The following is a 243,793-nucleotide window of genomic DNA, read 5'->3' on the forward strand; positions in this document are numbered from 1 at the left end:
GGTGTTCAAAAGCAGTGACTGTCGCTGAGTCGGGAACAAGGATGGTTTCAGTGTTTCAGTGCAGAACTTCAGCAAACATCACGAAGGAAGAGCAAAACCTCAGCCCCTGCTGGGGGCACAGCCGGGAGGAGCTGCCCTCTCTGCAGGGCTGCACATTACCTGGCCAAGGGCTTATACAAGATCCAATAAGCTTTTATGAGGCTCAATCTGTGCAATGAGAGATGCAAGACAGAACTTATTAGACAACACAAGATGTTGCCATTAGGCACACACAAGGCAAAGGATCAGCTCCCGCACTTGGGCTTTGTTTCCATTTAAATTTTTGCGACCATAGCTACAATGGTCAGGAAAGAGAAAGGCAGCGCACCTCTAAGCAACGTAGCTATGCTGGCAAGAAGCCTTGTGTAAATAGCCGAGTCTCCTTCTTTGTGTTGTGCACCCCACTGGCAGACTGGGGACGGTCACACAGGAGCCCTCTCCAGCATAGTTGGCTGAGCCTGTCCTTTCCAGGTTGGCACCTTCAAGCTTACCATGGCGTTCTTAGCCGGGGCAAGGCAAGGAAGTGGGGCCACACTGAAAACTGGAGTGGCACTGGGCACCCTCATGAGGGAGCTTGCCTGCATCTCTACTCCCGCCTCATCAGCAGTCACCAGCGAGGCTGCAAAGAGGCAACAGCAAGGTGCAAAAGCAAAATCTTTCCAGACGTCAGATCTGCACTAGATTTCCAAAGGCTTTTGGGGCTCTTCCCTGTACAAAGGGCTCTGTGCCTGGCCCTGGACAGTTTAGGGCTGGCCTTCCTTGATGGGCTCTAAATGAATTATCCTCTCCTATTACATGTACAAGGAACTCTTGAGATATGCCTAAACACAAGCCCTGTAATTATGGTGCATGTGTTAGCAAATTAGACCAAACTGAGCCGAAGGGCCTTACCAAGGTACTAGATGATGCTGCGTTGCATGCTTGCTTTCTGCAGCTGCCTGGTCGGAGAGGACACGGCCACAAAGTAAAAAGCTTGCCAGCGTGCGGGGAGGGCAGCTGGCTGGTTGCAGTGTCTACATCCCTTCCAAAGCCCCTCAAGGTCCAGGGAGATAAAGGTTGGCTGGACTAAGGTCGTTTAAACACAAGTACCCCGACTGAATTCATGAGCACATTTTAAAGCTTTTTATTTCCTCAAATAACAATGTGTATTTAGGCACCTGTAAAAGGGCTATGCCCACTTGGCACTCATCAGCCTGCCGCAGCTCATTAAGGGCCTGCCTGGACTCCCGGCAAAGTCCAGGGCTGGTGCCGAGCACTCCAGAAATTCCTCTCTAGCTCCAATCCTGTTTGTTTTATCATCTTTGCAGAGCAAGCCATCTAAAAGTCGCCTTCTGAAGGGCCCCGTGTTAAAAAACACCAAACACTCCATGTCGCTAAGTGGTGACTCAAACCGGTGTTATTTTTCCCTCATGAGACACTTGGGGAAGCCGAGGCAATGTGGCTGGAGTGTCCCTGTGACCTGTGCTTGTGACTTTGAATGGCTTCGACCTTCTCAGCACAGGGCAGAGATGCCAGTGCCTCCCAAGTGCCGAGAGAGAAGTCCATTATGAACAGAAGCCATGAATTAGTCAACCCTTTTTTTAATTAGTGTTTCATTAATTAGTACTAATTTAGCAAATGAGTGCCATGATTAGCTTGATTAGGACTAGAATGGAGGGGAAGGTGTGGGATATTGAGGGGTCTGCTCTGGTTTAAGTGGGGCTGGGGAGCTGCTGTACTGCAGGGAAGGAAGATGCAGCTCAGCGGCTCCCATGGGGCTGGCTGGGATGGGTGGGCAGGCTGCTGCTGTCTCTGCAGAAAGTAGCCACTCTCGTCAAATCCCCAAAGGCAGTGTATTTCAGGCTGCCAGCCCTTTGCTGCGAGCAGGGAGGTCATGGTGGATCGGTGTTCATACAGAGCATGTTGAAGAGGCTGGCAGAAACCTGCTGGAGAGGAGGAGACCCTTGCTTTTTATGGTGGGGCTAGGGGAGCGTGAGCCACTATCATGGAGCTTTTGACTGTAGTGTCCCCTTGCAAATGAGCAGTTCAAAAGACTGCCTTGGCAGCTGCAGAGTATCCCGTGACATTCCTCATCTATCGCTTCTACCTGCTGCCATCAAATCCCTACACCCAGCCTGTCTGTGCCCTTGATGCAAACACCAGGATCCCCCCTAACTCCCAGGGTAGAAATTTAAGTACAATAAGAAATTTTGCAATGGCTTCTTCCCACTGTGGTGCTGCCTGATTAGAAAGAGGATGAAATCTCTGCACGGGAGCTTGGACCCATCCCCTCCAAAATTTGGCCGTGGAAACCTGCCCCTGCAGCTGGGGTGCTCCAGGCACCAACCAAGGGAGCTGAGCACTGAGCTGGCACCCTGGTACTGGTGCCCGTAGGGTGGCCCAGGCCCCTCCAAGAGATACAGCTCTTCCAGTGCCACTGAACCAAGTCAACACCACTTGAGCAAATTTTCCTGTTTTCATCACAAAATACTATCACAACTAAGAGCTGTTCAGTTGATGCTGCATGTATCTCGTGCTGCAAGTCCAGTTAAACTAAGAAATTGCCAGCTGAAGTAGTGGTCCAGAGGAAGCAGCAATTATGTATCTATTGTCTGATTGCTGCTTTTTTGCAGCAGGGATGACTCTTGACATTAGGCCTATGGAGTCTGCCCGTTAATAGTAGTTTTAAATGGTCAAGAGGTTACAGCAGTAAGGAATGTTAGTAAAAAATGTCTCTGTGGAGTTTAAACAACCAGTATTTTAGGCAGGGCTTGGTGGGTTACTGTCCCTGCACAAACAACTAGAATGTGAGAGTCTGGGCTGGGAAATACTTAAACTGTTTGGAAAAACTTGTTTTGTGCAGCTTGAGAGTGTCCCTGGAGGCTGTGGCCCAATGCCATGACTCCTGGTAAAGGCTGGGCTGCAGTAACAATGAAGCTTTTATGGGGAAGCTGGAGTACAATCAGAAACTTTTCAGTCCCGAGGGATTATGGGGAGGGGAGTTCCTGGGTTCAAGATGTCTGGCACATTATGCACATTTCCACCAGGATTTGGGGGTGTTCTATGGCATGCAAGGTATGCAAATTGCTAAATGTGTTTTCAATTTTGCTGTGTTGTGCTGTCTTTGTTGGGTGATCATTTTCTCTTCAGTGTAGCCAGAAGACAAGATGGGTTCATAGCACAAGAGGAAAAGTGTAGTTGTCTCACAAGCAGTATTGACCTATGAACAGCCTGTATTTTTGATTCTCCAGCATGCTCCTAACTGGGTGGCTACAGATTATTCACTGATTAAACTTCCTTTAGTAAGAAGTGTCCTGAATTGAAAGGCATCTTTGATGGACCTCTCCTTACCAAAGTGATCAGAATTGTGTGCATAGAAACTTTCTTGTTCCTTGTTGCTATTACTTAACCTTTATCATTTGCATGCTGTATATAGCAGATGTCAGCAAGAGGTCTAGCAAGTTACCAAAGTATCCTCTCAGTCAGCGTTAAAGCGTCAATTCAGATTTTCTTTGAAGGCATCACGCTGCTGCTAATTAATTTGAGGGCTTTGTTACAGGAGAGAAGGCATTTCCTATTAGATATACATTTCCATTACTAATGGCATTAACTGCTAGAAAAAACAGGGTAGGATGGGCCCTACGAACCAAAGGTGAAGATAAGGGGCTGTTCCTGAGGGCTGAACTAGCACTGCCACCGTACATCTGTTCTGGCATCTGGTTTGGGAACATTAAATTTGATCCAATGCCCATTGAAATCAGTGAAAAGATTCCTGCAGATTTCAGTAGACTGTGGAAGGGACCATCCAGAGGCTGAGGAGCAGCTAACTCCGCATCGCATGAACAGTTAGCTCCTCGTCAGCCTGCAGTGTGGGATGATGGCCATACCCTGCGCCTCGCACACACCGCACACGTGCCACACGCGCCAGGGCAGCGCAGGGCTGGCCAAACCCTTGTTCGCCTGGGCAAGGGAAACGGGCCTCACATGAACAGAGCCCAGGAGTAGAGAGGTTAGAAGTAAATCTCTTTTTTTAGATTACAGAAATATAGTTACTAAGCTGAGACTGCCCAAAGATTGTAGGATTCGATGGTTTTTATTGCTGCTGTCTTTCCTTTCTCTGGACTCTCAAGGAAGTGAACCAGTGAGAAGGGGGCTGGCTTGCTGATGGGATTCCCCTGTCAAGGTCCCCTTGTCCCCCATTTTGTGCATCTTCCCCCTTCATTTGCTGAGGTTTAACCTCGGGCCTGCCTCCGATTTGGAAACACTGAATGGCCCTTAATGACAGCAGCACAAACAAAACCCTATAAAGGCAGGATTTGTGATTTACATGGGGTTAATCACCACAACAAGCATGTTTATTCACTTCTCTAATAAATCCTTAAGACAGGAACAAGTACTAGCTTGACCAGGTTCATCCTGTGCATATATTTTTCTTGTAGCCATTTTTGCAAATCTGTATGTGCAGGATAGAAAGAGAGAAAATATCTCCCATCACTTAGGCAGTAACTCGTGAGCTGGGTGCTTTTCTGCCTGTAATGGCATCAACGTTTACTTCAGATCTGGTACAAAATAGACTTTACCATGACTTTTGCTGTCTTGTCTTTTTTTTTTTTAAAGAAATGAGTAGATCATAAATGCATATTAACTACAGCAGTGTGATCTATCGCTCTGACATCTATTTGCCACAGGAGGAATGTGAGGTCTATGTTTGTTTCTGCTAAACTAATAAGACCTGATCATTATATTCATGAGGTTAAAAACCTGCAGTGACAGGTGCTGGTGCATGTCCAGGCCCTGCAGTGTGAAGCTGTGCTTCTGCAAGGGTCCTATGAAGTCCATCACTCGCTTAAATATTACTGATGACGGCAAGTTGAAGATTCACACCGTCGAATAGAATTAATAGCTTGGTTTCATTGATCTGATTTACAGAAGAGGTAACTGATGTAGAAAGGTGACCAGTGGCTTTGAGAGCCTCTGGTTTTAGGTGATGGACCACTTGAATGACTTTATGGGGACCAATATTGTTAAACACTGCCCCCGATTCAATTGCATTCTGATATACACAGGTTGCAAAAAGGTTTTCTTCAGCTGTTGATTCAGCTTAACTTTAGCCGTCTTCTAGGTTTTCAGTGGCAGCACGTGTGTAGCGTTGACTGCAGGGTTCCTGACTTGCTAGAAGAGTATTTGCAATGGCTCAGCACTGTACCGGCTGGGGCCCCTCTGCCGTTCCTTAGGAATTTGTGAACAGACAGAACATTTCGTACAATGCAGAAGATTTTGTCACCTTGATTCGAAGGAAGTTGTTTGTGTTAATGCTTAAAGGTAATGTGAGACAAGCCAAGCTCTTTACTTTAGAACACACGTTGTGCCATTGATGTACACAGTACAGTAAATATAACAAACAAAGAGTCCACTGTTGTATTTACACTTACCGCAGATGCATTTGCAAAATAGGATTATTTGCAATCCAATAAAATAGTACTGCTTTTAGGCAGAAACCCTGTGTATTCAGTGAAGTGCGCTCCTCAACTTTTCTTACCATTTATCAACCCCACACATTCCTCCCCATTTTTTTTAATGCCTTCCATTAATAGTTAAGAAAAACCTAGGGAAAACAAACACTCTATTCCTGATTGTTTATTCACCAGTCTCTTAGGAACCATAATTACGTCTCCCAGGAATTGTGTGTTTTATCATGCTGTATATCTTAAAGAGCCACTTTAGGTAAAATAACAAGGAGTGCCTTATGAAGGAAAATTGGATTCATTTTAAGACTTTTTTTAACCCTCCAAAGAATGGCTCTTTGTTTACTTCTTTAGTGCATGTGGCAACTTGCCCAAGTAAATACTATGCTGCATAAATACCTGAGATTGGTATTTATGATATTACATAAACATACTCTGAATAATGACTCATTGTTGCAGTGAAGAAGAACACAAGCAATATACATTGCAGTCAATGCATTATTTCTCATCACAGTATTAAGTGACACTGAAGTGTTGTAGTATGAAATGATACTGAGATTGGAGAGGAAAAGTCCTATAGCATTGCTTAGCACATCTGAGTTTACTAAACAAAACAGAAAACAGCCAAAGCAGGAATGTGATGAAACACAGCAGGTTAGTCATCAATATGCAGGGGTGAGGAATCAGTCGTTAGGTATATTTTGGTGTTGATTGGCAAAAGGTTTATTGCTCTTTAAACTAAAAACTCATCCAGTACATTCATACCACTGTTACAACAAGGAGTTGAGCCCTCAGGCTTCATACTCCTAGCCTGCAGTGAAACTCGGGTCCACTTACGGCAATAGGATGTTGATACCAGTTTTTCACTTATGGAGCAATGCTTTCAAGTGACTTTATTTCTCAGAGTCTTAGTTTATCCAGCTCCAGTTTCATTAAACATTTACCTGCATTTCAGCAAAATTCTGTGTGTGCAAGGATTTGTGTGAATAAAAATGTCACCGTGCCACACATTGCATTATTGCCAAATGATGGCTCCCCTGCTGCATGGGGTTCAGATCTGAGAAATCAAAATCTCAGAGGGAAGATATGTATGCCAAACCTTCTCTTTTAAAGCCAGTGGAGTATTAAATAACTTTATTTTTCAAATCCATGGTTGTAGTCTGTCTCGTCCAAACAGCACAGTCCACTGAACCACCCCTTTAAAAAAGGATGATGAAAATTGTCACCCATAATAATGCACTAGCCTAAAAGTGTGATTTTTTAAAATTCTCCTCTTTCCCTGAAGCAGCCACAGCCCTTAAGGAACAGCAGAGAAATCCCAAAGGCAGAGCATGTCCACAAAGTGGGTGGTTGATCCTCCTAAAATGCAGAAGTTTGGGAGTGCTCTATGCTGGGTGCACCCTACTTCATGAATGCAGGTTTGCTTGTTGTGACAGAGGGGTGGCTTCTTGTGTTTGGTGGTTTATCATCATCAGAAGACATTTCCTCCCTAGGTGTGAATAAAGAGATGAATTGAGGAGTACCCCTTCTTTCCTTCTGCTCTCTCACGTGAGAAGATAGCACTGGATGTTCCCAGCAGCCTCGCAAGGTTCATAGCTTTATGGAAACCTCTGCACTACTGCATGGTTAGTAGCTGTTTATTGTGGTTATTAAACTGTACCTTATTCCTCTAATTTTTACTAGTTCCTGTTTTTACTTCTTTAGTCAAAATCCATCGTGTTTAAGCAGAGCTGTGTTTTGATGTTGTTCTGGGTGCCATGTGCTATTCTATCTTGTATGCAAGGTCTTACTGGATAAATGGAACACTCATTGATTTTTCATTCCTTGCGCTTCACATTTTTTGTACAGAATAGGAGGGAACACAGATGACAGGAGAATAGAAGGCTGCTGGTCTGCAAGGAGCAATGTTTAGAGGATGTGTCCTGGGCCAAGACCCAAATGTGTGGCAGTAGTTTGCTGAGGCTCTGCTAGCAAGCCTAGGAATGGCTGTGATGCCCTCTGTGCCGTTCTGGATGACAGAAGATTTATGCCTGGGTCACTTGCAGACAGCTGCCTGAAGCGCTGCAGGTGCAGACAGAAAGCTACACCCTCAAGGTTTGTCCTTATTTCCTATTTCCCCCCCCCAAAAAAAATGGAGCAGTAATGTATATCAGCAAAGTTGAGAGAACAAGAAATATGGTCAAATTTCAAATTCAATCACAGTTTTTTTTTTTTTTTTTAATATTAAATCAATGGTACTGCCCAAAGCCTTCAGTTTTATAGTATTTGGTGCTCTTCAAACATGTGCTGGGATATCATGCCGAGACATCAGTCCTTTATTTGGATTTTGAAGCCATGCCTCACTACCAGTTATCTCAAAACACATATTGAAACCTGTCCCAGGCAGCTTTAACCTGAATTTTTTCCTCACGTTGTTTGGGGTCTGGTATTCTCTCTTCCTGGGAGTCTGGGAGATGAGATGGCAGACTAAGGTCAGCACCAAAGCTTGATAACAAGCAAGCCCCATCCAAACCCCACAGAAGTCAGTGGGAAGGCTTGGGTGGACAGCTGTGGTTTTGACTCAGGCCCAGAGATACTAGAAAATAACAAAGGGGGCAGAAGAAAATAGCTTGGTCAGCTTTGGGGGTTATTCCTCCTGTCTTTTAAAAGGAATAAATATATGGTTTTTGTTATGAATTTCACTGAGAAGTTGTTTATGCTCCCAGTCAGCCGTGTTGTAGCAATGTGCCTGTGTGATGAAGGCAGAGCAATTCTGAGCTTACAGGTTTAAACATCCTTTTTCAGTATAGTTCATTGCAAGGAACTGTGAGTCACCAATCTTCTCTCTAACATGCTGGTCTGCTCTGCATAAAAGCGTTCATACACTTTGCATAAGCATGAGGATCACACTGACAAAGAATGATAGCACTGCTTAAGAAGTTAAGTTGGTTATTTATTCATTTAAATGTATGTGGATCAAGATATTTTCCTGTGATCTAAAGCGGCTGCCAAACCTCTGATTAGTTTGTAACTCTTACTGTGTCTTGTCTCATTCTTTTGTTTCACACAAAAGGATGCAGACACAATTTCACTGACAATTGCTTTGAAAATGGCAGCCCTCTGTAGCACCTCCCAAAGAAGAAAACAGTCAAGAGACTGCATTTAATTACTTTATTTCTGCATGAGTAAACTGCATGCCCATTATCTCAGCACTCCTGTAGAAATGCACAAGAAAAATAGTGTTCTAGGCAAAATGTACATATGTGGGCCTAGTCTACAGGCAGCACTTACAAATCAGGTTAGGTTTTATGCTTTTCAGAAGTTCAGCTATTCTGAACAAGGCAATTATATTTTGGCTGCTTCCCTTAACTATTGCTGCACAAGTGAGTACCCACGTGATTGCAGAAGGTAGAGAAGGATGAGGCAAACTCAGCATATAACATTTGTTGAAATGGCTTAGAAAAGGATCTTATAACTTGAAGATGATATCGCAGCCATTCAGTGGTGCTGCTTCTTTCTGCCACTCCCCAAAATGTAGACAAAGCAAATTCTATCTCCTGATTTCACCCATTGTTGTTTGTACAATGATTGGCATTTTTCAGATATTTTTTCTATTATTTTTCAAAAACCTTTTCTTTTATTTTTGTTGATCAGAAAGCAAAAAGATAAATAAATCTGCAAACCAGACAAGGTCAAGTGTTAATTAAAGTTGTCTGACAGGCAGGAAGTTGACATCCAGTTACCAAAGCAAGATACTCGTCTCTTTTCTTGACCAGTTCAGTGTCAGATTTTTTTTGGTCCTGAAAAATATAACTGCTATGCAGAAGAAGTTATGTCTCCCCTGCATCTCAGCTATCCTGAGGGGTAAGAACAGTTCAGAGCAAGGATTCTCTACTCCACAGGTAATGTTTTTTTGTAAACTGTTTTAAGATTCTCAAATCAAAGGGATGTATGGACCACATCCACACAGATATTACATTATGACAAGACATAGCTACAGTAGCTATGTAGCTCCTGTAGACAGGAAAAAATGCAGAATTATTTCATTGAACTTTGTACAGTTCTGCACAGTGTTAAACCTCATTAAAATTCAAAAATGCATTTTAATTCTGCAGTTCAGTAAATCACCAGCAAGGCACACTCTGCCAGCCCTGTAGCATCACCAGAGGAGCTGAGAATTATCTCAGACAGAAAGTGGTGGCTGCAAAGGAAGTGCTGGTAAGTCAGATGGCACTGAGACTGGAAAGTGTCCACATATGAAAGTGGGCCCAAATAGGATCCTTACCCAAACATATGGGAACTACATCCTTTTTGCCTCCTGCCTCAAGAGTCAGAGGGCAGGAGCATCACCATTCCTGCCACCCACTGCCTGAGAGCAAGGAGGGGCAGGGACAGCACCAGTCAACATTCAAGTTTTGTAGTGGCATCACCCAGTTGTCACCTGCCCTATTCCAGCTGGGACAGGAGCTATTGAACCACAAGCACTTTCATGCTCAGCATACCCCTGTTTTAGCTGGTCCCCTCCATCCAGCACTCCAGGGTACCCCATCCACTTCATCCCCCACAGCTCCCTGAGAACATTTGGCCTTGGCTTCACATCTCTGCAGTCTCTTGGCTCCTTTCCTTTCAGCCAGATATCTGCTTGAATGTAGGGGTCAAAGCGTCTTAGACTGAATTTAGGTGAAAGAAAAATGCACAAGAGAAGCTCCCTGAGAAAAGGCAGATTGATGATTATGTTGTCTGTTGTATGTATACATATAGCTTTTCCTGGCATTCCTTCTAACTGCTGGGTTGTGGTAGGATTGTGCTCTTGAATTTCTAAATAGAAATATGCTGAAAAAATTGCTTTTTCACCCAATGCTCTGCAGCCTGTCCTTTCTGATGCAGATGTCTGTGAAATGATTTACATTTTAGCATAAGACCAGATAAAGGTATATGATTTAATACTTTCACACTCCACAGAAGCTTCTGTTGCTCTGCACCATTCAGGATTTGCCCCATCTCTGTGATGCAGCTCACCTGTCCAATCCATAAGAAATTTACTGGAGAGTATCTGAAGAAAAGCTTAGTACCAGTGCAAAAGGTACTCAGTAGCTCTACAACAGATGTGGTGTCAGAGATGTCTAAGAGCAGTCACAGCTGGATAATAAACTACAACAATGGCCTGGATTCCCCCATAGTTGATATGGTTGATATTGCTGAAAATACCAGAACCTACAGCCTTTGGACAGCTGTACTTAGTAGTTAGATGCAATGCCACAAGTATCAGTGGATTTAAGGATAACATATTTAGTGTACTTAGCTGTGTTATCCACAGAATATTTTCTTTAAAATCAATAGTATAGAAGAGTTTATCTTAGAAAAAAAAAACCTCAATGTTCTTGTCAGATACCTCCAAGTGAATCACTAGACATTCCTGCTCACTGAAGAAGTCAACCGATTTTTTTTCCTATCTGCAAATGCTCTAAACTCACCCTGTGATCTGGAGAAAACAGGCAGTGTACTTTCTTTCGTTTGCATCAGTATGCTAATAAAGATTCTGCAATCGGATATTATCTGACAAGATGATTAATTGCATTGCTGCACGAGTGCAAGGGAAATTCAGGTCCATCTCCCATCCCCGCATTTGGCTCTCCATGTAGTAAAGGGGTTTTGGTTTGTTTTTAAAAACAAAACTTGGCTTTTATCAAGAGCGCAGCTTTGACTTGAAACTGGGTCTTGATAGAGTTCCATTTTTACCACTTTACTCCTGTAACCTTAACTACCTTTTTTTAAGAAAACTGAGATCAGCCTCATTGATGATATTATATGAGTCAGAGACGTGTCAGAGACTAGAAGTGTGATAGCTGTTCTCCTGCAACCACAGGCATCCAACTAGTATTATTTATGTACCATCGACAACGGGACATGCTCAGACTTGAAGGACTAGTGCTGACCTTCCCTTGCTAATCATTTATACACTCCTTGTTTTGAGTGCTCCACCTTAAGGTTCTCATGACTCACTTTCTCTCTGGAGTGAACAAATAAATCCTGAAGGACTCTGTACGCTTCCAAATGTGTAACCTGTCCCCTCGTACCCGCTCAGCAACAGAAGCGCTCCAGGTAGTAGTGCTATTTATTATGGTGTGACCTCAGAGCCGTAGGACTTAGAGAGCTGAGAAGATGGTGGTGCTCAGGTTGTTTTAGGCTTCTCCTGCTGAATGTCAACCCAGTGCTCTCACAGGTGCTACAAGGAAGGGATAAAGCTCCTCTGCTCTCTGGAGACAGGGAAGTTGGACATTTATAGTTCACCCTCCAAATAGGGAACCTTAAATGTTCAGATAGATACCTTGACCATAGTCAAAGGCTTATTGAAGCAAAATGAAATGTGATTATATCTCATAGGGATGTATATATATTATAATATATAACATATATGATATCTATATCATCTACAATATAATATACATTATGTTATATATTTGCAGTTCTACCTTAGATATACATTATACATTGCGTGGGTATATATGTATGTATACCTATATATAGGCATGTATAACCATATATACATGTGCATATATACATATATATACATGCATATGTATATACATGTATGTGTGTGTGTTTATAAACATACATGCATTTTTTAAACCATTTTTGCTCATTGCACATGGCTGAGAGCTCTTCAGGTGACCCACTGAATGGGCACTTGCAGGCATTTTTTTTATCTGAAGGGAACAGTAAATTGAGGAGACCTATTTCTGGGTTGTTCAGACCAAAAGACCTCATGCTGGACACTCAAATGCTGAGGCTGCTGCTGATAACTCTTATCCTCTCTGTATTGACTGGTGCATCTGCTAAGTGGGGCTGCTAGTGCTGACATCCCCACTTCCCTTGCACTGCTTTTGGGAGAAATAAGCAGTAAATTGTTGCAAATGCTTTGAACATACAAAGAGTGTACAAGGGTGAATATTATGAATAGTACAAATATTATGGAATATAGCAATAATGGAAAAGCACCAATATTGTCATTAATGAGACATGCAGCAGTTCACAAACAAGACGATGAGCTTGAGAAACTTAGCAGAAGCAGAGATGAGAGGAGAGAACATAGGTACAACAGGGGTGCAAGGAAATACCATCTTGCCTTTGTCGTATCCTTGTGTAGCTCTTCCCCAAGAGGCATTGCAGGAAAGTGGGGTGGGTGGGAAGGACCTCCCCACTGAAGGTTTGCGGGGAGCTTTGGAGAGATCTAGTCTGCCTGGGGCAGGGTTGGCTTGGCTGTGAGGTCAGAGGTGGAGGGAAGGGAGGAACATCTTTTGGTTTATGTTCAGCAGAGGCTGTGGGGCTGGAGCTTAATTGTAGGGGCTTGGGATAGGCTGGCAAGGGTGGGGGACACATCAAAATGTCATCGGAAAGAAGGAGGGAGGCTTGATCTAACTTGCTAAGAGCATTGCTGCCCTAATGGTCCCTGGTCGAGACACATCTAATGGGATGGAGCTTCACCACAGCAGTCACAGGGGAGCAATGTTAGAAGTAGGGCACTATGGGTTGGTCCAGTGTGAGGGAGTAACTTAAACTGCAGGGCTATGATGCAGAGAAGGATGTGGTTCTTTTAATTCCTTCCCCTTGTCCCATTGTTTCCTTCCCAGGCGCACACAAAATCTTCCTCTGCCCCTCCCTCCCAACTCAGCTTTTCTCCTCTCTTTGGCTTTTTGTCCTTTCCCTGTTGTAGAGCCAAGCTCACCAGTATATACCCACACCCAGTGCAGTAGGGACTTTCCCACATTGAGTTAAATTTGCCTTCTTTTGGCTATTTCTCCCTATCTGGGACCCATATGTCGAGCAAAACAATTGTAAATGGGGTTAGTTCATTACTTTGGCATGGGGTGGCAAGAGGCAGGGCCAGGAATGGGTTCTTCAGAAAAGGTTGTATTTCACAGCTGTGCCCATTAGTTGCGCTGGGGGGGACTCATTTTCGTGAATTTACAGAGCCTGGTCACACCACAAAGCTGTACGTGGGAGCCCAGGTTATGAGTCTCCTATCAGACAGGAAGACGGTAGGAAGGTCATGGGCACACGGGCAGTTCTTGCCTGCCCAGGACGTAAAGGACATGACCTGTCCTGCCATTAGCTTTTAGAGCCAAAATCTCCCTGGCTTCAGAGGATGCTTTATGTGTGTGTAAGGAACCACAGCAAGGTCAGGGCTAGATTGCTTCACATCACCAAAATACGAATTCATGCATTCATCCTAGAGCAAGGCTTGTGCAACATGACAAAATGGAATAACATAAAAGCTGGGAGCCAGAGCGCGCTGCAATGTCACTGGAGAAAATACCCCAACAGCCCCACCGGAAGGCGACGCTGAATCTGCTGTCAGGTTAATCAGGGATTTTTCTTTTTACCACAGACATGACCTTAAAGCTTTCCTTTGCATGCTAAAGATGCCACCTTTGACACTGAGAGGTGCAGTGCAGTAGAACTACATCTTTTAATGGAAGTTCCCAGGCGACATGCCAGTACTCTGCAAACAGATAAATTTATGGTCTTTCAGGTACAAACAGGCATGATTTGTGATCCAGAGGAGGATGTGGTTCTTTCCATTCCCTCTCCCTGTCCCCTTCTAAGCCTTCCAAAGCACACACGAACATGGCCCAACGATGTAATCTTCCCAGGGCTGGTAAACAATATTCCTATTCTAAATTACTTGAGTAACTTCATCAAAAATTAGTAAAATCCCCACAAGCACAGGCTATTAATCATTCTGCAAAATACTAGGCTAGCTTCACTGGTATAACTCAAGAAGTCCAGCAATTGTAAGGCTTATTCAAATCTCTGCTGCTGAATCTGTGCTCTTTTGTTACTGACTCCAATTTAAAACTTTGTAAACATTGATTGAACAGTTTGTAAACTGGGAAAAATTCCTCTCTCCAAATTTGACATATATTTTCCCATACTAATCTTGCACCAAAATAGGCAGTGTTCACACTAGAAAAGGACCTGATTCTAAGTTCTCGTGCTGTGCTGAAAAAATACATCTCTCCAGACAGGTGCAGACAGCCCTGAACTTGCTTTGCTCATGCTCTGCGATGTTTGGATGCATGCCGGCTCTACAGCCGCGTTACACAGCACAGTGCCTGAGCCTTGCCATGTGCTCTCCGTAAGGCCAGGTAACTGCAGAACAACATTTTTCAGAAACCTCCTCGGGTCTGACAGTGAAGAGCATGACTGCTCTGTGGTCTTGTGGTACATGTGACAATATGACCACGCTCACATGTGCAAAGCCAGCTGCCACCTGGGTTGCAATACTAAAAAAATAAAATATTAAAGGCACATTATGTCCAGCAACAACTTCAAGGTGTGCTGGAACAGGTGTGCCAAATGCAGTGATTTATAATGAAGCAGCAATTTATAGCCCTGTTCTTTTGACTGTTTTCTGTCAGCTAGCTCAGAGGGAAGTGTTTGTGGCATTCTCATTGGGCCCACAGTTCATGGCATTATTTCTCGGGGACTGTAAACAGGGAAGTGCTTTTCATATGAGTTTGGCTACTATCTAGGGTTTTTTTCCTGTAATAATAATGTAAAACCTCTGTGTATCAGGGAGGGAGAGAGGGAGATGCAGAAACTGCTGTATGCACAATAATATTTATGAAGTCTTGTGCTTAGCTATTTCTCTGCCTGCCTAGTAATATACTGTATGGTTTTGTTCGCTTCCTCCATTCAAGGATCTTAAAATGCCTTGCAGACCAAATTGGTGGGGAGCAGTACTATTCTTATGAGATCAACTGGTAAACAAACAAACTGATAGATAAATAAACAAAAATGTTTTGGGGCACAAAGGTTTCCGTTTTAAAGTAATCTTCAACAGAAGCCGCAATTTTCAATGGTAAATACAGGCTAAGTAGTGCTGTGAGTTCAGGTAACCAGTGCAAAGTCCTTTGGTTCTCCCAGGCTACCGGGAGGCAGCCAGTGTCTCATTGCTGCTACAGCGAGGCAGACTGAAACACTGAGAAGTAGGTTGGCTTTCTCAAGGCTATGTGCCAATTTTTGGAGATTGAGAAAGTCCTGATCCAGGACTCCCAGTCTTTACTAAGTCCATAAAACCACATTTTCTCCTCTTGTGGCCAGTGTTGTCTCAGCAATATTTTTGATTGCTCTCATATAAAGCCCTTTTTTTTCCCTTGGATGTTAATGTTGGCATATAGGTGTTTTCTATCAACCTTCTCCAGAAAATTTAAGTTTTTCTGAAAAGGGAATTAAGTAAGGAAGATTTACTACAGTTTAAAAAAGCCAGCACTTCAACGCACATCCCCAAAGGAATGCTTTGTGATTCAAAGTATCATTGCCTATCATTGCATTGGCAATTCTTCCTCAGTCAAAGCCTTTCCATTTTTCTTCCTAGAATATTAACATGGATTTAATCATCAGTTAAAACATCCAGTGAGATAAAACTTGCTTCTAAAAATGGGTTGAGTGGAAGGGACATAATTTTTAGTGGTATTTTTTGGAGCATTGTTAATTATGCAGGTTATTGGTTTTGCCTCCCCTCCAATAACAAGGACAAAATTTGGAAGTGTTTCACACTGGTCTTGGGAGAACAAGAAGAGGAGGTCTTGTTCCCTGCGTAGGATTCATTCTAATTTCATTGTTATTCCCAGGTAACCTCTTCAGCTGTCTGTTTGTCCTGCTGTTTCCCTGGTTGTATGTTGTTAACCTAGAGATAGTTGCAAGGTGGCTCAAACTTTACCATCCTAAAGCTGAGTTAATGGAAGTAAATGACACTTTTTCCAGCTTTCTCAACAGGAGTGCCACTTGCCATTAACACGGCTGGCTGTGTCCTTAAACTGCAAACCAAAACATTTCCAGAATCTGGCATCCTTCTCCAAGGTCTCCAGAGCCATAGCTATGATGGCCAGGGCCGTTGCTTGGTGGTACCAAGCTGATGAAAAGCCACCAGTTGTCATCCCACTGTACAGACGCACCAGAAGTCGACTGTGAACATGGGTGACTGTCTCTGTGAGCCCAACGAGAAACGTGAGTGAGTTTTGTGCAGGTGCATGCTTTGGCAGCAGCCACACATCAGAGGTCTGCAGCCCCCTTCCTAGCAGGGCACGGGGTGCCCTCTAAATTCAGGGGACTCTTGCAATCCCGGCCAAGATGAGGCTTTAGAGTGGCAGATGTATTTTAGAAATACGGGTTTCAAATTATTGGTTATCCCAAACTTATTGGCTACTACGGACAGTCCTAAAGGGTAGGTAGAGCCTCCTCTGTCACTGCCCTCTCTGAGTACACAGAGCATTAACCTGGCAGGAGCAAGCCTGGGTCATGCACGCCACTGCCACTGTCACAGTGTCCAAAGCTCTCCCAGGCAGTGGAGCAGGGCTCCTCTGCCCGAGTTTGCACTGAAGTTGTAGAGCAGGATGAGCCTAAATGTCATTTCAAGGGACATTTTTATTTCTAAGTGACCTGCTGTAGCAGTGGCTGTTACTTGCAAAGCAAGCTTTTTCTGTTATGGATTTTTTTTTCCTTTCTTTGTAGTTTAGTTAAAGTAATTGTGGATGTAAATGTACAGCTGGCTTCTGTATAAGAAAAAAACACACAGTCTGCTGCAAGCAGGAGGCTGCCCTGTCAGCGCTGCTACCCAATGCAGTTGGGGCTGGCTCGCCCGCAGACCGGCACATCCCCATCCTCAGCCTTGCAGCGGCGGAGCTGTCTGGGGTGCTTTGTGCCAACCCCAACTCCCTTCAGCCGCTGCCAAAACCCTTGCAGGCCCAGTGTTGTCCTGATATCATGGCGAGAGCCCTCGGGGAGGTGGTCTCGCGGCTCCCGGCGAGCGTCCCCGCCGAGGCAGGCATCACCTGGCCGCCCGCCCTGGCCGCTGGGCGATTCCTGGCAGAGGTGACTCACAGGCAGGGAACCCTGCGAGGGCCCTGGCACATGCCTGCACTGAAACACTGCCTACAGCCTCCTGCCTCTGCCCAGCTCACCCTTCCTGCCGCCTTTCCCCCGGGGTCCTAACTCCCGACTTTGTTGCTCTATAAACATAATAACAATAATTATTCTCTCATTGGACACATAGCCATCTTCTTTGTTTGCAGGCTTAGATAAATATCATTCAAATCATGGAGTCTGATTCATGAGTCAGGACGATGGCAGCCCTCCAAAACCTCCTTGCCCATGGAGAGTGTGTTTGTGTGAGAGAGATAGAGAGTTTCACTGTATGAAGAGTAAGAAACTGGAAGCCAAGTGAATTAAATACAAAGCAGATAATTATGTGTAATTCATTTACTGACTAATGATTGCACCTGGTACAGAGGTTTGTGAATTCATTTGACTCTGCATAGGTTCTCAAAAACAATCTCCCTGCTACAAGATAAAAACTAGGCTGACATTTCTTAACAGACCAGTGTTTACATTAGTGTTATTGTAAGATTCTGCCTTTTTGGCTCATTTCTTATTTTATCTCATGATATTTCATTTTTCCTGGGTTCATCTGGTGTCTCTTTGACAGTGACAATTGCTCAGTGCTGGTCGAGACTGGGTGTCACTGCAGGATGAAGCCATCACTCCGCTCCTGAAAGCCGCGCAGTACAATTAGACATGGTATTTATCTCCCATCTGCTGCAGCCAAACCTTGCCACGGAGACTGTGCCTTTGGCAGGGGAGTGGCAGGTCACGGCCCCCTTCCCCCTCTGCTGGGATCACCAGCAAATTGGCACTCTTTTCATGGTGTCACCCAGTTGTCACCGCAGCCTGGTGCCATCAGCTCCTTCCAGCTGAACACCAGCAGACAGTACCAACCTTCACCTTCTAATGCCTGGGTTGATTTCAGGTTGAAGACGCAAAGACAAAGCCTTTAATGGGGTGAAAACGCTTGTGCTAACCCAGTGAAACCCAGCAGCGATGTCTCAGTGTTGATGTCAGCCTGAAGACTGCAGCCTGTGTGAGACCGCTCATGCCTGGCGCGCTCAGCCCCCGGTGCAGAGCACTGCATCTGCAGTTCCAGAGTGGAGGTCTGAGCCATGCTGGGCAATGCAATGCGCCCGAGGCCGCGCTCAGTGCTTGCAGCAGTGGAGATGCTACCCAAGGTGATGTTCTTACCAAGTGGCAGAAACAAAAGAGCTTTTCCAGTTGTGTTCCCCATGCAATCGCTAGACAGGGAGCCTCTCTCCCAGCCTGTTAACGTGCTAAAAGGAGCTTACCTTAATCATCCTCTCCACCCCCCCAAATAAAACTATACATTCAGTTAATTGCTCAGGTCCTCTGTGATGGTGGTTCGTCAAATCAACAGACATTTGGCTGTGTTTCCTGCTGAGACTGTCTGGACCATCATATAACTGGGATCCATTTTTTCATTAGTCAGTTTAAGCACAGGGTGCATGAGAGGTAAATGTACAGCGTTTGTGCACAGGGGAGAGGGCTACGCCTGCAGGCACTGGAATAATGCACATTTCTATGAGATGCCCTTTAAGACTGACTTTGAGAAGGGAACAAAACAAGAATGACAAATAACGGAAAGGGGAACTTATCTGGCACTTTGAATAGAGACTATTTAATAAATCATGAGATGATCACACTGAAGGAAGAAAATCCAGTAAGCTGATTACACTTATATACACTTTATAGCATTATTTGCCATTGAGTGTTTACCAAAGTGTAACACGGTGAATCTGAGCTCATGGCTGCCAATAAAATAGCTGTAGTGTCTGATGTAACTCCCATTGCTGCAAGAACACACACTTGGAGGTGTCTCCTTGGAGCTGTCACCAGCCTCAGTGCGTGGTGACGGGAGAGAGTGACCTGAACTCACTGCGCACCCAGCAATCCCTCTGCACGGTGCTGAGGCTGCATGCTGGGTCCCTGCGGGGTGCCGGCCCTGCGCCTCGCAGCCCTCTTGGGAAAGCAGCGGAGGTGCTGCTTTCTCCATCCGTGGCAGCCAGCTAATGAAAACATCAGCGACAAAAAAAAAGTAACCCTATGCTCTCCTATTTTTGATTTGAGCGATTTGTAATTAGAAAAGCCAAAACCAGCTCATCTTGTTCACATGAGTATTCTCATTGACTAAAATGCAGTCAGCATGCGGTTTAATTTTGAACCTATGCAATCCTTTTCCGATGAAGATCTGGCAAGCCAGAACAGATTGCAGTCTGTGAGATACTTGCAGTATGATAGTATTTTACCTGTAGGTGGATCCTCATTTTAGATAGTGAGATGCAGAGCCAATGAGCCTGATTCACTGCTGCGTTACTCCAGTTTTTCAGTGGAATAACACCACTGAATCATCAGCAAAGTTGAAATAACAAATGATAAAATGGGAGCATTGTGTCTTAAGTTTGCAGCATGTGTATGGAAATGACTAGCTCCTTCTTGCAGAACCATTAACTTATATGGATTTTTGTCAGTTCAAAATGTATTAAGAATATGACAATGTGTCTAGGCTAAAGTTTTACATGTCAGGAAACCAATTAAAATCTAATATAACAGCTAGCGTGGGACTCCCTCAGTATGTTGATGTGGTGATTAATTATTTTTTCTATTCAGAAAAAGAGGATTTTTGAGAAAAGAGCTTAAACAGCTTCTGAAAAGATGCAATTTTTAATGCAGTTCATTTCTACACACTAGATGGGCACTGTGTAAAGCTTAGAAATAGGATAAGTTAAAAACCTTGTCCTGTTTTTTTTTTCAATTTATGAAAATACTCACCGAGCAATTGAAAAGAACTGAGTAATTGTGAACTTTTTGCAAGTAATGCTCTGGAAAAGCCAACTAAAGGCAGTAAGCAAGCTTGCAATTAGTAGTTCTAATTATAAAGTGTATACATAAAACAATGTAGCATCATAAATAAAGGCCAAATTCAAATGATGCAATAGGAACAGTAGAACATCATATAAAGATGGACAAATGATCCAGCAAGAGAAATACTTCTAAATTACCCGCATTTTTCCAATAATAGGAACAAAAAAAGGAGTGCTTTGTTTTATTTTATGTGACTTTTACAGTAACTCTGTCTCAGTGCCACCCGATGCTCGTGCTTCTGTGGTAGACAGAGTCTTCCTTGGATGACGTTCACAGTAGTAGACTCGGTAACGAGAGACTGTCAGAAGCACAAGCTGGTGTGGGAGCCTGTGGCTCAAACAGCAGGCTCAGATCATCCATGTCACTTGACTTTATCAGGGGACCGCTTCATGGCTTACTTCCATTTCCATCACTGAAAGCAGCTATCAAATGCCACAGCTTTTTTTTTTTTTTTTTTTCCTTTTTGAGCTTGAGCCCATATGCTTTCTAGGTAAGCCAGGTTTATGTCAAATGCAGGCTATGGAGCTTGAACAAGGAATAACTTAAGTACAACGCAGGGGACTGCGCTCAATAGTCTTTGGTATGTTTATGTATGTGCACACCCTAAGTTCCACCAAACTATGACAACGCTTTATGTACTACACAGGAAATGTGAAACTCCAGCGTAATGCAGCAGCATCACTGTAGCTCTCCGCTAACGAAGCGTGTGCAATAGCAAGCAGGAATTTATGCTGCACTCCTCACAGAACTGCTCGCAAAGTCCTGGGTGCAACTAGAGAAGGTGAAGAGACGTAACACCTTAGGGAAATGTTTTTATTTATTCTCCTTGGGTGCATATATGGCAATCACCCATGCAGCGTGATCCAGGATGTTGAAAACCATTTCATTATGTTCTATAAATAAAGGACTGATGTGGTTCAATTGTATCAATTATGCAACTCTTCTGAGTGGTGTAGTCAAGGGTAAACGCAGGCAAAGGCACTCCCTTCGCACCCACTTCTACTCTGGGCACTTCTAGTGTTTACCTGCTCCTTATATACCACAGGCAGATGAATCTACCCACTTCTATTTACCACTGTACCACTGACTCCTCTCTGGTCAAGAGCTTTTCCTATGCACAGATGACACAACGAAATAGAAAATGGAAGTCAAGACACTGCTAAGTGTTAGTCTGTTGTGCAAGATGTAAGTGTGGCTATACAGTAATTTCAAGCAAAGCATCGGTTTTAAACAATGTTTAAACTGACACCATTATTATGCAATATAATTAATTATGGCTAGAAGGGCATTTGAGGTTAGTTGGTGCTACCTTTGTCCATTTTATAATTATACCAAGAAGAGGATGACTAAGTCGTGCCTAAGCTAATTGTATCCATTTGGTTTTATCCCTCCTCTTCACCATTGTAAGTCACTTGCATTCTGAACTGTAAGTTTTTCTGAGGGGTTTGGGTGCGTTTGTGCTGAATACAATGGAGCTCAGTGCTGACTGGGCAGCCTCAGGTAATATTGCAATAGTAGCACTAACAATAGCAATAATAATTACAGCTAGTCAAAGTGATAAGTACAAAACAAATGTCACTTTTTTCCTGCCACTGTTACAGTTACCTGCAAGAGATTTATCCTTATCCGCTCCTCCTTTGTGTGTTCTAGGACGTGTTTCTGCAGCTGCAAGATAAAGCTTTGCAGCATGACGTGATGTCCTCCAGACATGCTTGTGAACCCCGCAGACACCTCCAGAGCGCAGCTGGGGACCAGCGACAGACCGACTCAGCAGCACTCGCTGCGCCAGCCCTCTTGCCGAATGTGCTGGAGAGTTTCAGTATTCAAGGGATGCACAACACAGCTCAGCTGCCCAGGCTGATGGAGCTGGGCACCCCAAATAGCAGGCAGCCTCCTGCTCTTCAGCCTGCCCTGGCTCCCGTGGAGCCAGCTCAGCACTTTCTGCATCGTGCCTGCCAGTGGCCCCCGGGCCGGGCCAGCGACTGCAGCGCAGACGTGGCACTGCGTGAGAGCTGCTCCTCTGGACTAGCAATTCGCTGCTGGTGTCAGAGCCGTAGTGTGGACAACAGGTTACCTGGGTTCTGGAGCCAGGCTGGCTGCCACAGGAGCCCAGCCGCATCCGCAGAGTGCCGTGTTTGAGCTAAGTAGCTGCCCTGGACCTCAGCTGCAGGCCTTTGCGCACCAGCCAGACAAGCTGCCCAGAGGTAGTGGCGCATAAACCGTCTCTTTTGAATGTTACAAACAAACAAACAAACAAACAAAAAACAACACCAAAACCCCCAAAACTCAATGACAATAGATGTACCCTGGAAAGGAATTTGGTAACGCATGGTCTTGTTTGGCTACGACAAAAGGCTATGGTCTTCAGCTGATGGCTGGAAACTGGATTGCACTTAATGTAAAATAGAACTGCCTGCAAGGGTTGAATGCCATAATTAACAGGCAGTTTTAGAAATTATTGGCTAATGCCTTTTAATAGAAATACTGCCAACTATTGTTGTAAAAACTTGGTTTGTTCCTTCAGTGGTAATATAAAATGACTCAACACGGCTTCACTGGGAAGAGATACCTTTGTAACAACATATCATTACCTACATTTTTAGAGCGGTTTAATATGACAATACAAATTTTGAAATTTAAATATATTTCCCAGAAATAACTAGAGGGCCAACTGCCTCCTAAGCAATCACAATATTGGTGATACAACCTGCCTTATTTATCGTAACGTGGCATTACTGACCCAGTCCCGCTCCCACGGCAGCCAAGGTAGCTTTTGCCACTGACAGTGTTTAAGCAGTAGTAAGTTTAAAGGTTTCTGTAACAGGCAAATATGTTCATGTAAGCCTGAGCAGCTCCACCTGGAGCATTTCCCTTGCAGTGTGTACAGTATCAGAGAATTAATCCACATTTTTGGTAACAAACTTTCTGAACCGTATTGGAGAATACAGGTAGCTCTGAGATAACGTGCTCCGTTCATGTGATGCAGCTGTTATATCACCTATGAACATTTTCACAATGCTGCAGTAGTGACTGAAAGGTTATTTCTCAAACCTTGTCACCCAGAAGGTACCAGCTGAAAAGTTTCTGTTTGATTGCTAAAGAGTAGAAAGCAACAAATGCATATTGGCAAATCTTAGATGAGGCATGATGTGCATGTTGCACACCTCAGTCTAACGCCCACCTTCACTTCAGGGAAAGGAGAAACCAGACCTGCAGACATGCTCATCGCCTCCTGGTTTGAGAGTTCCCACTCACCTGTTTGCAAATGAACTCCAGAACCTCACTGCTTTCTATTTACTGCACCCAGAGCCAGTAATCACATAGTGCTTCCAGAGAGTCATTAATTGCACCCCTATTACAGCATTCTATGCCTTTTAATGTATAGATTTAAAAGAAAAGGCAGTCTGTGCGGAGATTGACCTTCCTGATACAAGAAGGGGAGGTAAAGTCCTCTCTCTGTTCAGCTAGAAGTAGCACAAAGGTGAGGCACCGCTTGTGTTTGGGAGGGCTCGACAGCGTGGGTGTCTGACCCGCCAAACCAGGGTCACTTCACCGCAGCGGCAGCACTGGGCTCTCAAGGGCAAGGCTCAGGCAGCCAGACGGAGTCAGACAAAAACAGAGCTCCCAAAGCTTGGTTTCTGGCTGCAGCCGTTGGCGAGTTTAAGCACAGAGACTCTGTGCATCCTTTCAAGGGCAAGAGGCAATGCCCTTCTGTTGTTTCTGAAGGCAGGCACTTCAGAGCACGTGGGCATCGACACTCAGAAATGCTGGTGGTCGACACCTTCCAGACGTGCCTGAAGTAAGCCAGACAGGCATGTTGACAGCACCAAAGGGATTTGGGTACCCCATCCCACTGGCTTTCAGTAGTGCTGAACAGAAGCTCTTGGAGAATCCTGTGAAACCTAGCCCACCGTCTGACACAGGTTACAGCCCCCCGAAGCTGAAATGCTGGTTAACATGTATGTAACCTGCACTGCACTTGGAGCAGCTGTTATGCAGTAATGCCGGTCAGCAGAGCACAGTAACTTCCCTGATTCCCTTTTGCAGACCCACATACTGGCCTGTGTACGGTCTCGGTGACGAGCAGAGCCTCAGAAGGCGGCAGCTGGTCCCAAAACACGCACATGGGTCTGGAGGCTGGGTAGTCCTAGTGCTGCTGCAGTAAACATTTCAGTATATGGCATGGCTGTTGCTAACCTTGTCTGGGAGCCTCCTCGTCAGCAATCTCCCCATTAGTTGACACGTCGGATGCCTGTATCGGATGACACTGATACTGCAGTACTTATCAAGGTGGTGAAGCTGGTATATTAACAAATAATATTGAGTGAATTGATTTCCCCTTCCTGCATTGCTGTCTCTGCTCTATTCCCTCCATTGATCTAGGCATTAAAAGACAATTTATTCCCTTGTCCAGACCCCATGTATCATTGTATCAGGAGTATTCTTGTACACTGGCTAGAAACAGTGAAGATGTGAATGCACCTTCTCTTTGGAAATGTTACTCCATCCTCCCACACCTCTTTCTTCTTTGCTAACTCTAGTCAACCATCCCCAGGACCTACACCCACTCTGATCCCAACTCACTGATGAACATACATGAAAACAGACCTTGCTAAATAGACTGCAGCTCCTGTTCCACAGCTGTGTTTATAGGATCATTTGGATACTACATGATCCATAAATGAGAGCCCACCGGTGGGGTAAGGACTCTGGGGTTTAGCGCTCACTCGATGGAGCAGGTTACTCATCACAATGCTCAGCGCCGCAGCTCTGAGGTGCTCCAGGACCTCAGGACTCAGCCAAGTGGAGGCTACAGCTGGTCCTGATGAGGTGTTTGGGAACATCCCCCTGTGAGGATGGGCTCCACAGAACCTGAACAAGGAGATGGCTGAACTCCCCAGGCCTCTGATGCCACCCAGAAGGGCTCCCATGGGCCTTCTTGCAGACTGTGTTATGGTTGGAGCATCCAGCTGAGTGGCTGAAGAGGGACCAGAGCCCCCTGCCTCGCTCCGCCTGCCCTCCCTCCTAGGGAAAGCCCTGCACGCCACAGGCTGGGGCCTTACAGGCTTGGCCTCGCGTCTGCTACGAGTTTTCCACTTTGTACCCACAACCTCCTGCAAAGATGGAAGATGTTGAGCAACAGAAAGCTCGGTGTGGGACACTGGTGCAAAAGAGGTTTCAAAAGGTGAAGGGAGGAAAAGTTACCCAGCGCTGCTACTATAATGACTCAGCACTGATGCCATAAATAAAAAGAAGTGTGTTGGACGTTTTATTTTGCTTGTGTGGTAAACTGTACAGTTAGAGTCTGAATAAACCTCTTTTGTCAATTTTACTACCTTTCTGATATAAAAATAAACAAACTTAAACAAAGAAGGAGTGGAGATCTGCCAAGCCAGCCTGGTGCAATAAGAACTGCACTGACAAGGGAATAATTTTGTCCTAAAGCTGAGGGGATAAAACCATAACCTTTCACGAGGGCAAAGCCCCTCCAGAAGGAGCTGTGTTTTACACAAGAGGATCTAGAATAAAAGAATTAAAAAGAGGACTCTTCCAAAAGGAAAGGAAAAACCAAAAATGCCATAAAATTTTTGCTACCAGAACTGCTTTCTGGTTTGATGGGAAGGCTGCTGAGAAATGGAAGTGTGGCAGGGTAACAGCAATTAGGAGCATTTTAATGATCATTAAAAAAAAATCACAAGTAAATGATAGTGTATTACGTAACCTTTACTAGGCTGAATATAAAACAGACATCAAGAAATCATGCTTTTACTTTGCAATTAGTCTCAGCAGTGAATTCTAGGCTTACCACTCCGATGCCAACATGGGAACTTCCAGTAGGCAGCAACACATAATTATCGCTGGGCGGAGGTGAATCAACCCCTTTCCGTCATGAAGCCAAGGAGAGACCCTCAGACCATCTACCAAAGGTGGGTGGGTGAATAAGAGTGTTACTTTCTTGCTAGACTCCCATCAGGGCACCACACCTTATGATAGTATCTCTGTAATAAGCAAACAACTTTAAATGATATTGTGTCACTGCAAATTAAGCAGGAGGGTGACCCAGCAAGTCAGGTTTCATTAACGCACGAGGGACTGCAGCGCGCAGGTACTCACATTTACCTTGGGACCCTGGAAACCTCAGCCTGCCATGCAGAGGAATCTAAGCTCTGAGACTGTGCCTCCTTCATCAGCGACACGCGGGGCTCCACAGCAGCGCTGTCACTACATGAACGTCCTATTTGCTTTTCTGTGCATCACTGTTAAAAGTCTTCTCATGTGCTAGTAAGGAGATTACAAATGTAAGACCATCGCAGAAATACAATCACATTAGTACGGGTGCAGCGAAAGATGATAGGATTATGTATGTTTCTTCTAATTAGCAAGACATGCCTGATGCTGCATGCCCAAGTGTTCCTACAGAGTCATTACCTCCCACCACTGTGCCTGCCTCTTCTCTCAATTGCAATTACATGGTCCAGTTCCAGTCACAGGGGATGCGTCTGCTCTGCCAAGCCTTTCCAGCTGTGAAGGCCCCAGTGAATCCCACAAGGCCCTCCATGAGGCCGGCCCATCGCTGTACTCACCAGCATTTCCAGGAGTTTTGTTTTCCACAGAAACTGAGCGATTCAGGGGACATCACAGATGCCTCCCTGGCTGGGAGCAGGCGCTGTGGCTGCAGCCAAGGCCCTGCAGCAGGAGTGAGCCTCAAGCCACGCTGGGGCATGCCAGCTTGGCAAAGCAGCATTTGTCCTGCTCTGGCCCCACAGCCAGACCTGGTGGCTTTCCAACCGTTTTCTTTCTTACTTTCTATAGTAGTGCTTACCTCAGTATTGTACTTCAGACCCCAGTGAACCAAAGTTACACCTAGTGAAACTCAACCATCTTCTGTGAATTCAAACTACTATAGGCCATTGTACAAATGTGTATTTTGGCAAGCGCCTGGCCCTTCCTTCCTGTTGACTGAACTACTCATGCTCTCTAGAAATGACCATGCCTGTCCCTAGCTCTCCGTGCAGATGACCTTACCCTTTCTTCTTTCCTGTTTTTGTCTTTCACTCAAACTAGTTGAATCCTTTCCAGGTGCCAGGATCTGACACTACCATGATCTACTGAGGCCTGGTAGCCTCATTCCTCCTCTTTTCCTATTTCCTCCCCTTAGGGCTCCTGCCCGAAGGTAACACAAAGGCCGTGGCAACAACGGCAGGAAGATCGTCCTTGGTGGCGAGGCTGGGAAGAAAGGGATTCATTCCCAACGGAGGAAATAGGTGTGTCCTGGTTAGGTTGCTTCTGAGTTTGACCTGCTCAGCCACTCCCTACCAAAAATTCCCTCAACCAATACTGCAGGCTCATGCTGAAGGTCTCACAAACTGAACACGTAATCAACAGGCTGCTTGTGAAAGGGATTAGCCAAAGCATTAGCAAAGATGAAGATGTCGATGTCTTACATAAGATATCAGTACATTTTTCCCGGGAATATTATGGAGCAAGTCCACACAGAAGCCACATCCAGATACAAGAAGGTGGCTAGGAACAGCCAGCATGAATCTACTACAGACAAATTGTACCCGGCCAACATGGTTGTCATCTGTGCTGGAATGACGGGCTGGTTGGACGAGGTCGGGGAAGCAGTGGATGTCACTTACTTTGGTTTTAGTGTGGCCTTTGACATTGTCTCCCATATGGGCCAAACTGAGGTGTATTGCCTGAACAGATGGACCACAACCTGGCTGAAAAAAGCTTATGGCTGGGCCATGAAGCTCAAAGGATAATAATGGTTAACAACTAAACATTTCATTGGCATTAACAGATGGCATTCCTCAAGTGACAACACTAGGGCCAGTCTTCACCAGCAACTGAATGACAGAGCAGAATGGTTCCTCAGCAAGTTTGTGCATGACACTGAGTTCAGGCTGTAGGTCATTATGCTGGAGGACAAGGCAGCCATTGAGGTGGTCTTCAGCAACCTGGAAGACAAGCCTGAAAGAAACCTTCTGAAATTCAGCACGGACAAATGTGAAGCCTGCATCTGACACAGAATAAACCTGTGACAGCACGGGCGGGGAACCAAGTGGCTAGAGAGCAGCTTTGCTAAAAAAAGGACTTGGGGTCCTGGTGGACAAAAAGCTTAAAAGGAGTCAGCAGCGTGCCTTTGCAGTGATGACGGCTAATCACACCCTGGGCCGCGTGAGCGAGAACAGAGCCAGGCTCTCCGCAGAGGTGCACAGCACAAAAGCAATGACCGAAAGTTGCAGCAGGAGAAATTCTATTGGACATAATAGCAGAAATTTTTCAAAATAAGAGCGGTTAAACTGGAGCAGGTGCCAATAAAGGTTTGTGAAATCCCCATTCTTGGAGATCTGCGCTTGCAGCCCAGAAGGCCAACCATATCCTGGGCTGCATCAAAAGCAGTGTGGCCAGCAGGTCGAGGGAGGTGATTCTGCCCCTCTACTCCGCTCTGGTGAGACCCCACCTGCAGTACTGCATCCAGCTCTGGAGCCCTCAGGACAGGAAAGACACGGACCTGTTGGATTGGGTCCAGAGGAGGGCCATGAAAATGATCAGAGGGATGGAACACCTCTCCTATGAGGAAAGGCTGAGGGAGTTGGGGTTGTTCAGCCTGGAGAAGAGAAGGCTCCGGGGAGACCTTATTGCAGCCTTTCAGTACTTAAAGGGGGCCTATTAGAAAGATGGGGACAGACTTTTTGGCAGGGCCTGTTGCGACAGGACAAGGGGGAATGGTTTTAAACTAAAAGAGGGTAGATTCAGACTAGATATAAGGAAGACATTTTTTACGATGAAGGTGGTGAAACACTGGCACAGGTTGCCCAGAGAGGTGGTAGATGCCCCATCCCTGGAAACATTCAAGGTCAGGTTGGACGGGGCTCTGAGCAACCTGATCTAGTTGAAGATGTCCCTGCTCACTGCAGGGAGGGTTGGACTAGATGACCTTTAAGGTCCCTTCCAACCCAAACTATTCTATGATTCTATGATTTCAACTTTTTAATGGACAAAGCCTGAGCAACCTAAGCTAATGCTGAAGTTAGCCATGCTTTGAGGAGGAGCCCTCCAGATGTCCCTTCCAACTGATATTATTTTGTGGTTTGTTTTGTTGGTTTTTTCTTCTATAGCTGTTGATCAGGGAGACCTGGCTGGAGTTAACGATTCCTCAAAAAGGATGGAAGCTATTATCTCTATAGTATCACCTGCCAATTATTTATTTATAATATGAATTAATTCTGAGTATGCATCACAAGTCCAGACAATCAAGAGACTTCACTTCAGAGATTTTATGTTTAAGGATCAAAGAACTGAGCTTTCTCTCTCAGATCTTCAAATTGAGCAGAAAAGAGGTCCTGCCACTAACACACAGGAGTCAAATTTGCAAAAAATTCCTCAGTTCAGAGCTAGCATGAGAAAGACTATTCCTTGGCTTTGTTTTAGATATATGCAGCGCTCACACATTCTTGTGGTGGCAATTTAACATGTTGAGAGGCTTTCTGATGAAACCATTGTTTTGGCCTGAAATGTTGTGAAAGCAACGCCTGAGATCCGGCCTCCAAACCTAACCCCTGCCTCAGTATTTGCCTCCCGCCAGGATCTGTTTGGTTCAGATATAGAAAACCACGGCCCATCTCTAGTCCCAGATCTACCCTGGCATAGGGGTATGAAGCAGCCTGTGTACTCGGGTATGCAGGGGGCAACCTCCCACAATGTGTCACAATTGGTCTGACACAATGTTGGGGGGGCACTCTATAGACCAGGACAGATAAACAGTGTGTGTGTGCCCAGTGCATCCCTACAGCACACATGGGTTGCTACAGTGCACATGGCCGAGTCCCATCCAACACGCTGTGCGCTACTGATGTGCAGCCATTTGTCCAGCAGTCTGGGCTGCCAAAACTTCAGAAAAATAGCTAGCTGCATGAAAAAAAATATCGAAGTTGGTTGCTGAATCTCAGCAGGACCACACTGCAAATCTGGGGCGTGGGTCCATGAGACCATGCCTCCAAACAGCACTGCCTGCATTGCCAGGTGTGTCAGCACAGCCGGAGAAGCAAAGGACCCAGCACTCCCTGAGACGGGCCAGGGTATTTTTACCTGCTAGTCTCTGGAGATACACAGGTCACTCCTGTGAGTCACAGCCCCAAATGCCCCCCACCCCCAAAGCCCCAGATGACCCAGCCCTTCTGCAGGCTTCTTGTTGTCAGAGCGACAACGAATGCTCAGAAAGGGCACCAGATTTGTCCCCTATCTCTGCATCAGTCAAGTTCTGTAACACCAACACAAAACCTGGGCCAAGAAGGAAAAAATAAACAAATAAAACTAAAAACCCAAACATATTTGAAAGTATGTTCAGAAACAAACAAGGAAAACCTCTTATCCAAACAAATCATAGTTAGATCTTGGGTGAGACCGTGTTTATGAAGGTTTAGCCAAGAAGCTTGCTTGGAGATACTTCTCCAGCCTTACCATAACACTACCAGCCTGGACAAGTGCTACTAGAAAACACCTCATTAAAATGCTGTTGTGGTATTTATTTATAGATAGTAATTTATATCACACCCATCATACACACCGACCTGGCAGCTATGATCGGCAAATTGGACTGCTTCTCCCACAGCACTCCCTGCCCCAAATCCACTCCCCAATGCCCCCCACTCCCTTACCAAAACAACTGCTTCCCACTTGGTATCTGGCATGTATTCAGTGCGACAGCAGTGTCGCTCTGAATAAGCCTCTCTTTGTCCGCATTTATCCAGCCCTGCAGCACTCTCCGACCATGCAAGCGGGGTATCAAGGATGCAACAGCCCCATCAAGAGCCAGGCGCACACCTCTGGTGCTTTGTAGCTAGGTATTCTGGGGTACCGTCATCACCCGCTACAGAGCGCATCCCTGGAGTGGAGAGGCAGCTGGAGTCTGCATTTGCTGGAGGGTCCAAGGGGCTTTGGAATGCACAAGGATAATACCAGAGAAGCTCCTCTGCAGGTCATAGACACCAGTGCAACAGCCAGTGGGATAAAACACCTTATAAGAAAGCATAGGTGCGTCTTCAGTGGGAAAAAAGAAAAAAAAATGGAAGAAGAAAAAAAGAAAAAAAGGCTGGCAAAAAAAAGAGGTTAGCTGAGGTAGCTGAGACTGCCGGGGGCAATCTGAAATCAGTTTACATTAGAGCAGGTTGCTCTTGATTTCGCTATAGCAGTTGTCACGCTTGGTAAGAATAACAAGCTATTCATACGGCAGCCACCATTGTGCAGCTCAGCACATGCAGCCTCGTGGAAACAAATCCAAGCAAATGCAGTGGCTAGGATGCGACTTCTTTTTTTAAAAAGCACATAAAACGGTTATGTAAATAAGTTTCCACTTCAGGAATCTGTGAGAACAATTGTTTCCCTGTAAGAGGACTTTGTTACCGGAGCACCTGATGTTTTACCCTAAATCTGCACATTAAATTGAAATGCTGGCATATACATCCCACTGCAGTTCCTAGGTCCTTCCCACTATCTGGCCCCTTCAATCTCCTACTATTTAAAATACTGTCAAGCTCATCAGCTATCTAAAGTTCCACCTTTGTGCATGCCCAGAACTGCCCCAGTCCTGACAGGGCCAAGCAGCTCAGCCCAATTCACACCTAAGTCTGATCAGGATCCAGAAACTGGGCGTTGCTTTGCCTAAATCCCCTGAGGGCTTTGATCAGGGATTATATGTTACCTGGTGACTGTTTCATGTAAAATGCATAAACAGTCCTGGGAGCAGAGTCCAGAATCAAAAACTCCCATGTGAATGCTCGAACCAGTAGGTAAGACAGCCATGCTCCCCCACGTGCACTTGCTCTCCAGCCCAATGATTCAACAGCACGTTGCTGTAGAGCAGCAGATCCTCAGCAGAGAGCGGGCTAGGAGTGTCCAGCTCCCTGCCGTGGGGTTTGGGTGCTCTGCTAGAGGTGGCAGACAGGAACAAACAGCCTGAGGAGAACAGTGACTCTGTCACTTCCCGGCTGCTGGTAATCCGTGTTTCAGATTAGACATCTTTGCTGTGACAGAAAGGCTGTCTGTACTCACTCACCTTCCAGAGGAGCTGCGGGGCTGGGTCACTGCAGCAGTAGCATTTAAGACCTAAAATTTCCATATTAGTCTCTCTGGCCACCACGCTGAATGTTTCGGCCCTCGTGCGGAAGTGCCACGTTTGCCTCGGGCACACTGCAGGGACTGCTGGCTCTGAAGTCAGAAGCTGGGCCCTAGAAATCAAGAAACGCAGAGCTTAATATTGAGACATCAAAGTAGTCTTGGGTATAACTTAAAAAATTTATAATTGTACCTGCAAATGGCTACACCACATAGTTACTCAGCCTGGGCACTCAGGTCTCAGTGCATAACACGAGGAGTTTCATGAATTAGCATGTGCTAAGGGAGAAGGCCACGGGGAAAATCTGTACTGCTGCTATCGCTACAGAGAAACAAAGTCTTCCCCTACCCCAGCAGCACACCAATCTCTCCCCAACATGCATTGCTGCATGTGTCTCATCCAGGACCATTTGGGAGAGGAGGGAAAGAGCTTTGTTTCTTCTAAAAAAAGGGAAAAGTTGTATTTAGATAATCATTAAATAGCAAAATGCTTTCTGTTTCTGTTTGCATTGCTCACAGATATTACAAACATTTTTTTCACGGGCAGAAGAAAAATATTTTTACCATAAAAATGCACAAATGATGGCATCTCTCTGAGGACACATCCAAATGGACAAGCTTCCATCAGGACCAAATTCATTACAGTTTGCAACTTGGTCTGGTTATTTTCCATTTTTACTACACAAATTATATTTGCAATGGTAGAAATTGATAATTCTGCCCTGGACCAAATGCACAAAAAATGCTTTGGAAAATGCTGTATTTTGCTCACAAATGCAAAACAAAATTTGTTTCTAAGTTTCACTTACTGCAGCAACTGTTCCACAGTGAATTTCCCCATTTGCTGCAGTGCTCAGAAAGTTCCTTTGGAAACCACTCAGCACACTCAGTACACACACAGAAAACACCAGGAGAGCGCCACAGGCCAAGTTGCTTCTATAAACGTTCTCAGGCTTCCTTCTGTCTGAGGTGCCAGGACAAAGAGCAAAGCTGTTCACATTGCCCCCATGCCATGATCTGGGGGCAATACCTCCTTCTGATACCTCAGAAGAATGAAAAAAGAAAGAGAAAGCTGGGAAAATTCTTCTGAATCGTGTACTTCAGCCAAAATGAGCCCCACCAGGTTTTTACCACTAATGCCACAGCTCATCTTTGGATTTCCATTGCGTTTGCCATCGCGGGCAACATTAGGGACTCTCCAGCTAAAAGCAGGGGCAGCTACCAACCAAGCTGTAAGGCATTACAGCTGCTGCTCTAGGAGACTCCTCCACAGCTCAGCACAAAGCAGAAGCAGAAACACAGTCACTGGTGGGTCCAGTCGCAAGACCACCTTTAGCTATGGATACCGCAGGGCACATACAAAAGGCTGACACTCGTTGCCATGACGGTTGGTCGGTATTTTTATTGTGTCACACGTGTACGCATTGGTAATTGTAAGGGCCAAAGGGGACAGCAGACAAGGAGCAGTCTTAGCACTTGACCCCTAAAATAGCATAGCCTTTGTGTGGTGATCTTGGGCTACTCCTGAAGCATAGCTAGATATCTGAGTATCGCTAAATGTATGCAAATATGGCTGTTTGTGAACAAGACCTCTCTTTATTAGAAGGGCTATGGGCTACACAAACTATACAGAAGGCGGCCAATGGGTAAACAAGAGGGGCTCACCTCCGCCGCAGCCTGAGGTGCAGCAAGGTACAGTGTTCGTGGGAAAACAGAAGAACTTTCTCCGAGGCTGATGATCGCCAGGTGCATGAAGCTCCAAGGTACAAGCTGAGGAAGGATGTCACCATGCTATTTCCCGTTAGTGAAGCTTACTCGGTCCAGCAACAGCAGTGCAGAGCTCTGATTCACAGCACTGTTTGCAGGGCATTAGTATGCCACCCTGTGCAAATCAATAATGACTTCAGGGGAAAATTAACAGATGGTCACGGGGGAAATCTCCTGAGGGTTTTTCCCCTCCTCTGTGATAATAGGCTACTTATGATTTTCTGAAACCACCTGCGTATTTTCCCAGGCATCCTGGCTACCAGTTAGAACAGAGTGTATGTCTCTACAGTGGTGTTTGCAGCACTGGGCTTGCTTTTCATTAAATGCCTCTCATTTGCGTGCAAAAGACTGTACAGTCCAGAAGTTCACTGTCATGATGCCACTGAGGGCTGACATGGTGGTGATGACTAGGGTCAGGATTGGGTTCAGGGAATACTTAACATTTTCTAGCTAATCCCACTGCTTCAGAAGAGTCACCTGACATCCTGGTACCCCAGTTTTCTCATTGCTGTAAGGGGAAGAAGTAAATCCTCACTGGTCTTTAGAGGAAGAGTGCAGTGTATCAGTGTTGTTAAAGACTCCTGCAACTCAGTAGGCAACTCGGAAACAACAGATGTTACCCAGAACAAAGCGCAACAAGAGGAAACAGCACAACATCCAGGGACAGGAGCAGAAAGCTCCACCACCCTGGGTGTATACTACTGTAGAAAGGCGGGGATGGGCAGTAAATGTGTATCTCATGAGTAACGAACACGTGCATATTCATGTGGCATCACCATTCTGCAAAGGCTGCCAGCTAGTAACACTGCTCTCCCCGCCACGACACGTGATGTATGGCCACGTGCTCCTTCAGAGCAGCATGGAGGCACGGGATCTAGGACTTCATGCTACCATCCTCTTAACCTTGCTTAAGCTACAAGATATTTGCCCAGATCCCCAGCTCAGCCAGATTTCATAGAAGTGAGCATCGATTCCACTGTACTCCCTGCTGCCCACATCAGGTGTTCCGGGATGAACATCCTGCACACACCAGATCAGTTCAAGGATCTCTGTGAACAGCACTGCTTGCCAACCACCCAGCTGCAGCCCATCATGCAGGTACAGACACACAGGGCAGCACCAGCCATGCCTGCTTCCCCAGGACACCATGTGTTCTCCACTCCCCTCCTCCCCACCCCTCCTCCTCTTCTCTTGTGTCAGTAACACAGTACAGTAAGGAAAACATGAGGGCTCTGGGGCATCCAAAATACTCCTTTCCTGGCAGCTAGAAGCTACTGGTGCTGCCTTTTGACGCGTGCGAGCACTCAGTTGCATCAATCCTCTTTCCATCCCAAAAGACCCTACAACAGCTCCCACATGTGTTCTTACCTGTGTGCTCTACTGTTCCCTCACATCAGCATCTGCTGCTCAATCTCACTGTCTTCTGCCAGAGGAGCAGCTCTGTAGAAAGCCATTCCTCCCCTTCCCTGCTCGTGGGGCCCTGCCTTGGATGGAGCCAGGCCCTGCTGCCCTCTAAGACTACAGAGCTCGAGAAAACTCTTTATTAAGGCTCTGGCACTGGAAAGATGCTCTGAGCTCACAGCCACACGTGACCTGCTCTGCAGGGAAAAATCTTTCCTCACCAACCTCTTTCCCTCCCCCTGGGTTAACAGGCAGTTGGGCCTGCTGGAGCAGAGGTTGTTGATTTGTTAAAGGATCATTGCCTCTCAAAATTGCATTTCAGGAAGCTAGGAATTGTAGTTTGCAATCTGCATGGTTTCTGTTTCCAAAGGTGATCTCATGCGTGTGTGTGTGTGTGTGTGTGCCCCTGCTACCTTCCTTCAAGAAATACCTATACATAAGGCAAAACGCCGTCACAAACCGGCCTTGTGGTGCATGCCAACAGCGCCATGCTGTCTGCACTTTGGCTATGGCTGCTCTAGCACTGTGTACATCACATTCTCCATTTTAAGGACTAGATGTGTGACATCTAAAGTGTCTCAGGCCAGTGCAGTTGAAGGACATGAACACCAAGGGTTACAAATGAGAAGCTGTGGTTAGCTCGCAGCTGGCACAAGTATTGCTTTTTTGATAAGCACTTTAAGTGGCTCATTAATGGCAACACCTTTTCTAATGAATGCTACCTGCAGCCAGTAGATGAACCACAAAGGACAGACTCCAGCTCTTTTCCAGAGTACTGCTCAGTGGCTAAAGACAAGTGTTGCTTGGAAAATGGCCATTTTTTTTGGCAAAAGACAATGACAGGGCAGGGGTTGCAATGCAAAAAGTACACATATGCTCAGTCACTTGGAAGAAGGATGTTCTCTAGCACCCATGTTTGAATTTTAACCGTTGACTGTCAGCCAGGTTCAGAGATGACGTAGGTGGTTTTGTAATTTACATCAGTAACTTAGTGGTGTGGCTGTAAGTGGGCCAGCTACACCACAGCTCTTGACTGGCACACTTCCATAGAGAAGATGCACAGGTCTGAGCCTAAAGGAGAATTTCCCAGGAGATAAATAATGCCCTATCTGATATTTCAACCTTGGTTGCCTACAGTATCCTGAGACAAACACTGGCAAAAATATGGAAAGGGCTTTTTTTTTGTTGTTGCTGTTGTTCCCCTCTTACAAATCCTCCCCATAGATTTGGAGATGATGAAAATAATCTATGAGAATGTGGATTATTTTTGAATTGGCATTTTAGTCCAGAACTGGGTTAGAAATAATGGTGATGGAAGAAAAGCTAAGCCAGGCTGATTTGTTACAGTGAAGCTGTGTTGTACTTTAGATTACTTATTAACAAACAGCAAATGGGCCTCTGCCTTGACCTCTTTTCATTTGAGCAAATATACTCTTCCTGCCCCTTGTAAACAGCAGTTACTGGTAACTGAGTCACGTATCCCCTCACATCACTGGAGTTAGTGTTTTTTCATCTGTGGCAAGGATTTTAGTCAAATTGAATTTTGCCAGGCTCACTAAGGTCATTAGCAGTATTATTAGTCTTAATAATACCACCAGTAATAATAATACTCTGGATCACCATAAACCTGAAAACATCTAAGTACTTCACAAATATTAATTAACAAAACTCAATAGGAGGTCTGAGAAACCAGCAAAAATTGTCAGCCTCACTTCAGAGATGAAGAGCTGAAAACAGAGCCACAGCAAGCAGAAGTGGCTGTTTGCTTGATGAGTTTCAATTAATGGCTGTTTGTTTGGTGTCACAAAATGCCAGGTGCCCAGTGCCTCTGGCAACACTGCCAGGTTAAAAGCAGCAGCCCACAGCACATATCTGGAGCAGCAGAAGTCAGTAGTAGGTTTGGGAATTGGATTCAAAAGGATAGGTTCTTCCACTGAAAGCTGGGCTTTCAATAGCTGTGCTGCTTAAAATGGGACTATCAGATGTGCCCCAGGTGTTTTGTGCCATGACGAATAGTGCCTTGGGCACTCTGGAAAATCCCACTCCTGCTGACCTTCAATGAAGTTGAAGACCAAGAACATGCCTAGAACCTGCACATGTTCTTGTCCCAAGCAAGTATGGATACCCACTCCTTTGTCAGCCTTTATATTAAACCTTTTTGAGTGGAGGAGCCAAACTCTGACAACCACAAAGAACCCCTCTGCAATAGCTGATGACTACTTTTCCTACCTAATTATTTCCCTCTCCTCTCTCTACTGGTATTAAAGCTCTAGTGGTGGCCAAATCACGACAACAGCACCAAGGAGTTTGCAGTATTAATCTAGGTTGTAAGATATCCTGCAGATATCACCCAAATCCATTCTGAATCGCACAACATTGGGCACTCAGTAAACAAGGTGAAAGTTTCATCTAGATTCTTAACCAGTGATGTCTAAGAGTCTTTGCAGCAAGGGGTAATTACTTGTATTAATTACAGACTCCTCTAAGGTACATTATGCCACAGCATACAGAGGACTGGACATATAAATTGGAGGGGTGACTTTTTTGTTTCTTTGATTTGTTCAAAAAACTTACCATTTTTAAGCATAGAAAGGACACAGGCAAAGTCAATCTGTATGTGTTGTTTGCAGTCAGGAGGACGCAGTGCCAAGAGCAATAGCCTCACAACTGAGAGATCCAGGTGCAGTTTCTCACTCTGACACAGACCTCTCATGCGATCTTGAGTATGTCACATAACCTGTCTATCCCCATCTGTAAAATTAGGATAATAGTAGTTAATTCATGTTAAAGCCTGAAAGATGTAAAAACAGTAAGAAAAAGGGAGTCTGTCTTCACTGAGTCTTCATCCATCAGTGTCTTCTAAGAGTTACAGAAAGCACTGTGACCAGACTGACTCGATTTCCCTGTCTATGATACACTCACTGGTTTTTGCCTGGTGGGCAACTTTTCACTCTGTGACTGTGCTCACTCCCTATGCTCTACACCCTTTGAAGACATTTTCTAAGAACCTTTTATCTTCTCTGGAAAGGTGGATGGCAACCAGATGCTCTAACTTTACAGTCATATTCATCCTATTTACTTCACTTAATTCCCTCAAGTTCTTTACAGAGTTAGAACTCTTTACAGAGTTCTCCAACTTTGCAATGAATTTGAAGCATCTCATTTGCTGACAATGAATCCCAATGTCTCACATGTTCCTTTACATCTCCTGTGATACCCACTATAATTGCTCCTTACAAAAAAGACGCAAGCCCTACGGCTGAAATTTTGTGAGGTGTTGCTTTTGGGGGCATGGCAGAGTTAACTTTCCTCCACTTCCCTCTGTCTCGGCAGCCCCAGCACCAGCTATTCCTCTGCAGAAATACACTGGTGTCACAGAAGTTTTTGGTCATGTGATGCCTAGTAACTTTAATGGGAGTCCCATAGCTGCCAGCCCACACAGTGCTTTGAAGATCTGGGCTCTGCGTTTCATCCCAGATAGACAGTCTATAAAAGTCTCGCAAACAATTCAGGCACAGTCTCTGGCTTGGCCAGCTCTCACCACTGACATGTTATCCTACAGCAGAAGCAGCCCCCGGGCTTACATTTGGGCAGGAATGGAAGTGATGCCGCGTCTCTTTGGGAGCCCTCTTAGCCAGCAGATCCTAGAATACACAACACAAGTGAAACAAAGCGGGGGTCCTCTGCACGGCCCTCTGGTGTTGTACTCTCTGGGCATAACATTTGGCAAACATCAAAGGGGGGCAGGCAGAATCCCGCCCCCACCAGCTCGGCAGGAGTTTTGGGGGTTTCTGCAGGGTGAGGCACGCTCCGTCCAGGCACACACCCTTGGCCTGCAGTCGTTCACAGAGCCATGGAATTATACAGAGCTTTCTGAAGAGCTTTTGTGACTGTGATAGAAAAAGAAAAATCAAGGGCAAGATGAAGGGAAGGCTGCTTGAGTCTGCTGAGAGCCTGAGAGGACACCTTTGCACAGGAGAACTACCTGTCCACACGTGGGGGACAATTGTGTGTAACCTCCGCTTGCCACGGGAACAGCCACTCCAGATTTGTGCAGACCCCCCCTTTCTCCTAGCTCGGTCTCACCCAGATGTGAGCTCTGTGCTCTAGAGATACTGCAGCCTCCGCTGCCCATCCTGCCTCCCTCGCACAACAGGGAAGGACAGACAATCCTAAAAGCAGGGGAGAGGACTTACAGTAAGGAAATCAGTACCCTGATGGGTTGCTGAGGTCCCAGACTCATGGGCCCATGGATCCAATGCAGGTATCAAAGAGCAGGATCACGTCACCACGGCTTGCTGCATCCCTCTTCCTCACCTCCACGCATCCATCAGCTGCCGAGAGCGGCTGCCCGGTGGGGTAAGCCCGCTCCACATAACCCAAATGAACAGGAACTGTTCTGCACCTGCAGCGGTTCAATGGTGCAACAGCTCGCGTCCTCGCCTAACCCTTCCCTACTTTTATCTCAGACACCAGGCTTGTCGGTAACTGTCTCCTTTACTGAAGAGCACACCCAGGTGTGCTGCCAGGTGAACAGGGACACAGGGAACAGTGTCTCACCATCACCCTGTTCTCTGGCTCTTGCACAGCTGCAGCAGAGGGTGTAGGATGACCATCCCTGGGACTAGCTCAGTGCCCAGCACCCTCTCCTTCTCTGTGGCTCCTCCGTGGAGGTCCCCCTCAGCAGTGCAAAGGGAACAGGAAGGATCTGGAAAGCTCTGTGGCTCTGTGCTGTTTTCATGTCTGTTTACACACATTACTGTCTGAATGGGCAGAGGTCTGTGAAACTGCTGATTCATGAACATCTTTGCCATCTGTGGCCTCTTCAAATAAGAGTTCACCCTGACCCAAGGATGATTTACTTTTCTTGGCTGTTCATCTCAAACTGATGCTGTCTCCAGTCCCTCAGACTTCGAGGGATTTGGGTAAAAATAAATATTATTGAATCTCTTGTGAAGCTGTTGAGTTAACTCTGAGCAGTGAAGCATTCAAGTCTCTGACAGAGAAGGGAAAGATGTCAAGAGTTAGTGCCAGGGGATGACTTCTCACCAACTTCATACCCAGCCATCTTCTTCAAACCTACCAATCTCGGCATATTTGCAAAGTCACAGTTTGGAAACCACTGAAGAATGAGAGCGAGCCTCTGACACGCGAGGGCTCTGAGCTGGGTCTGAGCATGGATTGGAAACAGAGGTGCCAAATACCGCACACATCCATCCCAGAAAGGCTACAGCCACTTCCTGTCCCATCACCAGAAAAGCTTCATTTCTTTCTTCCTCATCCCAGTCATCATCAGCACCTGTTTTTTGCAGAGGATTTCAGCTTTAGCTCTACTGCCTTTCCCTCCTTTCTTTTCTCACTGTGCTTTACCAATCTGTTGTTGCCGATCTACTTTCCCATGAAAGTTTCACCAAGCAGGGCAAAGCTGTGGTCAGTAAGATCTCCTGCCAGGGCATGTTATATGACACTATTGTGGCCAAGCAGCTGCCCCCTTCCTCCCCGCCAGCTACGTCTTCCTACTTGTGAAACCATCCCCTCAGAACCAGAAGAACCCGCTCTGGGATAAGGTGCCTGAATAGGGCTAGCACGAATTGGCCCTGAAACTTTGTTATTAGAGCTGACACCAGAGTCCGAAGAAGTGCTGCTCAGCTGCACCTCCCACTAACGTCACCAGCATGGAAGGTGCTTTGCATGCTTCAGTATTAGCCCCAGTGTTATCACAGGACAAATCATAACCATCATAATAAAATTTTGCAATAACCTCAGTTTAATTAATAGTAAGGAGAAAAAAGTCTTGCCAGGGCAGATGGCAAACTCTTAGTTTCTCACGTGATGACTGTCAAATTACCATCTCCATGAAAGAACGTCACAGAGCACATTTAATAAACCTTGGAAATGTTTATCAAAGCGGCAGTAAAGATCCTGGCTGATCCGCCAGGATCTGTCCACATGAAGGAGCCAAATGCAGAGTTGGGTTGTAAGGAGTTACTGCCAATAAAGGACTTCAGCTCATAAAACTAGACTTTAACCGAACTCAGGCACTGAAGTCCAGAGTCACAGAGGTCACTATCTCTCAGCCACCTGCACTCTGTCGTCTCTCCTTGATTCACATTCAAGTTTTCTGCTTCCGCACCTGCCCAGAACAGCATCTCCACTGAGATGCACTTTACGCTATCCTCCACAGGCATCTAGAGACGAGGCGCCCCTTCTCTGAATGCCCTAAGGCATGGGGTCTTGCAAACCAGCTCCAAGAACACCAAATGCAGCCTGAGGCTCCTCATGAAGCTCTGATCACTTCACTCTAAAACAGAAGCTGCCCACCAACAGCGGGACGGGGAGAGGAAACATCCCGTTAGTGGAAGGCATGGTTTCACTCTGAAGAGCTTCACCCGGAATAGCTGATTGGCCAGCAGTTAGTCAGTCTCATGAGAAGTGAGAGATGAGCACTCTCAGATTGAGGAACGCATTGAACCCAGGTCTCCCACTTCCTCAGTGAATGCTCTAAAATAAAAGACAGTGACTTAGAAGACAGACACCAGTCAGAAGGAAGGAGGACTACTCTCTTACTTCCAAGGTATTAATGGCACTGTTCTTGGGGAGAAGACTCTCAGGGTCCTTACAGGACACAAGCATGAAGTCCTGAGTGAAATTTCTGTGCTCTGATGGGATGGCAGGGATGTGAGAGTAGAAGATGATTTCAGAAACACCTGTATTTTCAGTCTGCCCTCTAGACATCAAACATGCTCTCTGTTTGGGAGAGAGATGTCTCAAATGTCCAGGTCAGGTCTGGATGTAGCCCTGATTTGAATAGGGAGAATGAGGGGGAAGGAAGGGCTGTGCCATTGTACCGCATTTCTGCTCCAGTCCCTGGGAACACATGCTCATCTGGGCTACAATCTCCTCAACCCATCCCAGCAGCCTGGACTGCTGACTCCTCCCCGTCCACGGGCTAGGAAGCCTTGGCACAACAGCGCTGCTTTTGGCTCCAGGGTCTGGCTCTTGAGGCTAGAGAAGGCGGCACCTCCTGTTCGGATACCTGTGCCCTGTACTGAGCCTCGCACACCCCAACCCGCAGTCAGTTAGCACTTCTCTTGCGGCTCAGGGGACTGGGGTGCCTGGGGGGGCACTATTAGGACACGGGTCTTTCATTTCACCTGCGCTCTTTGGATGAAAGGATGTGGTTCACTGAAGCTTTATAGGTCTTTTGGCTAGTGAATGGACATGTTCTACGGGAATTTGTTTCGGCTCTTCTATGTTTTTGTCTTCTGGTGGGACAGGACACTTTGAAAATTGCTTTTCCCCCCTTTGTAGAAAATAGGAGAAAAAATGACTTGACACTTTCACACTGCAGTAAAACACTCTTTAAAGTGTACTAAGTAAGTTCTGCCTCATCTGGGTGAAAGTGCATTGTACTTTCATGGCCTTATGTGTTATTTTGCAATAATAATAACAAGAAGAAAACAAACCTTCCATATCAAACAAAGCAATAAAAGTGCATCAGTTTCAAGTGTTGGCTGGTAATTCCACGTAGAGTATTTTTACTACTCTACGTGTCATGAAAAAAGGCAACATAACACAATTTTTGCAAGCTGTTTCTCTTGGCAGATGGCATTTCCATTTTCAGTGTAAGTCAAAAGGCTGAAGTGACTGACACCACTCTTAACTTTAGTTAAACCCTACCATAGCTGCTGCAGCCACTGCAGAGTTCTGCTTTCATGTTGCTGCTAGCACAGGGAGTTTCAGAAGAATTTTGGATTGGCTTGGATACAAGTCTAGCAGGGTGCTACAAATAGAAATAGCAGAAGAAGGTAGTGGAGTAAAAATATGCAGTGCTAGATCACGGGTAGAGAAGTATCACTGACAGGAAGTCAATGAAAGGGATAGGCATGCTGTTGCTCTCTGCCACTCACTACAATTTTGAATGCACTCCATTTCCAAATCCCCAACAAAATTCCCACTTGCATTAACCTTGCCTGCCTTCTTCATATTGACATTGGTAGCCATTCTGGATAAAAAGGCAGCCACACTAGGAAGGAGAACAGCTGCTTTTAAACCTGCCCTTTCAAAGCCACTCTGTGCATTGCATAATAGTTCACACGGTCACCACACTATAAAGTTTCATCTCACAACAGGAACAGTGGGGCTGAACAAAGAACCCTGCACTTGAACCTTTCTGATCTTTGGGGATAGATGTTTGTAGCCTGGGCTCAATCCATTCATATGGTGGCCCACATCTGAAAATCTGGGTGCCTGCAGGTGTTGATGCACCTAATGGCCTGGTTTGTTTTCCAAGGTGCAGACCACGACCAGTTCCTATTGACTCCTGTGGGATTCGTCAGTCACATTAAGGAATCTGAATATGGATTTAGGAGCCTAACTTTTGGCACTTGGGGTGGAAAACTTTAGCCAATAAGACTGCACAATCCTATTACCATGACAGCTCGGGAATGTGAGAACTCAGCAGTTTGGAATAAGGCGCCACATTAAAAATAGATTAAACTGAAAAGAGCCTTTATGGCCTACGGCGCCTAGGACAAGTGTCTGCCAGCTGAAATGCCTTGTAGGTAACTGTTCGCTAGTGAATCAGGTGCTGGCTGAAGGTGCCCACAGTTGCCTCAAGACACAGACAGATTTTTTTTCCAGAGACACTGTATTATGTTTTTTTTTTTTTAGCACCATATGAAACTCTGCAGCTCCAACCCTAAGGGGATCCATGCAAACCTCCTGCTTGCTCTGGTTCCCATGGCACTCATATCCACTGAGTTTCACTTTGAATTTCAGCCTCACAAATCTCCAAACTCAGCCTAGAGTGATAAACTGTGCCAAGCCTGGGCTCCAGCTATGGAGCAGGACTGTTCTCCTTTCTTTTAACACTACTGTATGAAACAATGGAGGAACCAAGTTGCCCTACAGTGACACAGGAAAAACATGATCAGCATCCAGTGCAAGGTGTTGGGAGGACTTATTTCCTGGTCCTTCTGCAGCCTGAGGGTGAAACAAAGGGTGAGCTTGTTTCCCTGGCTGGCGTCTTCCTGCTAGCCAGGGACAAAAGTCACTTGTCCCTTAAGTTCTCTTAGATCTGCCCAGCAATGACCACAGAGATTTGCTGACCTGCCGGTAGGCACTTCTGACAGTTGATGGGTTTGCATTTCAGTGGCTCTGCATTTTCTTCTCTGACAGCTCCCAGAGGACAGTGACGCTTTTATGCTTAATATATGCTGTCATTTTGTATTATATCTTTTCTTTGGAAATAACTTCATAAGTGACCAAAACAAAACAAAATCTGAAACCCCAAAATCCAAACACCAAAGAAAGTTGAGGAGTGCTGCAGACATCACAAATGAATTACTGCTCCTTCAGCTGACACAGAGTCAAAAGAAGCCATAGCCCTGCCTGCTTTACAAGAGTGATCTGCCATAGAGTGGTGGTTACTGGTCACTAACATTACTTCCCTGGATTTCTGCTCTTTTTCTTCTCCGGTCCCATGATGTGGTGAGGCCCTTGATAGAGGCTTTTGCTGCTGTATCAGCATTTGTGGCATAAAAAAAAAAAATTGTGACAATAGAGCAAATCTTTGGATTCCACAGCTGGGTTGCTTAAAGACATAAATGACCAAGCACAGCCCCAGTGCCTAACTGTCCTCCTCCTCCTCAATCTGTCCTCCCATGCCTGATTCATGCAGCAGTCACAGAGTGACAGCAAGGGTTACAGTCTTGCATAAAGAACTAATAAATTATTTGCTCAAAGCAGACTGGATGTATTCGCATGTAATGGCTCAATGTGCTGGAATAATATTACAAGCACACCGTCCAAATCCATCTTCAGCTGAGTATAGTAACTCACTGAATATTGCAATACACTTGACAGATTAAGAAACCTTTTTATTTTATTAGGTTTAATTCCCTGCATATCTCTCTTTATTTTCCCTGCAGGATTGTTTGGGAATGCTTTACAGTAACAGGATCAAGAAAAGAATAGTATATACCAGGTACATGAATGACGAACTCTGCCCCATGATAAAAACAATGCCAAAACTTGGGGGAAGATTTCAGAGTAATTCTTCTTCTGTAGATACAGGTTGTCTGACAACATCATTGACTAGGTTCCGGTGGAATACATAAAAACAGGTAAATGACAGATGGCGATATATTTCAACCAAGCCCTGGGTTTTTCAAAGACGTCCCTTACTCCCTACACTCTACACACAATCTATACATTTTAAGATCCAGAAGGCACCTTTTTTCATACGTAACTTTAAAAATTTACACTAGGCCTTATAATCCTAAAATACCTCTGTGGCACAAAGCCACATATGCAATACGTGGGTGGAAAAGCTGTCAGCATAGCGGAAAAAATATTCTGCTGAAACTCAAAACTTTGCAGAAACAGCTGAGTCACCCTTTCGCAGTTAAGGTAGTCTGGGCTTGTTACCCTCTTCTATGCCTCTGGATGGTGTCTGGCACACACACCCATCCTCTGACTGCCCGTGACTCCGGTACACCTCTAAACAAGAACTGCCTTGGAAGTATTGGGCTGACTTTCCTCACACAGGTGTATCTTGTCATCCACACACGCGGACTGAATGAATGCTAACCATCCTGGAGACTCAAAGCCCTTGGGTACATACAGCAATGCAGGTAGATTTGCACTGGCCAATTCATATACATCAGCTCTACTCTGGCATGCAAGATGATACTCAGCAATATTGCCAACTTAACGATTTGCTCACAGTTCTCAAGCCAAACAATGTTTTCCTGACCTCCTGAGAACTTTCACTGAACACAGTGAAAGTTTGAAAACCTAGCTGAAGTGCACTAAGCTAAAGGAGTGAGATAAAAAATTGAAAAAAGATCTCATTTATCGTTCTCTTTTTTTCTTTTCTTTTCCTTTTTTTTTCCTTTTCTTTTCCTTTTTTTTTTCTTTTCTTTTTAAGTCTCCTGATTCTTCAGTCAGCGTTATTGTTTTGGCTGGGAAGAGGGAGCTGCCTATGAGCCATTTATTAGCACATAAAATTACTGCAATTGCAAAGGTCCAGAAGTCATAACTGCCAACAGATTATAGACTCTACTAATGCAGTCACATATGAAATCTATAAAGCTCATTTTAAAAGGAACTGTAATACAGCCTATACATTTTGATCCCCAGAAAATATAATCTGGTTTGAAAATCTTTTGATCCTTTGACCTGCATTTTAATCAGAATGCAAGATTTTCCTGAAAACTCATGTTTGTATGTCCAAATCAGAAAAGTCTACGTACACATAAACAACAGCTTAATTTGTATGTGCAACAATGTGCCAGATTTTCAGCATGTAAGAATAATTTTCATATGAACTGCAGCAACAATATATACTAATTAGCTGCACCATACACACACAGCCATGCAAATGCTATCACTGGGATTCACAGTTGCTTAAGAGACCAGTTTGCCACTGTAAAATGGCAATATCAGAAGGTAACTTTTGCATTTTAAGCCCTATGACAACAAGCACACTTCCATAAAAGCTTATTTCCAGTTTTCTGTTACATGCCAATATGATAGCTGCTAGCCAGTTTAACTTGCATCCATGTGTTTCCTTCTCCAGTGGGAGGATATATTCCATATTGTACATCATAAAAGGGTGCCCAGGAGGTACACACACCCCAGACTTGAATTGTTCCCTTACCCTGCTCTTCCATCACACTGGAATTATGGGTGGGACACTTGTGATGGAAGAAATGCAGGGAAGGATTCCCCTATGTTTCAAAATTTTCTGAAACTTTTCTCGTTGTTCTCATATTTCACAAAACCCAGCAGTCCTCCAGCAAGAGCACTTTGCTTTTCACGGGAAATGACTCTGACTGGGGCAAAAATCTGCTTTTCTAAATAAACAGATTATGTTCTATAGCATGAAAGCTAAAAAAACAAAGTAGCCTCAGCACGCCTACACCCTGCCTGCCATCACCAAGCACACACACATGCCCAAGCTTTGGCTGGATACCATTTCAAGCACTAGGCCCTCCCTCCAAGAGCAGATGTTGGACAGCTTGTTCTCTCTCAGGCCTTCTCTCTCCTTCTCCTGGATTCCTCTCCTTGAACGTTGGCTCCCAATCCAGTTAAACTCAATGCAAATTTTGCCCCTGGCAGAATCAAACTCTAAATATCCTCACTTCTACATCGTAACTGCAGCCTTTTTTCTTCACTCTTCTCTAACTTTCCCTCAGTATCGCATTTTCTTCCAAATATGTCCCTCCTTGTCTCCAATGGCCTTGTTTATGCTTCTGCTCACTGGTGGCTGCCTGGAGCTGGCCTGCAATGACCTGTGCTGTAGCACCATGCTGACGAAGGGAAACCTGCTCTCTTGTTCACACGTGTTTTACATGCATGGCAGCACTGGAGACGCCATTGCTAGACTCATGTTAGAGTCTTGCTGTGCTCGTTTGCTCAGCCCTATTTCCTCAGTTAGACCAGAGCAGAGTGCCTGCCGCAGCATGGACAAGCAGAGCTAGGACACCAGCTGAGCTTCTATCACTGTCAACTGCATGATTTGCAAAGAGAAGAGCAGCCGCATCAATACGTAAACTTTCTGTTAGCAGTGTGCCCAAGAAAGAAAAGGTAGACACAACTCGGTGTCCTTCCAGGAAGTTCCCTCCGAATCAACCAGTAATGTCCATGAAACCAATGAAAAGACACCTGTAATCCATACCAGGCATGGACCAGGCATCTTGCACAGAAGTATGTAAGCCTTTAAAAACCATTGCTCAGTTATAAGCATGAAATACAAACACCAAAATATATACTGTTAAGTTGAGCCCTAAAATGTTTTCATTACTTGAAATCTTCTCCTATTGGCTACTGAAAGGGGAAGAGCAAATTTCACTCAGTTAAATGAATACAGGAACACTCTCTCTCTCAGCCGGTTGCTCATGAGCTCTTGCAGGGATAATCCAGGTCACTGTTTAAAATTCTAACGAAATGATCCGTATACAAATTAGCTAATAAAAGTTACAGTTATATTACTGATAGCTAAAAAATCAGATTTCCTACATCACTTGGTAATCAAATCACATAATAAATTACATGAGCAAAATTAAAAATGTGAATGACATTCTTCACATATTTTATAGTGACCTATATATTGTTATGGGTCTCGTGAAATATCCACTTGGAATTTGCCTTAGCAAAGGCTGCCTTTAAATTGGTTTTATCAACTCAGAATTCTTGATGTGATATTTGCAAATGTTATTGCTCACAATGCAAACATAAAGCAGTATACCTAGAGCTTTATTTATTTACATTACCTACATGTTCACTTAAAATCAGAACTTGATGCTTTCATGTGGTAATCATATATTGACTCTCTCAAATAAATGTTGCCAATAGAGTTATTATATACATTCCTCACTTAGCAAGCCAAATAATACAGTGCTATTCTTAAAACTGCAGTCTAGGGAATCAAATCCTGCTTTTGAGTCAGTCAATAGCAACCCCCCTCGCCTCCAGAAACAATTGGAATAAGCCAATTCTGTAACCAATAATAAGATAGGTCAAGAAATTTTTGGTATGAAAATTCTGGCAATCCCATTCTTTTGATATTTAACATGAGTTCCAGTAAACACAGGAGGGTTGCTGACTGGAATGAAGAAAGCAGCACTGGCACATAGCCTTCCAAATTTTATATTATTTTATGAGAAGTCTAAATGCTAATTTGCACGATTATGAATCAACAACAGACACTCATTTCAGCCTGACTCTGTCATCAGGGTTTTAACTGAACTGGCATGTCAATAAAAATTTTTAAAACAAAAACTTTTTAAAAGTTAGTGAATATACATTCCCAATCCACCAAACTGAACTTGGCTCCACCAAAGCAAATTAAACCCTAATGCATAAATGACAACGTAACGAAAGTAAAATGTGTATGTGACAGAGATGACTATAAGCTTGTATATAAAAGCTAGAATACGTGACACTTAGTGACCAACAGCAGGTTTGGCATTCAGCCCTGATCCCACAGTTGCTGGTTTGGGTGTACTTACTCGTATTTGTTCACATCATCTCCTCTCCCTGAGGGACTTCAGTACAAATCACATAGTGGATCCAATACATATCAGCAACCCAAGATTTATTTGGTTCTTGAAGCAGGTCTACAGCCAGATGCATTAGAAGCTGTGGAGGGAATACACAGAATGAGAAAACTGAGGTACAAAAGTTCCCCGGTATTCAAGAAAGTTCTGAAACATTTTGAGGCATTTATTCAGCCAAGACTTTCCCTGACTTCTATGGGATTTTGCCAGAGAAAGTGATTTGAATGCCTAAAGTGGGGTTAATTCCTAAATGTCGTTCTTTATTTCAAATGTAAATAATTAGAAATCACAAAACCCTGCTCAGAAAAGGTGCTGTGCTAATCCCTCTCTACAGTCACTTGCTACTGATGCTCAGTGAAGCTGCACTCAGAAAAGCATCCACTGCCGCCTACTACCGAGCATCCTCACATTTCGAAGGAGAAGTCAAGTCATCAAACTAATAAAGGAAGGAGTAATGCCTAAGACAAGGGGAGGTCTTGAATCTCCCTGTTGACTGGGAACTGTTGTTAAAATATAAGTTGCCCTGCTGCACAGAAAATACAGTCAGTGCAGGTAACCAGAGCCAGCTTCCACCGCATGGGCCCAATCCTGTTCCCACTGAAGTCAGTGGCAGAACTCCAACCTCTTTAATGGGAACAGCAACAAGCTTTCTATCTACTTAATATAAATGAAGATACACATCTCCTCTTTGACATATTTTGGGCTCAAAGCCATTGGCTGACACTTGTTTGGTTCTCTGCATGTATGTGACTCATGGGATAATATAATGCCTGATTTCCATTCTGCCAGACCTGTCTTTCTCCGTGGTTAACTATTAATTTCAGAGGCAAGATGCAATAGTGCAGTAAAATAGGATGGTGTTAAACTAAGAAAATTGCACTTAAATATTTAGAGCAAATGAATCGGATTCCCTTTTGTGAGGATTCCCTTCCAATTAAAGAGGTATACCCAAGCAGTCCTTAAGACATCAGCCCATTTCTCCTGCATAGAGAGGGAGTTTGTGGAAGTCTCTAGCAACGTATTTGGCAGGCAAGGTAGCGTAAACATGCTGCCTTTACCCATCCAGGACAGCTTGAGGAGAAACCTGATAATGAAAATTAAAAAAATCTGTATTCCAAATAGTTGATTTTTGTTTCAGGCTACCTACCTACACAGAACTGGGTTACTCTGGATATGAACGTTGAGCACATGCTGATTTTCCACCAAAGCTGTAAACTCTTCAGGATAAGGGCTGACTTTCTCTCTTTGGATCCATAGCCTAAGTTTGAGATACTAAGTAGTACCATAACAAAAAAGAAAATTAATAATACCATGTGGGCCAGAAGGAATTATCTGAACAGACTTTCTGATTCTTCTGAAGTTTCTTGTGATATGCTTATTATTACTAAGTGTTGTCTCAGTTTTAAAATGCAGTTACCTGAGATATGATAGAGCAAATCACACTGAAACACAGATATTTCCATGCAAGGTGTGTGTTTGTATGTGATTTCACTTGTATAAACACGGATTTCATTACAGGGGAAGAAAGAGATGCCTAGAACCACAGATGTCAATGTATAAAACATTCTTTTTTACTTAATCTGTTATACCAAGAGAGGGCAGTGAGCCTGTTCCTCCATTCTTTACTCAGTTAGACATTTACCATTCTTTTCACCACTGAATTGGGTCAAACTCAGTTCAACCAGTAAATTCAAACCAGTAAGCACAAAGCGTTGAGAAGCACCTGCTTTCTCCCAACAGCAAAGCATCTTCCACTACTCCCCTTCAGTGCGGAAATTCGTGTGGAGCACTCCAAAAACTGTTCCTATCCTCCAACCCCCTAAAGCAGGTGAATGAGGCAAGCTCCTCAGGGGCAATTCGCCCGTCTCAGTGGAAAAAAAAAAAACCACTGAGAAATCCTGACATTCCTCTGCCACCCCCAACCTGCTGCAGGACTTTGCTATGGTTGTGAGCAATCTCTCAACTCTGTACACAGTGCTAGCAGACAACTACTCCCTTCCTCCCCAACACGTGATTACTCACTTGGCCTCTCAGTCACTGCTCACCCCCACGTCTCACCCCCTCCATGTCCCCAACCCCACGTTTGGGACTGGCGAGGTTGAAGGGTGGAGAAGGCAGGCCTGCGCAGCCACACTTGTGTGGCAGGATGAGCAGAAGCTGGCATCGCAGCAGGCTCGGTGGGAAACTTCCAAAAAGCCACCCCACGGTCACGGAGACAAATTCCGCTGAGTATACACACACACAGAGCACTCTGCCCAGCACTGCAGCTGCTCAAGCCCTTGCCCAAACCAGGATAAATAGTCTTGGTGCAGGGTGCGTGTGTGCGGGGAGATGAGTGGGCATGCCACATGCGAGGCCAGACCCTGCCCAGAGCTCTGCCACACTCACCTGCTGCATCCACGGCACGCTGCAGCAGCCTCCGCCTGCCATCCTTTTCTGCAGCAGCGTGGACTGGCAGCTGTTTTCACATGAGTGTGCTGGACTAGACGATCTCCAGAGGTCCCTTCCAGCTCCAACTATCCTGTAATATTTGGAGTAGACGGTGCACAAAAATCCTTTCCACCACCCAGTGTTTATAATGCATGCCTAAACACTGCTGAAACAGGCAAGGCATGGGGTCACACGAGCCCAGAGCAGTACTGCTCGCTTTGACCCTGGTGTTAAGGCAAACACCCCTCAACGTGCTGCTGTGAGAACTTTTTCACCTGGGCAATGACTTAGGGACTTGTTGAAGGCTCAGCTGTGTGCCAGATAAGGGTTCAGGTTGAGAGGAAGAGAAAATGCAGAGCTGCAGCTGGGGAAGGCTGGGAGGGAGCTGCCAAAGCAAAATGCAGGCTGCAAAGAACACAAAGAGGCTGCAAAGAGCACTGTGCTGCGAGAACTTTTTTGTCTAGGCTACAGCTGGGGGCCTTGTCGACGGCTCAGCGTACAGTTAGGGTTAGGATTAGGGAACGCTGCTCGCTTTGGCACTGTGTTTAAGGCAAGTGTCTCTAAACACTTTTCTGCTATCAATAATTTACCCTTCGTAATATTCCAGGGCATGCTGTGTTTATATAACTATTGAAACACCTATGTGGTAGATAGGTGATCTTAATTTTGAATCATAGAATGGTTGATTCTTCTGCCACTGAAGACCCGTTTAATCTACAGTTCATTTAAATTAATGGAAAAATCTGCTTTGTCTGAGGCCATAAATGATTTGCTGAAACCACACACACACACACGGTGAGTCACAGATCAGAACATAACTCAAACGACCAGGACTGTATTCCCATGCTCTAACCACTAGATTACAGTCCCTCCCACATATACCCTGCAATAATCTTTGCTCAAATGATAACAGCGTTTCCCCACTTTACACGTTGGACGGCATTACTCAGTAAGGCACATCATACCCGACAGGAGTACAGCTCTGCAGGGCTGGGGGAGGAAGGAAGCACAAGTAAAAGTCATTATTTTTGCCCAACACTACTAGAACTTAACTCTTCCCTTGGAAAATTACCAGCTCTGAATCCGCCGATTTACACCTAACTGAAAAATAAAATCCTTAATCCTGATCTGCACTCATCTTTTACCCATCCCGAGCAGCGAGTGCTTGCAGACCGACCGCCACAGTAGATTTTGGAGGAGCAGCCTTACCTTCCCTCCACTCCTCAGACCGGCATCAACCCTGCCGGGAGGAGGCGAAGACCCTCGGCACCCTCAGAGCTGCCCCCACCGACCGTGTGGCGGGGCGGCTGCCGGCCCAGGGGGCTGAGCGGGACTCGCATGGATGCACCTGCACCAGGCTGAGGCCCTTTAGGAGCCCTTGTCAAGACACGGCCTGCCTCATGGCCTGGGCATCAGTGGGTCAGGCACCTGTGGGTCCAAATCTCTCTTTGTGGTGTTTAATTTATGCTGTTGATGTGCCACGCGGGACACAGCATGGGGGCAGCGAGCGATGGGGAGCTCAGCTCTCCCGGGTGGATCACTCTCCCCGGGAAAAGGTGGACACAGGTGCCGCTGAAGGGGACGGGACCCGCGGCAGCTTTTCCTCACACGGCTGAGGCGCAGGCCCAGCGCTGCCGCGGGCCGGCCGCCGACCCGCCGGGGCCCAGGCCCGAAGCCCCGGCGGAGGGGAGGACGGGCGGCGACCGGGGGGCGCCGCTGACCTCCCAACACGACGCCAGGGCACTGCGCCACGGGCCGGGCCGGGCGTTACTTCACCTCAGGGCCGGCCGCCGCCACGGGGCAGCTCCGGGACGGCCCGGCCGGAGCCGCCTCTCCCCTCACGGCCGCCCCTTCCCGCCTCACGGCGCGGGGCCCTATCGCCGCCCGGCCTCGCGCCACCTCCCCTCCGCGCGCCGCCGGCCCCGGCCCCGGCCCCGGCCCCGGCCCCGGGGAGGGCAGGGCGGGGCGGGGCGGGGCGGGACGGGATGGGAGCCCCCGGCGGGGCCGATCGCCCGCGCGCGTCGGTGGCGGCCTGTGGCGCGCAGCGCCGGGACGCGGCCGGAGCAGCCGCTGTTCCCGGCCGGAGCCGCCGCCGGTGCCCCCCAGAGCCCTCGCCGTGCCTCACGTCCCGCCGCCCCCGAAGAGCCCCGGGGCGGCGTCTCTGGGCCCGACCCGGCCGGGGCGAAACTCCCCCGGGGAGGGGAGGGGCCCGGGCCGCGTCTCGCCGGGAAGGGACGGGCAGCGGCAGCGCTGGCGGGCAAGCGGGGCCTGGCCCTGCCCGCGGCCTCCTTTCGCAAGCCCCCGCCGTGCCCCGGGTGACGGCCTGTCCCCTGCGCCCCGCTGGAGACCCACGGCGTCCCCGGGACGGGGCGGCGGGCGGCCAGGCCGGACGGGGCCGGCGGCTGGGGGGGCCGGCGGCTGGGGCAGCCGGCGGCAGGCCCCGAGCCCGCGTGCGGGTGGGCTGCGTGTCCTCGTCGCCCGGACGCCTTCCTCCTCCCTCCCGGCTGCCCGTCACCGCGTCCTGAAGCCCGCCAGGGAGAGGCGGCAGGCGCGTCGCAGGCTGGACGAGCCCCCGGCCCAGCCGCGGCGCGGGTGGAGGGGTGAAGCGAAGGGTGACTCACAGGCACACATCTGACACCACAAGTATTTAGGAAATTGCCGTTCTCTTAAAGGCAACCGTGTATTTATTTCTCTGGGGCGAAAACGAGGGAGTTGGGCTCCACGAAGGCGTTTCGGTCACCAGTGCTGCCAGGGGAAGCGGGTGTCGGCAGAGAGCGGGATGCGTGGTCCGGAGGAAGAGGAGGGCTTTTGCACTCCTGCTACAGAAAAAGAACTGGAAACACAGAGAGGCGGATGGTTATGGTAGAATATATGCTGTTTATTATGAACGTAACCAGGACTTCCGACAAACTTTATATGCAGTTCCCCCCCCAAATTAAAAAAAAAAACACCAACGTGTGTGCATATACATACATGTATACATACCCATACACACACACCACATACGCACACAGCACACGCATACACGCGCCCCCAGCACTCCGCTCACGCTGTCACCCTTTCAAACAGCTTCACGTCTCCACCTTATTCTCCTCTCCCATCATGATGATTTCAACTGGACGAATTCTTGTGCAGCTACGACATAAGGAAGAAACACTCTGCATGGCTACCAGTGCTCCCCGGAAGGGGGGCCTGTCTGTTTTTTTAGTTTTCTCTCACCCTGGGAGAAGCTCCAGAGTCCAAAGGTGCTGCAGCACCAGGGACAAGCCTCCTCGCCCCAACGCGGGCGTCCTGCAGCCCCACGGCCTGCGCCCCCTCCCAGACACCCCTGCCTCGGGGTCGGGAGGCAGCGGCCAGCCCAGGACAACATGAAGGCAACACACACTCACCCACCCACACAAATAATAAAATAACATTGCAGCACAAGGGCATAGTCTCTGTCACCAGATAAGAAAGTCGTGTGATGGCAAAGATCTAAGTAATGCAATAAAGTGTAGCTAGTATACACGGAAAGGCTTTCACATTACATGAGGCACAGCTTGGATAGACAGAGACTTGGAGAGGAGCTAAATGTCCTAGAATAAAGCAAAATACACTGAAAGTTCATAGTAAATACCCGCATCGATAGGTATTTATTCATTTGTGCTTCGCCACGTCGTGACATACAGTACAAGACACTGCTGCTCTTCCTTTTGATGGAGGGAGCTCACCACACTCCCTTGCAAGCTGCTGTTCCGTCAGTCCCAGGCTGTCCATCGGTCCCGCAGCGGCAGTGGTCCCTGCCCCGCTTGCAGCCAAGGCAGGGGACAGGGCTCAGCAGAGGCAGCTCATCCAGGCTGGGACAGTCCTGGCAGCAGTCCGGCAGCTGCCCCACACTTCAGTGCTCCAAACGGGCGTCCGGCGCTGCATGTCTCTCAGCCTCAGCCCTCTGCTCCTCGCCGGCCTCCCTGCAGCTGCCCCTGCCTGCTGCACCGCAGGCCAGCTGGGGGGGCCTGGCCGGCACCCCCAGACGCCCCGACCCTCAAGCCTGCACGTCCCTCACCCTTTTTCCTCGCATCCTGCCAGGCTGGGGGTAACAGAAAGCCCCAGAGCTCCTGCAGCCAGCTTTTAAGGCACATCTGGATTGCTATGCGTGCTTTATTACTATTATTATTATTATTATTATTATTATTATTTACCCTGTGTAGACACGTGGGCTTTTCAATTTCTTCCTTCCCCTCGCCCTTCTCCTTATAAAACCCACCATGTTTTCAGCTTATTTGTGTGTCATCCCTAAGGCACAAACCTTTTAATACTACAGCTGCCTGGCTTCTTGTATTGGTCATTAATTGTTAAAAAACAAACAAACAAAACAAAACAAAAAACAAAACAAAAAACCAACCCCCTCCCCGCCTCGAAACAATCTGAGATCGCTGCGCTCCGGTATGTATAGTATCTATAGGTGAGCGAGGGCAGCCCGGCAGCGGGCGCGGCGGCCCCGCGAGTCCCGGCGCGGCGCGGCGCTAGGCGCAGCTGCCCATGGCCTTCACCAGCGAGCTCTCGGGCAGCTGCCTGAAGATGCCCCGCAGAGTCTCCAGCTCCCGGGTGAGCTGCTCCACCCGCTTGCGCAGCCGCTCGTTGTCGGTGGTGAGCTCCAGCACCTTCTGCTGCGTCTCCACGTTGCGCTGCTTGGCCTTGTCCCGGCTCTTGCGCACCGCGATGTTGTTGCGCTCCCGGCGGACCCGGTACTCGTTGCTGTTCTTGTCGACTGTCTTTTTCGATTTGCTCCGGTGGTCCGCGGGCATCATCTTGAGGGCGCCGGCGGCGGGCAGGCCGCCGGGGGGGTGCGGGTGGTGCGGGTGGTGCGGGCTGGGGACGGGCGTGGGGGGCGGCGTGGGGTGCCCGGGCTGGAGGTGCATGGTGGTCTGGGCGCAGTGGGCGATCTGGTACTGCAGGTGGGACGGGTGCTGCTGCGGAGCGTGGTGGGGGTAGAGGGCCGACAGGGCCGCCGACTTGACCTCCTCCTCCTCGCGGGGCTCCTGCTTAATCACCAGCGGCCGCAAGCCGGGCGCGGCGATGCGCTCGTAGAGAGGGTCGAGCTTGCCGTCCATGTAGCCGGCCACGCAGCCGAAGAGCGGCTGCTGGTGGTGCTGCTGCTGGTGCCCCGGCGCCGAGGCGGCGGCGCCGGCCCCATGCATGCTGTGGAAGTCGAAATCCCCGGCCAGGATGGCCTTGGCTTTCTCCTGCTGCTTGCTGTGCTGGAAGAGGTCGGCCAGGAACTCGTCGTTGAAGGCGGCGGGGTCGATGTAAGCGCTGATGTCGATGGAGTTCTCGTTCTCGCAGATGTCGCCGAGCTCCGCGCCGCCCGTAACAGGTGCCGCCGCCGAGGGAGCCTCTCTGTAGCTGTAGGCGCTGCCGGGCAGGGGAGTCTGAAGCTGGTGGTGCTGGCCGCTGCTCATCGGGGGCCGGGAATCGACCTCGTAGAAGTTGGCTTGCTCCATGAAGCACCTACAGTCTGCCGGGCATGGTGAAGGGCTCCTGCAATCCAGGTTTCGGACGGGACGGCGGCGGTGGCTCTGCCAAGCCCGCGGCACCCCGCGGCACCCCGGCCCTCAGCGGCGACAGGCACCGCAATACGGTGCTGCGCGGCTCGGCTCGGCACGGCGCGGCGCGGCGCGGCTCGGTGCGCCCGGAGCCCGTCCCCCGCCCCAGCCCGCCCGAGCCCCGCTCCCTGCCTGCCTGCCCTGTTGCTAGTGGGTTGCCTCGGTCCTGCGTGCCGTATATATACACCCCCGCAGCAGGGCCGGGGATCGCCCTCTAGTGTCCAACCTCCTGCTGGGAACCTGACCACCGCGCAGCCGGGTCTTAGCGCCCCGGCGGGGCAGAGCCGCCCGTCCGTCCGCCCTCCCCCGGGAGCCGCCGCGGGGAGAGCAGCCCGCACGCTCCGGCCCCCCGCCGCTGCCACCGCCCCGAGCTCGGCGGGCGCAGAGCGCTGGGCTACGCCCGCCGAGGAGGCTCCGCGCTGATAAGAGGCCTGGGGAAACGGCGCGGGGACTTTGCGCCCTCCCTGCCCCGGGCCGCTCGGCGGGGCAGAGCGGCCAAAGGCGGCTGGTAATTTCCACCGCCCGCTCCCACCCCTGCGCCGAGCGCTCCGACCCAGCGACTCCCCGGCCGCGCTACGGAGAAAGTCTCAAAGTTCACCATCACCCGCGCGTACTTGCAAATATTTGGCCAGTCGGGAATATTCGCCCCGCCGTGTTTGCCTGCGGGACCCAAGGCGCTGCTTCACCGGCGCTGGTTACCTGCCGGCAGCGCCCTGTCGCCGGCCATGCTCGGAGAAGGCGATCGGGGCGGGCTGGGCCGCATACCACCGCGGCCCGGCTTCACCGGCGGGACCCGCGGGGCTCGCCCGGTCACAGCGGGAGCCGGGCCCCGGGCGGCGCTAGGACCCGTCCGGGGATGGCGCCCGGCGGGCAGGGGCGGAGACCTCGGGGTGCAGCGGCGGCTGCCCGGCTCCGCTCGGCTCGGTGGTGATCGGCCGCGGGCCGCCCTGCCCTCTTCTGCGCTTGCTGTCGGCCCGTCAAGCTCGGAGGAGCTGCCCTCCTGGGACGGGACAGCCCGAGCCGGGCACCGGCGCGCCAGCGGCCCCGGTGCCGCCGGCCGCCCCGCGGCGGGAGCCCGGTGCGGTGCGCTCCCGGCGCCGGCAGCCCCGCGGCTTTCGGCGTAGGCAGGAAGGGTGGGATAAACGCGCGGGTCTCCCCCTCACCGCCCGCACGAATCAAGCAGGTAAATTTAATTACAGATTTCCCAAAATGCACACACAGCAATCTCGACCAGTGTCGGGCACGGACCGACTCCCGGCGTTTACCCGAGATAAACACGGGCGCAGCCGGGCCCCGCTCCCCGCGGCGCGCAGCGCGGCAGTAGCCAGGTAACCCGGGCGTGTGCCCGGCCCCGCGGCGGCAGGAGCCTCCGTGGAGACGCTGATTGCCTTCCCAGCCTCTGTTTCCTGGCGGCTTCGGAGGCGGCGATCGATGTTCCCGCACCGTGGGACTGCAGAGAGGAGCTGCATGTCTCGGCCACCGCGACTCCTCTCCCGGGGCAGCAGGGTACGTTCCTACAGCAGCTCCTCTGTAAAGCCACAGCCTTCCTAGGAGCCCACGTTTCAAGCTTCAGCTCGGGAGAGGTGAGGATGCACACGATTTCCTCCTGCCGCGATCCCTCGTAGTCTGCAGAGCAGATGTACCTGTCCTCCCTTGCACACCTCCCAGGTGCACCTTAGGAAGCCCACGGGCATCTAACTCTGCTGGTCCAGAAGGTCCCTTTGAAACTGGCACAGAGAAAGAACAAGTCAAGGCCGTTGGAGCAGGTGCAGGCTTAAAATTGCTACAGGAAGATTTGCAGAGAAAATGATTCAAATATAGCGATGGCTGGAGAAAAAATAATTGCTGCAATTCTTATTCTGGATGTTCTAGTAAAACAGTAAATTCCTTGCTCAGAAAGGGTTTGAGAGATTCCTTGCAATTAAAAATAATTGACAAAGTCTTAAACAGGAAATAAGATTACAATGTACCAGGAACCCATGTTTTTGCATCACACAATGCACATGTGAACCTCTGTTTCACAAGCAAAAGCAAGGCCAGCAGAGTCAGTTGGCTTTTGCACTCTAATATCCTCCCAGGAGAATGGATTCTGTAATTACAGCAGGGAAATATACTAATTTACAAACTACAAAATATACTTTTCACCTTTCACTATCAACAGAAAAAAAAAATCAATCCTAAATTCTTTTTATATACAGTCAGTATTTTCTAAAATTATACGTGTTGGCTTCAATGCAGCAGCAGTGCCTCGCAGGGGTGCTTCAGTGGTCCACGGGGAGCTGCAGCACTGTCTAAACAACCAAAACGCTAGTAAGAAGAACTCTGAACAAAGTCATGATACGGAGGAAAAGCCTCAAGTCTGTGACAGGAGTGAGTTTTGGATGCTTCAGAGTGGAGAGTAAAATGTCTCCGACTGCACCCAGCTGTACAAATTCTGCTTGTTCTACTCAAGTGAACCCGTTCCCAGAAAACGGACAAACCCAGAGCTGGACTTTTTGCCTGCTGGGAGAAATATCATCTGGAATAGTAGCTGGTGAGCAGTTTATACTCCGAGTTTTCAAAGGGCCTTATCCGACTCGGAAGTCGGCAGAAACAGGAATAGGCCATGGACATTTAAAATAAAAGGTCAGTGCTGCATGAAACAGCAGAAGCGTATAACTAAGTTTGTCATTTAATAACAATACCTACGCCTCTGTAGGTTTAAAACGCTCTCACATTTTATAATCATTCTGAAATTAAGGCCTAACCACATATTAAAAGAAATTCAAAGTAAATCAGAAAGTTTAGGATCAGATTCCATTCCTAATTACTGTAATTAACGAACAAGTCCCCACAATTTAAGGACTGGTTTGCTCAGGTTTGGTTTTTTTTTTACGTAGACCCCTTTTATCTAGGTTAAGAACTTTTAAATAATCTCTTTTTACATGAAAACATGAATTCCATTTCAAATTGTTTTAATATCGTATAAAATGAGGTTCCCAGACTTAGACAAATAAGACAATTCTTCATCTTTTTATTGTCCCTCCTTCTTTGAAGGCAAATAAAATGTTCAGAGGCTGATCATCCCTCAGACAAGCACAAATACGCGTATTTCCACATTCATATCAACAGTGACTGATACCAAATATTTCAAATTTGATGTCAAGAGAAAACTTTCATTCTTGTTGCTTCAGTTGCATGTGTCAGGGAGTTAATTTAACTAAAAGAGGAAGGATGTCTGTTGCATACTATGGATCCCTGAAGCAGCATGGCTGTCAACTCTTGAGGGTGCTATTCTTCCATCTCAAAGCAGTTCTTGCTGTCTAGAAGCTGGGGGAGTACTGGAGAAGTGCTCCACAATTCAAAACAGCACCAAAAGTCATTTCTACAAAGTCAGCTGTGCTAGTTTCTGCTAGTAGGGAAGGAAACCGAACAGAAAAACGTAATTGTGGAGGAATGTAAATACCTGCTTTACATGAGTGAATTTTGTGACTGTTAAGAGTTTTTAATTGCACGGGAACATGAAGTCTCTTCATTTCACCCGAACTCAGCTCCTGTGTTGTTCTCAGGCCTTTGACTCCCATGGGCTGCAAAATGTGTTACCTGGCTACAGGATCCAGGCTGGCTTTAAAGGCTGAGTGGGCAGTACAGCACTCTGCTTTCTGATCCAACAGCTCGGAAGCATGTACAGAACATGGCATGTGGCGCCCCGTTAAGAATCAGAGTGCTATCAGACATTTATTTCACTACCTTGTTAAACTAGAATATTTCATTGCTACTGACAACGCTCCAGAATGTCCTGTCTGCACGCAAAACTTCTTGGGGTGAATGCCAGCACGGCCCAACCTCTCCTCTCTCCCACCTGTAGAAAGGGGGCGGGGGGGAAAGGAGACAGATTTGTCTAGGGCAGGGATGGGCACTGTGGAGCAAAAAGGACAGTACAGCTGTCCTGGAAGTGACAAGGGGACATTGCCCTCAGCTGGGCGTAGTGCTGTGCCCCGAGTGCACCAGGGGAGTAGGCAGAGATGGAGCAGCAGTAGTTTCCTATGCGAATAAAAAGCTGGCAATCTACCATCTTACTTCTTGTGGTGTAATGAAACACAAACTTCTCCCCCCTCCTGTGTTTTCTGCCCTAGGGAGGGAAAACATGATACTGCACATAGAAGCTGCCACACATGACAATTTTCAAAGGAAAAGGCTTTATGTGCCAAAGCCTTGGAGGCCGGTAGATCAGCATGCAGCACGGTATGACAAGTCAGCAAGGACCTTCCCTTCAGCTGGGCAAGGCAGCTGGTGACTGATGACCATTTTTGATGTGCAGTTTGGTCCAATGACAGATGATTTAATTACTTATCATTATCACAGCTTTTTTCCTTTGGAGAAACACTGTTTACAACTCCAACTGAACCAACTCAAATCCATGCTATCTTCCTCTTCCTTTTTCGTATCATTCCCCTTGTCTTCAGGGTCTCTGTGACCATGTCCTCAACCCTTGCTGTCCTTGTGCTCTACTGACTTTTGGCTTCTCTCCTGAGAGCTCAGTCCTTTGCAATTACCAAGCTAGCTGACTGGGAGCATCTTTTCACTTCCATTTGCCCGATTACTGCTCACCTCCATTCAAATGGCACTCATAACCCAATCTGTTTCCAGCTTGTCACCTGTAATCATGTACAACCAGTCTGTGAAGTTGTAAAAGTGGTTTATCCATTCATAATTTTTGCATGGTTAATGAGCCATTACATATATAGTTCCTCTTTTATAGTTAGGATCATATTTCACTGACCATATTCATGGTGCCCAGAATATTCCAAATGCTTTTCAGATACAGGATTAAGTTCCATTCCAAAGAACATACAGTTGAAATACCACAAAAAAAGGACGTGATAGTATTGCTCCTCACCTCCCACGGTACTGTTTTCTTCTGCAGTATTAGGCCATCACCTTTGCCTCAAGACTTCCCTGAATCATGTTTACAGATCTCCTACTGGTATGCATCAATTATCCCTTTGCTCAATATTTGGCCTATCCACAAATCATCCATTCTCTCTCTAGTCTTTTACCTCAGACTAAACAATAACCTCCCTTCTTTCATACCTGAATTTACTTTCCAATCTTCTGTCTACCTTACAAACTTCAGTGGTTTCTCTCATCATGAGTAGCTCATGATCTTTAATTCATTCATGCTTACATCTCTCTGGGAGGTGGAGCAGTGTTGTTACTCTCTATTTCACAGCTAGAGAGCCGGGAGACGGGATGACTTGCCAAGGCCACACAAGAAATAAGTAGCAAAGCTGAGAATTTCATCTCTCCTGTGTCCTGAGCTAATATCACAACCAAGGAGCATGCAAAAGTTTGACTACTGCTTCCCTACAAATGAAACAATTTATTTTTCACACACTTCCTTGCTCTTTTTAAGGAAAAGTTAAATTAACTTTTATCTTGAAATAATTTATTTCTGAAATGAACTGCCAAGAAAATGTCATTCTTTTCTTTTTGATTTTTGCCATTGGATCCTTAAGGGAGCATATAGGAAATACAGTTGTTTTTTTTTTCTAGACCCTACCCCTAACCTATTGAATTGAAGACTCTCATTGATCTAAGTAGGAACTGGTGCAGCCCCTTAGCTGGCATACAAATTATGTAGCAGAATAGTAATAGGGTAGTTATGATACTCCAAACTCAGTTCCCAACTCTGCTTTTAGGGGCAGAGTGTTCTCAAAATACTCCCTGAAGATTATAACTCTTAGAATATGGCTGGCTACTTCTCATGGCATCACCCAAGATGTAATCCAAAACCAGAGATTTAACCTCCTTGTAAATCCAGAAAACTGGAACATAGCTTGAACCTGTGTTTGCACGCAGGTGACACCAACTTCAGGCATTTAATTTAGATGCTCTCAAAGTGCCTACTTTGAGCTATTCAGGGAACCTCGGCTCACAGATCTCAATATCCTGAACTGCACCTAAAATTAGATACCAAAATAACAGGGTCTCGATAGTCTTTTCATGCATAAAGTCAGCTGGACTGCACACCTGGGTTTAGCATCACTATTTAACAAAATCCTGCTAGTTAGAGCAATAGCATCTCCTCACCTGTATGAGTAATTCACACTGATACCCAAAGCGTACTATGATTGTCAGCTCTCCTAAAAATACTCATTTGCAATACTAACTAAAGTAGCAGCTGAGGCTAAGCACGAATATTGGTAACTGTTCCAGAGCACACCTATGTGAACACTGCAGTGTAACACGGAATCACACGTGAAGAAAATACCCATGTTTGTCTATTATACATGTGTTCTGACTTTGCATTAATCCTTGGAAAATTTTCATGTAGTCACCCTGTAACATTATTCACACCTGTTCTTTTAATGCAAAAGGTAGTTTATTGGGATAAGCATAACTTTGGCAACGTGTAAGGAGACCATGTATAGTCAATCCCAAATCATCTGGTTTTCAGAAGGTACATTTACAAAGATGGGCTAATACATTTTGAGAAGGCTACTTAAGTAATGAGGAACCTTGCTGCTGACTTAGATGTTACTTTTTGCTGACCTCAAAAGACTTTCAAAAAGAAGATGGTACAGCATGGCTCAGGCTTCATCAATCTTTCTAAGTAGTTCTTGTTTGTACTGTGGACATTATTCTGAGAGTGTCTGCAAAAATAAAATAAAAAGATCTATATTATGGAAATACCAAAATATGTTAGGCACTTTCCAGAAGTATAGAAAAAGACCCTTTGCTACACAAAGAATTTACAATCAGAAGAACAAGATATGAAAAGTGAGAGCGATGGGACTGGAAAGGAAGACCGGCTTATAAAAAGAGTCATGCCATTTTTTAATTATGTATTTTAGTACGTGACACATCCTGTCACAAAACTTAGTCCCTGACATGGACTATGTTCTCATCCTCTCTAAATCAACTTTATTCCCCTTTAGGGGAGATTGTTACAAGGATCAAAATTAACTAAAGGGTAAAAATGTGGTAAAAAGTTACATTCTGTAGTATAGTATGGATATGAAAGCCTCATGCTGTCGTTCCATAGGTGAACACATTGCTGAATCCATGGCAGGCTTCAGCGGGATGAGAACTGCACAAGGCCTCTTGGAGAACTCAAGGATCTGGTGGACTTTTTACACGTCTCTTACATTGAAGCTATTGTGTGATTCACAAGTCAGACAATGGGATAGCCTCACCACCCAGTAGCTCACAGTTTTTGATTCCCAGCCTGCAAATATTCGATGCTCAAAGTATCTATGGAATTAAGGACTAAGACCTGGAAATCTGAAGATAATACACCTTTGGTGCAACCCTTCTTTTATTAATGTCATAAAGCATTTAACTTCGGTGGCAGAAAGGTTTGGGGCCACACTTGACTCATATTTTAAAATGTCAGGTTTTATAAGTATTGACTCCGTACTAATAGAAAGCACTTTTACTGCTCAGTGTGGATGCCGTCTTGTATCTGAAAATTTGACCTCCCTGTTGAGCTAAACTCAGCTTTCTCTAATTATCCCACTGCCAGCCCAGGGATTAGTGGCATGAGTAATCTAAGCAGGAGTTGGCCTACTAAATAAAAAATGTCAAAGGCAGCGAGAGGGAAGGGAGTCACAAGGAAGCTCTGCAAAGTGCTTAGAGTCACTCGGTGACATCACCAATGAATCCAAACCGTGATCAAAGCAACTGCCAGCACCAGGGAACAACAGACGCACAGAGGACGGAAGCAAGTCAGAGGCAATCTCAGCTTAAAAATGATCGCAGTTTTGTTATCAGTTTCAAGCTAATAATAGCGATACTTCTGGCATCAGAATTTCCCTGACTCTCCTAAGAATAACCACTGCACAAAGATGAGACTTAAGAGGCAGCTTACACTTACGAACTGGCATACGGTGCTGAAGTTCCCATCTGCAGCACGTTGGCCCTGCCACAGAGTGATCTCACTTCAAGACTGACCATGCAGCAGGCTGATGGGGCAGCACCGGCTCTCCTGCAACCACTGGTGGATGACATGAGAAATGGCCCTTCATTCCCTGCAGGGATTCCAAAGGTCACTGGAAAACATCCAGCGAAAGGACCTGGCACTCCTGCCTGCTGAGGTAACACCTATTCTGCCTTCTAAGCCTTCACAGAAAGAGAGGTTGCACACAGTAACAGTCAGCGTGCCAGTTCTGTTCATAAAAATAAGGAGACATTACTCACCACTGCATGAGTTCCACAAGACCTTCGCATTTACATTTTTCTGCTCAAACTGGAATCTTATGCTTTAGGTAGAACAAATCTTTATCTTAAGTGCAATAAGAGTTAATCACAAACCAGGTGAGTCTAACAATCAATCAGTAGGTTTTTCCTGAAAGGATCACAGTCCCATAAAAATCTAGAAACTAAAGTTGGGAGGTTACAAGGATGTTTCAGTTTTAGAGGAAACAGGACTGGTTACCTCAAGTTATGATGCTTGGAACAAACCATTCCTTCTGCTTCGTTTTTAAAGGCAGCTGACAGCTGAGCTACAGATTGCTTTAAATAAATACTATCACAATTCATACGAACAAAATCAGAAGACCATCTCTTTCATTCATTTTATGGAAGCATAAAAATGTAATTTTGTTTGCAATAGTATTTCAGAAAGTAAAAAGCCAGTGAAAGTGCTAGGCTGTTTGCAAGGTGTTTTGGTACCTAAATCCTCATAAAGCAATTGCTTTATGAAGGGCATTGCCCTTCAGCTAGGAGGTAGCAACAATGTCACGTGACTTTCATGGCTATATAGTTAATAGTGGAGCTAAGTATAATCAAAGCAAATTCAGCAAGAGCCCGGGGCTGAGAGGTTTCTAATTCCAAACAAAAAGTCCTTGCAAACTCTTGTGTTTCTAAGTAAAAAAAGAACCATTTGGGTTCCCATACTGCAAAAATGACTTTTTTTTTTCCCTTCTACTGCTGTAATTAAAGATAGGAAATGGGAATAAGTTTTTGGAGTCTAAATTATTCACTCTGAATAATTATTTCAGGCCTAAACAATTAAACCATATGCTAATTTTATGCAAATCACATCTAATATATTAATATGAGCATAAATCCTACATTCCTTAACAAACCCCAACATTCTATTAATGGGGAATATCAGCAGTATAAACAGCTCACATTTATGACATAAATGTGGTAAATATAACACAACATGAAATTTAACATGGCAAAGTAAAATTTAATTTTAGAAAAATAACTCCTTTAAAAGCAGGCAAAAATTCCAGATTTTTAATTACGAGTTGCATGGTTCTAAAAAGAATTCATGCAACGTGTTTTAGTCTTGGTGCTACAGTACTGGGTTTTATTTTACTAAAATGTATGATTTTAAAAGGAAGATGATGGCACAGAACCCATAGCATGGTGAGGATGAATCCATGTTGGTTGTCTGCAATCTGATACTCAGCGGCCAAAAGAGAAGGACAGAAAAGTGTAACTCGGCACAGAACCCTGTGGCTCCCTACCAGAGAAACAATTGCTGACAGTTACCACAGCCAACACAGCTGGTATTTAGGTTGGATAGAACAGTACAGCTTATAGTGGGTCAGTATTTTCCATTTAAAAAGGGGCTACTCCATACCAGCATGAACATTCTGGGGCCTTTTAGGAAGGCTTAGTAAATGGAAGTATTTATATAACTAAGTGCAGGGCTTATGGATCATTTACATTTAACTTAAGTCATCAAGAGATCTCTGCATCTTCGGTAGGGTCTAAACCACGTGGGAATTACTTTTCTCCTGTATTAATAAACTGAAACATCACTTACCCAGCTCAGCACGTCATTGATAAAGAGGTCATTGATGTCATTTGGGCTCCCGTTTCCTTCTTTTTTATGGAAGTGCAAGACACTGTGGGTCTCCTAACTCTAGCTGCCCCTTGTACATAGCTGTGCAAGCTCAGCTGCTGATTCCACTGGATATGCAAAAATTGGTGCCTGTATTTTATGGAAGACAATCAAACCCTAAATATCTGTGTCCCTATTATGAGAAAAGGCTAAATGTTCAAACTGTGGGAAATGCTGCAGGTAGAGCTCAGATCTTCTGACACATCAACTGCAAACTCAGTCTTCAGGAAGCCAGACTTTGCCCCAGTGCCCCTTGCCTATTTGTTTCAGTGGGCTCAGAGATATTCAGTCAAATCTCCCTTGCAGCACTGAAATTCTTCTAAGTCCTTGGATCTACATATTTTGGTCAGGGCTAAAAAAATCCATCTGATGGTAGAGTATCAGAACATGCGACATGTATCAAATTTTAAGCCTACTGAAAATCTTTCCAGAAATCTATGTAAAAACACTCAGAAAGAAAGTAAAAGCATGCACGCCTTTCGGTTTTCCCATAGCTCAGCTACCAATGCTGCTATAGCATGAAGTATCTGAGAGCTGTCTGTGAACTCTCACTAAACTCATGGCCACAGGTAGTGTGCCTTCACATGATGAAAGCCAAAGACATATAGAGTGTTTCAGAATATGCAGCAGTATTCTTACCTGATGCCACACGCCAGTGTTGAATAAATGTCCCTACATTGAGACAGTGTTCACACAAATGAAATATTTTGTTATAAACTTCTTGTGCTTAAGGCATTGGCATTTGTGCCCAAGGCTTTCCAGTTATTTATGGCACCAGTGTAGCACAACATCCCACGTTAGCTTGTTAGCAGTGAGGTAGTCTCCCATAGCTAGAGATCTCTGGAACTGGCTACCTATGTGCATATACCTGCTAGAAGTACACATACACCTGTGTGCACTCATCCTGTCTTCATTTTGTTCATAGGAAGGAAAAGACCAGCACGTGTCCTACACTCCTCAGTTTTGTCCCACCTGCCGAGTCCCTTCACGTCCAAGAGCTTTACATAAGAGGAAAAAGAGGACGGACGTGAGGTGAAGGTACACATAAACAACATACCTTGAAGAATTTCATTTCCTGGTAAGCAAAGTCCTTTTCTCCAACTGCCAAACCACACTTCCACTGGGACTGTGGGTGACTTCAAAGCAATCCCTGTACTCCCTGGAGGAGGGCCTCAAAAACCTGGACAAATGATTGTGACCTTTACCACATACGTTGTGTGCTTTGAAGGTTTCCACGATTGTTTACAGCTTGGTAAAGTCCTGTTTGGAATGTGTACGTTCAGCAAATACTGGGTATGCAGAGAAACAGTCTTCAGGGAAGCCACCGTGCTTTAGTAGAGTAAGTCTCAGTCTCTGCCAAGTGGCTGCTGGCATTATATCGATTGCCAGTGCACATGCAGCACTGGGAGTCTACGAGAGCAGGTTCAATGTTTTGAAGCGTTCTGTGTTCCCATCAACTTTTCCTTTGCATGTTGCTCTTTTTTGTCACATATTTTTGCAGACAGGCTGTTCCCCTCTAAGTCACCAACATCAACTTTCTTGTAATGTTGCTGATCCTGAATTCTTTCCCCAGGCAAAATTCCTGATAATTTCAGTTGGTGTCTTAATTGTGTAAGAACTTCTGCCCAAATAAATCACGCCTGATGCAGGAAACCCCCACACAATGGCTAAACAACTCAGAATGAGGAGAGCTTCCTCTGTACAGAGGTTTGCTGAGTTGGTTTTTAAGGCCAGTGAGGTGCAGAAACATGACCTCAACAGACATGCTAGCGATGGAGGGAGCATAAAGCTTCTCCTGACTATCACAGGGAAATTTGATCTAGTTACTACTGAGAGGAGAAAAAATCAGATGAGCCTTTCTCCAGTGACATTGTTGTCCCCGGGACATGCTACCAAAGTGGCTTTTTCTACAAATTTGGCTGTAGCGTTTATATTTAATAGAAACCTAACACTAGATTGTGTCTGGTAAATTCACTATGACACAGATATTCAGGTGCCTGCAAGTGTAAGTGTAATTGCTTTGTTCTTCTGGGAGTCTATAGTATGTTAGAAGGTATACAAAGCCAAAGAGCTGAGAGCTGTGCCCCACTGTTTCTTTGGAATTTGCTTCCATTTCAGGAGGCAGAAAAAGAAAAACCAGTTGACTCACCAAATGCAGAGAATCAACTTTCTGGAAGGAGGATGGCATTGTCGAGGTAAGTACTTCTTTTCTGTTGGGGACGAGAGAGAGAGACTTTACTTGCCTGATGAAAGTATTGCTGTCACTGATTATCTAGCACAGAATTCTCCTAGATGTTAGTAGCAGGAGGTCAATGACAGACGTGCTGTAATTGCCAATACACTTTCTCAAATTGTCCTCCCACATACTTTGTATAATCCAGGCATAAATAGTTCATTTTCTATTCACTTCTACGAACAGAAGTGAGGCAGAGTAAACAATCAGGTGGACTATCCCCTGCCAGGTGACAAGCTCTCAGTTTCTTTTTTCAAGTGGCTGTTCATTGAGCTTTTTATGGTATTTCAGAGGTCATATAGGTTCAGGGAATAATAAAGCCATTGATAAGAAAGAAGCTTGTGTCCTCATTCTCCCAACACCATAAGACTGAAGGAGAAACAGAGCTATGCCTCTCCAATTTCATTGCTTTTCTGGAAGGGTATTTATTTTAGGCTTCTGTTCTGAAGAACCATTTTGAAGTCTGGATAAAATTCATGCCTAAAACTATTTACTCTTCTTGATATCATATGAATAAGGTAAAGTTCTTCACTAGAGTATACCCCGTGACAAATAATGCCCTAGTAATTATGGGTGGGGATTTTCATGCGGTGACTGATGATGCCTTGGAAAAGAGCCATGGCACCGTGCATTCAGAAGCTAAGCTATCTAAATCCTTTCAGACCTCATTTATGCTTTTGGGAATATAGGACAGGTGTGGCAGTTACTAAACCTGGATACTTGAGAATTCACCTCTTATTCCCAGGTGTGGGCCATTAATTCTCGCTCAGACTTGTTCAGTTCTAACAAGTCTCTTTTGAACCAGATTTTATATGTGCGCATATACACACACGATACATAGCATTTTCCTTTCAATCCATTTATCTACTTTGTTTTTACTCACTTCAGCTATGCAGCCTCACCTTACCTAACATTTTACATACACATGGCAGCAAACCCCAGTATTGATCAGTGGCAGTCTACAAATCCCTGTCACATTCTGTAGATACCAGCAGACTCGCAGTTTGCCTTGTTTAGTACAATTACTGAAGAAGTTCAGGTAAAACTCAAGCCAAGCCCCAATGAAATTCACAACAATGCCTACACCAATTTTAATTGGATAACTAGACATCAGAGCAAAGCCAGAGAACACTCAAACACAAACATAGGTTGATAAAAACTGTAAAATCCTGTAAAAAACTGTAAAGGAACGTGGCGCTCCTTCTTTTTGTTAGATGCTCTTCCAGAAATCTGAACACGTTGGGGTAACGTGACACACCTAGAGCCTCCTCCCAGACCAGGCATTCTTCAGGGACGCACTTGATATTTTCAAACTCAAATACCTATAAGAAAGCTTCTAATTCCATATTCTGATATTTCTATAGAAGGTCACAAGATAGTAACCCCAGCTGCTTTGCTCACTTCACCGGGACTTGAGGCTACTGAACACTAATGTATATCTTGTCATCTTTGTTTACTTAAAATACATTGGTCATCTTCTAAGCAGTCCTCTGGAATACCGTGAAGAGAGGGGATGATATAGTTATATGTTAAATTTTGAAAAAGCACACATTTTTGTGACAGTATTTTTATGTGCAAGACGACGAAGGATGACTTGGGGTAATGAGATGGCCTTCTACTTCCAAATCCCTCAGGAGGCCACTGCTGTAGTGGTACGCTTCTCAGATCAACGTACCATCTTGTGAAATGAAACATCGGTATTGGAGAACCTGAGCTGGTTTGGCTTGAAGCACAAATTCCTGAGGCATAGGCTGGGTAAGAGTTTCACTAAAAAATAAATTTATCATCAACAAGTATTTTGTAGCTATGAAAGAGAAGCTTCTGATATGTGACTATTAAAGAACTCAGCCTACTAACCAGAATAACGTACAAAAAAGTGAAACTTGCAAAAACAGGCACACCTTTATCTGTGCAGCTGGCTAATTCTAAAAGTGCTAGCTAGAAGTTTCTGATTAAAAAGTTTAACTTCCTGATAATGACATATAACGAAAATACAACAGTTAAGGAATTAAATCTCAGGACAAAACTAATGCAGATTCTACCTAGATGAAACCAGTCCATCAGGCATGAAGTACCAATCCCCCACTTAAAATGTAGAAGAAATGGGAACAGCTGTAGCTGGAGAGAAGTGCGGCATGTAACACCTATAAAAGTGACAGCTTGGGTTTCTAGTAAAAGCGATCATCGATATATTAGTTTTCTCAGACACTCCAAGATTTCTGTGTTAGCCTGATTCATTTTGCTATCACCCAATAGCCTGCTGAAGATGTGGGGGAGGGAACAGCTGTCTTTTTTTTTTTTTGTCCTGCATTTGAGAAACATTCCCTTTATTCTGCCCATGTAATTGAGTTAATCTCTTTTCAGAAACCAGTATGAGTAACCCTAGATATCTGGATAACTTTAATATTTTGATAACTGCAAATAAGGGAAGTAGTACTGGAAGATGCAGAACTAGAAACTGGAAATACTTAGTTGCAAGACTTATTAGCTGCATAGAAAGAAAGAACAAAGGCATTGGATTTTTCCTGTAAATGAACTCCAGGCAGTGTTACAATAAAATGGATGTTTGCTATTAGAACAGAATGGCTCCTTTCTTTACTTAGTATTTTCTAGAACAAAAGCGCTGTAACTTTCCAAGGCTATAGTGAGTCAGTGATAGAATTAGAAGTACGAGCCTGAAATAGCGGTCACCACTAAGCAATGTTTCCTCTCCTTTCTCTTCACCTATTCAAAAAAGCTACCTCTGACAAATCATCTATTAATAGACAAGTTTCTATCATTTAAGTTATTAAATCGGATTGAAAAAACACTCAGAAATTCTGTGCTTAACAAGTGTAAGCTTTTTCAAACAAATAAACAGAGGTATTCATGCTTTTTCTTTCTGAATTTTATTTTTTTGAAATATAGCCAGATTTCCGATAAATGAAACTCAGCAATCCTTCTGCTTTCTGAAGCTTTTATAACCTCAGCTCTGCAAAATTTAGATTTCTACCAATAGGATTTTTGCCTTGGTGCAGGTCAGTCCTGAATGCGAAAAGTAATTCTTATAATACCAAATGCAAGGGCTATTAAGAGAAGGGAGGTTTGCAATAATAAGATTATGGAAAACGTCTATTACAGACTTTGTATTTCTGGGGTATTCCTGAATGAATGTCATCTGCTTGGTGATCGTAAGGAATGCAATCATATTCAGAGACTCTTTCTATGCAGTTTTGAACAAATCTAGGTTGAGAGAATAGGGGTAGCAGTTACCAAGAAAAGCTTTTATTTTGTTATAATTCAGTGCATTTGCCCTCAAATACATTAACACACTGTATATCACAGTCTGGAATGGTGTGTTTTTACCTAAGGGGCCTATTTATTTCCACTTGTAAAATATATATACAAATACATTTATTTTCCTCTCTTCTAAATCACTGGAAAGGAAATGACTGACTTCTCTCCTAGAAGAATTCAAAGGCACGGATGTTAAACCAGAGGGAAAAACTACACAGTAGCATCATGTGTGAAAAATAAACCTTTAACAGAAATGTGCAAGTCTGAAGTAAAAAATTCAGTGAAGGCTTATCCATGAGGGAAATAGAGGCAAAGAACTGAATGCTTACAGAGAAACATACTTTATTTAAAGTGTAGGTTGCAGTCCAGGGTGTTTGTATGGTTTTTATTTTAGAAGAAATAATTGCCCATGAAGACAGAGGTAACACGCATAAATAGTGGAATCAGACACAACAGAAATTATTCAAACAGCGATAAAATAGTTTTCACACTGTAAGTGGAAGGCTGCAGAGAACTTCTTAAATGTTTTTGTAAGTGTTAAGGGAACACACTGAGTGGGTAATAAGCAGGGACATTTACCCCAACAGGTTCCTCTCCCCTTTACACTTTCTGCCTCCAATTCCCACAGTTTCTATTTCCTCAATAGCCTTTCTGCCTCTAACTGTGATTTGCTGTAATTACTTGAAGATGCTGAATACCTGTGTGATTTTTTTCAAGGACTAAAGTCTTAAAAGAATCATGAAACTGGATTATGCATGTGAAAATAAGATACTATTACAATATTATTTATAGTTGTATAGGTAGACTGTTGCTATAGGAACACATCCAGAATCGGAATGAAAAGGACTCCATCCCACCAGGGACCAGCTTGCTTGCCACACCTGACTCCAGAGCTACTGTACAGCTCACGTAACTTGTAAATAAGCGGGTAAAGTGTGTATTTCAATGCCACATCTCAAGAGCAGTTGCCCATATATTTCTGTGATTACTTTTTAGATCGCTTCTATCATATTCTATTTTTACTGTAACACTGTGGGAAAAAAAAATATCCTGCAAACACTAAAGTACACTGTGTGATGGTTTTCCTGTAATAGGATACAATGCCAACCAAGCGCTGGAGCACCTTATGTGCATGGAATTATGTGTGAGCTTTAATGTTTAAAATAATCTATGACTCTATGAGAGTAAGTTGGTCTACATTTTTTTTTCAGCTTTCTTTGATGAGGATTAATGAATGAATGGTCATAAAGTGCTCTAAAATCCTAGGAAAGCACGCTAAGAGCACACACTTACTTAACTATTGTGAGCAAAGGATAATGTTTAATGCTTACCTGGAATTTCGCTCCAGTTATAGATGGATGAGTCATTGTCACAGAAAATGTAACAGTTTCAACTGAGAAACAGAAAAACATCAGAGACGTTAAAGCATATACTTGATGATTGAAAACGAAAAGTATCTTCATGGTAATGAGCTGAATAAAACTGTTTGCCCAGACTAATCCTCAGAATTCTTCTGCAAATGTGGTTTATTTTCCACAGGGCTTTACAAAAACAACAACAAAACCCCCACACAACATCAGACAGCCATAAAAATGGCAAATACAAATAATTATATCTACATTACTAAGCTCTGCAACTGTGTTTACAAATCTGATTCTTCTCACTTCTTTTGCAGACATAAAGCCTTTCCCAAGCAGGTCTATGTGTTAAACTAGAGTAGGATACAGATTGGTACTTCTTCTCTCTGCATTTAAACAAACACTACTTTTTCCACATTACTGTTTTCACTGTCTGACACCTACACTTGTTCAAAACTTGCTTACTTTATAAACTGATGATTTTCAGAACTACCCACTGTAAATATGCACACCTATGTATTGAAGTATTCCCCTTTCAAAGAGCTATAAACACATCCTGCGCACACACAACTTAAGAGATGCTAGCATATATATTTTTATACTGTGCTTGTTTAGGCAGAACTAAGGTGATGTGAACCAGAGTGTCTGGGAAATATTAAGGGCCAAAAAAATTCTTCTCTACAAAAAGTGAAGTTTTTTATAATAACAAACATACACGAGTGATTTGGTGCATAATGTTCCTATGACATTTAACTCTGATCTAGATGTTTCCTAATCTGCCAGTGTTTAGCTTTTTTTTTAGTATGTTTGAGAAGGAAAATTAACTAATAATCTATGAAATTTAGGAATTTGCCATAATTTCTGTTGTCAAGAGAACAGTTAAAATTTTTTTACTTGATGTCTTCGGTATCCCTTCCACTGTACCTCACAACATCCTACAGAGGCAAACCACACAGCAGCTAGATTGAGATGGAAATACACTGCCAGGTGATAATTAACAGCCCAGGAACAATTAAGAGATGCCAATCAGTACAGAAACACAACACGACCTACTTTGATGCCCGTGGGGCACCGGCCAATGTCGTGCCAGCTACCCCCGAGAAGCCACCCAGCCTGGCCCCGGCCGGCGGGAAGGCGGCAGCGGCCTGGGGGCGGACCAAGACCGCCTTCTCCCTCCCGCGCTGCCTGTGAGGGGAAACACGGGTTCGGCTTCTCCCCCTCAGGCTGAGGGCAGAAGGGAGGCGTGGGGCCCGTCTGAGCTGCCACCAGGCTCCCCGGCCCGGAGGGCAGGGGCGGCCGCCCGGCTCCCCACAGGCCGCGGGGGGCGCGGCCGCCTCGCTCCCCTTGCCGCCATCCCCCAGGCGGGAAGGGAGGCCTCTCGACACCTCCTCCAGCCCTCTCCCCTGTCGGAAAGAGGAACATGGCGCCCGCAGGCTGGGCCAGGGCGCAGCCAGCCGCGCCGGGGACACGCGTGGCCGTGCACCGGGTTTCCCTCCACCCCGGCTGCAGCAGCACGGGAGCACAAACCCAGCGGGCTGCCGTGACACCCCTCGGGCCCTCTGGGCTCCCGACGCGGCGGGCGGAGCCAGCGCCGGCCCGCACAAGCTGGGCGCAGCCCCACGGGACACGCACCGTCCTCACGGGAAAAAAAAAACCCCACAACACGGCCTCGCCCTTTCAGAGTGCCGGCGGCCTGATTGGCCGCGCCGGCTGCCAATCGGGGCGGCTATTGCATCATCCCGGCGGCCGGCTGGGTGGCGATTGGCGAGGGGGCGGGCGGAGCGGGAGGGTGTCGCAATCGCCGCTCGCCCGCACGCCACACTTTAAAGAAAGAGGCTCGGGCCCGGCCCGGCCCCTCCCGCCGCCGCCGCCGCCCGCTCGCGCCGCCACAGGTAAGCGCGGCCGCGCGGGGGGCGGCGGGGGGGCGTAGGGGGGCCGGGGGGCCGCGCCGGGCCGGCCCTCGCCCGCCTCCCTCCCGCCGTGTCGCAGCGGGTGCCGCGGCGGGCGCCGCGCATGGGAGCGCATGATGCAATCGGCGGGCGGCCCTGGCTCCCCTCCCCTTCCCTCCCCCGGTGAAGTCACGGCTTGGCAGCGCCGGGCACCCCCGCGCCCCGCACGGGCGGGGGAGGAGGAGTAGCGCGGCCGCGGACGGGCGGCCCCCGGGCCGCGGCCCGCCGGGGAGGGCGGCGGCGTCGCCGCCACAGGCCCGCGGGGGAGGGGAGGGGCGGGCCGGGCCCGGCCCGGTCCCCGCGGTGGCTCCGGCCCCGCCGGGCCTCCCCGCCCCACGGCCGGGGGAGCGGGGCCGGGCCGAGGCGCCTCCAGGCGCTTTTGACAGCGGGGCCGGGCGGTCGTTACGGCTCGTCCTCCGGCGCCGCAAGACGCTGCCGTTACGGAGCGTGCTTGGCTAGGGAAAGGTCTGCGAGCGGGGCTCGTAACCCCGCCGGTGCCGTTCGTACCGCCCCGGGAGCCCGCAAGGCCGCAGGGATCCCAGGAGCTGCCCTGAACCGCGGTGAAATGCCGTGCTTTAACAACTGGTGTTATTCTTTTCTAGCTTCTCAATGGAGTTTTGAATGTCTTGACAAATGTTTCTGGTTCCCAACAAATTTCTGTAGCTCCAGACGCAACTTCCAAAACAGATCTATCGCAGAAAGCTTGACGTTGGTTTTAGCTCTGACATCTGGTGGGAAATAGCAGTCATTAAGACAACTCAATACTCCCCTCAGTAATAGTGCCATGCTGCTTACAACGCCTCTTCAGAAAGTATAAAAATTCATAATTTGAAAAACTTCTGGATTTAAGGAATCAGTTCATCTTTAGAAATAGTTACCTTCATTATAATGCAAAAGACAGAGTCAAATTGATACCTCCTTGCCTCCTGGCATCTGGGATTGTTTGTGATTCTGTCAACGCTGCTTAGCCTGCGATTAGAATACATACTTTAGCTGTTCCGAGCACATTTTTTTAACGATGTTGGAGTGTGTTTTTCTTGTAAGGTGTATGGAAAAAATTGAGATTCTGAGAAAAATACGGGAAAGTGATGTTGTCAGCTATGGCAACAGATGATAGATTTGAGCTACATAGTCTCAAAAAAGTAGTTGCCTAGCCTTCAGTATGTGAGAGTTACCATCAGCTCTTGCTAACTTGCCTGTGAGAGCGTGCAGAAAACCACACAGGAGGTGTGGACTCCCGCTGTTCAGCAAACGTATACCTGGAGTTTTACGCTGTCATTCTTTGTACAGGGTCATCTAGAGTTAGAGTCAGATCCTACTGGGGTATTCCTACGGAAGTCGGAGGGAAGGGAGGCCACTTATTGCTGTTCGGATTGGGACTGATTTTGCATTAGACAAGACAGCTGAGTGAATCTGTGCAATAAAGTCATCCTGACTAATGATCAGAATCAACAGTCACATCTCAGGAAAGCAGCAGAGAGAAGCGCTTTGTACTTTTTGCTGCTAAGCAAAAAAAAAAACTGATTTAATTAACAAATTAAAACACATCTTTTGGTTTTTGCCAAAATAAACATTTGGAAGATTAAGTTTAATTTTTTGAAATTTTTTTTTTGTGAAAGCAAAGATGATAAAGGCCTTGATTTGCTTGGGAGTCTCTGTGGTCCCTGAGGAGCACTGTCAGACAGTAAGAAACATCCCTCTGCCTGAGAAGACACCTCTGAGTTACCAGCTATTATGCTGTAGTGGGTGGCCAGTTGGTGTCCTGGGTGGCCAGTTGGTGGCCCAAGGAGAGAACAAGGCAGTTCTAACTGGCCACTGGAAACACTACCATGTGCTGGGTGGAACCAGCCTAGGGCTGTCGCTGAGCTCAAGCTAATGAGCAGCTTTATGGGAACAAGATGCTCGGAAACTCGGCTGGCTCTCCGAGGAGATGCCTCCTGCTGTGCTGGGGCTATCGCCCATTCACAGCAAACCAACCTGTTTGCAGAGAGGAGCGGAGCAGCTGTGTTTGTGTGGCACAGTGTCTGAGAAACGAACTCCGAGACCCAGCTGCCTCCCCACCCTTGTGGCCTCTCCTAATTACTGTGTCCTTTACCTCACCCTTCTTGAGAGCCCCTCTGTATGTCTCATACCTGCTGCCTTTAAATCTCCTTGCAGTATTCCCTGAAGGATGCCCCATAGCACCTGTCGCTATCCAGGATATCCTTCCCTCTCCTTGTTCTGTTGAAGAACTGACAGTTGCCAATAGGGATCCAGCCTCCAAATAACCAGGGGGGAACATGGGTTTCAAGCCTCAACTGTTGCCACTCCTGGGTTATCTGTGATGCAGTACAGTCAGTGCTACTTGCTTTGCATACATACTAGTTGGAGCAGGACAGGAATCCAAGTGTCATCTCTCCCAGGTAAGAGCGTGTCTCACTCAAGAAACAGTTAATTGATACAAAATGGATCAGTTCCAGCGGGAAAGAATTGAGGGAGATTTGTTCTAGCAGGGCTAGAACACTTGCTTGAGAGGTGTGACACTGGTTCATCTTCTCTGCTCATATCCGTGTACTGCCAACTAAAATACTCCATTAAAATTCGGTTTAATGAAACAAATAATTTTTCCTTTGAATTACAGGGGAATTTGATAGAGATCTGAAAGGAATGTTAAAGCAATATTAAATAGTTTTGATAGCATAGAGAGAAATAGCACATGGAACCTAGTGATGTGAAGAAACTTTTTGTACGTCAGGTGGCGTGCCTTCGGGGGCAGGAGCCACCCCTTCCTCTGTAGTATCTCATGAAGCACAAAAAGCAGATCGTGAAAATGGTATGCGTTACTTAACTGGGCTGTCCAGATGAAGTTAGCAAGCACTATAATGTGTTGAAATACAGGGGACAGGAGAGCATTCTGTTTGACTGTGAAAAGATGCCAAAAATTAGTGGAAAAGTTCAGTTGTCAGAGGTGATCTAACAGAGCTATATACTCTTTGAGGGCTACAGAAATCCCGTACTTAAAAATAAAGCTGAGACAAAGTCAGTATATGCTCCAAGAGGAGCATATGCTTGCATCTTGACTAAAATCGTCTGTGCAATCACACATGCACAGCTACTACAACTGGTCCTGCCAGTCTGGTATTTGTGCGCAGTGACATTTTGTTAGCTGTATATTCAGTTTAACTGCTGAACCAAATTGCTTATTCAGTCAGAATCTAAGACTTAAAATGTGGTTTGCAAAAGTTGCTTTAAGAGTTGAAATTAGGAAAATACTAAATACAAAGGTTAGGCATGTATGTATATAGATTTAGCTATACAGATGTCAAAAAGAGTTGATGGTCTCTTTCTGCCCTGAAATACAGAAATGAAAAGATTTCTTGGTAGGAGGGGTGTAGGTGTACTCACACATCTTCACTTGGTTTAAGTGATAAGATTTCTTGGTGACAGAGAATGTTAATTTTGAATAACATTCAAGCTGAACTTAATAGGCTTTTCCGTGAATTTTACTGAACCACACTGTGCAGCTGCATCTTGTTCTGGCTCCCTCATTATGGAAGAAAATTTGCAATTGATCTAGACAGTAGAATTTTAACCTTTTTAATGGTACCCTAGCAGAAGGTAAAACAGCAACTCAGACTGCTGAGAAAAACAAACAAACAAGAACAGTTAACAGCTGATGAACCCCCGAGTTTAGAATGACCAGTGACACACAGCAGCTTGTACATCTCCCCACATCCATTCATCTGGAGTACAGTCATCCATCTCCTGTGCTGTTACTGGTGCAAGCCATAATCCCTGGTTGGACACTGCCAATACTGGGCGGGTAGCATTGCCCACCGCTAACCTCAACTGCTTGCTTTCCCAACGCGTCCTCTTGAGGATGGGCAAGGAGGGCGTTGAACACTAGTCGTACGATACTGCATGTATGTGTGTGACAGAGCACAGGGCTGCATCGTTGCAATGCAGTCTGATCTTGGAATAGGATTGTTTTATGCCAGTTAGATACTTTTCTTTGACATGATAAGAAATCAACACTCGTTTGACTCATCACCGAGTACTTTTCATTGGAGCCATAGGTAGGCATTTTGGGAACTTAGAACAACCCTGTTGCCCTTCCCCTCTTCTCTCCCAAACTTCTCTCCCAGACATTTAGGAGGTCATCCTGTGAGATGGGAAGAGAAGGGGAGCAGCTGTTAGCCTTGCCAGGGCCGTGTCCCTGCAGCAGCTGTGGTGGAGTCCTCCTTGTGCCACCAGTAGGGTCAGGAGCAGGCTGACCTCAGCAGCGGGAGAACGTGAGTCAGGTGAGAGGGTGTCCTGCTCGTCAGGCCTGTTTGTCTGATGGAGAGGAGAGTGGACGATGACTGGTGCAGGAGGTACAGCAGGGGAGCATATTTTGTGGATGAGTCAGCTGTGGCTGCTGTCTTCCTATGAGTGGCAACAGTCCCCTGTCTTTGCTGTGTAGTGGTTCTCACATCGCCATTGTCCTGCGTTCCTATCCCACCTGCTCGTTACAATACCACTACAGGCTTAGCTTGTCTTACCTTGCTTGTGGTTGAAGGGGTTCCTTTAATGTCACTCAGTCACACCCTTCACAGCACACTACCTTTTTCCATAGATTATTTTGTTCCACTCAGTACTAGTGAGACCTTAAAACAGTCATCAGTTTGGACGTCATCTTCCAAAGCAAGTGCTGTAAGATGATTGAGGAAAGGTGGACAGTCTGAGCACCCTCACTCCAGAGAAAAGAGACCAAGGAGGAATTTGTGCATACACCCAGAGGGATGGTCTGAAGAGGACAAGGATCAAGTACTCCTGTTGGTCAAGAGTCAGGCTGTTAATAGGTTTAAGCTGCAGAAGGAAAACTGCAGTCTGAAAATTAAGAAAATTATATAACTGGAGGAAAAGTTAGACAGTGGAACCTGTTGCCAAGACAGAGGTTGTGAAACTGGAGATATTCGAGGCTAGGCTAGACACCCATCCATCAGGGATGGCTTTGGAATAACTGAGTAAAGCCAGTGAACAATGCAAACAGCATGACTAGATGACCCACTAACAGTCCCTTCCAATCCAAATACGTTCGAGAGGCTTCTGAAATGTAGTTGGCAGCTTGTCCCCTTCCAGCACAGTTGTGATGTGTTATTGCCAGTTGTACCATCAGTACCTTATGCTAAAGCCAACCTGGCCACTGTCGTGAGAGACAACAAAAAATGCTTTTATAAGTATGTTAATGACAAAAGGAGAGCCAAGGAGAATCTCCATCCTCTAGTGGATGCGGGGGGGAACGTTGCCACCAAGGATGAGGAAAAGGCTGAGGTACTCAACGCCTTCTTTGCCTCAGTCTTTAGTAGTCAGAATGGTTATCCTCAGGGTACTCAGCCCCCTGAGCTGGAAGACAGGGACGACGAGCAGGAGAAACCCCCCATAATTCAAGAGGATGAAGTTCATGACCTGCTATGCCACCTGGATGTTCACAAGTCTATGGGGCCGGATGGGATCCACCCGAGGGTTCTGAGGGAGCTGGCGGAGGAGCTTGCCGAGCCGCTCTCCATCATTTACCAGCAGTCCTGGTTAACTGGGGAAGTCCCGGACGACTGGAGGCTCGCCAATGTGACTCCCATCTACAAGAAGGGCCGGAAGGAGGATCCGGGGAACTACAGGCCGGTCAGCCTGACCTCGGTGCCGGGGAAGATCATGGAGCGGTTGGTTTTGAGGGTGCTCACGAGCCATGTCCGGGACAACCAGGGGATCAGGCCCAGCCAGCACGGGTTCATGGAAGGCAGGTCCTGCTTGACCAACCTGATCTCCTTCTATGACCAGGTGACCCGCCTAGTGGATGAGGGAAAGGCAGTGGATGTGGTCTACTTGGACTTCAGTAAGGCCTTTGACACTGTCTCCCACAGCATTCTCCTAGAGAAGCTGGCGGCTCACGGCCTAGACAGGTACACTCTTCGCTGGGTAAAAAACTGGCTGGACGGCCGAGCCCAGAGAGTTGTGGTGAACGGAGTTAAATCCAGTTGGCGGCCGGTCACGAGCGGTGTTCCCCAGGGCTCAGTTTTGGGGCCGGTCCTGTTCAATATCTTCATCAATGATCTGGACGAGGGGATCGAGTGCTCCGTCAGTAAGTTTGCAGACGACACCAAGTTGGGCGGGAGTGTTGATCTGCTGGAGGGTAGGAAGGCTCTGCAGAGGGACCTGGACAGGCTGGATCGATGGGCCGAGGCCAACTGTATGAGATTCAACAAGGCCAAGTGCCGGGTCCTGCACTTCGGCCACAACAACCCCAGGCAACGCTACAGGCTTGGGGAAGAGTGGCTGGAAAGCTGCCCAGAGGAAAAGGACCTGGGGGTACTGGTTGACAGCCGGCTGAACATGAGCCGGCAGTGTGCTCAGGTGGCCAAGAAGGCCAACGGCATCCTGGCCTGTATCAGAAATAGTGCGGCCAGCAGGAATAGGGAGGTGATCGTGCCCCTGTACTCGGCACTGGTGAGGCCGCACCTCGAATACTGTGTTCAGTTTTGGGCCCCTCACTACAAGAAGGACATGGAGGTGCTGGAGCGCGTCCAGAGGAGGGCAACGAAGCTGGTGAAGGGCCTGGAGCACAAGTCTTATGAGGAGCGGCTGAGGGAACTGGGGTTGTTTAGCCTGGAGAAGAGGAGGCTGAGGGGAGACCTCATCGCGCTCTACAACTACCTGAAAGGAGGGTGTAGCGAGGTGGGTGTTGGTCTCTTCTCCCAAGTAACTAGCGATAGGACAAGAGGAAATGGCCTCAAGTTGTGCCAAGGGAGGTTTAGATTGAACATTAGGAAAAATTTTTTTACTGAAAGAGTGGTCAGGCCTTGGAACAGGCTGCCCAGGGAAGTGGTGGAGTCACCATCCCTGGAGGTATTTAAAAGACGTGTAGATGAGGCCCTTAGGGACATGGTGTAGTGGGCATGGTGGTGTTGGGTTGACGGTTGGACACGATGATCTTAGAGGTCTTTTCCAACCTGTATGATTCTATGATTCTATGATTCTATGATTCTAAAGCCAGTGATGTATAAGATTGTAGCTGAAGCCAGCACCTTTAATAGCATTTTTTTTTCCTACTAGGTTCACCTTGCCCTTAATCCATGTGAAGACCTGTTGGAAACACTTTCCAGAAACATAACAGTTTTCAGTCTCCTAATAAATTCTGTTGTGTCCAAGAAGAGCCTGTCCAAATGAGCAAGACATCCCAACAGAACACCGCTACAGATGCGAATGGAGTAAGCGTGATTCACACCCAAGCACACACCAGTGGTTTGCAGCAGGTTCCCCAGCTGGTGCCCGTTAGTCCTGGTGGCGGAGGCAAAGCCGTGCCTCCGAGCAAACAGGGAAAGAAAAATTCCTTTGTGGATAGAAACAGTGATGAGTATCGTCAGCGCAGAGAGCGAAACAACATGGCAGTGAAAAAGAGCCGGTTAAAAAGCAAGCAGAAAGCGCAAGACACGCTGCAAAGGGTCAACCAGCTCAAAGAAGAAAACGAACGATTAGAGGCAAAAATTAAGCTCTTGACCAAGGAGCTGAGCGTACTGAAAGACTTGTTCCTCGAGCATGCGCACAATCTTGCAGACAATGTGCAACCTGTTGGCACTGAAACCACCACAACAAATCCAGAAAACAATGGACAGTAGACACTGTTGCAACCTTATGAAATGAACTCTCAAGGTGCAGCTTGTCTGCAACACCATGCAGTAACAACTCTGTTCTTTTAGCCATCATTTTGTGGAGATTTTCTTCTTTTAACCATCATTTTGTGGAGATTTTCTTCTTTTTAGGTTTAACACTGAAGATTTGATACAATTAAACCAGAAACTGCTTAGGGTATTTGTTTTAAATATTTTTCTCCTCTAAAAGTTTATCTAATAAATGCCGATCTAAATTCATAGTCAACAAGAAGCTTAGTATTAGGGAAATAGCATTTTCACAGAAATGTTCACTTACCTTCTTATAGTTTGCATAATGGGAGGAGTCCAGTAGGATGGTTCACTGTAGTATCAGAAACTCATAATTGGATAAAGTGTCTTTTAAACACCTTTTAGTGTATTTAAGCCCTTTGTTTTCTCCATTACATATTACAAAACTGCAAAGGCCATGGAGGGTGTTTGCTTTCCTGTTTGGTGGACTACTTCAAATCTGTAGAGCAAGTCCTATAAAGCACCACTTAGGTTATTCCCGTCCAGTTATAGCTAATGGTAAGGGCATAGTAATAGTGAGCTGGGGTGCCTAGTGATGTTTTCTAGAAAAATAGCAATATACTATGATGATATATACAGGCAGTTGGCTTCCAACTGGCAAATGAGTCTGAAGCATCATGTACAAGAGGTAAAGCAACACACTGACAAAGCCTTCTAAGCCTGTGTTCACATTGCTCACATAGTGACTGGGGCCTTGTAAGAACAAGATTTTGGTTTTCAGAAAATGTCGAAATGCTACCAAAACCTGTGCTCTGCAAAACTGCATCCTTGCTGGGGTGCATGTATCAGGGAGAACAAAATGTGCAGCTTGGCTAAGCAATGAAAGGGGTAAGACAGCATCTGTTCAGCCAGAATGTATGGATCACTGTTGACATTCATCTCCATTTTCATGGCTGTTCAGATTTCCAACCAAGAACTTATAGAAATTTACAGTGATTTTAAAAATAAATGGCCCGGGTTTGAAAAACTGATTCAGTGGAATTTCTATAGCCATCATACAGTTGTGTGAAGGAGTATCTTCAATCTTGTTTTATTTTCATAAGAGTTTTTCTATACCAACTTTTTTAATGCTAGTGCTAACTCTTTGCCATGATCCATAATGCAGTGGTATGTACTATATTGAGGATTTAAACAATAAAAGTAAAGCAGGAACTTTGATGTAACCTTAATTTATTTTCATTTTTAAATATTTCATTGATGGTATGGTTGTGTTACATTTAACCTGTGTGTCTGGCTAGTGGCTTATTACATTGTCTTAATTTCCCTCCTACATTACCTTTTTCCATAGATTATTTTGTAGGATGCTTGTTTGCCTTGTATCTGTACTTAGGAAGAGAACTTGGATATTATCTCTATGAAGATGCTGTTAGAAAATGAAACCTTGAAAAGTTCTTTTTGAATTTAAACTTTTAATACATGTGGAAAACTTTTATGGATTGTTTTGGATTATGGTAGTCTTTTTACAAAGATATGTTTTTTGGTTCTAGCTGCAGCTTAAGTAGGTAAGGTTGAAATATCAGAAGCTAATAAAAACCTTTTGCTTCTAGTGCTGGCCTCATTTTTCCTGTCCCTTTACTATTTCCCTCAAATGGAGAGGTGCCCACCTCAAGCAGCTATCTTCGAGAAATCAGTGCAACAGTCTCCATTCCTGTCTTCCACTCGCGTTTTTACTCAACGGAAAGAATCAGAAACTCATTACAGTTTGGACTGAATTCCTGATTTAACAAACAAACAAAAAAAAGAAATTTAAGACTGAAAATGTACTGCAATTAAAGGGGGGGGGGGGGAAGGGGGGAGGTGAGGAACAGAACACCAAAAACTACCAGGAAAAAGATGACCGCATTTGTTAACGGTGCACCTGCTCTGGTGCAAAGGGCAGGAGCTAGTCTCCTTCCTGGTTGTCTGCTCTGTGATTTGGGACTATGTGGCCCTGTTGTCCTGCAGTTGGTTTGACAGGCTGATGCGGCGTCAGAACAGGGGCTCCAAATCTCTGGTACTTGTTTCTGATACGGTAATTTCTTAAATCTCTTTGAGTGGGAGTAATACTCTTTCTGACGCTCTGGAGGGTGACTTCTCCACCTGTTATTCCTGACAGCTCCAATTCTAATTCCTTCTTGTGTAAAACAAAACTACTGAGTTATGAAAAGTCATTTGTTTGCATAATGACATTTCTGGCTTAGTCTCCGCATTTGCTTTATTTGCCTAGGGAAGCGTGTAGGCTGTGTGCAGCACATCACTTCAGTATGTGAAGCCATGGACCCAAGATTACAACAAATTACTATTTTATATCTACCCTCAGAGAGTTTGGTTGCAAGAAAGGTGTTAGTCTATTATTCTAAGCCCCCTGCTGCCAAAATAGCTGTCTCAGACCTCGCAGGAGCAAAGGCAGAGGCGAGGCTTTCCCTCTCTTCGCCCCAAGGTGGAGCAGCCCAGGCTGTGGGACAGCAAAATGCCTCAATCTTACCCCTCCGTGGCGAGGCACAGAACACCCATACCAAGGTGACCTGGACGATTCTCTCTTCTTCCTAAAGAAAGGCTGGAATAAATACACATCTACACAAGAAAATCTCAGTGTCGGCCTATAAAAGTTAAGGTTTTCCTTTTGACACGTTTTTCTTAACAACAACTATAGTCTGTGACAGAATACGGTGCCTGTCACTACAAGAAGGAGCGTTGCAGCGCTATACGTTTCATCAGGAAACCTTATTCCCGTTTTCTCACTGTACCACTAAGAGAACGGGTCTACTCTAGCCTCCACGAGCACTAGGAGGCTCTACCACTTTAACTATACCCTGCAGCTGCAGCAGTGTAATTGGCGTGGCAGATAGATAAATCCAGAGTGCATCCAACCCCAGGGAGCTGAACCAATAAATTCATCAGCTCAGAAGTGCTCGGACCTTTCTAAACACACAAACTTGCTCAACATAACACAGCCTTTCTGTTATTTTGGTGCCACTCTATTCTGTTTGTACCAAGGGGAAAAGGCATTTGGGAAAACATGATAGCTAACAGCCTAAAATATTCTAATGTAGTCAAAAAGAAAGTTTGCCGTAATCTGTATTTTCCCCCCACTAATACATTTTAAGTGTATTAAATATCACTTTGCCTTTTTTAAAAGGCTTACTTCCTTGCCCCCCCATGCTAATTTAGAAAAAAGTTCTAATTCACTTTTTGCTTAAGTGGATAAAAATTATCATAATTACAGAACAGACTCCTGAAAGGAAGGATGAAATTTATATTCACCAAATTCATGGGCCTGATTATGAAGGAAAATGGGAGACGGTGCACCGTCCCAGACTGAAATGCATCCACGTCTCGGGCAAGCAAAACAACAGAGAAGCCGGTTACGTGAGCGAGTGCTTTCCCCCCAGAACTCGCAGTAGGGTTTGTTCGCTGGTACATGTCGAAGCAGAACCAGTTCTGCCTCCTGCAGCACGCCAGATTGCTCGACCTGTTCTGCAGCAACAGAGCCCAATATTTGCCAAGATTAATCACAGGCAGGGAAAGGCCTATTAACTAGACTGAGGTTATGGCTTAGTTGAAACAATTCCAAAACTCTCTTTTTTTTGAAAATCTGTGAAGTGTTACTTTAAAATAGTAACTGCTCTTGAACCCAAGCAACAGCAGGTTTCGGAGTGCCCAAAGCAGTGAGCAATCCCATGGGTGTGTTCAGAGCACGCCACAGGAAAGCACTTGGATGTGGAGGGAACAAGGCTGAGGCCACGAGCACCATCTTGCACTGAAAATCCTCCTGGGTTTTAGGAGACGAGTCCGGAGCAGTGCCAGTGTAGTTTCTGTGTTCTCGTATCTGCAAAGCTACCAAAGCAAAGCCTGATATCCTCTGCACAAGTACGACGTTTCAGAGGTACGAGACTTGCAGTCACCGCAGAAGGAAGCATTAGCACAGTTGCACATACAAGCTGCTGATCTCGCAGCCTCCCCTCTTTGCCCCTTCCCCTTCGCAGTCGAGACCGCCTGCACTTACCTCCTACAAACCAATGCCAAGCAACGTTTAAAAAAACGTAAATAGGCTCATTCGTTAATAAAAGTGACATTAAACATAAGGAGTGAAGTCCCTGGATTATTTCACCATGTGTTTCTTCAGTCTCCAACACGCAGTTTCCTATTTAGCAATGGGTCACCAAGCTGTTACGAATAAAGAACAGGTTCTCATCATACAGATCAACCCAATTAGCAAAAAGAGCTCTCTGTAGAGCAACACATTTGACAATTTTTAAGGAAATTATTTCAGACCTAAATCCAGTCCCAGGTGGGGGGCAAGACAGCAACACAGTTGGTTTTGACACTGTCCAAACCCATGTTGTGTTGTACGCCCCAGGTAAGACAGGCGCTTGCAGGCACCCAGAAACTCACAGTTGGTCCCATCGCCTGCGTGCCAGCTCCAGGATGTGAGCATCAGAACCGAGATGCTGAGACGACCAAGTCAGCCGATGCCTTCTCAGTGGGAAAATCCTGATCTGGCAAGCGGTAAGACCCAGAAGGGCCCTGCTGTGACTTCAGTTCCCCCTGTCATGGCAGAGGGACGTTCTGAAGTGGCTTTGCAGTCAAACTGTGCAACAGAGCCTGAAGACCAAACAGGAGTTTTGACGTGTTCATAAAGTGAGCAAGATTATTTTTATGTAGTTACAGCAACTAGTGCTACTTTATGATGCAAGAAATGTATTTATTCTCCTGCAGGCTGATGAACACCTACAGTAAAGAAAGGCTTCTCTGGGTAATTTAAATCTTGCATGAATGGAAAATCATTTTATGATCATTATTAATATGTTTGTGGTGTATCCAAATAAAATTTACATGATTTCATTCTGAACCGGCTAACACTGGACAGTTAAAAATAACTCTATCATTCTGCACAGCATATGCTGCTGAATGACCCTGAGCCCTGCAGCAAAGATACTCCCTTCTTGCAATTTCTAAAGCTCATGAACACCACAGACATCTACGTTTTTAAGGAACAAATAGATGGACAAATCTAATAAGCATCGGGCTGTGTGCAAAGGATCACTACACCCACTACCCAGAGCAGAAAAATCAGACTAACGAAGAGTCAAAGTTTCCAGAGCACAAATTGGTAGAAAGGTCAGATAAAGAAGCAGGAATGGGAGCAGAAGAGCATAACGATCACAAAGTTGTGAGCGTAAATGATGCCAAGGATAAATTTTAATAAAAATTTGGTTCTGCGTACTCCATTGACACTGAAATAAGATCTGCAAGAAAAATATAAGTGTCATTATGTCCACTGAGAACAGCTGATTTTTCTTCTATGTTTTTTGCAGTACTTGTGATGAAGTTTAAAAAAGGACTTAGATTGTTACAACTGCTGACAGCATTCAGATAATCCATTTCGTATTTTAAAGAGTCCCAATCATCAAAATTCAGATTTAATTGCAAGACATGTCTGAGCTGAGATTTGACAGAAGTGTAAGCCCCACTGATAATGCAGCAGGGTTATTCAGGTGGCACTTGGTAATGTAAACTGCTGATTACGAGCAGCAGCATTTGAGTTACCTGGATATCAAGTGCTGAAGCCTTCCACCTTCATTTTTAATGAATGAATCATTCCAGCTAATAGCCTGCCTGCCTCTCTTGCTATTAAGAATTGAATGCATTTTATTTTATATGCTGCAGCATTAAATCAGAATGATGACTGATTAGTGTGAGACAGTAAGTATCATCCTGAAGTTTACTGCTTTTGGCTGGAGAGGCAGTCAAATGACTTGGCACTGCTTTGGCCTTCTGCCATGAAAGCCTCTATTTCTTCAACAGTACGTGGGACGCACGTTAGCAGCTCCATTCCACTGGCTGTCACTGCGATGTCATCCTCGATCCGGACCTGTACAGAGAACACGTGGTTACCAAGGTATTCCAGCTGGGGATGAGAAGCACATCAGGCAACAACAGCAGCGACAGCACAAGGCATGTTTCAGTCTGTAGCGTTGATGCAACACTAGGCAGAGCAACACACTGCAAGCACTAGAATTGCCCGTCACCACCAGCACCGTGGCGCAGAGCTCTGTAGGGTCCAATCCCCCTTGAGCCACCGGCCCCTGCCACCCTCCTGGGATCACACAAGCTCCATGGTGACCCCCGGCAGAGCAGCCCCGCAGGAGGTGGTGGCCCCGCAGGTGGCTCTGGTGGTGCCGCTGCTACGTCAGGTGCACCAGGGACAGGCTGAGCGAGATGCTGCATCAGTGAGCTCATGCTGCGTAATTACATGGGGCCAATAAATCTCAATCCCCTGACATCAGGAGCAGCAAAAGGAACGTTCTCCCCTGAATTTGCCTCCAGCCTTGCTAGCGCATGGCTTGCTAAGGACAGGTTCAACAGTGCCTCCTGATGCCCGAAGTGCCTGTTCTCTAAGTAGTCCTGTTGCTGAGCTGCAGTTAGCTGCTCTTCGCACTTAAACGTCACATTCTCTTTTCTCTAAACACAATAAACTTTCAAATGAGGAACTGCAACATGAAATAAGCTTGTAGCTGATATTCAAAACATTGAATTTTGAGCTGATGAGAAAGTCCTAAGCAGGTCAGACATTCCTTTTAAAATAAATCACTACCTTTCAAATCATGCAAGGAAAAAGCAGATCCTCTCAGTTTTCCAGCTCTTGTTCTGTTAAAATGAAAAGTATGCTCCATTTCTGTTTGACTCTAATCTCTTCTTACCAGTAAATATGCCTACACAGTCATTTCCCGTTATCTTATCAGAAAAATGTTAGTAAGTCGCTAAGCTGCAATAAAAGCAATTTTAGTAAGGTGTAAATCCAAGAGAACACAAACTCTGGGGACTCCCACCTTACAGTTGGTTTAATTGTTTCTGACCTCTTGACATTTTCAACTAAAAATAAAGCTGCTTAACATTTGTACTTTTGATTGCAAAATAATCCATTTGTTCAAACAAAATGAGTCATCCAGTCCTTATTAAACTGTTTAATGATGTCTTTGCCAGATTATTTCTTTTACTTGGTATCAAGTTAAGTGTATTATAAAGCAGAATTAAATAAACAAACTCCATTGAGTTCACACATTTGATTTGGACAGCTGTAAATTTGAAAGCCGTGAGGCTCTTTACACCCAGCGTGCCTGAAAGGCCGGTGCCTTGCTGCAGAAGAGGAAATCGGCAACACACTGAATGACTCCATGCACGTGAACAGATTTTACCAGGGTGGCTCTTTTGATTCATTGCTTTGAATTTGGCCAGCTGAGCAAAAACTAACCCAAGGATTCAGCAAGATGGTCGCATTGCATCTAAAGGTGAACCATGCCCTCTGCCTCACAGCAGCCCCTTGCATCTGTCCCGCTGGGCCCGGGCACAGCCTGCCTGGGTGGACCAGCTCCTGCCAAAAACCTGCTGGCACAAGGCGAGCCCTGCAACAGTGCCAGAATCCAGGGGACAGATCTGGTGACATGGTAAAAGCCAAAGCATCACGTTGGCAAGCGCACCAGAGTAAATGGAGCTGGGCGCAGCGTTGATGTGGAAAGTAAAAATATTAGTGCAAAAGTAAGCACTTAGTGCTTACTACGAGAGCAGAGGGGAGGCCACCGAAGCTAGAGCTGACTGCCTATGGAGAGAGCCTCTTCTGAGCACTGCCGGCTTCACAAACCTCCACCTAATTGAGCTGAAATTCCCCAGCGTATCTGCTACAGAGAAGTATCAGCCACAATTCATCTGCTTAACCAGTAAGATTAGCAAAAAAAAGAAAAAAATTGTTGGTGTTTTCCAGTTCAGCGTTTCATGCCTTCACCAATACCTCGGCACTCTTTGAGAGGACGGACTGACTTGAAAGCAGAGCAGATGAAAGCCAGACTGAGAGGGAGGGGGAAGGACAAGTGGGACAAGATGTCTGTCAATGCTGTGCCCCATCTAGGCCACAAGAGAAAATCAGGATGGGGAAGGAGCTGGAAAATGGAGCTAGAGTGATGAAAGGAGCCGAGGGAAGGAAGATACAGCGAGGCAAGACAGGATTGACAAATAATGGTCAAAGAGAGATGGGGCTGGCTAAGGAGTCCAGGCAGGGAGATCCCGGTGGAGGTGAGAAGCGAGACACCCTGAATGAGGGGAGCGCAGGGGGGTGCTGGAGCCGCCTAAGCCAGGGAACTGCGAGTTACCAAACGGGGAGGATGGGAAACCCATCAGTTTGGAGTGCCACACAGCAGCTCATGTATAGCAGAAACGTTGTTAGGAGATCATATAATCAATCCACAGTTGTGAATTGCCATGAAAAGCGGGAGAGCCAGCACCGTCGCACCAGCCTGCTCACCACCATCAACTCCAAATGATCTTTGGGATGTAGCTGGAGGCACACAGACTTGCCTCACCCATCACTCCTAGGAAAGCTCCAGCTCCTTCTCCAGGATCTAACGATTTCTCTGCCTGGATGAATCTCACCTGAAATGGGTGCTTGCCGTAACAGAGAAGATGGACTTCTCACTCTCAGCGCACATTTTTCCTTTGCCTAAAAGCAACACAAGTGCAGAGGAACACAGGTTCTCAACCGGGAGGAAATTTTTGCATTTGCTCTTTTCCTTCACACCCTCCGTGCTTCACCCTGAGTTTAAACTCAGCAGCAGCAAGAAGCAGCTTCAGAGGACCTGCAAAACCTTCCCTACAGGAGAGCCCGGCATTTGGTCTTGTCTTCTGTCCAAATGGACAAAAGATGCTGGATCTGCCTGGCAAGGCTCACTGGCTTGGGACTGCGTTTCCCAGTGGGGGACAGTGGTTATGAAACTTGCTGTCAGAGCTGTCCCTGTTTGCAGGCTCTTTGTTCAACAGTGCTGCTTGTTTCAGGGCTACAGAGTGGTTTGGAATCAGACACGGCTTAAAGGAACAGCAAACCGAGGTGTGAGATTTGCTGCACCAGCAGCTTTCAGGGCGCTCTGCACACACCCCAGGAGCGGCTTTGCTTTTTTGATGTGAAATAGCATGCTTCAAAAAGCACTCCTGCAAAGGTGAAGTGGCCAGGAATGCCAGGACTGTCCCTAAAAGGCCTCTTTCTTATCAAGGGTAGTGGCATGATCTGTCTAGATGGACCTGATTGCACAACTGCCTAACGCCAGCAACCGACCATCATGTGGCTCGACTCAATGGACCCAACTCTGTCCCAAAGCAGGGCTGTGCGGGCATAGCCAAGGACAGCATAGGAGTTAAATACCAGGGCTGCTGTCAGCTATATATACAGCCTCGCACTTTGTCCTGACTTACTAATACAGTCATGCTCCCCAGAGCCTCCTGTGTTATCTTCCAAGGGAAGGGGGTTGTAGCACTCATTCATTTCTTTTGGATGATGATATATATAAAAGGCTTTTGAGAATCAAGAAACAATTTTGGCCAATTAAATAGTCCAGATTTGCATGATGACAGATCCCAGATGTGATTAAAAAAGACTACTGGTGACACGTCTCCTTTTTTTTTAATCTATTGAGCATTTGTTTGATTATGGCTGTGGAAAGCAGCAATACTATCGCTGCAAGATCTTAGAGCAGGAGACTCGCCTGGGAAACGATGACAGGACGTGGGCCACACATGCTACCCCACAAAGTAAATTAGCACACGTGCTTCTATCCAGCTGAAGGATCCACGTGTCTGTTTTTATAGCTGGTATCCTACAGAGGCAGATGCATGTAGCCAAGGGGACTTATTTTGACCCAGCCATCGACTCACCAATAATTTTTAATAGAGCAAACTTACCACAAGCAGGGTTTGACTTCTGTATTTCAGGGGGACTGATTAGGAAATAGAGCTGCCCTTATGTCAAGCCCAGGGACAGGCGGTTAACGCTGCAGGGTTGGGGAAGGCACTTTCCTGTTACCACGTTACACAAAGAGGCAACGCCAAGGTCTTTTCTATAGAGGCGAATAGGCTCTGTGATACACAATGACTCTTTCTCATCCCATGCTGCCAGTCTTGCCTTTTCTTATTCACAAACAAGTCCTCATGTCAGGCACACTTTATTTTAAAGGTCCACATATAAACATTTTATAAAAGAGGATCAAGATTAGTAGGGTGAGGCCATATATTTTATTAGATCAACTGATACAACTGGAAAAAGAAGCTTCAGGCACACAGTCCCTTCATCCAGGCTCAAAAAGAAGCAATAAACTGTAAGCTAAATACAGGTTAGAAACAACTGCTCTTACTTTAACCTAATTATGTTAATCAGACAACTTAAGAGAAAAGGGTTAAAGAAGGTTTATAAGCAACTAGTCGCTGTTTTTGGCTTGCCTACAACTATCACTTCTCTTACAAGAACTGTAAAGAAAGCTATATATTTCATTATGACAACTGCTTTTGTATGAAACCGTTTCAAAAAGATGCTGTGTAGCATTATTACTGCTGCATAATACGAAATGTTAAAAAGTAGATGAGCATAGTGTTTATAGCCTAGTGAACTATTTCATTCCACAACACACATTCACCATAAACCCAGAAACAGAGCTCAACTTTCTGAAAAATAAAAATCAGGATAGAGACAACTGCATGGCTCTGTGAACCAAAGGCAGAAGCAATTAAATATCCTGCTTTTTATTTGGTTTAACATTTGTTCCTGAGTGAGGGAAGTACTATTGTTTTGAAAAATATTGTAATATTAGTGGATCTTCAAGGTCCTGGGCTTTGTAAATCTATTTAACTTTTAAATGAGAAAAATCTGCAAATGAAAGAAAGTAATGTATTTAACATTTAGCTGTCTTTCAGCATTTTCTCTAAGTTGCATAGAGTTTTCACATATTAAGTCTAGTGCTAGTTCTACAAATCCTAGGGAAAAAGAAAGCCTAAAAAGAGACTGAATATTTAAGGCTAAGAAAAGATTGAACCACTTTACTGGGTCTTTGAGAAAACATCATATGAACTGCATGAATCAGTAATCGGCTTATGAAAAATGGAAATGTCAAACCCTAAAGGGCAGCATTTGGAGTCAGTATTTCCCCTTCCCTGAGGAATCGGCTGCTTTTCCTGAGCAATATATACAACCGTATACACATACCTCTACTTGCACATCTATGTTTATTTATGAGAGCGGCGAGGGCAGAGTCCAGGCAGAGCAGAAATGCCCTGGAATGGGCACCGCGCCAGCACCCGACGGCAGCCCTTGCCCCACAGAATTCATGACCTCGGTAAATCAGACCTTAGTTTTGCAGATGGAGAACTGAAGCACATGTGACTGAGTGACTTCCCGAAATTGGCTGAGGAAGCTTGTGAAGGACTGAACTCAACGGCTGTCAAGTAAAGAGTTTAGGGCTTCAGACAGGGCAGCCCGTGCTCTCAGAAGCGGGTCCCCTAGCAAAACTTCTTGCCTCCCTCCAGAGGGATCTGTATGTGACCCAGAACAGCTCTCGTTTGGTAAAAGCCCAAATTATGAGGTCCCTGAGCAGCAGTTACAGCCACAAAGCCTGGGTATCTGTGTTACAGGGATGCAGAAAGGCTGGGCTGCCAACAGACCCGTTCTGAGCGTGCGCAGGAGCTGCGCCGGTGCCGCCAGCACACGCCCCGCACGCCGGCAGCAATGCAGAATGGGCGAAGGAGAACCTTGTGTTGTCTCTCATTCTTTCCTGCTCTTGCAGCTTTTACAATCTCTTTATGGCTAATACCAGGCAGCATGAATTACAAGAAATGGCTACAGTCTTGCCCTTTTTGGCATGGTAAAAGAGCTTCTCTTCTCAGTGCAGAGACTTGTCACAGTCAAGAAAATTATCCAAAGCCCAAAAAAGACGTGAATTCAAGGTAAATTCATTAAAATCCACAAATCCCCTGCGCGGACAGTCTTACTCAGAATTACAGTGGTGTTACTTTGGTTAACGTAAGTTCGTTTTTGAAGTGAATTAAACTACACCGAATTAAGAACATTTTAATTAGTGCTGAGCTCTGCAGAGGGAAATGGACTACTTATTTCCTTCCGTAGAATGTATTTTTCTTTTAAACATAAAGGAAGATTGGACTGGCTGTAGTGAGGTCTTTAGCTAGAACTGACACCAATATTAACTCCTCTACTATTAATATTGGTCAGTAAAAACACTGGGCTTCACAATATCTTTTTTAATCATGTAGAGAGAAAGTTTTCTGACATGCTTTTGAGAGAAATACTCACTCATTCTGGATAAACTAGAATGAATCAGCATGCAGATAACTAAGCACACTACACAGCACAAATTACATCTTCTATTAATGCAGAATCAAGTCAGAATTGTAAAGATGGAAAAATTCATTTTGATTGCATTATAATTCAGCTTTTTTGTAGAATTCAGAAATACTCGGATGTACTTCAGTCTCAGATTTTATTTCCATTCTTCTCCTGGACAAAATCAAGTGACAACATCTGGCTCAGGGTATGTGTGTATTATTATTTTTTTCTCTCTAAGTAAAATGTATTGTTCACAGGGGGATTGGAGATTTAGATTTTTGCTCAATCGTTTTTGGGCAGCTTCCCCTTCTAGCAAAGTTTGTTGGCTAGCTCTCCTTAAAAGTCATCATTACAGGAAGCTCAGCAAAAAACAGGGGAGAAAGTTAGACTTTGCTTGAAATCTCTGGAACAAAAGTGCCTGATCCAGCAACTTACTACCAAGGTAGAGATCCTGTGCTGTCACTCCTATTCCACGCAAACACAGGCAGCAGGTGAGCCATGTGCACGCCTCAAGCTGCAGAGCTGGAGTGGGCATTCACAGCAAGTCATGGAAAAACGTGGGCTTTGCTGAGCGTTTCCAGAGAAAGCTCACCAGGAATCAATTCAACTGCCGAAAAACTCCCACAGAGTGTTTACAAGGAAAGTGAAGATAGTTAAACCTGTTTTCGTAGCGGTGTCAAGCTACACAAGTGCATTACAGCGTTCCTTTAAAATACTTCAGCATGCGGTGCCATCTATAACGTGCTTACAGTTAGAAAATGCAGAGTTAGCTGCCTTTCATTCACCAGTACCTCAGCTGGCTGGCTGGCAAGTCTTGATAAAGAAACAACACAGAGACAGATAACGCCCCAAACCTCAGCAGTGAATTAAATACCAGAGAGGGTAAAGTCCCGCATCTCTCGCTAAGGCTGCACACACATCGTATGGGAGCCTCCACGGGCGGCTGCCCAGGAGCCTGGCTGGCTCACGCAACTGGTGATGGCACACATAACTTTTCTGTCGGGGCTGGTGGTTCAAAGCCAGCTCAGACCAAAAGCGTTACAGTAATTACCCTCTCATGGCTGGTGTACAGCGATAAATTAGTTGATGGCAGCAGCACACAATTCCTAATGAGTGACTTTTCATACCAGAAAATCACCGCCATTGCCAGTGATTGTTAACTTTGTTGAGACTTAGCAGAAGAGCCACGAGGAGGACGGGGCATTGCAGCTGCCTGCTCTATCTTCTCTGTGCATGAATACGGAAGCTCGGAGAACAATGCGGCACCCTTCAAATGCTCGCCCTGCTAAAATGAAAACCCACTGGAAGCCACTGCAACTGCTAAACGCTCTGCGAGGGTGGCGGCTTTGAATGGGAAATGTGCCCTGGAGAGCATGGAGAAACAAGGCCCCTTGCACAGCAGCTGCCTGCATGGGAACGATCGCCCAGATCATGGCTGCTTCCCGAGTCAGCCAACCTTCCTGTGCGCACACGGCTGCCTGAGCCTGCAATGCGGTACCTCGAACACGGGTGCGCGTGAAGACCATCGGCCATTCCCTTGGAAAACAGGGAAGGCTTTACATTTACGAGTTTTGCGCCATTCTGGCAATAGTCCAGTAAGAGCAATTATTGCTGTTCTTCTCTTCTGCCTCCCTGACTTAAACAGCATCAGGCTCTCCTGCCCTGGGAGGGAGCACCGGACTGTGCTGCTGTCAAGGAAGCTAACCCTGGCATATGGATCTCAGTCTCGTATTTCATAACATACACGTTTCACACATTAGACAAAACACCTACCTGGCAAGTCACTGTACAGTGCTGACAGAAGGTATTTCAATCAATGGAAAAATATGGGTCTATCGTTAATCAGATATCACAAGTATAAAACCGCATTCAAAAATAACAAAAAAACCTCCAGTTTGTCTTCAGAATCAAATGGCCCAAGATGCTGCTTCAGGAACAGCCCTATGTGCAATACTTTACAACTTCCAAAAGATTTCTTCTCAAGTACACCGTAAAGGCAAACAAACAGAAAATCGGTTTCAGAGAGCCATCCGATTAAGAGTTACTCACCCCACCAAATCCTCTAAAGCGCTGCAGGACGTCATTGTTGATGAAACAGGACTGCGCAGGATCACGGAGGGCTTGGTCCAAGAGGTGGTCGATGAAGTAGATGCCCGGCTCGATGGTCAGCACCATGCCCTGCTCCAGACTCCGGGCAGTGCGCAGGCTCCTCAGCCCCGGCAGGTCAATGCGCTCCACTCCCTGCAGAAGAAACACTGGTTCTGACAGACAGAAAGGCAATCCGTAGCGACCTTTTATCAAGACCCTCCTACGCTGACTGCTCTATGAGACCCAAAATACAAAAAGTAATCGGGAAGTAGAGGACAAACCCTGTGCTGTACAGTTACCTCTCTCTCATCGGTCCCTCATTTAGCTTTAACGTACAGCGATGATCAGCTTTCAACCCAACACCCAAACTGTTTTTTGCACCACAGAAATCCTGGCTTTGGATATGCTTGGTACTGTCACTCTCTACCTTAGGAGAAGTACTGCACTACAGAGAAAAAATAATTACTTGCACTATTTCTTTCTATACCCTCCCTTGCAAAGTACAATCTTTTAAGTGACGTGCAAATCTTGAAATGCCCCCTCCACATCATGGCTGAAATAGCTGAACTATGCAGCAGAGAACAATTTCTCCAAGGATATGCAAATGCTTATTCTCACTGAATGTTATTAAAATTACACATTTATGATCTTGATTCAGGAGCAATGAGTCTACACATGACCTCATAAAAGCAGCCCATTTAAAACTAAACTTTTGTCAGATTCAGACTTTCAGGCAACATGGTGCTGACTGATATTATTAAAAACTAAGTCAAAACAAGTCCTGACTAGCAAAACATTCTCTTCTTCCCAAAAGCTGGTAAAGTAAAATGATACATGAGGACGTGCTTAGTCAAGGAATTAGAAACACTGCAAAGACTAGTTCAGGATATTAATTTTCTTCCCCAAATGTGCCAGGTATTGCAACATCGGAATAAATATATCTCAATCCCATCAGCTTTTTGAAAATTCTTTGCAACTGTAGCAAAATTTCATCAACAAAATATCGTGATCACCAGTAAACAGCTCACAGGCCCACTAGCTTGCAAACATGCACACACACTTTGCTCATGAAAACTTTTCCGTTTCAGCCAGTAAGTCAGAGGTTAACAGGTCTGCAAGACCAAGGTGTTATTTTTCTGGTCTCCAGGTAGCATTCCCAAATCTTGCTTCTGGCCAAAGTCACGGTAATTTTCCTTGCCAGCAGAAAGGACGACTCCTTTCAGGATCATTAGCAGCATGACCGGTATCACGAGGATAAAACATCCCCTTTTTCCAGGGCAAAGCGCACTGCCCAGCGCTACCCTCGGTGCCTGGCAGCAGGGCCAGCACGTCCCGGCACGGCTGCGCTCCCGCGTTTCTGCCACACCAATGCGGGGGGGCGGAGGGAGGCAGGAGCAGATTAGCCACGTTTTCGTCTCATTGAATCATTCGCTCTTCAAAGCTTATATAGCCCCACAGTACTGTTTGCTCCTGAGCTCCACTTCCAGTTCAGAGAAAGCCTATTTCACAGAAATCCTGCTTGCAACAGCCACTCAGCAGTGTTTGTTTTATTCTCACCGGTCACCTAAGCAATACTGGAGTTGCTTTTTTCCCTTTGCAGAGCTTCTGTTCCAATGCACAGCATCTTACAGCAGCCAAGATTTTCAGAGCTCACCAGCCTGGACACCTGCGGGTAGGTTTGCCCATGTTTCAGAGATGTGGTGCATTTGCTTGCCCTCGCAAGCCAGCAAGTGTATCCTGACCATTTTCACTGTGTATTCGATACATTTTATTTCATATGTTTGATCTGAATTTTGCAGAGCATTATATTACACTAAAATAAGAAAGCACGATTTTGTTTTACTGAAGCTAGGAAACAAGAATACTCTGATATTAAGCAAAGCACTTTGCATTTATATTCTTATCAAACCCCAAAGAGAATCAATATATTTCTAAACTTGAAACAATAACTGCACTGAAATGGAGCCATTTTTCTTTCTGCTGCTGCCCCATGGGGTTTGGCACCTCACACATTCATTGTCATGCGTAAAGGAAATGAGGGCATCCAATCTTGTGGATTAATCTCTCCATGAGCTGTAAACAATTAGATTAGTGTCTGGACCTTTTGGTGTCTTGCCAACTATCTATCGGCTGCTTTACAACAAACAACCCATATTTGGCTTTTAAGTATACTACTCTTCAATTCTACTAGTAAATGCCGTTTCTGAGGCAGTCAATCCAAGACAGATGCTAGAAAGATGAATGCGCAGCGAGGAAAACAATGGCAAACATCCTCTGAAGGCAGCCCTGGCACGGCGTCCGCATTTTTTGGCCTTTTCTTAAAACAAATGAGGTTTAGCACCAGGTGTGACGATCAAGCCTCGATGCCCACTTCATTTATCTCTGTACAGCTGTTAAAGCAACGTGTAGGCATTTTGTCTGGACTGCTTGCAGTCTGATTCTGCTTTTAATACTTCCTCCAAGAAGGTAACAGCGTGTTTACAACTCAGGAGCAAGACCCGAGGGTTCGTGTTTGGAAACCTCCTTCAGCAGCGCAGGCTCCCCGGGCCATCAGCACTGCAGGGAGGGCCCCCAAGGCACCTGAATACTACTGCTCACCCAAAAGTAAAATTGTAACTTTTCTAGAAGGAATTCACAAACTCTTTTTGATATTCCCCCGTCGATATCTCAACTCTGGGTTGTGTCGGCTCTTGGTTTCATCTCCAGGTCTTTGGATTTTGCAGGCACTCACTATGTAAATGGCAGCAGCTACATCTCTTCCATGAAAGCATCTCTAATGGGCCTTTGGAGAAAGGGAAAGACTGCTCAGCTTTTCAAAGACAGCAAGCAGGACACCAGTGGGTGGGCTCGCGGCAAGGAAGACCTATGGTCGCTTTTAACAGAGGCTAGCAAGGTGTTCACCAAGGGGTGCGTGAAATGGATGAAGAGAGAACAGGTTCCGGCTATCGCGTGTACATGGTCACGCATACCCTGAGCGGAGGACAGCCCCTGTCCAACTTGCTGTGACGCTGAAAGACAAGATGAGCTGGGACAGGGGGTGAGCAGAGCAGGGAAGGGGGAAGGTGACCAAGCCAGGGAGATGACAAAATTCCTCCTTTTGAAAACAGCGCTGGATTAAAACGTACATCAGACTATGGCTTCAGCATCCCAAGTGACATCTGATCTCTGGGCACTCGTGACCATCTCGGTACCTACCATGGCCATCAGGTCCAGGGGCTGACATTTCTCAGCTCTCAGTCTGCTTTGGTTGTTTATGAAAACTAGAACAAACTGAGGATTTTTTTAATGACTGAAACACTACCACCCCCAAACAGAAGATTACAGGTCTGAAACAAGGACGCTGCCATTTTCCATCAAGTCAAACCCTGTTGGGAGCAAAGCCTGATGGGGAAACCTTGCACTGTCATCCATCAGTATGAATCTTCTGCCATTAATGGATTTTCTTCTTTGAGAGGAGGAAACTTCCCTACATTTTGCAGCTAAATGACGAAAGCCTTGTTTTCAACAATAACCATGATGATGTTTTGTACTCAGATGAAATGAAGAGTAAAAATGTGAATGCTGGCACAGCAGCTGTGTGGATATCTGTTTCTATTACCATTATATCCTGGAGGCCTGGCCACGGAGCAGGACCCTGTCGCACTCAGTGCTGTCAACTGTAAAGCATAAGCTGGTAATTTGCCTCAAAAAAGCGTAGAGAATAATCTAGAAAATATTAATGCCTAGGCATCTAACAAGAGACTCCCAGTGATATTCTGGGAAAATTACTTTTCGAAGAACTGTTTATTTTCCTGTATATTGCAACAACAGACTATATCCGAAATTGTTTTCTAAGACTGATTTTATTTGGAGGTTCTGCTCACATTTTAAAATTGAGACACTCCCCCCACAGTAAGCACAGATGTATGACACTGTCATTTGCGACTGTACTCCTGCCAAGAACATCAGATTCCAATTAATGGTTCATGTAAGGTAACAAAAAACAGCATGTCTAGGCAATAAGGACTGTCAAGGGAACAAGAGAATTATTATGTAAACTGATTTCATTACTATGCAAGCAAAATAAAAGTTCAAATTAAGTTAAGTGTGCAGTAATATAAAATATAGATCTATTTTTGGAATAAGCAGGGAATTAGGAAGTATGCAAATACGCTTATCCCCCAGAAAAGTGGCTGTGGAAGATTAGAAGTTCCAATATCCCCAGAATACCTCAGTATAAGGATGAACTACTGCCTGCTCCTAAGCAACTCAATGGTTAATGGGGGTATACGTGGCTTTTTCCATGGAGAACTGCAATGTGTATCACGCTGGATCTTGTCCCACAGACACCGGCTACTAGGCAAAGCGATCAGAAGCAGAAATAGCTTCAGGCCCACTCAGGTGAGCCTGAACTTGGGTCCGTCTTTGGATCAGGACAGAAGAAAACCACAGGTGATGTCTCTGTGTGGTTGGTCATCGCCCACAGGGCCATGACACCAGCTAGGAATGCACAAGCGCAGAGATGCAAGGACACTCTCCCCCCTGAAACCAGGGGCTGCAACACCCAGATGTTTCCTCAAGTCAGCAATGGCAGCAAAACACGGCTACAGCAGAGATCACCAAAGCTACTCATAACTGCAAATACTGAACCACAGTAAAAGATTCATGTAGCAACACAAACTAGTTTCTGGTACTTTTTCCAGCTAAATCATCATAGAACTTTTTTGAGCCTGACAAACAGACTGTCCCAGTTGGGCCACATCCAATACAGTGAAGTCCTAACCATTTTACCAAGCTAAGTGCAATCAAGTATTTAAACTAGTCAGAATACTAACATTATATTTAGATTATACGAAATCAACACCGAAGTGAAATCTCATCTCTTCTGCTCTTCCCTATTCTCCCACTGTGTATACCCAACTCCTAATTAGCTCATTTATTGTAAAAAGCACGGAGCCCTATGCAGCTAATAAAATAAAAGTCTTGAATTCCATTTCACTTGTCTCCTGGTCCCTTCTCTCTAAGCCCTTGTTTCTCTTGCTGAGTGTTACTAATGAAGATTAATTTATTCAATCTATCCCGCTTTTTCCCAGCAGCCTGAGCTGCCTATAGTCACCTGAAGGAACTACTGTCAGTCCTGCCTTTGAAATCAGCAGCAGGTTACAGGAGAACATGCCCCAAGCATCACATACCACTTGTGGCATTTGCAAGTCAAAGCTTCCACTTCTGCAGGAGAATCTAATTACTAGTTGGAGCTTTTGGGACACAGCTCGAAGTTAATATTGGGGGCATGGAGGGCACACGATATTTAACTGGCTATTTTATTTGAAACGTTTTTGTCTTTTCCTAAGTATTAACTGTGGTATCAGGTTTAAGCTGCCTCGTAAGTTTCCTGTTATCGCAGGGAATGAGGAAAAATGACCTGCCACTTATTCGAGGCACCGCTGCCTGCTGAGTCAGATAGAGCTGAATTTCAAACCATCGCTACAGTGTAGTTCTGAGCGTAACTTCCCATGTCATTTTTGCTTCCTGATCCTCACATGTCACCAAGCTCCACTGCTGTCATAATGGAAATAATAAAAAATATGGATTATATTTTTTCTTTTTTTCTTGAAACCTAAGCATGAGAAGAAAAAGAGATAGCAAAGAGTAAAAATCACCAATTTGACAACTACAACATAAACCTGGAAGATGAGGAGAATATTTAGATAGAAAATTCATAAGAAATGAGATAAAGAATTGCAAAAGCTACCAGCAACACTGTTTTAAAAATAGACCAATGACAAACACCATCTAAAATCTAATGGACAGGTTTTCTTGTGTCACACAGAAAGCATACGTAGGCGATGGACTTAAATTAAAGGGCTTTTTCTTTTGTGATCTTTAGATACTAATATTAGTAGAAATTGCACAGCAAAAAACCTAAAGTATACCTATGATACCTTTTATACCTTACTTTTACATGTAATTGAAAGCAGAACTGTACTGTCTTCGTTCTTCTCTCCTACTGTGCCTAGAATGAATTGCTCAAAAACACACAAGCTCTGTTAGTCTCTGCTAAAATTTCAGAAAGATTTGACAATAAATATTCAGATAAAAACTCTCTTAGCACGCAAAGTCTTTTGCAACGAACTTCAACAAGTAAAAGAAACATAAACAAGTATCTCCATCAAAAAAATTAACCAGAACTAATGAAACCCAAACCAAGCAACAAAAAACCCCAAGTCCCCGACACTTACTTTCTCAGAGGAGGAGGGAAACCCTGTGGTAGGACAGGGCATGGTGCGCACCATGGCACCCACTGTCGTGGCACCTGAGCCCTCCCTCCTCTTCTGCCTCTGCTCAAGTCCTAAGCTCCCATAAAAACCCAAACTCCAGCATCTGTCCTCACAGGGAAAAGCTGCTGGGAACTCATCATGACTTTCTTGAGCACACGTAAGATGCCACAGCAGGGTAAGAAGATTTATTAACCTAACTCCGGGAGGGGTTTAAATCCCACAGAAGAATCTTAGGCTGCAGAAAACTCTCCTGGTTGGTGTTCGACCCAACAGATAACAACAAGCACTATGAACTTCAGTGCTGCTCTGCACGGAAATGCTGCAGAATTGAAAGTCTTCACCAATTTGTTTCTTGCCTGTACTCTGCCTGCTCAGTGGCCCACACAACCATATGGCTCTGCTATGCAGGAATTCAAAGAATCAAAAAGAAAGTGATTCAAGGGGATCCCACGAAGCAGAAGCAGCAGGCTTTTTTCTCCTAATCTTTTCTCAAGGTGTACAATTGCTTACAAGAACAAAACGCAGAGCTAAAACTGGTGAAAGGCCCTTTTACTCTTTGTTCATATAAGCGCCTACCCTACAGGTTGTTTCATGTTTGCAGGTCCTGGGTACGCACAGCTAGAGCAAGACTTTGCAAGGTTATGACCAAGTGAAGCAATTTGCATCACTGGGGCTCTACATAACAGCTTTAGGCTCCTTGGTAAATTCACCTCATCCTCTGCTTCTTAAAGGAAAAAACATTAATGCATCATTTGCAATGCTAACCACAAAAAAAATGAAATCTTCTGCTTCAGCATAAAGTAGGATACATAAGGAAAATAATTTTTGCCAGAACAAGATTATTCCTGTATTCTCTAGGAGGTTTGGTGACCTAAATCCCCAGACGGTCATCTCGGATCTGGGAGCAAGGTTTCTGTTAGAGCCAGACGCAGCTTGTACACCTCTCTGAGCAGCAGAGGTGTTCCCCAAGCATGCACAGTAATGGAAGGACATGGATAACTCCAGGATCAAAACAAACCTCTAACCTTAATTTGCTGATGCAGAATAGCGATGAAAGGATCAGCTTTTCATGAGAATAGAGAATTGAATTAAAACTTTAAACTAAGGTAAATCTTATAATTTTAAAAGACAAAACAAAATGAAACTCTTAATTCACAAGATGTTAAAATCACAGTAGTTATTAACCTAACTTAAATTAACTGGCTTATTATTATAGAAAGTCATCAAATGTACTTAGCATTCTTCAGAGCCTTACGGACAATTAATATAACATGAAATTGAATCAACTCAAGCATCCAGAGACGCAGAACCTAGTTTTAAATGAAAACTTCAGCCCCATCTACCTCAGGGTCTGAAAATTTGGGATCACCTACCACATTTTCTCCATTGCAACAGGCACAAACCCTCATTTATATCCCATATCGAATTTACCCAGAAACAAATGAAAAAGTGTGGGAAAACCATCTCCATGATTAAATTTTACAGCTGAAGCTAAGCCCAGTGGAGTTTTCACCCTTTGAAGCTAGCTCTGTCTGACTAAGAGCCAGATTTTCTGAAGTGATTAGTACCACTGGGGCTGGATTTTCAGAACTGCTCAAGTTGTAGTTAGACCCTTAAAAGCAGCAGAGAGATTTTCAAAGAAGTATTTGACGCTCGGTTTCCCCGCAAGGAATACCACGGTACACTGCAGGAGACACGATTCCTGAAGGAGCTCTTGACTGCTGAGTACTTCTGAAAATCAGGACATTTACTTACGTGCTTCAATGGGAAATACTGGTGGTTACGGTCTTTTAAAAATCTTGCCCTAAACACCGTTGCTAAGCCACATTTATTGCTGGCCAAAACCAATTATTTTTTATCATGGCAAAAAAAAAAGGAAGGGAAATGTTACACTTTTCTAATATCCCAGAGTATCCTTTGCAGAAAATGTGCAAGCTTTTTACAGTGTTTGTCAAAGAGGAAGAAAGTGCTTGTTCAATGCTGCATGTGAAAGCAGCTTACTGGAAAAGATGAAAACTTATTATTGCCAATTTTGAAAAAAGAAATCTTTGGCTACTAATGAATAACTAATCTAAGCTAACAATGTCTGGAAATAGTTTTTTTGGAACACACAAAACTTTGTGACGGATAAAAATTAGGAAATTAAAGCTTATTGTATTATTCCAAATGTAACTGTTTACACTTGAGGAAAAATAATGGAATAATATCCACTTGGAAAGTTTTTATTTTTAAAAAATCCTTTGTAATACTCCCAGAAATTCCCTCGGCCAAAAGCAAATAACTTGCTTCTTAACCAGCTAGAAAAAAAGAGCATGATACTACAGGCATGGGCTCAGTGTACAATAAACACACAAATGGCTTTATGAAATTCCTTGCGAAAATCTCGCTAGCTGGTAAACATTTAAAATGCACCAAAAATCACTCCACAGCGTACTAGATGTCTTCAAAACGCATTTTCTCATGAAACAACGAGACACAGACAAAAAGCCTTCTCCCATTTAATACAGACACGTATCACACTCGGGTGAGAAGTGCCCAACTGCTCATATTTAGATTTACCTGGGGAAAACCACATCCCCTGAAGCCTTCCAGTGCTGCTCCGGCACTGCAGCCCTACGGCTCCCTCCTGCCGTGGGCAGGGACCGTGCCTCCCATTAGAGCTTCAAGCCTAATGAAGTTCACCCCATCAACAGCCTTTGATGTGGGTTTTCCACCACCAGGTGCTCCGACGCTCAAGCACCTCACCGTAGTCAAATGACCCAACATAAAGAACCTCATGCTTTGGGTCAGAGAGAAGTGATGGTTCTAACAGAGGAGGAATTAATGCCGCAGAGAGATTTTAAAGGGGCTGCCCTTCTGCAGAACCCCAAAGTCATGATTTTTCAAACTAAGCTGATGTCCCACCTCTATCTACATGCACATTTATATGCAAATACAGGACTTCAACTATTTGTTTGTGAGCTTACATACATGTTTCCCCCATATTCAGGAAATTCGTTATTTAACATTGTATTTTGAAAGTAAATTAGCCATGCAAACATTCTTAATGTAAGAATGCCTTGCATGTCCACACAAACAAATAATTTTAATATTTAAAATCATAGAATAGAAGCGTAGAATCGTTTAGGTTGGAAAAGACCTTTAAGACCATCAAGTCCAACCATTAACCTAGCACTGCCAAGTCCACCACTAAACCATGTCCCTAAGCACCACATCTACGCTCCAGGGATGGTGACTCAACCACTTCCCTGGGCAGCCTGTTCCAAGGCTTGACAACCCTTTCGGTGAAGAAATTTTTCCTAATGTCCAACCTAAACCTCCCCTGGCACAACTTGAGGCCATTTCCTCTCGTCCTATCGCTAGTTACTTGGGAGAAGAGACCAACACCCACCTTGCTACAACCTCCCTTCAGGTAGTTGTAGAGCGCGATGAGGTCTGCCCTTAGCCTCCTCTTCTCCAGGCTAAACAACCCCAGATCCCTCAGCCGCTCCTCATAAGACTTGTGCTCCAGGCCCTTCACCAGCTTCGTTGCCCTTCTCTGGACACGCTCCAGCACCTCCATGTCCTTCTTGTAGCGAGGGGCCCAAAACTGAACACAGTATTCGAGGTGCGGCCTCACCAGTGCCGAGTACAGGGGCACGATCACCTCCCCGCTCCTGCTGGCCACACTATTTCTGATACAGGCCAGGATACTATTGGCTTTCTTGGCCATTTGCAAGTATATAATTCTCTATCTGCATAGAGCTCTGGTATTTTTACACACGATAAGTATGAAAGTGGAGAGCCTAACTCATTCGACAATACAATCCCTAAACCCATTTTTATCTATAACAGGTTGCTCTTTCAAAACTGTGGATAGATTGGTCTGCTTTCAGAAAAACGACCCTTAAATTATATAAAAGACCAGATAATTAACAGTTATAAATTTGGTCATATGTAAATAAAAATTAGTTTCAAAAACTGATTCTGTAGCTCATATGCCACACTACTGAAACCTGCTGAGAGACGGAAGGTGTCTAAGTCCGTTGCTCTATAGTCTCCAAAAATCAGTTCTAGAAATCTCCCTTGAAATTAAGGTACTTGGTCTAATCTTCAAAGCATACAGTTTCTAAATAAAAATCAAGCCTGGTACTTTTCACTCTCACAATTCTTCTCACTTGTTCCTAAAATTTAGTTCTCTCTTTACCCTACCAAGTCTTGAACATGTGCTCCAGTTTACTAAGTCCACCAAATTCAGAAAGGTTATTCACAACACAAGTGCAAACAATCTAACCAAAGCCATGCAACATCGGGGTCCTGGATTTTAAAGTCCATGAACTCTCCAAGTAATCACATCCCTTGTGCTTTGCTGAATGCCTCTATTTGTACACAGAGAGAATGCACTTGGGAGAGACAGAGGGGGAAAACACCCATCCTTTCTGTATTAGCTAGTGAAGAAACCTTAAAATCAGAATAGGGTTGCTTTTGATTTTTCTTTCATTTTTATTACATACAAGTTTATTAGCTGATGCCAATACATTGTCATCACAGTACTGTGTCTCAACAATAATTATATTGTGAACATAATGAGTACCCTCAAATATTATATACTGTTTCTTCCCTGCCTGCAAAAGTGAACCCAGCAATAGCAGCTGTTATGTAGCCTGTCCACCCAACCTTACCTAAAAAGTTCTTAGTTTCTGTTTCAGGTTCTTGTAAAAGAACATCTTACATAAAAGAGAAGGCAAATGATCCATTTTCATACTGTATTATTGAAACCCCTTAAACAGTCAGCCTCAAATAACCAAAACATAACACACAGAAAATCCTTCTGAAATCTTTCTGAAGCTGCTGTAAACTTCCTTTCTTTATTCAAACCTTAAGTTCAATTCCCCTTAGAGGTTTTTTTTTAGTACCATTGCAAACATCTTACCATTCATTGGTTACAATATTTTACTCATTCTGCTTTCAGATCACAGTCATGAACCATCATGTTAATTCAAGGAAAAAGGTAGTAATTCTGTGTTTTCTGCAGAAACTCAGAATACAAGAGGTTATGCTTTCACATTTGGAAGACTTGATGGATTTCTTCTTTCTGTTCTCATTCCAGTACAATACACCTACATTGGTGCCCATGTTGACACTGGAGATCAAAGTTCAAGACAGGAATATGAGCCAGCTTGTTTCCATATGACACAGCCATCAGGATTTACTAGCCCAGGTGCAGTAATGGGCTCCCACAGCTGTCTCACATCTGGAACAGAGCAAGTGAGTCTTCCCACTACAGGTCTCAGGTAGACCGAGATGCTCTCTGTCACAGCATAGGGTACACTTGAGTGATGTATGTTACAGCGGTGACTCATGGAGGAACAACACAATGTATGTAGAAATTGAACAGATTAAGAATGCCTGAAGGGCGGCATCAGTTGACTTCTCCCCATAAGCAATTTATGTTTTAATGAACTAATATACTCCCTTGAAGTAAACTATCACATAAAATATCACATCCAGAAAAAGACACACTTAAATGCACATCGGCTCCACCTCTGAGAACATGCAACTGGCTAATCACGCATAAACTAAGAGAAATGCTGATCGAATTGAGAAGGGTTAATGTGCAAGGCAGTTGAGAATGCACTAACACTAACCTCTGGGTAGCCTCCAACGTCATGCACATCGATTCCAAGTAGATGTCCAAGTCCGTGTGGCATAAATATTGCACCCAGATGAACCTTCACCATGTCATCTACATTGCCTTTCAGAATGCCAATTTTAGTCAACTCCTCCAGATGGACTCTGTCAGCCAGACGGTGCATATCAGGCCAGGCGACCCCTTAGAGAGCAGAAACAAACAGCTGAGTTAACTATTGCTAAAAGTTTTTAAAGACGACTTTCAAAAAGCAGATGTAACACATGTGCCCTTTGTTTATATAAAAAACAAAGGTGGAAAGACCAACTACATTAGCACAAAAATACTTTAAACAAGACAAAATTAACTTAACATGCACATGAAGCACAGAAAACTACAAACAAGAGAAACAGCAGCACCTTATAATCCAGATCCACATGAAAAAATTTTAAGACACTGTATCTAAGCATGTCTACGCTGATGCAAATGTATCAGTGAGTTTTCTAAAAGAATGTCAACTGTAAAATGCAGTCATTTAAAATGCAGAGCATAAAATATTACTATTATTTTCAATAATGATCATACCCATTTAGAACATTTGAGATGGACAGTACTTTTCTATGTACGTAGAAGATTTAAAGCCCACATCTTTCTGGCAAAGACATTCTCCAGAAATTAATGATTCCCTTGTGTTAATGGGCTGTGTAAAACACAAGTCCTCTAATACACGTACTAAAACAGCATTACAAAATACTGTTGGTTGACTAGAGACGGAGTGCCAGGATACATTAGATTTCTATTATTTTGGTATAGGATACAATTTTGTTTGACAAACTGCTGGGGGGAGGAGGGAGGAAGAAAGCAACTCTTTTGTTAGTAACACAGTACTGTCTTAATTAGTTCACCATGGCTTTGAGTCATCATCAACAGAGCGGTTGCAGAGTCAAGACAACTAGGGCTAAGGTACAGAAGAATATTTTCCTTGTTCAATTTTGGCATGATTAAATAAATAAAAAATGAGCAATTTTTAAGGCCAAAACCCCATCAAGTTCCATTTGCTTTAATCCAGTTAAACACGTAGCATTAGGGTCTTGTGAACATGAATGTCATATCATAATTACATTAGCACTTTTTGCTGAAAGTACTGAGGCTTCAAAGGCTGAAATAAAATCATCTTATGGGACTGCTTAAATAAAATTCAGTTGTCTTATATAGCTCCGATATAAAGATCGGAAACAAACTGCACAGCAAGTGGCTGCTCTATCTTGCACATCATCCACACAGAAACCGATGCACCTTTACACTCCCATTAACACTGACTGGGAATCAGCTCAGCGTGTAAATTAGTTAACAGGCAGCCTCCTTTTCCCCACCAGATTACTCAGAAATCAAACTTTTTAGCCTGTTGCATGCATGCAGCTGAAGAAGCACCTTCCTTGCCCAAGCAAGACCAGAAGACAGAGGTGTGCGGCACAACACGCTGGACAAACTCTTGGTTGCTGTTTCCTCACAAAAGCCAACAGTGCCCAAGTGTGTGATGCTCATTCACAAAATATGTGCAGTCTTCCTGTTCAAAATGTGCTATTTTTGTGTTTTCCCTCCTTTAAAAAGGAATTTAGATTTTTCCTTCAGTAAGAATACAACTATAACCAGTTGTTCTTTGACAACTATGTTCAACATAATTATACTTTACAAGAACTTATCTTTTTATCTTTTTAAACATTGATTATATTGCAATTTTCACTTCTCTAGATTCATCTATGATTCACAGCTATCTCACAATAGGCTCCAATCTATTACAGGATAAATTGAAATCACTGCAATCTATCGCACTGATATTGCTGATATCAAACTGGAAGTATTACTGAATCACAGTTGGTTTCCTGTTTATTTTGTCGTTGTGGGAATACAGAATTTCTGTGTGTAACTCCCAGTTCAGGTTCTGCACTTTGCAGTCATCTCTAACCGCTCTGAAAGTCTTTAATATTCTTTCTGGGGACAGTAGATGTTCTTTTGAGATCTCTCCCATGATTTCTTAGCTGAGTATTACTACAAGTCGTCTATTTTCATCCCCATGACTGCAAAGCCACATGTAACGTCTGACCCTGGTCAACTATTTGAAGCCTCATCCTCTTTTGATATAAATGAAGGTCAGAACTCCGTTGTAAGACAAAACACAACCATATCCTGCAGGCTCTGAATCAACTTAAGATGAGGTGCCTGAGAGAAGAACTGAAGATGAGGTGCCTGCTGTTTGCGATACAGCTTCCCTCTACAGCTGTGCTGGTGCTATTCCTCTCAATCCAAACCCACAGACTCCACTCACAGAGATACAGCGACCTTTATCAAACTAAGGAAGAGATATAAGCATTAAACTGATCAGAAATGAAAACACCAAAAACACATAGCCATTTTTCTGCAGAAGTTTAATACAGCAAATGAATGACACTACTGCCCTAACTGAAAAGATTGCTGTGGTTGTAAATCCTGAGTATTTCTGGGCACAGAAATAGAGCAAATCCCCTTCTTCCCTCCCCTCTACTTTTTTCTTTTTCTCTCATTGAGAAAAAGCATGACTATTTTCCCTCTCCTCTTCCCGCCCAGAGCTCTGCATTCTCTATCTGTTTTGGGTTTTAGTCATCTTATCTATCTCATTAGAGACTGAGGACAATAAAAAGTTCCACTGCGAAATAAATAATGAGGCTGGATGGAAAATCTGCAGCTTTGGGCTCTCTCTTGGAACAAGGACAGCGCTTCAGACAGAGCCCAGCAAAACGACTCTGGACCACTCTTTTATCTCCTAGCCAGTGCCATCAGTTTTGCTAGAGATGGGAAGTACTTCAGCTCCAGCTCTCTCATGAGTGCTGCAGAAGCTGCAGATAGCACTGGGAGAGCTCTGGCTGGAGGGAAATTAAACTACTGCTGGAGGTGCCCTGCTAAATAGTTCAATCTTGTTTTACAAGTAAATAGGTGTTCAAATAGTCTTAATTAAAAAAAATAATGTTTATAGATGATTGCATTTTCTATTCTATTGTCTGGCTTCACATTTTATTCTACTATGACTATAGTGTGGTGGTATTTTGCACCCCCCTCCAAACCTACAAGCATTGTATAATACAGTCATACATACACAGACTATTACTAATGTGCTAAGACAAAATATGAGGATATTTTTGAGCTGACTAGAGACAGCGAACTAAGTGGAGTGACCTTACTGGTCTTCACTTAAAAAATGGTGATATCCTTGTCTTGTTTGATATGAGCTCATGACCATGACGCTAGGAATAAACTTTATTAATAGGGTACAAACAGTTTTTTCTCCCTTTTTTTAAACAGCCAATTTGACAAAGAAAGAGGATCTAAATGCAAATCTTCTAACATTTCCTAGTACCCTTATAATCTCAAAACCATTAACTTTGTTAAGAGAAACAACTACTTCATAGTAATAAGGCAATTACTTAAACGTACAGAACACAATCTACTGAAGAAAGGAAGCCACCCTAATTCAAGAAAGATCTCTTAGTATATTTTATACATAAAGTATATTCATATGTTGTACACATTTAACACACAGCAAACAGAGATATTACAACTCCTCAAATTTATTTTAAACCTAAAATTGTACTATGTTTATCTGGCAATTGGAATCTTTATAATACAATGGCCTATGCAAACCTAGATGGCCCTTGGGCTGGATGGCATGTCTGCACTCAACTGTCATTTAAGTTAACTAGTACGTATACTCTAAGAGCAAATGTCCTCAAATTCTGCTAATCTATTTTTCCTGCGTACATACTGAACTTCCACTAACTGCGAGAAGCAGAGAAGGAAGGACAAATTATCACAGCTAACTTGACCAGGAAAGCCAGGAACAGAATTTTTTGCTCTCACATGATGTGCAATTCAACAATCTGGACGTGCCAGAAGGTCTTGCAGTGACGATATGTGAATCCCCGTGTTAAAGCACAGAGATGTCTATATTCTGTTCAGATGTCTGTGCGCACATCTATGTGTGGATAGCTTTAGCATGTTAAAAAAAGAAAATGATAACAAAGAAGCCTCTCTGCACACAGCCAGGGAACAATCTGCCCAACAGGACAGCATTTGCAGACGTGAAGAAAAACAACCAACTAAACAAAACCGAATGACCAACATTTTGCACAAAGAATCCTCAATTCATGGAGGTTACTTGATTTCAGGCACTTCAGTATTGCAGATTGACCATGGTCTGGTGGAGAGCTCTGTTACCTGCCGCAAGCTGACGCAGCAGAAGTCAAACACCATGTTAGCATTCTTGTAGTGAGACAAAGCAGTTAAAAACAACTAAAAACCACAACAAAACAACTTCCACACATGTGGCTCTAACATCAGTTATGTGAGTTACTGCAGCAGTTGACTGTTTTGCAACACCAGCCCACACTAACCTCCCACCACCAATCACCCTCTAGGATGTTTCACTGATACATTATTCAGGACTACTATTTTTAAGCTTTGGAGAAGTTTATCATAGTTGCAAACATGCTTTTTGTGTAAAAAGGTTAGTTCCATTATTATCTTTAAGCCAATTTATAAACCAATTATACTCCACTGACAGATGAGGTTTAGAAAGCTAGATTGGAGGGTCCTTGGACTTTGACAGCTTGTACCAAAATGAGTCTGCACTCAGGAAAATTTGCTGATGATGTGTCTGGTCCATTCTTAATTCTCTGCCAAACGAGATACTGGGTAATACAGGTCACTGAACCAGCAACTGGATCTCCAGGAAAGCTCAGTTACCAAGGCTCATTAGGTTGTGATTTGTTACCTGCCATGCAGCACTTCCTTGGGCGAGAGGCCAGGACAAAAAGCACCTTTTACACCAACCAAAGTGTTTGAGATCCCTTGAAATACAGTGTGAACTACACAGAAACGACCAGACAGTGGACAGGTCCAATAACGAAATGTGACAGATCATGGATTAATTAAACAATACACAACTTCAGAGGCTATTAGTTTTCAGATACCATGCTAACAGTAGAGCAGAGGTTTGCAGATGTGTGAGGTATTGTGTTTAAAAATGGCAAACTTAAGGCATTAAGTTTACTACAAGGGTTTTTTTAAAATTTATTCTCATCAACCTGAATGTTATCTGATATTCTTAGATACTAGTGTGACAGAAAAGAAAAAGATAAAATAGGTATTGTTTTACTGCCTTGAAAATATTTCCTCTCTAATTAGTTTGCGAAAACCACCAAATTTCAGATAAAATATCATGTTTTAGGGACTCAGAAATATCATATAAGGATCTTTGCAATAATCTGTGATCTCTTTGATCATACTATTTATAGGGAAGTTTTTTGTTCAAAAAAAAAAAAGAAAAATTCTTCTAGTGAAGCCAGAAATCAAAAGCATTCCTATCTTTTAACAAACATACCATAACTTTTTGAACAGTAGAATTAAAAAGATGAGTTGTTATAACACTTCACACTATAAACTGTTCCTCAGTTACTGTTAACTCACTGGTATTTTCATTCCAGTGATTATTTTCTGATGTTTTATTAGAAGCTATTTGAGAACATAAAGTAGAGACAGCATACAAAAGTAATTTAGAATTACTGCGTGGTATTTAGCCACTTTGGTCGTAAAGTGCTCTGAAAAGGCCTAACAGGATTTTTTTGGCGGCTACTTAGGGTACTTTGTGGTTGTAATGTGACAATGATTAAACCACAAATGATTTAGCAGGGTTTTTTTGCTGTTGTAGGGTGGGGTTTTTTGCCAGCACAGATGTCACAATCTTACTTAAAAAAAAAAGAGTATGGCAAGGTTGTAGTAACTTCTCCCCAAATTGTGCTAAGGTTAAGTTACATTTAATTTCTGAGAGTCCACAGACAAGGGCAAAAGGCCCGATGTCCCATGGCAGTGCCACTGAAATGCAGACATAACACGCAAGCCCTGTCCTGCCAGCAAACCACTGGAACAGATTAAAATCTGCCAACACACAGTGACCATATCAGACATAAAACAATAGGTCCTTAAAAATTCCAATCAAACCCAGTTTAAAAAACAAACCAAAACATCATTTAAGTACTAAAACCAATTATTTCTTTCCTCTTCACTTGGCTGCTAGAGAATAATGTGTTGTATTTCTGATTTTCGTGCTTTCCTTTTGCCCCACTAGATGAAATATGCAGTAGTTGCTCAGCTTCCGACCAACTTGTAGCACCAGGTAAGGCAACTCTGCAGCCGGGTGAGGAATCGGAGAGTGAGAAACCAAAATGCTGTACTCGAACACTGACAACATTCGGGCAACAATGAAGCTATTCAAAGCTTCATATACTGTCTAGATAACTACCTGTAAGCCTCACAGAGCCACCATGGATGACTAATTCAGGGATGTAATTTTAGACTGTATTTTACAGTGGTGACATGGCTGTAACTGGCTGCCATATGATGAGAAGAGCCTGTTAACCTTCCCATTCTAAAAAGGCGAAGGGAACTATACTGAATTTGCTGCAGTGTCAGACACCTGCAGTACTGACTGCAGGGATTACTAGACTTCAGCCTGCTTTGTGCCATGAGCCCCAGTGCCACAGCTCCAAACCAGGATGGCCTCCTTCAAAAACCATCCCTCAACCCCCCAGTAAGACGCACCTGCCTGACAGGAGCAGGAGTTACCGAAGGGAAACAGAGGTGACTCCCTATCGCCTCCGAAATTCGGACCTCTTCTTCAAAAGGCTCAGTAGTGTTGTGCTATTCAGCTGTATTGCAATATTTCTTTTGCATCAGTATCACATCAGTTTTAGTGGTAAACCATCTTCCCCATTATAAACCCTGCATATGACGATCTGTAACATATCAGAGGCAACATCAAGATAACAGTCTGCCATCCTGAAACCTTAAGAAAAGCAATTTGAATAGATGCAGATGTGGAGCAAGAGGAGGGATTTTTTCCATGTCTGGAAAGATATAGCATTGGGATTGAGCAGCGCTGGCAGACACTATGAATTCTACTGCACGTTCCTTCCAAATAGGTGTACGTTGAAAAGAAGAGAAAAAAAGATTGGGGGAAGGAGGGAAGTGCTTGGAGGGAGTGATTGCGGTGTGGAAACTTATCGAGATTTGAAGCTTAGAAAAGACTCTGTTTAGATAAGATTCAGGGCAAACAGCATAATCTATGTCTAGGAGGTTTGCACTCTGACAGCTACAGCTGATGCAGTGTCAAGATTGAAAGACTCATGAACTTTGTACTTCAACTCAAATTACAATGTAGAACGAGTGCATTTCCTGAATACTGAACTGGGAGAAAATCCGAGCACATCAGACCATGTAAAAGCTGGTTATTTCCCCGAAAATCCCTGTTAAAATCAGAATTGTACAATGTTACAATTTTACAACCTGTTACAATTAGGAAAAAAAGATTTTTTAAAAAAATAGCCTTAAACCAAAAACCATTCACCAGAGAAAGGCTAAAAAACTGCAGCCACTTTAGGCTCTAAGTCTGTAAAGACTTCTAAATGTATTTGCTTTGTACAAGCAGCACCTTTGGAAAACCACTGCAAGTAGTGGAAAAACCCACGTGTGCAGCCGAGCTGGAAAGCCGCAGGTTTGCTCCCGAACCACGGCAGCTCCTGCAGACCCTGCCCCCAGAAGGGCTGCTCAGAGACCTCCACACGAGAGGGACTTCAGGGCAGAAAGGCCCAACTGTTTTAAAGTGCCCGGTTTTATACACTTGGAAATAACTCAGTGTTATTTTAGTCTTCCTAACGTTGCAGTGGTCACTGTATGCATGGGTCAGCTCCTGTGCATTAGTCACAAGCGGGAAGAGCAGCTCCCAGAAGGTTTGCAGTGAGACTCACAGTCTGAAATCTTGCATTTCAACAGATTGCTGCTTGCACAGAGGGACTGGAGAATCTGCTGAATTTGACAGAAAATACTGCCTTTTTCTTTCACCTCTTGCCGTAGGTTACTGCTATTCTAGGCAAGGTTAGGTTACGTGTCCAACAATGAGAGCTACAGTAATCAATCACACTGTTTTTGTTTAATAATATCTTGCAAGAACCAAGGATTGCAACTTGATTGTCAGCATTGTCTGTGCATCCTTTAGTTCCTTCAGCTTTTACTTCCTAAGTGGTGGCTGATGCTTTAACCATTTATACTGACAAAAACGGAATGAACTTACCACAGAAAGTTATACTACCTTTCCTGGGTCAATCTCAGAGAGCTAGTGTTCAAAGGGAAACTTATTTATGAACATTAATGCTAGCAAGAAAAATACAGCCAACCCCATTCAATAGAGAACAGAGAGAGCAAACTACAAATAGCTTTTTAAAACATATATTGACAAGATTTACTTTCCAATCTGTCTTTAACACAATAACACATTCTTAACTGCAAGGGGGGAAAAATAATACTGCGGTGTCATTCAGCAGCATTTGTGAATCTCAAGTACTGGTTACAACATGCCCTGAAAACATTTGTTCTTCAGAGGAATTGGTATAAAATCTTCAACTTCTGAGAATAATTGTTTTGCTTCAGATATTACAGCAGATTAATAATGATCAACAGCACTTTGCCTAAAATATGACAATCTGAATGGGAATAATTAATATGGGCATTTTGAAATTATACAAACTGTAAAAGAGATTGTGCTCTCACACCCTTCCCTGTTGTGCTATTGTCAAAAGGTCCAGTTTACAGTTCAATTTCTTTCTAAAAATTCATCAAAATTAGCTACTGTTTTTATACAGCACAACAGACAAGCGTGCCCACATGGTGTTCTACCAAGCACAACTCTGGACTACATAAAATAAAACTCAAATGACTTGCATGCAAAAATGCCCCACTGCATATGAATAAGAACCTTGTACTTAAATTGGAAGGAATAAATATTAATAACAGTTACAATTATTTTCTTTAGGTAGAATAAATTTTAATCCTAGTTGAATACAGTGACAATTACTCTAAAGCAGTATTCAAAATAGTAGCAAACAAAAATAAATCTGAATTCTAAAGAAGTTACAGAACTGTCATGGACAAAAAGAAGTAGTAATCTGTGAAGTTGCAAATTTTGAATTTGCATATGTTCCTAAGCACAGCTCTGCTCAACTTAATAACAGAAACAACTGCCAGTAGTATGATCTGCTATGTCAAATACCCTAGCTATTAGTTTCCAATTAAACAGTTCTTTAATTATTTGGATTATTCTAATCCCTGGTCTTAATACTATCCTACCTGAGCTCAATTCTTTTTAGCTATTCTTTTTTTGTTAGAGACATGTTATTAGAACATAGAACAGAGAATCACACTGCTACTTTGAATTCAAATCACAGCATTTTCTGTTGTATCAAATAGATTATTTACGAAACCGGTACTTGTTCACTGAACCTAACTCCTCCTGACAAGTCTCACTAAAAGAACCGTGCCTCAATATTTAGATACCAAAATGTTTTCAGGAGTACGCACCGTCCAAAGTTTACATTCTGCTGTACAAAAATACAGACCGTTCACCCTCTAAAGTCCCTGGGCTTATATCTACCTCCATGAGCTTTACTACTTGCATCCTTTAGCAACAGGTGAACAGGGAGGGGGTAAAACACCGGAAAATAAAGTGGCTGCTTTGGTTTGTCCTTCTAATTGACAACATTCCTTGGAAGGATATACATGGGGAAACTAGCTAAGGTGAGCCCCTCCATTGCAAAGTGGTTAGGAAGCTACACCAATGAACAAAAATTGAAGAAATCAGGAGAAAGGCACAAAAAGCAGGCATAGGGTTTCACACAGCAGCTCAACACTTGCGCAGTTAGAGCTGCCCAGAAGACAAGGTCAAGACCAGGTAGGATTAACTTTGCCTAACATCCTGCACCTACAAATACACAAGGCTTTCTTTGGTCCTCTGCCACCAAGGGGAAACCAGAAAGAGGAGTGGCCAACACTCAAACTCTAGGCAAAACTGCAGCAGCAACCTAAATACTAACATGTTGAGCGTTAAGGTTGTTTATGGCAGGTGGCACACTATGGAGTTGTCATGTTTCATCCTAGTGAACTCCCAAGGACCTTCTCTTTAAAGGAAGGCCTCAGAGTTAGACCTACAGAAGGGTCTAATGTCTTTCTCTGAATCGTTCTGCACCTCACACAGTTTGGCCCTAAATGTATTGAACATGAGAAAGAAATGACAGAGTGGAAGGGTTACTGCTAACTTGAGAGAAACACCTTCGGACACCTGTTCTCAACTGCAAAATGCAAGACTCAACCTGGTGAGGCAGCTGGAGCAGGGACAGAGGAGGGACCATCAACTACAGAGAACTTTCTGTAGTCCAAGCCAGACAGCCGCTGGCCTGTGCTCACTGGCTGTTTGCTCCAACCCTCTCCCCTTGGCCTCTTTACCTCAAAAGACCTTAGTCTTTTGGGAACTACTTACTACTTTGGATTTATTCAGCACCTACAGCAAAAGGGGACCCATTCCTGGTAGGCTCTAAGGATCAGCTGATATCTACATGATTAATAAAAGGATGTTTTATTTGCTTGACATATGGATTTACTTCTTTGCCTGAAATATTTTTAAACGTACTTGGTTTTGAATGGTTTTGAAGTGTACTTGACTGTACTTTCTTGCTCAAAGATTATATGGCAATCATGGCATCAATAAAATCTGCAATGGTTGGTCTTTGATCCTGGAAGGAAGGATTTAAGAGCTTAAAGATCCTATGTCTTTATGTGAAACTTGAGTTTTAGGCAAGCTATAAACAGGCAAGGAATCTTCCAGCCCTAATACGGAGAAACCTCCATCTTCCATTATGAGAGACGTTAGTCCTGGGAAGGAGATTTCTTTCAAGACGCTCCTCAACAGCATTTATCAGAAAAGCAAAGCCTGAAAGCCAGAGACAACACAATACTCACTCTCTTGGACAGTCAAATGCCAGACCTGGGGATATGCATACACCGCTGAGGATGAGCTCCAACTTGAAAAAATGCAGAGATACAAATCCTATAAGGAGACCCTATAGTAATGTCAGCGTCCCGAGGAGGAAAGCTTTCACACTGCACATAACTGACTTGGTGAACAACAACTTCTGTGCATATTTGGAACTATTTTTTATTTTTCATTTTATTGAAACAAACAAACATCAATCAGCAAATATTCCCAGCTGTGCAGCTAATGTCTGAATGCAATTTCGGTTCAATAGGGATTTTGGATATACAAGCTTTTTAAATCATATAAATGTAGAGATAGGGAATTGAGTGGCTGCCAACCTGGCCTTACTCAACTGTTCCTTGGGAGCAGTTTGCTAGACAAAGAGATCTTTTTTTTAAACTGGAATTTAGGACAATAGACCTTACTGATCGAGGTGTTTTAATTCTCTCTCCCTCTCCCCCCAAATACTAACACATATAACTTAAGAGATTGAAAAAACTTTTTTCTGTTCATTTCTTTTAAACATACACAAGTTTTGCAGTAGTACCAGGAATGCTAAGCACAACAAGCTCCCTTCCTTCCCCTTCTCCTGTGACTTTCCATTACTGTACAGAGAAGACAGGGAGGAATGTTCAGAGGTCCCAGTGTGCAATTGCAAAGGGATGAAAATGGAAAGTATGTGATTGCTCCAATATTTAGCTCATTAATCTTAAAGACTCTGTTTATGATCTAGTGCATTAATCCAAAATAGCTTTAATTGCAAACCTTAAAGATAAGCATACTTCCTTTTTATTTCTTTGCAACACAGTAGCAGATTTAATATATTTGAGAAACTTCAATGTTTCTATAAATAGAAACTGTATATAGAAACTTTCTATATGTAGAAACCATACTGTCCTCATCAACTAGGAATTAAATTTATAGAACTCTAATTAGTAATATTCTCTAAATGCTCAAGATAATAATCCAAATAATAAATAGCAGAAATCACTTGAGAAGCTGGACATGGTATAAATACACAGTCATTTGCGAAAGAATAAAAAAGAAGCTACTCAAGAGTAGCTGCCCAAACACTATCGGACTCGTATGTATCACTGACAGTAAAGCATCCATATGAGAAGCAAGTGATGCTCAAAGCTGGGTTAAGTATGAATGTGTTTCACGCACAGGAGCACATCACTATCTGTTGGCTTGCAAAGTACTGCCTCCCCTGTTAAGAGCTGGAGCTGAGCGCACAGGCATTGATTCTCACCAACGTCTCTTTTTCTTACATCACTGACATTTCCATTTGCATGTTTCAGAACATATTTAGAGTCATGGAGTGATTTCGGTTAGGAGGGATGCCAGGAGGGTATCTGGTCCAAACCCTGGCTCAGAGTAGGGCTAACTTCAAAGCTATATCATGTTTCTTCAACAAGTTGTTTTCTAGAAGTTTCAAAGAAGGACTTTCAGCAAAACCAATTATTTACACGTTTCTTCAAATAGATTTATATTAATGACAAAAAGCAAACAACACTGGTCTCCCAGGTGTAACATGACAAATGACGATAAAGCTATTACATTGACATTGGATCTAACTTACACGACCAGGATAAAGAATGAAGCGAGACAGGATTTGGGAACAATGCACATGTGCCCTTTGAAGTTCTTCAGATCTTTGCACTACCAACAAACATGTCAAACTTGCTCAGAAAAGGGTCTAATCTATCCCTGCAGTTCAGGCTTTCAACTGCTACCATGATGGTTGTCCATTGGAGGTACTGCAGACATTAGCGTTGAGACCTCACACCCTGCCATTAACCATTACACTATATAGCCTTATGCCTACTGATGTTGTGCTACACAATACTTTTTTCCCACCACAGTTTGCTTTTTTAAGCCTGGGCAATTACAAGGGTGGGGGAGAGCTACACTAAAACCAGTATTTTTATGGTTACAGCATCAAGGACTCCAGAGTTAGGCAATATCAATTGATGCTGTCTGTGCGAGCTTTGCTTGGACCCTCAGTGCTGACGTGTTACGGTCCAGTCCTTTAGTTACGTGACCATCTACTCCTTTAGATGGGATTTCAATAGTAGCAAGGCCTTTTTGATGATGCTGCCTTCTTCAGTCCTAGAATAAAACTTCTAAAACCTTTTGGAGATTTTCAATGACACTCATCAGAGGAATAAACCCAGTGCTACGTTTTGTAATGTAGGCAGCTGGCTAAAAGACAGAAGACCTGATGCAAGCAAAACTGCAACATCCATTCATGCGTTATGACAGGCAGGAGAATTCACATGGAGGAGAGCCTCAGAAGTAACTCAGCCCAGTGGAAAAGCTTCCATCAGACCAACCAAAGCTTCTTACCAAGCACAAGATGCAAATCCACAGGAAGCCCCAAGTTCATCTAGTTCTAGGGCTACCTTATTTCCAGAAGACTCTAACCCCAAGGCAAGCACAGCTCCTGCTAGACCACTGAAGGTATCTGTTCCTCACATAACTCCTCTTCCATCTGTTGCAAAAGCTGAAAGTGTGCAGGAAAAGAAACAAGAGACTTCACAAAAAAGCAAGCATGGCAAACGCACCTGAATGTTGCCACCGAGAATTAGCAACCATTCTTGCCTCGGACTCAGACTCCCAGCAGGATGCTAGGCAACTTCATTCAAACACAATTTTTTATTTTTATTTATTTTACATCTGTTCATTAATCATTTTTTTTTATTTTACCAGTGTCTAGCTTGACAATCTGGAGTCTGATTTGCCGAAAGGCTGGGCACTCATAGCTGTAACAGAGGTCAAAACAGCTGGGGTTTGAGCAAGACCAATGTTCAACTCCCTTAAAAAAAATCTCGAGTCTGATGAATTTCAATCTTGGAATCCCAAGTGAGTCAATAGCTTTTACACTAGCTTCTCCAGCCTGTCTGTCACTGCCTGCAGAAGGGGAACTGCTGCACGCTTCCACATCACTAAGATGAAGTGCAAGCAAACTTACTGCCTGCCAAGCACCTGCATACTGTTATGATGAGCACTCTGAGAAAAACTGGTGAGGACGTTAATAATTCTGGATTCAGAGCAGGTTTTGAACAGTAGGCAATAAACAGCTCTGGGCCACGCATGGAACAAAAGGTTAAAATAAATTACTGAATAGCTGCTCATTTCTGTTACATGCATTCCATGAAGATAGCAGAGGGAGAAACAATGGATGTATCTACAAGAAGATTTTAATTCCAATCATCTTTCGAGGTGAAATCTCTTGGTTGTCCCCACTTACTGTGTTTTGGCTCACACAGTGGAGTTTTGAAGTGCATGAGCTGAATTCATTTCAGATGAAAGTAAACTGGGAGACATGCTCCAGGAGTGCACCTAATGTGTCTCAACCAATTTAGTAAATCTAATGAGATTAAAAAACAATGCAGAAGTGAGACAAATTAGGACACTAACTTCTGGAATACTGTAAGTCTGGGATACTTGGCTTTACAATTTCACTCTTTTTTAACAATTCTTTTTATGTAGAATATCTATGTAAAGACAAATCGCTTCTCAAATCACTGTTCTGAGTAAGAAGTAGATGATGCCTCAGCCACAGAAGTGAATGGAAGTGACAATATTCTGCACATCCGCCCCTCTATTTTAGTTCTGTGGAAGAGTAAATTTAACCCAGATGGACTTGACACATTAAGAATATCCCCTAAGCAGAAACGCAACATTCCTCTCTGACATTTTGGATCACGCGCCTGACTTTGTAGGAAAGAGACAATTATCCCACTGCCACACAAGCACGCCTTTTTGACTCTTTCGCTTCAGTGACAAGCATTGCTGTCTTCATACGAGATCAGTCGTTTCAAAATTGCTGCTTATGCAAGACTGAATATGTCTTTCTCCCCGTTTATTTTAAACAGATTTGGTCTGTGGCAGGAGTTGTGACGACTGCATTGAACTTGGGCTATAATCCCACAGAGAGCGTTTCTTAACTTATTTGGCTCGCAGAAAGAATTCTGTTCTTTCAGTTGGAAGGTAGGGAGAACCATATATGTGATTTGAGCTGTTTGCATGTTTGGACCATGCACAGGATGTAGTCAGATGAATGCTTTTCTACAATAAAATACAATGTTTTGGAATATTTTTAAAATTATGACAACTGTTTGTATATAGAAATATAAACAAAATGTATTAGGAGGTCTATTATCTCTCAGAAAGTAACTTCACTCAAGAGTCAATTAGGTTCAATGAGAGCCAAATTGAAAAAAGAAATGCAAATCTCTGAACTACACACATCTATAGAAAATGTTTAAGGTTGCTAGCAAATGTGTGTCCTTCCATAAACACAGTTATGTAACCCAGTATTTGGTTAGTGACTCTCCCTAAAGTACTCGCTCCCTATCTTGCAATGAGAAAGACTCCGGGAATCATTAACCTTCTGAAGACAACAACTAGATGTCCCCTGTGACCCTTTGCCACAAGGCATAATTAAGGCCCCAATTCTGCAGCTGGAGAGAAATACCATTTTCTACAGTTGCTGACTCTGCTGCGTACACTCCTTCTGCACAGCCTGCCCCATGAATGGTTACTGCCATGTGAGCCAAGTCACTTGACTATCTTTGATCTTAGGAACCCTGGGAAATGAAGACAAACAAAAATAACAGCAAAATGAACAAGGGCTCCATAATTCAGAAAATCTGACTAAAACATGATGGGGCTGGGTTTTACATTTAGTGCCTCTAAACCTGCAAGCTTTTCCGAATTTACACCATCCCCTCCTGCTCCCCTCTGTGACAGTACCCGGATCTTGGTGCTTTAGTCAATGAGCTAACAAATTAGGTTTGTTCAACGAGACGAAGGAGGCTGCAGCCTCTCCCACAGAAATGGCTTCCTCTGGGCAGCAGTAACAATACATTCAGTTTGCATCCACCCCTTCGAGGGGCTCTGGAGTTTCTCAGCAGCCTGAGAAGTATGTGACACTAACCATGCTATGAAGGTCAGTGTTTCTATTTCTTCTCCTTCTACAGTGGAATATTAGCCTTCCAGGAGATCCAATGCCACTTTCAACTGGCAGTCCAACAGTACGTGACATAGCAGTTTTCCTGTTTGTCTCAGTGTTCAATTGAAACAGCTAGCCAAAACATTTTAAAGGAATTTGGTGGAAGGTACAAAGCAGATACATTTCTTTAAAGGGATTTATGAAAGCCTTTTACAGAAATGTCTTATCTCCTATGTCCCCTTCAGTAAAGGTGTGATTGGAAACAAAATAACTAAGTAACTATTTGAATAATGTCTGATTTTAAAAATTATTTAAAGTTGTATATACAAGAGGATCTCTCTCTAATCCAACCCATCATTTCAGTTTGAACTGTCTTTAGAACATTGTAAATTCATTTCAGACATCGTAAATACTTTTCTGCCAACTACCTACTTTAAGAGTTTCATACCAATTTCAGTAGTAAAGAGTCTTTGGCCTTTGGTGTGTTTTTGAGAGCTCATCAGAGGAAAATACAGTAATATTGTAAAATTTTTTGCATCAGTAGACAGATGGGTTAAAAGCTGCGAAAGAACTAGGGTACAAGCCATACGGACCTAAAAAGCAGACTTTTCCAGATGGTGAAAATTTTTGCACGTTGCAGGACTCTACCCAGATCTGTAATTCAATGCGAAAGGTCCAGGTTGCATTTCACTACCCAGAGGTATCAAATGAACCAAACCAATGAACCAGTCCACAGAACATGTCTTTAACCTGCTTTCTGTAGCAGAAAATTCATGATTACTAATCTCATAGAGCGCATAAATGCACCGTTCTTCTACACAGGCAAGACAACTAAAGCACAGTGAGAACAGAAAGTGCAGTCCCATCTTCTGCCAGACATTAAGAATGATTTCTCTGTCTTTGAATCTCAAACTCCCAAGGCTAGTAAAGGATCCTTGCAACTAATTTTCAGAAATACTTAACTTAGTATGTCCTTATTTTCTGACACTGTAAATAAAGTGTTAGGAAAACTGAGGAACTCTCTACACCATCCTGAGTACAGCATCATATTAGCTCTCAAGTTCTGAAGACAGTCGCAACTTATTAGCGTGAAATACTGTCAGAAATGTTACATGAAATTAAAGGTGGCACTGAAATGCAAAGCAAGCTATGAAGAGGAACAGGGACAAGATTCTTCAGGGGAGAAACGGCAGATGATGGAGAATGCACATTGTTATTAAAATGGCAAAATATCTAGTCTCATTTTGCAGACAAGCTTCAAGTGTTATTGCTCCCTTCCAAGCTGATCAAATGAACAGTGCTGCTGCCAGCTTGTATAACAGGAAAATTACATATGTTCTGACTGGCAATCCAGAAAGTCCATGCACTCAAGGCCCAGTGATTGAAAGCTAATATAGTAAATTTAAAGGATAAGTGTGCTTTGTGCATTAAGTACATTTTTCTCAAAGCTGTTCTATTAGTAATACTGAGAAATGCTCAAGTACCTTCACCAGTGAAATGCTCAAAATCACAGCAGCAGTTAGCTCTAAAAGCATTTATTTGCTGCCCAGGAAGCAGAACTGGAGAAAAATAAGATTTTCATCAAGGCAGGCAGTTGTTTCAAGTATGAAAATGTATACTTGATGAATTAGCTTGCCTGCAATTTAAAGGCATACAGTGAAGTACCCAATAGCCAGGGCTTTCTAAAGCTTTTTAAGGCTAATTGAGTATCCTTCCCAAAGATGCACTCTCCATCCTCTTTTTCAGCAGAAGATTTCTATTGAGCTTACATGTAAAGTACATAAAATGCTTGAAACAAACCAAAGCACAACACACATGTTCACCCAAACTCTGACTTCAGTCTTTGGCATAAGCTTCCTGAAAAGATGGCTGCTAGTGTAAACACACAGCAGAGTAACAACGGTCACCACTAGATTAAAGGAATTAAAAAAAAAAACAGAAGTGGAAGATTAAAGTACCTTTTTAATCTCATTAATAATTGTTTATGTGTCATTTCTTTAAAAGTGTTGTGTGGAAAATGTTGTGTGTCCTACCTCTATCCTCCATTAGGGGCTGTTTAAACACGGAAATTAATTTTATCATCTTGTTCCTTTCCAGCACTTTCTAAAATCCAAACATAATTGTCTTGACAGCCTGAATGCTGCCATCAAGCTCATCAATTCCTGCTGACATGTGCCGATCTTTTACCTGGTTTGACTGCTTTCATTACAGCCCGCGATGACTTCAGCACCGCTTCATAGATAGCCCTCTGGTCGGGAGTGAACTTTCCATTTGCAGGGAAGGTGCAGGTGATGTCGGAGCCATAGCAGTAATACTCTCCTCCCATATCGAACAGGCTAAAAAGGAAACAGAAGGGGAAGAAATGAAAATTTAATTCCAAAGAAATAGTAGAACAGAAGACATTTCTCTTGCTCTGCACTTAAGAGTCATCTGCATTTTGGTAGCTGGCCATATAATCACCACTTGAATGCCGTTCCTAAGTAAAATAAGACGACAGCCCCTTGGAATCTCCTAGCAGAAGGGTCTCTGCATTACATATGGCTTAAATGGACACCCTTACAGGCTGCGCTGGTCCTGGATGGAAACACTGAGAGAACGCGTGAAGGAAGAGAAAAAGTACATGAGGAATCCACTTCAAGCTCTTCAGTTCCAGCTCCTAGGATCTCTTCTCAGAAGAAAAAAACATGTCCTTTTTTTCTTTCCTGAGAAATGCTAGCACCACATAAAGGGTCTAACCTCAAAACTTAATACACAAATGTTAATTAAATTATGGCCTTTTGTATCTAAGTGTCAAATCACATCTGATGGTTTAAATAAAATGTCCCCAATAAAGGTTGATTGCCACTGCTCACAATATAAACTTTCCTTTAAGACAAACTTGCCTAACAGAGATTAAAGAAACAAGAATTATGGGAAGATCCAACCAGAAAAGAACACTTAGTGTACTCAGTTTTCTGCATCAGAGATAGAAGAAAAAAAATACTAAGTGCTTTCTTTTATGGGGACAAAAAACCGGGCTTACCCCTTGAGAAGCATATTTATTCTATATATGAATCAATAATTCACCACCGTTTGATTTCTGGCAGCTGAACAATCTATAATAGCAAGTGAGTCTCTAAACCCTTGTGAGAACCAGGTTAGACATTTGCAATACTATGCTTATTGAGTCTACCTGATAAGGCACTGCACTGGTTTCAGCAGGCTCAAAAATCAGCAAATAACCAAATAACCATTTGGACCAAACAATACTTGAGCAAATAACGCCCCTAGTTCATCATATATTGATTAGAAGAAGGCACATTTCATATGTAAGACTTTGGTCTTGACACACAGTATTTGTGTGACCTCCTGATTTCTTAGGTAAAGAATCAGAGTTGAAATCTGCTAATTTAAGTCTTCTTCCAACCACCTCAAACAACTGTATGAGACTCTTATCATCATAAAAAATATAGTTTTCCTTCACTGTGTTTGAAAACCTTGGAGTCTTCTTCCTCTTGCTTCTGCTTCACAGCAGGGTCAGTCAGACAACACAAGCAGAAGGAAGGACACTCCACTGGAGTGTCTACTCTCTGCCATCGAGTCCTAATTACAGCTGTACTTAGGAAACCGTGCAGCATAGCTCTATCCCCAGCCAGCATACATGTCTAGGTAAAGATAAGTATAAGCTACCACAGAAAGTGCTACTGCACTCAGCTGTAGATGTTCACCATTTCCAGCACAACCGCTACTGAAAGCAATGGACAATAAGTAAACGAAGGCAATCATGACAAAGCTAACTAATATTTCAGCAGGGCTGGGACTCTTCTTGCTGCATTGCATACACAGACATACTCATGAAGATTCAGTCCAAGAAATTTTAAAATCCACCCTACAATTTCCTCCGTGAACAAATCTTTGCACTGAGTGCAAGCCCTGCTGAAGTCATCGCCAGCCTCCCCAAACTGGGCAAGGTTCACCTGCAGAGAGACTTGCAGGACTGGAACTTCAGGAACAAACCTCATGGTTTACAGATGCGGAACTGCACAAGGCTTAAAGCTACAGGAGCAAACTCCTTAGGAGAATGCTACAGAGAGAACTGCAAAGTTATATATGCACATGCAGAGCTAATACAAACACTATATACATTCACTTACATGTGAAATACGGTATGTTGAAACAGAAAGTTGCTAATTGAAAAAAGATACACAATAGACAGCAAATGTCAGACCCACAGGGTAAAAAAACCACGATTTGACACCAACATAGCAACTGTAAACCAGCCTAGCCAAACCTCAAAATCAGAAACCCCATCAACACTGCCTGAGTTTTGATTTTATGGTTAGACTCACTTCTAAAAATAACTAATGATACACACAGAAAATCTAAGTATACAGAAAACTAGTTGCAGCAACTAAGTATCATGTAAGAAGCTGCTATGTTCTCTAACGTGCCAACAAGATAGATTTCAGATTTGTTATAAATCTTTCAACCTATCCCAGACTGAACCCTTTCAAAATCACAAATCAAGTTGCATGGTGCTTTGTGGGATTTGCAGCAGTTTTGTGGCCTAACTGTTGCATTTACAAGTGTTAAGTGTCCATTCAGCACGGTGACAGTAAAGCTGTGACCAACAACTTCCAAACTCCCTATCCATGTCTACTGGAAGTTGCTATGCTTTTTATATTTTACCTGCAGAATAGTTATACTGAACTTACCACCGGCAAAATTTTAGCTATGTCTTTAACCTTACAATTATCAGCATTTTCTCAAACCCATTCATCACTCAGTGGTTGTTAAGTATTTTTTCGAGTTTTTGGAGCACTGAGTAATGGGAAAAAAAAAAAAAATTACAAAGCTGATGGTACACCAAAACAAGGCTCACAAGCTAGGAAGCACCATTTGTTCAGGTTTCTTGGCTTCCAGACAAGAGGAGACATGAGGGAAGATGATCTTTCAAATTCCACCTCGGAGCACAACACACCATCCAGCCTGTATGCTTCAGTGAAAAAGCATCCAAACCAAACTGTACGTTTGGGAGATATTTTGGCTCTTATTGGGAATTCTCTTCCATTTAACTTCAGTTGGGAACATATCCATTAGTTAAAATGTTGCCCAAGACATGGAAATAGCCCAAATATTGTAGTTATCCTGAAGAAATAATGGGAGCCTGAGAAGATCCCAGTTTCATATCTTTGCTTGCCAGGCAAAATAAGTGGTGAAGCACATTTAAGTCGAATAAAATGCATGTGAGCTATTATCTTCTCCTGTTGACTAACTGGAAAAAGTTTCTAAAAGCAGGTTCCTTAAATCCTGGTTCCTTAGAAAGAATACGTTTCTTTTACCCTGAAATTAGATGGTAGCTGCTAGTAAACGCTAGTAAAAGAGATATTATTAATGTATTTTAGTACATTCTCAATCGCATGTACAAAATTACCTGCCTGATAATGCAGTCTTAGAAGGGTCATGTAGAGAAACAACTGCTTAATGTTATTTGGACTGTTATCAAATGTAGCAGCAATCTAAACAAATTAAATGCACAAATGAAAATAGGCCTTCCAGGCATCTTGACCTATGGCTTACCTTTTAAGAACTGTTTAATGTAGAGCGACACATGCAATAATATAACAAAGTATCTCCAAACTCTATTAATTTGTCTAAAAGGGAAATATAACTGCTACATGTCTAGCAGACTGTATATGTTGTCTATTACAAAACTTAATTGTGAATTCAGTTTTCTGTTGAACGAAGAAAAATTTCATTCCAGAACAATCTTTTCCCCACTCCTTTTTCAGCAAGGATGCAGTTAATTGCTGATTTCAATGAATGCAGAGATGATGTGTCTGAGGTTTCTGAGGCGTCTCAAATGGGAAGGTGGCTAGAGAAGGAATGTTGCTGATCAGAGAGAGGTGCGCGGTTTTATGTCAAAGTGCTCGCTGATTTAGCTTGAAGCTGATGAAGTCTTTTACTGCACAGCTCAATCTCTTTCAAAACCTTCTGAGAGAGCAGCTGATCTTGCTTTGCATCACTTTGTTGGGAGCAAAAGCAACAAAAACCTACCTGGCTTCATTTCAGGGTGAAAAGTGCACGGTGTATAAACCAGATTTAACACACAGACGACCTGAGCACTCTCTAAAAATTCCATGTTACTGTTTCAATTTGTTTTCTAGAATTAATGAAAAGCTATATCACAAGTAAAAGAAGCAGAGCAAAAATATTCCAAACTCCTTCTTGGAAGCATGGGCATAGCTCTCCTAAGGGAGGCTTCAGTTCTGTGAATATATATAATCTTTCCTCCCAAACATATTGCAAAATACTGTAAACATTATTAACTAAAACTGAACAATGCAAAGTATGAGAAAAATCAGATAACCTGTCAGTTGCTTTACTGAGAGAATGACTTGCTTACGTACCATTAATACAACATTAGCCAACAGCGTGGAAAAAGAAGTTGCCTTCTGCATCTGTTTTGAAAGTCACCTTCAAAAATTACTAAGAGCATTTCATTCCTTTCACAGGGAAAAGGTCTGACACCACAACTTAAAATCATTTTGTACATAAAACAGTATCAAGTCTAAAAGAAGCAGAAACACGTGTCACATTCCACAGCCTTGCAGAAAGGATCGGCTGGAGGTGCCCCTCCTTACAGGAGCTTCTCAGCCCCTCCCCGGCAGGTCCCCGGTGCCGCTGGCAGCGGCCCTTCCGCATCCGACCGAACTGGGGTTCTGCTCCCTGTGCAGGAACCCAGGACGGGAGTTTGGAGAAAATATTTCAAGTCCTGTTGATTTTAAGGAGAATACAGGCTTGTAAATCAGTGCTGTTACTGAAACGCTACATGACACGATGCGCAAAGCTCTTTTCCCCTCCCATCCCTCTGAAACAATATGGATGAGGAAGACGTGTAAGTGTTACTTTCACAGAATACTGGCACCACAAAATGCAAATTTATAATTAGTTTTTCGCTTTCAAGCCCAGAGAAACAATATGCATTTTGATATCAATTTTAGCTTTCTTAACGTCTGACTGTGAAGCATCACAAAACACTTTGCGTAATACTTTAGATTTGAAAACTGTGGACTATAAACGGCCACGGTTCTTTTCTTCATAAAGTCACTGTATACCATTTTTTTTAAAATAAAGCATCATCTTCCTCTAAGCATGTGTTTTACTTTTATAGGCTTGCTGACACTTTTATTGCCAAATAATTTGAAACTGCCAGGCAATGAAGCAAATTATGGCCAATATCACAATGGGAAGCAATACTTTATTTGGGATATCTGAGACGTGTACGAATTGTTATGATCCAACCACCAACCCAACCCAAAGACAAGCTCTCGCAGGCATTTCTTGGGAAGCCTACAGCTACTCCCACGAGCTAACACGTAAAGCTGTCACCTTCCTGCTCTACAGATCTGCTTGGTGTGTACACTCAGAACTGGACCTCCTCACGATAGTTATAAAAGCAAATTATTCTTCTGCAGTTGTTAACGCCGCAGAGCGATGACTGCGGTGAAACCCAGCTGGATTTCCTCCTGGCACAACGTACTCCGGCACGGGGTTGTACTGAGTGTCACCCGCCTGCAACCCACGTCCTCCCCAGCTTCTGTTCTCAGGACAAAACCTTCCCCTCCCCCAACTGGGTTTGCAAGACTAGCAATTAGAAAACTGATATTGTCGTATCTTACTGTGCCCTCCTCGTACCTCAGGTTAAAGGTAAACAGGTATGAATACTGATGCACTTTACTCAGCGACGTTTACTGAGGTTTTAGGGTTTTGAGCCATTATTAACCAACATACCTATGAGCAGCCACACAGATGAACTGGTGCCAACCCAGTCCTAGGACAACAGGAATAAAGGTACACACAACCTTTTCCTCCTGTTACTGCAACAAGAGCAAGTCATCCCCAGCGGGAGATACTATTTTGTGTGATCTCGCTGTACTCTGCTCCGAGTTCACAGAGAGCGCTCTGTGCTTTAGACTTCATGCAGCAATTAAATCTTGAAGTATTCATGCACTAACAAAATCCAACCATTTGTTTGGTTAAATACTTCTAAGGCAATTTCAAGCTTAAGGAAACTAGGTATCAGCATTTCTGTGAGAAACATCTTTGGAAACGTGCCAAGTGATTTGGAAATAGGGTGGTTTAATAGCAGACCACAAGAATGAATTATAGTAAATGATATCAGAAGTAAGAAAGTGGAGAGTTAAGTGATACACTTTTTCATCCACTTGTATCCTGACTAGCCAAGAGTTATCAATTTATAAAGCAACACTGAGTAAGATAACGTTGCAAACCCAACAGAGAACTGCAACAGTATAGGGTGAAGTCCTACCATGCTCAGGAAGGTGTTTTGGAAGAGGCGCCCTGCTGTGACCAGCTTCCATCTGACGTGGTACAGACAGAGCTTGTACTGGCTCTGTCCCGAAGCCAGGCTTGGCTCGCTTGATTTAAGGCCAGCTTTTTATTGTCAGCACCCCTGGAGTCTAGAGTAACCTTAGAAAAATGCTAGAGAATATTTTTGGTGTAGGAAGTGGGGTTCTGGGTATTCACAAGAAAACATCAGGCTTTTTGTTTCAGACTTGTGTTCAAAAGAAGATCCTGTAGCCCGCACAGGTAATGCAATTACAGAGATACAAAACAGTTACATGACTATTCTTCATCTAGCTGTGATTTACATAACCATCTAGCCCTGTATTTTTTGTGTTTGTCCTCAACCAGGTCTTTTCATCTTGTCTGCCTTCTCCATGACTTTCCCATCTTGGCTCCTCTTGTAGCACTGTCTCACTAAAGGCTTTCTCAGACTATTACAGATAATGGGAGATTCGTCTCAGCCTTCTCTCACAGAAGATGACGAGATATGCCACGAAGTTTTGCTCAGATAGGAACAGGGTGGAAAAAAAATACATGTCTACATTCAATTTTGAAGGAGAGAGGACTGCCTGCCTGTACCTCTACAATGCCAACTACAGCGTCCTTCAGTGGCTACAGCAGGAATGTACAAGAAGTTTGGGCTGGCTGTATTAAAAAAAAAAAAGAAAAAAAGAAGAAAAAAGAAAAGAAAAGGAAAAAAGAAAAGAAAAAGAAAAAAGAAAAAAAGAAACAACAAAAAGAAGAGAGCAAACAAACAAAAATAAACCTTCTCCAGGTGTTCGTGCCCTGCACTGCCCAGGGTTTCCTCTCACTGCCACAGACTCAGAGACACTGGCTGCCAGAAGCAGGGCAGCAGCGTGATGCAGAGATGAGCAGCAGTAGGTGGTGTGCCCCGCTCTGCCCTGCAGTCCCAAGGAAGGTGTGCTTCTGGTCTACTGCTCCATCCCTACTGCCAAGAAAAAAGGGTTTCCTCAACCAACAAGTGCATGGGGGTGTCCTCTCTCACAACAATTTGGGCCAAGCAGAACTTCAGATCCATTTATCTCACAGGACACGAAATCTCAATCTCACTGAATTCACTCAATGAGCTGGACGTAAGAGTTGGTTCAGTAAACACCCACGTATTCTACTAAGATTTTATGTGCTAGTTTCACATACAGGTTAAGAAGTCGTCCCTTGCTTACAGTATTTATCTCTTGAAGAAATCTAAGACAACAGCCTTAAGCCTAAGACAATTGCCTTAAGCAATTTCCATGATCAAGTATCACCCCCCTGCCACCCCCATGCAGTTCGCATTAATGCCTTATTGAAAATGTTAAGTTTGCCAGAGCAAAGAGCCAAAAAACTTTTGATTAGCTTGTTCACAGGTAAATTTGCCCCTGAGTGCCATCTCCCAGTCCTTCTGCTAAGCAGAGGGATGTCTCTAATACAGAAGTGCTGCATACAGATAAAAAACTGGGAACACCACGCTAGGATTGCTGGGTTAGGAGAAGGAAGCGGCAGCAATGGAGGCTTCACAAGATGCAGAAGGTAAAGTGTCAGTACTGCCTACTTAACACCTCCGCTAGGCCCATGCAGGCACTACGCCAGAGATCAGGGAAAGTCTCAGGTGAAGTTCTGACAAAAGGATTACCTGCTTGACTTGTCTTTTTGCTGAATGGGTGATTTTTTCTGGCTTTATTATCCTAATTATTATCCATTTTTAATTGGCATATTTAATAAGCAACAGTACTCTCTTCAGCAGAGACAATTCTTTGCTGAAAAGTCAACCCAACAGAGATGGCGGCAAACCCAAAGTCTTGGCCAGTTTCCATCCGTTAGGAGCCTCCCCATTGGAAAGGCGGTATCTGGGGCATTCACTGCTCCGGCTGACTTGCTCAAACAAGGAGCAAAGATGTCAGAGCTGCAGGGAAGAGAAGGGAGCGTGCAAGGAGAAACCGGTATTGGCAGCTGAGTACTTCCCAATCAAACCCAGGAGAACGAACCTCATTAGCTTCTCACCAGAATGTGAGATGCCAGCACAGGGTAACAACAGCACAGCTACATTTTCAAGTTACTGAAATTCTGCAGTTATCTAAAACAGTACATTTCTAGATGTCTACTGAGAAGTGGAAGGTACCTGCTAAAGGTGAATTGTAGAATTTGATACTTCTAACGCGGGCCACCATTCTCAGGTGTTAACATTTGGACTTAAGAGCCTTAGCTTTCAGGAGCTGTTTTTGGAAACTCTGACCTGTGTTTCCCAGCCTGGACAACCAACCACTGGAAATCACAGGAGTAGGTGAAGTGTCAGACCTTTACTTACTGATTTTTACTGTAAATACTGTCAAGTTTTTTAATGTGTGTATGTGTGTGCTCACACACACGTGTGTCCATGTAAGCAAAAGGTTAACACTTCCAATTTTTTCCATGATGAAAACCAGGCCAGTGTCCAATGGTACAGGTTCGTTTTCAGACATCCTATAGTTGTTCTTGGGGTTGTTCAAGCAATCTCCAAATTATCAGTTCTCAAATGGAATCCATCAGACAGGGGTTTCAGAGTACTCTACAGAAGATGACAACTGAATGCAAAAAAAGACAACACAGTTGCTAGCCTTTTCATGCACAGGTCCAAATGTTCAAGCCAAGTGTGCAGTAATGAAGGCAGCAGCTAGTATTTCAGAAAAGGAGCCTGCCCATGCCCTAGCCAAGCATGCTATTTGGCCAGACCATTTTTTTCCTGTTCGGAAGAAATACCTACTCTTCACGGCAGCACCTTGAGCTGAAAGTATAGTACTGCAATGTACAACTGACATCAGAAATATTCTTGCCTTAAAGACCTAAATTGGTTCACCCTAGGCGTGGGGCAGTATTACACTAGCAGGACTCCTCCTGAGGCCCCAGCTCGGCAAGACTGTGCCTCCACCATGGGGTAACAAGTGGTTCTCTGAAGAGACACAAGAGAAGACCCATGCTGCCCCGAACACAGGGACTGGGAATTACATCTGGTTCAGGGGGGATACACAAAGGGTGCATTGGAGACTTAAGTGTACCTTCCCTCTGAGCCATAGAGCGGTTTAAAATTGTATTTTGACCTATACAATTGAATTCCCCACACCAAGAGCAAGAAGACTTTGCTACTGAAATCCATCCAAGATAAGCAACATCCGTCAAGAGGAGTACTAACATACTTTATGTGTATCTGTATTAACAAAGACCACCATAAAAAGTGGATTACACTACACGGCATTTATAAATGATCAATACATCAACAGTTATTAAAAAACACTAGGTTTTACCCTGCTTGTTTTAGTTATAGAGATGAACACCCTAGTCAAATCAGTCCAACACAGCCAAAGCAAGTTCAAGCCCTCAGGTTTTTTCAGACTACGCTGGGAATGCTAATCTAAAACTATGACAGATAAAACTCATTTACAGGTGACAATTAAAAAGACATTTCATTTACGCTATAATGTTTGGAGAGCATAAAATTAAAAGGCAGACCATAACACAGCACTTAAAGGAAAGCTAAAATTTGTTACAGCAAACAGGCTATTAATACTCTGCTTTGGCTAAAAGGCTTATACATTTCTAACAGTAGGCAATCTCATAGACTGCATTAACCAGTACTAACAGAACAAATATTCAATTAGAGCAAAATTATTGTTAATTCTAGCAAATATATTTTTCAATTTTTAATCAAATTCAATTTTTCTAGATTAGCATAAAATTAATATAGTCTATAGGCACAACAAAAGGAAAAAATACCTACACTTGATGAAAATAGTAAATATTAATCAAACCAGAGGAATCAAGCCAAAGGAATTATTTCAGAAATGGATAGCCAGTTGATTTTGCAATCAACCAGTAAGTAGTAGCAATGTACTTCGTATTATTATTAGAAACAAAACCATAACTAACAACAAGTTGTTTCAAAACTGCAGACTGAAAGGTTAAAGCTAACCATAATTTTTGCATATTATTACAGCACCAAACTTCAAAATGCATAAAAAATGCACAAGGCCAAATGAAAATACTAGTCTCACCCACATAAAATAGTTGAGCATTTACATCTGACACATTAATATCCTGGGATCTTAAAAGCAGTGCTTTCAAGAAGTAATAAATACAATATTTTGTTCCGTAGGATAAATTGTTTTAATAGCAGACAATGAAGTACTTGGGGTGGAAAAGGGAGGACTTCTATTATCTGAGATTGGTCAGTTCCTGCTTTTTAATGCAACATTGCCCCCACCTGGACAAATGAATTTTGGTTTATAGGTTGGCATTAGTATTATAAAACTTGATAAAACACTGTAAATTCCAAAAAAAGAGCTTGGAAAAGAGTCACAGCAAACTTCTATCATCTTTTGCAGTATACTTTTTTCAAGCTCACCTAAGTCTTTCAGTTGACTTATTGAAAGTCTTCTCAATACTTTCCTGAAATAAACTGACAGCCGCTTAGAACTCATAAAAAGCCCTTTTATATTATATACCTACTCATTCCTGCAAAAAAGGGAATAATGCATTTTCTACAAATAATACTGTATAATATTAAGATAAATATGCTGATATAATTTCAATGCAGTATGTATACTTCATATGCATATTGTGTGTGTATAGATAAAAGATAAATGCACATAGCTTATACAGAAAATAACAATCGTTTGATTGTAGAAAACCATATATTATGCTTTTAGATCAAAGAACTAAAATTAGCAAAGTAAGTTCTAGTTTATCTGATAGAAGGCTTAGCCTTCACGAATAACCATGAACAACTGAATCTGACCAGTTCTTGCAATAAGCAACTTTCTTTTGCAGTATTTTTCACACACCTTGGAGTGACTAACAACTCCGGGAAGCCTGAAAACTGTCCTATGTCTCTTTTGAGTAATTAAAAAATAAAAAGCCGTAAAAACTTAGCATCTTCCCTTTCTGTTTCATCCAGAACAACCTTTCGCAACAACTTGTACTTGCAGTCAAGAAAAATTCCCTATGATGAACAAAACTTCTGAAACGACAAGAGGAGGAGCACTAGAAGTTAAATAGGATCTTTTGACAGCACCAGAAGTTATAATAATAAAAAAATTATTAAAAGGTACATACAAGTGCCAAATGCAAGGAAACAAACCCACGTTTAACACAACTTAAGTGGCATGCATATTATACACGTAAAGGCAAGTGCTCCTGGAAGGATGCCGCACCTTTGCTCTGGCAAGTACAACATGTTACCAATATCAAAACATGGGACAATCAGCACCTCCTTCCAGAGAGCACTTATTTTAGTGCCCCCTGGTGTCAATACTATTCTGATGCCTTAAATTTGCATTAGGATACTAAGGAAAGAAATAGGAACAAAAATATTCCTCAGAGTTAAATTATTCTGTCTTTTTGCTTTCCATATCCCCAACTCTATTATTTGGCTAAGCAAATAACAATACTTGTTAATTTAGCCAAGACATAGTTAAAACATTTAACATAGATGCCTTCATGCTAAGAGTGTACTTTTATGACAGGATGCGTTTAATTTTGTGACACTAACAAAACTTCCCTAGTGCTTAAATTCTGGTACCTGAATGCAATAAAAATATTTGCAGGTAAAACTTATTTTACTGCCATCACCAGCAGGTTGTGGAAACAGCCATGAGCTTTTGCAGCACGTAGAGTCCTGCTTCGCCAAGGGTACTGTACTCTTCCCAACGCTTTCACTGAAATCAGTAAGCTTAAATCTGAGAGTGTTAAAAGAAACAGTCAAATAAAATGAAAGACACCATCTGATGATCCAACCTGCTTCCATCTGAACTTCTAAAGTTAGTTTTATTTTATAAATAATAGATAGGGCCACTGTGAATACAAGGTTAATGGTCTCTCTCTCTGAGGTCCGCTGCACTTCACAAGCAGTTGATGCTGTACTCCCCTTATTTATGTTTTCACCCAAGCCCTCCTAATAAATTACACTCTGGCCCTCACTCCAGGGAGGACTAGTATCCCCCATTAATTGCCCATGCTGCATCGGACCCTGGACCCGCAGGTGGACATACCAAAGCGCCCGTCTTGCTCGGGGTGCGCACAGCAGGCGCAGCACAGCCTCGGGGCTCTGCTGGCAAGGGCGCTCAGAGCAGGGACCTGCCCGCGTGTGGGGAAAGGAGACCGTGCCATGCATCCGGCAGACCTTCATTAACATTGTGACTGGGGAGGATATTTCAAAATATTAAAAATGCTGAGTGCTTCAGCAGAATAGACAATTATTTTCAGTATTTTGCAAAGCCAGAATGGACCAACTAACCCCCAAAAATGTCATCAAGTGCTTGAAGGTCAGTGAACCTGCCAATAAAAGTTGCTCACTAAGTGCTGAACTTTCACTGAGACATATTTGTAAGATACCATAAAAAGACCAAGACCTGCAACTTGTGACACCTGCAGAAAACTATCTCAGATAACAGCCATATCTATTTCAGTGACATCTGCGGTCAGGCTTATTTTCTCACATTTCTATTATTTAAGCGTGAGCCTCATCATGAAGAATCAACCTTTATTTTAAGATCATAGAAGCATTTTCTATGTGTCAAACACTGCAGGAGCCCTGCTGATCAACTGCAATAAAACAATCAACTCCCGACATGCCTTCGGTGCATGGCAATGCCATGAATCCACAAAGGCAGGCTGCACGAACTGCTAGGCAGCAAATTGAATGCAATACACTATCGTTTTCCTGAATACCTTCTCAAAATCAAAATGTAAAGTACACACTTCAGGTTCAGCACCTCTGATGGTTCCTACAACAAACCACCGAACCACAAAGGTGAGAAGAGACATTTGCTTGCCACAGGCTTCCTCTGCTGCACCCTATCTATTTTGATGGCCAGTTTTCTCCTTCCCCGACAGCTATGGTATGGCTTCACGCTGCAGCACTGGTAGGGCAGGGGCAGAAGACAGAAGGGAGGAGCCAAGGCAATTTGCTTGCTTCATTTTAAGAAAGCAGATGCTTCCATTTCTCAGAAGGCAGATGCTGATTTGTTGAGACCAACTCTTTTCGCAGAAACACACTGGCTTTGACTGAACTTTTCACGGATGCTTTTTCCCAGGGTCAAGTCATAACTTCCAGCCAAAGTCAGAGATCAATTTGAAGAGAGCGTACACCAGAGGTTTCCGTCTCCCACGAGGGCTCTCTAACCACTAAACCAATCTCTTTCCCCAGTGCGAATAAAAGCAAAACACCTGTAAAAGGAGAGATCGTGACCACTTGCCCAGGAAGAATGAGTAATGCAGGTGATGCCATTTGATGGACAGGAGACCCAGGTGCTCGTTTGCTCTTGATTTATGCACAGCGGGGAGTCAGATCTCTGCTCCTTGAATTTGTTTGTTTGCCTTTTTTTTTTTTTCCTTCTTGAGTAGCAACTTTTAATTTCATTCCACTCCCCAGCAAACTTTGAAAGACCTTTGGTTATCCAAACCGGACTGGGTGGTTGGGAGGGTGGCTCAAAAACCCCTGGCAAATTTGGTTTGGTTACTTTCTGGCTCTGGCCTTGATGGAGGCCTCTCGTGGGCAGGGCAGGAGATTGCAAACTACAACAAGCATTTTTGCTTATGACTCCACTTTCCATATTAGAAAACGTAGTTACAGCCTCGCTACAGAAACAGCAGGCGTCTGGGCACCCAATGAGTAATGCAGTACCTTGAGATGATGCAGCAAATCTCAGTCTAGGGCTCAGTTTCAATCCAAGCTGTCACAGGTTTAAGACAACAGAAAAAAATCAGCATTTGTACATTAGCCTCGCCGTACGTCATCACTGCAGGCTGTGATTTGCAAACTTCTGAGTAGAAGATTTTATTTAAAGGTAATACTGAGTGAAAGGGTTGAGTGCCTAGAATTGCAATTCACAAGGGTCACAGCCCACCCATTTATCTGCATGACCTTTTTGACCATGGAGACAATAGACACTTGCTTAGGAAAAGTGTTTGGTTTAGACCATATTGATCATACAATTTAAATGTTCACCACATAGATGTTACAGTACATGAATTATTTATATAAAACACTGACTTGTTGTTACTGCAATATTTACTTTTAATATCAATATCAGCTCAGTGCATGTATCTATTGAATACTTAAACTTCCCTAAAAATATTGATTTTTTTTCTCTGTCAATCACAATGCTTTGTGTTAGTTAGTTTTTTTTTAAGCTTTAATAGACTGAAAATGACAGCCCTGCTTAGCAAGACAGTCCATATTACAAAGAAGTGTCAGAAATTCTCTTTATAGTCCTTGTCTTGCACTGAGATCTTTTAGCGCAGAAGCTGTACCTGTAAAAATGTGGATTACGATGCAATATGAGAGATGTAATTCCATACCAGTTTCTTACAGAAGCAATAAAACCATTTGATGTAGATTAATTTTAAAAAATGAACATCATAAAACCAGGCTGTTCTAAACCTGCCACAATTTTTGAAGGAGAAGTCAGAATAACAGTCTTAAAAAAAAATTTAAAAATGCAATAGCACAAGTATTTTTGCCTATGATCTCCTGTTGATACCACCAAATCCTTGTAACTTAGATTTTTAAAAGAGCAAACAATGCATGCACTCGCGTGTTTCAAAGAAGCAAAGCATTAGTCTTCCAAATGTATTTTTTCTAATATTCAGGTGGTTTTTTGACTTATTCACTGACACTTACTGCACTGCACTGCTTCGTACATAAAAAACCCGAGCAGCACATTTCTGCAAAACTCGTGAATGTTATTCATATCCACCACATAATGTTAAGAAAAAGACATGAAATCCTACTGAATAATTTAATAAAAATCATACCAAGTACCCAATCTTCCGATTCCATTACATACAAGTATAGGAATTGTTATATTAGATTTATACCAAAATACTGGCAGAAGCAGAAATAACCCTTAAAACACTCCTAAACTCTTTCTCATCAACAGTAAAGCCATTTTTCCCTGTGTTCAGGGCTTCCTAAGATTATCCAACAGAGGGCTCCCAGTAGCTATTAAAAAGCTTAATTGAGAGCCAAATATACAAACTCTAACCTATACATACAAATCAGCATACTCTCATTTTAATAACCTGTTCTGTATGCACACACACGCACACCTACATCCACTTCAGAAATTTGTAGAAGCATACAGTAAAACCTCCCAGGTAGCGCCTTGTCGTAATTTGTATGCTGCTAAAGTACGCTAGCTCAAGATTTTTTCCAAAACACTATTTTTAACTGTGGAAAATGAGTGTATTTTTTAAATCATCTTTACACAAATGAAATTACATTTTCTTACAAATTCGCTACTCTCACTTGAGAAAAATACAAAGACAATCGTGTGGAGCAAAGTTTGACGGCTACGTGAGTATCAGCCAGTGGGAGAGGCAAGGGCAGAGACTGCAGCCTGTGCACACGAGCACTTACTTGCTAAAGCCCATCTGCACCTGACAAACTTCACCTCCTAAAGACAAAGATGCAATTGGACCGTTTCAGCAAGAGGGTATTTCAGACTAGGTTAAACCTTGTTCTCTTTGTTGAGATGGTTACCAAGTGGGGTTGCAGTACAGTAGTTTTAGAACGCTTAAGTGATCAATGTACTTGGTAGATTATGCTTTTCTGATATTCAGATATCCGAGGCTAATAAAACCCAAACATTTTTTAAGATTTTGCCAATACAGCAGGAAATTTGAGTTTGCAAAGAGTCTTGGTATGTGCTCTGGGGGTTTAGGAAGGACTTCAGCCATCCACTAAACTGCCCTCAGAGACTGTAAGTAAAAGGGTCCTATATATACCTCCTTCACCCTGAGGTCTCCCAATAATCCTATTCCCCCCACCATTTAAAGGCCTTAATTTTAAATACAGGACATCATAATGCATTGTGGCCTATCTTCTCTTGGTAACATATGCTGAGATTTCCTGCAGGCTACACACTTTTTTTGAAAATTTAATTGAATGCCACAGCCAATGCAGTCTCATGTTGGTGTGTCCTGCCTGATCAAAAAAACCTCACAGCATATTATCTACTCAAACACAACGTGACCATAAGTCAAAGCTACTGTCCTGCAATAAATTAAAGTTAGTATTTGATGGGTTTAGTAAGCTATTCACCACAGATGAAGATAATACATAAACTATTGTACAAAAAGCTTTTAAAAAAGTTTTTACAGTATTAAAAAGAAATCACCTATCTGTAATTCAGTAAGTCCATTCTGCAGCACCTACAGATGTGCCCAGAACATTAACCAACAAGGCATATTTTTTTACTTCTGAGATTCAATTTGTTTTCCATATTAGCTTTTGAGCTTATCTATGATAATACTAATTTGCTTTCCTCCACACCTTTACATTCAACATACCTGCACCCTTTTTGTACGTGCTAAAAAAGTAATCCAAGACATATCGTCCACTGAATATCAGTGATTAACTCCTCCAAAACTAGTTCTGCACTTCTATAAATGCAGGCTTTTTGACCAAAGTCTTAGGAGGTGAAGCACAAAAGCTATATTCTGCTATGCTACACAACACACAATTAGGTTTGCCTTTCAACTTATAGCAATGTATTTGGTGCTTTCATTCACCCTGTTTTTACCTGCAGTGATACTGCAAAGCATGTGGATATGTAATGCAAGTAGAGAAAAATTTATGGTATTTGCAACTGTATTATAGCAATGCTAAACTCTAAGCAAAATCTTTTTAGAAATTTTTGGCACAATACAGAACTAGAAGCACCCTGGCCTAACCTGAACTGAGATGAGTTTGATCTCCTCACATATTCAAAAGTCTACTTTCAGGCCGGGGCATCTGCGTGCACATAAGCATTTGGAAGATCTAATCCATATTGCAATTTGAGGCAATTCTTTAAAAGCAGCCAACACTCTCTCGACCTTCCACCCCACCATCAGAGCTGAGGTTTGGATCTGAGGTTCAAGAGCAAACTCAGATGCCAATTTTTGCAACTCCCCCTGTACTTAGAATCCAGCCGTTTCTTAAACTAAATTCTAGGTGCCTTTGGCACAGAAGTGTTTGAAAACAATCTCTCTTTTCCCTTTCAACTGGAGATGCAGGTAAACAGAACCTTTGGAAGAAATCAGACTAGTCTGGCATGCAAAATTACATGCTATTTTAAAGATTTACACTTTCATCATTATGCAGCCATCATTTTACTAATGAAGTCCAAGAGTACACACAATGCATGTATGGAAATATCAGTAGGGTAACAAAAATATCAAACGAACTCTAACCCTTTACTTACCACAAGTCTCCGTCTTCAATAGTCTTATCATTTGGGGCTCCAGCATGGCCGTAGTGCAAAACAGACGAGTTCTCCCCACTGATAGGCAAAAAGAAAATTCAGCACAATTAATGGGAGAAGAAACAGTAACACACACAACATGAGAAGGAACACTGTAAACATGTGGCACTGTAAACATCAGCGTATTCATACATTAAGCACAGAATTTTGCAGTCTGTGAGAAATGCCATAGGCCCTGCCCCGGTGTGGGCTGTAATAGCATACCCTGCAGCTCGCTCAGTAGGAACGGGTATGGAACGGGCATTTTGCTATTCTGGCTGCAAGATATGACCTTTCAGCAGAAGGAACTTGGCACAGTTCATATAAATATTTCCCACGTCCATGACAGTGTCAACGAAGCAATTATGCAAGAGTAATTTTTCAACCTATACCCATTTATTACCTTCTGGATTTTTTTTAATTACTAAGTGATATATTTCCCTATTTGAGGTTAAACATTCTGAAGCATAAAAAATTAACTTCCACTGGAGTAAAGTCCGACATGTTTGAAATGTTCTAGGAGTCACCAGGACTGGAAAAATTCAGCTGTCCATGTAAACAGTGCCAGTGCACCTCTGGATGGCTACACGTGATCTCTGCTGGAGTGGATACACTGCACGCTGCTCAGGGAGCACTCGCAGCATACAATATCAGCAGCAGTAACAGGCATGAGAACTGTCACTCTATTCTTACCTCTTATTAAAAATCACATTACAAAGAAAAGATTTTTATTCCTGGAAACCTTTCAGACTAAACTGCTGATTCACAGGAATAAAACATCTCCAGAGAAGGACGGACCCTTGTTCTGCGCTTCTGAAGCTCCACGATCCATTTGGTGACCTGTATTTGGCCTTGGCGTCCTCTCTTGTCTACTGATACTCCCCCAGATCTATCAAACATCAGTTAAAAGACTGGTAAGGATCTCGAACTCTACCTATTTTTCTTTTACTATTCTCCTCAGATAGATGCTCTCTTTTTCTCTTGAAAAAGCTAGAAGAATTGTCTCATATCTAAAAATACACGTGTTGGGACAGGGTTACTGCGGCATCTCTCTGACCCCTCCAGCTGTATCTCACCTTTCACTGAAACCGTATTGGTCATCCTGCTGAAATTTGATTCTTTCAAGTTGTGATGATGGAACAGCTTCATATCTTAGGTGAAAGGAATCTGAGGCTCAATTTCAATGAATCTTTTGTTGTATCTGGAGTAAATGTGCCATCTGACATACTTTTCATATTAGACTTCTGATACGTGCAATCACAAAACCAGTAAACATGCACTGCATCCAAAATGAGATTACCTTCAAGATACACTAAGCACTTGTGATCAATTAGATATTTAATAGCTCATTGGTCATTCAGATATAACAACTCCATAAGGAATGATTAGGGAGGAGAAAGTAGATGCTGCCTGCAGTTTCTGAAGGCTCTCAATCTAAAGGGCTGGATCATGTTAATATTTTGAAAGCAGTAAGTTTTTATTGTTAAATATTTTTTAGCATATAAGAATCACTATGTAATAAGGTAGTGAAGGACAATGTTTCAGAATCATGGGAATGATTTTCTGATACAAAGTGTATTTCTTAAAATAATACACACTCCAAAGGGAAAAATTACAGTTGTTAAATCAAGAGTTTAAAAACCCCACAGCATTAAGGTTGCAACAGATTTGTTTTGCGATGCCGGCCCAATGGCTTAAGCACAGTTTTACAACCGGCTACTAGCTGGCTGCTTTTTACTTCCTGGACGCCTGACTTGGGAACCTACGCTGTCATGCAGATAACTAAAAATGGCCCCATAAAGCTTGCACACAAGATGAAGACAGACGTGAGCTTCCTTTCGAGATGTCCTGTCTCCTAGGCACTGGTGGAATAGTTCCTTCTGGCCACAATTCCAGTTTTCCACACCAGGACACTTTCAAACTTAGTTTGCTCTGTTTGAAAAAAAAAAAAGATCTATAATAGGGCAATGGACTGCAATCAAAAGAAAAGGGCCTTCTGTGCCAGGTGACGTGTATGGCGGGCACCACGCTTCCAGTCTCAGCCGTCTCCTTTCACGTGCCGGTGACAGCAGCAGAGACAGCTCCTACCTCTGCGCTGGACTATCAGCCTGACGGGAGGAGGCAGCATCATCTCCCGCCTGGGGAACTGCTTCCCAGGTGGAGGGCTGCGACTCTGGGGAATCGCACTTGGAAACAACTGGAATGACCTTGGTGCTATGCACGACACTGAGCCCACATGCTTGGTGTTTCAGGAAAAACACAAAAATAATAATAAAACCCCAACACCTGGCATACACACACATGCTCAGACACGCTCCACAGCAGTTTGTCAGGATTTTAGCTGCAGATACTATTCCTTACCTCCCTCTAAAAACGGGGATAAAGCAGGAGAAGCAAATAGCACATGCATATATTTATGATCAACTTCTAAAAAATTATCATGAAGCTTAAGGGCGTGACTCCATGCTAACGCATTTGCAGATAGCTTGTTTACTTATCATCATATGCTGGCACCCTCGGTGTCATATACCATACCAGCTGCATAAACAAGTCATATATCCAAATATGAGCACGGCACAAATGCTTTCAACAATAGACATTGCAAATACAAAGATGGGGGATTTCTTTTGCACATTTTAATGTAAAGGTTTTAGTTTGCAAAATATTTCTGTAAGGTTCGGCACCAACTGTTATGGAAGATGCATGAAAAATCTGTTTTTCAGCACCGTTAGTGAAGTGTTGAGCAGCACACAATCCTTCCTGGCATCTGAGACTCCTTATCTATCACACACATCTTGGCTCTGTCGCGTAACTGGGATCGTACCACAGAGAGCACAGTTGGTGCTGAAGACCAGATATGCACACCATATGCACTTCAGGTTTTTTGTCTGTTTGACGTGATTGGGGTGAGGAGGTTTGCTCACTTGGAACTGGCTCTGGGCAGGTCCCCTGGGCCGAACACCCATTAGCAACCGAGGCACAGCAGACCTGCTCCTGAAAGCTCTCCCAGCTGCTTTTCACCCAAAAGAAATCCAGCACGTGCACTCCAGGACCGGTCCTTGGCTCTGAGCAAAGCCCCGCAGCTGGGGATGAGTGGGAGATCTTGCTTCAGAAATGCACTACTGTCCCAAATTAAAACACTGATGTGGACACACCTCCAGCCCGTTCCTGCCAAGAGGTGCAAGTCCAACCTTCCTCACAGGAAGCATCTTTACCACTGTCCCGAGATGAAGGCAGGAAAGATGCTTTAGGAGCAATGCTACAGAAGTGATGTGCACCCACAAGGTAAATGCTACAGCTCGCCAGAAATTGTTCATAATGATTCAGTCAGACTTTCAAGGTGGCTTCAAAACAATTTAAACAAAACCCCCAGCCGCTGGCAAAGCAAATGAGCCTTCCTGTAGAAGCTATTTCTTTTCTTCCTAAGGAGCAACAGTTGAAAGGTCTGGCATTAGAACGCCGAAGTCGGGGTTTAAAATGAAGCGCTGTGGGGAGGTGCGGCTCACTGGCAGCTCCGCCGCCTTCCTGGAGGTCAGCACCTCTGAAAACTACCATACGTGGGGATGCCGACGTCTGCCTTCAGGCAGCCAACCTGAAAAATTCTCCAAGAGATTTCTGTGTATCTATTTTTATTCCTTTAATTATTTGCCTCTAACTGGTGCCAAAGACGTGTTTGTTACAGAAAGAATTGCGTGAAGCAGCGGAAAAGCTGCAAATTAACACCACTGAGAATGCAAACAGTAGGAAGAGATTGAGATTACTAGGAAAGAAAAAAAAGTCCCCAAAATACATTTTAGATCAGAAAACACCCTAAAAACAAATGATTAGAAGAAGAAGGAGGAATCTCAGCAATATTTTAAGAACAGGACTAAGCTGAGCATCAAGCATTACAAAAAGTGCAGCTATTAGCTCTGCACTAAGAACATCTAAAGAAAAACCAATAGACCATATTGAAAAAACAATAGCAAACTATTTCCATCATGATTTAAATAATAAAATCAATCCAGAAGGAAGCACTAACAGCCTTCTCTCCACTTTTTCATCTAAGAGATGAAATCTTAAAAAGTTGTATTGAAAAGAAAGAAAGAAAAACAGATTCAGTAAGTATCCTAATCTAATCCAAACAGCTTTACTTACGGTGAACCTCAGATAGAGGAAGGCATTTTAATGCACTATGTTATTCTTAATCACTGGTATCATCTGCTGAGAGCTGTCATCTGCTTGGAGACGTCTGTCAAGAAGATCTGAACCTAAGTCTAATATGCCGCAGTATCAAGTAGCAGCTGACCATGGCTTCTGGGGTGGTTGGAGAGATACTGATGCCTCCACCTAACTCCAGTTGGAAACTCTGCGCCTGGTTACCAGTGGATGCCATCCATCGTAGGGTCACCAGGACGCACTGCGCATGTAACTTAACCTTTGTTTTTCCCTTTGTACAAATGGTTACTTGGTACACTAAGACACTGCAATGAATAATTCGTTAGCATTTGAACACTACTCGGAAGTCAACACGTTGTAGATTAGTGCTAAATATATCCAAGTACGTTTATCAAATACTACCATTCTCATTTAATTGCACTTACGTGATGTCTGTTTGCGCTTCAAACACAAGCTGACAGTGTTTGAAAGCATCGCTAACTACAGGACTAACCTTGCTATGTGACGACTTGTAATACTAATATATGTGTGTTATATGCGTGTTATTATTCTCAACTGATTGGACAGTGAATACCCGCAAGTGAATACATAAAGCATATTTGGTCACACCAAATATTCATTTACCATCTCCTGAAGAGTGTAACACTGGACAGGGACAGCAACAAATGCATGCACTCAACGTGTGCCAAGTGATTTATTTCTGTACTGAAATATAGTATTGATTATCTTGAATTCCAGCTTAGTGAGCACGTTTTCTAAAATCTGAATAACAAACTTGGTTTTTATTTAAAAGCATGATTCCCTTCTACGGAAATTACTATCAGGCCTGTAATCTAAAAAGGAAAGGTCCTGTCAAAATATCACAGTTTTAAGTGTCAGGAAAACAACAAAACTCAGCATGAATAGAATAAAACATAACTATTCAAAAATCCTAATTGCAAAAGCTATTTTTAATCATAAATGTAGTTAAGTGTAATATTTACAATGCATGACATTTTCATAGTAATAAATTATTATTGCTATTATTTTTGGCATTATTATGTTAATTGAATTCATCAAATAGATCTACTTACATTCATTTTATTAGAACCTAACTTAAAACTGTTAATACTATTAATTTTTACTTCATCACTCATAGTCAGAATACAGCCATTTACAGACAAAGGCCTTTGTATTCTATCTTACATAATTTTTTTTTTTAAATCAAGTTTGCCTGCACTTTTAATTTTAGTGGTAGGATACAATGCCAGCTCCCAACTACAACAGTGAATCACAATGTTGTTAGGATCTTGCATTTCAAGGCCAGCCCTTCTCCATGTATTAAATCTTCCAACAGTTCAGAGGCAGCTCAAACACCACTCCCACGCCCTGCTAAAGACCTCCAGCGTGGTGGGATGGGACACCCAGGAAGCTCCTCTCATCACGCTCTTCTGAACTACTGTTGGGGCTTTCCTCCTCCTGGGCTCCCTGAGTCATGTAACGCAAGTCCTGGGTTCTTCAGCCCTGTAGAGAGTTTAGTCTGTCCCCACGGGGTCACAAGGACCGCTACACAAGCATGCGGTAGACGTTTCTATAGGTTTAGCAAAGCCATTTATGTTCTCTAGCACCCAAACCAGATCCTGCAGGATGGGTTCTGATTTACTGTAAGTGAATGTGAAGTTTGTATGGCTGTGAAAACCCATATACATACCATCACAGCCTGTGACAATACCACAGAGATGGAGTCTCATTTCAATGGGATGTTAATTCTCAAGTTATACGATGGTACTTAGAACAGGAAACTTTTCAGACAATTTAGATGCACAATTTGCCATAAAACTGCTCATGCTTCTACTGCAATTTTGCATATAAATTGGAAAATTGCATTTACAAATAAGCAATTGAGTAAACAGCACAAAGAAGCAAAGATGCTAATTGTCCTTATTACCTCCAAAGCAATATAATATTGTTGTCATTAACGTAAAAATTATTTTTTATAAGTGTATGTGACTTCAGTGTAGGGCAAATGTTTGTGAGTAGCAGCAGATCTACAAGTGGAACATATATACCAACATATATGCCTCATCTAACTGTCATATATCTCTGATTAGATTAATTCCACTGACTAAATAAGATTAAACTCTGCACAAAGCACACAGCTGTTCTTCAACATGTATCCTACACTATTCTCTTGAAATTCTGCAAATTAAAAATGTGCATTTCTACAACTGCAGGGAGAACTTTTATAATACTTTCCCAAATACAATACCTTCAGAACTAGCTGTTCAGCAAGAAAAAGAGAGAGCAAAAAATTTCCAAATTCCAAAAAGATTAGTTTAATCGCATCCTAACCTTTGAGGCAAAGAATTTTGAGAATGATATGAAATATTTAGGGTGTACTTCAAAGAGAGTATTTTTGAGCAACAGAGAATAGCTCCGAAGCCCTTCTCCATAACACTATTTAATAAAAAAGCCAATTGCAGCACAGATGTGAGCATAAACATGATCTTGGCAATAGCAGCAGTCATTGGGGAATCTCTTGAGTGTAGCAGAATCTGTAACCAAGTTATTTCTTTAAGACACAGTGCTAGCCACCTTTCTTTGGCTTTTTCAGAGAAAACAGTTCAAAACTCACCCTTGGTGGCACTTGCAAACACATCATGTGTCTAAAAGGAACAATTTTACAAATATCCAGTGGGAAACTGACCATAAAGACTGCAACAGTTCAGTATAAACCATCGACTTACCTGCCACAGATGCAAGTGTAGGAAGTGTGGCGCATGCCACCTTGAGCATAGCAGTAGTGCTGGAACAGGCTGCAACGAAAGAAAAGCGGTAATTAATAATATATTCAAAACCAACACAAGACAGGGAGGAAAGCAAATCTTGCTTGACTACAACTGTGTTGGTGCAAATCCCTGGCTCCCCGACAAGGCACTCTGCCCATTTCTGCTCAGCTGAGCACTCAAATTCACCCACGTTCACAGCTCAGCAGTCCTGCGGAGTGTCACGCGATTTCCACAAAGCCCATTAAGCAACTCTGCAGCAGAGAAGAGGGGCTCGAGTGCAGCTCGGTAACTTCAAATGGCAAATTACTTTCCTTAACGACTCAACATAGAAAGCAAATTATTGTTGGCAAAAGGTAGTTCATCTGACCATAGAACGAATAGGATGGTAATAGATAAATGCTGAAGCTGGCCAAACTTTCCGACGTGGAGTTGAGAAAACCACTTCTTGCTGCATTTCAGGTACACAATCACATCCATGATCCTTATTTTCAACCCTGCTGCCTTCAGTCTATGGCGTGTAGATTCAGCAAAAGTGAAGTCCAACCAACCCTTCACGGGGAAGGAGCTCGCCAGATGGGGCAAAGCTCTTCTTCAAAATAATTTCAGCAGAAGCTCTCTCATTTTTACCACCTCACTGATACCCTCTGCTGAAAGCTGAACTAAATATCCATATGTATGCGTGAAGCCTGAATCGCATCTGACAATGCTATACACCCTCCTCTCCAGACAAGCCAGCAGAGCTCTCCAATTATGTCGAGCCAGGCACTTTCTGCTAGTGTCACAGTCCATGTTGGAACGGACGGTCTCATGTTTTCTTGTCTGTAGCACAACAGACACAGAGAAAACATAAGACTATTCAATTTCAGATTATGGTACCTAAATACCTTCTTCCCGTGCCCAAACATGGAAAAAAAAATTAACGCAGACTCAATCCCAACAGCAAGAAGATAATGCGATAACATTAAGCTGAGCTCTCAACAACCTATAAAGAACATTACAACACAACATTGTCTGCTTTTGTGCGTGTGAGGGATAGGGAAGGAAAGGGAGAGCAGCCCTGTGCTCTCCAACAGTACTCCTCTTGCAATGCCGTCCTGCTGGAGGAGCTGTTTGGCCTTACAAGCATTAAAACATTTTCATCTTCACTGCCAAAGTCCCCTTCACATGAGGGCAGATGTGCCCAAAGCACAATTAATATAGGATTAGGTGCTTTAAGAGCTAAGCACATATCATGGATCCTTTTATTCTTTTTGAAATATGCTCTAATTACAATCCAATTCCCTTTAATACTGAATGAATTTCAAAAACTCATTTGTTGTAATACTGAAATCATTTCATTAACACAGAGCGATAATGGTGCTATTCAAAGAATAGAGATGTTGTGATTTCGTCCTTCTGCAGCAGCAATCCACAGAACACAATTCAAATTCTTTGAAGGCTATTAAAGACATTACATGCTTGTAAATCCAAACCAGATTTTAAAATTACACAAAATGACAGTATTTAAAGAGAAACAGAACAAAACATACAAATAAATCACACAAGGAAAAACAAAAGCCTACATTTAGAGACTTAGCAGGGAGACCCAATTTACAAGATCTCTTTTCTGCTCAAAATGCTGTGGTTTTACAAGGTAGAAATACTAATTTTGTATTGCCCCAGAAACCAGTAATGGCAAAGAGTAGGTCAAATGACAGAGAAGCTAAGGAGAAACTCTGACATGGTGAGGGCACAGCAGAGATATCACTAAATTGAGCTAATAAAATTTATCACCTAAACTGTCATTTGCTCTGATGCAGACATTTTTTCACCGAATGGACATTTCATGTGGAAGCAAAGTTACAGATCTGCTCTTCCCTAGCATGCTTGCAGGCAAGGTTTACTCTCTGTAAGACACAACACTATGCATAAACATTGTGCACAATAACATGTTATACTGTTACATACCCATAGTTACATTTTAGGAAGCAACTTTTAGTGTATTTTATAGACCTTTCACCTTAAATGACTGAATAAACTATCTCCTCTAGACAGCAACTTTCAGTACATTCTAAAGAGCTTTAAAAATGAAATAATGAAGGTTGTAAACATCTTTCCATCATCGGTGATGCAGGATAGCAGGGTTTATTTTTCCGTGTGACAACTGATCACATATTCATGGTTGTAATTTATATGAAACTGTGCAGCTGAGTAATAGTATTCACCTTTTGCAGTATTCCCTGATTAGCAGTAAAAAGTGGTAAATAAATTAAGATATGCTTCGTATAATCCAGGTGTTGTCTGAACTTTGTTTCTGTTTTCTAAAAAAGGAACCTGATTGTTTCATCAAACATTGTGGACTTTCTTTTAAGAGTAAGTAAGAAGTGGTTGTTTATGTGACTGAGCTGAAGATAGTATAACTTTGCCAGGTAATGATTTTTCCGCTAGTAAAACTACTCATGTCACTTTTTTGAATTTACTTTTTCGGGTTATGACTCATTAGAAACATGTTCATGCAGTTGAGAAAAAAATCCAACATTTCTATCAGAGACAGCCAACAACCTTGTATAACATGTCCTTGTCCTAGATAAGTGAAGGATTGCATATCCCTTTAATGGCAAACACTGGCTTTTCAAAGCTGAAAAATGTATATAGATAATTAGAGAAGCTGCCAGTACTTCGTAGTTAAAATCCTGGTTCCACTGAAGTTAATGCAGGTTTTGCCACTAGACTTCTTCACACCAGGATTTCACTGTCTACACACTGCAAGGATCTTTATCCAAAAGTGCGATACAAAAGTATAAAGTCTGAAATAGTTGGATGGAATAACATTTAATCTGACACTCCACATATATTGCAAATATCGCATCTTGAACTTTTCCTGGTCTTTTTGATTGGAGGATATGTGTGTTTAGGCAGTTTTATGTTAGCGCTCGATGCTTTGCCGTGAGATTTTAATGCAACCAACACAGGTCCAAAAGTTAAGCACCTCTTTCTCTTCTCCACCCTTCATGGGTTTCAAAGTCATGTTCTATGCAGTATTTCCCTGGAGAGTGTATGTATTACTTCTCATGCACGTACTACCTTGGTGGTGTATAAAGATCAGCCGTTGGTGTATTTGCATGTCAGATGTTACCTTTTAAATGCATACAGCTTTGTTTGAGCTGGCATGGGTTTTGCATTGCTTGTGAAACGACTTTTTTTTTTTTATTTAAATGTAGAGATACATCCTGGGTTTGGTGCTTTTTCTTTTTGCCAAAACCATCAGCTTCTTTAACTGATTCACAATATGTGGAGATTGAAGGTAGTTTTAAAAACCTCACTGTTTCTTCCATCGACTTAAAAAAGAGCAAGTATTAGCTGCCATCAACTCAAGTAAATCTGACATGAGTGCACTTGCCCCCACCCTTGCAAATTTGCTGAGGCACAAGATAGCGTTATCCCCACTGCTCTGCCAATTCTTGACTACCTTATTGACTATACTGACTTGAGAGAGAAGAAAACTCCGCTTTCAGAAATAATGGGTTCTTCATCATTAGAAATAACAGAAAAAGTATATACTTCCTATTTCTGAGATCTTATGGAGTATTGCATACATCCAAACAAAACTCCAGAATGCTTAAAAAGCTTCAGCTTCAAAACAACTTAAAAAGCCATTAAAGGAAAACCTGCTATGGATAGTCTTTCCGACAAAAGAAGTGGTAAGAACCACTCTGACAATGATGCTTGTGTCTTATGATCATCTTTGGTCCAGTTTCTACTGCTATCTAATGCACACTGACAATTACAATCAGATCTGTGCTATGAATGCAAATTGAATCAAATGAAGCAGTTTAATGTCAACAGTTTTCCTAACTTAAGTAGATTTACGGAATAAAGGCACTTAAAGCAAGAGGGATAGAAACTATCTGTAATGACTTCCCTCACGCTTTTTGCTTAATTTCAGATCTTCCTCATCACTAGCATACAACATATCCATACACACTCAGCAGAATGTGATTTTTGTTTCTCAAAAGAAGTAAACAAGTAATCTCTAATTTTAATTCTTGTCATCAGCTCTTCTTGAGTTATGACAAATATTTGTAAGAAAACCACATTTTGTATTTCTCAGCTATTCACTCCCGAAACCAAGACACTTGTAGATCAAAAAGGTTCCATTTCTAAATAAAAATCCTATTGAGTATTTTGGCCTATCTCTTACAAAACAGGTAAAAACTGTAATTACAGAAAATGCAGTAAGCATGGAGAAAAGAAAGATAAAGAGGGAACAAAAAGTGGCAAGAATATCTGACAAAAAAACCAATTAAAAACTTAGGCCAAGTTTCTATGACATTGCCCAATACATTCCTCACTGGCATCTTCTGATGGCCCCTCTGCCCCAGTCCCACATCCTTAGTAACTACAGCGAAGTGCTGCAGAACAAGATGTGCACATCACTTTGGGATGAGGCAACAATCACTCATTCCAAGGTTTCTGATGAAGTAGGACCAAAACCACTGAATAACCCTGTTCATTATTGCCAGATACTGGAGCCACATCAAGTGGCTGGATACTGGTAGTTCAGGAACCAGATTTTTAGGCTGTGTATTAGAGAGCTCTGCTGTCAGAAATGTAACTTGCCTTGTGAAGCAAGCTCCTTGTACGGAAGAGTCAAGGACACTCATGGGTCAACATCTCATTAAGGTGTTTATATTGAAAATATATTTGTATAAAAAAATTTTCACACTGGATCACTCACTGGTTTGAGGATGTTTCAGATCCACAATAATTTCCTCAGTGCACCTTTGAGAAAGTTGTTTCCCAATAAAAAGAAACCTTTACACATTTCAAAAATAGTATCCTTTGAACACAGCCCTTGAGACTTGCCTTGAAATGCAAGCAGGTGGTTTTGAACTATAAATTGGAAACCACATGTCCTGGTTTTGGCTGGGATAGAGTTAATTTTCTTCCTAGTAGCTCATATAGTGTTTTGGATTTAGTATGAGAATAATGTTGATAACACACTGATGTTTTAGTTGTTGCTAAGTAGAGTTTACACTGAATCAAGGACTTTTCAGCTTCTCATGCCCTACTGACCAAGAAGGCTGGAGATACACAAGAAGCTGGGAGGGGGCACAGCCAAACTGGCCAAAGGGATATTCCATACCATATGACGACATGCTCAGTATATAAACTGGGGGAAAGCTGGCCGGGGGGCCGCTGCTCGGGGACTGGCTGGGCATTGGTCGGCAGGTGGTGAGCAATTGCATCGTGCATCACTTGCTTTGTATATTCTTTTTTTATTATTATTATAATTTTATTTCAATTATTAAACTGTTCTTACCTCAACCCATGAGTTTTCTCACTTTTACCCTTCTGATTCTCTCCCCCATCCCACCGGGGGGGAGTGAGCGAGCGGCTGTTTGGGGCTTAGTTGCCAGCTGGGGTTAAACCACAACACCACAGCAGCTTAAGGGAGTTCTGTACAGAACTCGGAGGATTTTCTGTAGGTTTGTTTTTTTTTTTTGAAAAATTATTACAGTTGGAAGACATAGGTAAATATCTATTAGTTATCTGTGCACTAAATTACTTTTGAATTACAAATAGAACATGCCCTTATGCTTTTGTACTATGTAAGTATCAAGCGTAGCCATGAAACAGGCTAAAACCCAAAGCTTTTTTAAGAAATTCACAAAACGCCAAGTTTTCCAAAGCTGATCTCTCTATACCAGGACTGAAAGCCACTGTTTTGACCATTTAGACACATAAATATCTTCACATGAGAAAACTATAAAGCCCACATAACACAAAATTGTTAAGCCACAATAAACATAATTTGTCCATGATATCTAAAGTATTTATACTAAGCAACAAACTAGGCTGGAAGAACCGCGCACACAGGGAAGAGGAGGAGGTGTCAGTAACAATCCATCAGTGGATATACAAGCGAGGTGAGCAGTGCTTCCTTTAATGCCACAATAGATGCTGTGAGGTTCTTAAATACAGAGCATTTTTCTTTGTTAACCAATCTACTTTGGTAATGTCATTTATTTTCCATGGACCACTAGATGCTTTAAGGTTTAGTTCATCTAATCCTATTTTTTAGTTTATCTAATCCTATTTTCCTTTAGTTCACAACACAACATGGCAGTATTGCAAAACACGTCTGCGGTTGTTTTAATACAAAAAAGTCACTATTTCATTGCGAAAGAGTAAAGAAGGGGAGTGGAGTAGAGTAGGAGAAATAATCTAGTTCGCTATTAAATAACAAATGGTGGATTACAAACTTGCACCAGAACAAGAAAATTAGCACTATGAGCAGATGACCAAAGGTTTCTTCTACACCTCAGAGACAATATCATTAAAGATTTACAAAAGCAATGTTATTATTTAAGTGGTCTACATGACTGGAAATTGTTTAGAACAGAACTTACTCCTCCATGAACAACAGGAAACAAAACCACTTCTACGCATTGACTTCTTAAATCTAACTGTTTACGCTACTTCTAACAAAAATTTTAGAGATTCAAACCATTGGCTGGGTTATTTTGCATGCTCATGGAGTAGAGCTGCTGAAGCTTACTATCAACCAGAATTACTGAAAGTAGCTATACTTTAAGCATCTCTATTTAAAATTGTCCTAATTTGTATCATGCACAAGCAGAAATAATGTGTTATTTTTTAGAAAATTTTGATCCTTCTGAATTCCAAGATCTAGATTCTGTTCTCATTTTTGGTGTGTTTTCTTTAACTAAGTTATTTTTATTTATATGCAGCAAACTCTAGGTAACAATAGGTCCTTAGAAAAGAAAAATGTTATTTGAGTTCAGCAGGGATAGAAGAACTGTAACTTCAGCAAGCAGATATGACACGTGAAACTGGCAGCATATTAATGTAGCTACAGTGCCGAACATCTATTACGAAATAAGGAAAAGCTGTGTAAAAGCAGCATAAAAGTGAGTGGTCTCACCTTTGTAACCAAAAATCCATGTTGGTATTTCTAAATGCGCTACTTCTCTATACTAAAATGGATAACAAGCCAGAGCTTAGGGCAGGAACAGAGGGTAAGATTACCCCAAAATGCAGATATATTTTAAGAATACAAAATGACACAGATCAGAAGGAATGCCATTCCTTCAGGAAACAAAGCCCACCAAGGCAAAGCCATTTCACCAGCCATTAATGCTATCTGGAAACCAGCCACATTAAACAGAAAGTCCATAAATAATACAAAACTCAGCACTGTCACATATGTCATATATGATTTGCAATGACTGACGGTAATTGATAATCTCAGTTCAAGAACAGAGAGTTTAGGTGAGCAGTAATTAGCATTTTAATTGCATAATTGGGAATTATAAATTACCTGTCTTATGTAAAGAATAACTGGAGAGATTATACAACATTAGCTGGTATTTCATCTTTTTTGTAAAACTACATAGGTTGGTGACTTTAGAGAATCTGGAATTCCATTTTCCTCACACACACGCACACATTTTCTTTTTGTTTGTTTGCATTTTTTTAATTTCATGGCTGTCCTTTTATTCACAGTTAACTATTCCACATGAAGCAAGTTTTCCCTCATCATTTTGCAAACCTAAAATTTTTGAATAATTTTTGGGACACAGAACAAAGAAACAACATGACTCTACGATACCGCAGTAATTTAAGAATGCCTGTGGAATTATCTCCCCTTCTCCCTCCCAGACAGATTGACGTAAGTTTCTTCTAACAACTCTGTTGGAGTTTAAATCCAATTTTTTTTTCCAGTATGAGGAAAGGGCAAGAGTTTTAACAGATGCAGTTTTAAAGAAGTGCACATACACTCTCTCACTTGATTTGCCTTTCATCTAATTCTACGCTGGTGCCATATTTCTCTACCTCACTCTGAAAATTCATTAAATTATGCATTTTCACAGAAGTTCAGCTAACCCATTTCATTACCAACATTCAAATGCAAACAATGATTATGTAAGTCTACAATCTCATACTCAGCTCCTGCTTTTCCAGAAGCTTGGCAAGACAACTGAACAGGTACCCTAGAGATAGGACAGTTGCCAGAGTGCTCTGTAAATACACCTTTTCAATAAGTCAATCTTTGAATTAACATTCAAGAAGCCTTTTAAGAAAGTCTTCAAATATGGTTGTCAAATTATTATTTTCCTGAAACCCTTTTAACTCTACTCGAAAAATTCATCTATCATTTGTCAGAATTGATTCATCTGTATAAAAAACGGCTGACTTATGGATTCAAATATTATGACTATTGAACTATTGAAATCCTTACAGTTACTGTTTCATAGCAATTAAGCTGATTAAGATATTCATAGTACAAAACTGCAAAGACTTTAATGTTAATTCTGACAAACTTGCAAGTCAAGGTCTACTTCACTTTCTGTTTTTTCGTATGCAGAAGCTCAACCTGCAGTAAGCGTGTGCACTGTCAGCAGAGGAACATGCCTCTTCCAGAGCTGCTACGTCTGCCAAGGGGCTGCTACAGCGAATACAAATAAGGTTTTCCCAAAGGATCGCATCAGAGCTCCAGTGAGTCAAAGAACCACCATTAAGTAACTGAAAGAAAAAGCATAAATAGTACAAGAGATTGCCATCACTGAAACTCCAGCTATGATCAGACCATTGCAAGTAATGAAAACGGAATTGATTTGAATAGCCACCCCTGCAGCTGAGAGAGGTAACAGACCCTGTGTGCAATTCTGGAGTCCACTGCAACAGCAAGTAAAACAGCCCGTCTTCAGCTGCCCTCGGCTGGGTGGTTCTCTGGCATCAGGGAGAACACAGCTGTAGAGCAAGCATTTTAGGGTGGGAACTTGTGCTTCTTCCACACTGTGATAACATGACCTGCCTGCCTGCAAGTCTGGAACTCTCCATCTGTTGCATTTAGGTAGCTATCACCTACCTAGCAGCGGGATGTCCTCATGCACTGCTCCCATACAGCAATGTGGAAGCTATAAAACCTTGAATCCAGGATTTATTTTCATCCATCTTCTACAGCAGCAGAATTTTTAAATGAGTTTTCAGTCTTCACGAAATACATAAATGGAAAACAGATCCCACTGCCACACTACAAAGCCACTATCATTAAGAATGGTCTCCGTTTTATTTCTTCACCAATTCTAAAGTCCACTTGGAGTCATGTCCATTAGTCACAAGGCAGAACTAAGTTCTGCACTGGTCTACATTTCATACTTAATCTAATATTACAGAAAGAGATGGCATGAATTTTTCTTAGACTCATTGCTCCATTTCCAGCTCTAATAATTCTAGACCTCAACTGGCATATTTTAAATTAAATTTTTTGTAGTTTAAACCTATTTATCAACAGCTAATTAATGAGGTCTAAATCCTTTGATGACAGAGTGATTAAACTGCATTTTAACTAATCCATCTTTAATTAAAATGCTGCCAGCAAACCATTTCTGGATGTGTAAAAAGGACACATTTATAGATGCTCACTCTTTAACTATGCATTATGTAAAGCCAATAATTAGAAGAACTCATGATTTCAATTATATTTTAATTACTGTTACATATAAAACATGCTTTAATAGATGTAATGCAATACATTTTCTTTCTTTACAACCCACTAATCATTCCTATTGGGGTGACAACCAAATAAAAGGAAGTTTAATATATGCGCTAGTACAGGAATCTTGTTTTAGCTTTGAGCCAATTCTCTCTCCATTTCTTCTTTGCAGCAGAAAGGTACTTAATTATCTCCAAACCTAACCACAAATGAATCCCTATAAATCCCTGTTAAAGCTCTAAAAGGAGATTAGCGGTAACTGACCATAATAAAGAGAAATGCTTTATCCTTATTATTAAATTTGTATGTCTTTGAACTTCTTCAACGCGAAACACAAGACTCCTAAAAACCTGCCAGTTAAGGAAAAAATATAAGGTGACATCTGTACAGATTTTCCTACTTCTTTCCTTTAATAGTTTTAAGGAACAACACAAGTCAAGAGATGCTTTAATCATTGCAGAAGCCATCAATTTTCATTTATTTAGGGCACCCCTTTGCCTCCATCTGGGAGGGGAGGGTGGTAGATGAACATAATGTGATGACTCCAGCCAACTCCCCATTATCTGCATTAATGGAAGGCTGAGACTTACAAATGTGAAAGTGATGGAAGTTTCACTGTTATTTATTATGGCTAAGTCAGTTTTTAATGCAAATATGGAACAAATTATTTCTTTCTGAATCACAGAGAGTATAGATAGCAGGTCGGGAACACTCAATATCCTGTAGCAATTCAACCTTTAAAATTGCATGTTATTACAATGGATTTTTTTTGCTGAGACAACCTAAAATGTGGTAAATTACAGTTATTAAATATATTTCTAAACTATGCATGTTCCAAGTAGTTGTATAACACAGAAAATTCAGTCTTAGGGTTTCACTGCTTTCAGTGATCTGAACCTGGCATGAGGAAACTAATAAGCTTATGGCAGAAGCCTGCTTAATTTACCCATTAAATTGTACTTTACAAATATTCAAAAAGGTTATGATGTTATTTCTACTGACTCAGGTACGTTAAATTTAATTTTCATAAGCTGATTTCTACTGTTTGGATACATTAATAAAATCGCTGATATTTCGGTTTATTTCAAGTTTTCTCTAAAAAACATTTAGCATTTAACAAACCCTGATAGTAAGATGCTTTCACATCACAGGCGCCTATGATGAAGTCACTGAACATATGGATATTGAAATATCCACACAGCAAGACTTAAGCTGCTGCATAGTTTGATTTATATAAATCCTCTCCTCTCATTTCCCTTTTTGTCTATTCCTGCTTATAGAGCAAACTCTTGGGGGCAGGGAATATACTTTACTACCTTATAAAGTGCACTGCCCATTTATATTCTGATTAAATAACAAGAACAACAGCTTATTATGAAGAGTATATGAACTCAAGAGTATACTCGAGTATCTCCTCGAGAGAGAGAGCATATCTGGAAAGATCATTTTGAATATTTAAGTATTCATACTTAACAGATGTCAAGAATAAATGCTGATGTGGCAACGTGCTTTATCAAGGTTTATCGAGAACACTCCTTACTTTTTAAATGATTACAGTAGATCTACTTTGAAAAAAACCCAACCAACTCTTAAATTTATTATGTATGGCATCCAATCGCTGTTCCACCATGTCAGGAGTCTTGTAGTGCCAACAGAAGTGACAAGCAGACAAATGAGACTGTACCTCCTCATATCACCTGTCCTCCCAACCCGGCTACTGTTTATACTGTCTCTTACGAGGCCAAGGACAAATATGTCTAACGACTGCATGTACAGTAATATTAAATGAGAAGAAATATTCAAGAAGAAATATTTTAGCTGTTAGAAGTGCTAGGGAAGGACAGTAATAAGGCCAATACCAGAAATAACATTATGATAGAAGCTAATCAGATATATATGGAAGAAAGCAACAGCTTGTCTTACTTTCAATTTAATTTCCTGATGCATTTAAATGCTAACTATAGTAACTGCTTTTGTTTTAAGATGGCACTTTGGCCAGTAAGTGCTATGATTTCCCTTTCTGTCTACAGAGACTTTCTACCAAAGCAAGGACACAGCATGCAAATCCCTACTTGCTTTCACGCTGAGCGAGTCTAGTACACCAGAGTAATGCAGGAAGGGAGAGGTGACTAACATTTTCTCAGGGGGATGCTTTTTTGGAGGAGCTCATGCCAGACAATTTTACTTCCCAGAAGGCAGAACTCTGCAACCCTGCCTGGATCTCCCACACGCTTTCTGGAGTAATACAGCGCATTGCTGCTTCCCTACCAGAGAACATGCAACTAAATATAAAAAACCTGGTTAAGTATTTCAGAATAGTTAACTCCAGAACACTACCCAAACTTTTCTTAAAACGGCATTTTCCCTACCCCCAGAAGCCTAGAGTAAGATGGTGTGTTTGGCTGGGTCTGCTCCCAGATACCGTATCGCCAAAAGAAAAGAAAAGTTTTCCTGGCTTGTGCAGATAAATGACAGATCAGAGATGTCCTTCTCTAATCTTTCTGACCATGTTTCAAGGGTCCTGATCATATAAAATGAGTGAATAGCTGCCCAGCGGACTACACCATTTACCACAAATTATTTCTTTATGGAAGAATCAATTTTATAGTCTCCTGAATTTCAAACACTTGCCTTCTCAATCCAGTGGAATTACTCTTTTGAGAGCCAAGCCTGAGATGGATGACCCCAAGGATCTACTCTTGGGGTTATGAACTATCTCTTATAAAAATCTAGAGAGGACTTATAAGTCTTTGAAAAAGACTCCACGTAAAGAAAACATGTATCAACACTTTAACATTATATGGCTAAAAGTGTCCAGATTAATCTGTTGAGTCTCCAACAATCTTCTGTCCCAACAGACCAGAAAGCTAAATTCAAGTAAATCTAATACAACAGAACCAGAAAGCATTTTCAAGAGACAGAAGATGCTACGCTCCCCTGCATGCTCTCCTGGAAACTCCAACATGTGTGGTTTTCTGCTCATGTAGGGAGAATTTTGCAAAGCTGAACTCATGAGAATAAAGCTTTAAAAACATATTAACTAATTTCAACTCCTAAGACGACAATATGCAACTTTCAAAACAACTACCCTTGCAAGACATGGGGAACAAAATGAAATGCGTTCAGCAGAGATGATTCCAACAGCTCTCAAGCTCTTGCAGTCTCAAGAAGAAATCCATAACACTGATCGTGGTTCCCTTAGTCCACCCTGCAGAGTACAAGTCATCATTCAGGTGAAAGCGAAGGGAAAGTACATCCTCAACACAACTTGCAACAATTCAAGCTGTCACGCAAGGCTTGACAAATCCGCTTGCCTGCTCATAAGTGACACACAGAAAATTGCCCAGCTCAGTGCTCATCAGCTTCTGCAGATCTACTGCTTTTATTAGAAAGAATTAAAACCATAAGGATTAGAAAGATGACGTCGACCAACTATAAATGAGCCTAACATTGCACTGTGTGCCTAAACTCTGAGGATGTTTCGGTTACTCCGCTCCTAGCACTGCAGAGCCTCCTCTAGCAGCAAATAAAACAAGAATTCCAGTAGTTGGCCAACAGTATAATTTTTAGATCTGTCAAAAAAATGGAAGAAAAAGTTTTGTCCTGATGCTGCACGTATACTTAGGGCTTGAAACCTGTCAAGATGTGAAACTGCACAGCCGTATCTGTTGGGAGGCACAGTCATCTCTTGCACCAAAATGGCATAATCTGGTCTCTCTATATAGAAGATTTGTTACCCGCCAACCACGGCTCCTTCTCCCTACAGGAATATGAAGGCACACAGGAAAACAGGGCAACATGCAGAGGCAGTACTTGCAGAGCAACAGCTCCCAGACTAACCCCATGAGGTCTCCTGTGCTTCCTGCTGATGAACAGCAGAAAAAGATCTACATAGTCACACTGCCTCAAAGCATGTCCCAGAGTCTAATGCCATGTCCAAGCAGCAGTGGATCGATCTATAGAAATTCTCAACACTTATTTCTTGCCTTGCAAATCTCTGCAACAGGGATGTGAGCGGCTCCAACAGACAGTCCAGGATGCCTACAAGCCATAGGCACTAGTTCTGTCAGGACTATAAGAATAAACTGTTTTAAATACTTCTTGATTCAGCTGGAAATTATCTTTTCACTAGTATATTATGCCTTTCATCTCCCTCTGGAGGTGCCTACACACAGAAGGAGTAAACCTCTTTCACGGCATTCAGTAAACTTACGAGATATAAACAGAAATATGGGTTTTATTTGCCATTCCTCACTGACAAAGTGAGTATCAGATGAGATCAGTGCTGAAACCCCATAAGCAGGCTATAGGAGCAGCCACTCTTACCGTCAGATTTGATGGGTCTCCACGAACACAAGGCAAAAAGTCCGGCTCATGCCCCCGACAGAGGACCAAGACCAGGGGGGATGTTAGAAGACCAGGTCACGTTGTTGAAGACCATGGCACATCAGGGAGCAGTGAGGGCTGCTGAATTCTTTGAATTCAGGGTAAAGTTTAGGAAACATTGGCCACTGGTTTGCTCAGATACATGTGTTTTTACACGTAAATTGCCTAAGTCCTTACTTAGAAAAATCTTTGCCAAAATAAGCTGGTTTTCCACTTTAAAAGTGCTGATTTTGTAAACAGGTAGAATTCACCATTTCCCTTGTTTATGGTTTATACCTTACCTAGGTACCTCAGCGCCTATTCGAGTTTCTCTGGCTTCACCATACAGCTACTAAACACATGGGGGCTTTTTGTTTAAGTGTGCTAGTAGCCCCCAACAGTACCTGTACGCTCTTTAAAGGATTGACTTTATTTACCAAAATGACTATTCCTGGTTAATTCAGTGTGTAGGCACTCTTATTTCTCAAGGAGAAAGTGTTCCTTGCCATCACTTTCAAAATGGAGCTGACATTAGAAGACATGTGACTTTCTACACAGACATCAGACACAGAAGTAGTGTAACGGGATTTAAAAAAACATTACCTTGGACTGGATTCATTCCCCCTGAGGTAATTAAGCCTTTGTTCTGACGTATATATAAAAATCTCATTAGCTGTTTCTGAGAGAGTTTCGCTACACAGAGGACATGTTCAGTTGTTTGCGAACTCTCATGTCTAAATTATTTCCAGATCACACGTCCAGTATTCTCTAGCTTTCATCTAAATTCTTTCTTCTTAAACTTATGACCTCTCTCTTGTCTATATTAGAAAATTTTATATTAATAAGCTCAGCTGATCAAATGATCCAGATCTTACTGCTCAACCTTCCTATCATTTTGATGACCTGCTAACTCTCAAAGGTTAAATCCATATGATTTATCGGGATCTAGAAATTACTTCTGAGAAGCCAAATACCATCAGATTTAATATCAACTCCTTTGTAACCCCCCTTGTGAAAAAAGAACAAGTGTTAGAAGATGGCTCGTTCCTGACCACTACTTCTGTCCGTTGGCCAGATTTTAATCCATTTAATGTATACCTTTCTAATATTGTATACAACTAATCAGAATGTTGTCTGATAATAAGTCAAATGCATTACTGAAGGCTAAGTATATTACAGCCATGGAGCTAACTTTATCAGCTCAATGTAATCTAATTTAAAAAATTAAATTAATAAGATGTCCTTCATAACACATTAACTCAAATTAATTAAATACTTGTCCTCCACTACTGGAACCTCCTATCAGCGCTGTGATAGTTGCCAAATAAGCTTCCCTCGTCAGGAGTTCAACCTGGCATCTCTCATAACCCCAATCTGCACCTGCTGGTTGTTCCCTTTCCTCCTGCCCCAAGTGTAAATCAAACCAGATGATCTGCTAAAATTTAAACCACTTTTTGGATCTTCTATATTGCATACACATATCAATATTAAAATAGTTAGGAAACAGTAACAGCAAACAAAGATCATTCATTTTCTCATGAAACGAATGTGCATAGTTTTTCACTTTTAATACTACATCCACTGGGGAAGAAACGGAAGTGTTAAATGAGATCTGTCTACATCATGGATTAATTTAATGAAGTTAATAATGAAATTATTTTTATATTCAAGAACATAAATGTGATATATTAAAGCAACTGACAGCTAAAAAGCTAATTTTAATTCTTCACTTTTCAAGTATATTTTAAACTGTATTTTTGAAAGGACTAATATAACTACAGATGTCAGTTGGCTGGTAATTCCACCAAATGAATTACTTTTCCCCTTCATTTTTGAGTTCAGTTACTTTTATTTGTCCCCAAGTATTCAGCAGAAAACAGTTACATCAATAAAAAACATCAATTTTGATCTGCCTCATGAGATGCAACAGCTCCAGACAGATTTTCAGTCAGAAGACAGGGTGACTAGAACAGCTATTATTAACAGCCATTAGACAGAGTGGCAGGACCAGAAGACAGCTCCCTAGATTTAGGCCGGATTAAGTGGATACTGTACGCAGACAGACCTTCAAGCACTGTAAATAACTTTAAAACTCTACATTGTGGTTGAACACTCTCTGCTGTCAGAATTGGTTAGGTCACATCACATGAGATGGTTTACCGCAAAGTGACAAGCACTTTGCTAAATAGCAAACTGTATATGGCTTTTTCATAATAAATTAAAATTACTTAATACAGGTACTTGAGCAAAGGTCTACAAGAACAAGTGAGGTAAAGGAGATTGTTTGACATAGAACTAATCAGAAAATCACTATAGGAAAGGAGAAAATACAGCAGCTTTGCTAGAGATATCACTGGCTTTTAAATTACATTTTCTGCTTCTCCCCTGCGCTATCAATCCGTTCTTTGGTTTTATGCCATCTGTACTTAAAATGGACTAGTCAAATAGAAATAATTTTTAATTGGGCAGATGCCCAAGTTTCATGACAGATAAAGCATCATGGGTAAATACCCAGTTTTCATAAGCCAAAGACAGGACATCAGTATTATTCATATTAAGAAAGGAATCAAAGCAAACCTTTGCAACTAAGATGTTACACAGCACTTCCTGATTTTGTTTAACAAAATGCATCGTGATCATGATAGCATTTAACTTTCCTTTTCCTTTCATACTTGTTTCATTTTATTTCTGACACATTTACCACCATCCATCTCAAAAAAAAACCCCAAAGCAAACAAAACCCCATAAAATACAGAGCAATATAAAATTGAAAAGGACTCCAAACCCAAATAAACCCAAAACAGCTACTGGAGAAGGGCTCAAGTGATCACAGAAATGCTGCCATTTCTTCTTTATTATTAATATGTTCAAAGTCCCCCTTATTGCTCTCTGAAGCTCCAGATTTGTATTCTGTAGCACTGCAGCTTTCGTAACAGAACAAACAACGGGAAAATTACTTTTACTCAAGTATTTCATGCCTTTATGCTAATTACCTCTAAGAACTTCCAGAGAGACCACTTTATGCAGCACTCTCCTAGTGCCAGAATCCTGCTTGGGACAAGAGGCAGGAGCGGTTCTTCCTGGGGACCTGCCTTTGCCTCTGAGCTGCCCCAGGCTCACTCCACCAAACCGGTGACCTGCGTGGTGAACCCACGCTGCTGCTCATCGTTTTCTTTAATGTGGTACTAGGGAAGAGGACAGCAAGCAGATTGCACAAACTTCTGCCATTCCTTTTCGACAGGAGCATCTCTTTATGCCCCTCCTGGATTATTAGTAAGGCTTTTAAATCAGGACTAGCTGAGAAGATATAAGGTCATTTCAGAAAGCATCTAAATACCTTGGAAATTTAAGCCCACATCCCCAAAATACTAAAGCACTGATTCATACTCCATCCAAAAAGATAGAGTTGCTTTTAAAAATCCAGCCTTTAAAAATCCAGCCTTTAAAAGCTTAAATTCTACTGAAAAGGCACTATGGAAGTGGGACTACAGCACTTTCAAAATTGAAACCAAGGTCTTTCCTTACATTAGCAGCAGCTCCTTTGATAATCTAAGCTGAAAGGAATACAATATATTTTTCGCTCTCTAGCCTTACTTTTAACTCCCTGTTAACTTGGATAACGAAAACAGATTAATCCATTTCACTTGCAGCTTCTTGTGCACCAGGTGAGCTCGCCAGCCCCCAACAGCCTGCCTTTGGGAAAGCACAGCTCCTCCAGGCTTCTCCAGGCAAGTGAATTGAATTATTTCTACCAGTCTTCATTAGAAAAAATGGGAAAGGAGAGGCTTACGGATAACATTTAACAATTGCGGTGATTCCGCAGGAAGAACACAGATTTTTAATTTCTCTTTTTGAATTTTAATAATTGCAACTGAAAACGGACACCTTCATTAAAATGCACACAATATGGAAATAAACTGCAGTTCTTCAAACTATTTTGTTTACTTTCCTACAAAATACTCAATGCAATAAAAGCTCTTTAAATTGCTACAAGTCATCTTTTCCAAGTGTACAATCATTCAGATTTTCATCTTCTTGATCATAGCTAGTCAAAACAAGACCAAGATGTACAAAGCTCACCCGCAGCTAAAAAAAAAAAAGTGGTATTTTTTCTTTGTACTACTATTTTTATAATACATTTTATCATGTTTCCCTTGAATGAGTTTTCTACACAGTCTTGCAAAACTCCTTTACAAATACTTCAAGCTTTTGGGGGAGAATAAAGAAGTTTCACCTATTTATTCCAGCTGCTTTCAGTACTTGCAGCAATTACTGCACTAGGGTGAACTGCAATTTAGAGACTACTCAGACTCATGTTCCCACTCCATCATTTACCAGCAGTTTAATTTTGTTCTTATATTCACTAACCGTGTTAAGAATCTTTAAAAACAAGTCTACTGCTCCTTTAATTAGTAATTTCCTGAGTTGTATTCTGCTTTTACTTCACCTCTTAATGACTAACAACAACAAAAAAAACTCGTAATAAAAGCAAATCTGATTAGCTTAACAGAAAACTGGAATTCAACCTTAATATACTGAACAAGCACAACTGCGGAAGCTGTATATTCCATTTGAAAGGGAAGTGGGCCTTACGGGTGGCTTTTGGAGCACATTTGAGTACTACCGCAGAGGAGCAAGAGATCCAGTTGAGGCTGGCCATTTGCTGCTATAGGTACCGTACAGAGAATTGGAGCTTCCGCTCTGTCTCCACAGAGAAGAGAAATAATGAAAGGAAAAACATAAGGTGGTCAGAGAGACTTGTTTATCATCTCCTGGCAGAGCTCACTACAGAAACACATTTTAACTTCTGGTCCAAGCCTTAGCTCCTGATACGCTGATCCTTGTCCCAGCTGGTCAAGTTGGCGGTGTCTCAGCTGGCAGCTTGCTTGACTTCTGCTATTGGATGAGCATTTATTATAATTCTAGTTTTCTGTTCTTGTATAACAACTGTTGTGCAGGGCAAGTTCATCTACCCCCATTAATGAATTACCTGTATTAATAGTATCAAAAACCCAAATATTTTCGTACCACAGGTTGTATAGGGGGAAAAGCCTTCATAAGGCTATGCACTGTCACACTGGCACTTAGCGATGCTTTGATGCACTCGCACCCAGACAACAGCAATCTTTAGCCTCAGAGAAAATCATACATTTAGGCCAACATGTAACTCATTTACTAAGGATTCTCAAATGCAATAAATCCCTAAATAGGGAATACCACTAGACTTCACAGAAAATTAATCTGATACAGTTTCCTAGTTGGAAAAAGATAAAGCATACCATATTCTACGAACGACCCATCTTTATTTAGAATAAAGATAATTATATAAGCCATATACAGCTTTTGAGTTTGCTACCTACAATTACCTCTCTTTGAACCTTCTTTGAATAAAACGGAGGAATAAACAAACAAAAAAGCAAACAAATAACATCTTACCAACCTGATGAAATCCTAGTGGCTTCTCACACTCTCAAAAGCAAAATGTTACCCTTTTGCTTCCCGTTTCCCACTCTCCTTTCCTAAAAACTCTGCTACCATGAGGAATCTGGTTTTGTTTTTACAACTTCTTGATTTACTCTACATTGAACTTTTCCAATAACAGCGAGTTCATGTAAAATTTGTTTCTGTAGATTCTTTGTTGGCTAAGGATCATGTCTGTATTTTCTTGTACTTGCTATTAGGTTTAATAGCCTTATAAGCATTCCTCTTCCCTAATCCCTTTGGACTTCTGTATCTTTCAACAAAGTCTCTTCGTAATCCTGCACTCTGACTTATAGCAGCATTTGGTTTCTCTAATTACTCTGAAAATCAAGACATTTGAATGCAATTATAGATACTGTTTTCTATATTGCCTAGACTTCTATGACAAGAGATCAGAACTACACACCAAATCCCCACTAAATCTTTGTGCGCTGCTGAGACATTTTCCTGCAATACACCCTTCCCGCTTGTATCTACTTATACTGAAATCTGGGGTGTGCTACTTGGTTCTTCTCATTTCAGTGGTCCTCACCACCATGCAAGAAACAACCCAGTGTTCACAGGCTGTATATGGCACACAAACGTTTTTTTTGCAGACTACGGACATGTGTAACAAACCCTCGGGTAGGAGTGAAGCATCATGGCAAAGGCCGGACTCACTGGCATTTTCCTTCTCACCTCTGCAGATACGGATGTTTAAGAGTTTGTGTAACAGTCCTCTGCCAGCGTCTTGCATGTAGATCAGGAGGGATATATGGGGAATAACAGGTATTGCCAAGAAAAATTTCGCAAAATTCACGTGTCTTCTCTCCCCGAAACTGTGACTGTAGGATTGGGACTGCAAGAACCTTCAGAAACTGCTAATAACCCCACAGGGCACTGCCGCTCCAACGGCCTTTTGAGAGAGACGCATTTCATACCTGTAACGACCACTCCTGAAGCTGCTGAAGCCTCTAAGACATTGTGCTCCATCAGGCCTTATTTAAAGCGATTTTAAATATCAGACAGAGAGGGGGTGGCATGGGTGTGTGGGTACAGCCCCCATAAACTGAAATACACCCACACAGCTTGTTTCATTATATCACATCTTTCAGACTTTCCATGACCAGTATTTCTAATAACTTCACCAGTGATGAAAACACCTTTTGGAGGCTAACTACTGCTATTTAAAAAATAACAGTATTCCTTTTCGTCTCTTTCCACTCAACTGGTATTAACCCTCTTTTACAAAGGTTTTGACAGCCCATGTATCTGTGGAAAGCCCTCCTGAATCTTTCTGCACTTTGCAATATTGAACAGAGCAAGCTCCGTGCCAAGTACCCAGATCTTAAAAACACTCCTGATAACTTCATTTCTTTCAGAATTTAACCATTCAAAAATCACTGTTTTTCAGCTCTTAAGAGGTCTTAAATTCTCCCTGCAGTAACAGATTGTCATTACTTTACGCTTTTAGAAAGACAAAACGTTGAATGGGAACACAAACAAAAGATCAGGCTGATAACAAGCAAAATTCTGAGCTCAGGTATTTTTAATTTCTATGCTAATCTCAAATTTTTTCAGCTTCTCTGCTTCCTAAATAATTTTTTTACCAAAATCCTGTCACCATGATTTTCTGAACAATCCTCTCACAGGTTCATTACTGCCTATTATAATCTATCCACAACATTCTTATGAAACATATATCCCATATATGCCAAATAGCAGGACAGATACTGTGAGACACCTTTCCTTGTTTTAGTACATTGCATGTGGCTGAAGAGCGACTAAAAAAGACTGAAAAGATACAAGTGAAGAGGGGGGGAAGGAGAAGGAAATAAGGATGCTTGTGGACTTGCTCTCTGGTGCAATTTAAATAGCAGAAAGGGAAAGAAGAGCAAGAAATAAAATGAAAAAGAATAAACACTAGTTATTAGGCTGGTTCTGATATAGCATGTCTCCGTAGACATTTCAGAAACGGCTGCCAGCCAAGTATTTTTAAGCAATTTCAAAGAAACAAGATATGAAAAGAGAGATACTAAAAATAAAGCTGGAAATTTGTTTAATGCCATTATAAGTCTGGAAAGCAAGAGAAGCTATAGTTTCAGCCATGATTCTTCGCTGATAGGTGTGTACGGAAGCCTCACCAGAGCTCTGCTCTCTGCTTCAAGCTCCATGTCAGCAGTTAGAAACACAATCACGGTTGGTACAGAATTTCCCTGTTACCTTTTCTATATATCCTGTTCAGAAAAAAAGCAGCATGTAGCATGCATGTAAAAAGCCGTATTTTGAATTTTGAACAACATATATTCAGTCCAGTGTGCAATATGATTTAACATGTATTTTTAGAGGAATATCTTGCAAGACAACAGTTTGAAGTATTTGTTCAAGGAAATGTCATTCCTATCAACAGTCCTATTCTTTGGACAGTCACATCAGACCACTCTTTCACAGCAACAGGTAGCATGAAAGTTTCAAGGCCAACATTTTTTGCTGAGTCTTTTGCGTAAGATCAAGTCTGTATTGGAAAAAAATACAGCTTTCCTCCCCTTCCCTCTTCCCAATTCTTAACAGCTTTTTTTTATTATTCCATAAAAATGTTCCTCAGCACAGATTGAAAGCTAATGCTGTTCACACTCAGACCAGCATTACCATGCAGGGTTTGTAAGTATATCTCAGAGAGGCACACTTCTAGGGAGTTTAACAGATACTTTGTTATAACAATACAAATCAGCAAGACTACTGGCTTTAAAAAAGTATTCTTGTTAGCAGTATGCTGTGTGAACATTACTTTTATCAAAACCATGTGCCAACTCACCCTACAAATAAACTGCAACCTCATAAAATTGTCAAAATTGTATCCCTTAGGAACAACAGAAGTTTGATTCACATGCACTTTCTGCATTGTAAAATATTTCATATTTTGTTTCTCCTATGTAAAGTGTAATAGGCTACATAATTTGATTTATACTTTGGGGATCTGGTACATCTATTAAGTATGTAAAAGACAGCGCACCAAATATTTCACAGTTTACGCTCCAAGTTTCAAATATTCCTGATACTGAAATAATGAATGGGTGCAGGCAAGAAAGCATTGGGGGAAAAAAACCAAAAACCCAACAACAAAAAAGAATTGTCTGCTGACTATTGCCAGCCTAATTCATTAGAGAGTAAAGCAGGAGGCAGACTGGGGAAACATTAAGAGCTGAGAGACCAAAAAAAAATTAGCTTCCTAATGAAGTAGTAGCTTTCTAGTACTGGGGTGGGGAAAGATTTTCATTCATGCCTATACCATCATTTCATTGAAACTAATATTCCTGTGTGAACTGAGAAATATTATTTTATTATGAATAATACATAATTGATTAATTTGAAATATGAAGAGGAGATAACGCTAGATAGATTGTTACTATGAATGAAAACCTTACCTCAGTTTGCAAATTACTGATTTTGGAAATCAAGATCATATATGCAAGTTAGTAGCCACTTTTCAAAAAAATCCCCCACAAATCCCTGTTAAAAGTCGTATCAGAAGAGTCTGTCACATGCACTAAAACCCTGACATTATATGCATGTTAATATAGGGAGAATGACATTTACAGCACTCTGTACACATGACAAGAGTTAAACCTGTACTTTTGAACAATTCTTTCCATTTTTCAGATGATGAAAACACAAGTTTTCTGGATTTTAATAGTAAATAAATTGTTCTGAATAGTGGAAACAACTACTATAATACACATATTAAAACTTTAAGATCAGAAAGATCAGCTCTTCCTTATGTCCAAGTTTTACTAATGTACCAAAAAAAAGGCTGTGCATGTGAACAGTAAACCCCCAGGTCCCCAAACAATAGTATTGCCCCCCTGGCTATAAAAATGACAAACTACATCCACAGTAGCAGTACATCCAAACTCTGTAACAGATTAGATTTAAAATTGAGCAATGCACCAAGGCAGCTATTAGTCTTTCAACTCAAGTGTCAACTTCAAACAAATTAACGACTGAGCAGTCTCAACCAAATGGTGTCTTGACAATTACAAACTGCATTTCTAAATCCAAATTCCAGCGCAATATTCCTGAGTAAGTTTTCTGAACTGTAGTGATTTACTTGAGTAAAAAAATACTGCTGTGTGGCTCTGAAATATTCTGCAAGCTATCACATCCACTTCACCATCCAATTCTTTAATGAAAGGCACTACTGGAGATGAAAGAAAAGGAGATCAGATATACAAGAGCTGAAAGTTACATCACACATGCAACCCTTGTCAAATTCCTTCAACTACACCCGTCTACACATAATCTATAGCTAAGATGAAACCAAATATTCTCCAAAAACTGCATGATGTGAACCGTATCTCAGCTTGAATCTACAAAGGAATTGGCCAATAGTTGAGATTTTTGCACACTATCATCTATTTTTGGCACACAGTCTTGGAATTAGAGAAGACAAGTAAGCAGACAATAACAACTGATTGTATGGCCCTTCCCTTTCCCTTAGAGGTGTTTTTTTTTTGCTTTTCAAAGCTTTATAGATTGATTGTAAAGCCATGCTGTAAATCAAAAGAAAGCCACTACTCATTACCTAGTTAGAATTTCCTGGGCTCTTACTGTGAAGCTCTTTCTCTGCTGTTTGATCTCGAGGCCACTGGCAATGTCTACAAGCACACTACCTATCACAGCAGCTGATACTCATTTTTTCCCAGATCCCTTTTCAGCAGCTTGATGAATTTCCACCTGCTTCCAGTTCTAAAAAGAACCACCAAGATAAATGATTCATGGATTCAAAATACTTGTTCAGGTTGAAAAAAAGAAAAAATATATGTAAAATCAGGTAGGAGTGACTCAGAGTTAAAGCAAATGGAGTGCATGGTCTACTGGTGTAGACCAACATGCCCAGCTGTGATTGCCTACGCTCCATCTGAAAAATAACAGAAATAATGCTTTTTTTTTTTCTTTCTTCCAGAAAATAAAGATTTAAAACTATGTTGCCACTGTAAAAGTTATCTCCCAGCAAGGAAAAATACATAAAAAGACATACGCTTTCTGCTCATCCCTATCAGTTTCTAAGTTTCTTCCTGATGTATGAAAGATGGAACGGAAAGTTTCTTTTTTTCTATCTCTGAAATAGCAGGAAAGATCAAGCCTCTTCTTTCCAGTGTTGCTCAAACAATCCACTTTTCCAGCCCTTCAGCAGGCAACAGCACTCAGTCCTTCACTCAGGTTCTTTCTAGATAAAAGCAAATACTTTAAGCCAAGTTTTCATCGCTGCCAGCTTTGAGAAGCCCTAGTGCCTCGTGTTTTAGTACAAACAGTGCACATAGCTATGAACTATGGCAGGTCCCCACCAGCACCCCTGCCTGCTGCTGCACAAGCCCTAGCAGCTGTGGCTAGGGCTGGGCGGCAGCAGCCCTGGTTGGATGCAAGAGCAGATACCTGTAGGAGTTCGAGCATGTCTCTGGGGCCTGGGGACTTGCATGGTGAGGGGCACTGGATGCTAGCAGAGGGCTAATCAGCAGGGGTGGAAGCAGTGAAGGAAGATGAATGGCACTTGGTAATGATCTGGCATTTATTTGGAGTGACAATGTTGACAGCTGTCATTTGCCATGATTTGTAGCTGTAAGTTGGAAGCCTGGAGCCCCACACCCTGTTCAGGTGTTGAGGATCAATGAGAGGCCACCAGCAGACCATCAAGATGAACTTGGTGCAGAGCGCTGGCTGGCATGGAGGAGTAGGACCCCATACTTGAACTAGCACCCCATGCACTCCCCACTCAGTGCCACCGACCACGGCCAAGCAACCTGGCCCAGTACAAACCCATAATGCGCAACCTTTGTCTCATACATTCAAAAGTAGAACACTTGAGCAGTCTCCACTTACACATGCTTACACCCATTGATTTTTCCAATCTTTTTCTTGATTAAAGAATCAAAGCAGCAGCAAAGGGCACAACCCTACCCTTCCCCTCCGCGTCACCTCACCAAACAGGAGGGGAAAATGGAGCAAGATAAAATGTATAGACTGAACATTGAAGGGATGATTACACCTGGCAAACAGCAAAGTAATTTAGCTAAAAATAACATGCAGAGATCACTCCTGCAGATGTAGTTACAGCCAGGATGCCTGCAGAGCAGCAGTACATTTTCTGTAGAGCAAGAGGGACAACCTCCAGGAGTTTACAGAGCTCCATGTAAGAACTGGCCATCTCACCTGAGCTCCATAACGTGGTACACAATCTCAGGGCAGTGCATTTCCCCACAATATTTTGGAATAAACTTTTAGATGTTTGTCATAATATTTTGGAATAAACTTTTGAACTGCTGAAAGGTCTCAAAAAATCTTTTAAAATTACTTCTTCATACAGTTATGAATGCTAAGCATAACTGAACCAAAATCTAGCATACCTCAAAAAAAAAAAATTGACAAATTTCACTGAAAGTTCTACACAATAGCTAAAAGATATCACTTGTGTATGCCCACACAAACGAATCTTCATCCTTTAGCATGAGCCCAGCAGAAAAAACTTACCCTTTTTTACTTGCAAGGTCCTCTCTTCATTTCTCAAAAACAGAAGCTCTTCACTTAACGTTGCCTGAGACTATTTTGAGTATCATCAATATTTTAAATTTAGAACAGTATCAAACGATGTAATAAATACATATCACCAACTGAAAAAAAAAAAGTACAAATGAAGGTGACCCTTCTCGTCCTAGGATTGGAATATTTGGGACCAATTTGTCTTTATGCCTCAGTGCAGTATTATGGTGAGTGAAAGGTGCTTCTGGCCATCTCAGACTTGAACTTCAGAGAGAGGTAGCATAACATCTCTCTTCGCATCTCGTGACTACTTTCACTTTTTTCAAAAGCCTTTGAACATAGGATACAAGTTCTATCCATTTCATCACACGTTTATCACAGTTAACGACAAAACCGTGCTCAGCACTGAAGAAGATACATAAGAAAATAGAGAGAGGTGGGGGCAGGAAATCTGCTGGGTTTGGATCTGCTATTTTAAGTAATAGACAAATATTATTTTAATTTCTGCTAGAAATAATGAACATGCTTTGATTGATAAGACTTAAACAAACAAATGCCAGAATCAGGGAAGTGAAAATGCACATGTTGCATCTCTTCAAAAGGAAGCAGATTCCCCGGAAGGCAAGCATCGGCTCCTGGGATTTTACCCCAAGTTCTACCCGCTGCCTTCCACAGACCAATGGTTGGAAAATGAACATACTCCTCTTGTTCACCAAAACATTTCACTCATGTATGCTGAATATCAGATGGTAACCCGTGTTCCTAAGCAACTCTACGCTCACTCCACATTCTCCCCCCCTCTGCCACTGGTAGACAAGAGGTTTTAATCATCAATTCACACTGCACCCAACGTGCAAAAATCCCATCACGAGAGACTTGGGCACAGCACTGCATTAAGCAGCATCAGGCAGCTTCAGCCCCTGTTTTGTCTTCACCAAGGCATGTAGAGTGTAACTAAAAGACAGCATTGTTACTTTTGAGTTGTTTATAAAGCCAAACTTTGAATAAAAATCCTGGCTTAAATATAAAATGCTTGCAAACACACGCTAAAAATTTATATTCTTGCCAGCAAGTACAGAAACATTCTTTTAGAGGTACTGAGGGTTAAACTTTTTTCCTGACATTTATAATATTCAGTGCTGGAAAAAAATCTCTGCAAAGAATAATTGCTCCCACAGGGACCAATCCATGGGTCACAGTTTTTTTGCACTTGACGGCAACAGAGCCTTGAATGAGATTTTCTATAAAACCTAGACTTAAGCTCGCAGCATAATCACAATGTTTGCCCTAGCTCTAGAAGCTGAACTAAAGCTCCACTTCTACAGTGTAATTATTCCACATATGTTCCAAAAACCCACGGGGAAATTTTATTATTCAGAAGAATAAATAGGGTAAAAATAAATGGTTTTTAATTTTAGCCAATTTTTACACTCCTTATGAATTTTCATTTTTCTTATGCAAGTTTAAGTCCATGGGAGAGAGGATTTGCCTTGAAGAAATAATTAAACTTTCATCTTCAGTTATGCTTCTTAGCAAATACACAGCCACCCACACAGCACATAACACACAAGTGCTATTCAGTGGCACAGAATGCCAACATAATCACCAATGCTTCAGTATCTTCCTTTCAGTTTCAAATTGAATATTTGAAGTTTGAACTTCTGTTCAACAACACAGAGTAAGCAGAAGCACAGTGAGGGCTTAGGTTAGAAGGAGGTTGGTGTCCAAATATAGAGCTTAATTTGCCCTCAATACTTTTTTGAATACTTGAGCTGTTCTTAGAGAATAATGCAGTAATTTGTCATATGGGCTATGTAAACCTACTGCCTTAAGGATAACAAAAGATTATAACACTCAATTTGCGATGACAATGTCTAAACCAGGTTTAGGGAGCTGCGGAAGTCAGAATTTTTTTGGGAAGGGAAGCTGAGGAAGCAGGACTCCATCCAGTTCAGGAACATGCAGGCACATTTTGCAACTACGTCTACCCATGACACCCTCTCCAATTCCTGGGAACATTTCAACACTCCTTTCTTAATGCAGGGGCCAAACAAACGACTACACAGGTGCTCTGTAAAGCAGGTCACAAAATCTGCACATCCCCAAGCTCATTCGCAAACGAGCCGCTCCCTGTTGACGGGGTCCTGCTGATCCTTTCACTGGCCTCAAGCATCCATACACCATCTCTGCAGGTGCTGCTCCTTCTCCCAGAGCTCAGGCTGTTTTCCAGCACCTGAGCTGGCTGAAAAGAAGGGCAGAAATACCAAACACCAGCAATGGAAATCAGAGGTTAATGCAGACTGATGGGATGAAATGTAAGAACAGATTCATTTTCAATGCTTATCCTAAACTGCACTACGGGCCCAGAAAGCAGCAGTTTAGCAATCTTCCTACAGATGCCAAATCTGGCTCCAAGGGCCTCCCGAACCTGGTAAAATCACTACACTGATCTCAAGTGCTAGAATCAATATGAAAATGAAGCACAAAGTAATACAGAAAGCTACCAGAAAGAAGTTTCAACACCCATTCAAGAACTCTTTCAAGTAACAGAGACCTCCTTTCCCGACTGGCCCCAAATAACCAACAAGCTCACCTGACTCAAACAAATTCTGGACCCCCTAGGAAGGTCTTATGGACACAAGCCTCTTTGATCTGCAACAGCAACAGAAACACCATTGGCCAGGGCCTTCCTCAGTTAAATGGTGTCTTCTCATACGATACCGACTTCCTTCTCACAAAGACAGAATTTCTGATCAAAACCAGATGACTCCTCCCTCAACACAAACACCTCTGAAATCTCCCGAAATCTTGCAGGATTGGGAAGCCAACTCCTGAATGCTGTTGCCGTTTCCAACCTAAACAAGACATTAGTCACAGACATGATGTTCTTCTCCTTCAAACACACAATAAAGAAAAAAATTTATCCTGGAGAGCTAACCCAATCTGTTGTGTTACACCCAGTGTCAGACCTTCCACTACAGAGCAAATCTAGAGATTGGACAGGCAAAAGACTATTAATAAATCACATCTAACATCCTGAACTTCACACAATCCTAACATTTACAACTTATAGGTACACCTTGCACCCAAAAAACTTCACACAATTTTTACAAATTATCTGCTAACCAGAGACATCAGAATGCCCGCCCATCTCTGGCATTCACTGCTGACCAAGAGGACATAGCAGGTTCATTTTGAAATAAGAAAGCAGCAGAAATCCAGTCCAATACTTCTGAAGGATATGACATTTTACAAGAGGATTGTACCAAGTGAGAAGTGATGGCAACTGTACCTTACACTAACAGATTAACTTGTGGAGCCTTCAAATATCACGTATCTCATTGGTTCTTTTAAATTTACAGGTTTCAGTATATGAATCAGAAAACACAGAGTCAGTTGTCAGCAAAGCTCTTCATATCCCTCACTTCCCAAGACTACCTCAAGGCTCAATTTGATCTACTCAGGAAGAGCTGTTGAAAGCAAAATCCAAGCAACCAAGAAATAATGTTGGGTTTTGAGGAGTTCTCAACAGGGGCAAACTCCTGTTTCTGCTAAAACATCACCTCTACTGTCTAGTATGATTCAGGTTCCTCCCCAATCCTAAGTTTCACTTAGAGTTCATTTTCCATCACTTTTGCCTGGCAATTCAACTCTATTCTGCCCTGCTATACGACTCAATGTTAGTTACGCATGCTGTCTTCAGCTCTGCTCAGACAGCAGAAATGCAGCATAGCTGGGCACAAAGACTTCAGCGCTAAGCAAACTCCAATACCCTTACATCTCTCACTACAGGCAACCACCTGGAGCTTTGTCCTTTGCTGCCTTCATTGACTTCCCATACATATATTTTTTTCATTACTGTTTGTAATCTCAGACTCTAATAAGCATCAAGCGACCTAAGCCTACCACCTCCGAACAACACTTAAAACCCCACAACCAAGACCTAGGTCAAAAAAATTACAATATTTGAGAGCAACACAACATTCTGCAAATGAAGCTCATCTGCATGGAGAACCAAACTAAAAAAGACTATCGCATATCATCCTGTAATTATAATCCTGACCTTGTGTTTTTCAAGACTGCTGATAATGGGTACACTAAAAAAAACCATCACCTGCCAAAACAGCACACAGTTCTGCACAATTCTTCCCCTAGAGAGATATGCAACAACAGAAAACCAAACAAAAATCAAACAAACAAAAAAAAGAACCATCAGAATAGATGTTGGAAATGCTGCTTAATAAGCTGGAAGGAGGCACTTGCACACTACGGTGATGAAGATGCTCTAAGAACCAATTTGGAAAAGAATTTATGCCGGGGGCATGCCAGCAGCAAGGAACAGAATCTGCTCATTTTCTTTTCATCTGCGTAAAATGGTTTTGATTTTCAGAAGGTCAGTGTGTGACATCATGTTATTAATGGACAGCCTTGGTATTCTACCCATTTCCTTCAAGCTGGGCATCTAGTCTCTGAGCATGATCACGTAGCAATTCTGGTTATCAAAAGATGAGGGCCAACAAACACAAAATTCTCATCTCTCTGCTTCGACAGTAATTAGCAAAAATTATTGAACTAAAGCTCACAATGCAGATAAAGCCTCACATATGGTAGAATCTTTACTTTTGACTTGTCTGAACAAGCATGAACAAAATCCATCGCAAATAATAATCAGTTCAGCCTGCTGTCTTTTACGAGTTCCATTTCACATATCTCCAATCTTAGCTTGTCATTAGTAATGCTAATTAGTTCACTATCTCAATGCCACGCTAGGTTCAGTAAAAACTGAGATCATTGCTAATTTGAGAAGAAAGCTTCTTCTTCCCTTAATATAAATAAGAGTAACAGTCACTCTACAAAACACCCACAGAAATTAATATTGCTTGTAATTTTCAATCAGATTCAAAATTTAAATAAAAATTGCGACTACCTTTTGATTTCCAAAAAGATAGTAAAAGGGTAATTACGAATCATCACAGCACTAACTACATTAAGAACCCTGTAAGGACATACAATGACACAGCACTTAAAGCTGGGTTATATCTTGCTATGCAAGAAAGCCCAGTTCTGTATGCACGCACGTTGCATACATCCTTCCACAGCTCTCTTTCTGGAGGGAACTATTTTCTAATACCAGCACAGTAATTTTTCTTTGGTATCTGTGGGCTGATAGAGGGCTTTATTTTAAAGTTCCCACACAGACCAATTCCACAGTTTTTTTGTAGAAGATAAAACCCAATTAAGTAGAACTTCAATCACAAGTCACAAAAGAGACCTGTGCAATTAAACAGCACTCTTCTACACAAAGAGCTAATTAAAGTGACATACAGGAGGTGAACCAAGCTGTCCTCTACTGAAAGAGAGAATGTAAGAGTTTGCCACAGGACCTCCTGCAAAGGGAAAATGCTGAGAAGTTACTGGGAATATACTGGAACTGCTCTGCTCCCTCCCAGCAGTTAATGGAGTCCACCACCAACCACTATGACCACACAGACCAGCAGTTCAGGCAAATCTGGTCTCAGAGGTTCCAGTGCCCTCATGTTCCCCTCCCCAGGAGGTTTCTGCCCCCCGCACTTCTCTCTGCTGGGGAGAAGAGGAAAGCAGGGCAACTGGAAACAGATATGTGTTTGCCAGGGCTGGGGCAGCTGGAGCCTCTCAAAGTGGATTTACCAGAGAGAAGCACTTCTCCTAAAGCAGATGAGGTGCTGAGGCAGGAGGTCTTCATTTTAAGGAGGTAATCCTCACCCCCACTTCTGCTGAATTGAGTGCGTGTACGTATGCATTTCTGCCTCTGAGTGTCACAGAAGAGGAACAATGTTCAGGGGTTTTCTAAACCAATTTTAAAATTCAGACTTATTTTAAGACTATTTACAATCTTAATTCAGCTGGATTAGGAAATCAGCGGAGACAGCCTAATTTAAAACATCAAAGGACCAGCTGTACCTGAGGGAAGACAGGCAGGAGGGGAAGGCTGCAGGAAGTGTCTCTCTGAATCCAGTTGCTCTTCCCAGCAAAGATATTATATCTGACTTCCCTCTGGGCACTGGACACCTGAGATTCAGCGGCTCGTTCAACCTAAGCAATTAGCAGCTACCCGACATGTGCTGTCAGAGCTGCACTAAGCTGCCTCCCTGGCCCTGGACCGCTGTAGGTCATTTTGTACCACCGTTTTTAGGAAGTTCTGGGTGACCCCGAGCTGCTGTCTCCCACCAGGCGCTCCCCTGGCACAGGTATGAAACCACTGGCTCATCTAGTCGCTTCTCCGCCGGCCCCAGTATGATCCCTGTTGAACACAAGCTCCTGGGCTGCTGTGCAGCGCGGACGTTTTGCTAAAAACAGAAATTGCTGCTGATCCATTTCTTCCTTCGACCCTTCTACTAGAACTAGATATAAAGGCAAATAAATAATACTGAGTACAGGATTGTCTTAGTACCAAAACACGGCCCAGGCAGCAAAAACGTACACCAGTCCTATCACACAGGCATGCAGAAACAGAGGAAAAACAAGTGGATTTTTTTTTTTTAAAAAACATGGGGAAAGGCCACCTTCCTCTCTTTAAGATGTTTTTCATGTATTGTCACGCTTTAAATCCAGCCTTTTGATAGCAGTAACCTACATTTAAAAACTCATCACCTCTAATTGTGAGGTAGCTTTGGGAAACAAGGCAGTCAAGCCGTTTTCAGGCTACACAACGCTACCAACTGTTTAAAAAATGGCCTGTATGTTTAAAAAAAAGTTAAAGGAAAAGAAAACCACATTTCAGTAACTGAGCAGACTGACACAGTGCTTGAGATTAATGGAGTGCTGGTCTCTTGTTTAATAAAAATAAATCCTATACACAAATACCAGTGAGGGTCATGGAAGAATTCAACACCATTCCCACGTCAAAAAGCAACTGTGAAGAATTCACCCGTGTATTTTTGTCAGCTGCAATGGGCATTCTTGTTTACTATCCACACACACTTATGAGAAGGACTTACAAAGGCTATGCTTGAGCTGAAATTCTAAACAGAAAAACTGGATCATGAAAAAAATAGAAATATTTTTAAAGATTATTTGCTACAGAAGTCAGTGACTTTCTCAAGAACATTCAAAGAGCAAAATCTATCAGAAGATGGTAAGTGGCAAATCCTGATTAGCTAAAATAATCAGCATTTCACTGAAAGGAAATACCCAAAGGAAAATAAAATTATTCTGGCTATTTTCTCTTTTCTAACATGTATGTTTTATTCTCAGTTTGTTCCACTGGAGCAGAGGAGAGAGAGATAAATGAAAGATGAGAGCCATAATCCATGAGAGCACTCTCAGACTTCCACAGATAGTGAAATTTAACATTGACAGATATGACAGCAACTCATCTCAGAGTCTAAGCTCTGCTTTGGAATCGGGGACAGCACTAAAAAGAATAGGGATAAAGAACTCATATCAGTCTTGGCTGGTAAGAGAGGAAAGGTGTAAAAATAGTCTGTAAGCATTGTAAACCAAGAAGGAAAAACCTCTGTAGCCGCCTTCTTGCCATTTTATTCTTTAAATTGTTGCTGTTACAGCAGAGTGGAGTTTAAGTTTAGTATTAACTGCTACAAAATCACCACAATTATTTGTATGGTTGTACAGACCTAAAAGATCCACTGCACTATATACAGAGGGGGCATCTGTACAGTTGGGCAACAAGCTCTTGACCTGGCTAGCACATGCTCTGAATAAACTCCGACTCCCCCCTCTACAACTGCATCTGGAGAACCCATGTCACACCCAGGAACCTCTCCAGCTGACTGGTGGTAACTGGCTGCTGCAAGATCGTATGGAACGTATATTGCCCTCCATCACTTGTACCAACCTTAGCACCGAAGCATTTAAAGTCGTAAGACGGAAATGCAGGCAAACCTTACAGAGAGGAAAGCAGACATGCGGAGATGAAATGGCTTCCCCTAGCAAGTTGATAATAAAACCAACAGTGCCTGAGCAGTGCCCAAGAGCTACAGGATCATGTATCCTCTGAGCAGATGTGGTCAGATTCTTTTCACTTTGCTGCTTTTACTGTTGGAAACAACATGCAAAGTACTGTTACCCACCTCTGACACCGCACATAACACTACCTGCTCTTTACACTAGCTAATTGCTCCTTTGTTTTAAAAGAGCCCACTCTACAGGATCAGGATCCAAGTTTTTGGATCCTAGGTACTGGAATCACAGTTATTTGCATGGTAACACTAAGGTGCTTCTGTGTTCAGCAGCTGCAGAGGGTTCAGAGATAGTAAAATAATCTAGGGAGATCTTGGACAAGGGAATGAGCGTTTAGGCCTGGCTTAGTGCTGCTCAGTATCATCAAGGCAATGATGACTACATTACCATTTAATGAATTCAGGACTGTGCACACACTCCTATCACGGGGCCTTCGGTGCTATTAAGAACAGGATGAAAACCCACAAAAACAGGCAATGCATACAATACACGTCCAATACTGTGTATGTAGCAAGTTGCTCTTCTGTTGCTACAGCATACACTTTCATGTCGTTCCCCAATCAAATCAACAATTCCAAGTAGCCGTCCCAATCTTAAAATTGTTCTCTTCAATAAAAAAGGGAACAAATGAGAAAATGCACAGAAGTTTCAAAACTTCATTGGGTAAATACTAAGCAGATGAATAGGCAACACTCTAGAAATTGATAAACACTGAGATAGAGAAGGTATCTCCAGCACTTTAGAGCATCCTGAAACAGATGATTGTAGTACTAATTAGTACTTTCAGAGTGTGTGTATGTATCTATATATATACACAAAATGCTTTTGTTTATATATACATACTTAAAATAGCTGAAATCACAATTTTTTTTCACATACTTCTCGAGCTGAAGAGATTTCTTTTATCATTTTGCTGTATTTTAACAATATATTCACTATAGAGCAGTTTCATAATTAAAAGCCTTTAATTAAAGAAGATTAATTAAACATGAGATAAGCACAAATACTAAACAAACTACTTCAGAGAAAATCCAGAATCTGACCTACCAAAATGACTTTATATGCAATTACACATGCTGTGAATTACTGTTTGTAGATAATTGCCTTGGCTGTCTCTTTTAAGTCAACCAACCACATATTAAAGTTAAATAACATCAAACCAAAGAAAGAAGTCAGGGCTGATTGGACTCGCGGTTAAATGTGTTCATTTTTTATGTATCTCAGCATTAATGCATTACTGGTTCAAAATCATTTACCAGTAGACCTTAATCATAAAGAATACTTGCAGCATATTTCTGAAGCTAGCTTTCAACCCTCAAAATAAAAGATATTATCTAATCTAGAGATGCCTCCATAATTTACCTAATTTCCTTCAAATTACTTCTCAGAGAATAATCCCAATCCTAGAAATATAACTAGCTTTATATATTGTTGACTCTTAGATACATTTCCTAGAGTATTTTAACATGTTCTTGCTATATGATACAGTAGAAGTAAAATGACTCATTTTTTGTACAAAGGCTGCTTAACCGAATGAACAAAGAAAAGGCAACACTTAGGTTGTACATGTAGTAATGGAAAATTTTAATTGCTTTTGAGATCTCTGGCATTATTCTTCCTAGCAGACTGGGTCAGACCAGCTTTGTACCCAAAACCACACATGCTACACTCCACAATGTCAAAGAATGAAGTAAAGCAATATGAAGAGGGGTTTATTGGCCACATTTCAAAAGATATCTATATTCGTTTCAGAAATTCACAATTTCACAGCCATCAGTGGGAACTGCAAATGCACCTGAGGAAGAAGGCCACACAAATCAGAAAGCTTTCACAAAGGGAGTGGAAGCCCTAGAAACATCAGAAAATGAAAAACTCCATTAACTTTTAATTGATGTCTTAAATGCAAGTGTGAATACTTTTGATAAACATATACAGATTAAGAATTTTGGTTCTCTGCACCCTTAGATTTCAAATGTACCAAAGCTGCTGAATGCAAGCTATCTAGCCTGTTGACAAAAAAAAAAAAAAAAAAAAATTAAAAAACTCTACTATTTCAATGAAAATTGTCTGGTTTTGGATGTTACCTATTTCTAGGTCTTTGAAAGTTCCCTTAGGGAACATTAATGGGTTTATCTGCATACAGATTAGAGATTTCCTAGACTGTTTTCTAACTTCATTTATAAACATTTCAACTACACATTTCTTGCCAGAAAGGTGTGGAAATGACAGGTTTACATTTTTAGGACCCTTTTCCCCTAAGCATAAGGGAACAGAAACTGGAGCAGGGATGAATTCCACCAGCAACAGAAACTGAAGTTCTAATTATAGCCTCCAAGGCAGACGCTACAGAGGTAGTCTGCCAAGACCTCTTTCATTAGAGAAATAACCTCAAACTCTTTCAAGAAGTGTAATCTATCAAGACATATGGAAGAACAGAAGGCAATTTTAAATAGGTTTAATAGACAGTTGCCTAATTTATTTATTTTTTTAATTGAAAGACACAAATAATCTTTTCAAAAGGTTGATGTGTATGGAAGAAGCTAGCCAGAGAAGAATGCAAGTCCTGAAGTGAAAATGCAACATACCTCATAGACTTACAGAAGAGCATATATATATGTATTTGCTGCATGACATTTAAACCAAACTGCCAGTATTGTGACATTTAAAAGCACTTGAGAACAAACTCTGCTCTATAGAAATTTTTGATTACCATTGACTTCCAGAGCCAAAATTTCACTATCAGCATGTATAGCACGGGCAGTGAGTAAAATGAACACAAACACAAGGTTCATTAATAAAGTTAATGGGGGAATGTATACAACATTTTTTTTTTCTTTGTTACCTGGTGGTATATGTAACTGCAATTTGAAGCACAGTCACATTATAGGCATGAGCCTATACAATCTGTAGAAATTTAAACTGCTTAAATGTAACATTAGTTTTTCCATATTGCATATGTTCTAAGTGCATTATTTGTTTTTTGAGCTACCTTGAAATCCTAATGACAAATATTGAGGTCACTTTATTTTCCCTTCACTGGGCACCGAATTAGCCTGCTTACTAACGTTTGCAGAATTGCTGTCAAGAAACAACAGTAACTGAGATATGACTGCTATTTTCTATTTCTTCATTATGCAAATACTTTGAAAATTGAAAATACTGTATGCAAGCTAAAAATAAATGGACTTGGTGATCAAAACTCTGCTTTATAAGATAGGCTGCTGATGATCTAATGTAAATATTGATTTAAAAGAGGAGGCAATGTTTTCCTTGTATCTAGACACATCACTACTGTACCAGTTAGGAGCAGCCAATCCTTCCTATACATGCCTGCACAGCATGTTTTCTTCAACGTAAGAGATATATGCTGTACTCTTACTGACTTCTTAACAGCTGTAGTAACATCCATCATATTTGCGAGATGAGCTCCTTGTACAGGCTAAGTACAGGTAATGCTGACTCGTAACTGCAGGCAAAATGTGATTGAACACAGCTTTTTATAAGGTTCTTAAACACTCATACATGCAGTCTTCTAAGCATAACAAGCACAAGGGCAATGTTTATTCATAAACACCATTTTATTGGATGGCTTCAAACAATAATAACAGCTATTTTGTAAAGCTTCTGTAAATTACTAAAACTTCAGGAAGAGAATTATGCTACACTAAACCATCACCAAAAAATAATCAACCATCAAACACATGTTTGAAACTGATGAAGTACCACCTCAAAATAATAAAATAATGCTTACAATGGTCTTCAAACAGCAATGAGTTCTCAGTCACAACTGAATCAATGCTACTGCTTTGTCTCCGCTATTGCTTCTACCCCTACTACACAGAGACTTTCTCCTTTTTATTATTTTATTATTTTATTATTTATTATTGAAAGAACTCTTACCTCTCCATCTCATATTCTTTCATACCTGCTTTTACTGCCTTCATTACCTGTAAGATACATATTAACATGGGACATTCATAGCAGAAGGGAATCTCATATTTATAAATTTATGACTTATGACTGAGTTATCTCCAGAGGAACCTATATTACAAAAATATCATCTGTACTTCATTTAAATTTACATCAGTAGATGCATTTTAAAATTACATTAGAAATCAAACTCATTTTAATCTTTATAAATGCCTGCAGTCTCCAGCAATAAAGCAAGTTTAATTGCCAAACTACTACATCCTAATGAAGTGCAGCTCATCAAAATACCAATGCTTAATTCTGAAAGCTCTGGTGAACTTGGCAGCAAGTCCTTTTACTTTTATGAAACACTAACAAAACAAAACTGGGAACTGGAATATATTACAAAGGGAGATTCTCTTTTATACTTTGCAATCTGAATCAACAGAAAACTACTAGAGTTAACACTGTTTTACAACCCATAAGTCTGTTCTCAGATTTTCTGAGAATGTGCACCAGTTTTATTCCTTTGCCTGTTTCTGTATTACAAAAGTTCTAGGCAGCTGCTCTATGGAAGAAATTCTCTCAGCTGTGATAAGATTGTTCAAAGATGATGAAGGACCAAGAAGAATGAATGCAAATGACTACCCCTAGACTTTGCAATTTTACAATATTCACTTCAAAATATTTTTACACTTCACAGTTCAGAAATCTGAGGAGCAAGAGCAAAGACAATAGCTGAGTCAGTAACCTCATCAGCTACTTTTACCTAAGCTCCGCCTGGTCATCGCTCAGAACTGAAGGCATCTCCACATCACTATACGCAGTACAGGATTGACACCCAAGTTAATTTTGTCATCGATACCAGTAGAGCAATATGACTCCACTGGTACAGTGCTAGGTCCAACCTGACGAGCCTTGCTGAGAGCCTGGACTTGTCTTTGCGACTCTGCTATGTCAACAGAATAGCATCGTGAAGCTCTACACTGGGGGACGTACCCATCTCTGAGGAATCCTTGCACTATCCTCCACTCCTTCAGTTTGTAAGGATCTGGAGAGAGTAACTTGCTAGTTAAACCCTTCAGAGCTGCACACGCTGACATGGACCAGAAGAATAATCTTCTTGATCTCTTCTTTCTCCATCACTATAAAGGTATTTGTGCATACAGGACAGATAGATTGCAAGCAGGTCACCTTCCGCTGAGGCTCCAGCTCTTATCCAAAACCACACTTGATTTCTCACACATCACAAATGCACCGGTGAGTTCAAGGACAATGCAAGGTATATTACTGGGCTGTAATAGGAGGGATATTACCCTCTTATTTCTATCCAGCCTTTCCATTATTTTATTACTAAGCAATTCAGGGTTGCTGGGAACATTTTCTGAGTACCACTGCTACACTAACAGCAAAAATTATTAACAGTAAAGGATCCATTACCTCTTTATGAGCTTCACTGGAGATTTTATTGGTGTAGCGCAGAACTTCCAACTCCATGTCTGTCTTAATCACACGACTTAAAGAAAAGTAGAACAGGTATCAGGTTAGGTTGCAACTTCACAGCTTAAGAATAAGAAATAAAAAAACCTGAAAATAATATGCATCAGCTATGGTAAAATTACATCAAGTACACCTCAAGAGAGAAGAACTATTACAGTATTCATGACAGCAAAGTTTTTTTGGCATTGATTCACCATTAGCAAAACAATCTTTCAAAGGGAAGTCATAAGCATTTCAAACATCAGCCTGCATTATTTTAATACTAATAAACAAGTGGTCCAATCAACATTTTTTCAATGCATTCTACAATACTTCAGGAACAAAAGCAATGTACTTCTGCATTTGTCATGGCTCAAACACTACTTCAAATGGAACATTTCTACAAGCACGCTTGATTTACTTTTTAAACACAATTTGAAACTAGTTTACATAATGAAATTCCCAGAGCTCCAGAGTTTCTATTCAGCACAATCTCAACTCCCACCTATTTGCAATACCTCAACAGGCAGGGGGGAGGGGAGTGTGAAGAAATGCTATTTCTGTTTGGTATTAAAAAACCCAAAACATGAAATTCAGAAACCACAGCAGCAGTAATCACAGTTACAATGTCCATTCTCTTTTACATGCGTCTGGAGGAAAAAAAAAACAAACCAAACTCCCCCAAAACCCCATCCTGTTCTTTATGCCTTAAGAGATACTGAATTTGTGTCTTTTTATGAGCCTTGATACTCTGTTCTGAACTCATCTCAAAAATTTGTCATTAAACTCTTATCTACTTACGCTGCTTTCTACCATGTATTTCAAATAAAAGCAGCTATTTAGTGTGACATGAACAGGGAAGCAGAGATAGTTCCATACCTTCTATTAAAAATCACCTACTCTTTCCACTGCTACACATACTGATTTCCTAGTATTTCTCATGCCCATCTCAAAGGCAGCCCTGAAGTACATACTTACTGTTTACAAAGAATCAAACTACATCTATCGAATTGCATGAAAATATTTAAATTGTATTTTCCACTCCACTCCAGAGCTTGCAGCAGTTACAAAGTACCATAACTGTTATATTTTGAAACTGCCACCAAGACACCCCTTTTTTATTTTAACATGCTCCTACTCACACTGCTATAGAAAACTATTTACTGTATTTCTGCTCCTGTAGTCTGTTTTAATGAGTCCAGAAACAGGTTTCTCAGCCATCAGTGCCTCTGATGTGCGATAAGAGCATTTCCCACAGACAGCGATTGCATCGCTATGCGGCACAGCCACTCCCCTTGAAACACAACTTTTCTTGCAAGAGTAAAGGTACCTCTTTGTAAAAATTGTAAAAATGCTGATATCAGTCAAAATGCTCTTACAAACAGGAACACAGTAGAGAGGAATGGATTGACATTCTTAGTCAATCGGAATATGACACAAAATAATCATTAGGCACAATGAAAATGAGAAGTACAAGGCTTTAAAATGCACACTGAGGTGAAAAAATTACACTGGGATGGTATAATCTGCTCACCACGCGTGAGGAAGCAAACTTCTGCTTCTGCCTTTCAGCCAAGACATAAAGAATAGTAGCTCAAATATATTCATGTTAGAATGAGGTAGCAAAGGCTTATAGATTTTTTTTTTTAATCCTGTTCTTCAGAAGACTGCATGGGCTAGCAGGATAATTTAATACTTGTGTGATATGCCTTTATATTACTTTCAATATACAGTACATATCTCTGATCTGCAAGTGCCTGAAAAATAGGTTGTTTCACAATTCAGTTGTCTAATCTCTTTATTGGGATCTGCTAGTAATACAAGTTAGTAGCTGCTCAACGGCAAGTGCAAACAGTATTAGAACCTATTTTACTTGACTGGGTCATAAGGCTTCAGGGTCAAGGTATTTATTTTAGATCATAACTTCTCAGGTATCTTTTTGCATATACAAATTCATGCTCAGCCTCAGACAGACTTTTTATGCAATGCATCACACCTTCACTTACACAAGGTCAAGCACTGAAACATTTCACAGAAAATGTTTAGTCATTCTGAGACCAACAAAAACCACTATCCAACCGTTAGTAGGGAAGAGAGGGAGGATGTACAATTCTGCAGGGAACACGATCAACTTCATCCTCCACTAGATATCGAAAAGCAAAAGTCACTGGGCTCCTATGCTGTCTGCACTGGTACTGTTGATGGAGTTCCCACCAGCAAATTTGGGTAGCGGATGTGCGTATACTTCACTTCTCACTGTTCTGATGGCATAAAAAGCAACACCCTCCCAAGCCAGGTTTAAAGCACTGCTAGTCAAGCACTGCGGTTCATGTTGCAGGGCAATCTTGCGGGTGATGAGGGGACCAGAGTTCTCATGTTTCCCCCCCACTTCCACGATAAGGTTAGGAAGAAAGTCCCACCTTTGCTCACGAATGTGAACTTCAACATTCTCTTAAAAACTGCTCTTGGACCAGTTACACACTCTGCATACATTCATTAGTATTTTAATGGAAACAAATAATTTCCAGGCTCCAGCTAATGCAATTGCAAAGACGTACAGATTCAGCATGTAATGCAGTTGTCAGATGAACAGGCAAGCCACTCAATGCAATCAAGTTAAAATAGAAGCACAAGTCTCCTACCGTCAGGATTGACCTATAACTTTTAACTTTTTTTTTTTTTTCATTTTACCAGTGCAAAACCAGTTCTTCTTCCTCACTCTCCTCTTTTACATATACTTTGTGCTTTTATTTGCACTTGTCATATGAGCAGGTGGTCTTTTCATGCAACAGAACAGAGAAGCTTTAATACAAACAAGTATCATTTCAGTCCTGAAATTAATTTTGGGCATTTTAAGTGGCCGGATACCAAATTTCATGCACAACTTATTTTCCATTAATCAAGTGGTCAAGATCACACAGAATTCCAGACAATTATGAGGCTGAAACTTGCATAACTCAACTACATTTTCCTAAACCAGTGCTTTCCTCAAAGATAAACAAATGTTTGCTTCTCTATGTGCATTCACCACTCCTGATCATGCTGCCAGAAGTGTTTGTTCTCAGTTATCAGCTCAGTGTTTATCAGCTGTCTTGTTTTGTTGTTTTTAGTGCATGCATGCAACCTTAATGGCTGCGTTCTGTGACATGCATGGAAAACATCTGGTTATGTCCACTCCTCCTTGTCCTTCTGGGAACATTACGTTTACAGACCACCTAGTAAGCATAGATGCTGCCCATGTAGACAGACTCCGCAGTCCTGCCTTGTCTTCACCCTTCTTCACCTCTGCTGCTACCTTCCACATTTTATAGAAATTCCTCTACCATAGTTGATGTATTTATGCTTTTCTGCAAGCTTTTGCATAAAAACTTGCTAACTGAATTAGCATCAAAGCCAGTAAACACAGTAATGCATGTATGCAAAGGAGAAGAATTACAGTACAATTCTGAATGAGTTGCATGAACACCAAACACGGGAGTTCATCTTGAAACAGTTCAAAAAGATGTTAAGAGGTTTACAACATAAATTAAAAAACCTCTGAAAACACAAAAAGCATATGCCCAGCTTTAAGACACTAACATACAGATCACTTTCCCCAAAGAAACAATTACAGCTTTCCGTCAAAGTAATGCAAAACACAGAATATATGAAATCTTCCACACATAAATATCAAATCACATGTTCATTGAGGTTACAGGAAAATACAGTATATACAGGCACAAAACGAGCCGAACATTGCTAAATGTTTATTTTCTAGCACCACCACGATTATGGTAGACAGATATTGATATACTAAAATAACAAAAGGCCATTTTGCTAAGTGCTAGTGTAGAAAAATTTGCTACTGATTACTAGGGACATAATTTGGACAAGTTTGGAGTTTGTCTTCTGTTAGATGATATTTTCTTTTCAAAACAGTGAAATCAATTCTTAGTATGTACACTCAGTATCAAATTTGAAATGAGAAAACTTAAAATGAAACTTAAAATGAAAGTATTTAAATGTGTTTGAAAACACATTCAATCAATTTAAAAAAAAAAAAAAAAAACAAGAAAAAAGTGAAAACACCCATCTGCAAACTGCTGAAATCCAGTCTAAGGTCAAATTCTTTTATGTTTTATCCTTAAGTTTCATAGCAAGTCAGAAAATCTTGAGATCTTGAAAAAGGATGAGTAAGCAAGGGAGGCAACAGATCCTTAATCACAAACGCTTTGCTCCTTGTCAGTATTGAACCATTTTCTCTGCATTTTATTAGAAGACTCTGTGTGCCTTTTGTATCTCACAGTTCTCCCCGGCTGGTTCAGAAAGCTCAGCCATTTCACCTCTTGCTGGCAGTTTTGACAGCATGGTATATATCGGAGTTTTTCTGACAAGTATCATGTGAAACAATAGTTCAGAGCCTGCTGAATTTGAAATTGTATGCATCCATGCAAGCATACGATTCGAATTAAGCAATTTCCTATGCTAGAATATATCCCCCAAAAAATTCTTCTTCCTAAAAGAAAAATATTAATTATTCTTAATTCTAAAAATGTTACTGCTTTCCAAAGAAAGTTTCTTGGGCAATAACTTGACACTCCAAGGAAATTTCTACTTTAGGAAGTTTTAATACACATAGCGTCATTCATGTATTGATTTCACCAGACACTTAAATCCTAACAACAGTCTTTAACATACTTCTGACTTAAAATGAAAGCCACCAAACTCGATAAAACCTTTTAAAACACTTTTGAATGCAAATCTGAACTTCGGCTTCACTTAGAATTCCCTTTCCTTGAAAGCCAAGTGGAGGGAAGGTGCATACTCATCTCTCCCCCACCAGATCGAAGGGAGACAAAATCAGAATTCTGGGCTGGCACTCACAATTCACAGAAGAGATTCTCTCTACACCAAAATGAACAGCTCCAAGTGCTGCCTTTCTACTGCCTCAATGCTCAACCTTTCTCAGTACAACCTCAGGGCACAGACCTCCTATTTGTCCATCCCTGAGCTTCCTGAAGAAGATTTAACCCCCCATTAACCCAAACCACCATCAGGTGACACCTTGGTAAGGTGGATGGAACCAGAATGAAAGCTAACTTGGGGACAAGCTGGTAGCCCTAATCCAAAGCCTTCTGCAACTGAAATTGTCATCTCTCTCCCTGTAGTGCTGCTGTATCTACAGATCAAAGCTTGGAAGTTAGACCAGGCCCCTCTTCAGGTCCCCTTTCTTGCCCCTTGTCTTTCTCTGCCAACAAGAGTACAAAAAGGCAGGCAAGCAAAAGGAGCACAAAAATGGCACTGTCAGGTTAAAGATGTAGCTCCCTCCTCCGCTCTTTAAACGGTTTGTCAGGTCACTTAGAGAATCCTCCTCTGGCTGCTGGGCACATGATAATGAAGTGTCAGAAAGTTCTCAATGTCTTAAACAACAAAAAAAACCCACGCCCAATACCAAACCAACCAACTAGAACCCAGCAGCAGCCAACTCTGCAGGAAAGTAACACTTTATGAAGAACTTCTAACTTGATTTACCCTTTCTATTATTTTTGTAAGCAATGTAACACGGCATCAGAGGTCTCAGAGCATGTGTGAACATTTCTAGATCTTCCCTATCAATATCTGTAACGACAGGAGCTTGACTAATTAAACATTAATATTTCTAGAAGAAAACAGGTTTTGCTAAGCTCCTTCTTTACCAAGTTTTCCTAATTGTGTTTAATTTGTACATCCCTACACATTAATTTCTGAACTCGTGTTCTGTCTACATTAGACAGGACTCTGCATCTCAAAGGCTGACCAACTCTTAAATTCAGAAATCAATTCTATAAGATAACTTCTTTGATTTGGAAAAGGAAGGGTCCAAATTGTAGAAAGACAGAATAGGCAAGATTTAAAAATTGGTACCCTGAGCAATTTTCTGTGTTACAAAGCACTCACATTCCCCTTTGCACTCATCAGCAGGATTTGCAAGCCATGAGTCCACTACTATACATCTCCAGGTCCACCCGTGACTCAGTGATGCAAAAATATCTAAGCAAAGTTTTCCTGCTTCCCACTTTCCTTTTACAACTTTTTTTTATGTCATGCCAAGCAACAAAAAATGGTTGTAACAACAGAAATGTGACCTATGTTCTGAAATCGCACTGATGTTCAAAAAACATGTCCCCAGCTTCCAAGCTGGCAAGTAGACGTAAATGAAGACAGCAAAAGATTGTTCTCAGCGTATGTGCTAATAATAAACATTAAAAAGAATAATATGTAGTAGTATACAATACAATCAGCTACATCAGTGGTAGTCAGAGTGTACACTTTCCTGTTTGTATTTTAAGATTCTGAGCTTATCTGTCTTAACTAAGGATTTGCTTCCTCATTTCTAGATTAATATACTCAAAAAGCTCAGATAAAAACCTAATTCATTAACAAAAATCCACTATGTTATTTCTTCAGTTAATTTCCTAAATGGAAAACTAGAAAGCCCTAGTTATGGAGCAATCCTGAGGACAAAGTCAGCAATGCTGACCAAAAGAGGAAAACTGGTAAAATGCAGTAGCTTTGCAAGCTGCTAATACACTTAGTCACACTCTCTAATTTTGTGTATTCTAGATAGGCTACAGCAGAATTCCTCTAGAATTACAAAGTATAGTTACATGAATAATAATTCAACAAAATTAATGCTGTTAAAATAAATCCTAGAGAAGTAATAAAACCTTATTAAATACTACCTGTTCAGACACAGTTTTTATCTACCTTTGAGTTTCGTTGTTAGAATATGAATTATCCTCAGTTCTTTCCCCATTCATACAAATTCACATTTACACAAATGTGACTTAACTCCAAATACATTCTATAAAAATGTATATCCAGACACAAGGCTCAAGAAATGTTACATAAATTCTTGACTTTTCGATGCTGTTATCTAGCCCTGTTTTTACTTTTGTATATTATTTCCACCCCACAATGTGAAATCAGCTTAAAATTAAAACTCATATAGTAAACCAGGAGGCTTCTGCTGAGGGCATCTCTCTGAAGCAATGGTACAGAATATACGCACGTTCAACAGTACTCGAAGAGAAAGATTTTGTGCTACTTACCATTCTGCAATTTCAGGATGAAGAATTTTGTTGTTCACATTAAATCTAAAAAAAAAAAAAAAAAACAAACAACAAAACCCCAAATGTTAAAAAACGGCCAAACACACAACAGCAGAGACTGCATATTTACTTTTTTTTTTTTTTTAATGTGTCTTCTCTGAGGATGTGAAAACCTGCAAAGGCAAATATTCTATTGGAATTCAGTACAGATCAGTATAGATCGCAGTGAGGAGAATGCACACAGTCATCTTCACTGTGCAGGTATTTCATTTTGAAATACATGAGACTAAATCAGATACGTAATTTTAAGAATGTGCAGAAACCAGAGTAACAGTGTGTTCAAGACATCTTTAAAAAACTACTTTGGACAAAGATAAAATGTTATCAATTCATTGCTATGAGTGTGGGTTGGACCAGATCGACCTCCAGAGGTTCCTTCCAACCAAAATTGTTCTGTGATTTTAACTTTGCTCCTCAAATACCCTGCAACGAAATTAAACACTGTGAATTGCTAATTTCATCCTTTGTTTTACACCTTCCGATTTTTGTGTGCACAGGATGTGGCACGTGATAAACAAGCTTGCCCAGAGGACTGTGAAAAGGAAAACAACCTCTCCTTTCTTTTCGAATCTAGAGAAGAGACAAAGCAAAAGCTTCGATCTCACCTTGGCCTCAAACACTTAACTATTTTTCTGTTTATTTTCTACATTAGCAATTCATGTATTCTTGGAACTATTTTGAGGTTCTCTAAACAATAACATTACAGTGGCCAATAGAGTAAGAAGCTGAGTAATTAAGTGGAACATAAATGGATTTTCAAGCATTGCTCAAGGGGTTTTTTGCTTACAATTTAAATGCCTAAGGAGTGTTCTGCAGCAAAGATATTTTTGTCTGACTCAGGACTGTTGGCTCTTCAGTTAGGGCATTTAAGAGAATTAAAATATTCCAAGGCTCCCAGCAGAATTCAGAAGAATGTTGTAAGGCAACAATTCATTTTCCCACATTTTTGAAGGAAAAATTAAATCTATTCCAGGTTATTAACCATTCTTTATACCTCAGAAGGGATGAACTAAAGCACAAATCCAATTAAAAAAATTATTTGGAAGTCACTTCTGATTGTACCAGGGTCTTCCTGCATCCTCAGATAGCAGAAAAAAGCCCTACGCTTCTCTTTTTTAAGAACATATGCTCATAAACTTACAAAATCCTAACAAGGTGAAGGTTAATAGCTTTGTGTTCCTACTCCAAGATAGAAAACAACAACTTACCACAACATTCAACAAGGACAAGCTGCATGGTATTCAGTATTATGGGTATTAATTAGAAATCACTGGAAAAGCAACAATACAAAAAGCCACAAGTCACAGAATACTGCATCATAATAGAATAACATTGATACTTGGAAACAAGAAAGTCTTGTAAAACCAAAGAAAAAGGGCACTTTTTCAATTTAATCCTCACTATCCCAACAACTATTACCTATGTAGGCCAATGCAGACATAATTCTGGAATGGAAGAGCCAGTTAACCACAAATTTATACAGAAGAAAATATACGAATGATATAGTAAAATCAATCTATACAAATTCTAAAAAAACAAAAACCTGAGCTCCCTATTTGGCTGGAAAGCACACCAACTGACACCACCACAGAAAACCAAGACACAGAAAAATTAAGCTGCAGATGTAGCAACAGATACGAGGACTTTCAATAATTGTCATCAGTATGTCAGACAGAAAACAGATCAATGAAGGCAAGCGTAAGGAGACAGCACTGCAGAGAGCTCCAACACCAGCTCTATGCAAATAGGACAAGTATAAACTATGGTTATCATGAAGTAACAAAAGAAAATAAAGGGCAAGGAAGGGCAGATACAGAAGACAGCTGACTTAAGACTCTGAAAATTCACATCTCTTCTGTCAAGAACCTGACATGCGCACTTTAACCACAAGCACAAATGGATGAAACCAAAAGCAAATCAAACGAGCCAAATAATAAAACTATAAACCTCACAACAGGAGACTGTATCTCAGCTAAGCATCTCTCTATTAAAAAAAAGGGGCGGGGGGGCAGAAATTGTACACTGGCATAGGCTTATAATAGTTCAAATAAGCTCTTTTAGGAAAGAAATTTCATCTGAGAGATGTACTGTCTCTGTTGCAGTCCCTGGTTTTTACCTATCCCAGCCCAAAAGGCTCTGCTTGAACTGTCTTTGTGCTGCCAGAAATGCAAGTTTTACTTACTGGCTGGGACCACCTACTATGTGGCAGCTCCTTAAAATTCTAGTTGCTGTCAATTGAGGAAGCTAATTAAACACACAGAAAGGCAGGAGGATTAAAACAAGGGGGTGCTGGGGGGGTGGAGAAGAGGCAAGAGGTCATTAGCAGAACGACAATTGTATCTCTCACCTGAAAGACAGACTTTCTGATATAATGTCAAGTATAAAACAAGATCTTAGACCTCCAGGACACAGCATCAATTCAGATTCGGAAGAAAATCTGGTTTATTGTACGCACCTTTTTCAAGGAAGCCAATGATTAAGGATTGAACTGTCTCAACTCCCCTTAGCTCATGACAGCTGTGGGTCCTGTGTGAGTGGCCGTAAGGCTGCCTGTTTACGATTGCTAGACTTCTAAATCTAATGACTCAAATTATGCTTCACTTTTGTTACCAACAAGGCAGCTAAACAAACCACATCCTAGAAGTTAATGGTTAAATAACAAGCTCAAGGGGAAGAGCTTGTCACCACTAACAGGGGAACATAAATAGCGTTCAAAACAAATAATTTGCATAATTTATGCACAAAGTCCTACATAAAATAACCCTACCTAGTTCATCCAGCAAAGTTTTTATCCTGCTAGACAATAAACAACTTACTTTTAAAAACCGTGTACTGTCCTAACGTTAAGAGGATCATGCAGAGCAATCCAATTCTACATTTTCCTGCAATTTGCAAATTGACAATACTTAGATGATGAGATATGTGGTCTTGAGGAAGAAAACAAATTGACATTTTGCTACAGTTGCTATCTGTAACATGTTAATGCTCCCATTTAATCAACACAGAACTAAGAAATACTAGACTGTAAGGTATGTCCAAATTGATTTCATACTCAGTTGTCCTTTAACATGCAAGACAATTTCATTAGTTTAAAAAAAAAGCTAGAAATCTATACCTCCTATATAATAGCACCGTATAATAAGACCCTTTTTGTCAGTTTAACGAATACACTTTGTGTGTATATGGTGATAGAAATCTAAAATATATTCACACACAATGTTACAATTTTCTATTCTTCTTCAACACAGAGAGTCTTTCCTCTAATGATTGACTTCGCTATGCAATAGGGAAGAGGCCATTTAGATGGTCTTCACTGTCATACCCAACAAGTGCAGTTCTGAGGCAAAGGAATTCACTGAAAAACTTAAAACATTAGGTACAATTGCTTAAACTGACTATCGTTTACATCAATGAATTCTGAGGATGAAAGAAAGCCCCCAACACACCCAGCAAAGATTTATTCAACAGTGTTTTAAAGTATGTGGCACATTACTGTTTATCCATACAGGTTAAAAATCCATTTTCTGTATGGTGAATCACATCATCTCAAAGCATTTTTACAAGCGCTACATAACCGCTACACGACTAGATTTTAAAAATTCCTGCACATTTTCCAGTCTGAAAAATGGGTCCATGAATCAGAAAAAAAAAAAATGGAACTAGCCTTTATTAGCAAACAGAAATATATATTTCGAGAAAACAGTGCACTAGAACTACTTTAGAAATCTGCCTTCTACACTTAAGCCATCTGAAGCAAGTGAGAGCAAGTAATTTCTGTAGGATTCATAAGAGCTGCAAACAAAGCTGACTTGAGGGGAGTTACCAGGAACAACATTAGTAAATGGTCCAGGTCTCCTAAGTCCCTGTCCCAGACTGCTCCCTTCACTGCACCATGGTACTACCCAACGCTGAGCAGGGAGACTTCCCAAGTACAGGCATTCTCCATTTTTACAGATTGCAGCAATATACAAGCTTTTTTTAGTACAAGGTACTTTGCTATATGAGAGACCTATATGTAAACTAATGGAAACTATGATATGATTCACTATTATGGGCTCTATTATCAGCATAAAATCAAGTTTGATCATTGCTAGCAGGACAAAAATAACTTAGGGGTGATCTTCAGGGTGAGCATAGAAATAACCCATGAACACAGCAGTCATTTTGTCTCAAATGACTATCTATTACAGTGGAAAAAATTAATCAAATAGTTTAGGTAATTACATTCCAGAAGAAGTTCAAAAGGTTCAAAAAGTCGCGGAAGCAACATCATTAGGGCAAGAAAAAGGCAGCTTCTGACAGCAGCAGACGAACAGTCTGCAAAGAGAGCAAGATTCAGCTTTTTCAGGAAATGATACATTATTTCTATTATTATCCAGCCAAAAAAAAAAACAACCAACCCACACCGAGGCACAGTCAGTCTAGGAGAAAAAAAGACAAATGGGAGCAGGAGGAACACAAAAGGGCCCTAGCAAGCAAATACATCTTGGCCAGGTAGCCAGAAAATGGAAACAAACAAGAACCCAGGAATGAAATAGAGCATCATGGCTAGGGCAGTGCCCAGCCGAGCGGAGGACAGAGGAGACAGCCGACAAGGCGCAGCCACGGGCAGACAGAAGGGAGGGTGGTTTGAAGGAACATATTGCTTGGTACAAACTCCATGGTTTTAGTCCTCTCGGAAGAAATCAATACATCTGAAATATATGTGTTTCTATAAAGGAAACATTTGATACAGGGGAGGTGGAGAAGCAGGAAAGCAGGAATACTGAAATTGGTTTGGGTCTGTGTCAAAAATAAATTTAAAATGGGCTGATTTATACGCAGTTACAAAAATCTCAGGAGAGCAGAGTTTAAAGGAAAGCTCCCCCCCTCCTCCACACCCTCAATTAGCAGCGTTCACTCTCTGCATGCCTACCACCAGCACGCAGACCAAGGATGCTCTCGCGACAGATGTGACAGCCCTGGAGAAGACAGAAGCAGGAGTTCGGGAGATCAAGGGAAGGCTGGAGTGACAAGTGGTTTGAGGGCATGGTATCTGTCAGAAGAGGGGAGTGGATGTTCAGCACATTCAACAACAAAATCAATGCGTGCTCTTCCATACCGCGAGCACGGGAGGGGAAGACGCCAACCAGATCTGTCAAAGGCAGCAAAATGAACAACTTGGTGCCTAGGGGTAGACAGGGATGAGCATATCCTGGGTGTCAAAAGAGAAGTATCTGCTAAACAGCTGGAAATCGCCCCTAAAGAATAGAGAAGCACTCCTCTCGGAGCACACCGATAGCATTGTTTACTGCAAACCGGGAAGCCAGCAATAAAATATCATTAATCCCTTTAAGTGTTGCAGGAGACATGCTATTAAAATCTCAAATCAAGTGCTAAATGGAGTGGCTTCCTATCTTAATGTTGACTAGTAATTGAATGCATTACTAATTAAGCTCTAGTGTGTAGTGAAATTCAGGGAGAAAAAAAGGGCTTTTTGGTACTTCAAACAGACCTTTGTTCATCATTCCCATTACGAATTACTGCTGGAGTTAATAACTGTTTATATTTCCTGTGGAGGTGTCTCAGATAAAACTCAAGGTAATGCTCCACACAGATTTTGGAGTCTACCTACACCTGGAGAGCGTAAGATAACTGAGTATCTACTTGGTCAAAGCAACGGAACACCACACTGCTGTAACTGCAGAGAAGACACCAAATATTCATTAAAACCAGCTTGCTTATATTCAGGAATAGTTTATATTTAACTCACTGGGCAGCAAAAGATGTTTAAATGTCTGCCACCTTGGTCCCCAATATCCCTGACAGAATCATTAAGTTTCCATTTAGGTTGTAGAGGGGAGAACAAAGTAATTATGGAACCAGATTCCAGATTTCAGTTCACATGACACAGAGAAAAGATGATCCCAGCAAAAAGCATGCTCTTGGACTACACAAATGAGTGCCCAGACCTGCAGCAAATTCTGTGCACTATGATCATCACTGCATACTTAATACACTGTCAACAGAGGTGGATGGAGAAAAATACAGTGGGGTGACTGGGAGTCAAGGATCATAAAAAAAGGCCATCTACTCAACACCTCAGTATGAGTGTTTATTTTAACAGACTTTTTAATCGGAGGCTTTGTTTCTTTTTTGCCATACACTCAAGCTAAAATGGAAAATGATCTCATTTTAGGATATCATAACAGAATAGACAAGTTGTATTTCATTCAAAATTGAGGCCATCATCCTCACATCCCAAAGCAGGCTGTGATGTATTTTTATTTACTGCTTCTTCAAAATACTGCATGCAGAAGGACATTTTCAGCCCCCGGTTGCCAAATTTCATAAAAAGACAACATCAAGGGACACTAAAAGATCGCATCTAGGCAGAAAGGTGATCTTTTATTTTCCACCTGTAATGTGACATCTTCTCAGAAGATTGTGCATACCAGAATCCCTAATATCTACCTTAATACTGTACAAGGAAGTCACTAAAACAAAGAAGCTACGCTTAAAGATTCATTTTTCTGAAATCTGAAAACCAAGTATTCCAATCCCAAAAGTGGAAATGAAGGTAAGGGGATAGGTCTGTCTGGTTTTAGATACAGAGAAGGAGAAACGTTGGATGACCTTAGATGCAAAAGAGATTTCCAAAAACAATCACCATTGTATTTCAAGTCATTAGAAACATGTAAAACATTTTATTTCCAAAGAAATACCAATATATTTCATCTGCCATTCAACATCCTGTCATTAGGAAAAAACATCACTTAATGTGAAATATAAAATGAATTCAACATAGCCATGCAATAATTAATGCGTAAAAAAGCCTTGTCACTTACTGGCTGATTCCTTCAAACGAAGCTTCTTTGGAGACATTTCCGCTATCAGTATTAACACCGCGCTGGGAGGGAAAAAATTAAAAGGACCATGATTCTGAGCCAAACACAAATGCTTAAAATTTAAATCACGGGGAGAACCTGACCGCAGTAAGTCTTTAGGAAAACTTATACATAAGTTTACTTGAATCACTATAAATAAAAAAAATCAGACTGTTTTTTCAAATGAAGACCAATATTAGAAATTATTTGTTTCGTAAGAGACCAGCGTAGAACTCAGGTTAGGAAAATGCTGCTTAGGAAAATGGCAAGCTTTGATTTCTAATTCCCTTGTGTCTTGAGAGGGAGTTAGGAGACCTATATAATAATAAAGGGCAAGGGAATAACAAACGGGCAAGGCTTCTTCTAAATTAATTTCATTTAAAAATAAATTATTACGCACTGCCTTGGCAATGTTTACTATTTAAATTTGCATGCTGCTCCCCTACAGCCTTCCGTTCAAGCAAGTAGTATAAGCAAGAGTATTTTGGCTGCTACACAGCAGATGAACACTTCTGATATGCCTGGGAAACCCTGTGAAGCAGCGTTACAGTTCTGTATCTGGAATGAGACCACAGGAGGAGAGGACCAAGCTTGCATTCAGCCAGCAGAAAGAGAAGTGCTCTTCCCTTCTCTGTATACTTCTTCATGGCAGTGGGACGAATGTGAAAGTATCACAGCTCCATCCTCCCAGCCAGGAATTAGGTGAAAATTCCAGTTACAACAGGATGCTCACAGAGTGACAACTAATCAACAACTTGATGTACAGAAATGAACAGTAAGAAGCACAAGATGGTCAAATATACCCTTTCCCACTCACTTCTCTTAAAAAACATGAAAAAAGCTATAGGGTCATCTTTTATATGTGTATGTGTATACAAATACAAGTGGAAGAAAGACTGAAAACTATTTAGGGCCTCTGTAATTAATGGATAAAGAAATCAGATCTCATGCTATGTTACTGCTTAAGGAGGGATTTTTTGTAAGACTTCTGTCTGGTCACTATCATGGGAAAAAAAGAAATCCAGGAGCTGCCACTGCATTTGCTGTAAGCGAAAGCTCAGAGTCAGCAAATCATTTCTTATATAGATTGGAGACAAGAAATCAGATACTCTTAATAGTGAGAGGTTTACAAAACATCTGTCAAGGAAAGAAGCTGGGGGAGAGGTGATGGGGAAGAAGAAACTTGCAGGCTTTACATCCATTCATTCATCCTTCTTCCAGAGAAATAAGCAAGCACCATACAAAATACTTGGCAGGCGTGTGATATCACTCCCTCCTTCCAGAAGTTGTTCTTACCAACCCACTCAATGCAGAAAAAGTATTCCCTGAATCCTTGTGGGATTCCCATAGAAAGGCCCAAACATGCTCATGACATGACCAGAGCAGAAGAAGAGAAAAATGGAGTTTGGAGTCATTGTACATAGGCTGGAGGATAGCATGGTCGATGTTAGATAGGCTTGTCATGTTTTACCAGAAAACAAATAAAGCTTTTGGCAGAGAGAATATAGACTGGAAGGCCAGAGGTTATAAGAGGAGCCAGACAACTACATGACTACACACAGGTAGCTTCAAATTTGGCAAAGATGGGGAGGAAAAGGTAGGGAATGACAGTGCAAAGAAATACTGAATAAACTGATGTCCTTATTGAAGAAAATGGGTACTTACTCTTCAGAATAATATGACTCACCAAAGTAAGGAGCACAGCAGGTTTCTTCGAAGCCAAAACACTGGATATCTAAAAAGAAGGTTTAGATTGCTATTATTTTTCTTTTTTTCTTCCTTATAATCACATTGATACCAATTTCATCAGCATTTGCTGTACACAAAGTAAACGAGCTGCAAAGACAAAAAATGCTCCTCTGATATCTTTCAGATATTGCAGTATTACCTGATACTTGCAACAAAAGTCAGTAGACCACAAAATATTCAGACAGAAATGCAGTGCTTAAGTTGGTGGTGTCCTTTGAAGACATAAATACCAACTATAACTTAAGATTAAGTCTATTGTCATCATTTGGAAGACAGAGGAAATATAAGCCAAAAAGCTGTAATGTCACACAGAAATAAGGAATAACAGGATACTCTGTATCCTCAACGCACTACTGCATATAAAACACACATGCATTAATACTATTATGTTACAATGTGCTAAATACTTTTTAATGAATGTTTACTGTTATTCTCACTGGGTCATCTTTTACTGATTGATACTTCTATTAGGCTCCTTCAGTATCTTTCAAACATTACAAACTGAGAAGAAAATCATTGGGCTTGTAGAGAACTGGGCTTTTGGAGCAGCTGCAGAAAGGTGGGCACTGAATTACACATTCCTTGAGGCAAGGAACAGATGACGTAATTCAATGGAGCACAGTTCTACCAACTTTAAACTAGCTTAACAGCATGCTAATAGTATTAACAAAAGAAAGCATATGGTAGTGAGGTATAAAAATACCAACTCCACATGTTTTTTTTTCTCCCCATGAAATATCAGGATTACACACTCACACAGGTTGGCCATTTGTTGACATAAAACTATCCTGTAAATAAGGCCCCTAGTGTCCTGATGGTGGAAAACCAGGCAAAAGTTATAGACAGAACCTTTGAAAGCTGAACAGTTTCGCTGCAAGCTTCAACAGCTTCTACCTTCAATCCACATAGTCTAGGTGGAAAACAGTCTTTATGTTGGGACAACTTACTGGTCCACATGAGGAGCTCTTTTTCCCATCAACGAGTTTTTTAAGCAGCAAGGAAGCAGAGAATAGAACTGCAATAAAGGCATTTGCTGATGGAAAGTAACCCAAAACAACTAAGGTGACCTAAAATAAATGTGATTTTTAAAAATAAAACATGTATTTTCCACCGTCTGACAGGTAAGCATTGAAGCACCTGCACTCTATACAACTCCAACTCACACGCGTCAAAAAGCAACCTTTCCACAGCTTCCTCCACCCCCAGCTACTGAAATACAGGATCAAACTTCACTTCATAGTTGGACTCATTATGAAAATGAAATGAAACATCCTCACAGCTGATGAGAGCAAAATTTTTGGTCTAGTGAGTCAGAGTTAGTGCTCTGCAGAAACAGAAGTATCGGAGTCTTCCTTTTCAAGCTGCTCTCCATGAAAATCACCCACAGAGCTTGGCAGGAATACTGCCCTCACCCTGCTGAGCCTTCCTACCAAAGAAAAGATAACTGGCCAGGTGCACAAGTACACAAACATCTGCTCAGGAATGAAATGAGAAACCTAACAAAGCAAGTCACATTCACATTTAAAAATATGAATATATTTGCTTATTCAAATATTAGAATGATTCAACATAAACTAAGAGTGAGGCAGGCGGCCTTTCCTCACAGCATTTTCGAGGCATAAAATAAATGTAGGCTCCCAGGTCAGAGCTAGACATGCAACCTCCCTGACAGCAGTCTCCTCAAATCTCCAAGGCATTGCAAAAAATGTATTTAGGAACATGTTTCTGTTGCATAAAGACAGAGACTGACAGGCCTCATGATGCACAGAACATGTTTATAGGACTGTCTTTGGATTAAGACCTTAGTGTTCAGCTAAAAATGTGAGCCTTTTTAAAAAAAAAAAAAAAAGACAAGTGCTTTATAAGAATGAAGGACACTTTCCAGTAACTGGGGGGGAAAAAAGGTCCGACCAAGTCAGGAGACATCCAGTAAGCAGAGAACTAAAATTAAGCAAAATCATTGCCATATATTGATTTTGTATTCACAGAAAAATATTCAGAGACACAGACAACTTACGTCGTTCACGTAGTGGACTTCATCCACAGCATATTTTTTCTTGAAGAATTCAGGGGGATGGATCCTTTGAAAAACAAGAAAAGAAACATTTGGTTTTAGCTTTACTGTTATATTTAATAAGGCCACAGACAAAGAAATAATGTCCTCTAATATCACAACAATAGAATCAGGAATGAGGAATGTTTTAATAATCTTATACTTGACGCCATTTCTCAAAATAGAAGATTACACAGAAAGTTGCCACAGCTACAAAAATCAGTATGCTTTAATCCAGATTTCATGGCCTCCTCCTGAATTAAAGGGTTTTTTTTCCCATTCACTCTATACAAGACAGTTTTGTTAAAGGTTTTTGCCATGCCTTTTGTATACAACTTTCCAACTCACCAAATGTTGGAAGGATGTGGAAATAGCAAAAGACCGGTTTGCCCTGTGTTATATTCAAAGAATGTTCAAAACATTCATTTTCTACTCTGGTAATCCCTCTGATGTGAGCGTGAAGTGGACTGAGGGCTATGAAGCCATGGGCTCTGCTCCCTCTATTCCTTAGGACACCAGAGATCCATTCCTCTAACCCAACAGGATGTGCAACTTTACATGTCCATGTCCAAAATTAAATCACTTCTGCTGTCTTCTCCCCTGATACCCAACCCAAGTGACTTTTTTCTAAATGCAAGAAGAATGCAGGAGTCCTGTGAAAGGTCTACTTGCAGTCAGTCGGGGCAGACACTGGCGTGGATCAGCGCCCCAGGGTTCCCCCACCAGCCCCTCCGTACCAGTGGCTATACCATTGCTCATTCTTTCACTTTATGGTAGCAGCCAGTTACTCATGAGACTTTAGTCTCTGATTACAATCTCTATCCCCCACAAACTGAAATAAATATAATCAGTGTAATTCTGAAAATGTAATCTCAAAAGAAAAAAAGAAAACACCCATCCAGTTTACATCCTTCCACAGAGTAAAGAAAACAGGAGAAAAAAAATGGAAGAGCCGGAGTTTGGAGGATCCTATGCATTTTGCTTCCTGAGAGACAGCAGGAGAGCAAGAGGTGTGCGCAGGACTGAACCTTCAGCTGTTTAAACATTAGACTAGAAGAGCACAAGACCAACCAGGGAAAGAATAAACGAGGCTGGAAACTGAAGAACATTTCTAACCCTTGCAGTGACGAAGAGCAGAAGTGGTGGGCCGCACAGCCCAGCATCTTTAGGAGATGCTCCATTACAAGGCATGTGCTGTAGCTGCCCGCAGTACCAAATGGCTAGAGCTCTGATTTACATCATTTTTTCAATCTTGTGCACTCGTTTTTCATTTTACATTCCTTTATGCTCCAAACAGTACTGGGCTGAGAAATGAATGACAACATGAAAACGTTTACGGTGTTCTCAAGAAGTAAATCACAGATTTTTAAAATTTTATTTTTCTGTGAAAGTACTGTAACACAAAGAGATCTCATTGTATGTTCCCTTTTGCAATGCTCCTTTTGTGGACTCTTCCCATCACTGTTGGAGATTTCAAAGCAATTATCATTTATCTTCTCTCCCTGGCTAAATTCACATATAATGTAAAAAAAAAAAAAGTCACTATATCCTCTTAACTTTCTATAGCCCGTATTTTATAGTTCCCTTACCTCCAACTTTTGCATACTCTGTTTCTCCTACAGGCATCTCCTTTTCCCCACCTTCATTCCTCACACATTCAAGCACTTTAATATTCCAGAAACATCACACAGATGATGTTTTTGTTCTCTTTTACAGTTGCAACCTATTCATCTGGTATCAGAAGAATCCCAACTGTAAAACCAGCTAATTTATGGCCAATGGTAATTTATGGTAATATATGCTCTTTAGAGCAATACCTCCAAAGCACCACTTACAATTAGCTGCATTGTTTGAATCCAAGAACTGTTTCTTGTAAAGTAAATATTTCTTAAAAGTATGCCCACAAATGTGCTGGATTTTATTCACTTCATTTAATGCAGTTTAAGTACGAGTAGGTCTCATTTTCCAACACGCCAGTAAGAAAACTTCTGTCTTTTCACAAACTGTTTTTCAACTTCTTTTTTTTTTTTTTTTGTTACTTGCCTCCTATAGTTGTGTGGTCTACTGCACACTGCTGCTAATTTAATTCTTCGGTTATGGCTAATATTCATCCATTATTGATTCCATTCCAGCTGTAATCCCTCCAACATTTCTTCCTATGTACGCTATCACTCTCTTGAGGAACAAAAGTAGCTCATCATCCTTTCAAGGCTGAGTACTTTTTTCTCTACTTTGAGAAAAAGAAAACAGCAGCTTCCCCCAATCCTCCGTCCTCTCTCTCAGCTATTTAAACTAGGTCATCTTCCAGATACTTTCGACTCCATCACACCTAATGTCAAGCTGCCACGTTTCCTAGATGTGTACCTCCTTGCTGCTCTTGTTCTTGCTACCTTGCTCAAAAGTTGGCAAGACTTTTAGCACAAAGTAGAGAGCCAGACTTCTCAGCTCCTCTCTGAAGCACTCAAGGCTCTGCCTCACTTCTTTTCTTCATTTACCACCTCTGACTAGATGGTAAAATACATTCACATACACTTCCCACAAACTACCATTCCCTACCCATCCCACGGAAGCCATGATGCTTCAGTGATGAAGCCACCTCTCCCACTGGGAAGATTTCTGCAAAGACCTACCCTATTGCAGAGCCATACAGGTGGAAGGAAAAAGTGCACATGGAAGTCTACATTAAAGCGGAAAAATTCTGTGCTGTCACATATAGAAAAGCAGTATAGAAGGCAAAACAAAAGCTCAGGGAGAAAGAAGAGCAAAGATGATCCTTACTGAGACCTTTCCATATTCTGTCACGTCTCTTCATTTTTTTCCCCAGTTTAGCAGGAATCTATGAAAGATTATTATGCACCAACATTGTAGTTACTGTAAAAGTACCAGTGCAGAGTTCCTTAGCAGAGACAGGGCTCAGTATTCATTTTTATCCAATTTAAATGCAAAACAGGCTAAAGTCTAGCACTGACCATCACTGTCACAGGGAACAGTTACCTTCCACAGAATGCTCACTGGCATCATGAAAATCAGAAGTTACATTCAGTTATGATAATTTGAAGTACATCTAATACTTCACAGAGATGAGGCGTACTTCTCTCTACAAATGACTCTCAGGAAGGTAGAATAAGTTAATTGGTTACAATTTTTAGGTTTGGCTTTGTCTTTTGTAATGCTGCTATGGGCTGCCAGTTTCAAAATTCTGATTAATCACTGCAGAGACTACATGCAAAAAAACCCACAGCAAGTCATAAATTAATTAGAAGGATTACCCAAGTGGAAGATATGATCCCAGATATTATTGAATCATGTCTCTCCTTACCTATCAAAAAAAACCCCCAACCTTTTGTAAACAGATGTGAACAGAAGCAATGGCCTAATTTTTAAGGCTTTTGCAGAGGAAAAAAAAAAATGTGCAAAAATTTTTAGATTCTCTGGAAACATAAATTAGCAAAAACCTACAGAGAATAATGCACATCAGCCCTAAAAAGGCTCAATATCCTTTCCCTATAGTTTTATAACTCCAGCCAAGCAAATACCAATGTTCGTTAGAAATGTCAATAGTTAGCTTCCAGAATAGTAGGAGTCATCATTTTATCTTATAGTGGAAATAAGCAACTCCAAACTCCTGGAACTGCATGACGCCCACATACACATGCCCAAGTGGCTAGGCAAAAACCTGGCATCTCATAGTTTATGGCAATTAGAAAGAAAACGTAAGAGTCCAGCACTTCTATTTATTTACAAAAATACAGTCCTCATTTTTTGTCACCAAAGGATCCCTTAAACAACAGACAGTCTCTAGTTCGCCACTTACAATTCATCACCATTTCCAGTCCAGTGAAAAAGCTTGAGTTATTTTGGGTTAAACATCAAAGCTGTTTACATTCTGCTGATGCTTCCTACATAACTCTTCCCTCTTCCATGTTCTTCTACACAATCTAGTTCACCTACTTGGCTTCTTACTTTCAAGATTTTCATAGCTATTGGGAAAAGTGAAGATGGTCTAAAGATGTGAAGCTACATTTTTAAGAGAAGATTCGAATTCTGATGCACTGTCTCATTTTAACAGCTAAGGTTTTATTAAAGCACCAAATATTGAAGATTCACCTTTCAATCATAACAAGTGACAACTTTATTACAAACAAAATTCTACTGAGGTAGCAATGGGAAAAAGAAGAGGAGGAGAGACAGCAATACTTTCACTATAAAAATGCAGTGTGAAACGTTAAGTCAGACAGTAAAGTAATACCCCATGTTAGCTATACCTCATTTTTTTAATATATCAATCAAAAACGAAAACCACCAGAAAAAGAGTAAGGGAGCGTGGTATTAAAAACTAGTAACCAGGAATCCCAGTCAGTCGGTCAGCTTAGTGAAAACTTCCAAGTTTATTCTAAACTTTTCCATTTGGTTTAACTAAATTCACAGTGGCACGTGATGGCATGTTTAAAAACCAAGATGCTTCACCAAATCACAGCCTACGCCAGTGCAGATTCTGCCACCAACTTTGACAGACCACAGTACTACGACTGGCTCCACTTCAGTGCAATCCTTCGAACAGGAATGGAATACTGACTCTTCTGTTTATTCATCAGTAAGATGAACAGCTCTGACAGCCTATATATAAATACACCAAAACATATGTTTTGAAGCTTTGTTGAAGTTGGACAAATTAAAACCTCAAATTTTTTGCAATATTTTATTAACCATGTTATGTTTCCACTTTAAACCCAATAAAAACTTCGTCTCATTGTCTAAAACCATTTAAAAACTGTTGTTCATTACATTGCACAAGAATTCATAACAGCAAATCTTAAGAGATTTGTACAAATTTGACATTACCGTAAGAATTCCATTAGCAACATTTCTTTGTATTCTAAAGGACTCTGGAGCAAGAGCCTCGTAATACCAACATGATAAGAGAGTGTTCTAGTTTTCAGAACTGCATTCAGAAGAGAGGTACAAATGAGATGGATCTAAATCACAAATGCCAAAGAAAAACTGTGACCAGAATTCATAACAGTTGATAGCTATGCCTGAAAGAAACGCGTCTGAGCCAACTGCTAATATATTTGCAACCTAATTGCTGATATACATTCATATGTATATGTTTTCATTTGCATCTAAACGTTCTTCCAGACAATCTTCAATATATTTAACAACTTTTTCCTACTGGTCGTTTTGTATTTGCATTTTTTAATGCTTCTAGGACAGATTTTCAGTTTTTAGTTTTTACAGTGGATCAGCTCTAAAATGAAATTCAGCTTTTCCTAAAATAGTCCAATTTAGTTTTTCTTCAGCATTTCAGTTGGAGTTCCTAATTCAAGATTATTTATCTTACTGCATAGCCTAGAATGTAAAACTATTCCTATTGGGAAAAAATATCCTTAATGGTATGTTCATTACAAAAATTTGAGAAATTCCAGTTGGGACTAATTTCAAAACATTTTCTACACATTCTACATTTTGTTATGAAATGATTACAGACACACACTCAAATAGATGTCTATGTATACACCTGAGAAATGACCTGAGCACCTTTAGCAGAGCAAGTCAACAGCAGGAAATCCCAAGCTTCCTGAAGTGTGGCAAGTTGGCTGCATCATCTCCTCTAAAAGTTGCATAGGATTCTTCCCTCCCCATCTCCCCACAACACAGATTAATCAAAAAGCTTTAGCTTTCTGTACCCTTTAACACCAAGAAGCCACACCGTTCACTGCATCAGCCAGTTCTGCACCAGTCCACTAACAGATATTCAGTCTAAGAAAAAGTCCACTGAATTGCAAGGTCCCTCCATAGGGCTGTCTTAATGTCAGTGCTACTTTTACATACCTTATATTTCCTAACATATCTGCAAGTGATTCACAGACTATAAAAGCCAGGAGAGATCAGAATAAGCACATGTATTTCATTTTTAGTTTGATTTCTAGATTTCTAGATGCTTTTCAGACATCTGATTTTGGTATATGTCCCGCTGTTTGATTTTGTTAACAGCATCCTCTCTCTCTTCCCTACTCAAATTCTTACAACAGCCTGGAGAAGCCCTTGGTCAGCTCTTTTAAAATATTTGGATAAAAACATGACCTTTAGGAGCTACTTAACTTTCTCTGGAATAGAAACTAGTTCATCACCATCAATTTGTGATGTTTCACATAATTTTTGTTTCTCTCAAATACAGAATGAAAATATTTTATTGAACATTTACCTTAATAATAATGCAGAAATGGTAGTTGCACCATTTCGATCTATTAGCAGAAGTTGTTTGAATTGTAACTGCCAGCTTTGCTTTCTCTTTCGTGTTGTACTAAGCTTGCCTTAAGCCTTAAGCTTGTCCTGTCATCCACCCGGGATCATTCAGAGCTCCCCGTTAGCTAAGTTCTCTTGTGATCAGCTTGTCAGAATAGGCAGACACGAGAACCACCAGCACACTTGTAAGTATTATAGGTTTTATGTTCACTTATACATTACAAAAAACAGTTCTTAATTTCTGTTGCCTTACACCGACACAATTTATAACAAACATTTAATATTAAGATTTGAATGGTTTTACAGAATTCCTTAAGCCTTCACATCTGGCCTTGTTTGTGTTTTGAAGCTATTCTGAAAGAAGGGTGCCTTACTGCACCGTTACATATAAAAGAAAGCAATACGTGCATCCTAACATAAGCTCCAATGTGAGGTAACAGTCCTCCTGCAAAAGGAAATACTAAGTTAATACCACATGGCACAGACAACAAAGCAGTATTCCAGGCTGTCTGACCACACATGCTATCAATGAACATACATTAGGGCCAAATAATGAGAATCACCTGCAATTTCTTAGCACTGAATCTGGCTTTAGCCAAAAAAACCATCGGCATTCATTTAATGTATTTTTAAAAAAGATCAGTAGGAATCTCTAAACGAAAGTCAGCAACCGTTTTGAGGATCTCTTAGTATGTCAGGGAGGAAGACAGCAAGTACTGACACAAAGCAAGACATGCTATACTAAAGACTATCTCCTGCAATTAAAACACAGATCCACAAGTCTTATCCACTACTTATTGTCCTTCAGATCCACAGCTCCTGGCAGTTACCAGAAAGTGATGTTCTTACAAGCAGTAATTAAATGTAAGAATTAACATAGTTGGAACAATAACAGCATAGGCAAATATTAAAGATACTACCCATAACAGTCTAAAGCAAAAGTGTTTCTAAACAATAATGTTCAGGGTACAGTGCTCTCTTAAAAGGTCCTACAAGTATTATTGCCTAAATGCATGAAAAACTGTCCAAGCTCATATCACAAAATCAGAAGAGGACGATTCTTGATGCAGTGAGACAGAAAAGCTAAAACTAGCAAACTTCACAGTAAAGCTTTCTGCTTTACAGGGATACAACAGTATCGCTTCCTCCATTCCACCCTAACTTTCACATTCAGAGTAACAGATATAAAACACCACTTTATGGCAAATTCACTTTGTCTTGAGCAAATAGTCTCTACTAAGCAAAGTAAATGCCTACATTAGCCTGCACATAATGCCTATATGTGGCATTGCGGCATGCACACATTTACTGCCAGCAAGTCATTGCACGACTTACATCACATTTTTCCTCACTTACGTGAGAGGAAATACATGCACAAGGAGTAAATTGGACAAACGTAGTCTTCAGCAATTGAAGTTCCACACAGTCAGCAACCGATTTCTCAGGCCTTGCTAGAATGAGCTTAAAACAAAGTAAAAGTTTCAATGAGGCTGCATACAAAGAGTAAGAACCTTGGCAAAAATTAAACCAGATGAATAGAAATACATCAGCAAAGCACGTAATTCTGGAGGAGGGAAAGGGATACAAAAGCAGTGTTTTAACGCTGTCAGAGATGCACCAATAAACTCCCTCCTCATTACAATATCATCAAGTTAACAGATGGCAAAGCATTAACCAAACAAGAGGGTGTCGGGAACTGCTAGAAAGAACAACACAGGAGGCTTTACAAGATACCAGCAGATGTTCCTGACTTTGTCCAAAAAAATGCAATCACCTATATATCCAAAAGGAATTTCACTATCTCAAACAAAAAGATTAAAAGGCATCAAGCTAGATTTAAAACAAAACAGTACTAATGGGCTCAGTGGTATCACAGGCAGCTTCCAGCAATGTTTTGACTACATTAAGTTACTCCCTTTCCACATTTCTCTAGATTTCTATTTTATCCTTTGAAAGACAGAAATACCTGCAGACACGTAAACTCAGACTCCTTGCTCCTTTTGATACAGTTCGGAACAAAACAGATTTTGAGAAAATAACAGAATTTAAAAGAAATTGAACTGAAGGTGAAGACTTAAACTGATTTGACTGGAAAAGGTAACCAGGACTGTAACAGAAGCCATGTCTAGCAGAGGGACAGAACGGTAGACTCCACATGCACGATGCTGGACACAGGATGCTGGGTCTACGACACTGGACTTCCCAGTGCTACCCACAGATTGTGCAGAAGCAGAGTAACTACAAGCAACATACAGACCGTTGGACTTATGAAATCAGAAATAAAGTATTGAAGAGACTTTCACAGTTCTTCCTAATAAAAGCCAAGCTCTGAACTACCTATTTCATCTACTTCAAATATACAGTCTCACTGCTCCTGCTCAGTTATTCCCACCACAGGCATTCGCAAAAGATGAAAAGTTCTTTAGGTTTTCTATAAATTCTACGTCAAGAGGCAGTGCCTCAATTAGACATTTAAGAGATACTATCAAAAGCTACCCAAAAAACCAAAAACACAGAAAACTTGCAATTGGTAACCTTTGCTTTATTTCTTTCTGCAAATAAAATTCTTCCTTGGAGAGAAGGGCTCTATACTAATACAGAAAAAACTGTAACAAAGGAAATGTTTATACACTGAAATCCCTGAAAGATTTCTTGTAGCATAACACTGCTGACAAATACTCATTAGAAAGCTCTCCTCCCCAAAAAAGGGACAAAAAGAATTACAGTGGTTTCTAGGTCACTATATAGTAACAGTGTTCCACTCAAACACTGGTCTCAATTCATGCTTCTTAACTGAGAAAGTTACATACTGAATCTGTCAATAGCAGATGTTATGCTTTTATTTTGGAAAAATGCCTATATTGGGGGAAAATGAGCGATATTTTATGTCCCACACATAAAAGCAGTACAACAAGCTCTGGAATGTGTGCAGCATGTCCCACAGCTCCCATATTATTCGGTAATAGCATGAAAGGAAGCAGTACTGATGTTTACAGCAGCATTAAGGTGACCTGAACAGTTTTAAGAAGGGAATGATAGTATTCCCATCTTATAACTTCTAAAGAAAACTAAACCACAAAGAAATTAAAGGAACTTGCCACAACTCCTCATTGGGCACAAAGAAAAGGCAGAACGTACCCATGCAAACAGTGCCCGATCCACTATGCCACACTGCCCCAAAGAAGGAGCTGGTATACCCCAGGAGCAGGGTCAAGGCCAAGCACTCTGACACCCAGGGCTCCAGCAAGTACACAGGCGAAGGGGTACACAGCAAGTAAAACACAATCTGTCTGTTTTTCACTCACGTTTAGCTCTTAAGAAGCATTAATAGTGATGATACTTTTCCCTATCCTATTTTAACAAAAGAGTTGGGTTTGTTTTTTCTTCTTTGTACCTTTCTCATCACAGACAACACTTTTCAAAGAGTCCTTCCTGAGCATACAGACAGACACAGCACAGGTTGCAGGGAATAAAAAACCTAAAGGAAATAGTTAACATCAAGAGCTGAGACCATGGAATTTTAGAAGTGCAAGAATAGAGGCACCGCTGTAGGTATTTCACTTGAGAGTTTCTTCACTGAAGTGCAGTCTCAAATCCAGGCCGACAAGAAGCAGAGAGCTCTGCACTCAAACCGGGAAGTTGCAAGCAGAAGGCAGCGTGGAGGTGCAGAGCCTTTTTGGAAATACTGGGAAATTTCGGAAACTGCTGGGAAATCCCCATGGGCATTTCTTTTGCTGCAGCTTACCTTCCTACCAGCAGCAGACAACTCCTGGAGGAAAAACACATGGCACACCTGATCAAAAGAAAACTTGGATTCTCTGATATTTCAAAATGTTATCAGGAGTTTATATCACTGAACTCGATACTCCTGCTAGTGCATTAAATAAAGTATAAAATAAGAAATGCCTGGTGGGGGTTATCAACATTCCCTGTCGTACCACAGGCATGAGACATGCATAGGCAAGACTTAATTTTCTCATGCTGTGGTTTAAAGCTACATCAGGATGTTAAAACACTCTGGTGCAGCATTGTCAAGCAGACTTACTTAGTGCTGGTTCTATTTCTCAATACTCTCAAGTCAAAAAGAGGAGAGGAAAAACAAGCACTTTAACACTTACTAAATCACCAACTTGTGCATCCAGTTAAAGGTGTATGCTGGTAGAGATTGCAAATCAATGGAGTAATATAAATTACTATTATTTTTTAAAACATTCTCAACAAGAAATACAAGGAAACTTAAGCAGCTAGAAAGCAAAGATTTATAAAAATAATTACTGAAGTAAAAGTCATAGAAACAACATACATTCATCCTGGACCAGCAAGGCTCGTGGACAACTAGAATACTGGAACAATGACTAAACAGATCATTTGAGAAGTCAAAGCATTCAAGCAGCACTGTTTAGAGAAAAACAATCATCAGTAAAGTGGCAAGAGCAATACAGACACTAATTATTCTGTAAAAGTAATTTTTATCCACAGAGAAATACCGTAATAAATGAATGCTAGACAAGAAATGGAAATCACTGTACTATGGAGAGAACTGGAATGATGGAAAATAAGCAGCATGGGGAATTGCACAAGTAAGTCTCGTCAATCAAAAGCAACCAGCTTTATCGTACAGTTTTGAAAGGATCGGATGAAGGGTAAAGCAACAGATGTACTACCTGAATAATAGTAAAATATTTGATAAAAATCTCTCTCAAGACTGTTACTCTCCAAAATTAACTCAAATTAGCTTGGACAGGAACACTATGATGTGACCTGAAACCCAATGACTAGTCATAGTAAAACAGTGAAAAGCCTAAAGCAGAAAATAAAAATAAATAAATAGATAAAAAGATGAGCTTTTCAAGGGCTGGGAAACCCTCCAACTGCCACACTGAAGAGTGGTGTATCCATTTAGACTGATGTTCTCAAAAGTTAAGTGATAAACAGCAATGGACTGCAAGTCTTGATTAGTGCAAAGACTGAAATTAGTTCTAACGCTATTCAGAAACAGAAGCAGGACTGAATATGTTCATGAGATCCACACATGGCATTTGCAGGTGGTAACAAACTTTGCAGATTAAGTTGCAATTGCCAGCTGGTACAAAACAGTAATAAAATGACCTAAAGTGATTAAAAACTGATTTTTTTTAAACAGCAAAATAAAGATTCAGTGAGTAGGGGGAAGGGAAAAATGGCAGGAAGAGATCAAACTGATAGACATGGAAAAAGAAAACGCTAAACATATTTCATTCTAGAGAAAAAATAACAAGAAAAAACACAAGGGTATGATATGGCAGATCAGTTCAGAAGTAAAACCAAAGACCCTTTAGAGTATACTATCTGAATACACAGCTCCAGAGCATGCTGTGGAGAAGAGGACCTGTATGCATCACATCAATAAAACTCATCTAGAAAATGTCCTTCATTCCTGCAAAATCGACATTAAGAAGAGCAATTAAGGTGATTTAGAGTTTGTTCCCTACAGCACCCACATACACTCCACTACCTTTCCAAAGAGTTGTCTCCAGTTTCAGCCTGCATAGAATGGGCTTACTACAGACCTTGCCTTCTTGTAGCCAAACCTAGGGCTAATTAATGCACCAGTCTCAGCCACCTGAGGTGCTATCTGATAGAGTCAGATAAATATACCATGCTGTACAAAATTTAATACTCACAATTATTCAAAATACAAATACCACAAAATTTCACCAATCCCATTAAGAAAAAGAGATCAAGAAAGCAATTTCTTAGCTTCTAATTTTCATGGTCACATACAGTCTACAGGGAAAAAAAGGTAAAAGCCTAAATAGCCTGAAAAGCTCTGTTTTTACAAAAGAGTTTGGGGAAAAAAAGAAAACAGACAAAAAAAACAACCACATACTTCTGCACTTTTTTCCAAAGGTAGTAAAACTTCTCAGCTTTGCTGAAGTCAGTCAAATTTAATCACCAAAACCAAAGGTTGATTTTGGTTGTAACCTACTTGGAAAATGATGACAATGTTTAAAAAGCTTCCTCATTAGGTCGCTGAGAATTTATTAACATTTGCAAAGCATTTCATTGTGCTTTATTACAGCTCCAAAGCGCCACACCAAGGTTCAACTTTGCAAATACAGATAGCTTCCAATCAAATTCATGGAAAAACGTTACGTACAGTGGATCCAATGCTAGATTAATGTTGTTATACTTACCAATCAGCCAGCAGGGCTTCAAAGAAAACACAGGAAATTGCACATAAATATTGCTCTGTCCCATTTAATATGTATTTCTAAAGTTAGAGCATGAAAGCGTTAAATATTTTTGTTTTCCATTAAAAACACTCTTTATGTGGCAAGGCAATTAAGTTATTTTGGCATCCGCTCCACATAAAGCAGCTGCTGTACAGTATGTTTTACTTTATAAAATATCTTTAATCAGCACACTGACTAGTTCTGTCATTTATAATTAAGGAGGTAAATGGCAGGTGCAGCATTAATTAGTGAAATTGAAGTCTCTGTGCAAGACATGCAGTCATAACCAACTTAATGCTTCCTAGGAATAGAAACGATTGCTAACAGCTTTGCACCACAAACTTGACTAGGTAAGACCATGCCGAGAAAGAGGGGCATTTACAACAGTTACGCTTCTGAAGCCTTTATAATCTTATATTACCAGATCCATTTCTTAAAGTCTTCCTCCAATAGCTGGAACAGAAAAACACTTCAGGAGGGCAAAAGCCTACCCACTAAGCCATCCTGTGAGAGTCTCTGTTTCTGCCTTACAAACAGCGGGGAGGGCAGGGGGCAGAGGTACGGATCAAGAGATAGGCAAAGCAGTTCTCTTAGTTGAAAAGATTTTCCCAGCCAACAACCAAGAAATGGGCTAGCCCAACATTTGGAGAAATGCCCACACTACATGAAAGTAGGACCACCAGTCCTACAATTACCCTCATAACAATTCTGCGATTGCCACCTTAAGAGGTTGTGGGTTAAATTAAATCTCTCCTCCCTTTTAAAACTGCAGAGGTTATTTTGGGTTGAAGGACTTCTGAAAGGTAGCCTTACAGCTGTTTACAAATCTTTAGAGCATACACATTCAGCAAGAAGTCCTACAAGATGAGTAAGACTTCCAAAGAAGTGGTAGTCACCCTCGTAGCGCTGGGTCCTTGGCAGACCACAGCCCAGGGTGGTGCATTCATCATCTCCGTGTTCACCTGTTCTGCAGAGTCCCCAGGCACCACCTCAGCATGCAAAACTGTTCATAAAAACAAGTGCAGTTGGTGAGACTAAAATAATTACAGTGTTCACGGTCTCATTTGTAAACTAATAGTCTGCTCATCTCCAAGCAAATGCTCTCAGATAGCTCATTAGTTTTGGCCAAACTAAGACTGCAATTTGAACGAAGCCAAGAAGCCCCACTTTTGCATTACTTCAAGGCAAAAAGGTTAACCCTTCTGACTGCCACGTTACCTAACTATATTTCGAAAACAACTCAAATATGTGTCCTTCAGAAGTGAAAGCACGACAATACATCAAACAATACATTTAGTAATACAGTAGCAGTAAAGTAGTAGTTAAGGGCCTTCTGCATTAATTTTAAGAAAATCTATGCATTTCTACCTAAACTCACATAGCAGATTCCCACATCTGTCTTAAATAGAAAGGAATATAAACACCAGGCAAAGTAACTGCGCCCTGTGCTATGAACTAGAAGAGCAGCTGTAGACCTCTGTAAAATACCAACCTCGCAAATCTCGTACAAGGCATTGAATTGCTTTGTGCTTCATTGATGTTAAATGAATGTTTCTTCAGTGGGTAGATAGTGCCTTCCACATGCACAGAAACAAACACTTCCATGGCAAACTATAGTAGATAAACAGCAGCGGGTAGAAGGCAAACTTATTTGTGTTTTTCTTTCAGTGTTAATTTTGACTTAAAATTGAGTCTTCTGGGAAGGAACACAATCCCTAGCTGCGTGCAGTACCCCCTGCCAACCAACTTATGAAGCAGAACTGCTACTGACTCACAAATGAGTTATTCATCCATTCTCCTTCTGACAAGCAGAAAAAGTAAATGACCATGGCTGACAGAAGAGAAAACGAAGATTCAAACAGAGGGATTCAGGAAGGGTAAGGAGGAGAATTTAAAAAACAAGGATGCTGTGATAAAGACAATTTGTTATACTCTGCAAGAAGACACAACAACAAGAAACCACTTTTAACCAGACTTGTAATTCTGTAAATGAACCCGTAATGAGCACTGCACTAACAAATCAAAAAGGCCACCATTTATAAACACAATATTTTGTTTGAAAATGCAAAATGAGATGGTGGAATTTCAATAATATTTTTAGGCCTTTTCAGATTAGGCACAATCAGCGTGGGTACGAAACAGCTGATTTGAACTAGCAGAAGAGAACTTAGGGGGAGGAAAAAGGTTTGCCTATAAATAGGAACAAGCACCACTAGGGAACAGACTTTAGAGAGTACGTGTGGGGGTTAAACAGAACCTACCCTCCCAGACAGGTGCAGCTCTCAGCTGAAATATTTCAGACAGCAGTATTCACATTTTTATGCTATCACAAACAATTTCAGTTCCCAGGCAGGTCTGAGACAGTGATATTCATATAAACTCTCCAAGAAGACAGCAGCCATGCCCTACCATATGGTCTGGCACAGTTCAGCATATGGGATTGGTTGCGATTGTTTTCGTTTTCCGAAAATTAGCATTAAAATATAAGTGATAGCTTCAATTAGAAGTGAAGCAACCTGAGCTCAAAATATTAAATTAGAAGTCATCCAGTGTTCTGAGACAATGTAGACAACAAAAAAATTTACAGTTCGTTAGAGGGTATAAATACAATTAATACTGAGAGAAGAAATGAACACATAAATAAATGAGTTCCTCCACTACTATGGCACTGAGCAATATTTACTACCAACGCAGATAGAAAGAGAGATGTTTATGGCATACTCACAGAATAGAATTAAAATCACATTCCCCAGTCTGTCAGTTCATATCAAAAAAAGTATCAAAGAGGCTAAACTACCTTCTGCCATTCAAAAAGCTTCATTAGCTAAGGCAGCTGCAAACTGGTAGAGCAACTTGAAAAAGCCTGCTTTACTATTTAACTTGTTCGGTCTTAACACAAGACTTCCTCTTTTCTTTATGGTTCAGCTTCCTTTCGTGGATATCATATTCTCTACCAAATGGTGGTGAATCATTTGATATCATGTGATCAGTACCAAATGATCACGTTTTGTATCATTGTATGTACATATCACTACAATTCACACTGAATGATTTGGTGGAATCTGATTAAAATGAGATAGCATTCCAGCTCTACAGACAGTTACATTATATAAAGTACTCAGATACATTGGAACATAGTTAAAAGATAATCTTACTTTCCCATCCAAACCGCATAGCTTTCAGGGAGGCGTGGAACAAAAAGCATGGATCTTCCAGTATCAACATCTACCGCTCCAAAGCAGCCCGCTTCAGTTACTCCGAAAGTCCAGTGAAAGAAAGATTCCTAGGTTAAGATAAAATATATTCTTAAAAGAAAACCCTCACATCTACCAGCTCTAAAAATACACTACAGTACATACTAACTCCTACTTCTGCGTATCTGAAAGAGATCTCTCTTGCTTTTGGAGGAGGGGAAGTGGTTTAGGTGTAAAGCTTTTCAGACTGGTTAGTTTTAGATTACAATAATACAAATCCCTCTGTTGGCAACGGGAAAGGATCAGAGATTAATAAGCTACCATAAGAAATAAACAGGTCAACTCAGCACAATAAACATACACCACACAATAAAATACATTCCTCCAATCTAGAATTAGGGAATGTAGTATCAGGAAGAAACAATATGTCACACGAGACAAGGCAGAAGCAGAGTGCAGATTCATTCATTGGGTGGTGATGGCAGAGTGCTGAAGTGAAGACCCAAGCTCCCTCAGCGAAGAGGAAGCTGCACTAGGAACAGCCTTTAGCCAAGAGTTATTTTAAGAACAAGCAAGCAAACAACAAACAATACAGAGATGAATTTTCGTAAGGACAGACATACGCTCTCATACCCTGAAAGGTGCATCTCTTCTAAAAACAGACGAATAACTACATTAAGATACGCGCTATCTAGATTAGAATTTATTGATTTTATTTCTTCATAACATACAACAGCTCAATTAAATTCACAAAACAAAGTACTGTAGCAGCCATGCAAAGTATGGAGTATGTATAATTAGAGTTCTGTTACGCCAACTTCCCCAAAGACTAAGAATGCATTCGGCATGGCATTAACAAGTGATTAAGTCCTATTTGTGACAGAAGAATACACGGGTACTTAAGGAAGAGTCTAATTTGAGAAGACACATGTTGTAAATCCTATGATACATCCTGCTTTGTGGAATATACCATTTATAAAAGCTTGAAACATGCTTTTCTATGAATTAATTCAGTTTGGGTCCACTGTAACATGTTTCAATACAGAACGAAGGTTATATTTTTGGGTCACAGACAAGACTGAAAAAACTAGGAAATATTCCATTGCTGCCTTTAATATTACGTTAAACACTGATAGGCAGTAAGGCCTTGAACAGGTTTAGGCCCTTTAAACCAGGTAATGAGCCTGCATACTAAAGCACTGAAAAAGAGAGTAATTCGAAGCTGAAGAGGCAATGTTATAAAGAAGCCAATTTATTTAAGTGAAGCAAGGCAATGCACACATGAGGGATAAAGGGAAAATAATTAAAAATCGTTTAAAAAATCATGCAGTTGAAGAGAGTTTCTTAATTTGATTTGAAGTTTTGATTCAGCTCTTACCTGGCGAAACACTATACCAGTATCAGTACAGTATCTCTGGGTTTCTTCTCCACCCTGCAGCACAACAACTGAATTCTTCTGGACATCCTTATGCTGTCTCAGGCGATCGCACAGTCGTCTTCTATTCAAGGCAAAGAGCGCTACAGGCACTTTCAAAGTCTCATTCCCCAGCCAAAAGGAGGGTCTAAAAAAGATTTTTTTAACAGACAATTAATGGAAGACAAAGACAGTGGTTAGCACAATTCAGTTGCACAGCATTTGTTACTTTAGTCTAGAACAGAAAAGGAAGTTTAGTTCAACTCTACAAACAAGATGCTAATCAGTCAAGGGGAAGAGATGCTGTATATAAGCATCGCTCTCAAGTGACAATCAACCATGGCTCATATGAGTGCCAAAGGAAAAAGATGGCAACAGGAGACAGGGCTGGCTGCAGCTATGGCCCACAGCATGTCACTTGTTAGATTCCTTTAGGTAAAGCAACATGAAAAGTAGATGCAGAAAGCGACAACAGCCTAGGTTGGCTGAGTAAAGGCAAAACAGGAATGAAGAAAATGAGTTCTAAGTTACTGAAAACAGAAGTGGAAGGTTACATTAAGTCTGGCAAACTTCAGCAAGTCCTTCTGGGAAATATTCGGTAGCCAAAACAGGGACCGGAGAGCAAAGATGACAGATAGCAGATGCAGGACAACAGCATTTCCCCTACTCACACAGTATCTGCAAATTTCTTTTCTGTGTACGTATATTTATTCTTGCATGCATACAAGCGGCTTCAGCAAGTGAAGGCCGCAGGAGCACACACGTGGCCGCAGGAGCACGTGCCGGGTACCAGTGAAATCCTGCTATACATCACCACCTGCCCCTAAGGCAGCACAAATGTGCTGAGACAGCCCGGAAAGTTTCTGAAAGATTGTACTGAACAGAGCCACAACTGGGAGAATACATAAAGTAGAGAGCGCTCTCTGAAAATAAACTGGTTATTAAGTAATTTAAGGTGTTTAAAGTACTACAAGAATATATTGCTGATTCATTCATATTTGTTATAGGTCCATACCTGCACTTTTTGGAGCTTTACCAGTAGAAGCACAGTAGCTTGTTGTAGGATTTTTGGTTTTTTTTAATCAGATGAGAAGAGAAGAATCTAAGAGCATTTCCTTTTTTTTTTTACATTTAATATAGCAAAGCTGTGCTTTGGAGCTTCAGTATTACAGATGAATACTGTTTTATCAAAAAAAATCCTATGATTTAAGTCCAGTTTGTCCCTCCACCTCAGCTTCTCTCAGCTTATTGAAGACTGACTGGCTAGATGGTCATTTTCTATCAGATATGGTTCTAGAGGAGATGACAGAAAGGTGCAGTTAAATTGCTACTATGTTAAAATGACAAGAAATTAACCACCAAGGGACTTAACCTTAGAGAAGCAGAGCTCCACATATTAATTATTATATAGTTTTCATAGGCAATCTGAAAGGTAACCTTTGATTTATAGCTGCATAAAGTAACCTCGTGAAAGACTCTATCAGCATCAGAAATGTAAACCCTGTAATTTTTTACAGCAGACACAGCATAAAAGAGCTAATAAAATATTTTATTTTACTTGTTTATAACTACTTGATATAACAGCGTAAGTAATTTTAGAAGGTGAAAGACTGCTCTTGCTAATCCAATTTTCAAACTATCTTCCTAGGAGTTCAGCTGATGGTGCAGAAAACCCAAATGTCTTTATTTTATTACTTCCCCCACACGGCGGATAACCCAGCACCATGGCAGGTGATCATTACAAGGGCTGTGGACTACCTATTGCAACACATCAGCATAGCGTGGAAGCACAGCATATGCTTTTGTTTTGGGGTACCCATGCCTGTAGGAAGAACAAAGCAAGTTCATACAATCCTAGCAAAAGCTACTGAAAGTTTTAAATCAGATAGCGAACCTTAAACTGGGTTCGCTGGGTAAAATATGGGCAAGGCTTTTCGGGTGCAAAGCTGTGGCTCAGCAACTCAGCAAGGTACAAGAGGCTGAAAACGCTTTTATCCAAGCAAGATCACCCCCAGGGGTAACTCCACGCAGGGGCCTGGAATCATACGCTCACCTTATTGCAAGTATAAAAGGGAAGAGAGAACATCATTACATACCCTTATGCCATAGGTTGCTCTCAGATCTTTGTATCTGCTGATAAAAAAAACAAAACCAAAAGAAGGCAGAGGTTGTAGCACAACCTGTCTTTATGTTTTGCTTCACAGGAAGGAAAAAAGTCACCTTCGTTGTAATTTTATCCTCTTCACAAGTGTTTTTTTTTTGCTGTGATTTGAAAAAAAAAAAAAAAAAGACAAAACTGACCTCCCTCCTTCTCCAGGCCTATTCCTACACCCTGGAGCTTGTAGGAAGCTGCTACAAAGGCATATTTTCATCTCCATAAAGTTTACTATTAATGCTTTTATTGCACTTAAAACCTTTGACAACCAAGATGAGACTCAAGGAGAAATAATGATGTCAGGCAGCAATTCCTACCGGTAGTCTCACTAAGCCACTTCAAGAGTGTCTTTTACTGGGATCTTAACACTCGAGCTGAAATGCATTCTGGTGCAAAATAATGGTTCTTCTACACATTTTATCTAAGCCCATGGCAAAACTGTGTTCTTCCTTATATATAACAGGTCGCACCTTCCCTGCTTGAATTTGATGCCACAATATTAATCAACAGCAGAATTTGGCCCTTTACAGTTGTTTTAGACTTGCAGAGTTTTTTCACAGGCCTTGGTCTCTATTTTAAGGCTGCTGTAACAGTCACAGCAGCTGAGCATGCTGGACCCTGCAGCAAGGGCTGCAGGACACAGGAGGACTGGGCTGAGTGTTGTTGCAAATACTGCTCTGTTCCTCAGGTTCTCTGCTGAGCCCTCATATGTTAATTCGTGCCTTAGACTGTACGAGCTTGCCAGGCAACAGACCTTCTTTCACAGTTGAAATTCTGCGGAGAAAACCAGCTAGGTTTCAGAGAGGACTCCACTCAGAGAAGTTTGCTTCCTCCACAGCCTTTGTTCTCTCTTCCCTCCTGCAAGCACTCAGATACCAAACCTACGAAACCTTCATGGATGGACTAACAACATGGCAAGACACCTGCAGGTGCTGCTCTTCCTGCTGAGGTTGGTTCTCTTGGCACGCAAGAGCCCAGCACGAGCTTTCCACAACTTATGCAGAGAGCTCTTTTCAGAGACTAGCACTGACAGAGGAATTTAAGTCTTACAAAAAATGAGTATGGCTGTACACTTGGCTTTCTATTGCAAATAATGATTTGGGAAGAGAACTCTCACAGTACTCCAGATGACAAGAAAAGTCTTCACACACAGGACTTGCTGTGTAACCATCGCTCTGTTGTGACCATTGCTCTGTTACATGGCAGTTAAGTAGGTTATGACTGGCCTGGTCTTTTTTCCATATTCCTTCCAGCCCAACTGTTACAAACCCCTGGGACTACGCAGTACTGTCTATGCCATGACTATTATTTAGTGCTTTTTCAGTTTCAAATATAAGAAGTCATCGCTTGTAGTAAGTTGAGTGGGTACATGTATATAACTGCCTTACATGTGTATCAACCCTGCAATTACAGCGTATTAAGTGTAAAACTCTCTGTTATTTGACATCTAACAATACTACCACAAAGTTCTTTCTAGAGAGCGAATTACAAGCTTTCAATTTTGGTCCGTGATCTCTAATCACTCAGTTTATATCACACAAGACACATAAATACCAGAAATTAATCAGTACAATACATTGGCTGGTCTTTCAAGGTCTGTTTCTTCTATTATTGCTAGAACTTCAGCATTCCCAGCCTCAAACTCAACTCAAAACTCTCATATAGAGTTATACATTTGATAATGAAGCATATTTAATGCAAGCACTGCTTTGTGGTGCATGCCTCTTTGAAGCTATGCAAGCTTCTGCAAATAAGCATTAGTCAGCGTCAGAAATGGCTACTTGCAAGACCAGGACAGGACAAATGAAGCCCAGCTTCCTCATTTTCTCTAGCCTGGTACAAGAATTCAACCATTGCTCAGTTTGGTAAAGGCCTCCCACAGTAGCTGACAATTCCCCTACTACCCATCACACACAATTTTATGATCACTTAGGCCAAGCCCACACACGAGCTCCTTTACTTTATTACACTGGAAGTTAAATGTAGCTAGGAACCTTAAACTACATCTGTTTCTTTAAAGGACTTTTTTTTTTTTTTTGCATGGAACTTTTGATTTTCCATGCTTATTTCAGAAGTTTTGTATTTTTGGAAAGCTTACATTTTGTTACTGTATGATCCATCTAACATTTTGGTTTTGATGCAATCACCAGAACACACTGGTAACCAAAAATCCTATTTTATTTCTGGTTTTCTGACCATTTTTCAGTTAACCTTTTGTACTTGTTTTTTCAGAAGAAAATTCACGGGCTGCCATTTCTGTTCTACTGACATCACACAGACAGGATCCAGCTTTCAATGAAGATGAGAAACCACCGAAACTACTTTTCAGTAAGTTATCATTTGTTTGTTGACTGGGCCTTATTTATTTATTTGCTTTGAGCAACAGAGTCATCAACATCAGCTTGAAGTCTAGCCAATTTTTAACGCTGCTCCCACATCAAATATGTGAAGCGCAGGAGGCCTACGCTAACAGCAGCACAAGCAAATAAGCGATACAAGGGAAACAGTAAAAGCAGCTACTGCTGTTTAAGGCATAAACTGGATGTTTTCTTCATGGCCAACTCAGTGCTCCTTGTAAGTCAGTCAACAACTTGAAGTCCCAGCCCTGTTGGATGTCCTACCTACCTACCCCAGCACAGCCTTGCTAGCAGCGGGGCTGAGCAGCAGCGTCCCTGCACAAGGAACGCCCGGTCAGCGCTGAGGGAAAGCAGGGGCAGGAGAGGACCTCACAGGGGAGCAATCTCCACCCAAAGACAAAAGTCAGAGCCAAGTCCCAGCATGACCTCTTTTTGGCGACTACGAAAAGTTTCCCCCTCATGTTGATACATTTTTAATGGCATTTTCTTAAAGCACTGGAAGAAATGGCTGAATTTAGCTATAAAACGCAGGAGAGACCTCGTGCTAAGTAATCCACAGCCACCTTTAAGCGTGATTTCCCAAACTTAAAGGATAACCCGCGGCTCGCGGGAGGCACTGCTGCGCCGACCCGGTGGTAACCGGGGAGGCCGCCGGGGTGCCCGTGGGACCCCTCCACAGCTCTCCCGCCGCCCCACCCAAAATCTGCTTTCATTTCACGGAGCCCCTGCCCCAGCGCAGGCAGCCCGGCCTCCCCTGAAGGCTGCACGGCGACAACCTGCCGCCGGGCCCGGCCCCCCCCAGCCTGGCAGGGCAACCGCCGCCCTCCGGCCCCCCCGGGCCCCTCAGCGAGATCCCGCCAGCCTCGCAGAGCCGGGCCGCCGCCGCGCCCCACCCCGCGGGGGGAGTGGGGGGGAGCCGGGAGGACGCGCAGCCTCGCCGCAGGCCGGGGCGCAGGCCCGGCGGGACCGTGAGGAGCGGGGAGCGCCGGCGGTACCGCGGCTGAGGAGCGACGCTTACCCCGCCGCCGCGGCCATGTTGCCTCGCCGGACTTCGCCTGTCATGTGACGGCGGGGCCGGGCAGGCCGGGCCGCTGCGGAGGTGAGCGGCGGCGCCGCCTCAGCGCGGGGAGCCGGCGGCGGGGCGGGGCGGGGCGGGCCCGGCCGCTGCGGAGGTGAGCGGCGGCGCCGCCTCAGCGCGGGGAGCCGGCGGCGGGGCGGGGCGAATGCCTTGCCGGCCGCCCCTGTGAGGGGAGCAGGGCCCGCCGCCCACAGCGGGTCTCCAGGCTCCGCTCGGGCCTTGCAGGCACTGACAGGCCACTGCTGTCCCCACAGGCTGCCCCTCTCCTCAGGCGTTCAGACATGGATCTGGCAGGGGAACGGCCCCGGCGAGATCCGGGACTCGGGCTCCCCGGCACCTGAGGGGTGCTGTTCTTAGGAACGCTCTGCGGCTGCCTCCGAAACTGGAGAGGGGGTTTGTAACCATCACCTCATGTGTTGGCTTGTTGTACAAGAAACCATTAGGGTCCTCGAAGCTAAAAGCTGTAGAATGGAAATATAACCTTTTACAGGGATTGCTGTCTTTTACAACAGAGTTCCTCTAAATAAATGGTTGCTCAAAAAATCCATTTAACGTGCCGTGGTGCTATACCCCTGTAAGAGTTGCTTTCCACTTGCATTTTGAAATGGAGAAGGTGTTTAACAACAGCCTTCAGGCATGGTCCGCTGTAGCCAACACCAGTCCTTGGACTCACCCCACTCTGCTGAATTTTGTTCCTATTCACACAGATTTCTTCAGAACTTGAGTTGACTTGTTCTTGCCTCAAAATTATAAGCTACCTGAAGAAGGTAACAATTCATATGCCAGGGTTCATGTGGCCAGTAACTGCCATACAGCAGCAAAAGAAAACACCCAGAAGCATGAAATACCGGATAAAGAATGAGAGAGAGGAGCTCTGCTCTGTGACCTGAATACATCGTTTCGCTGCTCCGGGCCTCAATAAAACAGTGGTAAGTACTGCTCTGAGCTGGCAGCCCGTCGCAGGTACCGCTGCCCTCCCTTCCTGGAAGGAAAGCGTGAGTCCTCGCTCTGCTGCTGCTGAGCAGTGCCACTTCTCCCTTGTTCTGGCACTGATCTCAAAAGAAAGTACTGTGATACCGTGAAATATTTGGCTAATACACCTGGAGGGTCTGCTTCTACCACAAGCGCTTGGGAAAGAGAGAGGAATGCAGGGCAGTGAGAAGAGGGGGCAGGAGGAAGATCATAAAATACACAGAGCTTGAAGTTCATGTTTGTTATAACAAATCAGTGCACTGTTCTTAAGAAATGTGCATGATTAAAACCCTTCTTTGGTTGGCCAAACTGTCCCCTAGAAGTTGGGAGAAAACCGCAGCTATTCATGGACAGGTGGCTCTGAAGTGGTGTGTGAAAGCTGCAGGGCAATCACAGGGAAACACTGATTTCAGAAAGTCTGGAGGGGAGTGCGTAAATTAAGAAAACTAGAAAAGTCAAGTAGTCATCCTCTAGCTCTTTATGGTTTTATGCCCAAGGGTCACAGACCTTTACTACAAAATATATAATGAAAGAATTGGAAGTTTCTTTCACAGACTGCCCACTTGACAAGGAACAATACCTATTTTTGGCTCCAGATTAATGGATAAAGCCCCATTTTAGACATTATCATTGATAAGCTGTTGAATTTCAAGGAACTTCCTTCAGTTTATGCAGACTGAAAAAGTTTTTTAATGTAAACCAGAGCAAAATATTTTACCACTTTCAGTCCCCTAGTGGTGTCCCTTCTGCTTAGACTCCAGCAGAATTAGTGGGAGGAGGCAGGGAAGCTTACTTTGACTTTCTTTCTCCTGTCACAAGCGGAGAGAAAAGACTAAAGTCTTCAAGGCACTCTTCCAAATACCTTCATTAGTGGCTTCAGGCATTCATCCTTCCCAGCTCCTCTTTGCCTGTCCATACACTTGCCCTCCATAGAGAAAAGGTCTCCTGCATTGTAGTATCTGCTCTCTAAAATGGGTTTTCTAGGTCTCTTTGTCCTGTTTATTTTAATTTCCTCATCTCTTCCCCTTGGTCATTTTACCCTCCTTCCAAAAACAGTCGCTGAAGTTTTAGAAGAGTTACCTACATTGTATTAAATCTCAGCAGAAAATAAGACTCCATTCCTTAGGAAAAAAAACCAAACCAAACATGTTTCATTTTATGTTGTTTGTTATCTAAAATATCATGTTCTCCTGTCTCAGGATTTCAAAGAATGAAACTTCTGCACTATACACAAATTAAACTCATTTGCAAGGTGGCTACACTGGCAGCCAGTTGAAATGCCAGACACAGGAATGATACTGGCAGCCAGACTGGGAGCAAGACCAGCTTTATCGCGCACACAGATAATTCTGATTCTCTCTGCACTGCAGTTGACCCTGCAACTGAGGTAATGCAGGTGTAGACCTTAATATCTGAGAGACTAGTTTAGAGCATTTCCCTCTAAAACAAGGTTCGACTGACCGTTACTGTCACTTATCTCCCAGTAGGACTTCTCTCCGTGGTCAATAATATCCTTTCTCGTGTTGAAGGCCTGATTTTGCACTTTCGGCATCTTCAAAATCTCCATTGTAGCAGTCTGGGTGTACAAGAGATGCAACACTGCAACACGTGATGGGATTCTGCACTGGCCAGATTCTTGGTCAAAAATCTGGTTTAAATCTGCCATGTGAGCACCCCAGAAGCATGGTAAGGGCTCTCAATCTTTAAGCATTATTCAAACACTGAGTGGAATAATGTGCTGCTTAAATAGGGAAAACTCAAATCTGCAGAATGAGACAAAGCAAAAAAAAAAAAAAAAAGCCCTTGAACACAAGCATCCCCTGGCCTGTTGTGTCCTTGCATTGGGGAGGGGGGAGTAACGGCAGTCCTGCAGTCTTGCTCTGAATCCAGCCAGTGTCTTTCTGAATTACATCCAGCTGTAGACAGTCCCCGAGGCTCCTCAGCAAAATTTCCTTTCCCTCACCTCCAAGACTCAGCTGTGTATGTCCACCCAGCTCCTACGCAGGGTGTACTCCTGCTCCTCATAGGACCTTCTGTCTCTCCTCAGGCTATGTACTACTTACCCAAAAGTAACTAAATTGCATAAGAAGCTTTTTGTTCTATTATAAAGATTTAAAACAACTCAAATTCTCTCACACAGACATTCATTCACCTGGCAGAAAAGACTTTGGAAATATTAACAGAAAAGTTACTGTAACAATTGGTCACTTTACACCTAGACAAGAAACCAGTACTCTTCTATCGCTGTTTGTCCCTCTGTATTTTAAGCGTTTATACCGCTGTCCAGGGCAGGATCTTCGAGTTCAGCACCGTCAGTGAGTACATTTACAGCTTCTGTTATCCTAGCTGAAAAGAAATGATGTTAGGTTAATAAACCTTCCTTTTATTATATGAAAATTACATAACTGTTGTGAATGCCGGTCAAGATATTTTCCCCTTGTTTTACAGTACAACAGATGAAAATCCAAAGTTAGCAGGGGCAGATGCAGTCCAAATACGAACTGGGGGGAAAAGGAAGGATGCTGCAGCCATGATGACAGCATGTTCCAGGGGAGCATCACCCCTCCCTTCTGCCCTCCAGCCCAGGCTGGGTGTCAAAAGAAGAGCTAAATACTCTCTGCCTGCTGCACAGTGCTTGAGCTTCTCTCCTGCTTTGGGAAAATGCAGCTGGTGAGAGACCCGATCATCCAGGGCTGCAGTGAGGGATCCCAGAGCCACACTGAGAACATGGTACCACAGCCAGAAAACTTGAGCTGCCAGTGTCATAACATGAAGTGGAGAACAGGGTCTAATGCTGAGCGACTAAGGTCACCATAGGCCCTCCTTAGTAAATCCTTACCTAGATATATGATTTCACTACAAGTTTCAGCTGATTTCCTAAACATCTAGAAAGCTTCCATGTTATACGTGCCACCACAAAACCAGAAATAACAGGAAATGCTGATTTATCAGCACAGAAATTTTTCTAAGTTCAGCTTGATCTGTTTTTCTGCTGATTACTCGCCCCAATTTTTGGAAGCTAGAACACTGCTGGCTGAGATGCTCTGTGACCTTCTTCACTTGGATGGGAGAACACTGGCTAGGCAAAGAACGACAGATAGAGTTTGTAGGTATATGAGTGGAAGTATTTTATACGTTGTAGAATCAGGAAGTATTTTATACATTTGTACAAAGTAATTATACAGTTTCCTATGTTAAAATGTGTTAATACTGGTTTTTTTCATTGAATTATTATACATAGATCCCTTTTCATCACTGAAAGATATGTGCTGCCTTTGTTTGATACAGTGGCCACAAGTCTTTAACTTGGAATTAAGATTACAAGGTCCCTTCAAAGTAACAGATTGAACAAAAGCATCTGCCTTTGGCATTTTCATCATGAAACAATTTTGAGTAAATTTTCCCTCAAGCACTAAGTGTATACTGCTGTATTGATCTTTTGGATCTTGAAATAAATGATTTTCCCAAAGCCTGCTTGAACTAAATTATTATAAAAGACAAAAAAGGTAAAGCATTACATTGCCTCATTACTCTCCCCATTGAATATCACTTCAGAGTAAGAAAATCTAGTACAGTCAAAATGTGCCCATCAAGGACTGGACAGTCTAAGGTAGCTTCTCCGGCTATTGATTGATCTTCACAAAATCTTGTAATTTTATTTTTTGGGGTGGTTTTTTGCAATTCCTTAGTATAGACTGTCATTGTTGCATTTAAATCAATCTGGTCATCTGTATTTATAAGTTGCTGCCACGGGAACGATTATCTCATAAAAATGTATTAAAACAGCACTATCAAAACTGCTTGGCAGACTTCTTTTTAGTGGGGGTTTTGATTTGTTAGCTTTTTTTAAGAACTAGTGGCCAATGTGATGATCTCTCTAATGTTTCTCTAATATCTCTGGCAGCTTGAAAGAATCAATTTTTGTATATTGCAACATATTGTTTTGCTTCAATAAAAGGAGACTTCTCAATGATTTTCATTCTGTTTGCTCATATGTTGGGTTTTTTTGCTAACCCACGGCCATGAAGACACAGTTTACACCTGTCTGTGTGTCCTTTGCATAGTGCCCAGCACCATGACTCTTTTTTTTCTTTTTCTAAGAGTTGTGTGCCCTCGTACTACATAAAAAATGTGCTGTGTGATGTGAGTGTCCTTCAGTCATGGCTAATTGCCAAGTATAAGAGATAAGCCACTATCCTGTATTTTCTTTTTTATAACTGTTACTAGTTAGTATGATAGATGGACATTTTTGTTTACTCTAAGTAAGTTTTACAGAAAGTGCAGTAGTGAGATTTTACAAGACTGGGTTTAGGACATGAATGTAGTATCACTGCAGCCGTTACCCCGACAGCATTACCAATGTTACTGTGGACACATCTGAGAACAAAATTCCTTCGCATTACTCATGATTTATTTCCTCAGCATTTCTCATTTTCAAATGCACAGCCTTTTTCTACAAAGAGGAGGGGCACACGGGCTACATTTTGAAGGGCAAAACCAAAGGTACTTTGCACCATCTTCTACAGTAGAAGTGTGAGAAGAAGCTGATGAAGTTCCTCTACCGTGTGACAGAAAATTTCATCTAGACTGCACGTATGAAGATACGACCAATTGTACAATGGGAAAGCATCACTTCTCATGCAAGTTCCCCGTGGTACAACAAATTTACCTGAACCCTTGCAATATATTGTACAGTTATAATACAGAATATGTTTACAAATCTTAATTTTTCTTTCATTGCTGTCTGCATAATGTAGTCTCCACCCAGTGCATAATAAATCTCCAAACAAGCTTATAATATGCTTACGTAAATATTTTCTCAAAAGATTAATGCCTTCAGGTTTTTGCAGATTACAATTCATACCTTCACATCGATTTAAAGTCAGATTTCTCACTTTTTTGGTAAGAAAATCCTCTTTAATTATTTACTGTTTATATGGAAAGTATTTTCCACTCTGAGATCTTGCATTAAAATTTTAAGCCACTGGTTTATCAAGATCTGCATTTTGTTGATGATGAAGAAATTGCTTTCTCTTACACAGATATATTAGAGTTATCTGAAATGAGTTCTTTCAGGCTTTGTGTGGGCAACATTTCCTTTTTCTGCTTGAAACAGTTCTACCCTTCTTGCCAGGAAAGAAAGACCTGCTTCTTCTGATGCTGCCCTCTAACGATAGAAACCACTGCTTCTTCAGCTTTTCCTTTCTTACGCTGTTCCGTTGTGTGGCAACAGTCGGTCTAAGAGGGCCGAGTGACAGCGAGGTTGCCATGGAGCCATGTCTGCCACCGCCGTGAACTCAGTGGTGCGGCCATTCCTGGCCAAAAGTCATCCGTGTTCCCGCCCCAAAGCGACTCCCAGGGTTAGCCCTCAGCGCCAACTGCAGAAGATGAGATACACGACTTCCTATTCGTACCAACCACTCATCTAATCTCCTTTGCATCCGACTGGAAATTTAACCCAGCTGGCTCCTGGCTTCAATGTAAAACCAAAATGATAAGCAACTGGCCATTAGATTATCTAACCACAGCTTACGTCCCGTGACTGCAGCACTGTTTCAGTTTGGTCAGATCACTCACGCTACCCAGCGTCCGAAGCCCACTCCCATGAGCAAGCTCTAACCTGGGAGCTTAGGAAGGAACGGAGGGGATTGTGCAATAATGTGCTAAAGGACAGAGAAGATAAAAACCAAGCGCTTGTGAATTAGGGAATTCAATTATCTTTTGAACTGTAAAAAAATGGCTATTTTACGCAACCGCTCTCTCCCCAAAAGACAAAATACAGCCTTTCTCCCAGGCAGTGGAAACTGTGCCAAAAGTACAAAGTGCACTAAGGATGTTATACGCCTCTTCGCCTTTTAATGAATCAAATGAATAACATTTATTTTTAAAATGGGTCATACTTACAGGCATTTTTCAAAGACTACCAGTTTGACAAGAGTGAGACCTGGTTCACTGCAGAGATGCTAGCCCTCATTTCCAGATCGTATACCTGTCCGCTCCGTGCCCAGCTGCCCCGTGCTGGCAGCCTCCCTGCAGAAGTTACGCTGGGCACAGGTATTTACAAAGTGACTTGGATGCGTGCATGAAAATTAGGCTCAATCAGATTCAACTTGGGCAACAAAAATAATATTCACAATCACCAGCCTCTGCTGCCTATCCTCTAAACTAAAATATCACTGTTTGTTTTTAACTTCACAGTCACGAACGTAGATGTGATTTCTAAGAAATGCTTATTTGCCATCGCAAAAACTGTTTTGCTGAACTATTCTTTAGCTCTGTACAAGTTTAAACTATTCTGAGAACAGCTTCACTTGCTTTCCATCAGCATTAGCAGTGTGAATGTAATTTGTGCTAAGGGGATTCAGAAAGGAAGCTCAAAAAATGTGTGTGGTTTAATTGTGTGTGTGTGTGTGGTATTTCCAAGCATCCTGTGTTTCAGGTGGCATCTGTCTGCATCTTTGAAAATAAAAAGGCTCATACAATGTCACTAATGTGGTGCTACAGCTGTGCCATTTTTTCCCCCTTAAGCCCTGACAGGCGTCTTTGTTTGTTTGTATGCAGGGGCTCTGTCTGAACTGTTGCCTGGTGTCCTTGCTTTTTATGCTGGCAGGAGAGTGACTTGTTTTGTTTTGTTTTGTTTTCATTTTTAGAAGATGTGGTAACTTTTTTTGCTACTATTACTGTTAAGAGCAACAACTCTTTTAGTCCAGGCTGGCATCATATGATGGCCAGAGATAAAGAATTCAGCTTCAGAAAATAACATAGGTTTTTACTGAGTTCCAGAACTGGGGAGATGCCAAAGAGCAGCAAAGTGCAGGCTTCACCCTGGGATGCCACCACGGTGTAGCAGGCAGCCTGCTCTCCTCCAGCCCCAGCTCCCTTTTCAATGAAAATATTTAGGGGTTTATACTGAATATCAGGAGGTATAAAGCAGGTATAAAACAGAACAGTTCCAGAATTAAACATGAGACAGCAATGCTAATTTAGGATCTGACTTTGTGTGTCGTTTTACTTGCTACTAATTGCACATTTTAACTGTGCAGCACCCCTCTTGTGATACCGTCCTTCCCCTTTTGCATTCTATGGAGCAGGGGCAGAAAAGCAGTAACGTTTGCTGCTTTCCCAAGACCGAAAAGAGATAATTTTCACGTTTCAAAGATATAAACAAAAGAGAAGTAGAAGCCTCTCCAGGTTCAGGTTTCTTTCTGAAACCACGTTAGGGCATTTCAGTACCATCCACTCATTCCTCAGCGGCTCGGGGCTGCGCGCAGCTCCCTCGCTGTGTGAGGTTTTCCCAGTTTCACTTTTCTGCAGCAAGTATGGGAAAGCAAACCTCTGAATTACGCCGCAAAGCGGGCCCGATGACAGGCTGACTAATGGTGCTTTGACAACACCCAATAGATTTTTCAGAGATTAAGGTCTCGTCAGAAATTTGTCAGCAGTAGTTTAGGAAATACTTACTGAAGATTTGCAGAGTTAACAACTCTGTGGGTGTTTGCTGTTTGGCTATCTGCATAAACAAACAGCTGGCGCAGCTGGAATAAAATCAGCAAAGTTGTTACTAATTTAGACTCTTTGGGCATGTCTCTGCTCCAGGCACAGAACCGACTGCGCTGGAGCGTATTGGTACCCCAGCTAATTTTAAACCACCTAGCCTGGTGCTGGAGGAAGCCAGCTACAGCAGCACAGTGCTCATCATGGATTCATTTACCCAGCTTTTTGGCTCAAATATTTGTGCCAACAGGATTAACTAAACCCTTTTAAAATCAGAAAAAGGAGATACAAAGGACTTGATTCAGCAACAGTCTGATTCAAAGAGAAAACTCACAGTTGCTCACACTAGGAGCTGTGACAGGCTACACAGATGAAGACAAAAAGCTTAAATTTGCTGTGGTGGACAACGAGGAGGCAGGGAGCCAGTAAATGCAGTGGCTGCTGTGGGGAAGGGTCTGGCCTTCACTGTGAATCCTTTATGTCATTCCAAATGTCACATGGAAAAGAAGGAGACTCCTATTAATGAAGAGTTACTGGGGTAATGTGCAGTAGAAGAGGAGGAGAGATTGTGTCTGGACTTGTTTATCTGTGAAGAACTTTATGTGCTGCGAGAGCTCTGACTTACTGCTTCTGGAAGACTTTTCTAACTTCAGTGTCAAAGTTCAGGGACCTTTCTGACATTCCCAGCGCTAGCTGGCAGAACTACCCCTTTGTTTGTAATAATTTCTTATCAACAGCGACTTGTTTTATGCATGTCACTCTTGCTCATTAGGGGCTGGTCAGACAAGCAGGACAGGCAATTGCCCAAGGCAGTCAAATGCTCACCGCGTGATAACTTCTGGCTAAGAGGAAGGACATAGTCCTAACCTAACCTATTGACCTAATCCTAATCTTAGATTTTTTTTCTTCTCACAAGTTTGAGAGTCAGCAAGATTAAAAAGTGCAATAAACAAAAATGTAAAATATGAAATTAAAACATCCAGTAAACTTCAAACCTCCACCGCAAGCCGCACTGCTTGCTGAGATCGCAATCTCTCAGAACAGGACTTGCTGAGAAAAGCAGTTTCTTGCAAAAGACTGCCTTCTTGTTCAGAGTATTTAGGGCCATGGCTAAGGCATGGATTGGGGCTAGGTCCTCAAAAAACTAAAATGAAGACTAAAGAGCTGAACATTAAGAAGCATCCTAAAGCTATGCCAGCTGAGCCCAAAGGGGATGACAAGAGAAAATGTATCCAACTATTAACTGGAGAGAAGCAGAGTCCCTACAGTGCACTGAAGAAAGAGTGAGGAATGCCATTGCATCAGCACAGTGCAAGCCTGCCAGACTCTAATGAGACAGGCTGACTAACGGGGGAAGGATATGGGAGACGTTCAGCAGGAGCCGGCCTCGACCTTGGAACTGAGCCCAAATTCTGTAGCGGAGAGTAATAATGAGAAAGGCAAGATCAAAGGAGACAGCTCTAACAAAGAGGTGAAAGAGATAGGTAAAGACACGCGAGCACTTACCAAGTACTTGGCTTCTCAATCCTTTGCTTTGGGCTTGACCTCTTGTTCTCCCGACTCTCTCTCTCCCGTTGTCTTTGTAAGCCCGAGCCAGGTGAGCAGGGACATCCCGTAGCTGAGCTGCTGCGGCACGCTGTATACAGTACGCCTGCTTGACACATTCACAGCCATTGTGCATGGATAATTTTTATTACCCAGGGGCATTTCTCTTTTACATATCCCTAGTTACAATTTTACTGAAATCGTTTTCTTTTTTATTGGCCTCTTACATTGTTAGAGTGCCCGTGATTTCCCCAAGGTTAGATGATGAATGATAACACATCACACAAAGACAAAATATAGGCATTTGCCAACTATAAACCAGATTTTTTTCATTTGATATGTTTCCTTTTCTTGTGCAACAATGATAAGCAACCTTGATGGGATGAACAGTACAAATAGAAGTTTAACAAGCTCTCTTCCGAACTCAAAATCACACAAAAAATAGATTCAGTAAAGACACTAGATTTCTAGTAATATGATGGACCTTCAGAAACTAGAGTAATAATTTTAAAGACAATTTCAAATATAATCACCTGGGTTCAATCCTGCAATTAGTTGTGCCTGGGCAGCCAGCTGGGTCCTTGAGAGGTTCCAGTGACTCAGCAAAATCAGTGGGAATGTAGAGAAACATAACATTTAATCTCTACACCATGAAACGCGGGCTCAACTCCTCAGCAGCCTAGGCGTATCCTTTCCCCCCCTTCCTCTTCCCCAGACCTCTCCCTCAGACCAGGCAGCACAGACACCCTGCCGGTCACCCACGAGCAGGCAGCGTGCTTCTTCCCCCACCCACCCTCCCCTCTCTGCGAGCACTTGATAGCAGCAATAGCTCCCGGCCAACCCCATGCAGGAGGCAGCTTTTGTACAGAGAGTATTTTCTGTTCAAACAGGCATTCCCAGCTGCTCCCGGGGAACAGAACATGAATATCCTCGCTTTTCTGGCTGAAGCTATGTGATCTTAGCCAAGCTTCAATCTGACCAACAGGTCTTTCCTTAAAAAGCCAGGGAAGAAGTAGCAAGCAATGTGTGGGTGTCCACAGGCAGGTACCTGGGGTGAGAGTGCCGCTGTCCCTGCGGATGAGATGAAAGGGGCCCAGGGACGTTCCACGGAAAGACGATATTGATCCAAATGCGTGAACAGACGTTTCCTCTCAAACACGTGCAGACCATACGGGCAGCAGCGATTCGGCCTTAAAAAAAGAAACTTAAATTCAGATTAGAAAAATAAAGTAAAAGAGAGACGATCGACACTATTTTAATATGTTAAATACTTCCAAAAAATCCAATTACCAAAATCTCCAAGTGAACATTGGAGATTCACTGGCCTGAAGGTGAGTATTTTGGTGGCAGAATGGTAGGATATAGGAATACCAAGTGCCCCAAACGCTACAGAAATACTTCAAATCAAATATTATACATCTACCTATCCACACAACACTGGAGGGAGAGCAGGTAGCCAGTGTTATCTTGCTTTCTTCACTCCTGGCTCGTTGCCCAAACAGGCATGCTGAGGGCGATGAGCTGCCACCTCAGTTACTTCTATCCCCCTTTTTCAAGACCTGATCCAAAACTCAGTGAAGTTCACTGAAAGACTCCAACTGACCCAAGGCTTTGGTTGACCCTTGTACCCTAATTTCTTCTATTACCAGGATGAAAAAAAAGAGATTCTATTATTAAAAACAAAAATTAC

At 42.2% G+C, this 243,793-nt stretch overlaps 3 protein-coding genes and 5 long non-coding RNA genes across 10 annotated transcripts; 4 read left to right on the forward strand and 4 right to left on the reverse strand.

The window, feature by feature from the left end:
- Window positions 1-6,976: 6,976 nt before the first annotated feature.
- On the forward strand, window positions 6,977-9,592 carry LOC142087281 (uncharacterized). The gene is made up of 3 exons (XR_012675403.1): window positions 6,977-7,108; window positions 7,332-7,577; window positions 9,578-9,592. It is a non-coding gene; the product is annotated as an uncharacterized LOC142087281 (long non-coding RNA).
- Window positions 9,593-16,254: 6,662 nt separating this feature from the next.
- Window positions 16,255-21,990, forward strand: LOC142087282 (uncharacterized). The gene is made up of 4 exons (XR_012675404.1): window positions 16,255-16,475; window positions 17,953-18,044; window positions 18,274-18,529; window positions 21,888-21,990. It is a non-coding gene; the product is annotated as an uncharacterized LOC142087282 (long non-coding RNA).
- A 32,891-nt stretch (window positions 21,991-54,881) lies between these two features.
- Window positions 54,882-58,286, reverse strand: CEBPA (CCAAT enhancer binding protein alpha). The gene is made up of 2 exons (XM_075161372.1): window positions 58,221-58,286; window positions 54,882-57,518 (listed from the first exon to the last, which is right to left on the reverse strand). The coding sequence occupies exon 2, from the start codon at window positions 57,502-57,504 to the stop codon at window positions 56,527-56,529; it is 978 nt and encodes a 325-aa protein (XP_075017473.1). The 5' UTR covers window positions 57,505-57,518; window positions 58,221-58,286; the 3' UTR covers window positions 54,882-56,526.
- A 5,783-nt stretch (window positions 58,287-64,069) lies between these two features.
- LOC142087019 (uncharacterized) lies at window positions 64,070-75,486 on the reverse strand. The gene is made up of 5 exons (XR_012675295.1): window positions 75,368-75,486; window positions 74,288-74,349; window positions 69,597-69,657; window positions 68,505-68,627; window positions 64,070-64,241 (listed from the first exon to the last, which is right to left on the reverse strand). It is a non-coding gene; the product is annotated as an uncharacterized LOC142087019 (long non-coding RNA).
- Window positions 64,601-69,642, forward strand: LOC142087020 (uncharacterized). The gene is made up of 3 exons (XR_012675296.1): window positions 64,601-65,684; window positions 68,373-68,525; window positions 69,566-69,642. It is a non-coding gene; the product is annotated as an uncharacterized LOC142087020 (long non-coding RNA).
- A 583-nt stretch (window positions 75,487-76,069) lies between the features above and the next one.
- On the forward strand, window positions 76,070-85,503 carry CEBPG (CCAAT enhancer binding protein gamma). Of its 3 annotated transcripts, XM_075161377.1 has the most exons (3): window positions 76,070-76,206; window positions 80,388-80,543; window positions 83,332-85,503. In XM_075161377.1, the coding sequence occupies exon 3, from the start codon at window positions 83,442-83,444 to the stop codon at window positions 83,892-83,894; it is 453 nt and encodes a 150-aa protein (XP_075017478.1). In that variant the 5' UTR covers window positions 76,070-76,206; window positions 80,388-80,543; window positions 83,332-83,441; the 3' UTR covers window positions 83,895-85,503. The 3 variants fall into 3 exon arrangements, with proteins under 3 accessions (XP_075017478.1, XP_075017477.1, XP_075017479.1); XM_075161376.1 differs by lacking the exon at window positions 80,388-80,543 and having other exon boundaries at window positions 76,071-76,206; XM_075161378.1 differs by lacking the exons at window positions 76,070-76,206; window positions 80,388-80,543 and adding an exon at window positions 78,421-78,665.
- Window positions 85,504-89,120: 3,617 nt separating this feature from the next.
- Window positions 89,121-232,132, reverse strand: PEPD (peptidase D). Its single transcript, XM_075161373.1, has 15 exons — window positions 232,033-232,132; window positions 226,467-226,650; window positions 225,050-225,177; window positions 209,398-209,461; window positions 207,319-207,366; window positions 205,593-205,654; window positions 198,706-198,750; window positions 191,597-191,672; window positions 190,148-190,194; window positions 152,386-152,454; window positions 145,463-145,540; window positions 128,082-128,230; window positions 110,063-110,247; window positions 98,140-98,331; window positions 89,121-89,811 (listed from the first exon to the last, which is right to left on the reverse strand). The coding sequence occupies exons 1-15, from the start codon at window positions 232,074-232,076 to the stop codon at window positions 89,662-89,664; spliced, it is 1,521 nt and encodes a 506-aa protein (XP_075017474.1). The 5' UTR covers window positions 232,077-232,132; the 3' UTR covers window positions 89,121-89,661.
- Window positions 232,133-235,297: 3,165 nt separating this feature from the next.
- On the reverse strand, window positions 235,298-242,771 carry LOC142087041 (uncharacterized). The gene is made up of 3 exons (XR_012675309.1): window positions 242,637-242,771; window positions 242,065-242,209; window positions 235,298-235,410 (listed from the first exon to the last, which is right to left on the reverse strand). It is a non-coding gene; the product is annotated as an uncharacterized LOC142087041 (long non-coding RNA).
- Between the last annotated feature and the right edge of the window lie 1,022 nt (window positions 242,772-243,793).

The sequence above is a fragment of the Calonectris borealis genome, chromosome 12 (genome assembly GCF_964195595.1).
Source record: "Calonectris borealis chromosome 12, bCalBor7.hap1.2, whole genome shotgun sequence".
Taxonomy (NCBI): Eukaryota; Metazoa; Chordata; class Aves; order Procellariiformes; family Procellariidae; genus Calonectris; species Calonectris borealis.

What these genes read in the sequence shown, in the direction of transcription:
- CEBPG (XM_075161377.1), top strand. Translation starts at nt 83,442, where the DNA reads ATGAGCAAGACATCCCAACAGAACACCGCTACAGATGCGAATGGAGTA.
- CEBPA (XM_075161372.1), bottom strand. Translation starts at nt 57,504, where the DNA reads ATGGAGCAAGCCAACTTCTACGAGGTCGATTCCCGGCCCCCGATGAGC.
- PEPD (XM_075161373.1), bottom strand. Translation starts at nt 232,076, where the DNA reads ATGACAGGCGAAGTCCGGCGAGGCAACATGGCCGCGGCGGCGGG. An exon ending in CTGGTATAGTGTTTCGCCAG is followed by an intron (nt 225,178 to 226,466) that starts GTAAGAGCTGAA and finishes ATCTTAACCTAG; the next exon opens with GAATCTTTCTTTCACTGGAC. An exon ending in AAGTCCACTACGTGAACGAC is followed by an intron (nt 207,367 to 209,397) that starts GTAAGTTGTCTG and finishes CCTTCTTTTTAG; the next exon opens with ATATCCAGTGTTTTGGCTTC.